Here is a 288,358-nt window from a genome sequence, read left to right on the forward strand (position 1 = left end):
GTTTGGAAAGAGCTTAAAGAGCTCAGCAACACAGCGCTATCGTTGCACGGAACAGTGTAACCGCTACTTGTCGCCAAGAGATATTTGCACAAATTTGGAAATTAACACAAAGGCACAATGATTTTCATCACAATTATCACCGCCATTACATCAACTTGTAAAGGGTAAACTTGTCACTGGAATCGCTCTTCTCTGCTTCGTGCAGTCCGCATCACTTCTTGATAATTACGTCACTATGTTACTTCAAGCAGATCTTTCATTCTTTTTCTTTCTTTAGCCTCATCTTGGTTTTCCGTCCCACGGTTTTCCCACCCAGTATATCAGTTAAAAACTTACCGTGTCGAAGTCCACTATGTAGTTATTATCATAATTCGTTAGTAAACTCCGCAAAGATTCACGTTTTCACAACTTGTTATTAGCTGCTGATGTGGTGGTTGCTATATGGAGTCTGTAGGAACCCGTTTCGGTAAGGCATTCTACAGTGGGAATTTGTACGATGTTTCCTCGAGGCTACTCTGCAGTTATTGATTTTGATGCCGGTCTTCGGGGAAGACAAAACTTCACGCATAAAAAGTGGAAAGAGATCAGCGATCATGATATACAACGAAAGGACTATCTATAATCTAGATCTAACTTTTTATCCAAATCAACTTCTGTTGAAGTCTTCCCTCCTTTATACGTTATACATCAGTTCCGAGCACACGGTCTGTACTCCATCTATTGTTCGGGCGGAACCCTTTCTGTTCATAGTTAATAACTTAAACATTCGAGTAATAAAAGTTGCTTGGGACAATTTTCGCTAAAAATGAACTTCCTTGAAATTAACCATCTCTTTCCAAATCAGTCTTTTTACTAGTATTTACTTTGTCAAATTTCATCCTGGGATTCAAGTTTTCACACTTGGTTTCCTGTTTAGAAATTACCCCGACTTTACTAATACTTATTGAAAGTCATAACAACGACCATTCGAAGTATCGCTACAGGTTTCGTGGGCGACAGCTGCCGTGGACTTATCCCACCGAACCCAATACGACAGCACTGCTCAAATAATTTTTGACACTATTAAAAAGAAAATAAGCCTTTTGAGGCAACTCAGGTATCTCAGTCGAAGCATGAGGTCAAAATACCTCTGTTCAGATAATTAGTTTCCTCTAATATTCGATGTATTGATTAACATTAACTTTTTAAAACATGAATAAAATGTGGTTATAACTTACAAAATACTTTGCCTTGACGAAATACGTTTCTAGATTAGTAATACAACAATGAAACGCAATCATGTACTACATCGATCGCCGATGTACAGTTTTTTTTAATCTCTTTTGTAATGATTTTTGTTCTTGTTTGTTGTTAACCTTTCTGTCCGTTTAATCAAAATATTATGAACGTGGTTCTCATCTGAACCGAACCGGAATGAGTGACGTTTCCCAGATTCCATTTTGGTCCTCCGAATCTTGCTTAAAACTGGTCTTCAGTGTCATTTGAAACTGTGTAAATAATAATTTGGTTCAACAGACACTCTGTAATTCTGGCGAACGGTTGGCTGATTTTATAAGAATGACGTCAAAAGTCAGCATCATTTGAAGTTCTGTAATTTTTCGTAAGCTAGTTTTGGCGGATGGTAGCAGAGTAATGGAAGCAAGTGTTGGTTTGATTTACCAGATTTAGATGACACGCTGTGGCAATCTTTTTTATTTCGTGCTGGAGAATAACAACAATGACAAACAAACATTTCGAAAAGTTTTCTTTTTTTTTCTTTTTGTTCAACCATTAAGATCGCCTCAGGTATCATATAACGTCATGGATCTGCAACTCCAGACAGAATGACCATAATAATGTAAGTATATCATGAGAGCAGTGGATTTAAGAAAGTACTCACGGGGATCGTATTTTATGCCGAAAACTAAACATACTTAGATCTTTCTGCTGACAGCAAACATCAGAATCAAGAAGAAAGAAATAATCTATACAGAAAATACGCCAAATTTTGTACTGAAGTTTCAAATCCACATTCAGTCACTCTCTTTTAGATTCATGTAATTACGCCTCGCCAGGGTCGTTCTTTTACTGCAATAGTTGAGTTTTCTCTCGATTCGCAACGAACTATCTAATGTTGTGTCTCTTTTGCCAGTTGATGACAATGTGAGGGAACCCATGATGTTTTCCTTCTTCCGTCACCCTTGTGACTAGTTCGATGCTGCCCGTCGTGACTCTTCATCCCAGAGTAGCACAAACACGCAACGATATCAAAAAATGTTCAAATGTGTCTGAATTCCTAGGGCACCAAACTGCTGAGGTCATCGGTCTCTAGACTTACACACTACTTAAATTAACTTATGCTAAGACCAACACACACACCGATGGCCGGGGAGGGCTCGAACCTCCGGCGGTAGGAGCCGCGCAGTCCGTGACATTTTTCTTTTTTTTTGTGGCATGTTGTGTCCTAAAAGTGATCGCCTTTGGCGATTTTTTCTTCTGGAGTGGCAAGGTGTGAGAAATAGTTTCACTTTATTGTGTATTCGCTTGCAAAGTGACTTGGACTCTCTGTGGGTCCTTGAGTCCTTTGAGGGTTAGGCAGTCGTACGAGAGACTGACAATAACTATTTGCATGTAAAATGCCGAATAACGGAAGATTGCACCATCTTTGATGGTCCTATGGGGGTGCAATAATGCCTCGAGGCACCTCGTATTTGTGCCAATGTTGTGGTAGGGCCTGGCCTACATTCGCAAGTTGGCGGACATTTCCCCGATACTCGTCTAATTTGTGAAAAAGACGAGTTTCCTGGTCTTTTATCTTCTCAGCGACGTAGTTTTCTCCAGTCAACTCGTGTATTCCCCTCGTCCTGGCCCAACTTTTGGTGCCTAGACTCCACTTCAAACACCTGTTTTGTAGTGGCTGCAAACTGCGTATATTAGAGTGACATGTTGTTCCCCAAGAAGTTGAGGCGTACAGCAGGGATGGTTGTACCGCTGCTCTATAAAGATTTAATTTCGTCGACAGGTTTAGATTCCTGCTCGTGAAAACGGCAGAGTGCCCAGATCATCTTCACAGTATTCAGTTTTCTATCTTGTATGTGTGGGGTAAAAGTCATCCCTTTATCCAGTATCACTGCCAGGTATTTCGTCGTCCTAGTCAAGGGTATTGGTTGTTCATTGATGGCAAGTCGCTTCCTCAGTTCCGGCCGTTTCTTCGTAAACAGTATTGCTGCAGTTTTCGTAGGGTTTAAGGTGATTTTGTTGCTCTTTTCCCATTGTTCGGTGACGACAAGTTGTCGCTGCATCCTATTGACAAGTTGTTCGATGTTGCTTCCCGAGGTTAGGAAGGCCGTCATCGGCGTAGCCGGCCGCGGTGGCCGAGCGGTTCTAGGCGCTTAAGTCCGGAACCGCGCGACTGCTACGGTCGCGGGTTCGAAACCTGCCTCGGTCATGGATGTGTGTGATGTCCTTAGGTTAGTTAGGTTTAATTCGTTCTGAGTTCTAGAGGACTGATGACCTCCGATGTTAAGTCCCATAGTGCTCAGAGCCAATTGAACCATCATCGGCGTATAGACTGGAGGTGACGTGCTGAATGGTGGGAATGCCGTTAAACAGGCATGGCGATAATACCGCTTTCTGTGGGATGCGAGCTGGGCAGTTTTCAGTGGTGATTTCTTCCCACCTATTTGCACAAACAGACGCCTGTCCTGCAGAAAGCTATCAATCAGCTTGGTGTAACACTCGAGGAGACGGGTTTGATCGACTAGTTTGACTATAAGCGTGTCACGCCACATCCGATCATAAGCCTTTTCGATACCTAGGGGAACTCCAAGTGTGGAGTTAACGTCTATTGAGATTCAGTTGTATGGACTTTGTGATCCGAAGCAGCTGAAGTTCGCGGATAACAGTGGCTGGAAGCTGAACTGTTCGTGGTGGATGATGTTATTTTCTTCCAGATAGACTGTAGCAGCACCCGTTCCAATATTTTGCCGAGTGTGAGCAACAGACTAATCGGGCGGTAGCTGTCTGCCAACGTTGGGTTTTTTCCTCTTTTGGCGATAGGAACCGTCTTCACAGTTGATAACTGGAGTTAAGAGAACGATGGCCATTCTCGGAAGATGCTTAAGATCAGTGTTGGTCACAGAGTCCTTGACAGGCGCCAAGTTGTTCGCCTTCCTGATGAGTTTTCTAACTTCGGCAGGAGAGCTAAGAACAGGCCTCTGTTGTGTGGGGAGTTGGCGGAAGTCGGCGATTCGTTGTCGGATACGATCCTCTTCCTCTGCATCCTGTGGGGGCGGAGCTGTCATGTGGTGTTCATATACATTGGCATACAATTCGTCTTGGCCAAGAGAGTCGTATAAGAGGGCATCGGGGCAGCGTATTGCTCTTTTTGGTGGTCTCGGTTTGCTTAGTGCCCTGACAAGTTGCCAGCCTTCCCTAGTCTGGAGAAACATTTCGTCCATCTTTGTTTCCCAGAGGTCTTGCCGCCATTCTTCAGCTCCCGGGACAAACGATGCATCAGCCGTCTATCTTCTAGATTTCTGCATCGTTTCCATCGTTTTCTGTGAGTATCCCGGCGATGCTTGATGTCGGTGAGATGAGGAGGGAAAGTTTTCATGACGAAAAATATCAGTCGCTGCACGTCTTGTTGTCCGTTGGATTTTAGCTGTCAAAGTTGCCAAAGCAATGTCAATTTCCAGAATTGTAGAGACTGCTTGGGTCGGTCGGACGTTATTGTTAAGGTATGTCGCAAAGAGATCCCAGTTAACAGTTCCGGAGGTTGGAGGCCGCCACCCTCGAGAAGTCAGAGAACTGGTAGATGATCAGATGACAGGGCCTGGGTGGTCTTGAGCTGTAGATTTGCAGCGATATTTTTAACACTCGCTATGTCGAGAACGTCAGCCCCCTGGACGGCGAACTCAGGGATGCGTGTAGGTTCCCGTGGCCCATAGATTGTACCTGAAGATCGTTCTCTAGATCGTAGAGTTGCTGTCCCTTTCGGTTGGCCCTCCTTGATTGCCAAGCCCCATGTCTGGAGTTAAGGTCTCCTCCCAGTTTGTTGTCATCTTTGGGGGTAATAGGTGTGAACCTATTGGTAGTCTCAATGGTCTTAGTTGGTCGTTTCCGAGACTTCGCGTCTTCTTTCGAGTTTCTCCGATAGTGCCGTTTGTGTCGCACTAGGACGAAATCGTCTGTTTCTGCAATGCTGTTGTTTCTTCCCAGTGGTTCTTGGTCCATCAATTCGATGCGCCGAATTCCAGCGGTGTTGGCCTGTCCTGTTCCACATCAGGTTGATTGTGACGGACGCTGCCGCGCGTAGGGTACGAGTTTTCTTCGCCCGTGAAGGTTTCAGTTTTGCGCGGCGCCGACGGCTTCCACGAACGCTCTTGTTTAGCGGTAGAAGCGGCGGTTGATGTCAGTTGTGTGTGTTGTTCTCTCGTCGCCGTGGCGCCAGGCGGTTGCACAGCTCCGCCCGAGTGAAACGTTGACCTCTCATAAATCATTTCCACAGCCTGGGTCGTCTCCCTCCGAGATCCATCTGCCGGTGCCGAAGTCGTCATAAGTGGAGTGGCCGATGGGGCCTGCGGCAGGACATACCCCGCCGACCGGCAATCGACCCCTTCCTGCGCGCGTGCTGCGCGGTTTGCTCGCGTTGACATCGCGCTCTCGACTGGATGTCCGAGAGCATGGCCACAGACATTACTCTGTGGCATGGCACCTCTAACCACGCGGCCCACAACGATATCCATTACCTGTCGAACATACTTCAGTCTCTGTCTGCTCCTACAGTTTTCACCCTTTACAGATCCCTCTAGCAGCATGGAAGTTGCTTCCTACCATTCTGCTCTTCTTTTTATTCGTTTTCTACATATTCATTTCCTCATCGATTCTTCGGCGAACCTCCTCGTTCCTTATCTTATCAGTCCACCTAATTTCCGACAGCCTTCTATAGCACGACAACTCAAACGCTTCGATCTTCTTCTTTTCCGTTTTCCCCACAGTCCATGATTCGCTCCCACACAAAGCTGTGCTCCAATCGCACATTCTCAAATTAGGGCTTATGTTTGATACTTATTTTAGCGAGGGATGCCCTCTTTCCGTGCACTAGACTGCTTATACGCTGACAGATACGTTATAGCCAACGACTGAAACGATGCAATATACTCTAGGGGGAATGAATTATCTGAATGGGACGGATATCGCCAGATGTGATGTACGAGGGGCGTTTGAAAAGTCCGTGCAAAAATAAAAACTACTTATATGTTTGGGGTAAATCTCTTTTATTTTTCGACATAGTTTCCTTTTAGACTTACACACTTCGTCCAACGCTGTTCTAATTTGTTGATCCCTTCCGAATAATAGCTATTAGTTTCTGCAATCACCTCCTCTTTTGAATAAAATGTTTGTCCCGTCAGCCATTTCTTCAAATTGGGGAACAAACAGTAGTCCGAGGGAGCCAAGTCTGGAGAATAGGGGGGATGCGAAACGAGTTGGAATCCTGTTTCCAATAATTTTGCGACCACAACTGCTGAGGTGTGTGCTGGTGCATTGTCGTGATGGAAAAGGACGTTTTTTGCTGTCCAATCGCTGGCGTTTTTCTTGCAGCTCGGTTTTCAAACGGTCCAGTAGCGATGAATAATATGCACCTGTAATAGGTTTACACTTTTCCAGATAGTCGATGAGGATTATCCCTTGCAAATTCCAAAAGACAGTTGGCATATCTACCCCTTTTTTGGTGCAGATTCTCCCTTGGTAACCCATTGTTTAGATTGTTGTTTGGTCTCAGGAGTATAGTAATGTACCCATGTTTCATCCACAGTGACGAAACAACGCTTAAAGTCCTGTGGATTCTTCCTGAGCAGCTGCAAACCATCCTTGCAACACTTCACACGATTCTGTTTTTTGGTCAAGTGTGAGCAATCGCGGAACCCATTTTTCCGATAGCTTTCTCATGTCGAAATGTTTATGCAAAATATTATGTACCCGTTCATTGGAGATGCCCACAGCACTAGCAATCTAGCGTACCTTAACTCTTCTGTCAACCATCACCATATCATGGATTTTGTCAATGATTTCTGGAGTCGTAACCTCCACAGGACGTCCAGAACGTTCAACATCACGTGTGCCCACATGACCACCCCGAAAATTTTGAAACCAGTTGTAAACTGTTCTAATCGAAGGCTCAGAGTCACCGTAATGTTTATCAAGCTTCTCTTTAGTCTCCTGAGGCGTTTTACCTTTCACAAAGTAATGTTTAATTACCACATGAAATTATTTTTCGTCCATTTTTTGACAATCACTCGACTTCCTTGATTCACACGAATGACAAACACAAAGAAATAGACCAATATGGCTTAATCTTGATGTGCATTCTTTCCAAAGATGCTACTAACTAACCATGACCTCTATATGCGCCGGTGGTGCCATCTCTCGGACTTTGCACGGACTTTTCAAACCCCCCTCGTACATGTACAGACAAACAAATGATTACAAATTCAGAAAACTTGAAATGATTTATTCAGGAGAAAGAGCTTCAAAGGCTGAGCAATTAATAACGCATTGGTTAACCACTGGCCCTTATGCAAGATGTTATTCGGGTTGTAATTGAGTTGTTGGACGCGCACCAATTGGCGAGTTAGATCATCAAAATCTGGAGATGGTTGGAGGGCCTTTCCCATAATGCTCCAAGCGTTCTCAATTAGGGAGAGACTCGGAGACTTTGCTGGCCAAATTAGCATTTGGCTAGCTCTAAGACAAGCAGTAGGAACTTTCACGGTGTGCACGCGATCATTACCTTGCTGAAACGTTAAGCCCAGGATGGTTTACCATGAAGGGAAACAAAACGGGGCGTAGAATATCGTCGAAGTACCGCTGTGGTGTAAGGGTGCCGCGGATGACCACCGAAGAGGTCCTACTACGCAAAGAAATGGCATCCCAGGCCATCACCCCTGGCTGTCGGGCCGTGTGTTGGGCGACAGCTACGTTGGTATTCCACTGCTGTCCGGTAAGGCTCCAGGCACGACTTCGCTGGTCATCGGGGCTCATTTCGAAGCGGGCCTCATCACTGAAGACAATTCTTCCCCAGTCAGTGAGATTCCAGGCCAAAGACTTGTCTGGAGAAGCCCTGGGCAGCGGTGGGAATCCACCCTGAGTGTCGCCCGCCATACGGCCCTACAGCCAAGAGTGATGTTCTGGGGTGCCATTTCTTTTCACAGCAGGACCCCCTTAGTTTTCATCTGCGGCACGCTTACAGCACAGAGATGCGTCGACGATAATCAACGCCTCGTTTTGTTGTCTTTCATGGCAAGACATTCTGGGCTTACATTTCAGCAAAATAATGCCCGATCGCACACGGCGGGAGTTTCGATTGCTTGTCCTCGTCCTTGCTGAAGCCTACGTTAGCCAGCGAGGTCGCCGTATCTCTCCCCAATTGAGAACGTTTGGAGCTTTATTGGAAGAGCCCTCCAACCAGCTGGTGATTTTGATGCTGTAACGCGCCAATTGGACAGAATTTGGCATGATGTCCCTCAGGAGGACGTTCAACAACTCTGTCAGCCAAGCCGAATAACTGCTTACATAAGGGCTAGAGTGGACCAACATTTTACTGACTTCCTCAGTTTGTGGAGCTCTTTCCCTGGAATGTATCATCCAGTTTTTCTGCAATTGTAATCATTTGTTTGTCTATAAATGTGCATCACATCTACCGATTTCCTTCCCATTCGGATAATTACCTCGTGCTATTGTTATTATTTATTGGCTTTAGGGTTTCGAGTAGTCATTTCATTTTCAGATATTATCAAAGCATGTATGACAGCCGACGCTGATCCTCCGTTTCAAGTTTTTTGCATGACGTGGTCTCCACAGGCGTACATAAAGAACCAAACGACAAAGAGAGGAAACGAAGTTAGCTTGAATTTCACTTGCGGCCCCAACATTTAACACTGTTTTTACTGTAAAATACCATGGCACGGGAGAGTATGTAGTTGTAGCCCCACACGAATTTGCTGTCGTGATCTGAACACAAACTGACTTTTTTAAACAGATAACGTCAATTCAGTGTCTGGTAGCTGATTCATTATAACTTAACCCAGTTTGTCGTTCGTCCCTGGTGGGCCTGTTGTCGACGGGTCTTTAAGTTTAAGACTTTCTTCCTTTCTTCCTTCAGTTTCATCGTGCTATGCACGAAACGATGGTTCGCCTTGCCGGCCAGTGTGGCCACGCGGTTAAAGGCGCTTCAGTCTGGAACCGCGCGACCGCTACGGTCGCAGGTTCGAATCCTGCCTCGGGCATGGATGTGTGTGATGTCCTTAGGTCAGTTAGGTTTAAGTAGTTCTAAGTTCTAGGGGACTGATGACCTCAGATGTTAAGTCCCATAGTGCTCAGAGCCATTTGATGGTTCGCCTAGAAGTGAAAGCCGACTTAAATGGAAGTTCTTGATATAAAGACAACGTAATGGGTACATCTAGACAACCCGTATTCGGAGATTAATGTGCGATCGTCATGTTGCGTAAGGACCACGAGATTGCGATAAGAGAGACTAGAGCGGATACTGAGGCTTCTGTACTGTCATTTTGCTGTCGCTCTGTAAGCGAATGGGACGAGACGATAATATTGGTATGACGTACCTCCCGCGATACAGGGTATAGTGGCTCGCATGGTACACATCGTGCAGATGAAAGGGGAAGGAACTTGCGCTCTGGCTTCTGTAGCCGCAGGAAGTGCTCTTACAGAGCGGGTTCCATTCGTGGACTTACAGAGCACGCCTGAATTCTGTGCCCTTGTTTAAGTTGACCGCGATACCGGGCGTTTTGACCCAGTTGGCAGACTGCGGGAAGAAAGTAGGCGCGCCTTTGCAGTGTGTTGTTCAGGACGCCGGTGACCACGTAACGTGCTTGTGGGGCACTGGCGCATGCGCACGGCGGGCCAGCCGGCTGCCAGTATCGACAGCGCGCGATTTATTTAGAGCGAAACGCGGCTGGGTCGTGCCGTTCTGGCGCTGGCGGTTATGACGGCGGCGCGGCCCGGCTGCGCTGTGGTCGATAGCGGGCTCTCTGTCTCTGCTCCGCCTGTCCCTCGCTCTTCCCCTCCTACGCAGCAGCCTCCCTTCTCCCCACCAACACACGTAGTTCCAGCCCCATGTACTGCTCTGCTCTTCAAGCGCTTTGCTGGCAACGCGCAAGCGATCGCTGTGTCATCTGACCTAGAGAGTTGCGCTGCCAAGCAACGATTTCAGTCGGGATAAAGCTAAGCTCACCGGAGACCGTGACAGCATGCAAGTGCACACCAATAGCGATTACAGCTCCTGTTCGCATTGCCGTGGAATGGATGTGTTAGTAGGAGGCGTAAGAGGCGAACTACTCTGCTGCAACTCGCACACGTCGGCCAAATTCTGCGAGCATCGTCCTGACACTTCCGGCGTTGTTTCAGGTGAAGCAAACCAGATGGAAAAAAAAAGCTCTCGCGGGAAACTGGGAAGCAAGCCAGATGTGTGACTGCTGCTGAACATATCTCATTTCAGACATATTTATAGCCTTGGTGAGATCGAGAATAGTGCATTAAATGGGAAGGATTGTAATGCTGCTCTACTTCAGATGAAAAGCAAACGCTTAAAGCTGGCCTTCCAGCAGATCGATGTAACCATTCTGACTGAAAGCAACTGTGGTCTCGACGCTACTTAAAACATCTCAGAGGTGACTGCAGCATGATAATATTTTCCACGCACCCCTTACGAGTGGGGTTAGCAGGTCTAAAGTAAAAAAAATTGAAGTTATATTTAGCCGGACATTTTGCCTTAAAAATTTCCAATTAATAATCATTTACCGTCAATTTTCTGCGAGATCAACCTTAAATGTGCTTTATCTAAAAACGCTATCGATAAACAGCCTTATAATTGGACCATTATGATAGTAACTAAATGCTCAGACATCTTAATTCCTCAGTCATCCTTCTAAGATAATCATATGTCAAAATAGATTAAAAGTTGGTCACAAAATATACAATTATCTATTCTTCTGGAATGGGAAATGAGAAGACAAGTTTTCCTAGCGAAGGCGCAGTGCAGACGAGCTCTCGTTCACACTTCTGTTTCTCAACTGTAGTAGGAGCGACAGCACGAACAATGCGGCACGAAGCGAATTGTCAGTAGCATCGGCTGATCGGCAAGTTCTACTTTGCCTCGCTCGTCCTGCGCGTAGTGTGGTTGTAATATTTGTCATACGCTCGTTCGGCCTGCAAAGAAAATCATAGGGCACAGTTACAGGAATAGCATTAGTTGGTATATCCATATGTCCTTATGGTGTATCTCCTTATTCCTCCTTATACTTATTCCTCAAGCTTGCACCATAGCTTGAAACGGGTGTGAGTTGTGCGTTCTCTACTTCATCTCTCAAAAGCCGGACAGGCCGGTTTTGTATATACACTTGTAACGCCGGAATTGCATATCCTCCTATTTCCATCCATTGTACTATAATTTTTTCTCCTTGCTTTGTTACCTCAAGATATGACATTTCTGTCTCTTTATATATTGTAATTGTTTTACTGTTTGTATATATATATATATATATATTTATGCATTTATGATTGTTTGTTTTATGAATATTATTTGTATTTTTACGCTGGGTCTTGCCTAGGGAAAACTGCTATCGAACGATTACATCGATAGGTCGTGTGAAGAATCAGAGTGTTTAGGATCTTTGGTAGTGTTAACTCTGTCGCGTGGAGCGCGGGCAGAGAGGGAGTCTGGCTGGAGTAGCGAGTGGAGCAGGTGTGTTGTGTGACGCTCCCGCGAGTTGCCGCGCTTTCGGGGTTTGGCAGCATGTAATTGCGCTCGACTTGCTATGATAGTTTATGACATGGTGTCGCGGACGGGAAGCATTAGCTGGCGCACATCAAGAGCCCGTTTCGCCTGGTGACCGTGTCCAGAAGAAGGCGCGCCAACACCCAGCTTCTGCAACAGCGACGGCCGACAATGAGTGATTATCGCCACCTCCTCGATCGACGGCTTCAAACCTTCAATCAACCAACAAGGAAGACTGGAAGCACGTAAAGTTTTAGAACTGTATGGCAGACCTCAGCTTTTTAAACTGTTGAAATCACAAAATTACAGCAACGTAGCATGAACCTTTGTTGCTCATTGTCCCAATTGCATTACCAAGCAGCGTCCCTTCCTTTTCCGGAATGAACCCGAGTGTCGTTCAAATTCAGACGCCAGCATTAAAATACAATAATTCCATTTCACTACTTTAATTTCAAAGTTCAGTTAAAGTATTCATAGCTGGCTACAATACTTAGATTACACAAGCACAAATTAAGAGTGCTAGTTTTGTTACCATATTTTAGCTTACCTGTGACTGCAGCTCAGCTTGGTACGTACTAAATTTTACTATTGTTAATTGTTCAGAATCATTTAATTCAAGTTCAAAGTTAAATCTCTTATTTCTAAATTGCATAGATTCAAGTAGCTTTTGAAATGATTGTTGAGGTAGTCCAAGACTAACCGTATTTTAGTGAATTTCGATGTGCTTCAGAAAGAAAGCTCACTATTAACTTCAGTCACTAAATTAACTTTCGATTTTCCGGTTTTATTAATTCTTTTGCTAAATTAAGTCAGAGTGTAGCGAAATTTATTACTTCTGACAAACTTTCAGTTTTCACACTACACTTGTCAACCTTCAGTTGCCACGCTTCTAGTGCTAATTATATGTGTAATAATCTTTCTTTTTCAGTTACTATAGTAATTGTCCTTAGGACTGGCGACCGTAATTTCCCCCAAATCTCAAATATCTAATTACCGCTAGTTAACTGTTAACGTAACGGCCGCACGTTTACTTTCCTTATTAACTTTACCCCTTTTCAAAATTAATTTCCGTCAGTTTCATTAGCATTTTTCCTTTCATTTAGATGTAACCCTTTCCTCCCTCTTTACCGACAAATTAACTTCGGTGACGATTGCTTTTCCCAAATTGCCATTAGGTACACGCGGTTTCATTTTTCACTGTCATTAAGGTCGATAAGTGAGGGGGAGGTTACACACTCACGTTCAGAAAAACCAGACCACCTTGAACGACTAGAGATAGGACGTTCATATTCACAGTTGTACATTAGTACTTGATTAGCATTTCAGTCACCTTGGTTCGACATGTGGCCTGTTGCCAAAAAGGCACAGGGTCCAGCATGGGCCTTGAGAATTTGCTCCACGCGGTGATGGCATCGATGCGTATAAGGTGTGAATGGCGTCCTATGGTATAGCCATCCATGCTGTACTCAGGTGGTTCCAAAGTTCATCAGTGGTGGTCGGCACTGGGTGCCAGGGCTGAACCGTTCGTTTCATCATATGCCAGACATTTTCGATTGGCAAAAAGTCTATTGATGAAGCGGGCCAGCAGGCACGTGTTCGTGTGGCAACACGTTGTCGTGCATTGTCTTGCTAAAAAACGGCGTCTGGAGTGTTATTCAGAAAGTGTGTGGCTACGGATCGCAGGATGTCATCACGTACGTCGCACTGGTCACAGTGTCCTGGACACGAACCAACTGTGATTTGTCGTTGTACCCAATAGCACCCCACACCATAAGCCTTGAGATGGCACTGTATGTCTTGTGCGATTGCAGTCACTGTGATGCCGCTCTCCCTGTCTGCGGCGCGAACCAAAATGCGGCCATCATTTTCAAACAAACAGAACCTAGATTCGTCCGAAAACACTATCTGATACCATTCCTGTCCCCAGTGACGTCGTTCCATACACCATTGCTGTCTAGCATGCTTCTGCACATTGGTCAAAGACAGGCAGAGAGTGGACGACGCGCACCTAACCCATCTCGTAATAAACGGCGACGGACTGTCAACCCTTATACTGTACGATGTCTTACATTGTTCAACTGTTGCGCCAGAGCCGAGAAGGACGCAGATCTGTCCTGCAAATGCCATACAGATGGGATGAGGTGTCGATCTTCTCGGGAGATAGTCCGGGTGGTGCGACGTGTTCTGCTGCCTTTCGTGAATTATTCTATACACACCCGTTGCACTGACGAAACACTTCATCCCAGACGAGCAGGAATTTCCCAGACGGATCTATCACATTCTCTTACGCGCCCTCTTTCAAACTCACTGATTTGACGGTACGGTTATCGCATATGTCTGCGAAGGTTTCTGCACATCCGCTCAAGTCACACAAATCCATTGACCTTGATCCCGCGGACAGACATAGTCCAAATGCTAATCATTTCTGCAGAATACTCTAATGTAGGTGTCCTGTGAATATGAACGTCCTACCTCTAGTAGTTCAAGGAGCTGTTTTTTTCTGAACATGAGTGTACCTGGCCGAGCACGACCGTAAAAAGCCGGACATCTGGCAACTCTATTTACAAAAGGCTTCCTGGAGTTCATTTAATCCGCGTGTCCAGCTTGTACATTCCTTGACTGATTATTGTTGGTGCCTCTTCACCGAATGTTTACCGCTGACCGTTGAATCTGCAACACTAGGAAGACCGTTGAATCTGCAACACTAGGAACCAGAGCGAATATCGAAATGTACCTATACAGTGTTGTAGCAAGAATACGAGATTCGATTTTTGAGTGATTTGAGAGTATACAGGGTGCGAAATTTAGTACACAGCCTGGATAGGTATCGATCAGACTAAGCTTCACTGGCAGATATGGGTGTATTATTTCATGCCACTTCACTTCCATGACAAAGCTTATTAATTGTAGTGGCTGGTTAATGGTAGCGTACCAGTGTGCAAACCAAGACCAGATGTTTGCAGTGGTTGAGAGATCTTGAGAGCGCTTTGGTCGGAACAACAGCCGAACCCTTTCTGCATCTAGATAGGTCAAGATAGCACGGGCAACATGCAGTCTTGCGGTGTCTTGTTGAACCGTTACAGGAAATTCGAAGACAGGGCACAGCCACAAACCCTGTCAGACATGAAACGGCTGCTGTCCAAATTAACGGCTACGCGAACCAATAGCACCTCATATTGTCACGCCAGGTGCCGGACGTGAATGACAATGACGAATGCAGTCTGGCAACGTCTGTTTTTCTCGGAACCTCCAGAGAAGGACACGCCCATCTTAATGTTGTATGCAAAACCGGGGTGCATCTAAAAAATGATACGGCGTCTACTTTTCTTGTTGAAAACGAGCCCATTTGCCGACCGAAGGCTCGTGACGTGGCTGTATGATCCCGCACAGCACAGCGAACAGTATGTCTGTCCTCTCGGGCGCAAGTTGCGTGCAGCCATTGAGGTCTTGAATGCGTTCAATACGGCATTTCACGTCCCATCGATTCCCCTTTCGCACGATACTTGTGAGATTCAGACTAATGCGAGCAACAATATCGAGTGACGATAGGGCTCAGTCTCGATAGCAATCGATCGTGCCCCTATCGAATTCCGAAGCGTTCTGGTATTCTCCATCGTACACTAGGGATAATGTCCGCCCCCGGTAGCTGAGTGGTCAGCGCGACAAAATGTCAGTCCAAAGGGCCCGGGTTCGATTCCCGGCTTAGTCGGAGATTTCCTTCGCTCAGGGATTGGGTGTTGTGTTTGTTGTCCTAATCATCAACATTTCATCCCCATCGTCGCGCAAGTCGCCGAAGTGGCGTCAAATCGAAAGACTTGCACCCGGTGAATGGTCTATCCGACGGGAGGCCCTAGTCACACGACATTTATTTACTATGGATAATATGCTTTCTCACAACCAACATTTAAACGTAGTTTCTGAATGAGAAACCCGCTGCGCAATATTTCCTTATACACTATCATATCAAAAGTATACGGAGACCACAACGAAATGTGGAACTGACCACTAGATCACGAGAAGCGGACGCACCAGTATAAAAACGAAGGCGGACCGTATTGCTTTGTCAGTAGAGAAATGGTAAAGGGAAAAGCTCAGTGACTTCGAACGTGGACTAGTCGTTCTATATCACCTGAGTAACAAATCCGTCAGGCACATGTCAACTCTTCTACAGATGTCCACGTCGACTGTTGCTGGTGTGAGTGTGAAATGAAGACGCTAAAGAACAACCACAGATAAACAAAGACTAGCCAGACCACATTTACTGACGGACGGGGACCTTCGAGCATTGTGGAGGGTGGTTGTAAAAAATCAATCAAATCAGCGGAAGAAATCACTCGTGAGTTCGAAAGTGCTATCAGTAGTTCATCTAGCACAATGACTGTGCATTGGGACTTAAAAGGACTGGGGTACACTGGTCCAGCAGCTCCTCATAAGTCGTACATTTCTACAGTCAGTGCTAAGCGACGCTTGGGATGGCGTAAGAGCGACGCCCCCCGACAGTGGATGACTTGAAAAGAATGAGTTGGAATGATAAATCAAGCTCTACTCTGTGGCATTCCGATGGAAGGTCTTGGGTTTGCCGAAGACCCGGAGAACGTTGCCTGCCATCATGTGTAGTGCCGACAGTGAAGTACAGATAAGGTTGTGTTACAGAATTGGCGTGTCTTTCGTGATTAGCGTCTGGTCACCTTATTGCACGTAAGAAAACGCTAAATGTGAAGGATATGAACACATTTTAGACCACTGTGCATTGCGTATAGTAGAGGGACAGGTCGGAGACGATGGTTGTTAGTATCAGCACCCTACCATAAAGCAGCACCAGTGAAAGCAATGGTTTGTGAACAGTAACAGTCCTGAAATAGACTGGTCTGGCAGGGTTCCGATCTGACCCAATGGAACACCTCTGAGATTAGTTAGAAGGCCAACTTCGCTCCAGACACCAGCGCCCAACATTGCTACATCCTCTGGTTTCCGTTCTTGAGGAAGAATGTGCTGCCATTCCTCAACGGACATTGAAACAGACCATTGAAAGTGTTCTCAGCAGAGCTCAAGCCGTCATAAAGGCGAATGACTCACAACCCCATATTAATGTCCTCTAATAGATGTCCGGATATTTGTGAGTCGCGCGGATTGGCCGCCGGGTTAGAGGGGCAATATGACGGATTGCGCGGCCCCTCCCGCTGAAGGTTCGAGTCCTCCCTCGGGCATGGGTGTGTGTGTTCTACTTAGCATAACTTAGTTTAAGTTAGTTTAAATAGTGAGTAAGTCTAGGGACCGATGACCTAAGCAGTTTGGTCCCTTAGGAATTCACACACATTTCAACATTTGATACTTTTGATTAGATAGTGCATACTTCTATACGTCGACAGCGATGTGTCTAAAACCTGTACTCGTACATCCAGTGTGTACACTACAGGCCATTAAAATTGCTACACCAAGAAGAAATGCAGATAATAAACGGGTATTCATTGGACAAATATATTATACTAGAACTGACATTTGATTACATTTGGGTGCATAGATCCTGAGAAATCAGTACCCAGAACAACCACGTCTGGCCGTAATAACGTCCTTGATACGCGTGGGCATTGAGTCAAACAGAGCTTGGATGGCGTGTACAGGTACAGCTGCCCATGCAGCTTTGAACACGATACCACAGTTCATCAAGAGTAGTGACTGGCGTATTGTGACGAGCCGGTTGCTCAGCCACCATTGACCAGACGTATTCAATTGGTGAGAGATCTGGAGAATGTGCTGGCCCGTGCAGCAGTCGGACATTTTCTGTATCCAGAAAGACCCGTACAGGACCTGCAACATGCGGTCGTGCATTATCCTGCTGAAATGTAGTGTTTCGCAGGGATCGAATGAAGGTTAGAGCCACGGGTCGTAACAAATCTGAAATGTAACGTACACTGTTCAAAGTGCAGTCAATGCGAACAAGAGGTGACCGAGAGGTGTAACCAATGACACCCCATACCATCACGCTGGGTGATACGCCAGTATGGCGATGACGAATACACACTTCCAATGTGCGTTCACCTCGGTGTCGCCAAACACGGATGCGACCATCATGATACTGTAAACGAACCTGGATTCATCCGAAAAAATGACATTTTACCATTCGTGCACCCAGGTTCGTCGTTGAGTACACCATCGCAGACGCTCCTGTCTGTGATGCGGCGTCAAGGGTAACCGCAGCCATGGTCTCCAAGCTGATAGTCCATGCTGCTGCAAACGTCGTCGAACTGTTCGTGCAGATGGTTGATGTCTTGCAAACGTCCCCATCTGTTGACTCAGGGATCGAGACGTGGCTGCACGATCGGTTACAGCCATGCGGATAAGATGCCTGTCATCTCGACTGCTAGTGATACGAGGCCGTTGGGATCCAGCACGGCGTTACGTATTACCCTCCTGAACCCACCGATTCCATATTCTGCTAACAGTCATTGGATCTCGGCCGACGCGAGCAGCAATGTCGCGAAACGATAAACCGCAATCGCGATAGGCTACAATCCGACCTTTATCAAAGTCGGAAACGTGACGGTAAACATTTCTCGTCCTTACACGAGGCATCACAACAACGTTTCACCAGGCAACGCCGGTCAACTGCTGTTTGTGTATGAGAAATCGGTTGGAAACTTTCCTCATGTCAGCACGTTGTAGGTGCCGCCACCGGCGCCAACCTTGTGTGAAAAGCTAATCATTTGCATATCACAGCGTCTTCTTCCTGTCGGTTAAATTTCGCGTCTGTAGTATGTCATCTTCGTGGTGTAGCAATTTTAATGGCCAGTAATGTATATTCCCAAACCGGGGAGACATTTTACTCGAAAGACGCTTGCCCGGTGTCGTCGGATAAATACGATATTGCAATAGCTATTCCATATTACTCGAGTTCGAGTCCCGGTCCGGCGTAGATTTTCATTGTCCTCATTTCATTACACAGCTGATGGGTGTCCATATTCTCACTGTGAATAAATACATTTCATGTGTTTCATGACGTCTGTAGTCGCTACAGTGCCTGATACTTCAGATATGCTTGCATGTCCGAAGGAACATTGCATTGTAATTTGGAATAACACAGACACTACAATATCAAACTGCCTTTTCCTGCTGCTAGTTACTTTATTTATCCCGTACGCGTTTCGCCTTCTCCTTTTCTAAGGCATCATCAATGGGATCTATAACGATACAGTTTTGTTAGTTATAGATTATCAAACAGTTCACTTCGTGATGATTTGTAAAAAAAGTAATTACTTACGATTTGCTGATCTGCGTTTCCTCACATCTTGTCTTTAGGTCACACTACTACTTTTAACACTGCCATAGTGCGTAAGTCTAGGGACCGATGACCTCACAAGTTTGGTCCCTTAAGAACTCATACACATCTGAACATTTTTTGAAAACGATTTAGATAAGTTATCTATATTGTGCGAAAATTGGTAGTTTACCCTAAATGATGAAATGGGAGATATGATACTGCGTGAAGAGTTTGACAGAGCACTGAAAGACCTGAGTCGAAACAAGGCCCCCGGAGTAGACAACATTCCAGTAGAACTACTGACGGCCTTGGGAGAGCCAGTCCTGACAAAACTCTACCATCTGGTGAGCAAGATGTATGAAACAGGTGAAATACCGCCAGACTTCAATAAGAATATAATCATTCCAATCCCAAAGAAAGCAGGTGTTGACAGATGTGAAAATTACCGAACAATCAGTTTAATAAGCCACAGCTGCAAAATACTAACACGAATTCTTTACAGACAAATGGAAAAACTAGTAGAAGCCGACCTCGGGGAAGATCAGTTTGGATTCCGTAGAAATACTGGAACACGTGAGGCAATACTGACCTTACGACTTATCTTAGAAGAAAGATTAAGGAAAGGCAAACCTACGTTTCTAGCATTTGTAGACTTAGAAAAAGCTTTTGACAATGTTGACTGGAATACTCTCTTTCAAATTCTAAAGGTGGCAGGGGTAAAATACAGGGAGCGAAAGGCTATATACAGTTTGTACAGAAACCATATGGCAGTTATAAGAGTCGAGGGGCATGAGAGGGAAGCAGCGGTTGGGAAGGGAGTGAGACAGGGTTGCAACCTCTCCCCAATGTTATTCAATCTGTATATTGAGCAAGCAGTAAAGGAAACAAAAGAAAAATTTGGAGTAGGTATTAAAATCCATGTAGAAGAAATAAAAACTTTGAGGTTCGCCGATGACATTGTAATTCTGTCAGAGACAGCAAAGGACTTGGAAGAGCAGTTGAACGGAATGGATGGTGTCTTGAAGGGAGGATATAAGATGAACATCAACAAAAGCAAAACGAGGATAATGGAATGTAGTCGAATTAAGTCGGGTGATGCTGAGGGTATTAGATTAGGAAATGAGACATTTAAAGTAGTAAAGGAGTTTTGCTATTTAGGGAGCAAAATAACTGATGATGGTCGAAGTAGAGAGGATATAAAATGTAGACTGGCAATGGCAAGGAAAGCGTTTCTGAAGAAGAGAAATTTGTTAACATCGAGTATAGATTTAAGTGTCAGAAAGTCATTTCTGAAAGTATTTGTATGGAGTGTAGCCATGTATGGAAGTGAAACATCGACGGTAAATAGTTTGGACAAGAAGAGAATAGAAGCTTTTGAAATGTGTTGCTACAGAAGAATGCTGAAGATTAGATGGGTAGATCACATAACTAATGAGGAAGTATTGAATAGGATTGGGGAGAAGAGAAGTTTGTGGCACAACTTGACCAGAAGAAGGGATCGGTTGGTAGGACATGTTCTGAGGCATCAAGGGATCACAAATTTAGTATTGGAAGGCAGCGTGGAGGGTAAAAATCGTAGGGGGAGACCAAGAGATGAATACACTAAGCAGATTCAGAAGGATGTAGATTGCAGTAGGTACTGGGAGATGAAGAAGCTTGCACAGGATAGAGTAGCATGGAGAGCTGCATCAAACCAGTCTCAGGACTGAAGACAACAACAACAACAACCCTAAATAATCGAAAGTGTGAGGTCATCCACATGAGTGTTAATAGGAAGCCGTTAAATTCCCAGAAGACTCAACAGATCTACTAGACTGCCTACACTACCCTTGTCCGACCAGTTTTGGAGTACTGCTGCGCGGTTTGGGACCCTTACCAGTTAGGATTAACGGAGTACATCAAGGAAGTTCAAAGAAGGGCAGATCCTTTTGTATTACCGAGAAATTGGGGAGAGAGAGTCACGGACATGATACTGGATTTGGGGTGGAAATAATTAAAACAAAGGCGTTTTTCTTTGCGGGGGGATCTTCTCACAAACTTTTAATCACCAACTTTCTCCTGTGAATGCGTAAATATTTTGTTGACGTCGACCTACAAAGGGAGGAACGATCATCACAATAAAATAAGGGAACTCTGAGTTCGTTCGGAAAGATATAGGTGTTCTTTTCTTCCGTGTGCTGTTCGAGAGTGGAACAATAGAGAATTAGTGTGAAGGGTGGTTAGTTGAACCTCTGCCAAGCGTTTAAGTGTTGTTTGCTGAGTAACCATGCAGATGTAGCATTAGTTCAGAGATAAATCAGGAGGTTACTGTCCATCAATGGTATTTTGACGTGAAACCCTGCAAGGCAAGGTTGTTCGACATGGTCGATATACCCACAAAGAGTGAACGGCAGTTTCATGATGACCTGAAGGTAAGCAGTTCGTTTTACCATTTGACACATCGGTTGTGCTGTCCAAACACTGCGCTGTGTAACCATCGCGGACACTCTGAACATTATTCTGTATTATACTAGTAGTTACCCCAGAATCCGCCTCACGTGATATAACGTTTTGCGACTCATTGATTAAGAGGCCTAAGGATACTAAATTTTTACGAATCGTAACGTGCACTTTACTTTCAGCAATTAGAGCTACATGCCTCAGTAACTCAAATTAATGTCGTAGTAAATCGAAATTGATTTACAGTAGATCAGAATTTGTTTTGGGCGCCGCGAAATGACTGCTGTAGGCGCATGCACGTGTAAACCAATAGGATGTGGTCGTTTTATTGGCTTCCCAGACTGTTACAGATTTATTTTAATTTGTTTTGGATGCCACGAAATGACTGCTGTAGGCGCATGCACGTGTAAACCAATAGGATATGGTAGTTTTATTGGCTTCCCAGACTGTTACATATTTATTTTGTGTTCCTTAGGTATGGCACGAAATTCTCTAACAGTTGGCACCTCAGCCAATTTTGTTAGTCAATAGCCACTGTCCAGGTTTCAATTGAAGAACGACTCGCCAGATCTACACCCACATGTACTGTGTATTTCAAAACTTCTATTACAGGGTTTTAGGGGTTGTAGTAGGTGAAGTTAGTAGATGAAGTTTTGATAAGGAACTCATGTCCGTAATCGTACCGTTTGGACGTAAAACAAGTTTAAAGATCAAATTGTCACCGGGTTCCTTTCTACGCAACAAGGGAAATCCTCTTCAGAGTCGAGAGTGTGACGTGGAGCACCACATTTAACCCTCTTAGTTGCGAACGTAACAATTTCTCGCTACCTTTATTGTAGTCGGACGAAAAATCTATGCGACGTCATAATAGACTATTTCCCTATGTTAAAAATATGGTTCTGATTGTTGTTAACATTTAAATAGCATGCAAGGTCAATAATCTCAGAAAATATCTGATATTTTTATGTTATTAAAGCTTAAAAATCATTATATATCAATATCTGGTCACATGATCGAAAACGCTCTGTTATTGGCTGATGCTCTGGTGACGTCACAGGCTAGGAATAAGACGAAGCTATACTTGCGTTATAGGAACGTTAGCCGAAGTTAACGAGGTTTTTACGTACTTTTACTGCAAACAGATTAGCTATTTAGTGATGGAAAACGCTACTGCAACTTTTAAGTAACATTAGAACGGAATTTTGTGAATGCTGAAAGTGAAAGCCGTGTGAACATTGATCGTTTATGCTCCACCCACTTAGATTGGTGGTATGTGCAACGTCGGGCGTTGTTTTCTCTGTTCCCTGCAACATCATTAAACTCGCTCAAAACTGAAGAATTGTAGAACTTTTGCAAATGGGCCCGTATATTATAGCTAGATTGTCGACTATCAGTCATTAGCTACGACCCAAAGCACAAAACAATTATTCTTGTAAAACTTAGTACTGACTCCCTGTGCAGAAGACATAAAACAGAAAGGATACTTCTGTGAGACGTTTTGTGGCGCGTACGACCGTTGTTCAAAGAGGTCACGTGTTCGAATTCTACAAGGGTCATATTTTCTTTAAAAGTATCACACGAAATACGAAAATAGCATTAGCAAGAACTGATGTTTCGATTGTGGGTTGTATTATATACATCCTCACATTAGTCTTAGTCTGAGAAACAGAGAGCAGAGGATAAATGCTTTACTTCGCGAACAAATAATTCACTTTTTTGGAAAGCATTGCTAGTAATGAAGATGTAGCCATACGTCCACAGTACAACGAAGTGTAGGACGATGAGATTACACGGACAGATATAAAGCGTGTACAACAAGCAGGTAACACAAACGTAAGAGCTGTGATGTTTAGTTTCTAATAAAGTAAAAGGTGTGTGGTCACGAAAACTAGAAAATATCTTTTTGAACGTGACATGTGTGAACAGCGACTGGAAATGTAAGCGCGTGTAAACAGCATGGAAAACACAATAATATTCTGTTTCTGATCCGTGTGGTGAAGTTTCGTAATTGCGATTTGGTTTTCATACGGGACGACTGTCGAGTCTTTTTACAAATAAGTTAAAATGTTCTTTGGGGTTAGATCCGAATCAGCGATCTATGGACATCATCTTATAAAATTCGAAGGCCTATCACTCTAACAACTGAGCTACTTTTTTTTATTTGTTGTCATTTTGTTCGTTAATGATCATTGTATTTGTTGGGGGCGGACGTCCCATCATGCTTGTTCAAATTCATCGTTGATTCGTTAACTCATTTTTTTAAAAATTATTATTACAGAGGACAACTAACCCTGTGACCGAACACGCTGAGCTACCAAGCTGAATAGTTGAAGCTGAGTTAGGTAAAACGATAAGTTTCAGTAGGAGTTTAATTTCGATGAATGACACTATCCTCTATTGTAACAGTGGAAGAGCGTATCTCGGAGATAAGTTAATGCTAACTTCACAGTGCAACACATTTTTAATTTAGTTAGTGAACTTGTGTGTCGACGTGATGGCAATTTGTCGGTATAGGGCAACAACACTTTATGCTTCGTCTCGTTCTCTAGAACACTCAAAGACAACTTTTCAGGAGTTTTTGTAGATGTGTGTGTACAGTATTTAGTTAGTGAACTTGTGTGTCGACGTGATGGCAATTTGTCGGTATAGGGCAACAACACTTTATGCTTCGTCTCGTTCTCTAGAACACTCAAAGACAACTTTTCAGGAGTTTTTGTATATGTGTGTGTACAGTACGGCACTACACACCATTTGTAACCCATTCTCCGAAACGTAAATTCCAAAACAAGGCATCACTGTGGATTAGCACTATGGCAGTAGGAGCAGTGATGTCACAGGCATCATATGACTTGAATGGAGCGTTTTAGCGGGAGTTCGAATTATTTGAATTTCATTTCTGTTTTTATAAAAGAGGAAAAAAGGATGTTAGGGGCATAAAATGACATAGTTAATCAATTAAGACAATTTCCAGAAAAAGTCAAATTCCCTACTACAGCAGGGACTGACGACGGCGGCCTCTTCTCAACTCGTGTACGTACCGTGAAGTGGGATATATGACAGTATTCCGATCTTCAAACTCAAAAGGTACACTTTTGGACAATGGTTTGCCATCAGGATCCCTAGAAACCATATAATCCGTTAGTCACTATACAGTGCATGGCTGAGGGTACATCCTTCTAATGCAGGGCGACCCACATAAAACCGACACGTCTCACCTACTGGTTAATCATCTCTAGTCGAATTGCTTGTGAAAAGGCAACACTGTCTCGAAAGTTGGCTACACTGCATTTTATCGAAAAGCTGATTGCAACTGTGTGTTTGTGCCTCAGTTGTTCTGAGAAGGTTGTAACGTCGAGTTGTTATAGAAATGGGGCAGTTTGCATTAGAACAGAGAATTGATACTGTGGAGTGTTACGTAAAGACAGGCTCCATCAGGAAATGTAAAGAAGTGTTTCAAGCGAAATATCCTGGTAGGAAACTCCCCACAATGGGCACTATTCACAGTGCAAAAAGTGGAGTGCTGTATGTTCCTTTCAGAATGTGCAGAGGAATAGGCGAGCAACAGTGAGGACCCTTTAAACTGTAGACAGAATGCACATGTACATTGTGAGAAGTCCCCATGCGAAGGGAAAGCGATAGTGGTAGGGGCTACGGTCAGGCGTTGCTCACATTTTTTGTGAATATCAAGTGAAGTTCCTCCACACCCCACTTATATTCAAAAAAGATCAAAAAGTGCTACTGTCACTTCTGTTTTAATTAGTATCTAGAAAGAATTCTGCTGAAAATGCAACAAAGCAGCGATTTACTTTCGCCTGGCTTGTTAACCATTTCTAACCTTCAGAGCAGCGTCATGAGTGGAGAATTTTGAGCAAAAACTACATTTCTCTTGACGGCATGTTAAAATTTGCTTCTTTTGCCAAAACACAGTGGAGTTTCCACACTATCAACTCAATACCATATTGTTGAGATGCAATTGTGAGAGAATTCTGAAACAGTGTTTTATTGAGTTTATTAAAGAGAGGAAAAATAAGACCAATAGCTTATGAAAAAGCACATCCTCGGTACAAAATTAAAATGTAACATCTTCACTTATATTGTTCCAAAATCCACACTATTTTTCGTTTCACCACCTTCAATGGCCCTTAAAAATTATGTTTTCTCACGTAATTTTGCATAGTAACAATACTCTCCCCTTTGCATTCTATCATTTCCCAAAATCTCATTTCAGTATCTCAAACCGTTTATGAAATATGAGGAATGTTGTGGATATCTCATTCAGGCTTTATTGCTGGCGCACACAGTCCAAGTGAGTGTACTACACCATATCAATTTTCTCGAGATCGGTGACAGATAAAGATCTCCACCACAGTCTAAAATAAACTTCGGAATGTTAGCTACATTTTATGTGCAGGACCATATTACATAATTAGCACAGATCGAAAAGTCATAGCGATACCTATTTTTCATTGCAAACTTTTTCGGATTTCGCGCATTGTCTTATTTAAATGAAAATATCACAGTAACTACGACCATTGACAAAATGATGTTCATGTCATCATGAAGCTGACATATAAAGCTATAAGTAACGCAAAAATGAAACTCTTTTAACGAATAATTTTTGTAAAATCAGGACTGGAGGGCGTGCCACTCGATTCTGTAATCGCAGTGCTTCACTGACCGGCCGAAAGTGGGAAAACAAGGTTGGCCTGCAATTCCAAAAGCCGGCCGTTGTGGCCGAGTGGTTCTAGGCGCTTCAGTCCGGAACCGCGCTGCTGCTACGGTCGCAGGTTCGAATCCTGCCTTGGGCATGGATGTGTGTGATGTCCCTAGGTTAGTTAGGTTTAGGTAGTTCTAAGTCTAGGGGACTGATGACCTCAGATGTTAAGACCCATAATGGATAGAGCCTTTTGAACCATTTGAGCCATTCCAAACAAACGAATGAACTCTCCCTGTGTTCTGGATGAATTCTATTCACTGCACATCGGCCACAATATCATGTGCAGACTATGTGTGAATGTGGTACAAGATCTGAAATTTGAGGATCAGGAAAAAAATGAGTTCATTATTGAAACTGGCTGTAAACAATAACTGCTAACAGTTACTTGGACACCTTGCTTTACTTTATGTCAGCTGAGGCCTGGTTTATTTGGCAGGTTACTTAAACTCTCAGAACTGTAGGTACTGGTCACAGACAACACATATATTCTGCATGAAGAACCTCTCCACTCAGATAAGATAGGTGTTCAGTGTATGTTGTCTGGCATGCACATTATTGGTTCCATATTTTTCAATTACATCTTAAACAATGCCCAATATCTAGACATCTTTGACACTTTCTATGCACAGTTAACAGATGCAGGGAAGCTGTACATAGTATTCGAACAAGATGGAGCAATCGCTCACACATCCAGCCAAAGTGTGGTCTACTTCACCGATGTAGTCACTGAAGACAGACTTGTCATCAGAGGCGTCTGATAATCCTTGCACAATAGACAATCTTAAATGGAATATTGCTAGAGAAATTAACATCACACCTGCAGAATTATGACGTGTTGATGGAAATATCACCATACAAAGCCAGCCATGCCTGGATGTCCATGGCCTCCACTCTCTTATGAACAGGCAACTACATCTTTTCAAAGTTACTATTATCTAATCTTTCTTAGTTAGTTCATTGTTACTTGAATCTCGGGCATGAGGCATACTGATACTGGCATTATGTGGGACACCCTGTACTAGCTATTTCCTACCACGTTCCATTCGTGTATATACTGTGGGGGAAATTGATCTCTATATGCTTCTGTAAGCGTCCTAATCCCTCCTATGAAAAGGTTTTCAAATACCGCTTCCAGTTCACAAAATTTATTGACTGCTTAAATTATATAATCACCAACATTTTTCGAGATTAGATCTCATCATAATGGGTTTGGTCAAGGCTGTGGAGCACGGGCCAGATGTACAAGGAAGTAGATGTGCCGATGATTTTTGTGCCGTGCTGAGTGTAACTGCAGTAGGTAATTTTTTTTGTGGATACTTCGGAGGGTCCACAGGAAGCTACTGGAAATGATAACTGTGTTGCAGATGTTGTGAGTAATGAATGGTACAGCCGCATTTTATTTCCGAAAAATGCAGATTTGTCGCCATCTGTCTGACTACTGGTTGGACTGACAAAGCTAGCTCCTTTCAGGAGAGTGTGCCTAAGGATTGGGAGGTTCACAATAATGATGACATTTGCAATAGAATACGTACTGGCGGTAAGAGAGAGCATCATGCAGAAATTGACCTTCGCCGACGCACTCTGAAACTTGGGTGAAGATTGTTCAGATAGGGTAAACTATCGCCAGTGACAGTCTCAGGGTTCGTCTACAGTGAATGAATGAAGCGCCAACCAATTGAACTGCAGACAAAATCGCTAAGACTCAGTACATTCAATGTTGTACCACAAACCGCAAGGAAATATAACATTGCAAGAAGAATTCAGACTGTCATTAGCATTATAGTGAGGGACATACAGTATGTGGAACTGCCTGTCAACGTATTGTGTGTAGTAGTATCAGATACAGGCTATATATGGGCATAGTCTTGGGGGTGTGGTTTCTGGGAAAACACCTGGGAAATTTTTGTCGCACGGACCAGATTCTGAACGATGTACCAAAGCTGTGAGTAAAGAAACCACTGAGCAGAAGGGGAGAACTCCCAAACATATGAGATCAACTGAATATGACATTTTCTGTGGAGAGGCGATTTACTATGGAAATTTGTGATGGGGGGAAAGAGTTTTCCTTTTTCTTTAATTTGTTGCATGATGGGCCAAATGAGTAATATTTGTGGATGAACAATAAGATAAATTCAGTGAAATTACAGCTACGCTGGGGGACTGGTTTACATATAGCCAATGTGGACTAGTTTAATAAAATTTGGTATACACACTACCTAATGAGTATAAGGAATTTATTAAATGAGTCTAGTTATTATTAAGTAGTGATTAGGGGATGAGCAGAGAACAAAGAGTCTGGTAATGATACATTGCTAGCTTTTCAGTGGCCATTAAATGGAGCTAATGGTCATGTGTAAAAAAGAGAGAAGCCAGTGAGCTAATAATGGGAGTGCCGTTTAGATTAAGTATACAACCAATGAATCTTGTGTTTTAAGCTATTTTAAGGGGAACGTAGAATGTACTATTCACAATTATAATTTTGTAGGTTGAGTTTTTGTAGAGCTATCATGAGCTGAGATCCAGGGGCCTGATCTCCTGAAGAAGTGTGTGTGTGTGTGTGTGTGTGTGTGTGTGTGTGTGTGTGTGTGTGTGTGTGTGTGGTTTGAGGTTAGGGAGGTGCATAGTTGCATAGTGCAACCATTATCTTTTGGCATGCCTGAATAAAACAACAACTTTGTCTCAGCTAATGCAAGGAACCATGGAAGCAAGTCAAACTAGAACTGACAGAACAAAGTTACATCAGGAACTACCCACTGATGTGATAGGAACTGCCACCATTATGTCAGGCAATTACCACTTGCCGACCAGCCAAGGGACCAACATTGTAAAAACTATGACACTATGGAAAGGCATTGCCACTGTGGTGCAATGGCTCGATTATTTCACACCAGAGCAATAGGCTCTGTTGGGGCTACATGGTGAGATCAATGCCTGGGCAAAACGAGTACAAGCCCATATAAATACCCCTCATTTTTAGATAGATGCATGCAGCCTGGCAACCACAAGCTTCAAGGAGAGGTCCATGCCAGTCTACGTGTTGACAAGAATCTACAAACTGCTACCATTGAAGATGAAGCACAAATCAGCTTTATATCAGTGCTCGCTGTTGTCAAGAAAAGGAGCCTATGCGTAGGTTTTAACCTATAAGCCTCTGTTTAAATGTTTTTGTTCTTTTTCTCTTGTAAGGTGGTAAATGTGGCACTTTGTATGGAAGATGTTGGTAAACACTTTGCTGTGTTGTTCTTAAGGAACATACGTTTAAGATAGGTTGCGCAATAATTATACACCACAGCATCGTATCTGTAAATCCAATCTATTAAGAGCCTCAGGCAGATGAGCAAATCACACAACATGGTGTATTTTCGTGGAACACAATAAAAAAAGGTGTTTGAAAATCTGAATCATTTCCCACACGTGGTATGCAAGTGATAAATAATTGTACATTAGATTGATCATGATGGGTAATCATAAGCATTTTATGGCAGCATATTAGCACAGTGTGGTCGAACTGTAATACACATACCCACATATAATGTAATCTGTTTTAGCGTAAGGGAAGCGCCTGACGCAAATCGAGAACACCATGAACCAATTAGTCACGTTATGCTATTTTTTATCCATAATGTAAATACGTATTTTATTTTTTAGCAATCATATCCTGAAGTGTTGTCGCTATTACATAATCAACTAATAACACACACATGGCGATTTGCAAGGCTAAAGCTACAGTTACAGGCATCAGTTTGCAATCTTGCAACTCAGGCTCCATCGCCTCCTTAAACTTCCTGAACTTTGCTCTCCCTATGGGGTTTCCCACCACACAATGAGAAGCACGTAATCCTTCACATTCCCTTTTGAGAACAATAACACATTTGATTGGTACATGGTTACATGTTGCACTTCCTTGACCAAAGCACTTGAAAATTCGGATCAGATTTCTTGTATCTATCGTTACAGCAATAAGAGCTCCGACATGCGGGTAAAATGTAGCATAATCGGCCAAGCACGTAACGCGCTTTTTTTATCAGTAGTGTCAATACATACTCTATTATTGGGAGTCATGACTGGAAGTGGCGTCATGATCACGTGGCCAACGTATTAGCTCGTATTACTTCCCAGTCGACAAAATGCAGAGCTGCATAATTTATGTAGAGTGGAAATCAGTAACGGGCTAAATCCCAGAAGACTGATTCCGGGTTATTGAGTTTTTTATTTGTTTTCACAAAAATATTTTAGTGGAAACCTCAAAGATGTTTTTTATTTATTATATGTAGTAAGAGACACATAACTATTGCAAATTTTTTACGTCCCCTTACTTTTATCAAAGAAAATAAATAGTTCAACCTGAAAAGCGCAAAATGTGCTACATGCCATACAGGAATCGGCAAAGGCGAGGTAAGTGCCAATGAAAGAAATGTCAAGCATTTATCAGTTTTTTTAACAATAAACATTTTACAGATACATTTTATAGATACACGGTGCTTTGATTAAATTATTTTTAATCCTTCTTTTAATTTTATAGAGCACAAAGCTATATTAATTGATTAATTGTTCGAAAAGTGTTCTATTAGCTAATTGCAAATACGGCAGCATCTCCTGCAGATCTTTTTTCTTTTCAGCTGACGAGCTATTTTTGTGTTGTGTGATGGTAACACAACGTTCTTTATTGTGTCAGTGTTAATTCTTTTCTTAAAAATCTTGTAGATGCTCCAGTCTTCAAGTTTCTGAACATTGTTCTCATCTTGACGACACCAGGTGCAATTTTTTTTTTTTTTTACTTAGATGCAACTGCATTTGGAAATATTTATTTTTGTTGTGTTAATATGTGTATTGGCTGCTTTTGTGGAATTAAAAAGTCCTTAGGCTAAAGTATAGTAACCACAAATGGATTGTTAGGTGTCGCATTCTTGACACTCTGACATTCTTCCAGCCTCTTACGGTTTTCAATCTTGGCAGAATCTCTGTCAGACGTTGCAAACAATTACAAAGTTTTGTGGCACTTAAACCCGCTTTTGCCTCATCAGTGGGCCGGCACATATTGCTCATGCTATCTTTTGGGCCTCATATGCACAACTAGAAACTTTTCAGTTGTTGGCAATGACACTTAGCTTGGTTTTTCGGCTCTGCCTCAAAAAAAAATTTTTTTTTGCTCGTAGCTCGTCCACTCTACATATATATCATTCAATCGATAATGTCTTACTGTGCAACATGCAGTTTCCTTCATGTATCAGGAAGATAAAATTTGTTCTATATCTTTGCCAGCGAGACATCAGACTTCTCCCTTGGTACAGAGATAAATAGCTGTTCTTTGCATCCTCAAATTTACAGGCATGGAGACAACGACTTTCACTAGATTTGTTCCAAATTCTTAATACTAGCCGACGTCCCTGGGAATGTAAGGCTTTTACTAGCCATAATTGCGAGTGCCTAACCGTAAATAAATTCCTTGTATTATTATCTTACCCAGTCTTTGTTCTGTGACAAGTATCTGAGCCCAGTAAGTTTAATGATGAATCAATTTCCATGTAGACAAGTAGCCTGTCATCCAGTCTTTCCTGCCATTAACAAACGTTCCTTTAAACTAGAGTTTTCTAATGCATACTGATTTTAAAATGTGATTTTATTTTGATGAATATATCGTCATCCACATGTGCAACACAGAATTCCACCAAGATGTATTCCATAATACAACTGTCAACATCACTTTCTGATGGCCTATGTAATCGATTTCCACGTAAAATAATTAAAAGTATAGACCTACTGAGCATAGTTTTATAATATACTATCGGTTCTGATTTCCTGGAATGTGTATACTGCCACACAAGTCAACCGTCAACCTCTGTTTGCTTCAATTCTCTGGAAGGCGCTGGATTAGATTCCATGTCAGTCTGTCTTAGTAATTGTATATGTGTAGCACAAGCACTGGAGTGCATTTGTTTTGTGCCTACTGTTATGTCTCAGAAGTTGACATTACAAATAAGCAAATCAGTCCTTTGTTTATGATACTAGTTTTCGTTGAAAGTAGTATGATTATCTACTATTTTTGTAGTAAGCTAACTCCTATTGCTTTTTATATGCAAATAAAATGACTAAGTGTAAAATATAGAGAAGATGAAAAGAGCTGTGTGGAGCACTTTCTTTCATCGAATATCAGCCAATGAAATCCATGTCATGCTTTGTGTCCACTTCCACCAAACACTTGGTGTAAATATAGGCAAGATGAATTTACTGACAACCTGCATGAATTTACAGATAAACATTCTCTTCCTTTGGCAGTAGTGGAGGCAATCAAACCTATTTACAGAGATTTGGGAAATCCTGATCTACTGAAGAAGTGTATACACAGGAAGACCCAGAATGCGAATGAGTCCTTCAATAATGTTGTGTCGTTCCATGTGCCTAAAAATGTATTTGTTGGCCTTGTGACTCTAAAGTTAGCAGTTTCTGATGCTGTAGTAACTTTTGATGGTGCGAACTATGAAAGACTTAAGGTTCTGGAGAAGTTAGGGGTAAGATTTGGACAGAACACAGCTAAAGGACTGTGGGTACTGAATGAGCTTTGTGTACATGAAGCAGAGGTAGCTGCTCGATTCTGGCCAGCAGTTCTTACCTAACCCACACTTATGCATCTCCTGTAGTAAACTTCTCAGAATACATTATTTCATCCAAGTACACCAACAGTTCTAGTTGGTGTAATAGATTTCCACGTTACATAGTCAGAATTATAGGCAGCAGATACTAGTTTGCGTTATGTCTCTACCTACCAGATGCAGCTTAGTCAAATGCAGTAATTTCTTTTTGAAACATGGTGTGGTGCATTTGGAGCCTAAAATATATTTCATCAGTTTTTTCTATTAATAATATGGCGCTTATGGATAACATGTGTATCATCTACCTGAGGCTGTTGCCATATTACATTGGAACAGTCATTTTTTTAAGTATTACCCAGTACCATTTTATAGCATGAGCATTTTCGTTTATTTTAAAAAATCGTAATGCATAGTGTTAAAACATTAAAACCATAGGACGGTGATAGGAGCTTGCTGGCTGACACATAACAATACCGGATAGCCCTGATGAATCAGCAGTGATGGCCTTAGCCTTCTGCACATCGGCAATGTGACATGAATGGTATTTGCACTGACCATACCTATGGCCATCTTTCTCTAATGCGTGTTAACTCTCCTCCAAAACTGTCAATTTATATGTGTTGAAAGCAGTGAATTACCGACAACTACTGGAGAGAAAAAACGAAAAAATACCTGAAATTATGAGAAATGCCTTAAAACGTTATGCAGACACCGAGCAATAGTAGTGGTTATTAATCAAAGTCATAGAGATGAAATGTGTGTTGCCTCCATTGTGCACAGAGCACTTTTATCCTTTTAAGTGATCTTCTCATGATTTTAACCGTAATAGCATCTATATGTAATCCTTGTGTATTGTGTCGCTTTTATTGAATCATTCCACTTTACCTTGCATCAAAATAATTTACAATTCCAGATATGTATGATTTGAAGCCCACATGTATAGAGAGAGAGTACCACAGCATTCACACCCCAAATTATGAATATGTTGCAGATAACATCTCACAGCAATATAACAACTCGAGGTAAGAACACTTAGCACATTTCAGCAACTTCTTTCAATCTATGCTCCTATGTATGGAATTAGAAGTTTAGGAAGTGAATGGCTGTCTACCTGTTTACACCGCAATAGAACCTTATACTGGCAATGTATTTTAAATTCTGCTAGATAATTTGAAAAAAAAAATGTAGCATTGTCAGTGTTAACTATCTCATCCTGTATTATAGCTATATTGCGGCTTGAAAATAACATTTTGACTTCTTCATGTTCACTGAACCAGTGACAACAAGATAATTTCGTCTTGTCACGATGTCTCCAGAATGCACTGTATTTCTACTTTTATATATATTGTGCTGGCATAAGCTATCACCAGCACACTGGTTGGCAAAGATGAAGTGCAAATCTTGATTAATAGGCACTGGATCAAGCACGCCAATCACAAGAGAGGGCAGAGACGCAATCACAAGCAACACACTGCCAACGCCCTCTCGACAGCATGCATTTAGCCCACTGCCACTGACTGGAGGGCCTCACTCAATCATCCAGCTTGGTGTCTGTCAGTGTGCTTGCAAAGCGGGTATAGTTCATCACTGGCTACAACAGTATCACAGTTGGCTACTAAACACACTTGACAGGGTACACAGTAAGAGTATATGAACATACTTTCACATTTACCGTAGACTATGGAAAATGTGAAACAGAAAAATGTGGATAAATATGGATACAAACGAGAAAATTGAAATATCTGCAAAAATATACGAATATCTGTATTTATACGGAGAGAGTAGTCGAAATTTGAGGCATATACACTAGATTGTACATACATATACATTAATGGTGTAGAGATGGTGCATCCTGGAGACATGGTGACAAGATGAAATCATCATACTTCCACTAGTTCTGTGTGCATGAGAAAGTGCTAGCATTATTTCCACTCCACAATATAATATGGGATGAGATTCTTAATACTGGCGATACATGTGCTGTGCTATGTATTTCTTCAACTTACCTAACAGTATTTACAACACATTCCCAGCTATAAGATTGTGAAGATTGTATCATGGCATAAATTGGTAGTTCCATACATAGAAATACAGGGTAAAACAAGTTGCTGACATGCGCTGAGCCATCTTACCTCGAGTCGTTTTATTACTGTGCAGTGAGATTTGTGTGATAACCTTTATTTGGATCCTAAATTCTGTGGTATTCTCTCCCAATACACGAGAGCAGCAAATCATGTTTACTTGGTATTATAAATTATTTGGATACAATGTAAAGTGGAATGAGTCCACAAATGAAAGCAATACACATGGATCACATATTGCTGTTACTATGGAAGAAATCACCAGCTGTCTGCTGATAAAGGATGAAAGTGCTCTGTGGACAACATGGGTGGTGGTATATATTTATTAACATAACTGAGATTAACAACTATTAATCCACATTTTAAGGCATTTTTCACAATTTCAACAATTTCTATGGTAACGTAACTCAATCGGTAAAAAGAGAACCCTTAGTGGATCGTTTGGTTGTCTATCTGTCTCTCTGTCCGTCTGTCTGCCCGACTGTTAGGACCCCTTTTTCTTGGGAATAAGTGGAGCTGTAAAGTTGAAATTATGTCATGTGTTGTGGTCTACTCTTACTGCTGTGATACGTGACAGCCAGGAGAGGAGGATTTGTGTCAAAACTTAACACCCCACACTTTAAACCCAATGATTTTATTGTAATGAGTACATGTGGGAATGTATTTTTTAATAAATACACAGGATATCGATATAATTTGGTTATAAGACTTTATTGGAAAATCCATCAGGTCACAGATGAGATAAACAGCATACATGAGCTGTTCAATAAAAATAATTTTAGAGTGTTTTTAAGGACATTTGCATATTGCATTTGGTGGCTGCTACTGATAGCACACACACCTCATTGTCTCCATGCGTGGGTACCGCTGTTAGGCAGCCATCTTTCAATAGACACTGTGAATGTTAGCCTATCTACAGAAGCCAAGTGTCCACTTTGTGTTGACAGAAGAAATTCAGGACCATTGATAAGATGCATACAAATCAGCAATTCCCCATTTATCAGTTTTGGATAGGAAGTTTTATAGGCAGTTACTGGCAACCAATTCGTGTGTGTTGATGCAATTACTGTTCTTCCCCCGCGTTAGGCCTTCCATTTACACTTGCACAGGAGTTGCTGTGGCTGAGAGTGCACTGTACATGAGACAGCAGTGGCAGCTGCTGGGTATGTCATACGTTAGCACCTGTATTTGGTAAGTAGCCCTTTTATCATAGTATGTACTACTTATTCAGTTCAGCATTTCTGTGTAATTTCTTGAAAAAATGGGAGGTATTCAGTGAATATAATGTAAACAGCATTAGGTGTTTATACATTGGATTCTTTATGCATTGTTTCATTTAACACTGTAATGTCACATATCAATAGTGTGGGAATAATGTACACTTGATATTTAGCAAATGGGTATTTGTTGTTGAATAATTCACTGTGTAATTTATTAAACATTCAGACATCTCGTATGTGTTTTGGAATGTTGGTTGAGAGTCACGCTTTGTAGTGTGTACAGAAAATGTTGTGACATTATTAAACTATAACAGCCATAGTATTTCAACACATATTGTAACATTACATATTAATAATAATATAGGAGTGCTGTAGATCTGATATACAGTAAGAGTTTATTGTTTTAAATATCATATCATGTCAGGTTAACTGTAATTACACATCTTTTTATTCTGCCTGCAAGTACTGGCTCACGAAAAATGATGTCGATCACACACAAGGTCTAGTATTAAAAGCATGGTGGTTAGGGAGGAGGGGCAGCTTGTTTCTTATTGGTCCAAAGAGAAAAAGGGGGGAGGGGAGTGCTTGATGCTTAAACTGTTAGCAACGCTTATCTGTAAAGCCATCCCCACTGGCAAACATGTGGTCACTGGCAGATTACAACAGGTTGGCTGTTAGTGAAGTGGGCTGGATGCCACTGCCAGAATGCTTGATTTAACAGCAGTATTTTTTCTGCCAGTAAGCAGGGCGGTCGCATCAGAAACGATTACACATACATTGTGTAAATAATGCAAATTTCCTTAGAGTTTCTGGGGGGGAGGGGATGGGTTAGCGAAGTGTTACCTGCTCGATTTGGTTTGGTCACTGCAGTCAGAATCAACACACTCTGTGCAGTAACAGTCATATTTTTAGGTATGCATTTGTAGCAATCTGCTAATTCTTATAAATACCACATCATGCATGTCTTTCGTTAACAGTCTTGAAAATTGGTAAAACTGCAGTGCTTACGGAATTTTGCTGTGACATCACACACTACTGTCCTGTGTCATATGTTCAGTTAATATTTAACGAGAGTTTGCAATATAGGCTGTGATGTCATTATTTCTACCAACAGGAATTGTATTACACAAACACTATGACATCACCAATACTAGTAATAAATGGATGACTTAGCAAGAGCTTATTTGTTTGTATATTGTGATGTGGTATTTTTTTTAACATTTAAATTCTTTGTAAGAGCGTATTCGTTGTTAATATTGTGCTGTGGTAATTTTTGAATGTCATATTTAGCACGAGGATGTTGATATCAGGGAAAAAAATCGGTGACGATTGCAACAAACTAACTCGAAGTAGCATTCAGTTATGAGATTACTCACATGTCTTCTTATTCTGTCTGGGGGTAGTGAATGACGAACTCTGCATGATTGAAATAACAATAAAATTAATTTGTTAGTTACAACAAATACCCTGATTCTCTGACTACATAGCACATACTTCAAGTGGCGATAAATAGCACATGATTAATAAACATTTCGCGTAGTTCGGATATATTTAAGCAAATAGTGCGTTGTGATTGGCTTAGAGCATAATGACATCAATGTAACACTATGCTTATGTGATGATGTGGGTGATGCGACGTTGAAATGATGTTGAAAGCAATGAAGGAAATTCCCGTAATTGGAACAACAATAAAATTGAGCGTGCAGAGGATACGTCCCTGCAGGCACACTATCATCTGTGCCCTCGGTGGCTCAGATAGATAGAGCGTCTGCCATGTAAGCAGGAGATCCCATGTTGGAGTCCTGGTTGGGGCACACATTTTCAACCTGTCCCCAGTGAAGTAGATCAACGCCTGTTTGCAGCTAGGGTGTCCATTTAATTATCATTTCATTCTAGCGAAGCTGCATTGTCATCAACAGTGACTCGGGAACAGATACAACCTTCATATACAGTTAACAATAAAATTATCTATTATTTATAAGAAACACCCACACCCTGACCCCAAACAAACCTTAACCTCTTCCTGTGGTGTACAGAGCTCGAATGAATGGGGCTACACAATTGCTCTAGTTACAAAAGAGGAAGAGTGAGAGGGATTTTTATTTAATTGATCCAGTGGGAAGGGGTGAGGGAGGGATGCACGTGTAGGATGGTGATCCCTCTGGGTGGCCTCGCACAATTGTCTCTGCGCGTCGTGGATGTTGCTTCCCGGTGGAAGAGGCTTGCTCCACCTCCTGCCCAAACCTCTTCCACCTAATTGCTTCCAATGTAACCTCGGCAATGAATGTTTTTGGATTTGCGTATCTCATTGCGTTCACTGTGTATAAATTTAGGAAAAATCCCAATTTTTTGTAATTTTTTCGTAATAGCTATCAAGTCTCCAACTTCTAGAAAAATCATCCACGTGTAGTGTACATCTCTAAAGTATCTCCAAGCCTGTCAAAATCTCTCCTTTATTTTAAGTACTGCTGGAGCTTTGGTTTAGTCTTGAAACAGGTAAAATTTTCGCTTCCATAAAGTTTCCTGTATAAGGACATCGCATTGTCAAGCACACATGTGTAGAGAAGTAATAGAGATTCATACACACCATAATAATTTTAATAGAAAAGAAGAAGATTTGAAGTTAGATAAAATATGGATGTCGACTTTGGGCCAACACAATGAAGACCGATTATTTTTAATCGAGAGTGATAGCCTACTCTATCAAGAGATATTCATGCAGTCGTGTGGTGGTGTCGTCTATGCGCTCTATAAATGCGTGAGCCCCTCAAGTCTTAGTTGCAGTAGCCGTTTTACCTCAGAGGATGCCTCCGGCAGTCGAAGACGAAATGTTAGGAAACAGTTTTATACATCGACTATGGCCCCTTAACCCTGAAGTTTTAACTGAGGAAGACGCCGTCCATGAAAGCATACATTTTATGAGTTAAGAAACAGACAGCTGAATTTGAATATGCCCATTGTTCCCGTGAAGCGGTGCTGTTGAGTACGCTTCATCAACGCAAATCGTAACTCATTTGAGTAAGTCTCAGTTAAGGCACATCAGACGTTGATCAGCTGATTGCAACAACACTAACACATGATCCTCACTTGTTAAGTCAATCACTCAACTAATGGACCCAGAGATAGGCAACTACGTGTTTTATTTCAATTACTTTTTCATAGTGTCACACTTTCTCATTCTCTCTGTACCTGACTAGTATGTATGAGGGCACGTTGTGTGAATGTGTTGGGCTTAGAAAAGTGAAGGGCCGTTTAAAAGATTGTCAGTAGGTGCAGTAGGCTTCTCAAAAGGGAAACTGGGGAAGCTGAACAGAGAGATTGCTTGAGATACTTCAGAAATATCGGTTCTGAGGAATGTAGAATGCAGAGGTTGGCCTTCAGCCAACAGTTGCGTGGCAACTCAAACAACGGGCTGGGTGGCCGGCTGGTAGCACGGCTTGTGGACTCGTAGCCGGCACGTGCTGAGGAGACGACGCAGTTTGATGACGATCCGTCTGGAAAGTGCTAAGATGTGAAATGCAGTAATTTATGGTAGAACCAACGTCCCCTCTTTGGCTCGCCTCACGAGCGTAGTTTAAAATTATATGCTCAGGCATTTCTAAAGGTAGCTTCCCAGCTCTGTGCGATCATGCTTTTGCATAAATTTATATAATAGCGGCATTTGGCGTAGTGCTTTGCGGTGTGCTCAAGCGTGCCGACGCTTGGAATGGTTGTGCCCTAGTGTGTGATAGTGAAATTCCTTCGTCACTGTATAGTGTGACAATTCATAGGTTGATGGTACGAGACCAATAAGATATTGCAGTACTTGCAAGCACCGATAATAGTGTGGATCAGTGATTCCAGATTACGTTCAATTATGCCATCTTAACTTGCAATAAAGCTTCAGTCACGTGAAGTCAGTGTTAGAGTTTTCCGACAATTACCTCTCGTATTCCTCTTGATTGTTATCAGGCTCCGATTCGTAGTTATAAAAGAATAAGAACTTTCTTATTGCTTTGTTACACAATGCCAAATCAACCAGCCTTGCCCTCCTCTTGATAATCCAATAGAAAGATTGACACGACGAAATTCTTACGCACTCTCAACCACAGCATCCAGTTGAGGAGAAATATAGACAAGGATACAATGCCATACTAACGAATGCGCACCAACAAGCAAGCAAGCAGCACAGGAAAGCATGTACGAAAAGACGGTTACCGCGCACTCTTTAGAGCCGATCCACTTACTAAAAGTGGAACGTCAGATGAATAGACGAAGACAATTGATAGTGTTGTATTGAGTGATCTGTGATTAGGGATATATGAAATACCAAAGACCATAAGTATGTCAGAAGAAGAATTTGTTCATTTTACGTGAATAGCTAGCTATGAAATGATTTTGTTGAACATGTGTGCCGCAGATGCTGAATGCTGATCACTATACGCAGGAAACAAGTGGTAGGTAGTTAATAAAAGGGAGAAGTCAATTTCATCTATCGTGAAGCTCCTGGTCAATGTTCTTGGGCCGTGATGGACCCGGCACCATTCCATGGTGGTCACATGCAATTTTAAATTCGCAGCGGCTGCTCCGAGGGGCACCTCTGAGGAGGGCACAGCTGTGCCTATTTGGGATAAATTCTAGTGACCGATTCCACCCGTCGGCTTTGATCAATAACGTCATACGTAAGACAAAGATGCTGCATATCGGCACTCTATAAAGGGAACCGACCATACTCTTAAACAAACGAATACAGCATGCGATAGAATAATACATTAAACGCAATTATTATTTACGCACGAATGATATGTAAACGAGCTGCAGATAACCGAAATAAATAAGAACAGGAGTGTAAAACAATTGTGTCTAATTGGAATTGTTATCATAGTTTATGTGAGTGGAAAGGTACAGAGAACCATAAACTGTTTTACAGTATAGTGCATGGTGAATCGTACTATTACAAAATTTCGCAGAACTTCAGAAAGCAATTAAAAGTGCAGATAGTGTGTTATATTTTCCACACGTACTGAAAAAACAATGTAAGTAATGAACCATCGAATAGGTGGAATCGGTGATTAGAAGTAACCTATATAGGAGGCCATTTCTAGTCGCCGGCTGATGTGGCCGAGCGGTTCTAGGCACTACAGTCTGGAACCGCGCGACCGCTACGGTCGCCGGTTCGAATCCTGCCTCGGCCATGGATGTGTGATTTCCTTAGGTTAGTTAGGTTTAAGTAGTTCTAAGTTATAGGGGACTGATGACCTCAGATGTTAAGTCCCATAGTGCTCAGGGCCATTTGAACCTAGTTACCGATTCCAATATTACTGTTTCGCGGTAGTACAATGGGCAATTAAAAGAAGTATAGCAAAAACATCGAAAAGGAAAACATAAAATTGGCTACATCAAAAGAAACTTACCAGATATGAACTTCTAAAGGAGTGAAAGATCGAGGCTGACAAGAAGAACAAAATGAGGACATAACAGGAAATAATAATGTTAGGATGTCAAACTATAGCGAAGTATGCAAAAACCAGAATAACTAATCCAAAATTTAATAAGACATACAAACTGCCAGGCACCTAAGAGGCTCCACCCAAATCAGTTCTTCCCTACCATCCGCTCTCAACCAGACGCAAAATTTTAAAAGTAATAAAAAAATTGATATCAACTCAATCACATAAATCCCCGGCACAAGACACAACAAACCCCCTCGTCCCACCATTGTAACCAAAATATATTAAAACGACAGAAAAACCTCCCCCCAGAGAAACCAATAAGGTACCGAACACACGGTACAGTAACAGAAAAAAACCCAACACAAAACAAGAAAAAAATAAGATACCCACCAACGCCTAACAAAACGAGGCTTGTACATTTTGCTGACTATTTTCATAAATACTAGAAATACACAATAACCAGTGGCCTTTCAACACTGAAATCCTTTCCCCGCCCGACAACAGATTTTAAAGCCCCCTAGTACCCCTCGATAGTATTGGTACATGCTCCCGTCTTGTAATCTTTCAACTGAATACTGTGATTCACTACCAAATAATGATAACCCCTTTCACCCAACCCCTTGTAGGTAGAAAATCCATCCGACATGACTATGGAACCTTCTTCCACATATTCACCTATTAAAGATGTCGACACTTCCTTCGTACGATTTGGCACGACCCTAAATACAACATCGGCACAATACCCTCCAGAAATTACTACTTCAAAAACCAAAACCCAACCACCTCATGCCCCCTTAAGTACTTTCCAAAATGCGACTCGTCTGCTTCAACTGTAACCCCTGCCACCCCCCCCCCCCCCCAATTGTCCTCTTTATAAATTCCCTGCAGACTTCTCTACAAAATGAAAACCAGTGAACTACAGTGCCACACGAAACCCCTGCTTCGTGCATGACAGATTTACAAGAAGATTGATAGCAAAAATAGTAGGTTAATGTGACTATTACTTCTAAATTCAGCCCCGATCTTTCGAATCAGGTCCCGCTGCGTATTATTTTTTCTGCACCTCCACATGTATTCATCGGAAATTCATGAAGATGGAACTTTTGTCAAAACCATATACTTTCCACAAAATTCTGCAAAAACGCCCAGTGACTGCAAAAATCTTATAGTTGACTTATGGTCAGCCATTTTTATCAAAGAGTATTTTCGCTGTTATCATAACTGACTCATCCATAATGAAAAGCAATTGCGTGAGAAATCGAGATCTTATAAATCAGGACTACTTTCATCAACAAAAGATACCGAAAACAAATTACGATATGAAAACAAAACAATATACGAGGGCAGTTCAATAAGTAATGCAACACATTTTTTTTCTGAAACAGGGGTTGTTTTATTCAGCATTGAAATACACCAGGTTATTCCCCAATCTTTTAGCTACACAACACTATTTTTCAACGTAATCTCCATTCAATGCTACAGCCTTACGCCACCTTGAAATGAGGGCCTGTATGCCTGCACGGTACCATTCCACTGGTCGATGTCGGAGCCAACGTCGTACTGCATCAATAACTTCTTCATCATCCGCGTAGTGCCTCCCACGGATTGCGTCCTTCATTGGGCCAAACATATGGAAATCCGACGGTGCGAGATCGGGGCTGTAGGGTGCATGAGGAAGAACAGTCCACTGAAATTTTGTGAGCTCCTTTCGGGTGCGAAGACTTATGTGAGGTCTTGCGTTGTCATGAAGAGGGAGAAGTTCGTTCAGATTTTTGTGCCTACGAACAGGCTGAAGTCGTTTCTTCAATTTCTGAAGAGTAGCACAATACACTTCAGAGTTGATCGTTTGACCATGGGGAAGGACATCGAACAGAATAACCCCTTCAGCGTCCCAGAAGACTGTAACCATGACTTTACCGGCTGAGGGTATGGCTTTAAACTTTTTCTTGGTAGGGGAGTGGGTGTGGTACCACTCCATTGATTGCCGTTTTGTTTCAGGTTCGAAGTGATGAACCCATGTTTCATCGCCTGTAACAATCTTTGACAAGAAATTGTCACCCTCAGCCACATGACGAGCAAGCAATTCCGCACAGATGGTTCTCCTTTGCTCTTTATGGTGTTCGGTTAGACAACGAGGGACCCAGCGGGAACAAACCTTTGAATATCCCAACTGGTGAACAATTGTGACAGCACTACCAACAGAGATGTCAAGTTGAGCACTGAGTTGTTTGATGGTGATCCGTCGATCATCTCGAACGAGTGTGTTCGCACGCTCCGCCATTGCAGGAGTCACAGCTGTGCACGGCCGGCCCGCACGCGGGAGATCAGACAGTCTTGCTTGACCTTGCGGCGATGATGACACACGCTTTGCCCAACGACTCACCGTGCTTTTGTCCACTGCCAGATCCCCGTAGACATTCTGCAAGCGCCTATGAATATCTGAGATGCCCTGGTTTTCCGCCAAAAGAAACTCGATCACTGCCCGTTGTTTGCAACGCACATCCGTTACAGACGCCATTTTAACAGCTCCGTACAGCGCTGCCACCAGTCGGAAGTCAATGAAACTATACGAGACGAAGCGGGAATGTTTGAAAATATTCCACAAGAAATTTCCGGTTTTTTCAACCAAAATTGGCCGAGAAAAAAAATGTGTTGCATTACTTATTGAACTGCCCTCGTACATCGAATTTTTAAACACGCGCGTAACGAGGAAATCCAGAGAAACCATTTACCGTACATAATTCCAATGTGCGGCATAAATAAAATAACATCACATATTACGTCATTGATCAAAGCGGACTGGTGGAATCGGACACTGGCTGAAGGCAGCAGTAATGGACCGCGGCAGGGTCTCCTGCGGCCGGGGTGAGATGAAACAAATTTGCGCAGATGGCTGGGCCCATGATTGCAGCTGAGCGAAAGCACCATCCTAGCTTGCCAATCAAGTGGGAAGTGTTGCTAAATGTGGTGGGCAATTTTCGTACCAGGATAGAGTTGTTGAAGGCAACTTGAAAATTAGTTAATGTGTGCCATTTGCACTTTGAAAAGAAACTGGTTGTGAAGCTACATCTCATTGTGTGTTTTTAAAATTTTCTTTAATTAGAGATTATGCCTAATTTTGTTTTAATTGGGTCGTGGTATCCGATAATTAATGTGTTTTACGTAAATACTGTAAAGCATAACTCACACAGACAACCCAAGAAGTCCATTCTCTTGTCGCTTCAGTACACATTGGTAGAAGAACGTGCTTACCTCAGATTATGTTGGTTATTATTAATTAGTAGTCAAATGTACCCAGACATTTTTGGAATTCACATACTGGGCGAGATTCCCTTATTTCAGGGTGGGTGACCGGAAGGTAAGTGGAGTGAGCCACATGAGAAAGGACAAGTTTACGTGGGGAAAGTCAGGCTTGTGGGTCACGGATTTTCACCAGGTGTTGCAGCGACATTCTATACTGAAAATATATGTTTCCGTTTTGTGATAGACACTCACCAGTTTTTGGAAAAAAATTGAGGTCAAAGATGATGACGGAGAATCTTATTTTCAATGCTGTTCATCGTAAGATCATCTAAATAATAAACATTTTTCTTAATATAATGTGGAGTTCAAAGTTATAATATTCGAGTCGTACACGTTTTTGTGTTTTCATGCTATATGTAGGGTAACAGTCATTCTAGGCCTCTAGAAGAGACAGTTCGAGTGTCGCGGAGTTGCACTACCAAACTACTGGTCCGTGTTCCATTCTTGGTATTTGTTTTCTTTTTTTCATTCGATGTTTTTTCAGTGTGTCTGGCAATGGGGATATATTTGTCTTTTTTAAGTAAAACATCGGGAGGTGTGATTAATAACCAAATAAGTATATGTACTGTATTGACAGTTTATTTTTTATCATGATACACGATTCGCTTCGATAGAACTTTCGTAGATGATGATGGTCAACCGACCTGCACCGTCAATCTAATACCACCGAAATGTACCTCTGCTTGTCAACCGTGTGACGTATACTTTTTCCGGTAGGTAAGGGATTTCATCGCACTACTTCAAAATCATGTGACGTCACAGCAGGTAATTACAAGATGGGATGGACGCTATCAAAATTCATGCTTTGGTCGATAACCAGTTGTTCGCATCTGTCTTTGAATATATTCTTTTATATGCTTGGGACGCATCCAAATTGGTGTTTGATAGATCTGTTTTTAGCAGCGTGGCTCAAATGGTTCAAATGGCTCTGAGCAGTATGGGACTCAACTGCTGTGGTCATCAGTCCCCTAGAACTTAGAACTACTTAAACCTAACTAACCTAAGGACATCACACACACCCATGCCCGAGGCAGGATTCGAACCTGCGACCGTAGCAGCAGCGCGGCTCCGGACTGGAGCGCCTAGAACCGCACGGCCACACGGCCGGCCTTTAGCAGCGTGAATTGGATATGTTTTCCACGAACAATATACCGGAAAACACGTCAATGCGGCTATATTTTGTTCGTGTGTTGTGCATGGTGCGCGAAATATTGATGTTTTGCCTATTTCTATGGTAAGTTTCACTCCACTGGTTGCGAGGACGCTCACGAATAGACATTCAGTTAGAATTACGCAATAACATACCTTCGGTGTATTTTTGTACTATGTATCACGATGAAAATAATTGTCAGACATTATATATACTTTTTTAATTATTTAATTTAATTATTAATCACACCTCCCAATGTTTTATTTTTTTAAAAAAAGGCGAAGAAAAGTACTCCGATTAACAGAGTACTATCAGATACACCAAAACAAACATTGAATGAAAGAAAACAGCCACGACCAAGAATGGAACTCAGACCAGCAGGTGGATAGTCAATGCCTTAACCGCTCGACCTTGCTCTGCTAGTTACATCGAATGATGGGTATTCTAGCTAAGGCATTAAAACAGAAACTATAACTCGAACATTGTTAACTTTGGATTCCGTATTATGTTAATAAAAATTTAGATCTTTCGTTGTATAGCACTGAGAATACGATTTTTCGTCATCAGCTTTGACCTCGATTTTTTTTCTTAAATTAGGGAATGTCTACTAAAAAAGCCTCAAAACGTGTCTCTTTAATTTCAGTATAGATCGTCCTTGCCATACTTGATCAAAATCGGTGATCCACATTTCAGACCCTCCCCTTGTTATAATTAGAAGCCGCGAACTCCTTGGAAGTGTAGCTGACAGCGTATGTTGATGAATGTTCTGCACCACCTTGTTGTCATACCACCAGAACATCTGGATGAGACGAAGCCGCCGCCACTATTAAATGAGTCTGCGGTAATACTTTTGCTAAGCTACCAAATCCTTAACTTCGTTTCTTAGAAGACATTCGAAAATTGCCGACGGATAATTTAGCACTTATACAGCACCTGCTGTGGTTTCTAGTTCATGTACAGGAGCAAGGCGAAAATTGTGACATGTGCTGGCTGTTCTATGAGGTTCTATACCCAAAACCTACAGGCAGTCAATACACTATGTTAGTACAGCAGGGGAGGTACAATATACTCTCGAAAAATTCCTTCAGTATTTGTGTAAGTAATTGGCACCTGCTTTCTCTCAACAGGAATATGTGCAGAAAATTTATTAGAAGGTACACGAAGTCGCAGATGGATTAGCGGAATGTGTGCGGAAAGACAGGTACACGGTGAGTCATTATGCGTACCACAAGGTGAAGCAGAGGCTATAAATAACATCATAGAAGATATTGGTCCAGAGGATGGATCGAGTTTATTGTATGCGTCGATATTATAGTCATTCGAAGTTTTACAAGATGTGCTATAACACTTTCAAGCTATCTGTTATGTGGGCGAGAAGCAGAGACCGGGATAAGTGAATCGAAGTTCCCAATTGAGGGGAGGAAAGGCTGTTATAAGAACAACAAAACTCAGTTTATGTGTTTTAGCCATGGCATCCCAGAACATTTTAAACGACATTGTCTAGGAGTCTGGCTAAAGAACTGTGATAATTTTGGCTAGGCATGGAGAACAGGGGTAACGTTAGAGTGGGTGGACCTGTAAGTGTAATGCATAGCTGCTTCTTCCATTTCTCCTGTTCTGTTAATTTGTCTCAGTGTAAATGAGAAACGGGTTTGTGCTTACTTGACACAGGGAGCTTATTATCGTTAATTAGCGAAGACTGTTGCCACAAATATCAATCATCAATTATTGTGTCGATTTCCCCCGATGACGACTGAAGTTGGTAATTGCAGGGTGACCAACTAACCTAAACTGAACTTGTTGGGGGTATTCACAATAATGTTCTGGATCCAAGGATCCACTTGGAAGTTTAACCTGAAGGTATCTCTTCATTTAGCTGTCTTTACGATTCCTAATTCTGCCTTTATCAAACATGCAGGCATTATTCTTAATTGGAGGGAATAGCAATTTTCATGCCATTTCTATACGAAGCAAACTTATAAACTTTGTGAGCATTCTCTTAAGGGACTACAGCAGTCTGATGGCATCAGAGAAGTAGAAAAACAAGATTATAATAAATTTGGCCATCTACCTCTTGAGCTGGCCTTCCCCAGTTATCCCATGTATGTCAATTATATTTAGATGTGCATATCAATGAATGTGGGGGCAGGGGAGGGGAAGGTTGCTGAAGTCAGAGAGTAAAAGATTGAGCTAGTTGTTAATATTTCAGTCAGACAACTAATGTACCGCATTTCCTCTCAGAGGATGAAATAACTCAAGTTTGTAATTGACGAGATGCTTCATGACGGAATTATTAGCTCTTCCTGCTCTCTACGTACTTCACCTATATTTTTGGTTCCAAAAGTGGTTTGTGGAATTAGGCGAGAAAGATAACTTCATTGTCTGTTCCATTGTCTAATTTAGTTTCTTGCTTCTCTTTCTTTTTCAAGGCTAAATTCTTCGTAAGTCTGGACCTCAGCAAGGCTCATTATCAGAGTCCATTGTCTGAAGATATACCAAGACAATTACAGCAACTCCCACTTGGAATCTGTACAGATTTATCTGGATTTTTATGGCTCTCAACTGGAGTGGCTGTCTTGTCCTTTACTTTCATTTTTCAGATATCAAATTTAACTTCGTCTGTCACTGTCCAGATGACATCATGATTATCTTCAGCGAAAGTTTCTCTGAGCACATTCAACTCAGCTAAACAGCCTTGTGCTTGTTGAGGGAGATAAGGCTCAAAGTTAAGCCTTCTAAGGCAAAATTTCGTCATTGGCAAATGCCATTTTTAAGACTTGTAGTTTCTCCCCAGGGTATTAGTGTCAATAAGAGCCATACTTAGGCGGTTTGTACACGTCCACCACCTAAGAATCACAAGGTCATTGGAAGATTCATCAGATTGTTTATTTTTTCTGAAGTTGTTATCTCACTGTCCCCAAACTGAAAAAATTAAGAAAGAAAGGAAAAAAAAACTTAAATGGGTTCCTCCTCAGCAAGACACCTTTGATGGTCTTAACACCACTTCAGCAACAGCACTCATACTGCCAACTCCTGACTTTTCAAAGCAATTTGTAGTTCCAACAGATGAATCAATGTCGGATGTAGCAGGAGTTCATTCATAGCAAATCCGTCTGGGAGATGTCCTATAGCTATACCTCGCATGCTCTATCAACATTAGAAGCCAAACACTTAGTTTATGAAAGAGAAGCTTCGCGGTGCATTTTGCCCGAGAAGTTTCGTATACATCTGTAACATCGTTCATTTACCTCTGAAATAGATAATGAGGTCATTGATTGGGAGACAAGACTGAGGCATATGGAATGCATTGCCAGATGGCACCTTAAGTATATGTGTACTATCTGTTCTTTAGGACATGTCCGAAAGAACAGATACCATCGGTGCCCATGCAGCTCGTTAGAATGAAATTACAATGAAATGAACACCCTTAACTGCTTACAGGCGTTGACAGACGGACATGTCCGAAAGAACAGATACCATCTTAGTATATATATAGTTAAGGCTCACCGGCCACTTGACCATCTCCTTCTTCTGTGCGAATGCACAAACAGAGCCCGAACTCTTACGGGAATCGGCAACGCGCCGCGAGTAATGAGTACAATGGGCGGGGGCACTACGAATGTAGTGCAGGACAATACGTTGAGAATGTGGGTTTCGCGGGAGGCGCGCCAGAGATAAATCCCTGCAGTCGCGCTATTCTCTGTGTCCTCGGTGGCTCAGATAGATAGAGCATCTACCATATAAGCAGGAGATCCCAGGTTCGAGTCCCGGCTGGGGCACACATTTTCATCTGTCTCCGTTGACGTCTGTTAACGCCTGTAAGCAGCTAAGGGTGTTCATTTCATTGTAATTTCGGATATGTCACATGAGAGGCAGATAATATTATTGTTCACGGTCTTACCCTATGTTCGGGGAACATGATACTAGAGACGAACTGGGGCTCCTGGGGCAGATTCAATGGGTATCAGATCTGTCTTCCCCCCCCCCCCCCCCTCCCAAAGGACGAGGTCAAGGTCAAGGTCAAGGGGCTGCCATTTGTGGGACAGACACAGTATTTCCCTTCTCCATCTCCCCTCCACGACTCTATGGACTGTTCTATGACAGACAAAAGATTCCCCATCTCACTCCCCACCCATGGTCATTTCTAGGACAGCCATGAATTTCCCACAGTCCTCCACACCAATAACGGCTAGGTCACATGTCCATCACTTTTAAAACAATGTAGTACAATTGGCTTACACCATCACCGCTGATGCTGCTGTCACCAGGGAAGTGTGTGAGTCTGAAGCAGGATTTTTTAAATTTATTGCTGAAGCAGGGATATGTGAAGTTTTTGTTTACACAGTTATGTCGAATCAGGGATGTTTAGCATAGTTATTAAAACAGCAAAACACACACTCATTGTACGAGATCTTCCTGCCACTTGAGATGTGAGCGACCAGTAAAGTTCACAGCATAGTGTGGGGACAGTGAACAACAGTGCAAGATAGAAAAGGAGATGTCAGACATGCACTCTCCACACAGCTGCACTTGTTCGACTGGTGTTCCACTTCTGTGTGCAGCCACCAAAAGATAGGATGCAGTATGGGGACAGCTGCCACCCCACCATCCCGTGAGTTAGTTAGTTAGTAACATGTTCCATGGATAATTTTGCACGAAAGATCATAATGACTGGGGACGAGTCATTGTACATTCACATCCCAAATTAATTTCTATGTACATTGGGAAATTTCTGTTTTTTCTGTATGCAAAAAGAAAAAAAAAGATTTACAGCTATGAGTTGGTAATTCCAACCCCCCCACCTTTCACACATTACAATAATAGAAATTCCTCTACTGAACAGAAGAAGTTATCAATGAGAAACTTTCTCAGTTTATTATCAAATTTTCCTTTTCTGTCTGTCAGACATGTTATATCATTGGGTAAATGATCAAAAATTTTTGCTGTAGCATTGTGCATCCCTTTTAGTGTTAAAGACAATCTTAATGTTGAGTAACGAATGTCATTTTTCCTTTTGCTATTCTAATTATGTACCTCATTATTCCTCTTGAACCGTTGTGGATCAGTTACAACAAACTTCAAGAGAGAATAAATATACTGCGAAACAGTAGTCAGAGTGTTCAGTTCCTTAAACAGACATCTACAAGATGATTGTAGGTTTGCATCACATATTGTTCTCAGAGTACGTTTTTGCACAATGAAGACTTTCTTTCTGAAAGATGAGTTACCCCAGAACATTATTCCATATGACATTGTTAAATGAAAATATGCAAGATATGTCAACTTACTGACTTACCTCTCTCCAAGGTTTGCAATGATTCTAAGCTCAAATGTGGCTGAACTAAGTTGCTTCAGGAGTTCCAAAATGTGCTTTTTTCACTTTAAATTCTCATCAACATGGACTCCTAAGAATTTTGAAGTTTCACTCTATTTGTTATTTGCTAACCATGTGGTAGACTTATCATTCGTGTAGTACCTCTAGATGTGTAGAACTGAATGTGTTGAGTCTTTTTAAAATTGAGGATGAGACCATTCACAGAAAACCAGTCCATGATATTTTTGAGAATTTTGTTTAGATTAGATTAGTTTTTCGTTCCATAGATCCGTGCTGAGGAGATCCTCGTGGATTTTAAGCTGAAATAACAATACTAATAGTTTTGAATATATACAATACATCATTTGTTTCTATTAAAAAATTCATCAATGGAGTAGAAGGAGTTGGCCACTAGTAAGTCTTTCAGGCTCCATTTAAACTGATCTTTATTTAAAACTAGATTTTTTATGTTTGCTGGCAAATTATTGAAGATGAGTGTTCCTGAGTAGTGGACCCCTTTTTGAACTAAAGTAAGTGCTTTTAAGTCGTTGTGCAGATCATTTTTGTTCCTGGTATTGTATGTATGAACTGAGCTGTTTGTAGGAAAAAGAGATATATTATTTCATTAAGGGGTAAATATACTGAGAGGCAGTAGTTAGTATACCCAGTTCTTTGAAGATGTTTCTACAGGATGTCCGTGAATTTACTCCACAAATAATACATATTACGTGCTTTTGGACTCTGGAAACTTTTGTTTGACTTGAAGAGTTGCCCAAAATATTATACCATATGACATTATGGAATGAAAGTAGGCAAAGTATGCAGGCTTTTTCATTTTTATCTCGTCTATGTCTGCTAACACTCGAATTGCAAATACCGATTTGTTAAGGCGTTTCTGCAGTTCTGTGATGTGCTCCTCCCAACTGAATTTATTATCAAGTTGTAATCCCAGGAATTTAAGACTGGCAGCCTCTTCTATCTGCTCTTCTTCATACTTTATGCATATACTGGGTGGAAACCTCTTACAGGTTTTGAATTGCATATAGTGAATCTTTTCGAAGATTAATGTCAGTGAGTTGGCTTTAAACCACTTATTAATATCCATGAAAATATCATTAGCAGATCTTTATAGAACTACACTCGACATACTATTTATTGCAATACTTGTGTCATCTGCAAACAAAACGAACTCTGCTTCTGGCAGTGTAACTGATGAGAGATCATTAAAGTACACCAGAAAATGCAATGGCCCTAAGATAGATCCTTGTGGGACACCACATGTAGTTTCTTCCCATTCTGATGATGACTGATGACTTAATTCACTAGTCCATTGCACTGGCACCCTTTGTTTCCCGTTAGCAAGGTATGACTTGAACCATTTTGCAGCACTGCCGTGACACCACAGAATTCTAATTTATTTAAAAGGATGTTGTGGTTCACACAATCGAATACCTTTGACAAATCACAGAAAATACCTGCTGCTTGTAACTTGTTATTTAATGAATTAAGTACATTTTCACTGTAGGTGTAAATAGCCTTCTTGATATCAGAACCCTTCAGAAATCCAAACTGTGTTATTGATAATATGTTATTTGTGGTCAGATGGTTGAGAAGCTGCCTGTACATTACTTTTTCTAAAATTTTTGAGAAAGCTGGCAAAAGTGAAATCGGTCTGTAATTTGATGGTATCTCTTTATCCCTTTTCTTGAACAGAGGCTTAACATCTGCATATTGTAGCCAGTCAGGAAATGTCCCAGTTATAACTGAATGGTTACACAAGTAACTTAGAATTATACTAAATTCACAAGAAGATGCCTTAATTAACTTTGTTGATATTTCATTGTAACCACTAGAATGCTTTGTTTTTAAAGATTTTATTATGGAAGTTATTTCTTTTGGTGAAGTGCGTGAGATATTCATGTACCTGAAGCTATTTGTAAAGGCTAGTTTCAGATATTCAAGGGCATTATTTACTGATCCTGACAATCCCATTCTAGCATTAACAGATATAAAGTACTTGTTAAATAGATTTGCCACACTATGCCGGTCGGTTACTAATGTGTCATCTACCCTTAGTGCTATTTGCTCCTGCTGCTTACTGGTTCTACCAGTCTCCTCTTTCACTACATCCTATATTGTTTTTATTTTGTTCCCTGACATTGCTATCTTCTTCTCGTAGTGCATTTGTTTAGATGTCTGAATTCATTTTTTAATGTTTTACAGTATTCCTTGTATTTAGCTAAATCATCAGCATTGGAGCTATTCGTGGTTGACAGATACATTTTCCTTTTTGTCTTACAGGAAATCTTTATTCCTTGTGTAATCCATGGTTTTATTATAGACTTCTATTTAATTTGAGTAACTTTTAGAGGAAAATAGTTTTCAAACATGGTACTGACATTGTTCATGAATGTGTTATATTTTTCATTCATGTCACGAGCACTATAAACATCTTTCCAGTTCATATCTTTGAGCAGTTTTCTAAAAAACTCAATTTTTGGTTCATTGACTACTCTCCTGTACTCAGATTTAGCAGTCTTGATAATCTGCTTAGAATTTACATCTAAAACAAGGAGCTGCATGTCATGATCTGATAGTCCATTTATTACAGGTTTTATGATATGTTATTGTTCCTTTGATTTGTCTATAAAAATGTTATCAATGGCTGTCCTTGAGGATTTAGTGATCCTAGTTGGAAAGTTTACAGTGTGAGTTAGATTGAAAGACAACATTACTAACTGCAGTAAATGTTTACTGGAAGATTGCATTAGAAAATCTGTATTAAAGTCACCAGCAATCAAAATTTCTTTGTTTCTTCCTGTTAAATAACCCAAAAGAGCTTCTATATGATTTATGAATAGATTATAATTTCCTGTAGGTGTTCAGTAAATAGTTACTATTATATAGGATCTGTTATGGAACTCTACTTCTGTTGCACATGCTTCTAGATGCTGCTCTAAACAGAATTTATTAATGTCAATGTTCTTGAATTTATGGCAGTTTTTAATGAATGTGGCAACTCCTCCTCCATCCATATCTACTCTGCAGAAATAGGAAGCTAGCTATCTAACATATCTATACCAGTGGTCACTTGATGTTCTTCTGTTTCTGTTTGTATATTGGACTGATTGCAATGATTGTGTCATCTGCAAAAAGACTTAATCCTGTTTGCTCTATACTACACTGAAGCGCCAAAGAAACTGGTATAGGCATGCGTATTCAGAGTTATGTAAACAGGCAGAATACGGCGCTGCGGATGGCAACGCCTATATAAGACAACAAGTGTCTGGCGCACTTGTTACATCGGTTACTGCTGCTACAATGGCAGGTTATCAAGATTTAAGTGAGTTTGAACTTTAGGTGTTATACTCGGCGCACGAGCGATGGGACCCAGCATCTCAGAGGTAGCGATGAAGTGGGGATTTTTCCGTATGACCATTTCACTAGTGTGCCGTGAATATAAGGAATCCGGTAGAACATCAAATGTCCAACATCACTGTCGCCAGAAAAAGATCCTGCAAGAACTGGACCAACGACAACTGAAGAGAATCGTTCAACATGACAGAAGTGCAACCCTTACGCAAGTTGTTACAAATTTCAATGCTGGGCCATCAACAAGTGTCTGTCTGCGAACCATACAACGAAACATCATCGATATGGGCTTTCGGAGCCGAAAACCCACTCGTGTACCCATGATGACTGCACGCCTCGCCTGGGCACGTCAACACCGACAATCGGCTGTTGATGACTGAAAATATGTTGCCTGGTGGACCAGTCTCGTTTCAAATTGTATCGAGTGGATAGACGTGAATGAGTACGGAGACAACCTCATGAATCCATGGACCTTGCATGTCAGCAGGAGACTGTTCAAGCTTGTGGAGACTCTGTAATGATGTGGGACATGTGCAGTTGGAGTGATACGGACCCCTGATACGCTTAGATATGGCTCTGACAGGTGGCATACACGTAAGCATGCTGTCTGATCATCTGCATCCATCCACGTCCATTGTTGATTCCGACAGACAATGCGACAATGTGACAGCCCACAAGTTCAGAATTGCTGCAGAGTGGCTCTGGGAACACTCTTCTGAGTTTAAACACTTCCGCTGGCCACCAAACTCCCCAGACATGAACATTATTGAGCATATCTGGGATGCCTTGCAACGCGCTGTTCAGAAGAAATCTCCACCCCCTCGTACTCTTACGGGTTTATGGGCAGCCCTGCACGATTCATGGTGTCAATTCCCTACAGCTCTACTTCAGACATTAGACGAGTCCATGCCACGTCGTGTTGCGGTACTTCTGCAGGCTCGCGGAAGCCCTACATGATATTAGGCAGGTGTACCAGTCTCTTTGGCTCTTCATTGTGGACGGAAGGTCGTTTACATATATTAGGAACAGTAGTGGACCTAATCTACAACTTCGGGCAACCCCATTCACTATTTCTCCCAAGTCAGAATCATGTCCCTGAACTATATTGCTTGAATTACTAAGTACAACTTTCTGCATCCTTTTTGTTACATATGACATTATCCATTGGTTCGCTACACCCTCACTCCCATAAAATGTTAATTTATGTAGGAGAATATTGTGATTCACACAGTCAAATGCCTTAGAGAGATCGCAGAAAATACTAACCGGTGCTATTTTAATATTTAACCCTTGCAAAATCTGGTGAGTGAATATGTAAATGGCATTCTCAGTAGAGCAACCCTTCTGAAACCCAAACTGTGATTTTCTAAAGTTACCTTCAAAAAATTTTGGAGAATGATGTCAGCAGCGAAACACGTCGGTAATTATTGGTATGTCGCACAACTCCATGCTCCACGCACCAGGGAAGTCCGTCACGCCTATCCTGCAATCGGCACCTTGCTGGCTCTGGAGTAGAGTGCAGTCGAAGGCTGCCGCAGTTTCGGCACGGCTGTACTTATAATATTATCAGCACACACACACACACACACACACACACACACACACACACACACATGCACTTATGCAACTGTCTAACAATTCATCGTCGTCCTTAACTTTACATAATTCTTAGATATACTTTTTTATTATCTTATATATACATTACAATACTATCAAAAAGTGCCTTGAAATGTGATCCCCAACCACAATAAAGTTTCCTACTCCCTTCCACCACAAGAGACCAATAATAGCAACAATTTTAAAATTTTGGCGTAATTCCATACTTGATTTAGGAGTCATGACGAAACATAATAGACCGTGAACATTAAAATACACCAGTAGACCCAGTAGCAGTTATTTTAATATGTGACAAGGCATCACACAGAGAAAACTTGTATTGTAGTCGCCCTTTAAGCTTTTTTTAAAAATGACCACTGTTACATGTCAGCACGGAACCAACATCCTCTGACGAATGAATAGAAGATGAAAAACTGTATGCCTCCAGAAGAAAGTGTCACGGCCTATGAGGGAGGTGGGGAATGAATAGAAGGTGAAAAACTGTATGCCTCAAGAAGAAAGTGTCACGGCCTATGAGGGAGGTTGGGAGTCAGGACTTGGCAAAATAAGCGCCAAATTCCTAATGTTGGTAGCACAATAGCGACAGTCTCGATCATGCGTCTAGCAGTGAGGCACTAATGGCTTTCGACAAAGTTAAAAGCTACCTAAGCATCCTGTGATATCAATAGCTAAGGATCGTCTATAACCTACGGCACCTTTATGACTTTAATAATCATATGACACAACAATTCATTACAACTTGCATTACTGTTGTGGTTTTCATTCTGAAGAGTGGTTTGATGCAACTCTCTTTGTTCGTCTGTCCTGTACAACTCTCTTAATTTTTGCTTAAATACTGCAATCTACATCGAAGTGAATCTACTTACTACAGTGCAGCCTTGGTATTTGGTCTCCATTGGCTCGTGAGAGAGTAACTCTGCTGTTATGATTTATTTGGTTTGGTATCCACAATCACCTGTTTTTCGGTAAGAAAGCCGGTAATCTGCACACAACATAAAACACATAGTAATGCAACAAACCTTAGATGCAAAAGTTCTGCAACACAGTTGCTGTCAGTGTGGAAATAACTCGAGTTAACAAAAATTGGAACTGTGTGGTTATTTAACATCAGATCGTGGCTTCTGCCGGGAAGAAGATTGCCAGGGAAAACAGTAATGTGATTGTGAACAACGGTGAGATGGCTGAAAAAGACTGACACAGTTGAACTTCAACTGCAGATTAAAAATATGTAACGAATCCAGAGGTCAAATCAAAGCTCTAGGAACAAAGTAAGATATCAGTAACCATCTTTTCGATTTTAGAAAGTGTCCCGGCACATGACTATGAGAAACTTTTTGCGATTTCCTTGGTTAAGCATGGGATCACCGAAAGCTGATAGGATAAATACACTTAACGGTAATCTTTTCAAGACGGCCGCCGAGTGAGATCACAAGGATTTTCTTCGTCCGCTAAAAGAACTTATTTAAGAGGAAATAATGTCAAATTTATTTTCTTTGTTTTGTATACTTGCTGTAGTGTCATACAACTGAATATTAGCGTCCCAGCAGCTCTTCTTCTTGAAAAAACGTGTTCCTGTAACTGAAGTCCCAATAATCGCGACATAACCCGAAATTTTGCGTGACATAAACACAAAAAATTGTCTTCAAGTTTTCTTAATAATCCAAAATTCGTTTAAAAAAGACTGCTACTAGTTTCATCAGAGCCTATTGTCGCAATAAAAGTGTAATTAAACGTTTCTAAATCGTACTTAACTTACTCATTTCGTATTGTTTACTAGTTAGATAGACGCGATCTAGGCCTAAATTTTCCGTGTTATAAACGTTTAAAAACCTGACCAAATACGTCTGATATCGTAAATTCTCTAAAAGCAAATTAATTACAAATTCATTCTTCTGTTATTGCATCTCTAAATCAGTACAAAAAAATACCACCACACATAAGACCTTTGTGTCGTTTTTCGTTTACACACAGCCAATCTCGCGTCCTTGACAAATTTAAAACATTCTTTAAACTTAATTATTCTTTCGAAACTGACCATGAGTGAGAAATGTGGGAGCTATTATAGGGTAGTGAATAGAGGGATTTTTTTCCAATCTTGTAGGAAATATTTTCACTGGGGGGATGCAGAGGGGAGAATGTTGGGAGAACAGAAGAGGCTCTCTCCTGGAACTGCAGAGTATGCAGTAGGAACATTTTGATTGGGGAACAGGAAAGGAAAATATGTGCCCTTCAGGCACAGTTGGAGGAAGCAAGGAAGGACCTGATAAGGATCAAGGGAGATAGGGGGGAAAAGGGTAGTTGGGAACTGGCAGCTGGTAGGAGGGTAGGAAGAAAGAGAATGCGATCTGACAGTTTTATCATCAACACAAAACAGGTATCTACCACTGCCAGATTTAAGTGGAGAAGAGCCTCAGGTAGAACGAGGAGCACGAAATGTGCAGCACACTTCAACTGAGGCCAAGAAGTCTAGGAATGTACAAATTTTTAGGAGGAAGAAAGTGGTGCTGCTAGGTACTTGCCATGGGCGAGGTGTAGGCCCTCAGTTACAGGAAACTTTAGGGGCAGCGTACCAGGACACCAGTATCTTCAAGCCAAATGCAGGGCTAAGTCATGTGATAGAGGACCTAGGGTCTTTATGTAAGGACTTTACAAAAAAGGACCTTGTAATGATAGTGGGAGGGGCAGGAAACAGTTTGGACAGGGATAGGGCATATGACATAGGTGGTGATCTGGACAAGATAGCTTCCCTTACTAATGGCACCAATGTACAAAAAATGGTTCAAATGGCTCTGAACACTATGGGACTTAACATCTGAGGTCATCAGTCCCCTAGAACTTAGAACTACTTAAACCTAACTAACCTAAGGACATCACACACATCCATGCCCGAGGGAGGATTCGAACCTGAGACCGTAGCTGTCGTGCGGTTCCAGACTGAAGCGCCTAGAACCGCTTGGCCATCGGCCGGCGCACCAACGTACACTTTGTTGAGCTACTTTAGCGTCATGATCGATCACACCTTGATGGAGCTGTGAGGCGAATAAATGTGGGGTTAGGGATGGCTCTGAGGACAGTCAACTTTTTCTCATGTTTCTCTGCTGCCCGTCGGGATTTCACTAAGCATGGCCTACACCCAACCAGGACTGGGAAGGGAAGATTGGTACAGCTGATTCATGAAAGTATAGGGAGTGGATTTCAGGCCACACATGGTCAAATACCTGTTGTCATAGGTAGGAAAATTAGGTTATTTTTAGGATAAATCCAGACAACAGGATCCTCTGCCTAAAGAGTATCTCCAGCACTTTAAAAAATACTGAAACAATCACTCACAAGATAGATTTTGACACCTCAAATATCACATATACCAGATGTCACGAAGAAAAATAAACCATTGGAAAGAGTAACATGGGGCATTTCACAGACTTAACAATCCTCCATCAAAACACGCAATCAATAAAAAATGAAATACAACTATTAGAAGATGAGCTTCAATCTTTGAACTGCACAGTAGTTTGTATTAATGAGCACTGGTGTAGAGACACAGAAATCCAACATGTAGTATTACCAATGTATGAAAAAGCAAACTCTTACTGCAGAACTACTTCAAGGGATGGAGGATCATGCATTTATATCAGACAAGGAACACAGTTCAATTCAAGACATGACCTTAGTACCGTAAGTGAAGAGAAACGTTTTGAAATATCAGCTGTTGAATTAATAGGTCTTGATATCACCAAGAAATTAATAATTTTGTGTGTGTATAGGTCTCCCAGTGGCAGTGTAGACACTTTCTTCAATGAGTTAACAGAAGTTATAGATAAAGTCTCAAGTACAAAGGCCAACATAATTCTGTGTGTGGACGTTAACATCAGCACTAACATCATAAATGAATCCAGCAACACCTTCATAAACATCCTTCAAAGTTTTGGCATGTCCCTATTGATCAATAGTGCAACAAGGGTTACCACAATGACTTCATCACAATTGACCATGTGGCCCAAATATTGACAGGGAAAAATGTGATGTAGCTGTAAAATATCTCGGACTATCAGGCCATCTCTGTCAAATAATAACAGTAAAGTCAGTCATCGAATCATTCCCTAAACTACAAGCCTACAAACGACATCTATCAGAAATCAAAATCAAAGGTTTTTCAAAAGAACTAGAAAAGCAAAGCTTTGATGCAGTGTATAAGGAAACCAATGTGAACATGAAATTCTCTAAATTCTCCACATTGTTTAAATTGAACTTTGAAAAGGCATTTCCAAAAGTATGCATGTCTGTATCAACATCTCACAAAAACAGATTGATAACAGCAGGTATTAAGAAGTCCTCCCAAACACTTAAACACCTCAGTTCCATGAAAATGATTCGCAATGATCCATAATTCTTAAATATCGATCATAAATACAAAACGATCTGTAGGAAGGTGCTGACTGCTGCAAAAAAATCATTTAATAACAAAATAATATGTAATGCATATAATAAAAGCAAAGCAGTCTGGGATGTTATAAAAAAGAAAATGGGGAGAGGCAAACCAACGCAGAATAACATACTGCTAAGGGAGGGGGATAAAATGATAAATGATCCATGGCACTTAGCAAACTATGTAAACGAGCATTTTTCAAGTATTGCAGAGACGGTACAGCAAAAATTCCCCAAACAAATATAACTCCTGTAAATAATGTAGCACTAAATGCAATGATGCTACTTCCAACCACAGAGAATGAAGTCAGTAAAACAATTCAAAAACTAAAAAATAAAGAGTCAGTAGGCTTAGATGAAGTATCAATGTATGTACTGAAACAATGCATAGGGATTATACAAGGCCCCTTAACAAATATAATAAATGAACCCTTCACATCAGGGACATTTCCAGAGCAGTTAAAACAGGCAAGAATTGTACCTTTGCTTAAGAAAGGCAATGCAGAAGACATAGAAAATTACTGGCCCATTTCTCTGCTGTCAGCATTCTCAGAAACAATAGAAGCAATTATGAAAGACAGATTAATGAATTACCTGACTAAATACAATCTTTTAAGCAAATCACAGTTAGGCTTCCGAAGTGGCAAAAATACGGAGTCAGCCATAGTAGAATTCACAGAAGTTGTACTTGACGCTCTTGATAAAGATGAGTGTGTCACAGGCATATTTTTGGATCTTTCTAAGGCATTTGATACAGTCGACCACAAGATTTTATTAAATAAATTAGAAGCATTAGGAGTAAGAGGGGTAGCTAATGACTGGTTTCGATCATACCTAACAGATAGGGTACAAAGAGTAGAGATAACACATCCTACAAATAGATCCAAACATTTAGGAAAACACTTATTAGAACCAAAATACATTAATATAGGGGTTCCACAAGGTACCATATTAGGACCAATACTGTCCCTGATATACATCAATGACTTTCCCAGTAGTGTTACTCATGGTGAAAAAATCCTCTTCACTGATGACAGCAGTATTATAGTCACTGAGAAAACAAGAGAGCTCTTTGCTGAGAAAGCAAATGAAACTCTCAAGGAAGTTTATGATTGGTCAATAAGTAATAAAGTGACATTGTACATAAAGAAAACTAATGCCATGAATTTCAGTTTGAAGAGGAAAAATGACAATGTTAAATTAAATGTAGATGGCACCTCTATAGACTGTGTAACAAATGCAAAATTTCTAGGAATGAATATTGATTCTCAATTGAAGTGGTGTGATCACACAAAGGTACTTGCAAACAGGATTTCATCAGCATGTTATGCCCTTAGAATCCTATCATCAGTGTGAAGCATGCAGTGTCTTTTAGTTATATATGATTCATATGTACACTCAATTCTTAGCTATGGAATTCTTTTTTGGGGAACAAATGCACAAAATATGAACACAAATTTCAAACTCCAGAAAAGAGCCATAAGAATAATAACCAAAAATACTAGTCGAGCTCATTATAAGGATCTGCTCAGAACATTGGGGATTTTAGCTGCTCACTGTGAATACATTTACCAGTCAGTTGTACACATCAAAAACAACATTGGTAATTACTGCACAAACAGCTCTGTCCATGACCATGCAACAAGAGATAGACTCAACTTACACTTACCAAGAAAACATAAACATAAAACTCAAAACAGCATTTTCTACCAAGGAATAAAACTGTACAATAAATTACCAAAAGAGATTAAACAAATTGCAAAAATACACTTATTTAAAAAGGCAGCTTAAAAGTATCTGTTACGCAATACACTTTATATGTTGAAGGATTACTTAGAAAAAACAGAGTAGGGGTTTGATAAAAATGTTATACAAATAAATAATAATAATAATAATGATTATAAAATTTCCAACATTCCACTTAACACCTTCGGTTTATGTTTTTTTCTTTCTAGAAATACTTACCCCCAAGCTATGCATAGCACAATACTGACACCTCTTTCTGAGCTCAACATCTCACTCATTATGGAGGGATGCTGACTCAGCTTTTCAGGACAGCAAATGGAAAGTTCGATACAGAAAATGGCACAGAGATCACCAGTGTGTGTGTGTGTGTGTGTGTGTGTGTGTGTGTGTGTGTGTGTGTGTGTGTGTGTGTGTGTGTGTGTGTTTGTGTGTTTAGTGAGTGAAGTATTATGAAACAATGTGTGTATAGAGGGTGCAGTGACTGATAGTGAGATATAAGTGAACAATGTGGCATTACATTATTTGTAAACGAAGTATTGTATACCAGGAGTAAATCTAATCATTGTCTCTAACTAGAATTCTATAAATATTTGTGTATACAAATTAGCTTATTTTAAATTGATCTAAATTTGTAAATACTTCGACATGCCCTAAACCTTTGTAAAGAGAGATCTACAGACGAATAAAGCTACTACTACTACTACTACTACTACTAAAGTGGAAAAAACTTAAAATTCTATACACAGATAAGAGTATGGGATGAGGTTTGGGATATAACACTTTTCATGGTTGCTAATAACAACATTTCTATGAACCAGGAAACTGATGAGTAGTTTAGCTACCAACTGCAAATAACGATAAAATAACCATTCAAAGTATCAGAAAATCATAACAATTAAAAGAGTCTAGAATGATGAGGTGTTTTCAAAACTTTAGCTGAAACTGCTGGTTTCACAGCAGTATAGACGCATCTTCAAGTTTATCTGTCAAAAATACTGTGTACAAAATTTTTCTTTGTAATAGAAATACAGAACCATAGACAGTGTTGTCATTCTACAAAAAACGAAGGCAAGTACTCACAGTGGTCATATTTTCATAATGTAGATGAACAATTACACAGTCCCAGCATTTGGGAAGTTATTCTTGTTAAGAGTCGGACTACACTGGTGGCCCACCATCATAAAATTGAGTACACACGAAAGATTCTCATCAAAATGTTCAAAGTATGACTGCTGAATGAGCCAGACCTAGAAAAAGGCGGGGAAAAACAAATAATGGTTGAGACATTAATGTGAACAGGAATAAAATGCCCAAAAATTAACTAGTCCAGGGAAAGTGCTACAAGCACACAAGAAAATATCATCCAAAAGATTGTACTATAGTATGAAACCAAAATATCAAGGCTGGAAGAAATATGAAAAATAGCTTTCCATATAATACAGTGCAGTATATACTTCAGGATCCAGTAGACACCAGTGGTGTAACACAAAGCAAAACTTAAAATCTTGTATGATGTTGGTATTTGCGCAGCATCATAGTTGGGAATGACAGGGAAGAGAAGGCTATGAGAAAAAGCCAGTCAATTTATTTATTTATTTATTGTTCCGTGAGACCAAATTAAGGAGAAGTCTCCATGGTCATGGAACGAGTCAATAAATGAAATTATAACACGATATTAGAAACAGATAAAATGAAATATAAAAAAACATATTCAGGTGACAAGTCGTAAATTTAAATAAAGAAAATCAACAATGTAACACTGGAATTTGCTTAATTTTTTAGCTCTTCCAGGAGCTCCTCGACAGAATAGAAGGAGTGAGCCATGAGGAAACTCTTCAGTTTAGACTTAAAAGTGTTTTGGGTACTGCTAAGATTTTTGAGTTCTTGTGGTAGCTTATTGAAAATGGATGCAGCAGAATACTGCACTCCTTTCTGCACAAGAGTCAAGGAAGTGCATTCCACATGCAGATTGGATTTCTGCCTAGTATTAACTGAGTGAAAGCTCCTAACTCTTGGGAATAGGCTAATATTGCTAACAACAAACGACATTAAAGAAAATATATACGATGAGGGCAATGTCAGAATTCCCAGACTATTGAATAGGGGTCGACAAGAGGTTCTCGAACCTACACCACATATAGCTCGAACAGCCCGTTTTTGAGCCAAAAATACCCTTTTTGAATCAGAAGAATTACCCCCAAAAAAAATACCATACGACATAAGCGTATGGTAAAATGCGAAGTAGACTACTTTTCGTGTTGAAGTGTCACTTATTTCAGATACTGTTCTAATGGTAAATTAAGCAGCATTTAGTTTCTGAACAAGATCCTGAACATGGGCTTTCCACAACAGCTTACTATCTATCCGAAATCCTAGGAACTTGAACTGTTCCGTCTCGCTTATAATATTCCCATTCTGTCTGATCAAAATATCGGTTCTTGTTGAATTGTGTGTTAGAAACTGTAAAAACTGAGTCTTACTGTGATTTAGCATCAAATTATTTTCCACAAGTCACGAACTTATTTCATGAACTACGTTATTTGATACTGTTTCAATATTACACACAAGATCCTTCACTATCAAGCTGGTGTCATCAGCAAACAGAAATATTTTTGAATCACCTGTAATACTAGAAGGCATACCATTTACATAAATAAGAAACAGCAGTGGCCCCAGCACCGACCCTTGGGGAACGCCCCACTTAACAGTGCCCCATTGGGACTGAACATCACTACCACTCTCAATATTGCGGAGAACTACCTTCTGCCTTCTGTTCTTAAGGTAAGAGGCGAACCAATTGTTAGCTACTCCCCTTACTCCATAACGGTTCAACTTCTGCAGTAACATTTTGTGGTCAACACAGTCAAAAGCCTTCGTTAAATCAAATAAAACACCTAGCGTTCGCAACCTTTTATTTAATCCGTCCAAAACCTCACAGAGAAAAGAGAATATAGCATTTTCAGTTGTTAAACCATTTCTAAAACCAAACTGAACATTTGACAGCAAATTATGTGAATTTAAATACTCCAGTAACCTTGCATATACAACCTTCTCGATAACTTTAGCAAACACCAATGGCATAGAAATAGGTCTATAATTGTCAACATTATCCCTGTCTCCCTTTTTATAATGTGGCTTCACTACCGAGTACTTTAATCGGTCAGGAAACCGACCACTCCTAAAGGAAAAGTTACATATGTGGCTAAGTACTGGGCTAACATACATAGAACAATACTTCAGTATCCTGACTGATACCCCGTCATATCCATGAGAGTTCTTGGTCTTTACTGATTTAATTATTAACTCAATCTCCCTCTTGTCAGTATCATGGAGGAGCATTTCAGGTAACAGTCTCGGAACACTTTTTTTTAAGAGGGATATATGATTCCCTGTTGGGACTAGGTTTCTATTTAGTTCACCTGCTATATTCAGAAAGTGATTATTAAATACTGTACATATATGCGACTTATCAGTAACACGGACATTCCCACTATGCACTGATTCTATATCCTCGACCTCTCTCTGCAGACCAGCCACTTCCTTTACGACTGACCATACGGTTTTAATTTTATCCTGAGACTTAGCTATTCTATCTGCATACCACATACTTTTTGCCTTCCTAATAACATTTTAAGCACCTTACAATACTGTTTGTAATGGGCTGCTGCATTTAGATTTTGACTGTTTCTAACGTTTTGATATAATTGCCACTTTGTTCTACAAGATATTCTTATCCCTCTAGTCAGCCACCCAGGCTGCCTGTTTGTGCTAGTACCCTGTTTTGAACGTTCTAACGGAAGGCAACTTTCAAAGAGCATGAGAAAAGTCTTGAGAAAAGCATTATATTTATCGTCTACTGTATCAGCGCTATAAACATCTTGCCACTCTTGTTCCTTGATAAGGTTTACAAAGGTCTCTACAGCAACTGGATCAGCTTTCCTAAACAGCTGATGACTATATTTAACACGTGTTGCAGCACAAAAATCTTTTAGAGTTAAAATTTGTGCATCATGATCTGAAAGGCCATTCACCTTTTTGCTAACAGAATGCCCTTCTAGTGATGAGGAATGAACAAAAATGTTGTCTATGGTTGTTCTACTGTTCCCTTGCATTCTCGTTGGAAAGAATACGGTTTGCATAAGATTATATGAATTAAGGAGGTCTACCAGCATCCTCTTCCTTGCACAATCACTTATACAATTAATATTGAAGTCACCACATATAACTAACTTTTTGTATTTCCTATAAAGTGAACCAAGAACCTCCTCTAGCTTTAGCAAAAATGTTGTGAAATCGGAGTCTGGGGATCTATAAATAACAACAGTTATAAGTTTAGCTCCGTTAAATTTAACCACACCTGCACAACATTCAAACACCTTTTCAGTGCAGTTCTTTGAAACATCAATTGACTCAAATGGGATGCCGTTTTTCACACACATGGCTACTCCCCCACACCGCAAAGAGCTCCTCGAAAAGCTGCCAGCCAACCTGTATCCTGGTAAAGGAAGCCTCTGAATCATCTCCTTATTTAAGAAGTGTTCAGATATACCAATAATTTCAGAGTCAACATCTATAAGCAGTTCACTAACTTTATCTCTAATACCTTGTATATTTTGATGAAATATACTAATTCCCTCATCACTCGGATACCTAAGCTTTGTCAAAATTGGTTCCTTTGTTAGAGAGACTTCCCTTAAGCAGGAATACCTGTCAGCTGACTTCACTCTAAAAAAGGTGCAGCTCTAACACCCACTACTGTAGGAATTTTCCCATGAGTGATCCCACCAACTCCACCTATGCTGTCACCTATAGGCTTTGCCAACCTCCCCTTCCCATACCTGTTGAGGTGCAGGCCATGTCTAGTGAAACCCGTCCTACTGATAGACTCCACTGACACCACTGAAACGTGACCCATGCTTTCTGTCATCAGCGCACCCCCAAGTCTCATGTTATTACACCTGACGGCTGTATTAAGATGAGGCCGATCATGACGCTGAAACAGTTGCACGAAATGCACATTCGTGTTGCCAGTCTGAGTGGCTATCTTTTCCAGGTCACCATCTATGTCATACTCCCCATCCCTATCAATACTGTTACCAGCCCCACCCACAATCACTACCTGATCCTCTTTAGTAAAATCCCTACATAACGCCCCTATGTTAACAGTCACCTGAGCCAATCCTGCATTAGGCTTCACAATGCTGGTGACCTGGTACTCACTCCCCAGCACTTCCTGCAACTGCTGGACTACACTTCTGCCATGAGAACTACCTAACAGCAGAAACTTCTTCTTCCTCTTCGACTTTGCAACTGTTCTAGCCACCGTAACTACTGAGGTCTGCTGCATACTTCCTACATCTACAGCTACTAGATATTCCTCTCCACTAGACTCTGACAGTTGGTCATATCTATTGTAAACACCAATAGTAAAACTATCTGAAAATCTTCATCTCCTAGCAGATCTCTTTCCAACAGCCAGCTCCCATTCCCCAACCCCCTTCTCCCTCCTCATCCTATCTAGCTCCTCCTGTGCATTTTTCAACTGCACCTGAAGGGCACAGATCTTACGCTCCTGCTCCTCTATCAACTTACTCTTGCTACATAACCTGCAGTTCCAGGAGAGGATCTCACCAGAATGCCCACTGGCTTCCCCACTGCATTCCCCCAGTGAAAATACTTCGAACAAGTCTCACACCGCAATCCACTACTCACGAACCTACGGCAAAGCCCACACTTCTCACTCATGGTAAAATTTTACTTTTTCTAAGTTCCGCTACTACAATAAGAAGATGTTAAAAACCTGACTACAATAAACACAAATTTACTCTACAAGGGAAGTAACTACTATTATTAACAGTATTAATAAACAACAGATGTGAATAAAACAAAAGACTAATACAGAAAGAGAATCAAACGTCTAATGAGACAGTAACGAAGCTGAAAACAGTTCCCAAAAGGTTCTTCTGAAATTATTTCACCAGAAAACACTAAAAACTCCGGTTGAAGACTACTATAGTTCCTAAATAAACCACTATACACAAACAATTAATTAGTACTTAGCTTTGGATGCGCTGCTGCAGCTGTAACTGCATGTAATCGCATGCAGACCGACCTCCCTCCAGGATGACAACGCGACAGCAGTGGCTGCTATGTGAAAATAACATAAGCGCCACGCCTAACTGGTGGGAACCCTCTTCGATGGCAGATTCAATGTTAGCCATTTCGTTAGCTCTCTCTATGTAGCACAGACTTGTGTTTGTCTGTTCTGAAGAAGACTGATTATTTAGTATGTCGCCCTTTGCTTGCAACTCATCTATCAAAGTTAAGTAATTGTAATTTTCTTAGTATAATAAAACTCATTAATACGAGTTGTCTAATAGTTTGTCTAGCGAACCGAGTATGCAGGATTCCTACACACAGCAACATTGGCGACGAGGTGAACAAATAACATAGCGACAACCTGTTGGTGTTCGAACCCCGAGCCATCAGCTGCCACTGATTGTATGTTTTGTTTTGTCGTGGGCTTTTGTTTTTTGCTGGCGCCTTAATTCAAGCAACAACTGTAGCTCCGAGTGCCATACCGCCTATTCGCCAGTTTAACGAAAAAGGAGAGGAATGACTCGAGTGGTTGCAACAGCATGAAGCCTACATCATTACTCACAAAGTATCAGGTACTGTGAAACTACATTACTTTTTGTCAGTGACAGGAAGTGCTGTCTTTCGCCTCATTCTGAAATTGTTCCCTACCGCCACTCCGAGCGAACTTTCCTATGATCAGGTTGTAGGTTCTCTAACTAACTATCATGACCATCAGCGAATGTGTTGGCAGTTAGGTACCAGTTCTTTCGTTGCAAGAAAAGGTCAGAACAAACTTGTCACGAGTGGGTAACAGATTTGAAGGCTATGATGAGAAAATGCAAATTTAAATGTGCTTGTGTTTCTTTATATTCAAATGTTATGTTAGTGGTGTGATCGTGTACATTGTAACTGATGTCAGCCTTAGAGAACAGATTATGAAACAGTCAGATCCATCATTTCAGCATGCAACCCAAATTCTAGATCAGTATGATTCAGGTGCCGCAGCAGCCTGTAAATTTGAGCAGGCATCAATTTGTTAGGTTGAGTCGTCACTTGCTCACAAACAGCCCAGTAGGTAGCAACAGCACGCACACGCCGAGCCATGTAAACAATTCTCTAAACAGGTGGCTACATTGGTGAACAGAATTAAGTAATGCCTTCGGTGCTATTCATAGTACAAACACGAAGACTGCCCATCCAGACAAGGACTGTGTTATGCTTGAGGCAAAAAGGGTCACATACAATCCATATGTTTTCAATGGAACAAACATAAGACTTGTGCCCACTGACAAAAATCTAGTCACAAGGCCCATGTAATCAATGCAGTGTATTCAAATCCTGCTACAGGCATTAGCAAAACTAGCAAGTAAACATTTTCTTCAGAGCTACGCCAGTGCAACACACTTTTTGTTCATTGGCGTCTTAGTTGAAAACGTGTGAAATTTAAGTTGCACAAGGGTGCCTCTGTTACATTGCTGAATCGTAACACATATGAACTGTTAGGCTCCCCACGCCTGTCTATAACACGCACCAGACTACTTATAATGGGCAAGACATTCCCATTCTCTTTGCCTGCCATGTATCGCTCGCATGCAAGAAGTGTAACTTTCACTGTGCTACAATCGTGCGATTGTGAGAACATATTTGGGCTTGATTCGTTTGATTTGTTTGGCTTTAAAATTCGTGACAATGTGTTGTCAGTGACTGCATTCAATGCCAAAGACAGTGCTGAAAGAATTCTCTGAACCCTTTTGTAAAGGTTTAGTCAAGGCTAACAATTTTATTGCACATATTACTATGAAAGACAATGCGAGGCATGCATATACAGAGACACACAGAAAACAGAGCGAAGGCTCTCCGAATGTGTAGGTGACTGGATACAGTGGAGTACAGTGCTATATTACAGCTCCCGATCAGTGCATTTGGGCTGGGTGTTGGCAGCTGTGCTACATTTAAAAGCAAGTTTAGAACACAGAACGAGAGGTTATGTCGTGATCGCATGGATAGATCCGACATAAAATCGATAGAATTGCGAAAAATGATGAGGGAATAGGTATAAATTGACCAAATATACACCAAAATGCGGGGAAATTGAGGAAGTACTTGCGTATCTTCTGGTTTGCGCCGAACAGTTTGTACATGGGAACAAGTATGCAGCAACAAGAGGAATCCAAGAAAACGTCGACATCGAAGCGAAGGGAATCAGGGAGGCAGTCAATTTTCTTCCGTCGAGGCAGCATTATACTATATGTCTTTTGAGGTACCAGTGATACACGCGAGTTAACTACTTATTTGATGCTTTTCAGGAAGACAGACAACTATTCACCTCTAAACTTACTTGCATCTGCATTAAAGGATAACAGAGGGCGGACAGGGTGATCAATTGAGATGGAACTATAATGAGGTACGATTTAATGGTTGACTGATGCAGTCTAGAGAAGGAGAAGTTGCTGCATGTCAATTTTTCCACTGTTCTGTCCGGATGCATCAGTCACGTGACATAGCCTGCGTTCTACTGGTATACAGCCTCGTGTTCTGTATGTGGTTTGAAGCACTGTCTACGGTGAACCTGTCGGTCATCAGAGGACTTACATCTCAGGTGTGATGAAACTTGACACATTCCTCTAAACGAACTTTGATTTATGTGATGTACTCCATCCCCCCCCCCCCTGTCGCATCTTGGGTGTAAAATCGAAACATCAGTGTCATAACTAAGTTAGTAACAAGTACTTGTGAGGCGCTGCAATCCTTGTGCACACATTTGCCTGACATGTGCTGTTTATGGAGTTAGTGACGGAATGACTTGGGATTTTCACATTTTGGATGCTGCTTCTATGCGTTTATCTGTTTCCTTGTAGGTGGTATCCCCCGCTACTAACGATCATTTAATATAGGCCTGATGCAGGCATAATATAATTTCTGAACTGTGATCGGATGTGGACGGTGGACACTATAAGTCTCTGGAAAGCTATATTGTGCTTGTATCACGCAGAGCAAATGTTTTACGGCAGTAGCGTTTTTCGTTTTACGTTCGATAACATAGTTTATCGTAGAGAAACCGGCAAGAAGTATGTATGTCATGCGCTTGAAGTATATTTCTCACAATGGAATATTAATAGCGCTACATTCCATACGACTAATAGGTTGTAAACGCAGGCAATCTAACATTATAGCCCGTTTTAAGTGCAGAACTTTGTAGCCTTAGGAGTTCTTGTGTTTATGTTCTCTCTTACCAATACCTTCCAGGTACCGATCCTAGACTCTAGAACAATACTTTAGAGCTGCAAGCTTGGTTGATTTACGTAAAAATGCATCGAACTCCATCTGTCTGGAGCTTCTTCGCACATAAAAATCATTCATTTCTTGTTCTTCTTAACTGTCTGCTATTACATCACGACACATTGAAATCTGTTACTATACATCGATAAGGAGTGCTAAGCTCCATGACATGGGCACATCTCGAGAAATCTCATGCACTTGGATGGGCTAGGACCCGGAAAGTTGCATTCACTCACGAGACGTGGAGTGTAGCGGTCTTCTTCTGATCGGCTGCAGGGCGGATTGGTCAGTGACAGTGTGAGGGGAGTCTTTCACTCTCTAATTTTACCCTAAGACAGCGAGAATGCATTGTGACTCTCTTACACAGAGGGATAGATCATAAATTAAGCAGTATGCTCGAGGTGCTAGAAATACGTAGAGCGCTGTCTGATATACTTTGATGATTTATGTGTCCGAGAGTGAACACTGAATGGATGTACTGAGCAGTCATCTATCTACATTTGCAATGATACTCGCAAAATAGAGAAGGGGTGGTTTAGCTATGATACTGAAACTGGGGAAACCAGCTGTCACATCATTGGCCAGTGTTGAAGTTACTGTAAAATTGCTAAAATTGTTCACACTATCAACTGAGTTGCTTATTATTACAGTACATCGGCGGTGTCTTTTCCATCCCATCCATGCATTGGTGTACTGTTGGTTACCACAGAATTGACTGACTACGTCTGTTTGAGTTGGGGAATGAGTTTTGTGGATGGGAGACAACTTCTGGGGGTTGCTAGCAGCAAAACATTGACTGCGTACATGAGTGTAATATGAGGAATCAGTCGAAAGGGAATGCAGAGCCATCATCTAACCCATCACTGTTACGGATGAGTTTAAATGTAAAGGTCGTCATTCACTTTCGGACTTCAGTTTGGAAACTCTCCACAATGCAGCCAAACTCTTCTAGTTTGCTTATGTTGTAACTGTCTAACTGACCTCTGCAATGGATCGAAAGCTGTATATTTAATAGGATCGTCCCGCATAGGCAGCAGCAGCAGTTTGACAGGTAAATTCTATGACAGATGGGGTGACCCATTAGGAATGCTATTCTGGGGAGCATTGTAAAATCTCTTTCTCCATGCTGGACCACACTGTAGTTATGCGTCATTGCACCAGCATTGGTGCCTAGGTGACTTCTATATCAGATGAAGTTAGTGGAGCTTTTATAGTCCGTAATTTTTCTCTGTTAAGGGGGGGGGGATAGAAAATAACGATGATAGCATGTTGGGCTGATTGATTTGAATGGACGCGTATCTGCTTCGGACTGTAGTATCTGTATCTAGTTTGGCGACATACAACACTGCGCGCATTTCCACCGAATGGTCAAAACATGGTCCTGTTGCACTAACGCAGGTGGTTCTGTTTCTACACAGGTTGCAGAAGGTGGTGTATATGACTTTCTCCGACTTCTGCTCAGTTCCGACTTATATTGGAACGATCACATGCGGAAAGCTGTAGAAATGGGATCAGTTGCAAGATCTGTAGGGGGTGACTAAAACCACATTGGCATTTTACTGAAGCAGCTAGGTTTGGGAAAGGTGACTCGTTTCGAGATATGGGAGTGCCAGAAACATGATTGAGTAGTGGTTGTAATCGTTAAAGGAATTTTCAATAGGATCCAACGCAGGTATGTGCTTGAATGGAAAGACCTGTTTCCAAATCCCATACATCATTTCTAGCAGATAGCGTAACACTAGAGATGTGAAAAGCTAATGTACATCTTCTTACAACCTCAATCAGCACATCATCTACTTCTACTGTTTGTGATCCTTCTCAATCAACCATCGCCTATAGCTCTTTGGATGTATCACCGAACCTCTGATATGGTGTTAAGATAGAGTCCACTGCAAATATTGTGGAAATATCTAGCTGTGGTGGCTGATGGAGTTGCAAATACCGGTTTCATACCACGTTCCTTAGCTGAATTACTTTTAAAAATTCAAAGATTTTGTAATGAGGTTGCACTGTCGGCGACGTGTTGGTCTGATAATACACATTCCTGTGATCACCGTCGGGGTATTTATCCGAGAAAAACCACCCCGTTCAGAGGTAGTTTCGTACCTCAATTTGTAAAGTGGGCATAGCTTTTGACATGGATACTTGTATGCATCTATAGAACCAGGTCCACTTGTGACAGTAACATACAGTAGTTGTTGGGATTGGGTTTTTTAACATCTGGCGGTTTGTAAGACGATCACCATCTCGGTATTTGTCTCGAAAATCCATGTGATTTGTAGGTAACGTCATACGTGGATTTATAAAGCAAGTATAGCTTTTCATGTGGATACTTGTGTGCACCTGTAGAACCAAGACCGCTTGTGACAGTAACATACAGTAGTTGTTGGGATTGCGTTTTTTTTAACATAGGGGACGATTACAGCTCTCTTTCTAAGACACAGTGGTAGCACTTACAAGAAAAACTTATGAGATATGGCAAACCCATGGTTGATTTTCTCTCAGTATTATTTCGTATCACCAGTGATCAGTTATTGACAAAGTATTATACTTAGTAGTAGGGTGTGCGTGATAGGTTCACCTTGAGCATCAGGCTTGTAAAGTAGGTGTTTGTTTGTGTTCCATGGCCAATCGTAAGGAGGGTTTGGATTTGACATGGGGTACTGCGATAGCATGGGAAGAGTATGTCAGGTCATAAGAATGGTACTGATATTTCTATTTACAGAGCCACAGCCATCAACAGAGTGTATTTCTGATACTTCGCTCATTGTCGAATGTCGTTCAATTGAGACCATGAACATAACAGTTAGTTGTAAGTACAGGGGTAAAATATATATTGCTCGACCTTCAGCACCATTGACCTGTGCGGGGTTGACTTATGTTTCCCATTAATGGTAGGAGTTGACAGACTGGAGATGCCTCATGGAGTGTAGGAATGTAGATGAATTAACCATGTTGTCCTCTAGACGACCGAATAGCGAACTAATACTTAGTATGTGTTGGATAGCTTTCGTGATTGCGTGGAAATTTGAGAATGAATATGGAAGTGCATTTGCGCTAGACCATTATTCCCTCCCATGTAAATTGTTCGGTTAACTGCTTCAGCACATTTCGCGCCTTTATTTAGTTGAGAGAAGAGCAACTGTGGGGTGTGCTTCTAGCATGTGGAAGATACGTTTGCCGATTCTCTAAACATGAGAAACTCCTTAATTGACCTTTTAAATTATGGGGATGATTTCGAATCTGTTACAGCACCGACATCGGTTCTCAAGAGTGGCAATATCAGTTTCCTCTATTTGTTTCGAGTTGCCGAGTAAAAGCCTTCACAGATGTGACAATTTTCTAGTTAGTCAGTGGTTTACAGCACGCCCCACCTAGAGGAATTTTCAGGTTTGTATGTAAATAATTCCCAGTCTATATCCTTGGAATTATGTTGCGTGAGTGATCGGCAGAATACTGCTGTGTGCGAACCATGCGAAATTAGATATGTTCTTGCAATCCCAGAGACTGGAGATGTGTGGAGAAATGCGAGCAAGCAGGCAGGTCCAGACCAGAAACAGTAATGCGTTTGTAAAAAAAGGATGATTTTGTATGGCGGAGGATATGAATTGTATGTTTACTACATCGACGCATTACGCAGTGATTTATTGCTAGGTTGGAGATCGGTTTCACGCTCTAATATTCAAACTCCTGTCCTCAATGGGGGAGAGCAGGTAATTGAGTAGGAGTCTTTCCGTATTTGACGATATATATGGCACTTTGCGAGGTTTGGTTGTTGGTAAAATATGGCAATCAGTGTCAAATAGTTTTTTTGCCACTCAGTCACATCTGTAGAAAGAAAGAAAAGGCACATGGTGCTTCCCTAGGACTGAGGAGAAGCGTATAGCCGGTGTGAGTGTAGTAGGCGTACCATAATTTTTTCGGGTGCTGTACAGGTATAAAAATAACTGCGCTGCTTGTGTAAAATGTTTATATATTGCATTGTAAAGTTACTGTGGTTTATGTTGTGGCATGACTAGAGAAGATAACTGTGTGTCCTATCGTGAGGGATGTGTAGATTCAGCACATCGACAACCACAAGCATATGAGAGATATTGTTTATGTGGAGAATTATATGCACTATAGAAAATGAGATTCATTCCAGAAGCACGACCATCACGAGACATTACCTGTACATTGATTGATGTCAGACTGTAGCACCAATCAGAATATTTAATTGTAGTTACACCGGTAAATATGTTCCAGGCTTCCAATATTCTTGTGAATCTCGAATGTATTTGATGATCTGTAGACAACTTTGCGGGTTTAACTGTCAATGCAATTTAGCGATTTATGTAAAATAATTTTACCACTGAAAGTCACATCTGCAGAAAGAAAAAAAAGGTGGATGGTGCTTCCACACCAGTGCTTTCAGTAATTCAGAGGGTAAGTTCGAAAAGAGCCAATCATAATGTTCAGTTCATTCACATGACATTCTTTGTTCTGGGATATAGGAGTCTCTACATAGCAATGAGAACATTTGCGTAAGTTGAGAGCAGGAAGGGTAACACGTGATGGATGGGGTTATTATATGCTATTTTCGTAAACAGGATCTGATAGGACAAGAATTTCCAGGCATGCAAACTGAGACATCACGAAAACATCTACAAAAGGGCACGTTAAGTATTTCTGGGATAGTATGCAATTTACTACCATTTGACACAGTTCATAGTTTAGACAGCCATGTGGCTTCAGTATAACATTGAGAACATTGCTAGATGCGGTTTTATCTACACTCGGCGGTGCGTCAGCCACACATCACGCATGGTCCATTAGAGTGGCTACGGAGATAGCAGTTTGTGCTACTCTGTCATCAACGGTAAAGACACGTGCTGCCCGGAGGTGTCTCATGTATGAAACTGGCGTGAGAGCGCCTTGGAGTTATGTTACGCCAGTATAACACAGACTATATAACCAAACATAGAGGCAACTTTCACTTGTGTCCGATGGCGGCTTGTAGCTGTGACGGTGCACACCCCTGAAGCGTCTGCACTCTGTCAATAAGTCTTTGCTCCCATCCGCTCATATCAGCAACAGTACCTAGGTGAACACGTATTTCGAGAGGAATTTCTCAGGTACCAAGTATGAAAGGGATGTTATCATCTCATGCTTGAGGGCAGCTGCCCGTAGTCTGACAGCTGACAGCCGTGTCACTTCACTGGGGCTGCTTGTAGCCTCCTGTGTGGTCTAGTGGACAGGGAGTGGTGGAAGGTGCTTGCATGCGTTGATTGTGTATCTGTTGCATTATTTTTCGAGCAGGTCTGTAGGCTGTGCTATACATTACTTGGGCAGTTTACGATTTCGTGTGTGCACATCAGTGCACTGCATTATTTAGGAGGAGTTTGCATGTCTGTGTTGAAATTATTTTGGTAAATTAGGAGTTGTTTGCATGTCTGGAGATCGTTATTTAGAAGTACTTTACAAGTCTGCAGACTGTGTATTGTGACCCCAAGCACATCAGGGCGAGTGTTTTGTGTCAGTGTGATAAATATACTCCACCCCTAAATAAAATGTTCAAAAATAAATAGAGTACACTCCTTCCTTACTCTATCCAGCAGCCCAGTGCAGGCTGAGCCATTTTCACACCATTTTTCCCTCCAGACCACCATCCTACATTACGTCACAGGAGGGATGACGGCACCCTCTGGTGGCAGTATTGTGTACTAGCTCATTTGGAGTCTAGATCTCATGGTGGAGACACTGCCTGCAAAATAAAAACTTACGTCCAGCAAAGTCCGAGTCGTTTTTCCGCCATTTTCCCCCACCATCTTGGATTATGTCACGAAACAGATGACAACGCTCTCTGGTAGTGGTACTGTGTACTAGGTCCAGAGCTCATGGTGAACACACTGTTTGCCACCATCTTGGATAACGGTACTTGCGTCATCAGCTGACGTCAAGGCTGCCATCTTGGATTACGTCACAGAACAGATGACAGTGCCCTCTGTTGGTACTGTGTGCTAGGTCAGTTGGAGTGTGGACCTTGTGGCGAATACACTGGATGGTGGTAATGCCTCTAATTGTTTAAATAAAGTCTGGTGCATGATTTCAACAGTTCACAACTAGCAAGCATGTTTGCAGAATCTTTTAGTGGTTTGCATCTCTGTATGCTGTGTGGTATGTCAGAGCATGTCTTCTGTATCACTGTGATAAATATACTCCACCCCTAAATAAACTGTTCCACAACAAATAAAGTACATCCATTCCTCTCTCCACCAGCCCAGTGCAGGCTGAGTCCTTTTCCCACCAATCCCTAGGAAGAGGTGGCAGTCGGGTGACTTAAGTTAGTGGAGGTAGCCCAAAAGACCTATCTTCTCGCGATTTTCTTAGGTTAATAGAGATAACCATGGTGTGATGCAATATCCTGTTGGAATTTGAACTTCCCACGAAGTAGGGGGGGGGGGGTGGCAGGGTGGCGTCACACTTTTCCGCCAAAAGCCGATATCTTGGATAATGGTACTTGTGTCATCAGCCGACGTCACGGCCGCCATCTTGAATGCCGTCATGCACTGTTTCCAAGTCTACACGTCGCCATCATGGATGACGTCATCGCCGCCATCTTGGATACATCTGGCAACAATGGAGAGTGTGGTGACAGCCCTTTAGCCCCACTACTAACGGGCAAGTCCACTGGTTTGGCTCCCCAAACCTTCAGGTCGCATTCGTCTCTATGTTGACCTTAACTCTACAGTCAATCCACAAACTGTAATTAAAACTTATCCATTGCCACCTGAAGAGGATCTCATGGCTAAATTGGCCGCTAGTAGCTACTTTTCAAAAATTGATTTGCTTGACGAATATCTTCAAATACCACTAGATGAAGAATCTCAAACAATGTGTGTTGTGAACACTCATTTAGGCTTGTTTAAATATTTGCATTTGCCTTTTGCATTCTCTAACTGTCTTTGGAACAGCTGACTGCTCAAGTACCAAACTGTTCAAACTGTTTGAACGATATTGTCGTAGCAGGTCGTACACCTGAAGAACACATTGCAAATTTGCATGCTTTGTTTCGTGCGTTATCTGATGCAGGACTAAAGCGTAGACTGGACGAGTGTGACTTTTTAAAACTTGAATTGCAGTATCTTGGTCATGTCAAAAACAGACAAGATGTGCATCCTCTTCAATCACATTTGTTAGTCACATGTGATCTGCCAGTTTCTCGCAATATCACAGAATTGCAGTCACTTATAGGGAAAATGAACTATTATATTCAGTACATTCCGAGTGTTGAACAAATCACAGCTCCACTGCATCACTTGCATTGCAATAACGTTTCCTTTGTTTGGACAGATAAGTGCCAAGAAGCTTTTCAAAAACTTTAAGATGTATTGCTCAGTGATTGATGATTTGTTCACTTTGATCCTGACAAACCAGTCGTGTTGCAAATTGACGCTTCATATTACGGAATCAGTGCAATGCTTTCGCACAGATTTGGTGATAAGGACAGGCCTACTGCTTTCGTATCAAAATTGCTGTCCAAAGCTCACTGTAACTGTTCGCCGGCCGGTGTCGCCGTGTGGTTCTAGGCGCTTCAGTCTGGAACCGCATGACCGCTACGGTCTCAGGTTCGAATCCTGCCTCAGGCATGGATGTGTGTGATGTCCTTAGGTTAGTTAGGTTTAAGTAGTTCTAAGTTCTAGGGGACTGATGACCTCAGATGTTAAGCCCCATAGGGCTCAGAGCCATTTGTGACAAACAGACCGGAACTATTTGAAACAGTTAACGCAGGAGAGGGAATCAGCGATCATAAAGCGGTTACGGCATCGATGGTTTCAGCCGTAAATAGAAATATTAAAAAAGGTAGGAAGATTTTTCTGTTTAGCAAAAGTGACAAAAAGCAGATTACAGAGTACCTGACGGCTCAATACAAAAGTTTTGTCTCAAGTACAGATAGTGTTGAGGATATGCGTTAGATGAGTATGTGCCAAGCAACATCGTAAGAGATGGAAAAGAGCCACCGTGGTACAACAACCGAGTTAGAAAACTGCTGCGGAAGCAAAGGGAACTTCACAGCAAACATAAACATAGCCAAAGCCTTGCAGACAAACAAAAATTACGCGAAGCGAAATGTAGTGTGAGGAGGGCTATGCGAGAGGCGTTCAATGAATTCGAAAGTAAAGTTCTATGTACTGACTTGGCAGAAAATCCTAAGAAATTTTGGTCTTATGTCAAAGCGGTAGGTGGATCAAAACAAAATGTCCAGACACTCTGTGACCAAAATGGTACTGAAACAGAGGATGACAGACTAAAAGCTGAACTACTAAATGTCTCTTTCCAAAGCTGTTTTACAGAGGAAGACTGCACTGTAGTTCCTTCTCGAGACTGTTGTACAGATGACAAAATGATAGATACCGAAATAGACGACAGAGGGATAGAGAAACAATTCAAATCGCTCAAAAGAGGAAAGGCCGCTGGACCTGATGGGATACCAGTTCGATTTTACACGGAGTACGCGAAGGAACTTGCCCCCCTTCTTCTGGCGGTGTACCGTAGGTCTCTAGAAGAGCGTAGCGTTCCAAAGGATTGGAAAAGGGCACAGGTCATCCCTGTTTTCAAGAAGGGACGTCGAACAGATGTGCAGAACTATAGACCTATATCTCTAACGTCGATCAGTTGTAGAATTTTGGAACACGTATTATGTTCGAGTATAATGACTTTTCTGGAGACTAGAAATCTACTCTGTAGGAATCAGCATGGGTTTCGAAAAAGACGGTCGTGTGAAACCCAGCTCGCGCTATTCGTCCACGAGACTCAGAGGGCCATAGACACGGGTTCACAGGTAGATGCCATGTTTCTTGACTTCCGCAAGGCGTTCGATACAATTCCCTACAGTCGCTCAATGAACAAAGTAAGAGCATATGGACTATCAGACGAATTGTGTGATTGGATTGAAGAGTTCCTAGAGAACAGAACGCAGCATGTCATTCTCAATGTGAAACGTCCCCTTAGAACAATTATACAAGACTATGCTTAAACTGACACACAATATTTTTAGCGCAACGCAATCTGACTTTCAATAATCCCTACAAAATAATGGCCCTGACTAACATTAACCTATACCTTTCACAAATCACTTACCTCACCAAAAATCTTCGTTACTCGAACTACTGCAATACAGCGAGCGCCACTACTGCCAGCTAAATAAAAGATTCAAACTACGGATGGCATTAATTACTGATAGGCATAGTTAGCAAATTAAAGATTTTAATAGAGAACAAACAATGTATTTACCTTAATAGTGTTGAAAAATCATAATATACATAGCAGTTTATGACATCCAGTCTTACAAATTTCAAAACTCCGCCATCTCTCTCCCCACATCCATCACTGCTGGCGGCTCACCTCCAACTGCGCAACGCTACGCGCTGTTCACATCCAGCTGCCGCTGCCCAATACTACAATGGCAGACAATGCAAACTAGCCACAGACTGCACACAGCACAGCCAGTGATTTTCATACAGAGCGCTACGTAACGTTGCCAATAAGAAAACCTAAACAGCCTAACCACAGACTGCACACAGCACAGCCAGTGATTTTCATACAGAGCGCTACGTAACGTTGCCAATAAGAAAACCTAAACAGCCTACTTACAAATGGAGAGAAGTCTTCCGAAGTAAGAGTGATTACAGGTGTGCCGCAGGGGAGTGTCATAGGACTGTTGCTAGTCACAATATACATAAATGACCTTGTGGATGACATCGGAAGTTCACTGAGGCTTTTTGCAGATGATGCTGTGGTGTATCGAGAGGTTGTAACAATGGAAAATTGTACTGAAATGCAGGAGGATCTGCTGCGAATTGACGCATGGTGCTGGGAATGGCAATTGAATCTCAATGTAGACAAGTGTAATGTGCTGCGAATACATAGAAAGATAGATCCCTTATCGTTTAGCTACAAAATAGCAGGTCAGCAACTGGAAGCAGTTAATTCCATAAATTATCTGGGAGTACGCATTAGGAGTGATTTAAAATGAAATGATCATATAAAGTTGATCGTCGGTAAAGCAGATGTCAGGCTGAGATTCATTGGAAGAATCCTAAGGAAATGCAATCCGAAAACAAAGGAAGTAGGTTACAGTACGCTTGTTCGCCCACTGCTTGAATACTGCTCAGCAGTGTGGGATCCATACCAGATAGGGTTGATAGAAGAGATAGAGAAGATCCAACGGAGAGCAGCGCGCTTCGTTACAGGATCATTTAGTAATCGCGAAAGCGTTACGGAGATGATAGATAAACTCCAGTGGAAGACTCTGCAGGAGAGACGCTCAGTAGCTCGGTATGGGCTTTTGTTTAAGTTTTGAGAACATACCTTCACCGAAGAGTCAAGCAGTATATTGCTCCCTCCTACGTATATCTCGCGAGGAGACCATGAGGATAAAATCAGAGAGATTAGAGCCCACACAGAAGCATACCGACAATCCTTCTTTTCACGCACAATACGAGACTGGAATAGAAGGGAGAACCGATAGAGGTACTCAGGGTACCCTCCGCCACACACCGTCAGGTGGCTTGCGGGTATGAATGTAGATGTAGATGTAGATTTTTTTTGTAACTGTTGACAAATAGAGAAAGAGGCCTTGCCTATTGCATATGGTGTCACAAAATTCCACTAGTGTTTGAATGGCAGAAAATTCTATTTAGTAACGGACCACAAGCCACTGCAGTCCTCGTTTCGTCCGATGAAGCCCATTCCTGTATGAATTGTCCAAAAATTGCAAAGAGCGGCTTTGTTGTTGTCTCAATACAGTACGAGATTTTGTATCGTCCAACAGCTCAACATGGTAATGCGGACACACTTTCATGTCTTCCGATTGTCCCTGTTACAGACTTTGACGCATCTGCTGCATCATGATTCTGAATTGCTTCATTCCTTTCCTCCGAACTATAGGAAAATTGCACAGGCCATGGAAGCTGATTCAAATTTCAACTTTTTGCTAACATACATTCGCGCATCTTGGCCTCACTCGTTGCATAGCATAAAGGACTCTTCAGTGCGCCGATACTTTGCACATTGTCATGGCCTCGCTATACAGAAAGGTGTGGTTCTTGTTCAAAATGACAGTGGACAGTCACGTGTGTTGATCCCCAAGTGTTGCAGTTACTTCATAAGGACACTGGGGGATTGTTCTTACGAAATAGTTAGTGCGTCAACACTGTAATCGACAGGGTATTGACACACAAATAGAACAGATGATGTCACAGTGTCAAACATGTGCGGAAAATCACTCCACTCCGCCTCAAAAATTCTCTGCTTGGCCTAAGTCGCAATCACCGTGGAAACGTGTGCACATAGACTTTGCAGGACCTTTTCGGAACATTCGTTGGTTGATTGTGGTAGACTCTTATAGCAAATTTTCCTTTGCTGTGTCAGTGAACTCGAGAAAGTCACGTAGCAAAATTCAGATGTTGTCCTCTATATTTTGCTTCGAAGGTTGCCTGAAATCATAGTGTAGGACACCGGTCCTCAGATCATGTCAAATGAATTTGAAGCATTCTGTGAACACAATGGCATATGGGATCTAACTAGTGCACCGTTCATCCACAGTTAAATGGCGAAGTGGAACGTTTTGTCAGAACATTCAAGCAGCAGATGAACTAACTTCACACCGCACACACCAGGGATCAAGCACTGCACCTGTTTCTCACCTCCTATCGTTCGCATCCACGAGACAGGCCATCGCCAGTGGAACTACTTCATGGCCGCCGCCATCGGACATTGCTCTGCCCTCCTCAGCATCCGATGCAGAACGAAGGCCCCAAGTATCGCTTCATGCCACATGATACTGTTTTTCAGGGTCTTTAGTGGTAGCAGATGATGGGAGCGAGGCGAGATCCTTCATCGACTTTTCGCAGGCATGTATCTCAGTTCAGGACCAGACGAATTGCAGCGCCGGCATCACAATCAAATTCGCCACTGTAATATGCACTGTGATCTTTTTGTATCTGTTCCCCCAGATTCACGATCCCGAGGACAGCGCGGACACGGGAGCCGCCAAAGCGTGTCATCACGACACCGCAGAACGATCCCATGTAGGCGGAACCTTCGCCTTTTCCGCCTCCTGTCGTCATACCGATGGAACTGGACCCGCCCACGCCACAGCGGCCGACACATTCTACAACCTGGTATGGGACTCCAGAGATGGATGCATACCCTACTGGGAGTTTTCTGGGAGATGTTTCCACAAGAGCGGAGGCTTGATGTCGAGTTACGACCAGAAGTCTGACGTCCCCTGCAGCCACAGCTTCCAGTCCATCAGAGCATCCACGCTCCTGCATCTCCCTCACCTCCCCCCCGCCCATTGTTGTGCTCCATATACGTCGATGGTCCGTCGCTTTGGGGAGGGGAGGGGGGGGGGGAGAAATGTTACCGGCATAAAGCCAGTGCCAGCACGCCAGTTGGGAATGAAAGGGAAGCGAAGGATATGAGAAAAGTTCAGCCAATCGCACACTGACTGACCTCCCTCTAGGATGACAATGCGACATCAGCGACTTCTAAATTTCATGTGTAAACGTCGACGCAACACATGCAGGATGGACATCGGGGGCATGTTGAACTGTCGAGCTGCACGGCGAACGGATTTTTAATGACTCCTTGTGAAAACTATGACGGATGCTTTCGATGTCTGTGTCAGACACTCGGGGACTGCCCGACTGAACCATGAATTAATTTCAAAAACTTTTCTTAAAGAATTTACTTATTTACTAGCTATTCATCAAGAACATTGACACATTTAATCACACTATGTGAGTGCAGAAGTAGCTGCCAGTGGGTAACTGATGAAAACAAATTTCTTTCAACAAATGGAAACTTTATTCCTAAAAACCCTTTCAGATTTCAAAAATTATAATTAGAAAGCACCCTCTAAATATCAAGTTACAATTTATTCAGAGGCATAAATATTTTTTTTTTTTTTTTACAGTATGATCTTTCGGGCTGAGAAGCTTGCCGCTCCCTTTTAACACGGCTATAGTCACGTCACTCACAACAACCTCTGAAAGACTACACTGGTGCAAATCTGCAACACACCAGATTACTTTAAACTAAAAATTTTAAGAACTCACACAAACACATAAACTATGCACGCTGCAGGAGGGATGGAAATTGTACAAAACACTCACATTAAAAAAAATTTCTTGCCATCGAAAGTGCAACTTGTTTTTAAAAGAAAATTCTTACGGTGGAAGGGTGGCAACTTTATATACTAAAATGACCATTTAAATAAAAACCCATGAAATGCAGTCTTACATAAAATATACAAACATGCTCTACATTACACATATATCACCTCTCAAGATGATAGGCAAGATAAAAACATATTTCAGGAATTCGGCCTTTACACCTTAAGCAATAAATTCGTTAACACCGAATCCAACAAACGTGACAGAGGCAGCTATTAACGTATGGCAGATTGACAGGGAGATAACTGAACAACACGAACCGCAGATTGCTCTAACCCACCCCTACTCCACAAGGGAAAAACGGACCACCCAATTCATAAATAACCACCTTCCCGCGGGTGGGCACACGGAGAAGAATGGTGGGACGACCTGAAAACAAAGTGGCTGGTGACCTCACCAAGAAAACAAGTAGAATTTAACAAGTAAATGAAACAACTTATCTCAAATCACTAAACTTCTAATAAACTGCAATGTCTGGCGAAGACCAGGTGCAGGACCTCCAAAACAGTCTCCCGAACCATCCACTTCAACGGACGCAGGAAGGCGCGCCAATTTCCCGTCTCACGGCATCGCAGCTCGCCCCGGCCAGACTGATGTCGTGGGTTGACTCCTGTTGCTCTCGTGTCGGCCGCGAAGCCACTATCCCTCACTGTACGGCGCACCCCACTGGACTGACGTGGCGAACTCACATGCGCCGACGCTAAAGATGGACAAGTCATCTTGTGTCCCAGTGCGCGACCGACCAACCGATCGATCCAACCGCCAATGACCATTGACTGAACAAACTCGAGCAGACTGGCGGCCTAACACATACTAGTACTCCGGACGATAGACAGACACTGACTGCCTCACACTGACCCTGCTGACCAACTGACCCGACTCGCCGCTTAGCGAGCTCATAGCGCCCCTTAAATGCCGTGAACAAGCTACCTTCCCCTTTCACACCAGAGGGAGACACCAAAGCTGCGATTGCCACAGTGGCGCCGCCGCCAGACACGGAGGGCGACTGCTTTACACTACGCACTGCGGTGCACTCTTCAAAACAGCAAATTTTACCACGGCTCACTGGCGATTTGCCTTTACTCAAACAACCTCTTTCTCTTAATTGTTCATGCCATCGTCTAATGCTCTGTGCTGCTGGGGGATCCACACCATACCTAGTACGAAAGTCATGCTGAACAATTATTACTGACCCACACTGCACAAAACACAGAATACAAAATGCTTTCTGTTTTCTCGACACCATCTTTACGAGAACTGAAGTGGGCGCATATTGCTGCTGCCTGGTGGGAAGCATGTAAAACTGGAGAGTTTGATCTTTCCAACAGTACATCATTCACGCACATATCTCAAATAACATAATAGTTATCATTTTTTTTAAATGACATCATTCTTTTTAATACAGCCTGTATATGCCGATATAGGGAAAGGGTTAAACACATAATGTTTTTGATTCTAGTGCTATGTCCGCTTTTCAGGTTCCAGACCAGACGAATATGCCAAGAATTCAGAGTCTCAAATGAGCGACAAATCACAGATCCAAGATGGTCAGACTAGCTTCATTACCTACAGATTATATTTCTGCTTCAAGCATTATTATGAAAACGACATTGGTCTACATATCAGGGGTAAACATTCAAACAGAGTACTTACTGTTGCACTTTGAAGTCACTGGGGTCCTCTTGCTGAATACAAAGTTCGATGTTCTAATCACAGCAACAGAGGACAGGTTGAAACATGATATTTGAAAAAAAAAGCACTTAGATAAATAAAAATCATATCTAGCTTTCTGACCATCAAAACGAGACCTGTTCTGCAAATTACGTCATTTTTTGCGCCTGCTCTTAAGGGTGGCCATAATGGGTGAATAAAGCTATACACGCAAGTAATCGTACCCCTAACAAAATTCTCTGAGTTATGAGCCAAAGATGGTGACTTGGAATGCCATAATAAAACGCTGTATCATAAGTAAGCTGTAGAATGTGCTAACAACTGTCTGGTTTCTTGCACAATCCCCAAGAAATCCACTGAAAATTAAGTGGACATGTGTTGTATGAAAAGAGCAAAAAGAAATCGGAAAAGCTGTCATTTTCTTTACAAAACGTTGTATTCTTGGGAAGCAGAAACATACATTTAGAGAGCATCGTGATCATGGCTTTTTTTCTCAAAAGAGCCCAGACTATCAAACAAAGGTAGTTTTAAAGAACTGAAGAAATCTGGTGTTGAAGAATGTAGAGATACTGAATTAGTGACATAGTATAGCTCTGACAACAAAAGACATACATTTCTCAGTAAAACTGTACAAAATGAATTGACTGAATGCTCTGTCAAATGAAACATTAAAAAAAGAAAATAAGGACAAGCTGCAAATGTGCACATTATCTGAATGTCATTGGTTACAATATTACAAAACACTTTGGACAAATAAGCAAGTTACACAGATGGTTCTGTCTGAACCAGATAGCAATGTAGACTTAGTAGTGTTGGAGGAACTACAAGGTGCAATAAAATCTAGCAAGGACAGAAAGACTCAAGAATGTGACAAAACCAATATAGAACTGAAAGAACATGCACCAATTTTGCAAAAATGAGAATACTCTATTTTATGAGTATGTGCTGGAAAACTGGTTATATACCTGAAGAATGGAATATAGATTGCATATGTCCAGTTTATAGGGTGACACAGAAAAATAGGAACGTTTCCACAATCCAATAAAACTAGAAGTGATGAAAGAAAGAAATTGCATTAATAGTAATTGGAACCTTACAACTTTGCCATTTACGAAACATTGATGACATTTACCATTTTTTAAAAAATTATGTCCTTTAGATGGCGTCCTCCTGTACGAATACATTCGTGAAATCTGCTGCTGAGATTTCTCATTGATCGCTGCAACATCTCAGCTGGGATACTGTTTTAACTCATTCAGAGTTCTTGGTCGAACAGTGAAGACTTTGCTCTTGAGGTAGCCCCACAACACAAAATCATAAACGGATAAATCCGGCGATCTAGGTGAACAGCGAATGTTACCAAATCGTGAGATTACATAGTTTCCAAGTTGCCAAACAATTCTCGCACATATGCCACTGTTTGCTGTCCAGTGTGTGATGTCGCCTCTTCCTGTTTAAACCAGGCTTCTTGAATGATTGGAAAGTTGTTCAATGCAGGTGTGACAAAAGTTCATAACATCTCCCCGTAATGATCGACATTGACAGTTATTGGGTTTCCCAGTTCATTTACGAAAAATACGGTCTGACAATCCCCTGTGATGAAACACCACATCATACTGTCACTATACTAACGTGTAAAGAGTGCTCATGAACGTCATTAGGATTTGTGTTTGCTCAGTAACGGTGGTTCTGTTTATTCACATAACCTGTGAGATGTACCTCATCTGACATCTACAACTTCTTTAGAAATTCATCGTCATTGTTTATTTTTGTTATCATTTGTCGACAGAATCCTAATCATAAGCAGTAATCGTTGTCTTTCAATTATTGCACTATCTGTAGTTTGTATGGATGAAATTTTAAATCAAGATGAAGAATTCTGCAAACACTCTCCCGGGACATTCCAACCACTGCTGCTTGCTTTCGAATTGAACACTGTGCGCTCCGTAAAACAGACTCATGTATAACATCAGTTTTCGCTGGATAATGCACACTTCTTGGTCGTTCTGTTGGTTTCTTCTTGAGGGCAGATCCAGTCTCTTCGAAGTTATTAATCAAACATTTTATCGCGTGTTTCGAGGGAACGGCATCATGATGTGCTAAATTATAAAAACGTCACAACTCTCTCTGCGCCGCCACCAAACTATTATTGTTTTTATAAAACGTTTTATGGCTAACTCACGCTGTTGTCCATTCCACTGATCCATGGTTACAGAAATAGTGGACTATTTACTCACTGTCACGAACCCGCAGTGCTGCCACCTGCCCATGGCTGCCACTACTCATTTCAGACGTTCCTGTTATTCTGTGTCACCATGTATAAGAAGGAAACAGACATGAATGTCACAGCATTAGAGGTATCAGCCTTCTGAATCCATGTTATAAATTGTATGTTACAATTTTAACAAAACGACTATTGACAATCACTGGAGCCACAATATCTGATGCCCAACATGGTTTTCAAAAAGGCAGATCATGCTTGACTGTATCTTCATCATGACACAACTAACAGAAAAAAACACCATGAATTCAATTTAGGGTACCAACATTTCCTGCCTTCATTGATTGCAAAAAGGCGTTTGATAAAGTAAATCGAAACAAGTTAGGGGGAACTTTATGAAACAGAGGGATCACATCTCATTTTATAAGGGCTGTACAGTATTTACGTATGAATAACAAAAAACAAATAATAATAGCAGGAACAGGATATAATATGGCTGAAATAAACCGCACAGTTAGACAGAGGTGCACCCTCTCACCCACTCTTTTTAATATATATATACAGGATGATTCAAAAAGAATACCACAACTTTAAAAATGTGTATTTAATGAAAGAAACATAATATAACCTTCTGTTATACATCATTACAAAGAGTATTTAAAAAGGTTTTTTTTCACTCAAAAACAGGTTCAGAGATGTTCAATATGGCCCCCTCCAGACACTTGAGCAATATCAACCCGATACTCCAACTCGTTCCACACTCTCTGTAGCATATCAGGCGTAACAGTTTGGATAGCTGCTGTTATTTCTCGTTTCAAATCATCAATGGTGGCTGGGAGAGGTGGCCGAAACACCATATCCTTAACATACCCCCATAAGAAAAAATCGCAGGGGGTAAGATCAGGGCTTCTTGGAGGCCAGTGATGAAGTGCTCTGTCACGGGCTACCTGGCGGCCGATCCATCGCCTCGGGTAGTTGACATTCAGGTTTCATAACTAACCTTTTTCGTAGGACTCTCCATACAGTTGATTGTGGAATTTGCAGCTCTCTGATACCTCTGCGAGTCGATTTTCCTGGGCTGCGAACAAATGCTTGCTGGATGCATGCTACATTTTCATCACTCGTTCTCGGCCGTCCAGAACTTTTCCCTTTGCACAAACAACCATTCTCTGTAAACTGTTTATACCAACGTTTAATACACCACCTATCAGGAGGTTTAACACCATACTTCGTTCGAAATGCACGCTGAACAACTGTCGTCGATTCACTTCTGCCGTAATCAATAACACAAAAAGCTTTCTGTTGAGCGGTCGCCATCTTAGCATCAACTGACGCTGACGCCTAGTCAACAGCGCCTCAAGCGAACAAATGTACAACTAAATGAAACTTTATAGCTCCCTTAATTCGCCGACAGATAGTGCTTAGCTCTGCCTTTTGTCGTTGCAGAGTTTTAAATTCCTAAAGTTGTAGTATTCTTTTTGAATCACCCTGTATATTGATGATGTAACTAAAATTTGCATACAGACACTAAAAAATTAACGATGTGGATTTAGTACACTACTTTTTGCTGACAGCCAAGTAATTGTTATTCAGAATGAAAATGACTTTCAAGAAGCTGCCTTTAAGTAAAATAGCCAGAGAATATAATCTGATTGTCTCCATCACAAAGACAAAATCAATGGCATTTTTATGATACCATCCTATACAAGTTAAGATTGCAATTGAAAAGTAGATCGTAGAGTAAGTTAATACACTCCTGGAAATTGAAATAAGAACACCGTGAATTCATTGTCCCAGGAAGGGGAAACTTTATTGACACATTCCTGGGGTCAGATACATCACATGATCACACTGACAGAACCACAGGCACATAGACACAGGCAACAGAGCATGCACAATGTCGGCACTAGTACAGTGTATATCCACCTTTCGCAGCAATGCAGGCTGCTATTCTCCCATGGAGACGATCGTAGAGATGCTGGATGTAGTCCTGTGAAACGGCTTGCCATGCCATTTCCACCTGGCGCCTCAGTTGGACCAGCGTTCGTGCTGGACGTGCAGACCGCGTGAGACGACGCTTCATCCAGTCCCAAACATGCTCAATGGGGGACAGATCCGGAGATCTTGCTGGCCAGGGTAGTTGACTTACACCTTCTAGAGCACGTTGGGTGGCACGGGATACATGCGGACGTGCATTGTCCTGTTGGAACAGCAAGTTCCCTTGGCGGTCTAGGAATGGTAGAACGATGGGTTCGATGACGGTTTGGATGTACCGTGCACTATTCAGTGTCCCCTCGACGATCACCAGTGGTGTACGGCCAGTGTAGGAGATCGCTCCCCACACCATGATGCCGGGTGTTGGCCCTGTGTGCCTCGGTCATATGCAGTCCTGATTGTGGCGCTCACCTGCACGGCGCCAAACACGCATACGACCATTATTGGCACCAAGGCAGAAGCGACTCTCATCGCTGAAGACGACACGTCTCCATTCGTCCCTCCATTCACGCCTGTCGCGACACCACTGGAGACGGGCTGCACGATGTTGGGGCGTGAGCGGAAGACGGCCTAATGGTGTGCGGGACCGTAGCCCAGCTTCATGGAGACGGTTGCGAATGGTCCTCGCAGATACCCCAGGAGCAACAGTGTCCCTAATTTGCTGGGAAGTGGCGGTGTGGTCCCCTATGGCACTGCGTAGGATTCTACGGTCTTGGCGTGCATCCGTGCGTCGCTGCGGTCCGGTCCCAGGTCGACGGGCACGTGCACCTTCCGCCGACCACTGGCGACAACATCGATGTACTGTGGAGACCTCACGCCCCACGTGTTGAGCAATTCGGCGGTACGTCCACCCGGCCTCCCGCATGCCCACTATACGCCCTCGCTCAAAGTCCGTCAACTGTACATACGGTTCACGTCCACGCTGTCGCGGCATGCTACCAGTGTTAAAGACTGCGATGGAGCTCCGTATGCCACGGCAAACTGGCTGACACTGACGACGGCGGTGCACAAATGCTGCGCAGCTAGCGCCATTCGACGGCCAACACCACGGTTCCTGGTGTGTCCGCTGTGCCGTGCGTGTGATCATTGCTTGTACAGCCCTCTCGCAGTGTCCGGAGCAAGTATGGTGGGTCTGACACACCGGTGTCAATGTGTTCTTTTTTCCATTTCCAGGAGTGTATATTTAAATATTTAGGACGCTTTATTACATATGGGGCAAACAATGAAATAGATCCATTTAACTAAGCTCCATTGTAAAAGAAATTCCACAGAGATACTCTACTCAAGTTCTATAAGGTTATGTCTATACCAGCACCTCCCTAGGTATGCGAAAACTGGACCCTTAAGAAGAGCGATGAAAAGAGAATAGAAGCATGTGAAATGAGTTTCCCTAGGTATGTGGCTGGATAAACTTTTATGGATAAAAAGAGAAATGATGACATCTGAGCTGAAGAATATGCGAGACATAATTGTCATAAGAAAACAATATCAGTTAAGGTAATAGAAACCACTAATGCTGAAATCGTTGTAGATACTGAAAGGTGGCTAAAGCCAGAGATAAGTTCAGCCGAAATTTTTGCGAAGGATCTTATTGTGTTCAGAAAGGATAGGCTAAACACAGTTGGTGTGGCCTGTTTAATTCTGTTAGAAGTAGTTTATCTTGCAGCGAATTTGAAGTAGATAGTTCCTGTGAGTTAGTGTGGCTGGAGATTATTCTTGCAACTGGAATAAAATAGTATTTGGATCATTTTACTGACCTCCAAACTCAGATGATACAATTGCTGAAAGGTTCAAATACAACTTTAGTCTAATTTCAAATATGTGTCCGTCTCATACGATTATTGCTGGTGGTGACTTTAATTTACCCTCCATATGTTGACGAAAATACATGTTTAAATCCGGAGGTATGTATAAAACATCGAGCGAAAGTGTGCTAAACGCATTCTCTGACAATTATTTCGAGCAGTTAGTTCATAAGCCCATTCGAATAGTAAACGGTTGTGTAAACAAACGTCACATCTTAGCAACAAATAATTCTGAGCTAATAACGAGCATAAAAACGGATAGACGGTTGTTACAGCGAGACAGAATATTGTTAACTCCAAGATCTTCCAAAAATAAACGAAAAATATACCTATTCAAAAAAATCAGATAAAAATTCACTTGATGCCTTCCTGAGAGACAGTCACCACTTCTTCCAAAACAACAATGTAAATGTAGACAAGATGAGGTTTGAATTCAAAGAAATAGTATCGAGAGCAATTGTGAGGTTTAGACCAAACAAATTAACAAATGACGGAACTGAATCCCCCCACCACAGCGAAACTTTGTCTCAATACCTGGCAGAAAATCCTAAGAGATTCTTGTCGTATTTAAAATATCAGCAAAACACAGTCAATGCCTTCTCTGCGCGATAGCAATGGAGAAACTATTGATGTCAGTGTTACCAAATAAGAGCTATTAACTACACCCTCCCGAAATTCGTTCACCAAAGAAGACGAAGTAAATAATGCAGAATTCGAATCAAGAACCGCTGCCAACATGAGTTACTTAGTAGCAGATATCCTTGGAGAAGTGAAGCAACTTAGAATCACTTAAGAAAACATAGTCTCCCGCTGCAGGCACTACACCAATTAAGTTCCTTTCAGAGTTTGTCGATGCAATAGCTCCATACTCAACAATCATATAAAACCGCTCGCTCGACGAAAGATCCATACCCAAACACTGGAAAGTTGCATAGGCCACACCAGTATTCAAGAAGGGCACTAAAAGTAATTCACCAAGTTCCAGGCCCATATCATTAACGCTGATATGCTATTGTATTCGAAAATTATGTATTACCTCGAAAAGAACGAGGAGTTGACGAGAGTATCGCGAACAGGATTTTGGGTGGACATCATTAAAACAAAGGCGTTTCCCGTTGCGACAGGATCTTCTCACGGAATGTCAATCACCAACTTGCTCCTCCGAATGCGAAAATATTTTGTTGACGCCGATCTACATGAGGAGAAACAATTATCTTAATAAAATAAAGGAAATCAGAGCCCACATGGAAAAATATAGGTGTTCGCATTTTTCATGTGCTGTTTGAGATTGGAATAATGGGGAATTATTGTGAAGGTGGTTCGATGAACCCTTTGCCAGCACTTCAGCACTTCAGTGTGATTTGCAGACTACACTTTAGATGTAGACGTAGATGAAGATGGAAAAACATCGCTAAAACCATAAAACAATATAAAACAGGAAGCAAAATATGTTTAGAAAGACTAATTAAGAGATGCTTGGTCAGTTTTGAAGGAGACAGAATGGACCAAAAGGCCCAATTCTTTGTGTAGTAGATGATGATGATGATGATGATGATGATGATGATGATGATGATGATGGTGATGGTGATGGTTCTGACAGGACAGAAAGAACAGAGAAGTCATGTTTTCTTAAATACAGATAATGTAATGACAGTGGTTGTTCCTTGATGTAAAATGGTAGAGTAATTAGCATTTGAATGCTTAGATTACTCTTTACAATTAAAAAAACTGAAAAATTGCAAATCAGATGCTAATATCCATTAAGCATGCCAAATATATACTGTATGAGTGGAGAACCGAAATGGAAAATATAGATACTATATGTTTTGTAAAAATGTCTTATGTGCCAGATTTTAACCACTTAGTCTTTTACAAAAGTACAAGACCACATTCCATACTAATACTTTCACACATCTTCAAATAAACTTTGAGTTACTGTAATGGTGTAATATAACTCTCATTGTTTATGTACGCTGACTGTAAATCCTAGTCTTCACATAAATGTTCTGGTGTCCTGAGAAAATCATTCAGGACATGTAATTGTCCCAGGTTTTAATCGAGAAACAAAATGCATGCAATAATATTTATCATTTAATTAAATATTTGTGAAAAGCAAGGTTCCTATTTATAGAACATTATAAAAATATATATTTTGACAATACGCCCTATAGGGCTACTGCATTTGGTTTAACTTGTCTTAGGCCTAAAGAAACAGCAAGAGATATGTTGAGAAGAAAAGCAGATATGACCTAGCACAACCTCTAACTTGCTGATCTTAAACTTTATAGTCCTTGATACTAGTAAAGCCAAAGCCAAAAGAGATATAAAGGAGCATCAGGGACTATTTCTCCTAACAGGACTGCAGCCGTACGGGTTAACTCTATTTTCTCTCTTATGAAATGGTGTTTTGTGTCTACATCTACATTTATACTCCGCAAGCCACCCAACGGTGTGTGGTGGAGGGCACTTTACGTGCCATTGTCATTACCTCCCTTTCCTGTTCCAGTCGCGTATGGTTCGCGGGAAGAACGGCTGTCTGAAAGCCTCCGTGCGCGCTCTAATCTCTCTAATTTTACATTCGTGATCTCCTCGGGAGGTATAAGTAGGGGGAAGCAATATATTCGATACCTCATCCAGAAACGCACCCTCTCGAAACCTGGTGAGCAAGCTACACCGCGATGCAGAGCGCCTCTCTTGCAGAGTCTGCCACTTGAGTTTGTTAAACATCTCCGTAACGCTATCACGGTTACCAAATAACCCTGTGACGAAACGCGCCGCTCTTCTTTGGATCTTCTCTATCTCCTCCGTCAACCCGATCTGGTACGGATCCCACACTGATGCGCAATACTCAAGTATAGGTCGAACGAGTGTTTTGTAAGCCACCTCTTTTGTTGAAGGACTACATTTTCTAAGGACTCTCCCAATGAATCTCAACCTGGTACCCGCCTTACCAACAATTAATTTTATATGATCATTCCACTTCAAATCGTTCCACACGCATACTCCCAGATATTTTACAGAAGTAACTGCTACCAGTGTTTGTTCTGCTATCATATAATCATACAATAAAGGATCCTTCTTTCTATGTATTCGCAATACATTACATTTGTCTATGTTAAGGGTCAGTTGCCACTCCCTGCACCAAGTGCCTATCCGCTGCAGATCTTCCTGCATTTCGCTACAATTTTCTAATGCTGCAACTTCTCTGTATATTACAGCATCATCCGCGAAAAGCCACATGGAACTTCCGACACTATCTACTAGGTCATTTATATATATTGTGAAAAGCAATGGTCCCATAACACTCCCCTGTGGCACGCCAGAGGTTACTTTAACGTCTGTAGACGTCTCTCCATTGATAACAACATGCTGTGTTCTGTTTGCTAAAAACTCTTCAATCCAGCCACACAGCTGGTCTGATATTCCGTAGGCTCTTACTTTGTTTATCAGGCGACAGTGCGGAACTGTATCGAACGCCTTACGGAAGTCAAGGAAAATAGCATCTACCTGGGAGCCTGTATCTAATATTTTCTGCGTCTCATGAACAAATAAAGCGAGTTGGGTCTCACAGGATCGCTGTTTCCGGAATCCATGTTGATTCCTACGTAGTAGATTCTGGGTTTCCAAAAACGACATGATACTCGAGCAAAAAACATGTTCTAAAATTCTACAACAGATCGATGTCAGAGATATAGGCCTATAGTTTTGCGCATCTGCTCGACGACCCTTCTTGAAGACTGGGACTACCTGTGCTCTTTTCCAATCATTTGGAACCTTCCGTTCCTCTAGAGACTTGCGGTGCACGGCTGTTAGAAGGGGGGCAAGTTCTTTCGCGTACTCTGTGTAGAATCGAATTAGTATCCCGTCAGGTCCAGTGGGCTTTCCTCTGTTGAGTGATTCCAGTTGCTTTTCTATTCCTTAGACACTTATTTCGATGTCAGCCATTTTTTCGTTTGTGCGAGGATTTAGAGAAGGAACTGCAGTGCGGTCTTCCTCTGTGAAACAGCTTTGGAAAAAGGTGTTTAGTATTTCAGCTTTACGCGTGTCATCCTCTGTTTCAATACCTTCATCATCCCGGAGTGTCTGGATATGCTGTTTCGATCCACTTACTGATTTAACGTAAGACCAGAACTTCCTAGGATTTTCTGTCAAGTCGGTACATAGAATTTTACTTTCGAATTCACTTAACGCTTCACGCATAGCCCTCCTTATGCTAACTTTGACATCGTTTAGCTTCTGTTTGTCTGAGAGGTTTTGGCTGCGTTTAAACTTGCAGTAAAGCTCTCTTTGATTTCGCAGTAGTTTCCTAACTTTGTTGTTGTACCACGGTGGGTTTTTCCCGTCCCTCACAGTTTTACTCGCCACGTACCTGTCTAAAACGCATTTTACGATTGCCTTGAACTTTTTCCATAAACACTCAACATTGTCAGTGTCGGAACAGAAATGTTCGTTTTGATCTGTTAGGTAGTCTGAAATCTGCCTTCTATTACTCTTGCTAAACAGATAAACCTTCCTCCCTTTTTTTATATTCCTATTTACTTCCATATTCAGGGATGCTGCAACGGCCTTATGATCACTGATTCCCTGTTCTGCGCTTACAGAGTCGAAAAGTTTGGGTCGGTTTGTTATCAGTGGGTCCAAGATGTTATCTCCACGAGTCGGTTCTCTGTTTAATTGCTCGAGGTAATTTTCGGATAGTGCATTCAGTATAATGTCACTCGATGCTCTGTCCCTACCACCCGTCCTAAACATCGGAGTGTCCCAGTCTATATCTGGTAAATTGAAATCTCCACTTAAGACTATAACATGCTGAGAAAATTTATGTGAAATGTATTCCAAATTTTCTCTCAGTTGTTCTGCCACTAATGCTGCTGAGTCGGGAGGTCGGTGAAAGGAGCCAATTATTAACCTAGCTCGGTTGTTGAGTGTAACCTCCACCCATAATAATTCACAGGAACTATCCACTTCTACTTCACTACAGGATAAACTACTACTACTAACAGCGACGAACACTCCACCACCGGTTGCAAGCAATCTGTCCTTTCTAAACACCGACTGTACCTTTGTAAAAATTTCGGCAGAATTTATCTCTGGCTTCAGCCAGCTTTCTGTACCTATAACGATTTCAGCTTCGGTGCTTTCTATCAGCGCTTGAAGTTCCGGTACTTTACCAACGCAGCTTGGACAGTTTACAATTACAATACCGATTGCTGCTTGGTCCCTGCATGTCCTGACTTTGCCCCGCACCCGTTGAGGCTGTTGCCCTTTCTGTACTTGCCCAAGGCCATCTAACCTAAAAAACCGCCCAGCCCACGCCACACAACCCTTGCTACCCGTGTAGCCACTTGTTGCGTGTAGTGGAGTCCTGACCTATCCAGCAGAACCCGAAACCCCATCACCCTATGGCGCAAGTCGAGGAATCTGCAGCCCACACGGTCGCAGAACCGTCTCAGCCTCTGATTCAGACCCTCCACTCGGCTCTGTACCAAAGGTCCGCAGTCAGTCCTGTCGACGATGCTGCAGATGGTGAGCTCTGCTTTCATCCCGCTAGCGAGACTGGCAGTCTTCACCAAATCAGATAGCCGCCGGAAGCCAGAGAGGATTTCCTCCGATCCATAGCGACACACATCATTGGTGCCGACATGAGCGACCACCTGCAGATGGGTGCACCCTGTACCCTTCATGGCATCCGGAAGGACCCTTTCCACATCTGGAATGACTCCCCCCGGTATGCACACGGAGTGCACATTGGTTTTCTTCCCCTCTCTTGCTGCCATATCCCTAAGGGGCCCCATTACGCGCCTGACGTTGGAGCTCCCAATTGTCTAAACCTTGAAGCCACAGAGCCTCCTAACTTGCTGAGGTCAGGGCCACATATTCAGTTCGTTACTCGAACCTCAGTTGTGGATAAGGCTCAGTTGGCTGTTTCTTACTCTGCCAGCTTATTACTGCCCCTTGAGATTTAAACCAATATCCAGTTGTTGACTTTCTATCTTTGTAATCTGCATCCCTGTCTGTATCACAATAACCTATTATGCTGCCGTTGTCTGCTTTAGAAGACGATAGCTTCATATCGTTGGTTCCTTTCTGGAATATAGCATTACTCTTTTTCTTGGTGACTCAAAGAGAAGCGTCTTTTATAGATGGATTATTACAGGTGTCGTTAATTTCTTGCAGTTATTTATTTTTATGGAGTCTTTGGCAAGTTTGAATTTTCTAAACTCATAATCATAGGTTTATATTCGCCTGGTAATCCTGCGAGTAGAATACACCCAATCCATTCTTCTTTAACTTCAAAGCTCAGGCCATTTAATTTTTGTGACATGGAAATTATCTTTGACACTTATTCTTTGACTGACGATCAGTTTTCTAGTTTGATATCAGCAGTGTCTTTAGTAAACTTACCTGTCAGAAGATGCCAGAATCTTCATAGATTTGCTTTAGCTTGTCCAATGCTTCCTTAGGGGTAGATGTATCTTGGAAATGAACATATGTCAGTGGATGAATGGAGAGAACGATTTTGGTTCTCTCTGTGCAGACTTTAGTTACATCTGTTATTGTGCCACCAACGAATTCCTAAAATTGTTTGTGTTCTAAATACATCGCATACCGAACTGCCATGTACTATAGAACTCATTGTGTTAGCTATTGTGTGATTCCAAATTGATGTGTGGTGCTGCTAATTTCTCCTAGCCAGTGATCTGCTATTTTTTAATATTATGCCGAATTATATAGACTGTGCTCATAACCTGTTATCAGAGTAATTTGCTGGCAGTATCTTATCGAAAATGTAAAATTTATTAAGTTACACAAACTATTGTATTATGCAGTCCACAGAATAAAGAATAATAGCGTTTATAGCAAACACAAAAGATATATACACAGTCAAGACATAGATTCTATAGTCTTACAGTAATATTACACAGTTTTTGGGATTATTGAATTGTACCTAGTTACCTAGTAAGTGACTAAATTTGCAGAAAATATATCGAGGCATTACAATAAGAAAGAGTATATCAGTCTTTATTATTGAACAAAAGAATTTTATTTACTCATAATGTGTCTACATGTTCCTTTCCAATTCACAAAATGAAGATACATTGTTGCTATGGGATTTTCAGCTGCTGCATTATCATAGGCATAGTATCGATTACAAGTATCATTATAATTGGCAAGGTAGCTTAACATAAATGTAGTAACAACGTTAGGTATGTGGAATAAACACAAGTGTGCCAATTTTTTCACTTTGAAATCTGGTTAGCTTATGTTTACATTATACTTCTTTGGAGATATTAGTCTCAAATGCATGAAAATGACTATCATTTTAAATCATATTAAAAATAAAAATTAGAATATATAGCAGTGAATTAAAAACTAGTTTTAAAAGAATTTTCTTCTAATTTCAATTTATTTGCTACCAATTTCCTTAGCAGCTCTTTGTTGGAATAAAGCTTATACAGCTTGTCATTATGTGTTAACAATTATATGAATGATGTTACTTAGAAAACGGCTGTGAAGTTTCAGATTTCAATGAATTTAAAGCTTTTCTGTCGAAAACAGATTACATTTTTGTACTTCTTTGAAATTTACATCTTACAATAATAGGTTTTGAAGATTTTTTTCCTTAACTGTCAAGGAGAGGCCCTGTGGGCATTCTTTCTCTTCCCAGCAACAGCTCCCACCCACAAAATTTCATTAAACCGCCACTAGTTGAACAATAGCTACTGAAAGTTAGAAGAAGGTATAAACCATAGTAAATAAGTATAGAAACAAGTACCTTTATGTACAATCTGTAATTTGTGCATAATGTTATGTTTATAAATGATATTATATATTAATCATTCTACACGAATATGACATTTGCAAAAATTGTTATTTGATAACTAAATACAAAAATAAATGTAAATAAATAAAATAAATTTTCTATATTGTTTGATATTGCTAACAGAACACTGTCAACATCTATATCTACATCAATACTTTGCAAACCACTTGACAGTGTGTGACGGATGGTACTTCCTCTACCAAAATCAGATACCTCCTTCCCCGTTCCAGTTGCGAATGGGGCCTGGGAAGAATGATTGTCAGTAAACGTCTGTATTATCTCTAATTTCTCAAAGTCTTACTACTATTACAAATAAAAGTTTACAGTAGGAGAACCAGTTAACTGCCTCGTCTACAAATTCGTGAGACATTAACACTATTGTGTTTTGAATAGTGGTAACCTTGGTTGTGTCATCTACGTAGCAGATTACAAGATGAAGAATATCAAGTCGGCAATCAGTTATCTCAATTTCGAAAATGAACAGCCCAAAAACTGAATCCTGTGGCACACGTCTCAAGAAGTTTTGATTAAAAGCCTATCTATTTTGCACTGAGACACAATGTTTCCTGTTATTTAAATATGAAGCCATCACCCATCATTTTTATTTTTGGAATGTGTACTCCAAACAACACGTTCACTTTGTTTTTAAAATAATGTCCTGCCTTCTATTACTTGAATGAGAGAGAGATAGAGACAGAGAACGCAAGTCAATGCGTTATATTGAACTCTGTCGGAGAAAGGCCTTTCTAAAATATATGTTATATATCTGCATTTGATTGCAGTCAGTACTGTCAGCAACAATGTTCGTGTGAATATCCTAGCAAACTGTTGTACACACAAAATGTCCTCTGGTCTTACACGCCCACAAATGTGGCGTAGACGCCTATTAGGAGACATGGTAATGCGCAAGTGACGAACAGAAGAGAAAGAGAAGCCCCCAGGCATACCACGGATGTATTTCAGTATAATATTTTATCGGAGTTCATTTTACGTTTGTGCACGTGTTAAAAATTACATTTTAATGAATAGCCAAGGATAGTTACGACAAAAGCCGTATTTCTGATTTTCAGAATGATTATTTAAGCAGGCTTATAGCTTCATTACAATTGAAAGGTTTTAAAGAAACGCAAGAAGGAGTTATTATGCCGAAACACACTCAGCACTACATATTGCCAGTAAGTCTATATGTATTTGAATCAAAAGTGTAAAACAAGAAATGTTATTAAAAATAAATCAATATCGCAAGGATGAAACTAAGCTGGAATTCAGAGCGTTTGTAGATGTAAGGAACAGAGGATTATTCTATTGACGATTCATTTTTTAATAATTTTGAAGTCGTGCAGGTTGGAGCTCTAGTTCTCATGAAATACCAGACATCGTTTGTAAACATCAGGATTGTATGTCGCCCGCGATCGATGGGCCGAGGCAGAGATTGCGAAACCGAAGATGCGGTAGTCGAGCGGTATAGTTAAGCGTGTGTATATATTTTTTTGTTTGTGTTCTTGCAGCTATCCTCCTAAAGAAAGATATGTGGGAAGTTTATGTTGTCCGAGCGTGACGATGTTTCCTCTATGTGCGGATGACGAACACTCATGTAACTGGAGAGGCAGACAGTTTGTGATGCTCACATATTAACTTACGTGAACATGGCGACCTGCAGAAGGTGTTTTGTATTTGTGTCAGCGAGTGTTTATTGCGTGCAGGAGATGTTATAACGTTTTCTGGAACCATATCAGTTTTCACAAGTTGTGTATTGAATTCGTGGTGTTGTGCCGTAGACCAAGTGATTTTATAGTAACATCAGAACCTGCGTAGCACAAGTTGTACCTTGAGATTCAAATTTCAGCTTTCCCGTTTAAATCAGTATGTGTACAAAATGTGACGCATTCGGGTCTGCGGTGTAACAGTGTGTGTTTTGATTGGACCTGTTGCAAACCATTTGTAGTATAGTAGACTTCAGTGGATGCGAGTGTGACAAGAAGCTATAGTCCATGTTTGCTTATCAGAAAGATGCAAGCTTTTCTGTTGGCGGTACAATGGAAATACAACGGTCATGTGTAATTAATATGTGATTGAGTTCAGTTCTCTGCGTCAGTTAGCAAGGTGAGAAGTAATTAAAACTTTACAGCAAGCAAATAGCCTACTAGTGTAAAATGTGAGTTTGTTCGTTCCGTTTTTATATGACAGTTTCTCAAGTATAATAGTTCATTGATATAGATGTTGCAACGAACGTATATAAGGAAAAAGCTGTAGGCTTATGAATTAAAGAGGATTCATGTAAGACATCTGATTGCTATCGTACGTCCCGAACAATTTGTTGATAGAACATTTGTTTTCGATTCGTTATGGTTGTACCGGAATCATTAGAGTTCCACAATATCACAGAAACACAACTAGAAGTCGTGAAAATTTTATTTTTATTTTGTGTTTAATTATATTCATACATTACATGTTTTACGCTCGACAGGAGAGTTTAACACTCAGCCCCACATAATTTTCGGTTACATTCCTGTAATTGGGAAGATCCATGTAAGTCTACTGCTTGAAGGGCAACATTATTTTTCTAATCTGTCAGATGTAAACCTTATTATATCCAGCCATCCAAACTAAATTATTTCAGCCAGCACAGTTGCGTATTTCGCTATGACAAAAACATTAAAAAAAGATTGGGGTGTCATTGCAGTCACAAGAGGAAACAAAATAGAGAATGACCTAAAATCCTAAATCCTCTGTGCACTTTTCAGCCAAGAGTTGCAGGTTAGATTTATACTGAAAAAGAAATCATTGTAAGTAGATATTCATTTATACTGGATTTTGAATCGATTATTGGTTAAATAGCTAGTGCAAAGAATGGAAGTTATAATTACATTGTAATTATGCAAAATGTGCTTGACATAGACCAGTCAGTCAATCATAATAACCTGTAGATCCCCTCAAGAAGAGCCTTCAGGGATGTGGAATGAGTAAAAAATGCACCTAAACGAAACACAAGGAACTCGTATAAAATTGATCTGTAGACATTATTAACAATAATCTGATGCTATAGTGCATCATAGTAGTTCATTCATTTTCATAAGAGCTAAATGGAACATAGGCAGTTAGAATGTCAGTACTTTACCTTGAAAAATGATGCTGATGTTCATCTACTATTATAGCGTGATGTTCACTTGATTATCTTGAAAATTTTCATTGAAAATAGTTATCTGTTTACAATGCACTGCTGCTAGTAATAATGCAGTTTTAAAATGAACAGTTCTACTTCACATGAATCTGACAAGAATTTTCAGTCTTTAAATCTAAATAGCTCTAGTTAATAAGCTGTAAAAGGGGAGCATATTTTGGAGTTGCCGTAGAATTTGTTGAGATTCCCAATTTCATGCTTTAGCCTGTGATGGGTTAGAGTTTGCACCAAACTTTCCTCTGAACCTTAGACAAGAAGTCTACTTGAAAATTATTTTTTGCATTTAGGAATAAATATACACATAATTGCGTGTAAGAATTCCAAGATACTTAAAAGCTATCAAAGATAGCTCTCTGCTGCTGAATAAGTATTTCGTACTTTTGGGTGCGTTGCTTCTTGGAGATAATTTCTTAAGGCAGTGGCCAGTGAACATTTATAACACCCTCATCTTTGTCAACACAATTAGAGATACTTGTTATGGCAACAATACTCCTACAGGTTTCTCGATTCAGCTTGTTACCTAGCCTTAGAGTATACAGTGCATAGCGATCAGTGTCTGTACCTTTCTTGGTTTCATCTTGTTATCTAGCCTTACTCGAAAGTACATAGTGCCTCCTTCAGTGTATGGACATCAATATGTAGGCCTACTTATGGTAATAGTACATTTTCTTGCTTGTTTGCTGTTGCTCTTTGTGGATATCAAGACTAAAGTTAGTTACCCTGAAGGTTCATGTTGTTGTCATAATTAGATGTAGTCAGTTGTCAGTCTAGTGTTTATGTGTTGGGGGGGGGGGGGAGGAGGTGAATGAGGGAGAGGAAGGAGGACATGCGGGAGGTGACGTTTTCAATCAAGTTATAAAATGCCGTCTATTTTTGCTGCCTAGGCTAGCAGTTGAAGTAGTTTTGACAGGTTGACAATTTTTTTCTGTGTAGGCCTACATGTCTTTTCCCTGCGAAACCTCAAAAATGAATAGAAGAAGTGATGTAATTTTTCTTCAGACTCTCCCTTTTCGGCGTTACTGGGTACACTTTGATTTGTCTTCCACGTTCTTTCTTTTTATTCTTCATCGTTGCCCAGCAAATTTTACTTGGAAATAATAAGCCAGCTTACATCTGCATTTAATTTTATTTATTACAGGAAGTTCAGGTGTCACGATGAAAGTTTTATTTAAGAAGTTAATAATGACTGACTGTCACAATTCCAGCAGATTCTGCATTGATTAATTGTTTATGAGTTGGTATTACTTTCTGTTTTTCCCCCCTTGTCATTTCATGCCATAAGCAAAGTGAAAGAAAGAGAGAAAATATGTTAAAATGTCTTTCAACTCTACTGTATTATTAATAGAACCAAATACTGATCGAAAATGGTACGCATTGGTTTCACTGATAACTTTGAATACGGTTTTGCTTGAAAACGTTCATTGGTTAAAATAAAACTAATCTCACTCTATGAGTTGATTTTCTAAGCTACAAATGATAATCTCTAACTCTAGCTGCTTCTGTCCTACAGTCATTGTTACACTTCCGTCTTTGTTGCTCTTTGCAGATGCTAAATATTATTCATCAAAATTAATTAATTTACATAACTGACCTTGAAGTAGGCAAAGAAATATGTTGGCTAACGTCATAAACCTATCAGTTTTGTGTCCAAATCCAGGCCTATTAGGCACAGCTTAAACAATAACCAAGCAGGTCTACAGTTGGTTCACAGCAGTTGTAAGTCTCAGGCGCACAAAACACACAATTTGCAATTTCAAACTATTAAAAATTACCCCCTGAAATCAGCATATGGTGTGACTCAATGGGTAAGTAACAGAACAGGAATGAAATGTTTGGGGCTGAATCCCCAGTTGATCCTAGGATCTTTGTTTGTCACTTATTTTCTATTTCACCTATGGAAATGATTTGTTAATGTGAAAAATGCAAAGTTGCACAATGTCCTACAGTCCACATTTGACTGACTGGATAGATTGAATCAAAGCTTGGAGGAAGGCAATAGTGTACCACCTCCAGTTTAACACTTATGTTTAGTGGAGGAGTGTGATGTTCAAACCAATGTATCAGTGTGGGTTTTTGCTGAAAACTGGCATTAATGGTCATATGATAAATGAAATACTAGATACAATAATTCTTAGGGGTCCAGGTAGATAGGAAGTCACTACATGGAAATACTAATGAAGCCACACTATCAAAGCATCCGATACCATCTGTCAGCTTTGATCTGTGGTGTCATCAAGATGACTAACACTGCCATTTTGCCCACTAACAGTATTTTGACCATGACTTCACACATTAGAGATGCAAACAGACAATAAAAAAAGAAAATAAGTTTAATTGAAAAATGACATCAACCTAACAGAATAATTGCAGAGATTAGCTATTATTGAAAACCTAACCTGACTGAAACAACTAGAATAAACTTCTTAGTACCCAGCAATGGCAATAAATCATTATAACATTTTACATACAGCACAAAAATTACATTAATGAACTGTTCATGCAACCCATTCCTTGCAAACCCTTGCTCCCTAAACCACCACCATCCATGTACCAACTAACAAAAAATGCTTGTTGCTGTATCATTGTCCTTTGCATCATAAGATGACCTGCTGGTAAATGTCCTGGTCATATCCAGGGCTAATAACAAACAAAAAACGAAATTAAATCTTAGGCATGTGCAGCAAACTGAATAATAATTCCAGAGCCAAAAACAAATCTGTAGCCATTAACTGCTGACATTGAAATAATTCACTAACAGATCCCCATGTGAGTCCAGTGACTCACTAACATAATTCAAAATTAATTTCGAAACCTTAACACTCAACGCTAGAGCACCACCACATAGTCCAAAACATCCTCTGCTAACACAATACATTTCAGATACAGCCCACTATCACATAACACAGTACGGTCACATCATGGGTCAAAGCCAGTAACCAGTACATGTTTCAGTTGACTCCATGAAACACCTTGGTTCATAATGATTTGATCTTCCAAATAACTCTTGCAATGAGGATGCTGTATTATTTTGCTTACTTTCACTGCATTATGCTACTGAATTATCTTCTGAGGCGTTGTTGGTAAAGTGAATAAAGTATTTAGTTAGGGGAGTGGGGGAATAACAAGCAGTAAGAATACTATGTAAAATACATCAAACATCTTGCAGGGCCCTTTCAAAGATCTTTATATTCTTAACTCAATTCCAAGTACATTTATTCCTTAATGGTACCCATCTGCATATTAATAGTAAAATCGAGCTTTCTGCAGATGGTGCAGTTATCTATAATGAAATATTATCAAAAAGAAGCTGCATAAATATACAGTCATATCTGATAAGATTTCAACATGGTGCAGAGATTGGTAACTTGCTCCAAATGTTCAGAAATGTAAAATTTTGCACTTCACAAAACAAAAAAAATGTATTATCCTATGACTATAATACCAATGAGTCACTGTTGGAAACAGCCAACTTGTACCAATACCTGGGTGTAACACTTCATAGTGATATGAAATGGAATGATCACATAGGTTCAGTCATGGGTAAAGCAGGCAGTTGACTTCAGTTTACTGCTAGAATACTGGAGAAGTGGAATCAGTCTTCTAAGGAGATCGCTTGCAAATCACTCATGCGACTGGTTCTATAATATTGCTCAAGTGTGTGGTACCTGTACCAGGTAGGACTAACATGGTATTATTGAACTTATACAGAGAAGGGCAGCACAAATGGCCACAGGTTTGTTTGACCTGTGGGAGAGAGTCACAGAGATACTGGAGTAACCGAACTGGAAGACTCTTGAAGATAGACGCAAACCATCATGAGAAAGTATGTTAACAAAGTTTTGAGGAAATACAGAAGAGTCCGATCTTACCCGTCGGCTTTGACCCATGACGTCACAAATATGGCGGAAACGACCATAAACGACAATTCCAATATGGCGGATATAAAAACATCGCATACGTATCATAAACACTGAAATACACAGGTTTCACAAAAAGCCTAATGACTCTAACGGGACAAGCGTGGGAAATTGGGGGTTTTTGGGTGGGGAGAAACTAAATATACACAAATGTAGCCACCGACCGCCATACAAAACCACGCAAAACGACGAAAAAAATCGACATCACAAAACTGACCAAATACCAAAAAACACATTCTTATCCGGAATCAGACACTTCCCTTGACCTATATAGATCTACAGTAACTCCTGATCCCATAAATTGGGATCGAACACTTCCCTTGACCTATATAGCTCAACAGAACCTCCCGATCACATCCCCCCATACAAAACTCAAAAAAACCACAAACCATAGCAAACAAACACTTCCCTTAAATCTACATACATCTACAACAGCTCCCGATCCCATAAATTAGGATCGAACACTTCCCTTGACCTATATAGCTCAACAGAATCTCCCGATCCCATCCACCAATACAAAAATCAAAAAACACCACAAACCATAGCAAACAAACATAGCTGTAGAAATTTGATCAGCTCTAACGGTGTCTCACCCATCATCGCCCTCAACCGAGCACTATTCATGCGGTCTTTCATATCCATTCCTGAACAAAAAACCACAACCGAATACACTCAATAACAAACTCACCCGACGTACAGCAATTATCATTACATTAACCATCACACAAAACCGTTAACTCACTAATACAAATTCCGCTTCAAAACCACGAACACAGCACTCACCACTGAGCAACAGCAAACCGGCCCCAACACACCAAACAAACGAAAATCATGAACACACCACCAGAGGGCACAACAAACACCAACACGACATCTACAAACACGCCACAATCACAAACCAAACTCCGCGCCGTAATGACGTCACACACCACAACACGCTTACGTCACGGGTCAAAGCCGACGAGTAAGATCGGAGGTTTCTGTTGACCCAGTTTTGAGAACTAGCTTTAAATGATTACTCTAGGAATATACTGCAAACCCCTACATATCACTTGCATACGAAACGTGAGGATAAGATTAGAATAATTACTGCAGGCTCAGAGAAATTCAATCAATCATTCTTCTCATGCTCCACAGTGAATGGAACAGGGAGAAACCCTAATAACTGTTACAATGGAATGTACTCTCTTGTCATGCAACTCACGGTAGTTTGCAGAGTATAGATGTTGATGTAGATCTGTACTGTGTTAGCACTGCAGCCTAACTGGGCTGAAGCAATGTATTTAACCAGGACAGTGTTTTCATTAATCAGTAATACATTTTGAGCTGTTATTAATGGTTCACATTTGAACATACTGTCTTTGCTGCTACTAAGCACTATACATTAAGTCATCGGTTAGCTCATGACAGTTGCCAGAGAACAGGTTAAGCTTGGCGCACAAAGGGAAACATGTTTCAGATTACCTTGGTTTTATTGCTTTTTCTTTCGTTGTTGTATTCTTGTTATTTGTACCTTAGCATACAGTGCATATACACTTAATAGTTATTTTAGTGCTTGTAATTTGCTCTGTTATTTTCTATATTGTTCCTGTAGACTGATGAAATTGCTAGATAATTATACTGTTCATTAATTTATCTTTGTGTAGTCTTCTTCATTCCTTGTTATTATAGCCAGTTACAAGTAATGTATTTCCTCTATTTCATTGTAAGTTATCAGATTAGATTATATTAGATTTACTTTCAGTCCAATTGATCCGTAGTGAGGAGGTCCTCCAGGATGTAGAACATGTCAGAAAAACAATACATAACAAATATTTACAACTCAAACAAATAAGCTAATGTACCATTCTACAGGTCCCAAGCGGAATGATTGTCATTTTTTAATGAACGCTATATGAAAGAATCATTTTACAAATACTAATGCACTGAATTTAAAATAAAAAAGTTTTTTTAATTTATTTGTAAGGTGATAAACATGTAATACAACTACTATAATACTTACAATGAACACATTACTGCACTGAAATGGTGCAGAAGTTAGATTGTACTCACACACACAAACACACACACACACACACACACACACACACAACGAACACATCGTTGTTGTTGTTGTTGTTGTTGTGGTCTTCAGTCCTGAGACTGATTTCATGCAGCTCTCCATGCTACTCTATCCTGTGCAAGCTTCTTCATGTCCCAGTACTTACTGCAACCTACATCCTTCTGAATCTGCTTAATGTATTCATCTCTTGGTCTCCCTACTCGATTTTTGCCCTCCACGCTGCCCTCCCATGCAAAATTTGTGATCCCTTGATGCCTCAGAACATGCCCTACCAACCGGTCCCTTCTTCTTGTCAAGATGTGCCACAAACTCCTCCCCTATTCTGTTCAATACCTCCTCATTAGTTACATGATCAATCCATCTAATCTTCAGCATTCTTCTGTAGCATCACATTTGGAAAGCTTCAATTATCTTCCTGTCCAAACTATTTATCGTCCACGTTTAACTTCCATACATGGCTACACTCCATACAAATACTTTCAGAAACGACTTCCTGACACTTAAATCTATACTCAATGTTAATAAATTTCTCTTTTTCAGAAACACTTTCCTTGCCCTTGCCAGTCTACATTTTATATCCTCTCTACTTCGACCATCATCAGTTATTTTGCTCCCCAAATAGCAAAACTCATTTACTACTTTGAGCGTCTCATTTCCTAATCTAATTCCCTCAGCATCACCTTACTTAATTTGACTACATTACATTATCCTCGTTTTGCTTTTGTTGATGTTCATCTTATATCCTCCTTTCAAGACACTGTCCATTCCGTTCAACTGCTCTTCCAAGTCTTTGCTGTCTCTGACAGAATTACTGCACTGAAATTGTACAGAAGTTATATTGTATATATATATATATAATATATATATATATATATATATATATCAGTTGGCTCTACTGAGAAATTCATCAATGGAGTAGAAGGAGTTGGCCACCAATAAATCCTTTAGGCTTCTCTTAAACTGAATTTCATTGGTTGTTAAGCTTTTTATGGCTACTGGCAATTTATTGCAAAGTGTGTTCCTGAATAATTCACACCTTTTTGTACAAGACTAAGTCTCTTTATAGGACTAATTCACACACTGGCATTGTGTTGAAAGTATTGAAATAGTCTGTATCAGAAAACTGAACAGCTGTCAATACACATGGGATATGAAAACTCAAGTTTTAGTCCCAAAACGTCATTGGGCTTCATACATATGTACAGAAGGAAAGGAACAAAGAATACCCATGAACTTGAACTGAACTGTATACAAATTGCAGAGTGGAGGTCAGTCATGTTGAACTTGGTAGTTACTGTTGGCTGGGGTTAAGGTGCATTAGGCTGGCCCTTATTTTTTCAACATTCTAAATGTTCAGTGCCCAGTCTCTTATTTTGTTCAAATCATCAAAAATGGTCTCTGTGAAATTTTAGCTCAAACAAACAAGTGTTATAGCAACTCCCAGCAGCCCTGCACACACACACACACACACACACACACACACACACAAACTAATTCATTTTTAGTTGATTCATTTGAAGTAAGTCTTCCTAAATTTAAGTAACATTTGATCTTTATTAAAATTTGTTGCTGTTGTTTGATATATTTATTTTATAACAACTTATTATTTCTGTAATGTTATGTGCTTAGTTTCCTTATTTCATAACAACAGTCAGCTTGGCTTTCATGAAAAATATTTTTCTGTTGTAGTTTCAAATAATTTGTGTTACTCGTGTGAAGTGACTTCTATGATGTGCTCCTCCTAGCCTTAAAAGGGCATTGTTTTAGTCTTGTAGTTCATCACACATACATCTCTTTCAAGATCAGTTTCAGTTATCTCATGGAGGGGGGAAGGGGGGGGGGCGGGAACTACTCTTTAAGAAGAATCTGTATTTTACTTCCTCAAATGTACGTGCTAGTTTTATGCCTGCATCATAAATAAAATACGTTATCAAGATTTCATATTCATTGATTACTCAATAAATTACAGAATATTGATCTGGAAGTCAGTAAGGTTGCTGTGAAATGGTCTTCCAACCATCTCTCGTACATATATTTCCTGTGTTTATTAATCTGTCCTCGTTTGATGACAGTCTAAATAAAATAGGGGGAATTTGGTGCAAGTTATGCTGCAAGTAGGTGAAGGGGTAACGCAGGAGTAGGTTTATAATGAATAAAAAAATAGGAGTGGGGTAAGCTACTACAAACAGCATAGTGAACACATTATTGTGTAGTACAAGTTTATATGCCGACTAGCTCTTCAGATGATGAAGAAATTGATGAAATGTATGATGAGATAAAAGAAATTATTCAGTTAGTGAAGGGAGACAAAAATTTAATAGTCATGGGTGACTTGAATCCGAGAGTAGGAAAAGGGAGAGAAGGAGACATAGTAGGTGAATATGGATTGCGGGTAAGAAACGAAAGAGGAAGCCATCTGGTAGAATTTTGCACAGAGCATAACTTAATCATAGCCAACACTTGGTTCAAAAATTGTAAAAGAAGGTTGTATACATGGAAGAGTCCTGGAGATACTAGAAGGTATCAGATAGATTATATAATGGTAAGACAGAGATTTAGGAACCGGGTTTTAAATTGTAAGACATTTCCAGGAGCAGATGTGGACTCTGACCACAATTTATTGGTTATGAACTGTAGATTAAAACTGAAGAAACTGCAAAAAGGTGGGAATTTAAGGAGATGGGACCTGGATAAACTGAAAGAACCAGAGGTTGTACAGAGTTTCAGGGAGAGCATAAGGGAACAGTTGACAGGAATGGGGGAAAGAAATACAGTAGAAGAAGAATGGGTAGCTCTGAGGGATGAAGTAGTGAAGGCAGTAGAGGATCAAGTAGGTAAAAAGACGAGGGCTAATAGAAATCCTTGGGTAACAGAAGAGATACTGAATTTAATTGATGAAAGGAGAAAATATAAAAATGCAGTAAATGAAGCAGGTAAAAAGGAATACAAACGTCTCAAAAATGAAATCGACAAGAGGTGCAAAATGGCTAAGCAGGGATGGCTGGAGGACAAATGTAAGGATGTAGAGGCTTATCTTACTAGGGGCAAGATAGATACTGCCTACAGGAAAATTAAAGAGACCTTTGAAGAAACGAGAGCCACTTGTATGAATATCAAGAGCTCAGATGGAAACCCAGTTCTAAGCAAAGAAGGGAACACAGAAAGGTGGAAGGAGTATATAGAGGGTCTATACAAGGGCGATGTTCTTGAGGACAATATTATGGAAATGGAAGAGGATGTAGATGAAGATGAAATGGGAGATGTAATACTGCGTGAAGAGTTTAACAGAGCGCTGAAAGACCTGAGTCGTAACAAGGCCCCGTGAGTAGACAACATTCCATTAGAACTACTTACAGCCTTGGGGGAGCCAGTCCTGACAAAACTCTACCATCTGGTGAGCAAGATGTATGAGACAGGCGAAATACCCTCAGACTTCAAGAAGAATATAATAATTCCACTCCCAAAGAAAGCAGGTGTTGACAGATGTGTAAATTACTGAACTATCAGTTTAGTAAGTCACAGCTGCAAAATACTAATGCGGATTCTTTACAGACGGATGGAAAAACTGGTAGAAGCCAACCTCGGGGAAGATCAGTTTGGATTCCATAGAAATGTTGGAACACATGAGGCAATACTGACCTTCGACTTATCTTAGAAGAAAGATTAAGGAAAGGCAAACCTACATTTCTAGCATTTGTAGACTTAGAGAAAGCTTTTGTCAATGTTGACTGGAATACTCTCTTTCAAATTCTGAAGGTGGCAGGGGTAAAATACAGGGAGCGAAAGGCTATTTACAATTTGTACAGAAACCAGATGGCAGTTACAAGAGTCGAGGGGCATGAAAGGGAAGCAGTGGTTGGGAAGGGAGTGAGACAGGGTTGTAACCTATCCCCGATGTTATTCAATCTGTATATTGAGCAAGCAGTAAAGGAAACAAAAGAAAAATTCGGAGTAGGTATTAAAATCCGTGGAGAAGAAATAAAAACTTGGAGGTTCGCCCATGTCATTGTAATTCTGTCAGAGACAGCAAAGGACTTGGAAGAGCAGTTGAACAGAATGGACAGTGTCTTGAAAGGAGGATATAAGATGAACATCAACAAAAGCAAAAGGAGGATAATGGAATGTAGTCGAATTAAGTCGGGTGATGCTGTGGGAATTAGATTAGGAAATGAGACATTTAAAGTAGTAAAGGAGTTTTGCTATTTGGGGAGCAAGATAACTGATGATGGTTGAAGTAGAGAGGATATAAAATGTAGACTGGCAATGGCAAGGAAAGCATTTCTGAAGAAGAGAAATTTGTTAACATCGAGTACAGATTTAAGAGTCAGGAAGTCGTTTATGAAAGTATTTGTATGAAGTGTAGCCATGTATGGAAGTGAAACGTGGACGATAAATAGTTTAGACAAGAAGAGAATAGAAGCTCTTGAAATGTGGTGCTACAGAAGAATGCTGAAGATTAGATGGGTAGATCACATAACTAATGAGGAAGTATTGAATAGAATTGGGGAGAAGAGGAGTTTGTGGCACAACTTGGCAAGAAGAAGGGACCGGTTGGTAGGACATGTTCTGAGGCATCAGGGGATCACAAATTTAGCATTGGAGGGTAGCGTGGAGGGTAAAAATCGTAGAGGGAGACCAAGAGTTGAATACCCTAAGCAGATTCAGAAGGATGTAGGTTGCAGTATGTTCTGGGAGATGAAGAATCTTGCACAGGATAGAGTAGCATGGAGAGCTGCATCAGACCAGTCTCTCAGGACTGAAGACCACAACAACAGGTGAAGACGAATAAGAGGAAGAAGGAAAAATTGAACCAGAAAGGTTCAGCCTGTATTAAAGACATATTTTTTCCTTTACAAACATTGATTCTCATGTTTTGTAAGTGCTGTGCACGAACTTCATATTGAAGATTTTCAGTCACCACTGGTTGTTTAGGCAAATGCCTTTCAGCATCAAAGAATGCTTCTGATTACATGAATTGAATTGAAAAAGTTTAGAAGACAGTTCTGTGGAATAAGAGATTTCAAATTTGTCCAATATAACAAGATCATTCTCACAAAATATGAAGCTGAAGAACAATATGTTTTACTGGTCATTGTTGGAGACTAAAAAATACCCAACTTCTATGAAGTCCCTTCGTAGTGTGTGTGGGGGGGGGGAGGGGGGGGGAGGTTGAGCATGCTTCTGGTTAACAAAAGCTGTGTACACTATTAAAGAAAACACATGAACCCGCAAATTTCTCTTAGAATAAAACAGGAGATGTTACTGATGGAATGAGTTAATCAGTACATGTGTTATTTTCAAACTTCATGGTGTTTTAGGAATATCTAGCAGTTGTCCAATTGAGGAGACATTTTGCACAGACTGACTTTTTGTTGACTGCTGTGTGGGAAAAGCAAAATTATACCTTTAAGAGAACTACATTGGTGTTGAGGTGATACTGTTGTGCTTATTTTCCTTTAGGACCTAGTTTATGCAGTATTTCAAATGAGGTTTAACTTGGAAAAAAGCCACATACAGTGTGTGGGCTGTCTTTGTTATTGAAGTTCCAACTATGTATACTGTCAAGACCACAAAAGTTCTTAAGAATGTGATCAACTCCTACATGCTGTGAGAGACTGTTTTGGAGTCATAGCTGTGGCAGCTACATAAAAAATAGTTATAAGTTATCCTGTCTCTCTGGTCGGTAGTGATTGGTTGAAAACATCAGGAAATTGCATTATGTCTTTTACTGTTATTAGAAGAAAAAGCTTGCTTAATGGTTGAATGTTAAATTTATTATAATTCTGCAACTTGTCTATACACATAACACATGTGAAAGGAACTACCGTGTGTTACTTGTATCGGACCATAGCTTTTTACCTAGTAGTACTCACTGTAACAAAGACACAATCCTTAATGGATTTATCTTGGAATCATACTACAGTCATGAATTGACACTCATTCTCTGTAAACCATTGTGGAAAGCATTGCAGAGGATGCTTCCAATTGTACTAATTATTGGGGCTTTTTACCATTCCATTCATTTGAAGTATGGGAAGGATGATTACTAAAACCCCTCTGGTGAACTGTAATTTGTCTAATCTTGTCTTTGTACTCTGTGTGGGAGTGATACATGGATGATTGTTGTGTATACCTAGATTCATAACTTAGAGCTGGTTCTTGAAACTTACTAAGTAGACTTTCATGGTGTCATAGCAGTAGTCTAGGACGAGTTTCACAAGTGTTTCGTAAGCAATCTTCTTTGTAAACTGCTTGCATTTTCTCCAGTATACTACCAAAGATGGAAGTCTGCCTCCTTCCTTTACTTATGACTGAGTCCATGTGATTGTTCCATTTCATATCCCTACAAATTGTTGCAACCTGGTATTTATATCAGTTGATAGATTCTCACTGTGACTCATTAATATTGTAGTCATATGTAACTATTTGGTTGGTTTTGTGTGTGTGTGTGTGGGGGGGGGGGGGGGGGGGAGTGCATAATTTTACATATCTGAATATTTAAAGCAAGTTGCCAGTCTTTGCAATGCTTTGAAATCATATCAAGATCTAACTGGACACCAGAGCACCCCTTCTCAGACATTACTTTATTATAAATAATTGTATCTTTTGTGAAAAAGTCTGAAGTTATTGTTAATATAGTTTTCCAGGTTGTTGTTATACAACATTAACAACAGTGGTCCTAACTCACTTTCCTATCGCACACCTGTAGTTACTTCTACATTTGTTGCTGGCTCTCCATCTAAAATAACATGTTGTATGCTACCCATGAAGAAATCCTCAATCCAGTCACGTATTTTGCTTGATACACCATATGATTGTACTTTTGATAATAAGCAAATGTGGTATTGAGTCAAATGCTTTTATAAGTTAGTACTAAATACTGCATGTGCCTGATGGCCTCGATCTATTGTTTTCAGGATGTAATGTGGAAAAATATGAGGCGGGTTTTGACATTTTCAGAAACCAATGCTGGTTGGCATAGAAGGGGTCATTTGGTTTGAGGTACCGCATTACCTTATAGCTCAGAATATATTCTAAGATTCTGAAACAGATGGATGTTAGGGATATTGGATGGTACTTTTATGGATCACTTCTGCTGTCTTTGTTGTTGTGGGTGTGACTTGTGCTGTCTTCCAAGAACTAGACATAGTTTTTGTTAAATGAATATACAGTATATTTTGGTTAAAAGAGCAGCTAACTCAACCACTTATTTGTTATTGAATCTAGTAGGGATTCCATCAGGACTTGGAGCTTTGTTCAGTTTTAGTGATTTCAACTGTTTCTCAACTTCATTAATATTTATATCACTCATATTTTCAGTGGCGCGAGAGTCACATTGGGGCAATACCCCATGATTATCATTTGTAAGCAAAGACTTGAAAACCAAGTTCACTGTTTCTGCTTTCACTTTGTTCCACTCAGTTTAAGTCCCCGACACTGACAGCCTTTATCTATGACCAGAATTCATTGGGTTTTGTGTGAGATCTTTTGATGATAATCTGATACAGCAGTTGTTGAAAGCTTCTTGCATTGCTCTCTTGACAGCCCAACATGTTTCATTCAGCATCTATATACCTTTAGCCATAGGCTATATTTTACACCTAACATGCAGTAGCCTCTTCATTCTTCAGAAGTATCCTTACAGTGACAGTATACCATGAAGGGTCCCTTCCATCATGAACTCTTCTACTGGGTACACATCTGTCCAGTGCATAGTCAACCAATCTTTAAAACTGGAGCCGTATTTCTTCTACATGCTCCTATCCAGAACTAAAGGTTTGAGATATGACATTACTGCTTCTTTATTGTATTTACTGCCTTTGTATTTTGGTAGTAATTTTTGCCGCAACTACCTAAAAAATTATTCATTTTCTGAAAGATTTTGCTTGTGTAGAATATTGTTCAGCTGCTTGGGGGGGGGGGGGGGGGGACATCATTGAAATTATTACTGTTTGATTTACTCTTTAAACTGGATGTCAAACTGTAGACATAGTGTTGTACACAGTGATAGAAAACATGATTCTAAAACTTTCCAAAAATCTCATATCTCTGTTACATCTTTTTCTCCACTTTAACCATACGGTAGCTTTCTGAAACAATCCTTAATCCATAGTCACAATTCCAGCATCCTATGTGCTCTGCACTTAATTCTACAGCATTTGTATCTCTTCTTGAAATTTTAAGTAATTCTGATTAATTTAATAGTATGTAGCCTATGTTCATTTCTGCTTTGACAGTAAGTAAAAACAGGCAGTTGTAATAATAATTACTGCAAAGACTACATTCATTAAAAAATAATGGCCTTTAAAGATGCAGTAAATTTTGTTGAAATAAGTGAAAGGGCAATTAAAAATGTTGATCGACATGTGTTTCCAGCTTGAAAAATAATAGTTTTTGCAGTGTCATTTTATGAATATATAAATATCTTTTTTTTGTTGCAGCCATTATAAATGCCAAGCAACATGTCCCGTGGGTACTACAAATTAAATAGTCGCAAGCCCTCTCAGGGCAGTTTGCAGTTTGACAAACTTTTTCATGAGAATAGTAATCGTCCCTCAGCTGCAAAAAGTGCAGGTACTATTGGCCGTTGGGGAGTAATCTCATGCACGTCACTACGAAGCACCAACATAATAGGTGAGCAAAGCGTTCTTTTGTATCATTATACACTTTGTATTCCCATTCTGCTTGATCTGAATTATTTAGAATGTTTGTGTACAGAAAAATGTTAGAAATTCATTAAATAGTTAAGTAAGTTCTATTTAAAAGTTGATATACTGTCTTGGTTGGTGACATTTGCTTGAGAACGTGACACCAGTAATTGAAGCATGGGCCAGTCAATACTTTTTGGTCATGTTGCATGCATGTAGAAGTAAATGCAGAACTTTTTCCAGAGTGCACTTTCTCCTCCTAAGCATGACAAACTTCAGATTTTCCTGAAGCTACCAGCTGATGGCATAATCAGTTGTGATGTGTGTCGTATGAACTCACCTGAAATAGCTCCCACTGAAGGTATGGAAAGTTCAGAGTTTATACCAGGTTGGCATTTAGTAAACATCACACACGTAATATGATTTAAGGACTGGTTTTGCAAATGTGAAATATTCCAAGAAGCCATGTTGTTTCTCATTCACACAGTGGTCGCTTTAGATTTGCTAAATGTGAGGTGAATGACCAGACAAATAAAATGAAGTTATCAACTAGAATTTTGTTTGCTGCATCATTATGCTGCTGTTTGTAGGTCAGTTCTAGGAGTTATTTTTTATTACCTCAAGAAATATGAGGCAGTTATTGTCTTCCACCAAATTCAGAGCACGGGTCACCTTTACCATTACCTAAAATCCAGTTACATGCAACATGTAAAAAAAAAAAATACACACACACACACACACACACACACACAGTTTTTCTAGACCTGTTTTAACGTGATATGAAGATGCACCATCCCAATTATAGAATAAATAAGGTAACTCTTTTCTTCTTGTGGTAAAATCTTAAGCTTTTGGGATAATATACGTGATGCATTGATTCGGTTGACGAGATGCTTAGAATGAGATCTTCCTCTTCGTATTTTGACAGTATCCTTTGAAAGTGATTTCCTACTCTTACTTCATTCCAAAGTCTGTTACAGCCTAAGAGTCAATCTAGTGAAATCACTGGTCCAAAGTTTTCTGTTAGCGCAGGTATCAAAGTGAAACTTGTAGACTACATTGCTGTCAGCATTTAACTTTTAACTGTTGCACTGTGGCTCTTGGGCTATGCAGGTCTTAATAAAACTCTACATTTGGAAGTCCAAGGTTTATTCTGTGCTTTCACCATAGATTTGGATTCAGTTTTGAACTGCAGGTTCACTAATAACTGTCTGAGAGAGCCAGTACTCAAGTCAGAGAAAAGCAAAATCAGAATTCCTCTAGTGACTCACTCTTCTAACGATATTTTCACTCATCCCATAGTAGCCACTTAAAACTGGGGCAGATGAGTGAATGGTGTTTCAGAGCATCCTAAAGGTAAACTCAGCAGTGGTGACTTACGTAGTGGTCAGAACTATTGCCCAAAAGTGAATCTACAGAATATTACCATCTTAATCTTATTCTTGCTTCTTAATGTGTAATAAATTTTAGTGGTAAATTGGTATCCTAAATGTTTTTTTGGAGTGGATCTACTCAAGAGTGAGTTATTGAGAGAAGCTAATATTTTATTAACTGGATCATGTAATTTAATAGTTGGATTCCTGTTGAGGGCATAAACATTGGGAGAGATGTGAAAACCTAGATGTTGCTGACATGAGTGGGTTGCAGAAAGGAAAACAAATAATTTTAGTGGACAGTTACATCGATTGGCTTCAGTGATGGGTTACTTGTAATTTTATGTCTGAAAGTACAAATTCATTCAGCATTTTAGTATTGAGCACTTCATGGAAAGAACTCAAAGCAGTCAAAATAGTAATCTTGTTTAGATCCCACCGTGTGTATTAACACACACACACACACATAATGATGGATGAGTCTTGCTCGAAGGGGGGAGAGAATGGGTGTCAAGTCTGAGTCTAGTAAAAGTATCTGTTCTGTAATATGCAGTAACAGAGCATTTAAAAATCCTTTCAGAAGCTTTTTAATAATTCAAAGAACCATTGCTTCAGTTAAAATAGTGGTCTTCACATACAGAATAAGTTGTAAAAACCTCACAAGAATCATCAAACCAGTAAAATGCTTGGAGTGACACAACAGATACAAGCTTTATTCACCCTTCCCTTGCAGTCTGCAGGCAGATGAAGAAAGATCAACATACCCACAAGGGTGAAGAAACAAGGTGCAGGAAAAAATCAAATACCAGAAAAGGTGAGTCCAAACAGATAATAACCTATCAGCCTCACGTGGTGAATCAAATGAGAGAACCACAAAGTGCCTCTAAAAATGTTCCAGTTGGTGTAGGTAGACTCCCATAAGCATAAGGAAAAGTGAAATACAAATACAAGATAAGGCAGCTAAGACTGGCCACTCAAAATATATCCGGAACCAATAAATGTATCTAGGTTTTGTTTCTTTTCTGAGTTAAAGCAGACAATGTGGTGAATTATGTGGCACACACAATTAATTTTGAATATTTATAGCTGCTGAATTAGGACACGAACTTTTTTTTTTCTAAAATGAAAGTATGTACTTTTCTCTGGAAAGAACCTCTGGAGGTAACTTAAACAACAAGACATGTGGAACTTGATCACATAGTAACAAGATAACAGCACTGCAAATCGCGGTCCCTTCATCAAGAGAAGAGGTCTCACCAATGTCCACTGTACTGCACCAGACATAAGCAAACGTGTAACTGAGGTGTGATCCATGGGTTTAGTGTTATGATGTTCATATCAAGTGCACAAAATTAAGCATTCATTGATCAATGCTATAAAACAGTTCCAGACTGACAGTACTGTATGTTGAATTTCATCTGGACATATTGAAGCAAATGTCTGGGTTCTGTGGCATCCCATGTATACGAAAGTCATGTGTTTCCTTGCAGACCTAGTTTTTATTTTCCTCACACATAAAAGTCCAGAGATGTTAAGCCTGGTGAATATGCAGGCCATTTTGTGTTTCCTGAATGAACAATTCAATGATCTCCAAATCTGCTTTCAAGAATGTCTGCAGTTATCTCTGTCAAATTGGCAGGGCATCCTTCTTGTTGGTACCACAAGGATTACCTTATATGCAATAGGATTTCTTCTAACAACTCTGGTGGCACATCTCGTAGGAACTATTGATAGTTGTGCTTAGAACTAGAGCAGTAAAACAGAGACCAGTGATATGATTCTTGAGAGACTTGCATCACTTGTTGACAGACCACTTGTTATTCAGTTACTTCTCGCAGCCATTGTAGATTTCCAACTGACAAGTAGTGCATATTTGAAGACTGATTTGTCCATGGTTTGTAAACAGTGTTTCATTATCAAAAATATGTCCAAATAAAAAAAAACACATCACTTAACAGTTTTCATATACACCATCTGGAGAACCGTAATGGATTTTTGAAAATGTGGGCATCTGCTAATTGCACACACATTCAACCTGCTGTGGTTTGCGTTTTACCACTGCTTAAATGTTATTTGCAGTTCTCTCAGCAGTTGCTACTCTGTTCCTCGACATATTTTGTTCTTCACACTTTCAGTTTCTGAATTTTTTTTTTATAATGTTTGCAAAGACAGATCATGATGGCTCGGCACAATCAGGATACCTTTCAGCTTACGACTGCACCACTGCTATAAAATTTTGGCATCATGGTACCATGAACAAATATCATATCCATTTGTTTTGACTATTGTACAGATAGCTTCACTAGCAAGTTGCCGGATTGCTGTAACTGCAGGTAACAGACTAATTGACTTGAAACACACAGATGACATGCAAACCGTGCCCGAGTTTCTAAGTTACACATTTACTAACGTTTGGTACAGTAGGGCAGATAATTGTGGGACCTCTTCTCTTTATAGCATGGCAGTGGTTTACAACAATGTTATCTTGTCACTGTTTGAATAAATTCCACACGTTATGTTGCTGAAGTCATCTTTCAATGCTCTTTTAACTGCCACAAAGTACACTGGTGTCCAAAATCAAAGCAACAAACTTCTGTTTCCCCGTTCTGTGTCTAATTCGCAATATAATAAACAAACTGTCAACCGATATCAATATGATGATGTTCTGCACAGAAGATGGCATTCTAGTCAATGGACAATCATGCCAATGATGACGTTGGGACACCTATCAAACAGGGTAGTGTTTGCCAGATGTCTCAAATCCACAGTTGCTGTGTATTCAGTCACAGACGGTGCAGCATGGCACAGAGAAGACACCTGACTCTCTGTGGTGAAGGGCCATAGGAAGAATGGAAACAGGACAGTCGCAAACTGATGTGGTCCAATGGCTTAATGGAAATTGTTCTTGTTTTTGGATGTAGCGACATTTTATAGAGACCGAAGCTGTATCCCGAAGGCCAGTACAGGGCTGACCACGTGTAACATCACAAAGCGAGGACTGTTCTTTGCCCATAAGTGCATGATGGTTCCGCCCTAGTACTGCAAGGCAACTGGCATCTGAGTGTAGGATCCACTGGATGTAGGATCCACTGGATGTGTTGTATTGTGGCAGATGGGGTACAGAAGGCTCCGACAGAGTGGCCTTTATTGTCAGATACCTGCTGTATGTCTATCATCAGAGATGTGTCTTCACAGAACGGAATGTCTAGAGTGGAGTCATTAATATACCACATGGACGGTCGAACAGTGAGCCAAAGTTCTTTTCACAGATGAGTTCCAGTTTAGTCTGGAGAGTGGTTCTCGATGGATTCACATCTGAAGGAACACGATTTCGGGCCCAAACATTGTAGAAAGAGACTGGTGTTGAGGGGGTGTGGGCAGGGATTATGTTGACAACTCGCAGCACCTCTTCATAAAATTGTACGGATGAATCGGCAAGGTTTAACTGCTGTCACATATTGTGATGAGATCTTCGGACCTCGTTCAGTTGTCATGAGGTACTGATGGATGATAATGCTCGACCTCATAGAGAATGGGTGGTTGATGTTTTCATGTAAATGCACCCATGGCTTGACCCTCTTGCTGTCCCAATTTGAATCTCATACAGCATGTCTGGGATGCACTAGGGAGGTGGGTTCCATCACATCAGCATCCACTGCGAGCAGTTCTGCAGGAAGAATGGTCGTTATTGCCTCAATATGGGACTGATGACTTCATTCACAGTATGCCCCATTGTGTCAATCCTGTATTGCTGCCAGAGGTGATCACTACCCATACTGAGCACTTCAACCAGTTGTCAGAATTTGTGTACACACCCGTTAAGTTGGGAAAAAAATGAACAACATTTTTGTCTACTGTTATGCATGTTGCAGTTGCTTACATTTTGTATTCTTTAAATTGTTTCTACTTTACTATCACATGTTTATACTGTTTTGTGGCAAAATGAACACAACCTTGCAAAATTACCGTTGCTTTAATTTTGGACACCAGCATGTATAGTTAAACTTTTGAAAAGAAACATAATTTGTCAGCTATAAGCATTAAAAATTACTTTGCATACATCCTAAAATTAACCGTATTTTTCACTATTACTAAATGAAAACTGTGATTTGATGTACGTACAGGCTGATCTTCATTTGATACCTAAACTTGTATAGTCACTTATTGCCAAAGTGACACTTACTGCAGTGAAACTTGAGCGATTCGTGATATAGAGGATTGGATCTGAAACCCTGGGTACTGCAAAGATACTTGCAAGGCATGAGATTAGAAACTGTCGATGCTGCTGTGACAAGGGATTACACTGTACACCGGAAAATAAAACCATTATGTACTGTGCCAAATGTTTTGTGTGCAGTTGTGTAAATGACATCTCTCTCCTCCTCATTCTTTCCAGATTCAAGCCTTCAAGCACTTGTTACATATATTGTCATGCATATGCTCTCTCTTTTTATAACAAAAAGAGTCTTGAAGATCTCCATTTTTCTGTGACATGCAGCATAACACTCTTCCATTCTGCTCTGTGCCGATCTAATGTATGTGCTGCTAATCTGTTGGTGCATGGTAGATCTCAGCCACATTACAGTTTTTTTTTTTTTTTTTGTTTTTTTTTCTCTCCATCCTCTTTCAAATAAATACACCCAATGAATCACATCTGAAAATGTTATTAAAGTTTGTAAATTATATTAGTCCTGTAGATTTCATCTAAAACACACATTAATGCTAGGCTTTGTTCCCCCTCTAAGAAAGTTGGGGTATTTAATGTATGCTACAGAGGTTGACGATAGCAGAACTTATTCGCCTGCACAGTATTTTATTCTTAAGAAAATTACTTGTTGTTGCTTTTCTGTGCCAGTAATCCTATTAGTAGGGCTTTTTGTTCAGAAATATAAATTCAATCTGTGTCATGTATTTGAAGTACCAATGATACAATCTTTTGTGTTCCATTCGGTAAGCGCTGAATTAAATTTAGCCCTGGCTTTGTAAAAGGTTATTGGAAAAAAATCATATTCCAATATGTTAAAGACTTATTGCTGTGTCTAATGACTGCAGTCAGTATATGGTACTCTGACACACTTGAATTACAATTCCAGAAATACATGTCTGTGAATAAAATAGGAAATTTGTATTGTTTCCGTATCAGAATTAGACTATGTCGTGATAAGATCAGTCATACCTCACCCATCACCTCATTAAAAGAGCACACTGACTGTTTTGAAGTACTGTAAATCATGTAGAACTGTTTCTAGCCAGTCATGTGCCCTTCCACTTATGAAAGGAATCATCTTAGTGAAGTAATGTGTATGTGCTGGTCAGTTATATGGAATCAGCGCAGTAAAGTGGGTTGGAGGGCAGATGGCGACAGAATGGTAAACAGGAGCTATCTTGTTTGGATATTCCCAAGACCAACTGTGAACTAAGTTGCCCATGTTGGACATCAATGTGGACTGTCCAACACGTCTACAAGGAATGGTGCACCGTTCACTAATGAAGGATACGGGATGCAGTGGACTCTTGGGGCTGCATATCACGTTAATGTCCGATGCTCTACACTGAAACAGCTCTTCTTCATTGGACCAAACAAAACAGAAACTGGGCATTAGCTGACTGGAGGCGATTAGCGTCATTTTGAGAAGTTGTGGTATAGACTCTTTTCAAATAATGGAAGGTGCTCACTGGTGCTTTGAGGCATTTAACCTGCAGTGTGTGCAGGAAGTAATGCAGCCAGAGGTGGTTTTGCGATGTTCTGGAGGTAGTTTTCTTAGCATGACTTCAGCCCACGAATTTCAGGTTATTGTGTACGTCAACCAGGGTGTTTACTTCAACATTTTTTGTGACCAAGTGTTACCCTTTCGTGTGCACCTTCATTAGGCATATGTTGTGGTGCTCCCACCTTCCAAGGTGACAACAGCCATGTTCATAGGGATGCCCAGATAAATTTCTGGTTTGACAAACTGTCAAATGAACTATTGCACCTTGACTGGCTGGCTAAATCGCCTGACTTTAACCCCATGGAAAAGGACTGGAACTATTTGGAAATGTGTGTGAATTGTTGCACTGCAGGTTAAATGCCTCAAAGCACCACTGGTGCAGTGAACACCTTCCAACATTTGGTAGCTTTACGGTTTCTAATGCCTTCATCTGAATATGGCACATGTGAATAAACTAGTGGACTGCCTTTCTCATTGAATTGGGGCTAGAGCTGGTGTTGCACAGCATTAGCATGATTTCTCTGGATAGTAACTAATTTTTTTGTTCAGTGTACATATCATTTATTGTTCTGTTACTTCTTTAAAATCATATGTTTTGAGATATGCCCATAATTCAGTGATGCTGGAAAATAAATTTAATGTAATTTTATGTTTTTTTTCCCTTTATTACAGTGTACCAACTTTGATTGTATTTATTTACTATAGAGACATAAATTACATTTCGGAGGATTATAAAAAAACTGAATTCTGCAATAATATTACATCATGCTTGTCATTCAGTTTCTCTTCCTATATTAAAATGCTAAGCTTAGTGCCAGTTGCTTTGTTCATGTTTGTGTAGTAATTACAACAAAAATAGTTTTATAAACTTATGTTAGGCCTACTGAAAAATGAATGTATTTAAGGGCCATTTCTTTTTCTTTGCGATTCTGACAAAGCTGACTTGTTGTGGTGACTGTTAAAAGGCTTTCTTTGATTTAGTTCAGAATTGGAAAACCTTCTGAACTTTTCATGCTAATTGGGGTGATAGAAGTGTGGTCTTTTCCGAATTTACTTTTCTGACTGGAAAGCTATTCTGGTAACAGGAGTTGGAGGTTTTTATTAATCTTGCCTTTTGGGTCCTTGTGGTGATATTTCCATAGAAACTTTTGTTTCCTAACACACACATTTCTAACAGATACGTCAAATACAAATTTTTGTAGAATTTTGATTATGAAATACTTTCATAAAGCTCTTCATCCATATTTCACCTCCTTATGGATTGAATTTCCATAAACACTGAAACATGTATTTTTTTTATTTGTAACTGAGAAGTAAAATACCAATTTTCATAGGTGTAGCTTTAAAAATGCTTTGGTAGTTCTTTAATTATGATTTATTTTCAAAAAACTTTCACCCAGTTTCCAAATTTCCAAAAATGCTGAAAATCGTATTCTTTTATTTCTGACCAAGAAACCAAATACTAATTTTTCTAGTTCTAGCTCCAAAATGGCCTTAATAGTGACATTTTCAAAAAAAAAAAAAAAAAAAAAAAAAAAAAAAACTTTTCTTTCAGTATTTCACCCCATTAGGTGTGGAATTTTGAAAAATCCCTCCTTAAAGGATTCCATACTGTTCAGGATCAACACCATTGCCAAATATAAAGTTTCTCTCCTTACTAGTCTGGGCTGGGCGATGCCGAGTCACAGAATCAGTCAGGACATTTCCTTTTATATATGGGGATTTGCTCCAAGAACTGCAATCAGTTCTACACTTCAAAAGATTGGGGGGGGGGGGGGGGGGTAGAACACAGTTTCTTAACATGGAAAAATATTATTTTTTTCCGATGTCCTTATTTCTCTGGAAATCTACGAACTTTTTCTCTCGATTGATATACATTTTCCTTTGTACTGTTTGGACAAGAGCTCCATTTACATTCTGGGAGATGACTGGCAAAAGCAGTGGTTGACAAAGATGTGATCCAGTGTGTCTGTTCCACTCACTTGGCGTACATCCACTATCCTCGCATTATCAGACACCTGAATATGAACCACCTGATGCAACATATAATCTACTATTTGTGTCCTATTCTTGATTGCTGGGTTTAGAAACTCTGAATCAGAGGTATTGTGAAGACTTCAAACAACTATACTAGGTAGCAGTGAAAATTGCAGCTGGAGAGTTAAGTGTAGACAGCACCACCTCTACCTTTTCTACATGCTTTCCCCCCACCCCCCACCCCACTCATGACCTCACCACACACTTGAATTGCGACTAGTCGGTAGCCTTTGTCCCACACTTGTTGAGCTGAATCCAGCAAACTGTGCTATCAGACAATGCTTTAGGGCACGTGTATACTTAGTACATTACATGGCGCACTCATGCAACGGATATGATACCCCAAATCGTCAGACAGCAGCTTGTAATAATGATTTTAGAATCAGACGCAGACAGTGACTAATTTTAAACAATTTTTATGACTCCAAGAACAATAGGTCAAGAAAATGCATAGAAATAACATAGTGAAATGGCAGCCTCTCGATATTAATGTATTCTCGTGCGTTTTGGATGGTAATTTACAGTCAAATACATTATTGTTGCTCATCTGTTAAATTACAAAGTTATTTCAATTTTGGGTATGGGCGAACATACAAGCTTGCCTGCAAATAACATTGACAAATATACCAGCATGTACAGTGTGTGCCAGGCATTTTTGGAAGGGAGGTGAGGAGGGGGATGGGAGAAGACAGCAGGAAAGGGAGCACAGAGACGGAATGGTGGCATTCACAGCTTTGAGGAGGAGAAGGAATGAGAAAAATAACATTTATTGCTATTTAATTGTCCTCTTCAGAAGACTCACTATCCGAGGATTCATTTGAAGCAGGATAATGCTGTCCATGAATTTTTCTTAGATGCCTTCCCTCAGCAAGTCATTCTCTTGCAGATTTCCAGCATGGCTTATACATTTATCCAGTCATCCACTCTGACGTCATTAATCACTTCCTCAAGTAGATTCTGCACATCTTTCATTCTGAACCCTGTTAAAGTAATCTTGATGTTTAAAACATCTGCTACCTTTTGCCTTGCAGGATACTTGCCACTGTCATAAAGCTCTAATACAGTACAGTGAACAATTGTCCAAATCAGTGACTGTTCTTCAGATTAAAACTTCATTTCTTGATGACATGTTACCATTGCCCAGACGTCTGCAAATATTCTGTGTATGGTTCATTGTAACATTCCAAACAGCACTTGCTGTTGCAGTGCCGATAAGATTTTGTCTCTTCTGGCATTGTCTTTAAGGTCGTGAAGGAATTCCTATACCTCTTTGTTTGGCTCTGCGTGACTTGAAACTCTGTCGTATTGCAATTTAAACCCCATTAATTGTAGACATTTGTTTGATAGCCATTGCCCGTTGCTTCTTGGTGGAAATGGTGTTGTGTCAACAGTGTGAGCTTGGGGTGATGGACCAAGTTGGAGTTGGCAAAGCTTCTCATTGGCACTTAGAACTGGAGGAAAGATGAGTGGTGGGAGAACTGGCGTATCCTTCTCAGCTGCCAATTCTGCTGCTTAATTGCTTGATACAGAATATACATGTAGTAACTGCACTGCTGGAGATCAGTACTGCATCAAGCTCCCACCTAGCAGCAGTGTATTCGCTGACCAGGGCAGTTGCTTCCACCACTCACCATTTACCTTTCTGTTAGTGATCATGAAAACCGTGCAATTTGGTGTGACATTTGTGCAGTCTTGCTTTTTCTCTGTCTTGTTTTTGTCAGCTCTTAACTCGTACTGGAAGGTTCATCTTCCCTATCAACTGACATGTAATCTTATGTTAAGATTTGAGAAGTTGTTGTATTCAACTACTACTTGTGAGCTATTATTTTAAAATCTTGACTGTTTTAGCTTTTTAAGTTCTTCAGTTGTCCATTGGTTCATTTCCATCTGAAACTATTTCAAGCAGACCTTGGTAGGTTCCTTTTGCAAAGTAATTTTCATGGCCTCCCCCTAATGTTTGTTCAACTAAAGTATGTTTATGCTGTGGTTCAAAGTCAACAGGACACAATTACAAAAGGGAGGGTTGGCATGAGCTTGTATATATTTTGTTTGAGTTTGTGCACTGGCACTTTTTAGTTAAGTAGTTATTTGCTTGTAGTTTCATTTCATAATTTTTTTGAATGCCTGTTTTCTTTTGAAGACAACACAGCAGAGTCAAATTATAGTAAAGGATTAAAAGTGTTTTATTTATGCTAAGTAAATGGTGTTTCATATACTTACATGAGCTGTCAATCTTCAAACAGTTATATCACAGTATGTTTAGAGTTGCCAAACAAAAGCGCTGGCAGGTCGATAGACACACAAACAAACACAAACAAACATACACACAAAATTCTAGCTTTCGCAACCAATGGTTGCCTCGTTAGGAAAGAGGGAAAGACAAAAGGATTTGGGTTTTAAGGGAGAGGGTAAGGAGTCATTCCAATCCTGGGAGCGGAAAGACTTACCTCAGGGGGAAAAAAGGACAAAGTCTTTCCGCTCCCGGGATTGGAATGACTCCTTACCCTCTCCCTTAAAACCCAAATCCTTTTGTCTTTCCCTCTCCTTCCCTCTTTCCTGACGAGGCAACCATTGGTTGCGAAAGCTAGAATTTTGTGTGTATGTTTGTGTTTGTTTGTGTGTCTATCGACCTGCCAGCGCTTTTGTTTGGTAAGTCTCATCATCTTTCTTTTTAGATATATTTTTCCCACGTGGAATGTTTCCCTCTATTATATTCATATGTTTAGAGTTGTTTACATTTCACACATTCTCTACATATTGGTTATACTTCTAGTTTTTCCTTTACAGTTTCTTATTTTTGCCTTTGTTTCCCTATATTTCGTAATGTGTAGTGTATATTCTTTAGTGTTGGCTTGTTTATTAATGAATATTGTGTAGTCTGCTCTGGCCAAATGGCAGAGCTTGTGATATGGCCATCATTGTGCCACATGGAGGAGAAAGGATAGTTCACACAATGCAAGTGGCATATGGAATGCTTGAGTGCAACACTTCACATTCCATATTACTCTCCTCACCAGACAAGGAATGCAGTTGATTAATAATCACAATAAATATGTATAATAATAATAATAATAATAATAATAATAATAAAAATGACGACAATAACTATGCTAGTCTTTAACAAGAAACAATTTTAATGTCAGACCAAAAGTAGTATTGGTTCACAAATGGTTTTGGTGTGTCTATCAAATTTTAAGTTATTACATTTCTGTATTTTTAAGTATCATTATTAACAATTTTCAGGAAGAAAGGAAGAAGAATATGGTGCCAAAAGAATGCGTCTGGAATTCAGTGGCCGCAACTCTCAGCTGTCATCTAGAGACCCTTTCTCCTTTGAGTCGAGTGCTGTTGGTCCACCACCAGTTGTGAAACCCAGAAAGTTCTTCAAAAGTCGTAATATTGATTCACCTCCAGATGATGGACACATCAGTTCACCAGCATACAACAACAAAGAAAGGAGTTCAGATTCAACTTACAAATCCAAAGTGAAAAAGTATGGCAAAAATAACTATCATTCTCATTCAGCAGGGTCTAAAAAAGTTTTTGGAGCTTCTGTTAAGGGCAGTTCCAACACCTCAAATGTTGAACCCCAGGCGGAGCAGACAGAAGCTATGAACTTAACAAGTCCAGCCAAAACAGCAGTTCCACCAAGAGAAGAGAATAAGCCTCCAATTGTTCTGAGGATATTCAAAGGCACTTCACACTTAGTTAGTGTTCCATCCAGTCCATGTGAGAACAGCAGTGGAATATCATTACGTAGCTCCACAAGAAAAAGAAGTCACAGCAGCGATTCACGTAGTGTAGTGATGTACAGCAGCAGTATTATAACAGCACCAAAGAGATCGACTAGAGAACTGAGAAGCAAGCGAGTTTCGGATTCAAGTTTCGATTATGTAGCAGAAGTATCACAACAGGCCTCAGCGGTAGATAATTTGAATAGCAGTGGTAGTAGCACCAACAGCAACAGTAGCAGTGGTGGCAGCAGTAGGAGTAATTGTGCTAGTAATGATTGTTTAGATTTAGCTGTAGAGGACACAACAAAGAATGACAATGAATGTTTGCCCGAGAATCCTGTAGAAAGAATGAGTAGTCCTATTGCAAATGTTGACAATTCTCCTATACCATTGAAAAATGAGCAAGAAGTGGTGGAAGCTGATGATAATCAGCCTCTTGCTTTGGAATGTCCTTCAGTTAACACACTACCTCTGCAAGAAAATGTTGAACATTTTGGTGAACAGTGCAATGGTCACCAAGAACAGTATACAGAGGAACCTGTACAGATGTGTAATTCCATACCTGAAGCATTAACTGAGGTAGATAATCAAAAAGAAATTGAGCAAATGGTAGCAGATTCTCCACAACCACCCGATACAAAAACTTTGCTCGATCAGGACTGGTTCTCAGACAGCGATGACTGTAGTGATAGCATTTCTGATCACATAAACACGATAGCTTCCACTCAAGGTGAAGGTGAAACAGAATCAGAAATAACTGATGGTAGTTTGGCCAGGGTATTGACTCAGGAAAAATGTGAACTAGATACACAGCAAGAGTCAGGCCCAGAGTCAGGAAGGACATCACCTGCAGATAAACAGTCACCTCCACCTTCGCCTAAGGCTGAAACTCGTCCAATGTCTACTCGAATATCACCCATAAAAAAAGGTAGCATTTTCAAGAGTCGGTCATTATTGTCCGGTAGTAAGAAGAGACTAGCTTTGTACAAACACAAGTGGGCTGATGATAAAGAAGGTGGTGGTGGGGCCACACCTGAAGGCGCATCTCAAAGCCAGGAAGTTGGGGGAGCAGTTAATAGCGTTGGAGCTTCAGTTTCACAACCTTGTCTAACAGAAGAAGACTTTGAACCTTCTAGGCTTACTAGGGTCACATCATGGCCATTAAATTCAATGGCAAGTGAAGAAGATCAAGAAGAGGCCATAACCAGTGTAAAATGTTCCAAAAATGCAAAAGGGGTAAGTATTTTTAAAATCTATTTTTTGTTTGCTGCAGAATTTAAAAATGTATTTTGGATAATTATGTCACTAAAAGTCACTTTGAAAGTGCTACTCCTGAAACTTGACGCATGCTGATGGGAGTGACTGTAAAGCATTCTGCCTCTATAAAATTTAATTCTTGTGGCATGAGGCATCTCCAAACCAACCAACTCATTTACATAAAAAATGGCAATTTTGGACACAGACAGACTATTTTGGGGAAAAATGACTATGTAAAGACAAGTGTAAGGGTACAGTGTAATATCTGGAACTAATTAATGTTTTGAAAATTATCTAGGATAGAGTTTGATATTTGATATGGACCATAAGACTTAACTGTTATCTAATTCATGGAAAATGCTGAAAGTTAGTAAATTATTAAAATATAAGAACTGCAATATGCTTCCATTGTCTGAAATTCACTACTTATTAGTATGGTATCTGTATTGAAATCAATCTTCTGTGACTCTGAATTATCCAAAATCTTAGTGACTTAGTTAACTTGTGAGAGGAGTCATCTGATTCAGGAAAAAATACAGCAACAAAAGTACAGTGTTAAAGTTCCGAATCTTGTAAGAATTGACGCAAAATAGGCAGTCATAATTTTGAGTGTCCGAACTTCTAATGTCAGTTACTTTGTAAGTTAATTGGTTTCAGGTAATTTAAAATATTTGTTTGTGTGGCCATCCTCCACAGCAAGCATATAAATACTTATTTTGTAAATAAAACTGCCTTTTCCTGCTAGCAGGAGGAAAAGGCAGTTTTATTTACAAAATAAGTATTTATATTTCATTGCTGTGGAGGATAGCCACACAAACAAACTTGTTAATTTAAAATATGTTCTTGGAAAGTTGGCGATGTCTGCTTTCGAATGAATGGTACCAGTGCTTTGGAATCTATGAATTAGTTCAGAATGTTTTTTTCCATTACTTACTGTAGTTCAAGTTGCAATTAGCCATAACTTTTTAATTAATTGAGATTTTAGTGGAACTAATTATATCATTGACTGGAGGAAGGGCACTATAATCAGTTACGTAATAAGTTAACAATGATTTCAGCCAAAGTAATATTCTGGTATATCATGTGCATTTTGCATGTGTCTTGTGTTAAATATGGAATGAAAAAAAAAAAGTTATTCTTGGGAGCAGGAAGCATAACAGAAGAAGGAGTTTCCAACCTGATAGGTTTCAAGTCATCCTATGGGTCTGCTGATCATGAGGGGTCGAACCCTTTTTTTTCTCCCCATCAGTCTTCTGACTGGTTTGATGCAGCCCACCACAAATCCTTCTGTGCTAATCTCTTCGTCTAAGAGTAGCACTTGCAACATGTGTCCTGAGTTATGTGCTTGATGTATTTCAGTTTCGTCTTCCTCTACAGTTTTTGTCCTCTACAGCGCCCTCTAGTACCATGGTAGTCATTCCCTCATGTCTTTAACATATACCATATCATCCTGTCCCTTCTCCTTGTCAGTGTTTTCCACATACTCCTTTCCTCTCTGATTTTGCATAGAACTTCCTCATTCCTTACCTTATCAGTCCACCTAATTTTCAACATTCATCTGTAGCACCACATCTCAAATGCTTTTATTCTCTTCTGTTCCATTTTTCCCACAGTCCATGTTTCACTACCATACAATGCTGTACTCAAACGCACATTCTCACCATCATTGCTTCCTCGATAGACCACATACTTGTGAATGCCAGACACAGAAATGCTAGCCAGAATTTAAAATCTCAAAGAGGTGCAGAAATAGGATCAGACCATTATCTTGTGGTAACAACCGTACAGGAGAGGATAGAAAGCCGTTAACAGCAGGAGAAATAAATGCGGACCTACTGAAGGAAGGCCACATTAAAGAAAGATATGCACTTGAAATTGGAAACATGTTTGCTTCCGTAGAAGAAGAAGAAGAAGAAGAAGAAGAAGAAGATGTTGATGATGATATTGAAAAGTTTTGGTCGAAAATCAAGACAGGTTTAAAAGATGCTGCAAGTGGGGTGCTGATACCAATGGAGAAAAGGAGTAAGAGCAGAGGATGGTTTAGTGATAGGTGTAGAGATGCAGTCACCAAGAGAAAAGCAGCAAAACTGTTATGGCTGACAAGCGAACAGAATGAAAGAACAAGGTTGGGATACATGGAAGCAGCTAGAGAAACAAGACAAGTCCTTCGAATAGAAAAGTGAGAGTTCATAAACAGTAAAATAAAACTGGCGAAGAAGACTGGATGGTAGGAAATACAAGAGACTTTTACAGAACAGTGAGGTTCTTCAAGAAAGAATACAATCCAAGGATTGATGTGATCAAAGTCAAGAAGGACAGATAATCACAAATGAAATGAAAGCTATGGAGGAATGAAAAAATGACTTCGAAAACCTCCTGAATGTGGATGCAAACACCATGAATGCTACAACAGAAAATGAAGAAGAAGAATCATACTTAGAAAACAGAGATACTGTACCATTTAGGGGAGTATGAACTACCAAGCATGGAAGAGCTAAGAATGACCATAAAACTGCTGAAGAGGGGGAAGGCACCAGGAATAGATGGCATACCTGCAGAGATGCTGAAGGAGGGAAGAGCTACTCTACCAGCGAGGCTACACCATTTAATCCGCTCAATTTGGAAGAAGGAAAGGAATCCAGAGGAATGCGAGGAGTCTGTCATATGCTCTATACTAAAGAAAGGAGACCCAGTGAGATGTAGCAATTATAGAGGAATCACACTACTATGTACAACTTATAAGATCTTGAGCATGCTGTTACTGAAGCGACTAACACCACATGTCGAGAAAATACTGGGATTCCAACAAGCAGGTTTCAGAAAGGGAAAGCCAACTGTAGACCATTTACATACAATACTGCAAGTGCTAGCGAAGTACTGGGAATTGCACAAAAATGTTCACTGCCATATTGTGGACTTCCAAAAAGCATATGATAGTGTGAATAGACAAGCAATGTGGCAAGAACTCGAAAGGGCTCAAGTTCCCAGAAAACTTATAAAGCTGACACAGATATGCACCCAGGAGACAACATGCATGGTGAAAGTAAATGGAAACATATCAGAGAAGTTCAAGATGAGGACTCCCTTGTTTAACCTGGTACTGGAGAGAGCCCTGAGAAAGGTAGCAAGCCTAGAGACAGGAATACAGCTGGGTAGAAGGATCAGCACCCTGGCCTATGTGGATGATATAGTTTCAATAGCAGAGAAAGAGCAAGGCATGGTTCAGACAACAAGAACATTAATGGAAAAGAAAAGGCAATGAAAGCAGGCCTGAAGTTGAATGTGGATAAGACAAAATACCTCATAGTTAGCAGAGAAAATGATGACAAATCCCTGAAAGTGGAGGACAAAGGCTTTGAAAGGGTAAAAGACTGTAAGTATCTTGGGGTTATACGCAATGAAAGGAACAATATAGACCAGAAAATCACCGCACGAATACAAGCAGGAAACAGGTCAAGATTTGCTCTGGGAAAGCTGCTGAAGCCCTGGCTTCTATCGAGATCCTCAAAGACCGAGATCTACAAGACAATAATACAACCTGTAGTCTTATATGGAGCAGAGACCTGGACAATCACCCAAAAGACGAAAGAAAACTGCTGACATTTGAGAATGCCATCCTCAGACAGATTTTTGGGCCATTGAAGGATGGAGATGAAAGGAGGAACAGAAAGAACTGTGAATTGCAGAAGCTACAGAAGTTGATGGACATCGTAGAGGTGATCAAAGAAGGAAGACTGAAGTGGTATGGACATGTAATGCATTGAGAAGGCCAGATCATCAGGCAGGTAGTGAAGGAAGTTATTAGAGGCAAAAGACCACTTGGAAGACCAGAACTCCGATGGCTTGATCAGATCAGAGAGGATATGAGGACGCTGAAGGACGCTGATTGATGAGGCCAAAGACCGACTGCGGTTTGTGGGGCCAACACAGTAAGTAATAAGCTTCCTCAATATACAGATTGGGCAGTAGAGATGAAAGGCTACATCCTTGTCTTACACGCTTTTTAATACGAGCACTTCGTTCTTGGTCATCCACTCTTATTATTACCTCCTGGTTGTTGTACAGATTGTGTATGTCCCGTCTCTCCTTTAGCTTACCCCGACTTTTTTCAGAATTTTGAACATCTTGCACCATTTTACATTGTCGAACGCTTTTTCCAGGTCGACAAATCCTATGAACGTATCTTGATTTTTCTTTAGTCTTGCTTCCATTATTAACTGCGTCAGAATTGCCTCTCTTGCACCTTTACTTTTCCTAAAGCCAAACAGTTTGTCATCTAGCGCACCCTCAATTTGCTTTTCCATTCTTCTTTATATTATTCTCGTAAGCAACTTGGATGCCGTTAAGCTGATGGTGCAATAATTCTTGCACTTGTCAGCTCTTGCCATCTTTGGAATTGTGTGGATGATGCTTTTCCAAAAGTCAGATAGTATGTCGCCAGACTCATACATTATACACACCAACATGAATAGTCATTTTGGTGCCATTTCCCCCAATGATTTTAGAAATTCTGATGGAGTGTTACCTGTCCCTTCTGCCTTATTTGATCTTAAGTCCTCCAAAGATCCTCTAAATTCTGATTCTAATACTGGATCCCCTATCTCTTCTAAATCGACTCCTGTTTCTTCTTCTATCACATCAGACAAATCTTCCCCATCATAGAGGCTTTTCAATGTATTCTTTCCACCTATCTGCTCTCCTCTGCATTTAACAGTGGAATTCCCATTGCACTCTTAATGTCACCACCCTTGCTTTTATTGTCGCCGAAGGTTGTTTTGACTTTCCCGTATGCTGAGTCTGTCCTCCAACAATCATTTCTTTTTCGATGTCTTCACATTTTTCCTGCAGCCATTTCGTCTTAGCTTCCGTGTGTGTTCTATTTATTTCATTCCTCAGCGACTTGTATTTCTGTGTTTCCCGGAACATTTTTGTACTTCCTCCTTTCATCAATCAACTGAAGTATTTCTTCTGTTACCCATGGTTTCTTCGCAATTACCTCTTTGTACCTATGTTTTCCTTCCCAATTTCTTAAGATCAGCACCCCTGGTCTAGGGGCAGTGTCTTTGATTCATAATCAAAACATCTTCAGTCCCAGGTTCGAATCCCATTGCTGCTTCAATTTTGATTAATAATCAGCATTGGCGGCCGAAGACTTCTGACATAAGAAGTCACCCTCATTCTGCCAACGGCCTTGTCAAAGATGGTGGAGAAGCGGACAGAGGTTCAGGGCATTCACTTGTCCTAGGGGTGGGAAACTGCCCCTAAAGGCAGAAGAATGAGCAATGATCAATGGCATGAGGATGCAGAAGGCAATGGAAACCACTGCATTAAAGACACATAACGTGTATCCACAGGACATGTGGCCTGTAATTGAAGAAGTGTCATGATGATCTCTCCATTGGCAAAAGATTCCGGAATAGTCCCCCATTCGGATCTTCAGGAGGGGACTGCCAAGGGGGAGGTTACCATGAGAAAAGGTTTGAATAATCAATGGAAGGATAACTCTCTATGAGTCAGTGTGTGGAATGTCAGAAGCTTGAATGTGGTAGGGAAACTAGAAAATCTGAAACGGGAAATGCGAAGGCTCAATCTAGATATAGTAGGGGTCAGTGAAGTGAAGTGGAAAGAAGACAAGGATTTCTGGTCACATGAGTATAGGGTAAATCAGCAGCAGCAGAAAATTGTGTAACAGGAGTAGGATTTGTTATGAATATGAATGTAGGGCAGAGAGCGTGTTTCTGTGAACAGTTCAGTGACAGGGTTGTTCTTATTAGAATAGACAGCAAACCAACACCGTCAATGATAGTTCAGGTATACATGCCGACATTGCAAGCTGAAAATGAAGAGACAGAGAAAATGATTGAGGATATTGAAAGGGTAATACAGTATTTAAAAGGGGATGAAAATGTAATAGTCATTGGGGACTGGAATGCAGTTGTAGGGGAAGGAATAGAAGAAAAGGTTACAGGAGAATATGGACTTGGAACAAGGAATGAGAGAGGAGAAAGACTAATTGAGTTCTGTAACAAGTTTCAGCTAGTAATAGTGAATACCCTGCTCCAGAATCACAAGAGGAGGAGGTATACTTGGAAAAGGCCAGGTTATATGTGAAGATTTCAGTCATCATGGTCAGACAGAGATTCCAAAATCAGATATTGGATTGTAAGACGTACCCAGGAGCAGATATAGACTCAGATGACAATGTAGAGTGGTGAATAGGCTGAAGTTTTAAGACATTAGTCAGGAAGAATCAATACGCAAAGAAGTGGGATACAGAAGTACTAAGGAATGATGCAATACACTCGAAGTTCTCTAAGGCTATAGATACAGCAATAAAGAATAGCTCAGTTGGCAGTACAGTTGAAAAAGAGGAATGGCCATCTCTAAAAAGGGCCATCACAGAAGAAGTTGAGTCTAATATATAATCTCCTTAATACATCTCCCATCATTGTGCTGTGTGTCCTGCACAACTCCAATTTACTTTCAAAACAGTCACTATCATGTCCTCTACTCCTGTCGTTTCTCTTGTCCTTTTGTTTGTTTTCCATGCCTTCTATTTATGCCCAAAATGCATCTTTTCTTTTCTCATTGGCCAGCCCTCAGTTTTTGAACTGTATAAACATTTAGTGGCCAAATTTCACTTCCATAAGTTAATTCTGTCAGTGTACATGGGTTGTAGGTTTCCTGTTTGAAGCAGATAAGGAATTTACTTCTGAGTACAGCAGTGTTTTCTTAAACAATCTGAAAGCCGGTTTTAGCTGTCTCTTTCTTTCTTTTGTTGTTGCTGTTGTCTTTAATGTGAAGATATGTAGGATGCATTTCTCCATGACAGTCAATCCTCTACAAGTATCTTCACCTATGCATAACTACTGCAAACTACATCCATTTGAATCTGCTTAATTTAGTCAAGTCTTGATTTCCCTCTATAGTACCCCCACACTCACACACACTGTTTCCTCCATTACCAAATGGATGATCTCTTGATGCCTTAGGTTGTATTCTATCAACTAATCCCTTATTTAGTCAAATTGTGCCATAATATTTTCTTGCAAAGTTCAATTCAGTGCCAGCTCATCAGGTGACTGTCTAATCTTCAATATTTTTCTGTAGAACCACATTTGAAAAGCTTCTATTCTCTTATTGTCTCAACTGCATATCATCCAAGAATGACTTCCGCTCAAGGCTACATGCAAGGCATATACAATGGGCATTCAATAATCAAGACAAATCAGGGTAGAAACAGTTTTTGTAGGAGTAGTTCTGTACTTTCATGTCTTTAGGTTGTCATCACTGGGATGACCTGAGAACAGCTGACACATAAAAATTGTTTTGTTTATAACCTCAATATTGCTTTTAACAATCGTGTGTCTGCTTGAAGTTTTCATTTTAAGTAAGTGATCAGTTTTTTTTTTCCTCTTTCTGAAAGTGAAAAACTGGCTAAAATCTTTTCTCGAATGATTTTATAGTATAGTGAAAATTGTATGAACTTCGGGAATTTTTATAAGTGGGTAGAATAGTTCAAAAACAGTGAACCTCAGTGACTGACAGGCAACATCCTGGCCGGCCATCTGAAGTATCAAGTTCTTCACTTGAAATCTGCACCTAAGTGTGCTTTCAATGAATGAATAATAACTACAAGTGAACAAATCATTTGCGTTTTTTTAAAAATGGTTAAAAGTTCATCTGGTTTCACTGATAGGTTTGCTGATGACACTGTAATGTTGTTAGAGACAACAAAGGACTTCGAAGATTGGCTGAACAGAATGGGTGATGTCTTGAAGAGAGGTTATAAGATGAATGCCAGTAAAAGCGGAACCAGGAAGTCTGATGGATTCAAAGGCAATGCTAATAGAATAGAGTAAAATGAGACACTAAAAGTTGTAGTTTACTATTACTGTTTCAAATAAATAAACGTTGATAAATTTAATAGAGATTATTGAAAAAATACTTTTTGGAGACATAAGTAAAAAAGATATTTTCATCAAAAGCATTGCTTCTAAATTGTAATCCTGGAAGATTCGTCAGCAACTTTGACATCCAGTCTTAAAAGCCTTCATTGTATGATCAGAAGACTAGACAGTTGAAACTGATTTAACCTCAAAAATCATTATGTGAGCATTGATTGAAATAAACTTATTTGATAAGGATAATGTGTTCACTGATGCTCTCAGATAGTAAAACGGTGAATACATGCTTGACATATAATTTTACAATTGCTGAGCCTGATTATCAGGATCATTGATCTTGTGCTTTAAGGTCCAAAGGGTAGCTTTATAGCTCACCGCTTTAGTCTATTGCATGCGAACCTCTTCATTTCTCGTAACTTCTGAAACCTATCTCCAATACCATATTGTCATTTCCTTGGTGCCTTATGCTTTGTACTGTCAATTGATCCTTTCATTTAGTGGAGTTGTGCTTTAATACTCTTTACTTCCCAATTTGATTCAGTATCTCTTCATGTGTTATTCAGTCTTGCCCACATAATCCTCAGCATTCTTCTGTAGCTTCACATTTCAGAAGCTTCTGTTCTCTTGTCTAAACTGTTTAATCACTTCTGAACAAGGTTGCATTCCAGATAAATATCTTCATAAAAGACTTCCTAATACAGCACACTGAAAAATGATGCCTCTGAATTTTTTATGTGAAAATTCTTAAAGCTTTTTAAATGAAACAAACATTAATAACATTCTGCATCTTTATTCATCGTGTCTACGTATTTATTTCTCAACATAGTCACCACAGCGACTAAAACACACCTTCCATCGAGGGACCTTTCGTTGCTATTTTCACTATAGTGTGTTACACTTTGTCGACAGAGCCACAACCTCACGTGTATTTGCACTGTTTCATGACTATCAAATTGAACTCCTCAGTGGTGTTCATTACGATTCAGAAATAGATGAAAACCAAATGGGACAGTCAGAACTGTATGGAGTATGAATCAACGACAGTGAACCCAAGTTGTTGGAGATGTTGCAGCGCTTTTGTATGGTCTGGCATTGTCACACCAAAGGAGGTGATGCTCCATGTGTGGACGTACTCTTCGAATTCCAAACTCGATTACAGCTTGCTGTTTCTCACACATCAACTAAGTAACATTACACACTGCCCTGTTACAAGCTACAATTCAGAACCCTCTAGTGGCAGAGGGCTGCAAATATGTTAACATCAAGAATAAAAACACAAAGTGTTAATGATGTTTCTTTTATTTAAAAAGCTTTAAGAGTTTTCGCATAAAACATTCTGATGCATTACTTTTCAGCACACTCTCATACTTAATTTATATTCACGCGAAACATACGACCGGAAGACATCATCATCATCATCATCATCATTTAAGACTGATTATGCCTTTCAGCGTTCAGTCTGGAGCATAGGCCCCCTTATACAGTTCCTCCATGATCCCCTATTCAGTGCTAACATTGGTGCCTCTTCTGATGTTAAACCTATTACTTCAAAATCATTCTTAACCGAATCCAGGTACCTTCTCCTCGGTCTGCCTCGACTCCTCCTACCCTCTACTGCTGAATCCATGAGTCTCTTGGGTAACCTTGCTTCTCCAATTCGTGTAACATGACCCCACCATCTAAGCCTGTTCGCCCTGACTGCTACATCTATAGAGTTCATTCCCAGTTTTTCTTTGATTTCCTCATTGTGGACACCCTCCTGCCATTGTTCCCATCTACTAGTACCTGCAATCATCCTAGCTACTTTCATATCCGTAACGTCAACCTTGTTGATAAGGTAACCTGAATCCACCCAGCTTTCACTCCCATACAACAAAGTTGGTCGAAAGATTGAACGGTGCACAGACAACTTAGTCTTGGTACTGACTTCCTTCTTGCAGAAGAGAGTAGATCGTAACTGAGCGCTCACTGCATTAGCTTTGCTACACCTCGCTTCCAGTTCTTTCACTATGTTGCCATCCTGTGAGAATATGCATCCTAAGTACTTGAAACCGTCCACCTGTTCTAACTTTGTTCCTCCTATTTGGCACTCAATCCGTTTATATTTCTTTCCCACTGACATTACTTTCGTTTTGGAGATGCTAATCTTCATACCATAGTCCTTACATTTCTGATCTAGCTCTGAAATATTACTTTGCAAACTTTCAATCGAATCTGCCATCACAACTAAGTCATCCGCATATGCAAGACTGCTTATTTTGTGTTCACATATCTTAATCTCACCCAGCCAGCCTACTGTTTTCAACATATGATCCATAAATAATATGAACAACAGTGGAGACAGGTTGCAGCCTTGTCTTACCCCTGAAACTACTCTGAACCATGAACTCAGTTTACCGTCAACTCTAACTGCTGCCTGACTATCCATGTAAAGACCTTTAATTGCTTGCAAAAGTTTGCCTCCTATTCCATAATCTTGTAGAACAGACAATAACTTCCTCCTAGGAACCCAGTCATATGCCTTTTCTAGATCTATAAAGCATAGAAACAATTCCCTGTTCCACTCATAACGCTTCTCCATTATTTGCCGTAAGCTAAAGATCTGGTCCTGACAACCTCTAAGAGGCCTAAACCCACACTGATTTTCATCCAACTGGTCCTCAACTAATACTCGCACTTTCCTTTCAACAATACCTGAGAAGATTTTACCCACAACGCTGATTAAAGAGATACCTCTGTAGTTGTTACAATCTTTTCTGTTTCCATGTTTAAAGATTGGTGTGATTACTGCTTTTGTCCAGTCTGATGGAACCTGTCCCGACTCCCAGGCCATTTCAATTATCCTGTGTAGCCATTTAAGACCTGATATTCCACTGTATTTGATGAGTTCCGACTTAATTTCATCCACCCCAGCTGCTTTATTCCACTGCAACCTATTGACCATTTTTTCCACTTCCTCAAATGTGATCCTATTTCCATCATCATTCCTATCACATTCTACCTCGAAATCTGAAACATTACTGATCGCATTTTCACCTACATTGAGCAACTCTTCAAAATATTCCCTCCATCTGCGCAAGGCATCCACAGGATTCACCAGCAGTTTTCCTGACCTGTCCAAAATACTTGTCATTTCCTTCTTACCTCCCTTTCGAAGACTGCTAATTACACTCCAGAATGGTTTTCCAGCAGCTTGACCCATAGTCTCCAACCTGTTTCCAAAGTCTTCCCACGATTTCTTCTTGGATGCTGCAATTATCTGTTTGGCTTTGTTTCTTTCTTCAACATAACTTTCTCTGTCTACCTGGGTTCTGGTATGTAGCCATTTTTGATACGCCTTCTTTTTCCTTTTACAGGCTGCCTTGACTGTATCATTCCACCAAGCTGTTTGCTTCATCCTACTTTTACACACTACTGTTCCAAGACATTCTTTAGCCACTTCTAGTACTGTGTCCCTGTACCTTGTCCATTCCTTTTCCAATGACTGTTATTGATTACATTCAACTAACTGGTACCTTTCTGAGATCGCTGTTATGTACTTGTGCCTGATTACCTTATCCTGAAGTTTCTCCACTCTTATCCTCCTGCACTTTCGGCCTCACAATCCCAATTTCACTGCAGATTAAATAATGATCAGTGTAATCAAAGAATCCCCTGAATACACGTGTGTTCCTCACAGCCCTCCTGAATTCCTGATCTGTTATTATATAGTCAATGACAGATCTGGTTCCCCTGCCTTCCCAAGTATACCGGTGAATGTTCTTATGTTTAAAAAAGGAGTTTGTGATTACTAAGCCCACACTGGCACAGAAATCCAAGAGTTGTTTCCCGTTCCTGTTGGCCTCCATATCCTCTCCAAATTTACCCATAACCTTTTCATACCCTTCTGTTCGATTTCCAATCCTGGCGTTAAAATCACCCATGAGCAGAACACTGTCCTTGTCCTTTACTCTAACAACTACATCACTGAGTGCCTCATAAAAACTACCCATCTTATCTTGATCTGTCCCTTCACAATGCGAATATACTGACACAATCCTAATTTTCTTGCTAGACACTGTCAAATCTATCCACATCAGTCGTTCGTTTTCATACCTTATTGCAACTACGCTGGGTTCCATTTCTTTCCTGATGTAAAGCCCTACACCCCATTGTGCTATTCCTGTTTTGACTCCTGACAAGTAGACCTTGTATTCTCCCACTTCCTCTTCTTTCTCACCCCTTACCCGAATGTCACTAACAGCTAAAACGTCCAGCCCCATCTTACTTGCAGCCTCTGCCAGCTCTACCTTCTTCCCAGAGTAGCCCCCATTGATATTAATAGCTCCCCATCTCATTACCATTTGTTTGCCAAGTCGTATCTTAGGAGTCCCTGGTTTGTCAGTTAGAGGTGGGACTCCGTCACCTCCAAAGGTCCGAGGCATTTTGCTCCGATTGTTGCCAGCATCATATTTAAAGTACCAGGGAAGCAGGTTGCTAGCCTTACTTGCCCCGAGTCCCATTGGGTTTTACCCCTAACGGCTGAGGGACTAACCGGTGGATTTGGTAGTCTTTGCCGTATGAGCACAAAGGTGACCACGACTCAGAATATGTCCGAGATGCCCAGCCTTATTCCAAAGTAACTGGTATCCCGACTGTCGGGACCACTTACTTGGTCACTCATACGTTGCCCGTGGTTCATGAACTAGGACATGACTACAGGAACCCACACCATGAACCGGAAGACATGTTTAAAATTTTTAGTGGCATACACTAACCTTCCTTGTGAATTAGTCTGCCTATCAGTGAAAACTGTGTCAAAATGCCAACAGTATTTTCTGAGATTAGCATTCACCAGCAGACAGAAAAATGCAACAGAGGACTTTAGTTTATAATGTGTGTATACGAGGTCTGATCACAGGTTAAGGGAATTTTTTAAGTTAGCGGGCTTTATACATCGGATTTTCAATTTTTTTTTTTTTTTACTTTTTGGTACACTTGTTCCTGATGGATGTTAGCATTTTCAGTTGTTTTGAATATTTAGTTTATTGTTGACAGTCGAAGAAAAGGGTATACATGTTTTCGAGTGCTTGATGAATTTATATTTTGAAAAAGGTGGATCATAGACTTTGCGTTATATTTTACTTGAAAAATGGAATAAAATGCAGCACCGTATTCAAAATGTTAACTGTGGCTTTTGGCAAATCTACTATGAGTAAGACAAGAGTTTGAGTCATATAAAATTTCAAGGAGGGTCAAGAAGTTGAAGATGAAAGCTGCCCTGGATGCCATAGCACACCAATTACCGACAACATTGTGGAAGGAGTAAAGAAAATGTCCAGGAAAACAGGCAGATCACTATCAGAGAGGTTGCTGATGACATCGGTGTATCTTTTGTCTCATGCCATGCAATTTTTCGGACGAGTTGGGTGTGAAACATGTAGCAGCAAAGTTTGTTCCGAAATTGTTGACTTCCACCCAAAAACAATGTGACATAGACATTGCTAAGGAATTGCTGAATGAAGTTGACAATGATTCAGAACTTCTAAAGAAGGTTATAACAGTACGGGTATTATGCCGAAACCAAAACCCAGTTGTCCCAACGGAAACTACTTGAGGAGACGAGACTGAAAAAAATTCGAAAATTTCAATCACATGTGAAGTTTCTTCTCACTGTTTTCTTCAGTTACAATGGGATAGTGCATCATTAGTTCTTTTGTTATGGTTGTGCAGTCAGTAAGGAATGCTACCTGGAAATTATGCACATTTTCCATGAAGCTATCTGAAGAAAACTACCAGAATTGTGACAAAACTACTTGGACATCACAGTAATGCTTCCTCTCACACTTCAGTGTTTGTTCATGATTTTTGTGTGTGGGGGGGGGGGGGGGGGGGACAGTTTTCGCTGTTGTGGACTCCTGCGAATTCTTTGTATTCCTGACGTTGAAATGAACTATGAAAGGACATCATTTGGCCACCATTTATGAGATAAAAAAGAATCACCGAAGGAACTGAACACTGTTATGAAAAGCGAATTCCATAATTGCTTCCAAGATTGGAAAAAAAAAGCACTGGCACAAGTGAATTATATCTGAGGGGGATTACTTTGAAAGTGTCAAAGATGATGTTGATGAATAAATAAAGATTCTTTGTGGAAAACAAAAAATTCCTGTTACTTTTTTATCACTTTTTGTAGTTTGGTCAAGATTCACTGTTCTGCAGATCTGTGGCAGCTGTTATTTTTCCGCCAAATACCTCATCCTCTCTAGGTGACCAGCTCATAGCTTCCATCATTACCAGTTGATGTCACTCCAAACAACTGTTAAATGTGGAACATATAAAAATGAATGTTTTAAGCACTCATCATTACTTAGCAGTAATATATTATATGCACAAACCTCCCTCCTGAGTCTATTAATGAAAATCATATCAAAATCCCTAAAGAGTAGTTCCTGAGATTAGCCTGAACATACAAACAGAAACTGAGGTGAGGGATATTTGTAATATTTATAGAGGTTAATATATTAATCTTGATCAGAAACTGTCTTCTTGCTATTGTGTGTGTGCTTTTAATTTCCTCTCTACTTCTGCCTCTGTCAGTTAGTTTTCTGCCCAAATAGCATAATTCATCTGCTACTTTTAGTGTCATTTTCTAGTCAAATTTCCTCTTCAGAACTGCCTGTTTTAATTTGACTGCATTCCATTACCCTTATTTATTTTTCTAGATGTTCATCTTATAAACTCTTTTAAGAGACAATCCGTTCTGTTCAGCTGATGTTCTAAGTCCATTACTGGCACTGAAAAAATAATATTGTCATTGGCAAACCTCAAAGTTTTTATTTCTTCTCCCTGAACATAAATTCATTTTTCAAATTTCTCCTTGGCTTTCCTTGTAGCTACTCAGTGCACAGACTGAGTAACATTGGGGATAGAATACAATCCTGTTGGACTCCCTGCTCCACCACTGATTCCCTTGCGAGTCCTTAAACTGGTATACCTGCAGTGCAGTTTCTGTACAAATTGTATACAGTATAACCTTTTTTCTCTCATTTTATGCATCCTACCCTCAAGAATTTCAGCCTGCTGCATTTTTATACTGCCTCCTGTCATCTATAAAATTCAATGTCTCGTGTGTAAGCAAATGGTTTCTACTATACATTGTCTTTCTGCTTATTTGATCCTCTGCTATTCATCTTATATCGTTTTCCTTTCCCCTGTTTCACTCTTAATCCTTGCTTTGAAGATCTCATCATCATCTGGTTCTTTCAATTAATCCAGGTCCCATCTCCTTAATGTACTACTTTTTTTTTGTTATTTCTTCAGTTTTAATTTGCAGTTCATAACTAATTTCCTTTCCCCAAATCCACATTCTCCTGCTATTTTTCCTTCTCTTCCAACAGCCTCCTGTTGAAATTAAATTTTGTCTTCCATTCTTTCAATCTCCTATTCTTTCTGTTGAGCTAGTAGGCTATAAACTGTTACTAATGTTGGATTTGTGTCTTTCTTGGTTATGATGTTGCTCTCTCTCTATAACATCCTATTCAGATCTTTGGGCTGGGACTACTCAGGAGGATGTTACCTTAAGGGGCAACAGATCTGTTGGGCTAGAGGTTGGAGCATGAAACATTAGATCCATTTATTGGATGGGTAGGTTAGAAAATTTTAAAAGGGGAATCAGTAGTTAATAATAATAATAATAATAATAATAATAATAATAATAATATAGTATAATTGTATACAATGAGTAACAGTAAAATGTGAATGTGATGGCAGGAAGAACAGAATTCCCCATGAGGGGTTAAAAATAATGTGGGAGATGTTTTGATTCATATAAGTACTGTCTCATTTCAAAGTATTGATGTAAAGTCTAAAACTGCCTCATTTGAAGTATTGATATCATGTCTTGTCTAGATTCAATCTATTTCACTCACACTAGTTATATCTGCCCTTACCACTAATTATTATAGATTAACACAATATAGTCTAATGTTGTGTTGTTATTAACATTGTTTGGTCCATAGCTAACTAAACCAGTGAAATCTGCATCTCTGTAATGTGTCTCGATTGTGAGTGTGTGCAACATTGTTTCATTAATTTGTTTTTTACTGCTTTATAGGTGTAGTACTTGCTGTTGCTATATATTACAGAGTATTCAGACAAGCATCATGTTCCCATTGTTGAATTTGTTTCATGAACGTAATATCTGTGGTTGTTCACATTATTTGGTAGGAACTTCAGTCTAGATCAACAAACTTCTGGGCCTGATAGCAATATGAAGGTGCTGTGCTTTTGGAACATGAGAGCTACTAGGTTTATACGTAAAACAGGATGACATAAAATTATAAGAATGCATAAACTGTTTACATAATGAGAGAGTAGAGGAATCTAAAAGAGATTTAAGAAAACAAGTTGCCATGCATGGGACGTTTGATAGAATTGTGAGAAGAATGCCACATGATAACATTTGAATTCATCCCTACATAATATCAGCAGCCTTGGAACTAAGGTTGAATGTGTCTGTATTTTGTAATTGCTGTATTTTGTGGAAAGCCTCAGTGCATACATTGCATATAATACATTTTTATCTGTCTAGTTTTCATACTTAACTACCTGTACAAAGAGTACAAGATGGATGATGTATTACTTGTATTGCACATGTAATTACAGAGAATATTCTGATGAACCTTTTCACAGCTATAGAAAGTTACTGTATTATTTGACTACAAGGAAAGAAACGGAGCACATTGCATCTTGAAATTGTTCATTTTGAAGGATTTTGTCATGTGCTGCAATAATATGGATGAGTTTCCAAAATTAGCTGGCTTGACTATAATTGAAGAAGTTCATGAACAACTACAGTTTTCATCTCAATTTGATTTTTCTCTCTTTTTTTAAATTCCAGTATTATACTGTTGTCCGCAATGTTAAAAAAGCACATCAGATCCAAGAGTCTGGAGAATTTCAAGAATTTAATGATGATGTAGAATATATTTTAGATGCTCTGCAGGACAACAACCCAATTGGAACACGGTATGTGGCAGATAATAATTAACTTATAGGACATAGTCACAGTTTTATTGAAATTTCTTTCCATTTGCGTCCTTTTTCCTGCAAATTTATTATTCACTGTTCATTGCATTGCTGATACAAGATGAAATGCATGTCAGTCATGTTAATTTTGTAAGTGTGTTATGTAATAATTACTACTGCTAGGTGTCACAGCAGAAACATTGCTTACTGATTATTATAACATGGTAAGTTGTCAGTCACTGCTCAGCTGCCATTGTTTTTTTTTTGTGTGTGTATTGTATTGGAAGTAAAACTAATAATTTCATCTTTTAAAATTATTAATGAATTGTTTTTCTGTGGCAGGTGCCTTTCAGCCATAACATTAGCTTCAAAGTGTATGGCACCAGCATTTCGAATGCATGTCCGTGCACATGGTACAGTGGCCAAATTCTTCCGTGCACTACATGACGCAACTCGAGATCAGAGCTTGGGGCTTTGTACTGCAACTGTGATGTTTGTGCTGAGCCAGGATCGTCTCAATATGGATCTCGATCGTGACTCTCTTGAGTTGATGCTTGGTCTATTAGAATGTGATGCTTCTCACCACAGTGCTCTTGATGACTGTGGCATGAGCAGTGTTCAACTTGCAAAGAACAAGGAGAAAGTGCGAGAGCTTTGTGCTGCAATACAAAGCCAGGGCCATGCTAAATACCTAGACCTTGATAACATTACGGTTAGTATAAATTTTAATGACGTTTATTAATATTTTTGTTCTTGAATGATCATAAGAAATACAGTAGATTTGAAGTTCTTATTGAAAATGACTGTATTAAACATTGCCATGAAATTTGTGGTATTTATTTTGAACTTCTATATTATTTCACAAATAACTATTTTTATCACTTTTGGTTATCATATTTTTCACTGTTTAGTTGGGTTGGCCAAAAATTATTGACCTGTGGGCATACGTATAAAATAATTTGTGATGTGAATATAAAATGTCTTGTTTATTGTACAAATGATCCTTGGAACATGAAACTAGCTGAGTTTTTGTGTTTTTGTAGGTGGGCCATCTAGCCATGGAAACATTGCTAAGTTTGACATCCAGACGTGCTGGAGAATGGTTTAAAGAAGAACTGCGAGAACTAGGTGGTCTCGAACACATAGTGCGCACAATTTGTGACTGCTGCACACAAATTGATGATTATGTTGTTGAGTGGACTGAAGTGCTCTTGAACAGGCTCAGGAAAGTTGATCGATGCCTCAGGGTTTTGGAAAATGTAAGATCATTTACTATCTCACAGAAATGTAATATTCCATTGTGTTCTAAGGTGTCCTCAATTTAGTGGATAATATGCAGATATTTGTAGATAATGGTTAGTTATACTTTCCATGAATTTCATGATGTGAAAGATTAATTTATTTTTTCTCGTTTCCCTTTTTATTGCTCCCCAGGTCACTCACCAAAATGAAGAAAATCAGTTGTACCTCTTACGCTACAGTGATGGAATTTTGGTTGATACATTAATGAGACTCTATTGCCAGTGTGACTCTGAGATACCATTGTACCCAGTCACAAATGCAGGTGACAAAGAGTCTGCCGGAGCTGTAATAAGAGAGGCATTGCTTGCTACTCTGAAGGTGTTAATAAATCTTTCTCATGACTTCAATGATAAATGTAAGTAATAGATCTATTTTTATTTTGTTTAAGGTGTATAGTAGTGCTGGTTATGAGGCAGTTTTTCTGGGGTCTGCGGGTTCATGCCATTTCCATCAGAGCCTCAGATTTCTAGTCGATCAAGAACCATAGGAAAATGAAATGGATTGACGGAGTTGTTCTCTGGCCCCTTCAGATTTTGCTGATACAGCTGCAAACAAAAATCTTCAGAAATGTTCACTTGATTGTGGTTCAGAAGGGTTAAAATGCAGATAGAAAGAAGTGACCAAATCTACTTCTATTTTTGACTAGAGCATACAAATTCATAAAGTGAATTGTGCATGAAACAGTCTTACAACAACAGAAATAATCAATTTTTTTATAATATAATGTAATTGGTCAGATAAGAAATCTTCTCAGCAAGCAGTAGCAGGAGAAACACATGTAAAAAAGGTTATACTTACGCAAGCTTTTGGAGCTAGTGGCTCATTCTTCTGGCAGAAGGTGAAGAGAAAAGGAAGAGGGGTGAAGGGAAAGGAATTGGAGAGGTGTAGGACAAGGGATAGATTTTGGAAAAGTCGCGCAGAACCCTGGGTCAGGAGAGGCTTACTGGACGGGATTAGGTCTTCCCTTCTCATCCTGTCCGGTAAGTCGCCCCTGACCTGGGATTCTGGGTGACTTTTCCAAACTCTGGCCATTGTCATAAATCTCCACAGTTCCTTTCCCTTCACCCCTCCTTCCCCTTCAACCCTTCTGCTGGAAGAAGGAGCCACTGGTGCCAAAAGCTTGCACATGTGAAACCTTTTTTTTATATGCATGTTCTCCTGCTGACACTTAGTGAGCTGTTTCCTTACCTATCCAATTACATTATAAAACAGTCTTAATGTCATTACTGGGAGGATGTAATTATTACAAAAGTAGCAAAATACATATTTATTCTGATTGAACTTAAAGCAACAATAATATGTCGGTTTTGTTGTAGAGAGAAAAGTGGGGTGGGGGGGGGGGGGGGGATGGCGCAATGAGGGACACTGACTTCTTCAAATTGTCAGATCTGTTTCCAGAAAGAAAGAATCAGTGAACTGTCCATGTTAAGAAAGAAAGTATTGGTTCTAAACAATTTTAGTTAAAAACAGTTTTAATGTAATTGAAAAATCAGTTTTCAGTCTTCTGCCTCCTTTCCTTTTTTAAATAAATGAAACATTCTATAGTCTATACAATCTTTGTTTGCACATCACCAAAACTTATTTATTTAGTCATTACAAAACCATTGTGTTTTGAGGAAATGCTGCTCTTTGTGGCGTGTAAAGTGTTATGTACATTCAGTGTAAAAGTCCATTCGCTGTCGTTCGTCAATGAAATGCCTCTTCCATTTGTATTGTTTGGAGTGTACTAGTCGGTAACCCCACATCTATTGACCAGCATGGCTTCAGTTAAGTGTCCATTTACTACATTTCCTCCTGGCAGCCTCCAACTTGCTCACCCTTGATTTACTTGTCAGTTGATCGCATCTGCTAATCATCTCTAGACTATAGAAATGTTCTTGAGATAGAGAGATTTGTCTTGAAGCATTGGATGTGGAGGCATATCAAAACTTTGAGGGCAGAGGTAACCACTGAATGTGTACACAAAACAATAAAGTAACTATATGATTTTTTTTATAGACTAAGTAAAGGCTACTGCGTAATGGGGAACACTGTGACCATCTTGTAAATGAAATTATTTTGTTGTATCTGCCCAGCCTTTGGTCACACAAATTGTTTCATCATTGTAGAAAGTTATCAGGTGACATGTTTAAAAAGAAAGAAAAGAAATTTAGTAACATACTTGGAACCTAAATTACAAAATCAGACAACATTCTATAAACAACTACATGCACTTGAATGTATTATATTGTAATTTGTCAAAGTAGAATTAAACAGGTCAATGTAAATAGGCTGCACTCTGCATACGGTATTGTTTCTCATATTAGGTTTAAAATGTTTTATAGGTTTTATAATTATCCAGTATAATAAAATGAATTGCCGTGGCCGTGTTCTCTGCTCTGTCATGAAAAAAATATTTGTTCCAGTTATCAGTGTTTAGTCTTGGTGTAGAACATACAGTTGTATTTGTCGATCTGCAGTTAACAGCTTTCACTGTGTGTGATGAATGTAGAAACTATCAGAAACAGGACTCTAGTTTTTCAGTAGGGTTGGTCTCATTCACATAGGACTACACTTAGTTTTCATTGTAAGTAATGATCACTTACAAAAAGAAAGAAACAAGGTCTGTTCAAAAGATTCTGGAACATTCGTAATTTCCCACCAGTGTTGTGTTGGAGCGAAGTGCATTTGGCATCCCTGCACACACCTGTGTTTAATGTGTAACTGCTGGCAGTTTCATTGTTTATGTCTGTGAGTTATTGTTTAGTGCTGTATTGAGTAAAAAGTTGTGTTGCACAGCTTGTGAATTTTGAGATGGCAGAGTTAGAGGAGCAACGCAACTGCATTATATTTTGCATGAAACTCAAGGAAACCTGTAAAGAGGCACACCAAATGATTCAAGAATCCTACAGGGATGAGTGCTTAAGCTGTACTTGGTGATATACTTGGTGTTACTTATGGTTCACACATTTTAAAAATGGCCGGATGGAGTTAAAGATGACCCTCATTCAGAACACCCTTCGAAATCTACCAGTGACACACATTCAGGATCATCAATGAAATTGTGCATGCCAATCAAGGCCTGACTGTCAGAGAGAGATTGCAGAATGTAACATTTCAATTGGATAGTGTCATGAAATCTCGAAATGCATCATGTTGCTGCCAAGTTCATCCCAAGAAAGACCTTCGCCTCACAATCTGTGAAGAGCTATTGGATCGCACATATGAGAATGAGGTGTTCCTTAAGAGAATCATAACTGGTGATGAGATGCGGGTCTGTGGTTATGAAGATGAGATTTAGGTTCATTCTTCAGTGGGTTGGGAAAGTTTCTCCATGATCAAAAAAAGCTCGTCAGGTCATGTCAAATTTCAAAGCCATGGTGATAGTTTTCTTTGACTTTGGAATACTAGTTCATCACAAATTTGTGCCATAGGGACAAAATGTTAATTGATGGTGCTATTGGGACGTGTTGCGGCACCTGCAAGAAATTGTGACAAAGAAATGGCCTGAAATGTGGCCAGATGATTCATGGTTCTTGCATCGACGATTCATGGTTCTTGCATCTTGATAATGCACCCACATTGGTGTGTGACTATAGCACAAAAAACGAAATCACGTTGGTGCCTCATTATTTGTACTCTCCAGACCAGGCCCCTGAGGACTTTTTTTGTTTCCAAAGTTGGAAAATCCATTTCAAAACCAAAGATTTTCAGTGATGGACGAGATAAAAGAAAATTCGCGAGTGGTACGTTGCGTGCTCCATCAAGACATCAAGAGGTGTACCAGGACTGCTTCCGGAAGTGGAAGCAGTGTTGGGAGCAATGTATCAATGGTAGAGGAGAGTATTTTGAGGGAGACCACGCACAGTAAGTAAATGGTAAGTGTAGAAAAATTTTATGGGCAAAATTCTGGAATTTTTTGAACAGACTTTGTATATAAGTTACAACATTATTTATGTAGGCACACGATGTTGACAGTTGTGGAAATAAATGATGGGATAAATTATCACCACACTGCAGACCCTTCATATTCTAATATGACTTTACAAGGCATTGTTTTAAATAGAAAAAACAGCATCCAAATAGTGGAAAGAGAGAAACAGCACTGACCTTACCTGTTAAGAAGGATAATCGTATAACATTTTATTTTAAAAAAATGAAATATAATGAGTAGCCATGCAATTCTTTTGAGATGTTTCAGAAAAATAGTTTATGTTTTGAAAGATGCACATAATTTGTATTAAATATTAGAATACACTGTTTATTAAAAATTTCAGTTTTTTAAATATATTTTCTCCCCTCAAAATTGGTAATTGTGGTCAGGGTTCATGTTTGTACTGTCTATGTAACAAAATAACTATGAAGTGCATTGTCATGAACTTAAACTTAATCCATTATAGTAACTCTATAGACTACACATGCAGCATTTTCATGGCACTGTGACCTGATTGGGATGTTTGGCCCCATTGGTGGAACAATTTAGTCCTGTTAGTGTTCCGTTGGGAGAAAAATGCAAACCCATGAGCTACCATATACATGTGCAACCCAGTCACTCCCTCTCCCCCCAATCTCTCCCCCCAATCTCTCCCCCCAATCTCTCTCTCCCCCCCCCATCTCTCTCTCCCCCCATCTCTCTCTCCCCCCCATCTCTCTCTCCCCCCCCATCTCTCTCTCCCCCCCCATCTCTCTCTCCCCCCCCCCATCTCTCTCTCCCCCCATCTCTCCCCCCCCATCTCTCTCTCCCCCCATCTCTCTCTCCCCCCATCTCTCTCTCCCCCCCATCTCTCTCTCCCCCCATCTCTCTCTCCCCCCCATCTCTCCCTCCCCCCCCATCTCTCCCTCCCCCCCATCTCTCTCTCCCCCCCCATCTCTCTCTCCCCCCATCTCTCTCTCTCCCCCCATCTCTCTCTCCCCCCAATCTCTCTCTCCCCCCAATCTCTCTCTCCCCCCAATCTCTCTCTCCCCCCAATCTCTCTCTCCCCCCAATCTCTCTCTCCCCCCATCCCTCTCCCCCCATCTCTCCCCCCCATCTCTCTCCCCCCCATCTCTCTCCCCCCCATCTCTCTCCCCCCCATCTCTCTCTCCCCCATCTCTCTCTCCCCCCATCTCTCTCTCCCCCCATCTCTCTCTCCCCCATCTCTCTCTCCCCCCATCTCTCTCTCCCCCCATCTCTCTCTCCCCACCTCTCTCTCCCCACCTCTCTCTCCCCATCTCTCTCTCCCCCCATCTCTCTCTCCCCCCATCTCTCTCTCCCCCCATCTCTCTCTCCCCCCATCTCTCTCTCCCCCCATCTCTCTCTCCTCCCATCTCTCTCTCCTCCCATCTCTCTCCCCTCCCATCTCTCTCCCCTCCCATCTCTCTCCCCTCCCATCTCTCTCCCCTCCCATCTCTCTCCCCTCCCCACTCTCTCCCCTCCCCACTCTCTCCCCTCCCCACCCTCCTCTTCCCCCACCCTCCTCTTCCCCCACCCTCCTCTTCCCCCACCCTCCTCTTCCCCCACCCTCCGCTTCCCCCCTCTCCTCTTCCCTGTCTACCCCCCTCTCCTCTTCCCCCCTTCTGCCACCCCTCCTCTCCTCCGTCTACCCCCTCTCCTCTTCCCCCCGTATCCCCCCCTCTCCCCTACCCCCCTCCACCAACTCTCTCCCGCCCCCCTCTATCTCCTTCCCCCGTATCCCCTCTCTCTCTCCTACCCCCCTCCCAGCCACTCTCTCCCGCCCCCCTCTATCTCCTTCCCCCGTATACCCTCTCTCTCTCCTATCCCCTCCCACCCACTCACTCCCGCTCCCCTCTATCTCCCGCCCCCTCTCTCCTCACTCACTCCCCCCTCTCCCGCACCCTCCTCCTCTCTCCTCACTCACTCCCCCCTCTCCCGCACCCTCCTCCTCAACGCCTCCCTCTCCCGTCCCCCTCCTCCTCTCTCCTCACTCACTCCCCCCTCTCCCGCACCCTCCTCCTCAACGCCTCCCTCTCCCGTCCCCCTCCTCCCTCTCACGTCCCCTCTCCTCCCTGCCTTTCTCTCCCGCTCCCCTCGCTCCCGTCCGCTCCCCTCGCTCCCGTCCCCACCCCTCGCTCCCGTCCCCACCCCTCGCTCCCGTCCCCACCCCTCGCTCCCGTCCCCACCCCTCGCTCCCGTCCCCACCCCTCGCTCCCGTCCCCACCCCTCGCTCCCGTCCCCTCCCCTCGCTCCCGTCCCCTCCCCTCGCTCCCGTCCCCTCCCCTCGCTCCCGCCCGCACCCCTCCCCTCGCTCCCGCCCGCACCCCTCCCCTCGCTCCCGCCCGCACCCCTCCCCTCGCTCCCGCCCGCACCCCTCCCCTCGCTCCCGCCCGCACCCCTCCCCTCGCTCCCGCCCGCACCCCTCCCCTCGCTCCCGCCCGCACCCCTCCCCTCGCTCCCGCCCGCACCCCTCCCCTCGCTCCCGCCCGCACCCCTCCCCTCGCTCTCGCCCGCACCCCTCCCCTCGCTTTCGCCCGCTCCCCTCGCTCTCGCCCGCTCCCCTCGCTCTCGCCCGCTCCCCTCCCCTCGCTCTCGCCCGCTCCCCTCCGCTCGCTCTCGCCCGCTCCCCTCCCCTCGCTCTCGCCCGCTCCCCTCCCCTCGCTCTCGCCCGCTCCCCTCCCCTCGCTCTCGCCCTCGCCCGCTCCCCTCCCCTCGCTCTCGCCCTCGCCCGCTCCCCTCCCCTCGCTCTCGCCCGTTCCCCTCCCCTCGCTCACACCCGCTCCCCACTCTCCTGCCCCCTCTCTTCCGCGCCCTCTCTCCCACCCTCGCCCTCTCCCTCTCCCCCCCATTCTCCATTCTTCCTCTCTCTCTCTCTCCCTTCTTCCTGTCTCTCTCTCTCTCTCTCTCTCTTCCTCTCTCTCTCTCTCTTCCTCTCTTCCTCTCTCTCTCTCTCTCTCTCTCTCTCTCTTCCTCTCTCTCTCTCTCTCTCTCTCTCTCTCTCTCTCTCCTACCCTCCTCCCACCCACTCTCTCCCGCCCCCCTCTATCTCCCGCCTCCTCTCTCCTCACTCACTCCCCCCTCTCCCGCACCCTCCTCCTCAACGCCTCCTTCTCCCGTCCCCTCTCCTCCCTGCCTTTCTCTCCCGCTCCCCTCGCTCCCGCCCCGCTCCCCTCGCTCCCGCCCGCTCCCCTCGCTCCCGCCCGCTCCCCTCGCTCCCGCCCGCTCCCCTCGCTCCCGCCCGCTCCCCTCGCTCCCGCCCGCTCCCCTCGCTCCCGCCCGCTCCCCTCGCTCCCGCCCGCTCCCCTCGCTCCCGCCCGCTCCCCTCGCTCCCGCCCGCACCCCTCGCTCCCGCCCGCACCCCTCCCCTCGCTCTCGCCTGCTCCCGCCCGCACCCCTCCCCTTTCTCTCGCCCGCTCCCCACTCTCCTGCCCCCTCTCTTCCGCGCCCCCTCTCTTCCGCGCCCTCTGTACCACCCTCGCCCTCTCCCTCTCCCCCCCCACTCTCTCTTCTTTCTCTCTCTCTCCCTTCTTCCTGTCTCTCTCTCTCTCTCTCTCTCTCTCTCTCTCTCTCTCTCTTCCTCTCCTCTCCTCTCTCTCTCTCTCTTCCTCTCCTCTCCTCTCTCTCTCTCTCTTCCTCTCTCTCTCTCTCTCTCTCTCTCTCTCTCTCTTCCTCTCCTCTCTCTCTCTTCCTCTCCTCTCTCTCTCTCTCTCTCTTCCTCTCCTCTCTCTCTCTTCCTCTCCTCTCTCTCTCTTCCTCTCCTCTCCTCTCTCTCTCTCTCTTCCTCTCCTCTCTCTCTCTTCCTCTCCTCTCTCTCTCTCTCTCTCTCTCTCTCCTCTCTCTCCCTCTCCTCTCTCTCTCTTCCTCTCCTCTCTCTCTCTCTCTCTCTCTCTCTCTCCCCCCCCCTCCTACCATACATATTCAATGCATGGAGAGTAATTATCAGTGACTAGTTTCATGAATGTGTAGCATCCATGATGTTGGGTTAATCAATGAGAGAAAATTTCATAAAGACTTTTTCCTCAGACTTAAACATAAAGTTTGTAAACCACTAAAAATCAAGAGCAACAGGCTTTAAAGTATTATATTATGTTACAGCATTTGGAAGCACTTTAATTGGTAGAAGACATGGTGCAATTGATGCAAGCTTACACATAATGCTGCAGTTGCCAAACTATGTACCTGAAGAAAAGAAATTTGAATTGCTTGTTCTGGTAAGTGTTCATAAGACTTCATATTAAACATTAACACTGTAACATATTGATTTCTTTTTGTTCAAATTATGTTCTAAAATGTAATATTTGTTTTGTTAATGAAAAACATACTACAATGAATGCATTACATATAGACTGTAAAAATAGCTTTTGAAGTTCAAGATATAAAACTTTGAAGATCACCAGTAATAATATCCCAGGTATACTCGTGCACTGGGCTTGATGAAAGTATCTCGAAATGTGAGGTCGTTTTGTAATTTCCGTGTAACTATGAAACTATGAAGTCTAAGTGTGTATTTCACAACAGTTTCCTGTGAACATAAATCTTGTAGGAGCTGGTTGGAGCACAATGAATGTACTTATCCCATGCTACTGCAGAGCACTAGTCACTCAATCGATGAACTGTCATAACATTGTCTCTAACGAAGTAACATCATATTCTTGTTCACTTTCTTAACCGCTGAATGCAATGTCAAACTCAGGATCATTACAGCCACTCATTTTTGAAAGCATGCATTTTGTTGTCAAGTGTCCAAAGCTGCACACAATCACATCAACCAAAACACAACTGTCACGTTACATATGTAGGGCCAGATGCTCTCTAGTGGCTGAACATTAACTATCAGTGCTGAAACAGCTATTCGTGGTTTTTTTTATTTTTAAATCTTTTCTTAAATTGCCCAAGTATACTCAGAATTTTGAGTTTATGTCAAAATAATAAAAACGAGATAACTCGGGGTTTATGTGAAAGGGTAATATTATTGATTTACCTTACTACTATTACAAACAGTTTAATACTCTTCTAGTTTTCTGATATTACATAATTATTTAGGCGTTATCATAGAATGTTAATTTTAATTTACTGACAAAGTAACATGCTATTTTATTGCAGTCTCTTCTTTTCCTAACGAATTTGGTGGAACATAATACTGAGAACAGAAAAATTCTTTTTGAAGCAAGAGCCCCTGCTGGACCAGATAATGTTTTTCACTGTAAGTATTAGTTGAATTCTAAGACAACAAACAGAAAGTTTGTAAAAGATGTGATAGTATCTTATGTCTTCACAGTAAATTAGTTATTGTTGATTGTAATGAATATTAGAAATTGCTGTTCAGTTACTGCAGGCAAAAAATATTGCTCAACTCCTAACATGGAATGTAACTGTTTGTGTCCTCCAGCTTCCTTTTTTTAAATCTGAAGTTTTTCTTATACCACGAGTAATTTTGGACAACATTCTGTTCATTGGAAAAAAGCAAAAGTTGCAGGGCAAGCAAGAGAGACACTTGGGAATAAACCTTACTGTCTGAAAAATTTGAGGGTTGCAGTCTGAATTGCATTTTTAATTTTTTATATTGACACACAGATTTGATCCTTCAGGGAGTTCCCTGTCCAAATACTCTGGGACATTTCATGTCATTCTCTATTTGGTCACCTAGCCTGAAGAGTGTCTAGTAGGTAATGAGTTATCTGATGTGGGTGTCTCTCTCACCTCCCCCCCCCCCCTCCCCCAAATACACATGCAAATAAACGTTATTTGTGTCTGTGTATTCTGTTAGCCTAGAACATTTTATATAATGAAAGAAAATTTGAAATTGATAAAAAGCCACATTCTGCAAGAAACAAAAACACAAAGAACAACATGTTAAACTATTTAGATACTGCACTTTTGAATATAAATGGAAACTCATTGAAATCCGCCTTTCAAAGTTACTTTCTTCAGTAAAAGGTTTGGGTGTATGTGGGAACAGTCATTCTGCTTTGATTAACACTGTTGGTGGTGCTGTGGTTCTTATAAATATGCTTCACCAAGTTCTATATGCAGTTGCTTTGGTATGACTTACGACAACAGAGCCACACTTATTTCTAGTTTTGATTATTTGTGTCTGACTGAGGGCACAGGGCCACTCGTGAACTGAACATTACATTCATCTTGGGATCTGTATGTGTGCACGCAAGTATGACACCATAAAGCATCACTTTGGCTTACCAAGCTCTGTCACAATTCATTTACAACCACCAATACATTCTATCAAAAGTTAATGCTGACTGAGATTTCCGATTCTGTTACACGATGTTTATAGTCTATACGTGATTACCAATGCATATTTCATATGGTTCTCAAATAAAACATTAAATTTGGATTGTGTACATGCAGTGAAATGACCTGTTGCTTCTCCTCGGCGTACTTTTTGTAGCACTGTCCTATATTTTTCTGTTTTAGAATAAAGTGCACGCTGTGTAACAAATAGATACAATATTTGAAAACACTAATTTAAAAGTGATTTATATTTCTTTAAGTGCAAAGAAATGATGATATGCCCATAAACCCTACAGCTATGTAAACAACACAGCCAACCTACTTTTCCCCCCACCCCCTCGCCTCTCTGTTTCTTCCATAAAATGTCATAACTACTTGTTCTTTTTCTTTCCTCTTCATTTCATCAATTATTTCAGGCCGTTTTTTTCTTTTCCTCTCCTGTTTTTAACTGTATTGTAATTAGTAGTTTGAGTTTTTTGTTGCTTGAAATATTCTAATTAATCTTCTTCTGTCCTACTTTCTTTGTCATTTTCTTAAAAGCATGTCACTATTTTTTTGATGTTTTGTTCCCATCCTTTGCTCTTTGGCCCTGTAGTTAACACATGCACAACTTTACATTTTTCTACCCATCTACACTTACTGTTTCTAACAAAAGCCCGTTGCTGTCTTCCTTGTTTCATTTGAAATAAGAATAACTGTGTCTGCAGATTCAAGACAATCACTGTTCTGTGATATATCTTATTTCCCATAGATTTATTTGAAACTACTTCCATTGTTAATTTCTTATTTTTTATCTTATGGTAGAAACTATTTTAAAAAATAAAAATGTTGGTCAGTAAATTATAAGTATTACAGAGGGGCCGAGCAGATGACACCTTTGGACGATGTCAGGAATCGTCTGGAAGCGCTCGTGGCACTAAGAAAAAATGAGTTCAGTGAATCATTTATTGTGACAACTTTACGAAGGGTGGTGCACTGTTGGCTATATTTGCCTCCTGCCCTGGTCACGGACAGAATCTCGGTGTCGGACGCTGCGCCAGTGCATGCACCTGCATCTAGCGAGATGACGTTCCTCTTGTGCCGATACAGATGTTTAGCCCATCCTGGTACAGCATGGATAGCTGCTACTGGCTGAGAGAGTGTATTCTTGCCCACTCCATACCTCTTCTTCCATGGACCACCACATCTGTGGTGTTGTAGGCAGCAGGTGTTGAACCCAGTACTGCTGGGCTGGTTGTCGTCTTCCTTCCCACACTCAGAGAGTACAGCACCTGGTACTGCGCTGCTGGTAGTTAATCAGCTCTCCCTACAGTAGTGGTTGGTGTGACACAGCATGAAGTTTGTCAGTGGAGTTCAGCTCTGTGGCATTCCACAGCTGGCTGGTACTGCACTGGTTGATCTTAGACAAGACTTGCTAAAACAACATGGTCGTGGAATGGAACGTCATTGATGCGAACTCCATTGTTCCCATTGATAGATTTATTTGAAACTACTTCCATTGTTAATTTCTTATTTTTTATCTTATGGTAGAAACTATTTTAAAAAATAAAAATGTTGGTCAGTAAATTATAAGTCTTACTTGGAGCTGGGTTCCAGTATTTAAAGAGCTCTCCTTAGTTCTTTTACATTCGGTTACTAGTGATGACCACATGTGGCCTCATTATTCTGCTGCTGTTGCCTTAACTCTCTCTTAGTAGCTTGTTAAATTGGTCTATGAATGTTTTCCCTAGCCATGGCTATTGCTTCTTGCGGCATTCTGTCGTACAAACTAGTGTGCATGTTATTTTGCTTAGTCACTGCCCTTTTCAGTTTTCCTGCTGTGTATGCTCTCTCTCACTCAGCCACTGCAGAGTTGCAGACTGTGCTGCCTGTCTGTCTTGCATCACTGTGCTTCCTGGTCCGCCGCATAACCAGCCTATTTTACGTCAAGGTGGTTGAACTCCGTTACATAATTTATAACTTGGAACCCATATGCTGTAACAGTATTTACTGACATGTTATGAGTTTCATTAGTGATTACACCTGTAAAATTCTACAGTTAATCTTGGAAAAAAACATAGTAGAAACTAAAACAGGCACTGAGTATAAAAGATATTGAACTCCATGTGGCAAACTCATGATCTGCAACGTATAAAGTGCACGTTTAAGAATAATAGAGAATTGATTAAACATTAGGTACCATTATTCCAAATGGAGCAAGTTTTTCCTCCCTTACATTACTAACTTTTATATCAACATCCCCATTAACCAGTCAGCTGATATGTGGAAAAAATACTTCCACACAAAATATTCTAGATGGGACAATAATAAAACTCATTGAGATCTTAACGTAAATACTTTCTTTCAACTATTTTTCATTTCACAGTGCAAATACATTCAAAGAGAAGTAAGTAAGCAGGACCAAAAAATTAGTCACCATCTGGAGGTATCACACTAATACTGTTTAACATTGCCTCTAACCTTGATAATGACCTGTTAGATGAGGAAGTATGTCCACAGGTTTCTCCAGGCATTGAAGCTGAAGCTGAAGCCACGCATTGATATTCAGATCCTACAGAGCTACCGAATTCTTTGACTGCTCTGTATCACACGCTACTGCAGATAGTGCAGATACTTTCTTTGAGGTTGGAATTGGATGATTTGGTGGGCCATTCAAGATGCAATAGGGTGCTAAGTGTTAGTCAAACCAAGAACAAATGTATACAGCCCTGTGAACATGGCTGTTATCATCTTGGAAGTCAATAATGTCTACAATTTACTAATAATGAAGATGAAAGAGAAAGATCAGTGTTATGTTTAGGTATCCTGCATACTTGGTTCGCTAGACAAACAATCAAACAACTCGTATTAATGAGTTTTATTACAAAAGGCAGTTACAGTTACTTAACTTTGATGTGAGTCAAAAAGGGGCGACATGTAAAATAATCAGTTTTCTTCAGAATAGACAAACACAAGTCTGTGCCACATAGAGATTCCTAACAAAGTGGCTAACATTGAAGCTGCTGCTATCGAAGTGTGTTGGCACCAGTCGGCCGTGGTGCTTATGTCTTCTTTACATAGGGGCCGCTGCTGTCACATTGTCGTCCTGTACGGAACTTGGTCATTGTGCGATTGGCTGACTTCTCACAGCCATCTCTTCTCTACCATTCCGGACTGCCATGCCAGTGCTTGACTTTATGCTGTAACATAACCCCCCCCCCCCCCCCAAAAGTTATCGGCCGAGGTTGTATATAGACCTTGACAGTGGGGAGCGGGGACCTCCGACTTCCGGTTATATTGCGCCATCTGGCCTTCGCTCTGGTGGAAACATCCCCCAGAAAACAACCAGAAGGCTAGGCGTCCACATCCTGAGGCCCATAACAAGATTTAGAAGGTGTTGGCTGCTGCAGCATGGGTGTGTCCAGCTCCTTCGGTAGGACAAGAGGAGGCAAAGGCTCCATCTCCATGGGGTTGTCCCATGGTGTCGTGATGACTCCCTCTGGTGGCTGGTGTGGCCACACTGTCCTCAGGATCCATGAATCTGGGGGAAGAGGTACAGAAGGATCATCGTGCACATGTCGGTGGCGAATTTGCTCATAATGTTGACCCTGCAATTCGTCTAGGCATGAAATGCTACACATACATGCACCAAGTGGACGAAGGATCTCGTCTCGCACCCACTGTCTGCTGCTGCTAAAAATCTTGAAAAACAATATCATGCAGTGCCAAGCAATACTTGCGACATTCCTTTGGCGCCGGATGCTGAGGAGGTTGGAGCAGTGTCTGATGGCGGTGGCCATGAAGCAATTCCACTGGTGATGGACCATCTCGTGGATGCAAACAATAGGAGGTGAGAAACAGGTGCAGTTCTTGATCCCTGGTGTGTGTGGTGTGAAGTTTGTCCTTCTGCTGCTGAAGATTCTGATAAAATGTTCTGCTTTGCAATTTGACTGTGAATGGAACAGTGCACTAGTTAGATGCTGTAAGCTATTGCATTCACAGAATGTTTCAAATTTATTTGACGTGAACTGAGGGCCATTGTCCAACACTATGACTTCAGGCAGACCTTCAAGGCAAAATATAGAGGACAACGCTTGGACTGTGCTATGTGACATTGTTGAGTTCGTTGGCATAGCAAAAGGAAACTTGTTATAAGAGTCTATCACAATCAGCTAACATATGTTCGTAAAAGGTCCCACAAAGTGTACGTGCACATGTTGCCATGGTGATTGCGACTAAGGCCAAGTAGAGAATTTTTGTGGTGGAGCGGTTGATTTTCCGCACATTCGTGACACTGTGACAACACGCTAACTGTTTCGTACGAACAGTCCCCCAGTGTCCTTGGTGAAGTAACTGCAACACTTTCTTTTTGCAAAGCTTTGGGGATTAACACACGTGACTGTCCACTCTCATTTTGAACAAGAATCACACCTTTCTGTATAGCGAGGCCATGCCAGCGTGCAAAGTATCAACGAACTAAAGAGTGCTTTATGCTATGCAATGAGCGAGGCCAAGATGTGCAAATGTACGGTAGCAAAAAATTCAAATCTGAATCAGCTTCCGTGGCCTGTGCAATTTTCCTATAGTTCAGAGGAAAGGACTGAAGCAATTCAGAATTGTGAGCATCGATGTGACAACAAGATGCAGCAGATGCGTCAAAGTCTGAATCAGGGCCAATCGGAAGATGTGGAAGTACATCCGAATTACCATGTTGAGCTGTCGGACGATACACAACCTCGTACTGGTATTGAGACTACAAAGCCCCCCTTTGCAATTTTTGGGCAATTCGTACAGGAACTGGATTCATTGGATGAAACAAGGACTGCAATGGCTTGTGACCCATTACTAAGAAGAAATTTCTGCCATGGAAATAATGGTAGAATTTGTTGACATCATAGTCAGTAGCCAATGCCTCTTTCTCTATTTATGAATCGTTACACTGAGGTTTAGACAACACTTTTGATGCAGAAGCAATAGGCCTGTCTTTATCACCAAATCTGAGCGAAAGCACTGCACTGATTCCATAAGATGAAGCGTCAATTTGCAACACATCTGGTTTGTCAGGATCAAAGTGAACGAAGCATCAATCACAGAGCAATGCATCTTTAAATTTTTGAAAAGTTTCTTGGCACTAGTCTGTCCAAACAAAGGGGACTTTCTTGGGACACGTGATGCAATGAACCTGCAATTTGTGCAGCATTCGGTATGAACCGAATATAATAGTTCATTTTCCCTGAAACTGACTGCAATTCTGTGACATTGCAAGGAACTGGCAGGTCATGTATGGCTAACAAATGTGACTGAAGAGGATGTACATCTTGACTGTTTATGACGTGACCAAGATATTGCAATTCAATTTTTAAAAAATCACACATGTCCACTCCGCACTGGAGCCCTGCATCAGATAACGCACGAAAAAAAGCATGCAAATTTGCAATGTGTTCTTGAGCTGTACGACCTGCTATGAAAATATCGTCCAAATAGTTTGAATGTGGTTCATGGTGTGGGTTCCTGTAGTCATGTCCTAGTTCATGAACCACGGGTAACGTATGAGTGGCCAAGTAAGTGGTCCCGACAGTCGGGATACCAGTTACTTTGGAATAAGGCTGGGCATCTCGGACATATTCTGAGTCGTGGTCACCTTTGTGCTCATACGGCAAAGACTACCAAATCCACCGGTTAGTCTCTTAGCCGTTAGGGGTAAAACCCAATGGGACTCGGGGCAAGTAAGGCTAGCAACCTGCTTCCCTGGTACTTTAAATATGATGTTGGCAACAATCGGAGCAAAATGCCTCGGACCTTTGGAGGTGACGGAGTCCCACCTCTGACAAACCAGGGACTCCTAAGATACGACTTGGCAAACAAATGGTAATGAGATGGGGAGCTATTAATATCAATGGGGGCTATTCGGGGAAGAAGGTAGAGCTGGCAGAGGCTGCAAGTAAGATGGGGCTGGACGTTTTAGCTGTTAGTGACATTCGGGTAAGGGGTGAGAAAGAAGAGGAAGTGGGAGAATACAAGGTCTACCTGTCAGGAGTCAAAGCAGGAATAGCACAATGGGGTGTAGGGCTTTACATCAGGAAAGAAATGGAACCCAGCATAGTTGCAATAAGGTATGTAAACGAACGACTGATGTGGATAGATTTGACAGTGTCTAGCAAGAAAATTAGGATTGTGTCAGTATATTCGCATTGTGAAGGGACAGATCAAGATAAGATGGGTAGTTTTTATGAGGCACTCAGTGATGTAGTTGTTAGAGTAAAGGACAAGGACAGTGTTCTGCTCATGGGTGATTTTAACGCCAGGATTGGAAATCGAACAGAAGGGTATGAAAAGGTTATGGGTAAATTTGGAGAGAATATGGAGGCCAACAGGAACGGGAAACAACTCTTGGATTTCTGTGCCAGTATGGACTTAGTAACCACAAACTCCTTTTTTAAACATAAGAACATTCATCGGTATACTTGGGAAGGCATGGAAACCAGATCTGTCATTGACTATATAATAACAGATCAGGAATTGAGGAAGGCTGTGACGGACACACGTGTATTCAGGGGATTCTTTGATGATACTGATCATTATTTACTCTGCAGTGAAATTGGGATTGTGAGGCCGAAAGTGCAGGAGGTCAGGTCCATATGTAGGAGGGTAAGAGTGGAGAAACTTCAGGATAAGGAAATCAGGCACAAGTACATAACAGCGATCTCAGAAAGGTACCAGTTAGTTGAATGTAGTCAATTACAGTCATTGGAAAAGGAATGGACAAGGTACAGGGACACAGTACTAGAAGTGGCTAAAGAATGTCTTGGAACAGTAGTGTGTAAAAGTAGGATGAAGCAAACAGCTTGGTGGAATGATACAGTCAAGGCAGCCTGTAAAAGGAAAAAGAAGGCGTATCAAAAATGGCTACATACCAGAACCCAGGTAGACAGAGAAAGTTATGTTGAAGAAAAAAAAAACAAAGCCAAACAGATAATTGCAGCATCCAAGAAGAAATCGTGGGAAGACTTTGGAAACAGGTTGGAGACTAGGGTCAAGCTGCTGGAAAACCATTCTGGAGTGTAATTAGCAGTCTTCGAAAGGGAGGTAAGAAGGAAATGACAAGTATTTTGGACAGGTCAGGAAAACTGCTGGTGAATCCTGTGGATGCCTTGGGCAGATGGAGGGAGTATTTTGAAGAGTTGCTCAATGTAGGTGAAAATGCGATCAGTAATGTTTCAGATTTCGAGGTAGAATGGGTTAGGAATGATGATGGAAATAGGATCACATTTGAGGAAGTGGAAAAAATGGTCAATAGGTTGCAGTGGAATAAAGCAGCTGGGGTGGATGAAATTAAGTCGGAACTCATCAAATACAGTGGAATGTCAGGTTTTAAATGGCTACACAGGATAATTGAAATGGCCTGGGAGTCGGGACAGGTTCCATCAGACTGGACAAAAGCAGTAATCACACCAATCTTTAAACATGGAAACAGAAAAGATTGTAACAACTACAGAGGTATCTCTTTAATCAGCGTTGTGGGTAAAATCTTCTCAGGTATTGTTGAAAGGAAAGTGCGAGTATTAGTTGAGGACCAGTTGGATGAAAATCAGTGTGGGTTTAGGCCTCTTAGAGGTTGTCAGGACCAGATCTTTAGCTTACGGCAAATAATGGAGAAGTGTTATGAGTGGAACAGGGAATTGTATCTATGCTTTATAGATCTAGAAAAGGCATATGACCGGGTTCCTAGGAGGAAGTTATTGTCTGTTCTACAAGATTATGGAATAGGAGGCAAACTTTTGCAAGCAATTAAAGGTCTTTACATGGATAGTCAGGCAGCAGTTAGAGTTGATGGTAAATTGAGTTCATGGTTCAGAGTAGTTTCAGGGGTAAGACAAGGCTGCAACCTGTCTCCACTGTTGTTCATATTATTTATGGATCATATGTTGAAAACAATAGACTGGCTGGGTGAGATTAAGATATGTGAACACAAAATAAGAAGTCTTGCATATGCAGATGACTTAGTTGTGATGGCAGATTCGATTGAAAGTTTGCAAAGTAATATTTCAGAGCTAGATCAGAAATGTAAGGACTATGGTATGAAGATTAGCATCTCCAAAACGAAAGTAATGTCAGTATGAAAGAAATATAAACGGATTGAGTGCCAAATAGGAGGAACAAAGTTAGAACAGGTGGACGGTTTCAAGTACTTAGGATGCATATTCTCACAGGATGGCAACATAGTGAAAGAACTGGAAGCGAGGTGTAGCAAAGCTAATGCAGTGAGCGCTCAGCTACGATCTACTCTCTTCTGCAAGAAGGAAGTCAGTACCAAGACTAAGTTATCTGTGCACCGTTCAATCTTTCGACCAACTTTGTTGTATGGGAGCGAAAGCTGGGTGGATTCAGGTTACCTTATCAACAAGGTTGAGGTTACAGATATAAAAGTAGCTAGGATGATTGCAGGTACTAGTAGATAGGAACAATGGCAGGAGGGTGTCCACAATGAGGAAATCAAAGAAAAACTGGGAATGAACTCTATAGATGTAGCAGTTAGAGCGAACTGGCTTAGATGGTGGGGTCATGTTACACGCATGGGAGAAGCAAAGTTACCCAAGAGACTCAATGATTCAGCAGTAGAGGGTAGGAGGAGTCGGGGCAGACCGAGGAGAAGGTACCTGGATGCGGTTAAGAATGATTTTGAAGTAATAGGTATAACATCAGAAGAGGCACCAATGTTAGCACTGAATAGGGGATCATGGAGGAACTGTATAAGAGGGGTTATGCTCCAGACTGAACGCTGAAAGGCAGAATCAGTCTTAAATGATGATGATGATGATAATGTTGAATAGTTTGGTGCTTGGGCAGTCAGCTGTTCCAAAGACCATTAGAAAATGGCAAGTGTGGAAGCACTGCCAAAAGGCAAATGCAAATATTTAAACAAGCTCAAATGAGTGTTCACAACACACACGGTTTGAGATTCTTCATCTAGAGGTATTTGAAGATATTCGTCGTGCAAATCAATTTTTGAAAAGTAGATACCAGCGCCTAACCTGTCCATGAGATCCTCTGGGTGTGACAACGGATAAGTATCAATCACAGTTTGTGGGTTGACTGCAGACTTGAAGTTAACACAGAGGCAAATGCGTTTGGGGAGCAAAACCAGTGGACTTGCCCATTGACTAGCTTTTATGGGCGCAGTAACTCTGCTATCTTGCAATTCTTGAAGTTAACACAGAGGCAAATGCGTTTGGGGAGCAAAACCAGTGGACTTGCCCATTGACTAGCTTTTATGGGCGCAGTAACTCTGCTATCTTGCAATTCTTTAAGTTCAGCAGCCACTTTGTCCCTAATGCAATGGGAACAGTTATGGCCCAGCAAAATTGCAGCTGAGCGTTGTCTTTCATAGTAATATGTGCAGCAAAATTGTTAGCCTTGCCTTCAGAAAACAGTTCATTGAATTCTTTCAGCAAGCTAGCTACACTGTCTTTAGCATTGAATGCAGTCACTGAGAACACATAATCCTGAATTGAATTTGAAAGCCAAATAAATCAAATAAATCAAGGCCAAATATGTTCTCACAGTCGCGTGATTGTAGCACAGTGAAAGTCACAGTTCACATTTGCAAACGATACATGGCAGGCAAATACATTTTCTGAGAATGGGAATGTCTTGTCCATTATGAGTCAACTAGTGTGTGCTAGTTTTAGACAGGCATGGGGAGCCTAACAGTTCATATGTGTTACGATTCAGCATTGTAACAGACACACCCATGTCCAACTTAAATTACACACATATTCCCCTAAGATGCAAATAAACAAAAAGTTTGTTGGACTGGTGTAGCACTGAAAAAACTGTTTGCTTATTAGTTTTGCTAATTCCTGCAGCAGGTTTTGAATACACTGCCTTGATTACACGGGCCTGTGACAAGATTTTTGTGAGAGGAGAGAATTCTTATGTTTGTTCTGTTGCAAACATACAGATTGTATGTGACCTTTCTTTCCAGGAATAGCACCGAGGGCAGGACTTAATTCTATTCACCGATGTAGCTGCCTGTTGAGAGAACAGTTAAAATATCTTGGTGCTGTTGCTGCCTACTGAGCCGGTCATGAGCAAGGGATGACTCAATGTGACAAATTGGTGGCTGCTCAGATTTATCAGTCGCTACGGCACCTGAATCATACCAATCAAGAATTTGCACTATGTGATGAAATGATGGATCTGACTGTTTCAAAATCTGTTCTCTAAGGTTGACATCAGTTACATTCTACAAAATCGCATAACGCGTCATAACATCTGAATATAAAGCACCATAAGCGCATTTGAATTTGCAGTTCCTCGTCATACTCTGCATATGTTACACACTCATGACAAGTTTGTTATGACCTTTTGTTGCAATGAAAAAATTGGTACGTAGCTGCCACCACATTCACTTGTTGGTCATGGTAGTCAGTTAGAGAACTTACAACCTGATCATAGGAAAGTTCATTGGAGTGGTGGTAGGGAACAATTTTTGAAAGAGATGAAAGGGCACTTCCTACTGTTGACAAAAAGTAATGTAGTTTCACAGTACCTGACACTTTGTGAATCAATGATGTGGGCTTCATACTGTTGTAACCACTCGAGCCCTTTATCTTTGTTTTCACTAAACTGGCGAAAAGGCCGTATGGCACTCGGAGCTACAGTTGTTGCATGTTGCACTGCGTTAGTTGCTTGGTTGGCAAGTAACTGCTGTACCGTGTTTGGAAGGGTTGCAATCTGTTGCATCTGAAACTGAAATGTCTGTTTTAGCTGTGTTGCACCTATTGCTTGCAGCTGAGGCGTCTGAGCCCTGGGGGAGGGGGGGGAGGGTTGCTAATTTTGGAATAGGCAAATGCAAGAAACAGGAAGTGCAAGCAGTAAAAATAAGCACACAAGTAAAGAAAATTTCTGCAACACCCAGCTGAAAATACAGAATAGAGAAAACACTATAAGAGACACTGTTAAAACATATAAACACATCCCTGCAAAGAAAAGACGAGCACAATTAAGGCACCAGCAAAACAAAAAGCCCACAACAAAAAACAGTCACAATCTATGGCAGTGTCACTATGATATTTGTTCACCTCGTCACCATTGTTGTGTTTAGGTATCCTGCATACTCGTTTCACTAGGCAAACACTCAAACAACTTGTATTAATGTGTTTTATTACAAAAGGAAATGACAATTACTTAACTTTGATATGTGTCGCAAACAAAGGGCGACATGCAAAATAATCAGTCATCTTTAGAATAGACAAACACAAGTCTGTGCCATATAGAGATTCCTAACAAAGTGGCTAACAGTGAAGCTGCTGTCGAAGTGTGCACGGCACTTATGTCCTCTTCACATAGGGGCCGCTGCTGTTGTGTTGTCATCCTAGAGGGTGGTGGTCGGTCATTGTGCAATTGGCTGACTTGCTCTCACAGCCGTCTCTTCTCTATCATTCCCGACTGGCGTGCTGGCACTCGACTTTATGCCATAACAGTCAGCATTTGATCACCAGTGATGTTGAAAGAAATGTCATGGTTAATGTTCACCTGAGTGAGTGAGTGGGCTGAACTTATGATGCACAAAACATCACATAACCACTTCCAGCCTGAACTGTACCCTCCCCACACTGCATATTACATGGGCCCTTCAGTGCACCAACACCTTGTTTCAGTTGCAAAGAGGCAGAATTGTAGCTTGTTGGCTGCTCTACTTGCATTTTGTCAGCTACAGCCCAGTGCCTGTGTTGTTTGGTCCTTTGAAGATATGAAGCTTTATGTGCTGCTGTGATCAATGGCCATTTGTAAAAAAAATCATCATAAAAAGTTGACAGATAGAGAAAGGAAAATCTGCGAACCAGAGCTGCTTGATGCAGAATTAAAACATCTCACCAGTGCATTGTTCAAGAATGGTCATTTTTTCACCAAGGGAAAAAGAGCATTATGACCGTGTAGAAATTGTAGCAATGCTCAAGTGCCAGTGAAATAGAAAATTTTCCTGTATTTGACTAAGGAAGTTACTGACTGGATAGGTAAAATCGTGAAAAACTTTAACATTGCGGTAATCTAAAAAACCATCCGGAATATCCTAGATCACATAATATCGGTCAAGGATGCTCGCCAACCGCATGGAAAAGCAAGAATTTATAGGATACCATGTAGTTGTGGATACCTGCATGCTGTTGGCTGCTCCTGTACTGTGCCTGCTTCCATGGAACCCGCTCACTGATTGGCTGCTGTCATACTGTGGCCATGAAACCCAAGCGCTGATTGGCTGTAGCATCACTGCACTGTAAATTGCTGTGTTCATACTTCACTGTCAAATTTCATGAGTTCTAGTTTATTGTGCCCACACATAATACCACATTTGACCACGTTCCCTGCTTTCTTTATTCGTTGATCGTCCTCGGTGTCAACTTACTGCATTGCTACACTGGCTGAAAAATGGGGTGTGAAAGAACAACGCGTACTGCTTTAAATGATGCACCCTGACAGATTCACAGTTGTTTCACAGTCTTTAACTTTCACTGTTATAACCCCCCAATAATACACAGTTACATATGGCCGGTGCACTATTGTTTAAACTTTCCATAAGCCTCATTAGTAGTTTTAAGGCGAAAATCGACATACTGCTACAATAGTTTACTGTTGAATATCTATGAGCAATAAAAATATAACCACATAATTCACATTTTTTTTGGAATAATCAGGTACATATAGATCAGACACTGTCATTGTTTTTACACACAGCCTAAATGTGTTACACTTATTTCACAGTGAAGTTGAAGCATTGTTGTTGTTCTAACCACCACATGTTTCTCGTCTGAAATTCGACCGTGGACTGACTGTCTCATGACCAAAAATCGGGCCCTTATATATCCTCACAATAATAGGAGCCGAAATTACACATTGTTCGAAGTTTAATTTATAGAAATTACAATTAAAACTTAACTTTTAAATTAACTGAATACATTGAAAAATTGGTTCTCTTTAACAGTTTCTTCTACTACAAGTGTTTAGCCGAATTATTTGTTTAAATGGTGAAATTAACAAATATTGTTACACAAACAATATTTTTGACAAAACTGTTAATTACTTTGGAATTAATTAAGGGCTGGCTTTGCTAACATGTTTTTGAAGAGAGCCAAATAGATGCTTTAAGATTACTAGCATTTCGTCTTCCAAATGTTAATAATTAGTACAGATTTATATTTGTTTATAAGTTAGCAATAGAATTGTACAGATTTATATTTGTTTATAAGTCGACAATAGAATTTAAGTTGCGAAAAAACTGAGGGCTAATCTTTCTCTTGTATGAAAATGCAGATTATATTCATGTATGTTAATGGTAAATAATTCAAAAATGAAAAAACGAGTTTAAGGAGGCAGATGGCAAAACAAGAGAGGAAGTAAAAATATCCCAGCTTGCTTCATCACAGTGCCTCTCCTGCACCAAGTCAGCCTGATTGACGTCTTACCCCCCTTAATGTCAAATCCAGTTGACCATGGCACAACAGCTGGACCATTTTATTAATTGCAGTGGCCATTTGCGAGGTACCTCACTCCGGATGTTCAAGGTATGCAGTTGTCTTTGCAGTGTTTCCCCAGAAACTTGTTGAGATGGACTTGCATCCAGTGATAGCAGCAATTCCCGTCATGGTGAAAAACAGTTGTGATTGTCAAAGTGTGACATGTGTCTGATCCATGCCAGTTAAGATGTTTTTTTGACCACTATGTTACATTGCTGCAATCGCTATGCCATTCCTTGTAGACAAGTTGGACATTCCACATTATACACTTATAAGTCAGGCAGCTGCATTCACAGTGTGGTCATTGGCGCATCCAAACATGATAGCTTGTTTCTGGCATTCTGTCACACGTCCACATTGATCTATCTTACTGCACTGATTCCATACCCCTGACTGGCTCATATGCCATGATTTACACCAGCAGTGGAGGGTCACCAGGTACCGCTTCTATACTGCTCCACAGTGACCACTGTCTCTGAAGGAGGGTGGGGACTAATATTTTGTGTGGTTAACTTATCGTCATTGGGGTGCAAATTAGCAAGTGTGATACTGAATATTGTTATCAGTGACTTAGAGACTAAATTTTTAATGAAATACCACAAATAACAAACCAATGAGGAGAAAACTGATATGTATTACATAAGAAAATTTAAGAAGTATAAAACAAAATTATCTTTCAGTACTTAATGACTTAAGGTAAAATAAGGCCTTTCTCCGTGTGCTAATGTGGTGTATAACTTCCAGATAACACCAAAAGTGCCGTGGAAGCACTAGTAACATTCTTCTACCAGCAAGAACAACAAGCACGTGTTGAAGAGGGTAAGACTGATGCCATTTTGGATGGAAAGAAAGATGCTGAAGTTCAGGATGAAGCTGCACAGGCACCTAAAACACAAGAAGAGTTTATTGAAGAAACTGTAGCAAAATGTAAGTGACATTTTTGTTTTTCAATAATTATTTTTGTGATAAATATGAAGCATTTCAGATTTTGTTATATTAAACAATGAAAAATCCAGGATGGTATAATGATAATATTATAAAAAGGATAGGTTGCTACTCACCATATAGTGGAGATGTTGGGTTGCAGATAGGTACAACAGGAAGACAGTTAAACACGTGTAAGCTTTCGGCCAAAAGGCCTTCTTCGAATTAGACAACACACACACACACACACACACACACACACACACACACACACAGCTCTCACACACAGCTCTCACACACATGATCACTGTCTCTGGCTGCCGAGGCAGTCACACACACTCATGCAAATGTAACTCACACACACATGGCCACTGTCTCTGAGAGAATGGTTGTTTGTGTGTGTGTGTGTGTGTGTGTGTGTGTGTGTGTGTGTGTGTGTGTGTGTGTGTGTGGTGTTTAATACGAAAGAAGGTCTTTTGGCCAAAAGCTTTCTTGTTGTATAGTCTTTTTGTTGTGCCTATCTGCATCCCGACATCTCTGCTATACGCTGAATAACAATCTATCCTTTTCATAAGATTTTGTTATCTGTTGTGTATTTGCATCTGTATTGTTGGTGCATATTGGATACATTATTTTTATAACATGGCTTGGTTATATGTAATATTGGAAAGCCAAAGATTCATGATTCACCTCTATCTACCTTTGTTAAATATACAATTTTGTTTTCTAAACTGAACCTTGAAGTTGATCATTGATTTGGAATTTTAAGGAGAAAAGATGTAAATTTACTTCATCATCTTCATCATCAATCTTTTGACTGTTTGACAGCTCTCTATCTTTACCTATTAGAAACTACTTTCTTCATGTCTCCATAAAGACTCTCATATTATGTATAGCTTTTAAAAATGCCATTCACAGTCTCCCTTGGGATATCTTCCCTTGCAGTGTTGCTTCTAGAACATTTGCAAGGAACTGGTTGTGTCATATTGTGAGACAGATCCTCATGTGCTTGTGTCTTCTTTGTTTTGTTGTTGTTCTAAATGGCCTTTCTTCACCAGTTCTTGTGGGTGGTTTTATCTATCCGTTCTATCTTTTACAGGTCTCCAGCAAATTACTTCAAATGCTTAGAGAGATTTCATTTCATTTTCGCAGTTGTAACTTGTAAGATTCTTTGGAGATTTCTTTCATCGGGAGCTGTCACACCCATGTCATCCATAAACCTTAGCATTGGTATTCTTTCTTCTCCATTTATTCTGATACCTCTAAAGTATTCTTTGCATTCATTTACTGCATGTTCTATGTACAGGGATAATCCCAAAAGTAAGGTCTCCTATTTTTTTTGTAAGTACAGAACTCTGTTTGTGTGGCAGTTGGTCACACTGTTACAAGAGTGCTTCACGCACTGTGTGTAAACATGCGCACACTGCACTGAGGTGCTCAGTCTGGGCTTGGCAGCCGTTGAGAATGGAGCTCCCTTTGGATGTTACCAACAAGTGCGAATTACGCGCAGTTACTCACTTTTTGAACACAAAGGGCACTGCACTGATTGAAATCCATCGCCAGTTGACGGAAATGTATGGTGAGTCATGCATGAATGTCAAAAATGTTCGTAAGTGGTGTAGAGTGTTTGCAGCTGGTCGGACCAAAATTCACAACGAACAAAGGAGCGGGAGACTGTCAATTTCTGAGGCAACAGTGTTGAAGGTTGAGCAAAGCGTGCATGAAGATCAGCAGATCACCCTGGATGATCTCTGCACGTTGGTTCCTGAGGTTTCCCAAAGCACCACTCACAGAATTTGAATGGAAACATTTAACTACCGGAAGGTGTGCGCAAGATGAGTGCCACGCATGCTGACTGAGGGCAACGGGTTGATGCTTCCCGCACATTTCTTCACTGCCTTTCAGCCGAACAGGAAAACTTTCTGTACTCAATTGCATGGGTGACGAAATCTGGCCATACCACTTTACATCTGAGACCAAGCAAGAATCACACCAGTGGCGGCATCCTTCTTCGCCAAAGCTGTGGAAATTCAAACAAACACAGTCTGCCGGTAAAGTCATGACAGCCGGTTTCGTGGATCGGAAAGGGGTATTGTTGGTCGACTTTATGCCCGCTGGGACCACAATTAATGCTGACAGGTACTGTGAGACTCTGAAAAAACTCAAACGGGCAATTCAGAATCGGAGAAGAGGAATGTTGAGCAAGGGCATACACATTCTCCATGACAACGCTCGCCCACACATTGCTTGGCAAACTGTTGCTCTCATGCAACAATTTCAGTGGAACATAATCACCCTCCCACCCACCTACCCACCCATCCACCCACCCTATAGTCCTGACTTGGCGCCCAGTGGCTATCACCTGTTCCTTAGGTTAAAAGAACATTTGGCCGGAAAGCGATTCAGCTCCGACGACGAGGTGAAAGAAGAGGTTCATAACTTTCTGAACAGCATGGCAGCGAGCTCGTATGACTTGGACATAACAAAAACTGCCACAGCGTCTACAAAAATGCATCAACAGAAATGGTGATTTTGGCGATAAATAGCTAAATGTTCAAGCTATAAACTGATGTAAACTATTATAGAAATAAATAGGTCTATGTACTTATAAAAAAAATAGGAGACCTTACTTTTGGGATTACCCTTGTATGTTGAATAGAGATCTAATGCTTTTAAGAATTCTGGCTTCTTTTTTGTATTTATTGTCTTTACAACTGTTGTTTGTTCTTGGTATAGTTATTTATTATTCTGTGCCTGCAGTCTAGTTTAATCATTTCTAGAATTACCATTAGTTTGTTGTAGGTGACAGTGCCAAATGTTTTCCTGAGGTTTATGTAAGCTATGTAATTTTTTCTATTGACCCTAAAGCTTTCTTCAGCTGTACTGCAAAAAGGTGTAGGATAGCTTCTCCTGTGCATCTGCTTTCTCAGGAGCTAAATTGGCTTGAGTTTTTTTTCTTAATGTTTCGGTGTATTATTCTTTTTAATATTTTTGATGTGTGAGCTAGTATGCTAAAACTCGTGATCTTCACATGTGACTGCTTTTTTGTTCTTTGAAATCAGTATCATGATACTTTTCTGAAAGGCTTCTTGGATAATGCCAGTTTTAGGTATATTATTGATGAAGACAGGTATCACATGCTTAATTTCTGGTTTTAATGCTTTTAAGTATCTCACCTGGTGGTTATAAATACCACTAGCCTTCTTTTCAACTCTTCGATATATTCTTTCCATCTGTTCACTACGTCCTCAGTTTCTATTAGAATCCTTCCCCCCTTGGAGCATATTGAATTACTACATTGTTGTCTTTTTCCAGAATGATTTCTTACCTGATTGTGATCCTTTTCTATGGTACCTTTTCGTAATTTTCATTTCTTTTCCCAGATATGGCTTTCAGCCATTCTTCTTTAGCTCTTTTTTGCTTGATTAAGTTTTTTAGTCTATTGTATTGTGATTCATTTTCCCCTTGCACCTTCTTCTTTGTTCAATTAATGGAGTCATGTGAGCATTTAGCCTCGGTTTACTGGGCTACTTTTGAGAGAGACCAATTGTGTCCTTTGCTGCTGTTTTTGGTGCCTTTTTTAGATTTTCCCATCTCAGGTGTTTGTTGCATGACCTTTCTTCGGTTGTAACTTCACCAAATTTCTATAGTTTTCTTGAGTACTCAACATTCTTAATTTATTTGTTGTCGTTTTCTCAGGTTTTACCTTGAACTTTGAACTTTTTTTTATTGTAGTTTGTACTACATTGCAACTAAGTTACAGTTGCTGAATATATCAGCTCCAGAATAAGATTCATTTTGTTACATGTGGTTTCCTTGTTCCTTTCTGATCATAATGTAAAATTATTTGACCATAATATAAGCAATTTTATGTCACCTGTTATCAAGAGAAAGAAAACTGGTGTTCTATGGATCGGAGCGTGGAATGTCAGATCTCTTAATTGGGCAGGTAGGTTAGAAAATTTAAAAAGGGAAATGGGTAGGTTAAAGTTAGATATAGTGGGAATTAGTGAGGTTCGGTGGCAAGAGGAACAAGACTTCTAAAGTCTATTCACCGAGAGCTGGGACGGAACATAAACAGTGTCACGTGAGCGACTACGCTCGTTTCCAGAGAAAGCATTCGGTGTTCACGTGATACGTAGGGGTGTGGAAAATCCTTGGCGCACGCTTTGCAGCTGGCGGCGTTCGGCTGGCTGCCGAGCTGTCACAGCGGACTGTGAGAAACCTGGGCAACAATGTACGAAATAAATTTAACAATAATGTTAAAATAATGTTAAACTGAGTTTATTCTGTCGAAGCAGATTTATTTTCATTCAGGTTGCTAACAAAACGCTCCATTAAAACACAATTAATTGTTAATTTTAATAACAATACCAGTAATAATAATGAGAAAGGACGAAACAAGGTTCACCCTGTCGAACTTGAACTGTTTTCATTAAGATTTATAACAAACCGCTCCTCTCTCTCCTCTATAATGCAGTCTAATTTCCACATTTGAGTTTCCACTTTTTCTACGACATGGAGGACGCACTTGTTCCAATCCTCTGCAGTCACTGTTCTTACTGCTTCTTCTAGCAGTACTTTAACTTCCGGCATTTTTTATGTTTTCCTTTTCGCTGCAACATAGCCTTTGGTTCTGGCCCACACTAACTCGATTCACAGTGGTACGGAGGAATTATGAGAACTGTTTTCCCTGCATTATTCGCCATTTCATCTATTGCGTATTCGTTGTGCGCTGTTCTGTGATTTTTAACTATATCCAAAAGTTCTTTCTTCAACATACCGTCTTTGAAATCGATGTTTTTAGATTTTAGCCATTCTGATATTTCGTGCTTATTGGAATTCGCATTGGGAACTTTTTCTTTTGTCCGAGAATGGTACGGCGCGTTATCAAGAACAATAACTGCATTTTCCTGAAGCCGAGGAAGAACATCTTGAAACCACTTCTCGAAGGTTTCGGCGCACATCTCCTCACGATAATCTCCCCTTTTCTTGGATTCGAAAGTCCACAAACATCCTTCAACGAACCCTGCTTTGCTGCCAATGTGTGCGATAATCAGACGTTTCCCTTTACCTGATGGGCCCTTGCTTCCGGTGGATAACCTGGACACAAACGCTCGTTTTGAGGAATTTATAGTGTCATCTACCCAGACGTAACTTTGGGTATGTCCTGCGTTCACCCACGTCTCGTCCAAATAGTAAATGGGTCTGCCTTCATCTCTCAACCGTTTAACGGTTCGAAGATAACGCCGCCTCCAAAAAAAGATGTCATCCCTGTCTGTTAGCATGCTATCGCGTGCACGCCGGACATATATGAAATTCATTTCTCTCAATAATTTATAAAATGTAGTTCTCCGAAAATTGGCCAGATCTGCATCTTCGTTCACGACTGTAACCACTTTGTCAATTGATGGCAATTCGTTACGAAAAAAAAAATTTGTGTACTTTCTTTCGTATCGCATTTCTATCAAAGTCATCAACATTTTCAGAAAGTTTGTCGTAATTTTCCTTTCTTGGTAGACTTCAAAGAGTGTGTGGCCTTGTACTCACTTATCACACGATACACTGAAGAACGTCCAACACCTGTAGCTGCAGCTGTTTTCGAAACAATATCACTCATCGACTGCTCTGGATGTAAAAGTTCCGTTTTATACACATTAAGCACCATGTGCTTCTCAGAAGAACTTAATGATTTCTTTTTTGCTCGCTTCTTTGGTGGACTCAAAACTGACACGTCGACCTCGCTCGCTGAATCCGTGGATGACATAATAAGGACAGCCGTATGTGATACTAATGAAATAAGTGAGTACATAAAATAAGAAACCATGTGATGCTATTGGATGCGCACATAAACAGTGAATGCTCAGCGTGACTACAAACACATATACTTACTCTAATAATCAACAACTAGTCTTTCAAGCGTCTTTACAGATGAACATAAGATATCCTGAAATCGCCTCTGTACAACACCCACTAACGAGCTCACACCTGCAACTGAGGCGGCCACACCGACTGAGCACCGCGCCTGCGAAATTCACAATGCATCGCTCATAAAGGACAAACGGTTCCACCCATCGCATTCGAACACACGACAAAATTAAATTCATACCTTTCTGAAACTTTTCTCGCTTACACCCCCACAAAAGAATTTAAAGGGAAAAAGTTTTTCGCTTACTATATTTCGGATGATGATTTGGTAAAAGTTCTATATCAGACGTGAGATTTTAATTCATTGCTTCACTATTACTGACTCTATTGGGCAGAAAATTTCCAGACGTCATCAACATATAGCACTGAAGGCAATTACAAAATTATTTTGCTGTACGACACACAGTTTAGGAGATATGGCGTGATAAACATAGAGTAACCCGAAAAAACAACTTTTCCTGAAAGCTTAAATATTTCTCTTTTTGAGTGACAATAACTTTTAATGTAATGTAAATAAAGGTGTCGGAAGGTAGTTCTCGGATCACTTTATCATGTTCAGGTGTCAAATTATAAAAAACACGACTTTCATTTTTTAATTTCTGACTCCCCTGCCTTGTACACCCCTCGGCGGCAGCGCTGTGGTCGCGCGCCTTGCCGTGTTTACAGTACGTCTCTCGTTTCGCTGAATGGAGTATAGTCAGGTGAATACAGGGTTATAAATACAAAATCAGATAGGGGTAATGCAGGAGTAGGTTTAATAATGAATAGGAAAATAGGAATTCGGGTAAGCTACTGCAAACAGCATAGTGAATGCATTATTGTGGCCAAGATAGATACGAAGCCCACACCTACCACAGTAGTACAAGTTTATATGCCAACTAGCTCAGGAGATGACAAAGAGATTGATGAAATGTATGATGAGATAAAAGAAATTATTCAGATAATGAAGGGAGACGAAAATTTAATAGTCATGGGTGACTGGAATTCGATAGTAGCGAAGGAAGAGGAGGAAACATAGTAGGTGAATATGGTGGAATGGGAGGAAGGAATGAAAGAGGAAGCCGCCTGGTAGAATTTTACACAGAGCATAACTTAATCATAGTTAACACTTGGTTCAAGAATCATAAAAGGAGGTTGTATACATGGAAGAAGCCTGGCAATACTCGAAGGTCTAAGATAGATTATATAATGGTAAGACAGAGATTCAGGAACCAGGTTTTAAATTGTAAGACATTTCCAGGGGCAGATGTGTACTCTGACCATAATCTATTGGTTATGAACTGTAGATTAAAACTGAAGAAACTGCAAAAAGGTAGGAATTTGAGGAGATGGGACCTGGATAAACTGAAAGAACCAGAGGTCGTAGAGAGCTTCAGGGAGAGCATTAGCTAACGATTGACAAGAATGGGGGAAATAAATACAGTAGAAGAAGAATGGGTAGCTTTGAGAGATGAAATAATGAAATTAGCAGAGGATGAAGTAGGTAAAAAGACGAGGGATAGTAGAAATCCTTGGGTAACAGAAGACATATTGCAGTTAATGATGAAAGAAAATATAAAAATGCAGTAAATGAAGTGGGCAAAAAGGAATACAAACGTCTCAAAAACGAGATCGACAGGAAGTGCAAAATGGCTAAGCAGGGATAGCTAGAGGACAAATGTAAGGATGTAGAGGCACATATCAGTAGGGGAAAGATAGATGCTGCCTACAGGAAAATTAAAGAGACCTTTGGAGAAAAGAGAACCACTTGCATAAATATCAAGAGCTCAGATGGAAACCCAGTTCTAAGCAAATAAGGGAAAGCAGGTAGGTGGAAGGAGTATATAGAGGGTCTATACAAGGGCGATGTTCTTGAGGACAATATTATAGAAATGGTAGAGAATGTAGATGAAGATGAAATAGGAGATATGATACTGCTTGAAGAGTTTGGCGGATCACTGAAAGACCTAAGTCGAAACAAGGCCCCGGAAGTAGACAACATTCCATTAGAACTACTGACAGCCTTGGGAGAGCCAGGCCTAACAAAACTCTACCATCTGGTGAACAAGATGTATGAGACAGGCGAAATACCCTCAGACTTCAAGAAGAACATAATAATTCCAATCCCAAAGAAAGCACGTGTTGACAGATGTGAAAATTACCAAACTATCTGTTTAATAAGCCACGACTGCAAAATACTAACACGAATTCTTTACAGATGGATGGAAAAACTGGTAGAAGCCGACCTCGGGGAAGATCAGTTTGAATTCCGTAGAAATGGAACAATACTGACCCTATGACTTATCTTAGAAAATGGATTAAGGAAAGGCAAACCTACGTTTCTTGCATTTGTAGACTTAGAGAAAGCTTTTGACAAAGTTGACTGGAATACTCTCTTTCAAATTCTGAAGGTGGCAGAGGTAAAATACAGGGAGCGAAAGGCTATTTACAATTTGTACAGAAACCAGATGGCAGTTACAAGAGTCGAGGGGCATGAAAGGGAAGCAGTGATTGGGAAGGGAGTGAGACAGGGTTGTAACCTATCCCCGATGTTATTCAATCTGTATATTTAGCAAACAGTAAAGGAAACAAAAGAAAAATTTGGAGTAGGTATTAAAATCCATGGAGAAGAAATAAAAACTTTGAGGTTCGCCGATGACATTGTAATTCTGTCAGAGACAGCAAAGGACTTGGAAGAGCAGTTGAACGGAATGGACAGTGTCTTGAAAGGAAAATATAAAATGAACATCAACAAAAGCAAAATGAGGATAATGGAGTGTAGTCGAATTAAGTCGGGTGATGCTGAGGGAATTAGATTAGGAAATGAGACACTTAAAGTAGTAAAGGAGTTTTGCTATTTGGGGAGCAAAATAACTGATGATGGTCGAAGTAGAGAAGATATAAAATGTAGACTGGCAATGGCAAGGAAAGCGTTTCTGACGAAGAGAAATTTGTTAACATCGAGTATAGATTTAAGTGTCAGGAAGTCGTTTATGAAAGTATTTGTATGGAGTGTAGCCATGTATGAAAGTGAAACGTGGACAATAAATACACTCCTGGAAATTGAAATAAGAACACCGTGAATTCATTGTCCCAGGAAGGGGAAACTTTATTGACACATTCCTGGGGTCAGATACATCACATGATCACACTGACAGAACCACAGGCACATAGACACAGGCAACAGAGCATGCGCAATGTCGGCACTAGTACAGTGTATATCCACCTTTCGCAGCAATGCAGGCTGCTATTCTCCCATGGAGACGATCATAGAGATGCTGGATGTAGTCCTGTGGAACGGCTTGCCATGCCATTTCCACCTGGCGCCTCAGTTGGACCAGCGTTCGTGCTGGACGTGCAGACCGCGTGAGACGATGCTTCATCCAGTCCCAAACATGCTCAATGGGGGACAGATCCGGAGATCTTGCTGGCCAGGGTAGTTGACTTACACCTTCTAGAGCACGTTGGGTGGCACGGGATACATGCGGACGTGCATTGTCCTGTTGGAACAGCAAGTTCCCTTGCCGGTCTAGGAATGGTAGAACGATGGGTTCGATGACGGTTTGGATGTACCGTGCACTATTCAGTGTCCCCTCGACGATCACCAGTGGTGTACGGCCAGTGTAGGAGATCGCTCACCACACCATGATGCCGGGTGTTGGCCCTGTGTGCCTCGGTCGTATGCAGTCCTGATTGTGGCGCTCACCTGCACGGCGCCAAACACGCATACGACCATCATTGGCACCAAGGCAGAAGCGACTCTCATCGCTGAAGACGACACGTCTCCATTCGTCCCTCCATTCACGCCTGTCGCGACACCACTGGAGGCGGGCTGCACGATGTTGGGGCGTGAGCGGAAGATGGCCTAACGGTGTGCGGGACCGTAGCCCAGCTTCATGGAGACGGTTGCGAATGGTCCTCGCCGATACCCCAGGAGCAACAGTGTCCCTAATTTGCTGGGAAGTGGCGGTGCGGTCCCCTACGGCACTGCGTAGGATCCTACGGTCTTGGCGTGCATCCGTGCGTCGCTGCGGTCCGGTCCCAGGTCGACGGGCACGTGCACCTTCCGCCGACCACTGGCGACAACATCGATGTACTGTGGAGACCTCACGCCCCACGTGTTGAGCAATTCGGCGGTACGTCCACCCAGCCTCCTGCATGCCCACTATACTTCCTCGCTCAAAGTCTGTCAACTGCACATACGGTTCACGTCCACGCTGTCGCGGCATGCTACCAGTGTTAAAGACTGCGATGGAGCTCCGTATGCCACGGCAAACTGGCTGACACTGACGGCGGCGGTGCACAAATGCTGCGCAGCTAGCGCCATTTGACGGCCAACACCGCGGTTCTTGGTGTGTCCGCTGTGCCGTGCGTGTGATCATTGCTTGTACAGCCCTCTCGCAGTGTCCGGAGCAAGTGTGGTGGCTCTGACACACCGGTGTCAATGTGTTCTTTTTTCCATTTCCAGGAGTGTAGTTTGGACAAGAAGAGAATAGAAGCTTTCGAAATGTGGTGCTACAGAAGAATGCTGAAGATTAGATGGGTAGATCACATAACTAATGAGGGGGTATTGAATAGAATTGGAGAGAAGAGAAATTTGTGGTGGATCTTGACTAGAAGAAGGGATTGGTTGGTAGGGCATATTCTGAGGCATCAAGGGATCATCAATTTAGTATCGGAGGGCAGTGTGGAGGGTAAAAATTGTAGAGGGAGACCAAGAGATGAATACACTAAACAGATTCAGAAGGATGTAGGTTGCAGTAAGTACTGGGAGATGATGAAGCTTGCACAGGATAGAGTAGCATGATGAGTTGCATCAAACCAGTCTCTGGACTGAAGACCACAACAACAACATGTCACCTGTATCACTTTGTTTTATCCATGTATATCATCATCTTGCGTGGTTATGAAATAATGTATTTGTGATCACCAGCTCTTTTTCTGTGCAAAAGTCAATAAGTCTGTGCCCTCCTTTATTTCTAGTTGCTATTGATACTTACCTGTCACTTCACCTTTTTGTATGTCTTCTGTCACAGCATTCTAGTTACCCATAATAATAAGAGTCTCCACATGTGTGTCTACTACATATTGCGGATCTCCTCAAGTTGTTCTTATACTTCTTCCATTTCATCATCACTATGTCAATATCTTGGCATATATACTATGTTGACAGCTAAATCTACTGATTCAGCTAACAGAGAGTCATTGATATTACAGTCACAGGACCTACATTTTTTTGTTTTGTTAAGTGCACAATTTTACATTTCTGAGCATTTAAAACAAATTACCAGTCTTTGCGCCACTTTGAAATCTTATCAGTCTGGCTTAATATTTATGCAGCTTCTTGCAGATAGAACTTCATTATATATATATCTGCATCATCCGCAAAATGCCTGAGGTTTGTATTGATACTGTCTGCAAGGTCATTAAAATAAAATGTGAACAGCAAGGGTCCCAACACACTTCCCTACAGCACACCTGAGACAACGTCTACATCTGACAATGACTCTCTATTCAAAGTAACATGCTGCGTCCTCCCTATCACGAAATCCTGTCTGGTCAAAAATTTTGCTTGATACCCCATATGATTGTACTTTTGACAATAAGTGTAGATGTGACACTGATTCAATTTTTTTTTCTTCTTTTTTTAAAAAAAAGTCAAGGAATACTGCATCTATTTGACTGCCTTGATCCAAAGCTTTCAGTATGTCATGTAAGAAAAGTGAGAGTTGGGTTTCACGTGATCGAAGTTTCCAGAATCTGCACTGGTAGTGTGAAGGAGGTCACTCTGTTAGATATACCTCATTATCTTTGGTCTCACAATATGTTCTAAGAATTAACAACAAATCAGGTATATTGGATGGTAGTTTTGTGGATCAATTCTAATACCCTTTTTGTCAATGAGTGTGAGCTGTGCTTTCTTCCAACTGTTGAACACAGTTTTTTATTCAAGAGATCTATGACAGATTATAGTTAGAAGAGAGGCTTCTGCCCCACATGCTTATTTAAAGGTTTGGTCACATGGGCACTCCTCGATTCAGTGCAGATTCTCTCATCTTGACCACCATTCATAATTTTCATAATAATTTCATATAAATACTTATGATAAAACAGATGAAAACCTTTGCAGTCATTTTGAAATCTCTTAACAAACTCACTTGTATGGTATTTGAACAATTGTAAACAAATCTCAAACACACAAATTGCCACTTTTGGCACTCAAGTCAAAACACTAACTCCACCTATTTCATATGTCACAGATACAATTCAATACATGTCAAAAGTTATTGGAATATTAAGGAAGAAAACTCGTGACGATATGATCATTTGTGTGTCTGTGGAGGAGTTCATAGTTATGGCACTGTTTATGTGAACAAACTAAATTGCTTATAATATTTTATAGTTGTATAATTACAAAAATAATCTGATCATTATATTGCAGATATTATCCTCTTTCATCTGGTGTATCGCAAGTGTGACTTTCATGGTGGATTCAGTTGTTACAATTTACCATAATCAGTTTCGTAATAATGTTTATAATTTTTTAACTAGTAAAGCTTCAGACATGGATCTGTGTTTAATGAGCTTGTCCCATTTCCACAGTTCCAAAACTGTCATTGGGTTTTCCTCTAGCATGCTTGTAACAAGTATTAATAAGTTTTCATTAAGACCATATTAGTGGCTACATTTCAAGTCACAGGTCCCTCCATATTAGCTTGTCCCAAGACCATACTGCTGGAACAAACCTCTGTTTCTGCCTAGAAAAATCCCAGTGAGCATTCGGGCTCGTGGCTTACTAGCTGCCTTTACTTCCACTTAGCTCTCCTGTCAGTCCATCTGACAGCTTGCCGCCCCAATTCACATTGGCCCACAGCCGACCTGTCAGATTCATTCTGTCCTGTGACAGTCAAACCATATGCTTGTAAGTCACATACCTCAACTTCGTATACATTACTCACCTGCTGTGTGATATATGAAGTAGCACCATATCTCACTGTTCACATAATGTCAAGTAATACCAGTTTTTCCAGATACTTAACTAAGCCAAAACTCATGTAATAATTTTGTGAGTGGTAAGTCAATTAGCATGAGCATTAGCACCAGCAAACGTACACACATATTAACCTAAATGTAATTGATGTATCTTTACCTAGACATGCTAGTAATAATTTGATAATCAAGTCTTAGAATGAGATAATAACCAAACTGATTTTATGTGAAATAAATGCCCATGTTAGTGTTTTTTTGTACATGCAGCACCCAAGATTAGAGTATATTGTCATTTTCACTTTTTTTTTTCCTTCTTCATGCGTACGCACATCCACAGCTGTTCCTGTAGTTGCATCAGGTTGGTGCAACTGGATTCTTTTGTCCAAGGCAGTCATAGTGCAGTTGTACACCTTCCTCGTCAGTATACAGCCAGCAGTGCCGTGCCACCCATCGCGAGCCAAGCCTTATCCTATCAAAGTGTTCAAACAACTCCTCAGTGATCAAGCTAGAGAAACACTTCCCTCGTTCACCGTGTGTCCTCTGTGTTTAAATCTCAAGTGAGACTACCAAGTCAACAATAAATAAAACTAAAACTGCTGTATATTCACCTATATTAACTGATAATAGACAAATCATTTTAAATTTTGAGAAAACTCATTTGTATCCCACAAGTTACCTGTGATCTAATTGACAAAATAAATGATTTCCATGATTCTAAATCTGAACATTACATTTACATACTGACATAAGAGAAAACAATCAAACACTGTGCTATACATCACATTACTCACCTCACCCCCATGCTTCAGACTTAATCCCCATGAGTTATTTCCCATACCACAGTTATATACACCTCTCTCTTCACCTCTGACAATAATAATATCATATGTATACACATATACCAAAATCAAATCACTTAAAATGTCCCTATCTGCTCATGAACAGTAAAATTCCTATAATCCTTATTTAAATGAAACTTCTGCCTTCAATTCCAACAGTATGAGTTGTTTAAATCAGGTTACACAACACATCCAGAGACACATCTAACATTGAGAAACCCGCAGAATTACTTATAACTATACAACAAGGTAAACGTACACTTTATACTCTTGAGCACATTGCATTCTCTTCATTCCCTTCTCTTCCTCGACACCTCTTATACTCATTATTTGGCACTCTTTCTTAGACTTAGTTTCTTCCTCACACTCTTCCTCAATGATTGGTAGCTGGTCCATTTAATTAATCAGTTGTTCAACAGTTATTCTTGGAGGCAGCTTAAAGCTTTATGGTCAGTAAAAACTACAAGCTCTCTGTCACTCTAAATTTTTGGAAGCCAGATACCACAGCCAGTAACTTCTTTTCTGATATTCCATACATCAGTTCATACTTAGACAGCATCCAGCTTGTGAATGCTATAGTTCTCTTCTGTATCTTTCCATCTGTCATTTTCTCCTGGAAAACTGCAGGTGCAATGCAGAAAGGCAGTGACATGTCCGGATAGTATAATACTTTACTATTAACTAAGCTGCTCTTGGTAGCTTCAAATTCCTTATCACACTTAGCAGACCAACTCCATTTAACACTATTTTTGAAATAACCTTCATAGATTTGGTGAATTCATACTGTAATCACTGATGAATTTTCGATAAAGTGTATATAGCTCAATAAATGACTTCAGTTTCTTCCTATTTGTTGTTCTCCTGCACTCAGCTAGAGTCTTTAGGTAGTATAACCTCAGAAGTTAACAGATGATGTAAGAATGACAATCCTTCCTGCAAAAATTCAAATTTATTCAGGTTAAGAGTCATTCCTCCTTTATATATAGCTTTGAACACCATCTCTAGTATTTGGCAATGTCTCTGCCATCAGCTGCTGTTTATCAATATGCCATTAACATACACAGTAAGTTTTCCCAAGAACTCATATCTAAGAACATGATTTAATTTAGCCAGACCAACACAGCCACTGATATATGTAATCTAAATGGAACCATTCTAAACATAAATGTTCTCCCTTCAAATAAAACTGCAATATACTTCCTGCTGTCTTCAGCTAACTTCACCTGCCAGAAACCATAATTAAATCTATATTAGACATGACCTGTATATTGTTAAAAATTTTCAAAAGTTCATTCATGTTCTCAGTTGGTCATTGTCTTTTAGAATTATTTTGTTCAGTCTCTTTGCATCTGACAAAATTCTCAAAGAACCACCTTTCTTTTTTACTTTAACAGTCGTCTTACTGCTTCCTTGTCTGCCACAGCAATAATGAAATGTTTAATACTAATTACTTCATGGGGCATTACCTTTAAATGATATTTAAAATTAACTACTTTCCCAGGCTTATCTCAAAACACGCCTTTATATTTACTCAATAGTTCCTTGACCTGTGAGCTTTGATCCTTTGAAAGATGTTTGATCTCTTTATAACTTATTGGCTCCAGAGAATATGGCCCCCAACTATGCTTGTTCTCCCTTTTTAGGTGAATCATCACATTACTTCTTGTCAGTTCATTTTTAAATTTAACTCTTTTTTTATGCTACCTCCATCATTAAATTCCAAAACTTTGTGCGTTACAATAATATTGTGTCCATACTTACTAATAAAATTCATCCCGAGAATAATGTACATAGCAAGGCCAGGCCCCACAAAGCAGTCTATATCAAAATACCGTTCCTTAATCTTAAAATGTAATAGAATTTCCATCTTTACTGGCTTGCTACATCCCCCAGTTGCAGTCTTTATTTTAACCCTAGTTACAGTCAACTCCACCTAATATCTGCTTCTTATCTGTTGCCGGAACGATTCAGATACAACTGACACATTAGAGCCAGAATCTAATAGTGCGATACTTTCTACATTTCCCACTTTGAAATTAATATTTGGTTGAACTTTTTCAGTAACTACCCTCTTTAATTCAGTCTCTTCCAACATACCTGTTTCAATTTCGTCCATGCTCTCTCTATCGATTGTATGATAAGTCTTATACATACTCCCATAAACAAACCCTTAACCACTTCCTGTACATCCTGTTCACTCCTTCAATTTTCCTTGCCACTTTAAATTTTAAATTATCCCATTTCTCAGGAATTAACATTTTATGGATCTTATCATGAGATACCAAGTAATTAACATCATACTCGGCTTTTTCTTTTCCCACCCAATCACTATTAATATTCTTATTTAGAACCACCTGACAACGTTCCGTAAAAACATTTGTCTGAGCTGCTTCCATAGGACAAAACTCAACATTTTCATTACTTCAGTCAGCCTCAACTTCACTCACTAACTCATCATTGCCTCACACAACATCATTAGGTGCACCCACTGGTGCAGCCACAACATTTTCATATACATCATTACCTACTGCGTAACCATGTGCAGCCACTGGTACAGACATATCAGTATTATCACTAACAGCGCATACTCCACTTTGAGCTGGCTCACATTCATTAATATCTGAAGAACTTCATCATTACTCACCTACATGTCCACTAACATTACCCAATAATTTCGTTATTATTTGCTTTGCTCTTCATTCCCACATGGACACCTATTTCTACTTCTGGTAGAGTCACTGCCTCTGTTTCAATATTGCCTATAATCTTAACCATATTTTCTTCATTATCTTCTAGTTCAACCATTTTATTTCTGGCAAACAATTCCCCAACATAATAGCAAGAATCAGCATTGTTACATTTGTTCATATTGCATGTGTTATTGATATTATTCCTCCTGTTCCAATTACTGTAGTCATTAAACCCTTCTCGCATATTTTCATTACCTATTATTGCATCCATATTGCATAAAGCTATTTCTCTTCTGTGTTTCTCACAAGTTCTCTTCCCTATTGTAATCTTGTCTGGTCCTATTCTTTGCATATCTGTTAGCCCCGCTGTGGACCTTGAGTGAGGCTCCCTTCAATTTTCCAACTGTCTGCCTTGAAGACTTGCACCCTGTACACTCTCATATCTTGACCCTAGCCATACTTCCTCTCTCCTTTGTTCAAAATTCTCTCTTCTTTCATTATAATTCCCATTATCTCCCTGCTGCCTATCGTTCCGATTCCTACTACTATTATTATGTCCACTCCTGTCATTTCTCCCCCCCATTTTTATGATTTTTATTGAAATTATTATTGTAATTACCTCTGGCATGTTTTCAGTTACTATCCCTCTGCTCAACAAATTTTGATCTGTAATGCAGAGCCTTATCCATGTTTTCTGTGAAATCTAGAAATGCTTCTACAGAATCAGCAGGGCTCTGGATTAGTTATTGTAGAGATTTCTGTAAGAACCTCTGCTGTCCTATCCAAATGTATTAATTGATTTAATTCTGTTGCACATAATTTCCTCATGCTCTCTTTACCACTCTTATATCCTGTCCCATTCAGAAATTCATTTTGTAACATTACTCGTGTAACTCACCCCAGTATTTATTTAAGAACAGAATTTCAAAAGTCCTGAAATCAACGAATTGCTGTACATGCTGGTTACCTCATGTCTGCACTCCCCCTTGTAATTGCCTCTTTATGGATTTAATTTTAACCATCTCACTCGTGCAACAGAATTATATTTACACACAGCTAAGAAGTCCACTGCATGGTACTTACTCCTCCACTGAATGGTTTTGTACACAATCCTTGCCCCATGGAATGTCCCATCATTAAATTCCCTAGCCCAGCTGTTACATTACGTATTGATTCCTTCAGTTCATTTATCTTTTTCTCTCTTTTACTTACTTCCCTTACAGCTTTTCACCTATACTTTTACAACAATCGACAATGCCATCATTCACTGATTTTCACTCTGCATTTGTTTCTATTTCATAATTTATACATTTCTTTTCTTGTGCCTCCATTAGTTTCACAAGATAATCTTCCACAGTTTCCACTTTGGCTACCAATCCCTTTCCTATCTCATCAACTTTGTAATTAACTCTCTTGACCATTTTAGCTGTATTTTCAACTTTATTTGTAATCTCATTGAATTTACTATCTAGCTGATCAAATTTTGCACTCACTACACATATCAGCAAGCTCCGATTCCATTTCCTCCAATTGTGAATTAATATTTCCAGTTATTTCAGTTTTTATACTCCCAATTTTATGCTTCAAACAATGGAATGTAACAATATTATGAAAAGGAAAGTTGCTACTCACCATATAGCAGAGATGCCCGCGCTGTCCAACCCACCCTGTGTTGAATATTTCTTGGCTGAATACAACTCGTGCAGGGACAGCGTGAATTTTTGGCAACTTTGAGCTGTAATATCCCGGGCAAAAGGTTTTGTAAAAAAATAAAATTTGGCCATCTTGTACAACTTTATGCATTCTCTAAAGAATAATAATGAAAAGAATTTTACAAGCCATATTGAGCCAGAAAATTGTAGGTAAATCAGCCAAAAAAATAGGTGCCCGAAAATATTTCAAAGTTTGGCTTCTTGCATTACCAGAACTAACGCTATGACGAACGTGAAACTTGGCATGTAGTAACCTACCAACACAAGTTTCTTAAATAAAGTTTCATTTCCATAGCACTTTTCAGTACTGAATTAATTAAGCACAAAATTGAAGATTTAGTAAAAACATCAAAAATGTGGTATTTTCATTCCGATTTTGCTAAAAAAAACTATGCTCTGTAAAACGTACCAAGCTGTACAACTGGAACAAAAGTTAGGTGCGAAAATCAGGCCCGAAAACAATGTAAACTTTGGGTTAGCATATCTAGTAGTATGAACACATGATGGGTTGGGGTTGGATTGTTTGGGGGAGGAGACCAGACAGCGAGGTCATCGGTTTCATCAGACTAGGGAAGGATGGCAGCCGTGCCCTTTCAAAGGAACCATCCCAGCATTTGCCTGGATTGATTTAGAGAAATCATGGAAAACGTAAGTAAGGATGGCTGGACGCGGGATTGAACCGTCGTCCTCCCGAATGCGAGTCCATTGTGCTAACCACTGCGCCACCTTGTTTGGTGGTGAATGCATGATGAAAATGAAATTTAGAGTGCAATATATTGACTTCACAACGATAAGGAGTAAAAATTTTTATTCCCGTACTATTTTTCCTATAATCTACAAATTAGTCAAAAAGATGTTGATTTTTATGAAAAGATGAAAACAGGTATATTCGATACTTCTTTTTCAAATATTGTTTTCTATTAATGCTTCAAAACCAGTCTCATTCAAACAACAAATTTTAAGCCCTCCACCCTCCCCAGAACAATAAGTTTAATTTTCGATATTGGCTAACAACGGAGGCAAAGTAGCAAGAACAATTGCACTGAGAAAAGAGCTTTAACTCTGGCATGTTGTTTCTCGTTGATCAAAGGTGTTTAAATCAGTTATGGAAAACATGTTTTGTACAAGTAGACCGAATGTGCTGCTAAGGATAAAAGAATATAACTGTCCGTGTTACGTGTTAATAATTTAAATGTATCGTACGCAGATTAATACATAGATTTTGTTATACTGGCGCAATGTCCTCGGTGTAATCACATTTTCCACAGTACAGATATTGCACCATCTCAGTCACCAAGTCCGCTTATTTGGCAGTAAACTTCTACATATGAATAAGTCGAGCTTCTTTTGAATAATTCTACACCTGTTGCATCTATTTCCCATTCTTCTTTTCAATCCGGGCTTTGGACCGGCACTGGCGAATTTACATTTTTGCCTGTTTTTTTAGTAATTTATTCAGAAGCGTCAATAAACTTTCTCAGATTTAGTTCCCAATAATTAGTAATGCTTCTTTGTATGATAAGTCTCAAAGCCGGGTACAACACATAAAGGAAAGTTGCAAGTTTTGCATTGGTATCTAGTTTGCCGGCAGTTTCTGTTTCGTGCAAACCATGCATCTGCACATTTGTGTACTTTCCTGCAATGTTCACTCATGATAACAGCCGGAAAATGTCTCCCTGTGAATCACAGAGGATTCTTGTCGTTGTAGTGCTTTCCCCTACCAGCTTTTCTCTGTTCTGTACCATATTTTTCTAAAATCTCCCTTACAAGAGAAAAGTGAAACTCTGCGAGTGCCATTTTTCGCCCTGTTACCGACTGGTGGAGAGCATGAGCATTTAGAATGCAAAAGTCCAGAATGTGAAAAAAATATTTCTTATACCATTTCACAGTCTTACGCACTGATCCCACTGAGCTCAGTAACATGTCACAATGGTCAACTGCACCCATACTCAAATTGTAATCTTCAATACATTGCAGTTTCTTTATTTTTTCGCCAGTATTTCTGTCAGTCTTCTCTATTTCAACAATTTGTGTTGTGTGACTTGTGGTCAACATGTACCTCCTCTCTCTTATCGCACCACTTGACAGCAAGGACCTTGTCAGTGGACCTAAACTCAGTTTCTGCTTGTTTTAATTTCTTCTGCAGTATTTTTATTTTACGAACAACTCCACATCGGCTGTTCCATGGCTGTGAAGCCAAAGAAATAGGTCCAGGCTGGAGTACCAATTATTGACATATAGAATACGACCCTGTTCCAAATATGGTCCTATAAGAGTTGCCACTACGTCGCCACTTTTTCCCAAATTGTGGAATCCAATTTCTGTTGTTGCAGCTGTATATACAATAAAATCTAAAATATACCCACTCTGACAGTCAACAGTACAAATGTCGTTATTCCAATTCTACTTCACTTGGAATAAATTGCTCAAAAGATAATCGTCTTTTGAACAGCAAGAGACTTTCATCTATACAAAGCTTGTGACGTGGGCGAAATGAATTACGAAGCGTCTTAGGAACTTTGTCAACAATCTTCCTAATTTTAAATAGACTGTCACCTCCAGTACTCGCAGAGTTATCACTGAAGTGTAACATTCTCAGAAGTAGACAAAAACGGTCTCAGGACATAATTTCGTTGAAAATTGGTGTGTTCAAAAGTGTATCTCTGGGCCAATAATCACTTAATTTTAACTTCTTAACTTGTGCCATTAGAAGGCAAACAGCAACAAAACAAAACATTTCCTCAAATCCAGTGTCTTTCCACTTTGACAATCGAGAATTCACAGATTCTGTAGTATTTTATCTGGTGTCAATGTAAAAAAACTTTGTTTCATCTGCAATAAATTGCAACAGTTCTTGAGACATAAATATCACAAAAAATGAAAGAATTCTTGGGTCAGTATCTTATTGACATTTGTGTCCTGAGTTTGAGTCATCAAAGTAATGGTTTAATGGCGGGAAATCAGTTCCTTTCCAGTCAAATGTGTCACTTAAGCATACTCTTGTCCAAACCGTTTCACTGTCATTTTCTGATTCCTCGGATTCAGAGGAACTGCTGACTGTAATTCTGGCTATCCCCTCTGATGTAAAGGACTGAGGACTACAACTTCGAGATTCTGTTGAAGACTCATCACTGTTAGCAACATTAGATAATTCACACTCACAGTTGCTCTTAGTGAGCATATCCAGGATTTCTTTATCTGTGCAACCACGGTGATGTGACATTTCTCACGTAGAAAACAAGAAAACTGATGAAAATACAGGAATCTTAATTCGAATTCTGCAGAAAGGGAACACAGCAACAAACATTTATGCGTGCTCGAATTAAAGTCAGACCACTGAACAGTTACTGGAAGAGCAGTGCGGGAAGACAGTTCTGCATGTATACACGTCTGTAGCGCTCAGGTAGCTGTGACTCAGTGTGCCTAAACTCGTCCCCAGCGGTGGGAAGGCCAGTGGGGTGGGACACATAAACATGTCCTTAGCGCTGTAGGGAAGAACTGAGGCATGACGAGTTTACACGTCCCCAGCAGTCAAAGGGTTAGTGATGACTACATTTCAAGTCACAGGTCCCTCCGTATTATATTGTCCTGTGACCATACCACCATAACATACCCCTGTTTCTGTCTGGAAAAGCCCCGATGGCCACTGGGCCTTGTTGCTTGCTAGCTGCCTTTGCTTCCAATTAGCTCGCCAGTAATGGTGTCCATCTGACAAACATTCATACCAGCCCACTGCCGTCCTGTCAGATTCTCCCCTGGTCTCAGCCTTTGCTAGTCCCGGTCCTCCACCTACCTATCCCCTTCCCTGCTTCCACTCCAGCAATACACATGCAATATAGCCCAACAGTGTACACCTTTTCTACTTCTCTCCTCTCCCCCATCCCAGCATAGCCTTCAGATTGTGCACGTAGCAGCCCTTTCCTGTCCGTACCACATCCCTGCACACTCTCACGGTCAGAAAAGTATCTTCTCCTACCTTCACCCTACCCTGTTATCCCTCCCCATCTCCACCTCAAACCACCTCCTTAACACCTCCATCCATCCCAGCAGATTTCTGCTTGTGTCAGGCGAAGTTGTAGTCCACAGAGGACCTCAGTGGCCCTTGTGTGTGTGTGTGTGTGTGTGTGTGTGTGTGTGTGTGTGTGTGTGTGTGTGTGTGTGTGTTTCCATTTCAGCAGGAGGACTTCTTTGACTGAAATCTTGAATTTTTAGCAATTTTCTTTCATTGTGCCCAATGACTGCCCCATGTGCTGAGTGGCATTGCATGCTTTTCATGTTATTATTCCATCCTGGAATAACAGTGTTTGATTTTACTTAACATCTGACTAGTTCTGTTGGTTTTGTTTTTTCCTGTATTTTTCCCCCAGAAGAAAGCGTTTTAGATAAAAAGGAGGGGAAGTACAAAGAAATCACTCTAATTTTATTTTATATTTGCACATAATGTTTTGTGTGTTATAAATGCAAATTTTTCCTTGATGTGGCACTATAAAATGTTGGATTTGTGATATGTACCAAAAGCATAATCCTCTCGCCCTAGATTAGTATCAGACTGATCATACGTCCCAAACTCAACTTTAACTTTGTTGTTTCTTTGTACTTGACAGCAGTTGTCTGTAATCCAGAGTGTTCAGGCAGTACATACTTGCTGATGTACATAATGAATGGTTGCCAACTGTTGTGGATTGATCACAATTCTTACGGATTTATCAACTTAATTACAAAGCTGTGAGAAGTTACTAAAAATTTTTGGAAATAGACATTTTATAATTTGATTTTTTACTGAAAAGGCCCTGTTTACATTTCACTAATATTATGTTACTAAAATTATTTATAAACACTAATGATTTCCTTGCTGGGTACTCAGTAAACCTGTCCAAGAATGAATTTGTCACCAAGGCTTATTAAAAGTGTGTTAAGCTCCACAGTCGTGTCTGTACAGATCAAAAGGGACATTGTTCCTGGCTTGCAATCACTAAATGCCACTGTTTGTTTTTGCTCTACCTGCAGTGTTGTATGTTTTCTTAATCTGTTTTCCTGTTTGAAATGGAGTGGACAAAAAGCAAACTTTATGAATTTGTCACTCTCTGTGATGTAGAGGAATGGCTCTGAAAAGTTGAAAGTCATAGTAAAAGAATTTATGCTTTCATTTCTCAGTAGCACAGTAACAACAAAGACAACAGGATTCATTTTGTGCCTTTGAAAAAATTTGTTGTCAGTAAGTTTCATAAACTGCCATAAAAAAAAAAGAAATTACACTACTTTCTATTAAGCAGGAATGAATGTATGTAGGAGGCAGCTGTCAAATGTAGACATGGATGTGGCAGGGAGATAACCAGCTGCAGATACCCTTGTCACATTCATGTGAAATGTGAGTGACACTGAGGATGAAGTTGTTTTCTTTATTGAAGATGGTACTTGGTATTAGAAAATAAAAATAAATGTGTGACCAGTTAAATATATCTTCTTTATTTAGGATTTGAAAAATGTCTGAAATATAGCATTTAAAGGACTAAATTAGGCTTCTAATTTTTAAAATTTTCCAAGTATGGTCCCCTCTGTACACTTTCCATGTCATTACTGAAAACCCCTTCTCAAGGTTCGAGGTTGGCAGCTATGATAATGAGCTGAATTGAAACAAATACTGCTAATAAGAAACCAGTTATTTTTTGTCTGTAGTTTTGTTCTCGGTGCATCAGTAGATACATCAACAAGGTCCTTTGGTAATTGATGATCATTAATTTAAATTTAAAAGTAGCCAATGGAGTGAGGAGAAACTGCAAAATTTGCTGCTTGTGGAGTGTCTCGTGTAAATCCATTGTGTACCCATCTGTGAATAACATTAAAACTGCCTTAAGGGGGGTGGGGGGGCTCAGTGCCTGGAGATGACTTTGGCATGTGAGTACAAGTTACGTATGAATGTGCGCATTTTTTTAAATTTGAAGGACTTGGTCCCATAGCTTTGTCTGCATTTTAAATGCACTGTGTATATGCCTGTGTGCCACTCAGTGCCTCCCCTATGTGGTTACTAGCAATTTACCCTAATTAATATTGTGGTTATTCCATCCTGGATTTTCCATTGTTCGACTTCAACACTTATATAATTGTGATGAAAGTGACACACTAATAAATGCCCTTTCACTACAGTGTTACAGAAAGCTGGTCGTAATATGGAGCATACTCTCATTGGTGCTTACGTAGGTCTGCTGTTGGGATATCTTGTTATAGATAATAAGGTAAGAAACTAAACATTGATTCATATTATACATAAAAGGAGCAAATTTTTTTAATAAATTTGAATTTTATTGTGACAGCCATAGCAGATGATCTAAAGAAATTTGATGTAAGCAATTTATGTGATTCCCAGGACTATGAACATCTGATTCGTCAGTACCTGCCTGAGGGAAATTTCAAGACAATAGTTGGTGTGCTGCAAAAGGTTTATGACTTCATGAATCTCACAGCTTCTGTAAGTAATTGTGATTACAAATGAAAATTAAATACACCCCAGAACGTTAACACATAAACACATAATTTATACGGTGTATAAAAATGGCCAATGGCTCAGTGGTGAAGTGCTTGACAACAATATCAGTATTATTATTTTTTCTTTCACTCAGTGTTTCTTTCTACTCTGGCAATATTTGATGATGTGAAAAATGCAGAAATGCACAGTAGTTCAGAGGATGACAAGGGCAAATACCTTGTAAAGGTATTGATGAGAGTTTTACCCTGTTAAAAAGGCTGGAGTAATATACAATAGGAGGTAGAAGGCAACAAAAATAGTTTACCATATTTTCAGATTTCAGAGTCAGGGTTTAGTCCATCCACAGGTAATGAGGAAAAAAAGGAAAAGAATAATTAATGGTTTGCAAAATGTTTGGGTGTTATTGAAAAGATTTAGCTACTAACAACCCAAGAGAAGAAAAGAGGTGTGTTGTAGTCTGCAAATAGCCATAATGTCTCTCTGTAAGTTCTTTTCAACACTTGTGAGCAGTCAAATTAAAGACACGTACATATTAGCATTTAGAATCTTTTATGACCTGCCGATGACAGTGACATGCCTTGACATGGCCTTAACAAGGCAGTGATGGAGAGCTATCGTGAGACATGACCACTACAATTTGCAAAGACTGACCAGTCCCTCACACCTTGGTTGGGGTTTCCCCAGGTGTGGTCAGTAGTATTTAGCCTGGTGACCTATTAGGGCACACAAACATCCCCATCTCCATTGAGTGTTACTCCAATAATTATGACACAGTTCAGAAACAATGGGCTAATGCATTGTCTTGGTGAAGTTACAGGTCACTTGTATAGTGGTATAGGTAGACACATGGGTGTACAAGTTGTGATAAAAGATACGGTGAATGAATCTTTTTAGCTGCAACTGCTGATGCTAAAATCATTTGATATACAATCATTCAGTGTAATTTGTCTTTGAGCCTGATCCATTGAGACAGGCTATGTCAAGTTAGAACACGCTTTGGCTTGTCAGTCGTGTCCAGAGACGCTACGATAAGATTGTGTTTATCATGTCCGTTGTCCATCATGGATTTTGAACAACGTCGGAAAGCTAAGTTCTGTTTCAAGTTGCAAAGATGAGTCAGTGGAAGATGAGCAATGATCGCTACATCCCTTATTGTCAAAAACAGAAAAAAAATGTGCAAAAAGTGGCAAAAATTGTTTGTTCCAACGGGCGAATAACTGTTCAAGAGCTTACCAAAGAACTTCACATCTTGTTTGGGTCTGTGCAAAGGGTTTTAACTAATAACTTGCAAATGAGATGAATGAGTAAAAAATTTTTCCTCAGGAAAATCATGTGTCAGTTTGCACATAGTTGATGGATCTCTTCATTCAGATCTGGACTTCTTGTTGTGTCCAAAATAGTGACTGCGGTCAAGCTTGGGTCTGTCAGTATAACCCTGAGATGAAAATTCAGAGTTTCCAATGGAAAACCAGTGAAGCTTCTTGCCCTAACAAGACAAGTTAGTCAAAATCGAGTATCAAAGTTGTGGTCATTCAGGGTCTATACAACCCGGGACAACCGGGAAACCCAGGAAAAATTCAGGAATTTTTTCAATCGGGAAAAACCCAGGAATTTTTTAGAATTCCGGAAATTTTACTTTGTTTTAGTTTGCAGTAAAATTTTTGTAATCCTGAATGATAAGAAATGATACTCTAACAAAGAATATTACTGTATTCCGCTACTGCATGATAATACCGCAACAGTAAAACATAAATGAGAGAAAAAAACGAAAATTGAAGTTGCAAATGAAATGCACCATATACAGCAACAAAACCCAGGGTTCTCACACAAGCATCTGCCTACAGCAAAATGTGTCAAATGCGTTAGAACGAAGACTATGCAGAGTTTCATAGCAGAAAGCTGCTTTCAATCAGCATGACGTCACAACTGTTTACATTAGATTCGTTTGAGCGGTTAACAGTGAGCTGATGTACATGTACAGTTGAGTCGCATATGAACAGTGCCTTCTCCTGCTTCTGGCTACACTAAGTGCAACTGTTAGCTGTATCGACAGTAGCAGCAAGCAGCCAGATTCTATCCACAAAAATTTTTCTTGCCAGACTTGCGCATGTGTGGAGTAGTGTGAGTTGTAGTTGGGAGGGGGTAGTCTCCACGTGACCTGTGTTTATGTTTTCGCTGTTTACAGCTCTCACGTCAAATGAAAACAAAATTGATTTGTGTGGCCGGGAACTTTCATGTGAATTAAAATACAGTCATACAGTCACATAATTACTGAAGGCTAAAATATGTTATTTGTTGCAGTTTTCAGATTTTGTTTTATTTCCACTTTTCTGACAGTCAAGCATTAATCATCTAGCAGAACAATGAAGTTATTTTTGTCAGTTTGCTAAAGAAATTTGGCTTGTATTAATTTTTTCTGCTGAGGCAGTCAATTTCTTTCAGACAAAGTGTTTCGTTCGACACTATTGGCTAGTATCGACTGTTCACTGAATTACAAGTTAGTGTTTTCATCTTCTGGTACATACGGGATTACGCGATAATAAAGAACCAAACATGAGAAAATACAGTACTGGTACTCCAAGAAAATTTACATCCTGAAAACCACACTGAAAAGCTTAATATCAGGTTGAGCCTACATCATTGTGAATTTGGACAAATGAATGCGCACTTTAAGCCGAATTATGCATTTTACTATGGTTTATGAATTCCAGTGCTCTTGGAGTATCCTCTGATGTCTTCTTACTTTTATGATGTAATGTAAGAGCTCTTAATGTTTCACACATACAAACATACGGGCTACCTACACATTGTAGCTGCACAGGCGCAATAACACGTTTTCTGGCTCTCTCTGGCAACTGCTGAAATGAACATATTTCTAACAAGTCACAGGAAAATATTGCGAATGATGGTTTGAAAAGCGCTACTTTCAAAGTAAATTTCCTTTAACACAAGATGAATTATGTTACATGTGAGAATATGCAGTTAATTTCTTAAACCACAGAGCACTTGACTCTCGTTGAAATCAACACTTTTAGGGTGAGCCATAGAAGAAATTCAAGCCCAGAAAATCAGACATTTATGTCATTATCTAAAATTTTTCTGGCACAGTTGTGTGATGTATCTTAAAGTGTAACACACAAAAAAAAGATCAGTATTATATGTGAAAGCACAGCTTCTCTTGCAGCTTATTAATCTTTGCGACCAATATTATATGTGAAAGCTATGTTTTCCTTGTAGCTACACTATGCATATTAATTTAGAACATTAATTTTTCCTGTTTGTGTCTTCATACTACTGAGCAGTGATGTTGCTATTGGCTGACTACATCAAGTGCCCTATGTCTTGAATATGCGCTGCCAGCGGCTGACAAGATCATGTGACCTGAACAGGCTTACAGAAGCTCATCGCAGTCTGGATTTAAACTGACATGCTGTGTTCGTTGGAATTCAAATTTATACATTCGTCATACGAAAATATGCAGCATATCGTATTACAAAAATATACAGCGTACATGTTGCTGCACATCAAAGATCTTTCCAAAACGGTTTTTTCTTTTGCTGTGTTTTATTTTCTAAAGTGCTGGAAGTTCTACGCCAGTGTATAAAATAACATAGCCGTTCGTAGGATTGATAAGTTTTACAGTTCTGAGGGAAAGCTTACTGTCAAACATGGAAAAAGTGTATTTTCAACTGGGAAATGAGTTTTTTTCCTTGTCCACATACACACCCTGTCCTTGGTTTTCTCAATACTGAGGGCATAGTTTGATTGGAGTTCTTTTCAAGGGCAACAGCTGTAAATGCCAAATTTTACAAGGGTGACTGCAATTTTTGTGAAATGATGTACAAAGAGAGAGACCAGAAAAATGGCCCCTGTGGCTTCCTTCTTCATCACGAGGTCTTCGTGCAGAGTAGTAGTCATGTCTTTTCATATCTGACTTATCAGATTTAGCACCATGTGATTTCTGGCTCTTCCCAAAAATTAAGACCTTGTTTAAAGAAAAACATTTTGACACCATGTTAGAAATGCTTCCAGTCGTGGATTCAATGTTGGGATAGTGCATTGCTATCCAAGGACAGTACTTTGAAGGAGATTGAATCAGATTCCATTTGAGCTTATTAATTTCTTTCTGATAAAATTATTCATTGTATTTATTGATTACACCTCATACATATTCAGATATTTAGTTCCTATATTGATTGCCATTGAGACACAATGGCTTATACAAGGTATCCTGGGAGGAATTCTAAATATATGAGAGGAATGATAGTCTGAAGCAAAAAAGACAAGTAAACGTGGACTCTAAAATTAGAGCCAAGAGCATTTCTCCTTCTCTGAATCTTTTGAACAGGTATCTTCTAGTGCAAACTCTTTGCTTTAAATGTTTTGGTAGGTGGTATTATGGACCAAAACAAGAAAAAAAAAGTTCAGAAAACATTGGCTAGTAGGTGAATTGCTGCCAATGCATCGAGCAAGCATGCTCTGGCTGCATTAAAATTTGCCCATCCTGTGATCTGTTTTCATCAAAGTATAATGACATTTTTGCCATGTGACAAGCTAAGCTATTCCTACTGCTTTTATCACAGCTGTTTTTTCTCTGCAATACAGCAATAACCTACTAATTTAATTGTTAAAGACTGCATATTGTCATTTCGTAGTGCTCCATTCAAAGGTGGAGCAGGAGAAGAAACATAACAACTCACCAAGAACCCTTTGTTATCAGTTTATACAAGTATTTGTGTTCACTCCTTTTGTGTTGTATATTTAGGGTGGCGATAAATAAAGCCTGTCAGACAGCACGCATATTACAGTAACAATAAGTCAAGAGTTGCTCATATCTTGGTTGACACCTGCCTAATGAAGATTAAATTCAGGTCTACATTTTCTGTGTGTACATCTACGTCAGTACTCCGCAACTCACCTGACAGTGTGTGCCAGAGAGTACTTATGGTACCACCAAGTGAGCACTGTTGTCTACAGTGCTATGGATCTCAAGGAGGAACAGAGTGAGTAGAGTTTCAAAAGATCTCTGCAGAATCCTTGTTGATTTTTATAGAGGAGATTTTCTTTCTTCAAAACCACCATAATACATGAGCATAATTCCGTAACAGATTGATGACAGTGATACAGGCCTATAATTATGCGCATCTGTTCTACAATCCTTCTTGCAAATGGGAATGACTTGCTTTTTTGTCCAGCCACTAGGTACCCTTCGTTGCTCCAGCAACTTACGATAAACTGCTGCTAGAAGGGGAGTAAGTTCTTTCGGATAATCTCCATATAATCTTGCAGGTATCTCATCTGGTCCTGAAACCTTTCCACTATGATTGTAGTTGTTTTTATATTCCGCAGTCAATTATGTCAACATCTGCTATTTCCAAGTTTGCACGATGATTGAAAGAGGGGACCATATACAATCTTCCATTGTGAAACAATTTTGGAAGACTGAATTCAGTATTTTGGCCTTCTCTGTTGTCATTTTCTGTTTCGATGCCATTGTGGTCACTGAGTGACTGACTGAACAGAGGATTTCAAACTGCGTGATAATTTTATGTATGGCCAAAACTTCATAGGGTTGTTAGTCAGATCAGTTGACAACAATTTACATACAAAGTAATTGACTGCTTGTCTCATTGCTCTCATTATGCTCATTTTTGCTTCTTTCAGCTTTAGTTTGTCAGCTAGATTTTAACTTCTCTTGAATCTTGTGATAAAGCTCTCTTTGTTTTGATAGAAGTTTCTTAACACAGCTATTAAACCACAGTGGGTCTTTCCCATCCCTTAAGATCTTGCTCGGAACATTCTTGTTTAAAATATTATGAAAAGGGATAGATTTCTGCCCACCGTAAAGATGACACATTGAGTTGCAGACAGGCACAACAGAAAGACAGGTACACATTGAGCTTTCAGCTAAAACACTCTCCAGAAAGGGGACGGACACAGACACAGACACAGACACAGACACACACACACACACACACACACACACACACACACACACACCGTGCTGACAAGAGCGGACAGTAATAGTGCTCATGTGTGCACGAGGTGTGCTTTCTTGCGTGAATGTGTGCGTCTGCAACTCAGCGTGTCATCTTTATGGTGACTAGAAATCTATCCTTTTCATAATATTAATTATATTCAACTTGGACTTTACATTGGTTTATATTCATATCTAAGGCACTTTGAATGACGCTTTTTGAATTTTTTTCATTTGTGCTCCACATCTTCATCTCCAGAACTGAATATTTGATGTTCGCTACTCAGATACATTGCAATTTGTATCCTCTCATTTTCATGTGGGTAAGTCTGTTGTTTACACACCATAGACACTATAATTCATACTTGAGTGACGGATAACTTACAGACAAAAATTACAGAAAAACTCGTATTGTATTCCACAAAATATCAGCTTTGAAACAGCTGCCTCACCAGTGCAATCTGTATTGACTTTGGTTGCTTATGCACCTGGCTTATCGCCTATGTACCGGATCATAAAGCTGTATATAGATCTGCTAAATAGTGTTGTTGATTAAATTGGTCATTTGCAGGCATTTAAGTAGATAATTTCAGGCAGTTAGTGAAAATACACAGGTTATTGTTATGTCTTACAAATGCGGACACCAGGAATACAAGACCACACCTTTTACTTGCAAATCCAGCAAACAATACATTCTCACTTCACCATTGCTGCCACTTTAAGCCATTTACAGACTGCTTATTTACATCATCATTAGCAATGATTACCATCATATTTTGCTTACTGTATCTGAAAATGCTGACTATATAAATATTTTTGTTGTAATGTATTATTATACTCAAAGAAGAAATTTCTCTTTTTCTTTACAACAGGCTGTAGGCAGCAGTAGAGGAATAGCTCAAACTCGCCGTATAATTAACTTCCTGGTACAGTGTGATGGCCCAAGTACCAGTGATCAGGACACCCTATCATCTCATTTTAGCTTGTCTGACAACATTTCGTGATAGGACCTATGCATGTGGGATTCGTTATTAACTGCTTGTGCAAACTGAAATAATTGAAGTGGTTTCAAGGTTAATTTTAAACATATGAAAATACGATAGTTTAAGAAGAGCTATTATCTGAAATGTACGGTTTATGTTTTGTGTATAGTTACTTTTAATTTATTTCCCATTTTTAAGATTAAGCTGCAGCAATTTCATATTTATATAAAAAGCTGTGAAGTAATGTGATACAATTCGTGTTATGATTGTGTGTGTTGTGTTATCTGTAAATTTTATCTGAGAATTTGATCGGCACCATTTTATTCCTCTAGTTAGCTTACAGTAATTGTTGCATAATATTTAAGCTGACCAAAATAGCAGACTCTGAGAGCACTAACTTTAAAGACTTTTTAATTTTTCACATTATTTTGGAACAGTATGATTAGAAACTTCTGAAGTGGTCTTACCAATAATGACATGTACATACAGTGTATTGTTAGAACATATACTTATAAAATGAAAAGTTTTATTTATTTATTTTAGTATAGCTGTGTGTTGTACAAACTTGACTGGGAAGAGGCTCAAATATATTGTATACAAATTTAGTTTTCTCTTCAGTGGTGAACAATAACACTGCATAACTGTTTGAATTGACTTGTCCAGTGGTCACTTCATTATTGGACGCTGTAATTTTAATTTTGTACAATAGGATGATATCGTGCAGGCTTCTTCTCAGGGAAATATTTTATTTGTATTACTTTTTAAAACTGTAAATAGAAGTCAGACTTTTTAAAAAAATTGACATATTTTATAAAATTCCATGTGTACAGTAATTTGTGGACTAAATGTTAATATTTTCTGTTTTGATATAATACACTCTACATGCCAGTGAAATTTTGTCATTCGAAGCATAGGTTATAAACAGATGTCTTACTTATGATTCAGTTTCCAAAATAATTACCTTTCACTACATTGTTTTTTAACCTTCAGACAGTGTTTTGAACACAATATCAGTATAAATCATTCTTCTTCATCATTCCTTCTATTTGGACCAAATGAATTACATATATTACATCACACAATATCTTTAGTGAGCATACAAATACCTGAAAATAATGTTGTGATATATGTGTCATTCCATCTGTGTGTACCAATTAATTCCAAATGTTCAGAAACAGGAAATGATCTTGACCTTGAAGATAGGCTTACTGTTGTCAATGTTTTTCACCATATAGGGGTACATAATCACTTACTGAAAGATTTAAGTAAGAAGATTTTAAGACATAACTATCAGTATCATTCTGTAATGCTGAACAGATCTGTTTTTATTTCTCTGGCAATATTTTGTATAAAATGAAAATTGATCTTTCGTGTGGATACAGAAAGCTTGCACTCTCTCTCTCTCTCTCTCTCTCTCTCTCTCTCTGTCTGTGTGTGTGTGTGTGTGTGTGTGTGTGTGTGTGTGTGTGTGTGAGAGAGAGAGAGAGAGAGAGAGAGATGGTCAGTTACTCATTGTATCAAATGTACAGAATTTTATGTGGAATTGTTGAGAGTTTATATCCTAGTGTGACATACTTTTGCTGTTTACATTTCAGGGCATATTGTATTTAGCTGGTGATCTGAGTCACACAAATTGTCATTTTAGTGTGATGAGGATGATGATGATGATGATGATGATGATATTGTAATAATAACAAAAAAGGCATGGTGTAGAAGGAATGAGTATTTTCATTAATTCGTAAATGAACCCACACATGTACATAAACATTCATTTTTGTGAACAATTTCAGATTGGTTTTGTAATTGATCTCAGACTCCACACACTATACAACATAGTGGTTATGAACTTCTGGTCAGTGAGAGGGTTGGTTGTGATGTAAAATGTTTTCATCCAGTTTTGTGTATTTAGTGTGAGATTCTATACTTGTTGGGAAACAGCCTGTTCAGTACACTTTTCTGTATTTGTGAAGTATCTGAAGATAGTGTCCGTAAAAGCTATAGATGAAACTATTTTGCATAACATCTGTCAGTACAAAATATGAATCTGTAGATTGATAAGAAATATTTTTGATGTGAATGAATTGTTGTAAAATAAAGCAGCACAACTCTTAGAGGATGTACACATTTTCCAAAATTGCATGCATTGTGTTTTAAGAAGAGTCCTGAAATTCAGTTCAACTGTATACATTACTTAAAAACAGTTCATACTTTCCTGAATTTTGTATACAAAATATTATGTCATTATGATCACATTTTATTGCAGCTTACAAATGGCCTTTTGTCAGTGTAGATTGTGGTTTCCCCCCCTCCTGAAGGTGTGATGGTATGTAATGAAATCAACCTTTTGGAATTCAAGTATGTTACATTTCAGTATTGTGGGCAAGATATAAAACTTTATTTTGTTGCATAATCAAGGACTGCCAAGACATTTATTCTCAAAAGATACAACTTGTGTGTGATATACATTTGGTATTTTACAAAGAAATTATGTAGCCTTAAATTTCCTTTTGCTTTTGTTTTGTGTGTGTGCTGTTTTCTTTTATAGTTAATACATGTATGACTGTACTTTCGTGTCCTGTAGTCAGGTTTACTTCATTCATTTTTCCTCTCCTCGTGTTTGTCAGCGACTGATGATTTGTACTGATGAACTGTAAGCTTCTGTTCCTGTAACACTTATGAGTAATTTAGTTGTCTGCACACTTATTGTGGTGTAAAACTGAGGCAGAGCATGTTGAGGAATTTTCCACTGAGTTGTGTGTGAAAATTTCCTCTTGCACCAATGTGTACATCACTGAGTCTATCAGCACCTGAAAGGCATTCACTTAAAGAAAGATGTAAACATTTCAGCTCTGCTATCTGGTTATCTCCTAATGATGTTCTGTATCTTACAATTGCTACGTTTCCATCTAAAGTTGGAGATAATTTCTGTTTTCTGCTGACTCAGTTGCTTGCAAAGCCTGCAAATATAGATGTGACTAGAAAATAGCTTTTGCAGTAGTTGCTAAGGAGAGTAAGCCATACGCTATATACATTCACTAGAGGGTCGTGTAGTGTGAAACAGTGACAGTGCTTTTTTGAATTTGGGAGATATGTTCATGCAGCCTACTGTGGACAAACTGCTGCTGTTCTGGCTACTGCATTGTATTAACTGCTGCATGTCGACCACAAAAATATCAGTGTTTGAGGAAACTCAGAGTTAAAAGATTAAGCCTTTCACTGCTGTGGATGTGCATACACGTTCTGTCTGCCATTCTGCTGTAGGTGTTGTGTACGTGAACACGCTTGGATTTTCCTACACTGTTATAAACATCTGTATGCCTTCTAAGCTGCCAATCTCTCACTGATGCGGATCAGTTGCTTACATGTTTTGGTGAATAAAAAAGTTTTGAGTATTTATCATACAACATATATGCCTCATTGCATGCTATCATTTGCAGGAAACGTCATTTCGGTATCTTGAATTATGCATGACTTTCCGTCGGATATAATACCCAGTAACTCAAGAATGAAACGAGATACAACTCTACTCTCAATTTTAAATCAACAATACTCAAAGTTTTCACAATACGTTTTTACCTCTGAAAAATCTTTAAAATTTCACACGATGTTTTACTTATTTCACGCAGTGCATTAATTATGGCATATAACGAAAATGAATTTAGTCCTTTATCAAGCGAAGGTATCAGACTCTGCAAGATGGGCAAAAAAATCAAATTTTGTCAACAAACAGTTTTCTTAAAGTCGTATGACAAGTATTTCATATCGTCTGGAATACCGTCTCTCAGACCAGGCACCGGCATTTGGTGAGCAGTAGAGCTATAACAAAAGCCGCCCTCAGAACAGAATGCAGAAATCTGTGTCCATAGCAGCAAAAGCGTTAAATACATGTAATGAAAGCATTTTTAAAAGTACTGAAAATGTTGGGATAAATGGAATAGTAAATTACTTTTATCACTTTTCCAGCAATATTTATGATCTCGCATATATTCGTCAGTAAAACTTATCAACTTAGTACAGTCATACTTCGGCTCCAACAACAGTAAACTGCATATATTCCTTGCTATGTGAATTAATTCGTAACTGTTACCTTTCTCATTTTCCATTAGTCTGTTTCCATTTTCTGTGAGCTCTCAAAGCGCTTGAGTGTGGAAACTAGAGGATTCTACACAAAAATCTAAAATGTTCAAGCATTGCCATTGGTGGATAGAGTTAATGCCTTAACAATATAAACAGCAGTTCAGATTAACATCTGGTTGCTGGAGTAAAACAAAGCTGCCAATGGTGGAATGTAAAATTTGGTCTGCTTGTGTTTTTACCTTTCATAAATGATATACCAAAGGTATTAGGTACAGTTGCAATAACAATCATAGAAGCGTGTGGTGTGTGTGTGTGTGTGTGTGTGTGTGTGTGTGTGTGTGTGTGTGTCACATTGCATAAATGAACTAATATTTTTTGAAACATAAATTAATGGCCAGTTTCAAAGCTGTAGATATTTGCTGATGATGAATTAATCATGGGTTCAAATTCAATTGTAAGTGAATTATGGTATCTTCTAACACCATTAAAAAAGAAAAGGTACCAAAAGTACACATGAAAGGCAATATACTTAATGAAAGCGTATGTATAACATTTCTTGAAGCTAAAATGTAATCTGCACACTATTAACTAGATGCTTTGCACTTGCGAGTTACAATGGTATTGTGGTAAACATGCTGCATTATGTTGTGTACCTTTACACTCTCTTCTGGGTAAGTCAGCTAAAATCAACTAAAAAAATAAAATCTGCAAAAATTGTAGGGTTTGAAGCTGGTAATCACATAGCTTCTGTAATCCTTTTCAGTTATCTCAGAATTTTCACACTCATTTGCCAAGATATTAACTGTTAATGGTATTTGTGGCCTGCACTAAAAATTGATGTACAGATATTTACACAGTAATGCAAAATGAAGACACATATTCACATAGGATTTGCCTTTTTGTATAGGGTTCACATCTGTGTTCTAGTGTAAAGGCCTTCAACAGACAAAAGACCAGAATTAGTACCCACCACAATTAAATGTCTTACTGTCTACTGTTATATATTACCTAGAATCAGGACAACCCCTGTTAGCAGCATGATATGTAACAGTGCTCTTGACGATTGGGAAAGAGTGGGACGGAGTGCAGTGGCATCATCTTGGCCAAATGTAGGGAGGATAATGGCAAGACAGTATAAAATTTTATCATGCTACCAACTATGGGAGTGCATCTCGCATACCTTAATTGTTATGAACGTCTACTGCATTTAAACTGCAGTTTGCTTGAATCCAAATGTAGTTAAAAATGAGCTGATTTTACAAGTGAACAAATATTCAGTAATAGTATACATTTTTACTGAACACAAAGTAACTCTAATATGTCTGCATAGACACTCAAAATAACGGCACAATCAATGAAATGAAGTTCAACAGTGACAGTAAAACAGCTACTGTTTGACAGCATTAGTGATGTTTCTGAGTTGGTAACAAATGAAGCAGGACACTATGGGCCCGAAATGGTCTGATTCGTACCGATCCTGTGCTAGGTAGATGAGAGGATAACATTGTTATTGTTCAGTTTGCTTAATGCTGTAAGAACAGTAAATTGTACCAACTGATGATGGATGCAGACTGTAGCTGTAACTATTGAGAAACCTGGATATGTATGAGTCAGAATTCATTCAATAGACAATATAAAGTAACTTGAAGTGGTTATTTATGAAGGAGAGACCACAAACAACTGTACAGTAGGAAGAACAGAATGTATGTGGCATCAGATGAAGAGTAAGTTACAGTTTACTGGTTCTACACAAAACTTTCAGGCAACAAGAGTAGGGAAGGTTTCATGAGTTAGAGCAGTAGGTTATTCGGTACATGCGAGAGAGGTGCAGTTTGACGTTCCTGATTATTTGACAACATACTGGAATGAAGACACTGCAGATAAAGAGGCATTTTTCAACTGCATGCGTCATGGAATTCAAAGCAAGTACAAGCTGGTGCATTACTATGATGAAGAGTGCAGGACTTGGGTTATGACACAGAACAACACTAGCTCGCTAACTTCCTCAGTGTTTTACAAAAATGATTTGTGTATTGGTGTCATATAATCTGAGAAAATACCACAAGTGTTTACAGTAGGTAGTGTTAACTTTATATAAATGATAAAGTCTCTAAATTGGATAAGTCGGAAAGTTACAAATTAAAAATGTTTCAAGGAACCTAATAGAGAAATGGTTGCCTTTATGATACCTTCTTTCACAGTTAAGAGAATACACATGTAAGTAGAGAGCTGATAGTGCTAGATTAACGTTAGCTACATCCTGTAAGTGAGAAATCAGTCTTTTTTTGTTTTGGTTTCAGTTTGTGTGCTAATTTTACCTATTTCATGTTGTGTAAGTGCGTATGCAATAATCTTCTTCTTTGCATGATTTTCTCTCTCTTCTGGTCAGCCCTCCTAGTGTCATTATGCCATTCTTGACACACACACTCCCTGACAAAATCTGTGAAGTACTCAGAAGGGGAGGAGAAAACAAAATGGAACTTTAATGACAGAGAGAGGGTATATGTCATTATTTCAGTGATTACGAAATCAAATTAAGTTTATAAAGAAATTCATTTACATGTATATACATACTTCCCAAGCCACTGTACATTGCATGGCAGGGGGTACAGTGTACCGCTACTAGTCATTTCCTTTCCTGTTCTACTCGCAAATAGAGAGAGGAAAAAACGACTGTCTGTAAGCATCTGTATGAGCCCTAATTTCTCTCATTTCTTCTTCGTGGTCCTTACGCAAAATTCTACAGTCAGTGTCAAATGCCAGATCTCTAAATTTCTGCAATAATGCCTCACGTAAAGAGTGTTGCCTTCCCCTCCAGAGGTTCCCATTTGAATTGATGGAACATCTCCATATTATTTGCATGGTGACCAAATCTACTGGTAACAGTTCTAGTAGCATGCCTCTGAACTACTTCAGTATCTTCTTTTAATCCGACCTTCTGCAGATCCCAAACACTCAAGTGCCCTACAATGGCTCGCACTGTTGTTCTATACGCTGTCTCCATTACAGATGAGCTACACTTCCCCAAAATTCTCCCAATAAAAAAAAAAAGTCAAATATTCGCCCTCCCTACCACCAACTTGTCATGCTCATTCCATTTGATCTCATTTTTCAATGTTATGCATTGATATTTAACCTATGTGGTTGTGTTGAGCGTCACGTGGCTAATGCTGTTTTCAAACATTACAAGATTATTTTTCCTACTTATCCACATTGACTTGCGTTTTTGTACCTTCATTGCACCAACTAGAAATTTTGTCTTGACTCACCGTGTATCATCCTACAGTCACTCAACAAGGACACCTTCCTGTACACCACACTGTCATCAGCAAACAACCGTATATTGCTGCTCACCCAGTCTGTCAAATAATTTACGTATACAGCAAACAAGAGTGATCCTGTCACACTTACCTGGGGTACTTCTGATTGTACCCTCGTCTCTGACGAACATTCGCTGTCGAGGACAACATACTGGGTTCTATTACCACATGTCAGGGAACCTAATCCACAAGCAAGCTCGTACCTTTGTCTACAATGGGGCACCATGTCAAATGTTTTCTGGAAGTCTAGGAATATGGATCTGCCTGTTGCCCTCCATCCATAGTTTGTAGGATAATGTGAGAAAAGGGCAAGTTGAGTTTTGAATTAGTGATGATTTCTAAATCCGTGCTAATTTATGGACAGGAGCTTTTCCGTCTCGATGAAATTTATTATCTTCGACATCGGAATGTCTTCAAGAATTCTGCAGCAGACTGATGTTAAGGATATTGGTCTGTAATTATGCTGGCCCATTCTTTTACCCTTCCTATATACAAGAGACACCTGAGCTTCCTTCCAGTCGCTTTGGACTATGTGCAGGGCAAAAGATTCGCAATAAATGAAAGCTAAGCAAGGGGCAAATGGTGCAGAGTACTCTCTGTAAAACTGAATGGGAATTTCATCAGGACCTGGTGACTTATTAGTTTTCAACTCTTTCAGTTGCTTGCCTATGCCAGGAGTGACCTACTTGTATGTCTTCCATGCAAGAGTTTATGAGACAGACAAATTACGGTATATATGTGTGATTCTCCTGCGTAAATGATTCCTTAAATGTGTAATGTAAAACTAAAGTTTCCCTTTTGCTTTCTTCTGTTGCCATCCCAGACTTTACGAGTGACAGGATAGAAGCTGTCAACCCACTTAGTGATTTTACCTGTGACCAGCATTTTCCTGGTAACACCTTTCACTAAGGTATGACACTGAAAGTTGTTGTATGCTCCATACATTGATCTTCTTACAGATGAAGGGATTTGTAATAAATTTTACTTGTTGACATTTGTGCGTTCTTTTCTGACCTGATAGTGCCACGATCTCTTTTTTCCTCAGCATCTACCGAATAAGACTACTTACAGTATCATGTTGCACCCCCTCTCGCATGTATTCGTGCACTGCTTCGGATGGGAAGGGTGTCTCCTTTCCACAGATATCCTGGATACGGGCACTTGGATGGAGAATATGTCCAAGATGATCCCACTCATGTTGTTGTATCATGGATGGACCAGAGGATCTTGGTGTCCATGTGAGTACATCAGTATCACCTGGACAGTTCACAGACACATGTGCAATGTGTGGACTAGCAGTGTCCTGTGGAAAAATGGTACCGTGGTACTGTCGTATGAAAGATAACACTCGAGGACACAGGATATCCATGAACACACTGTTATGCCATCAGGTGTGACCTGAAATCATACCCAGTGGCTCCCCAAACCACTGCACTGGGATTAACATTGATATGCCAAAACATGAGAAGAATGGAACCTTTCCTCAGGTTACCATTGTACTTGCTGACGAAGATCATCCGATGCAATGCAGAGGCGCAATTTGTTGCTGAACACAATGCGACATCATTCATTAGCAGTCCATGCATCCTGATCACAGCACCATTCCAAACGCAGCCATTTGTGTTGTATTGTTAAAGGCAACCTATGCATGTGACATAATTCTCTATTCTGGCTGCTGCTAGTCTCTGATCTATGATATGGGTTGAAATGCAATGTTGCAGTTATCCCATTAAGTATTCTTGGATGGCAGGTGCTGATGTGAAAGGGTTATGATGCGTGTGGTGCACAGTATGGTTACTATGGATAGAGGCCAATAGGCAGATCCCATATCTGTAGAGTTCCAGAAACCATTTGATACAGTGCCCCATTGCAGACGAAGGACCAAGCATACTCCTTTGTGGTTGTCAGCCGGAACCTCGATAGTGGTCATGCATGTTTTCATGCAGACCAACACTGGGCCACTACCACTTCTGAATGCCCCACAAATGTGAATATTGTATGATTCGACCAGCTGGCCAAGTGGAAACCCAAAATGAGGTACTTTTCGAACACTATCAGATGCTGATGATGCTGACTCAAATGAGTACACAACATTGTCATGTCCTCCACAGTGATAACATCTGACACTGTTCATGCCCCTTACATAGACTGCCAAGCCTGGTAACAACATTAAAAACTAACACCCTAATGCACATTGATGCCCATTTTTCCTGACAGAGAGAATTGCAGCATTAATTATTTACATACCAGTCAATAGTATGTACATGTACATCTAACCATGCCTTCTGAGAGTTTCACTTCGTTTTTTCAAGCAGTGTATTTGTGTCATTTCAGGAATGCAGTCCTTTTGTTCTCAGGTTGTTGAATTGAATTAAATTTTATTTGCTATTGTTGGATTACATGGTGCACAGTGATTGTACATGTAATATAGGACACATCCAAAATGGGAAAACATTTACTATCACATACTTTGTAACCATTTTTCTTACATTCTAACATCATTAATTACAAGTAACACTATATACAAATCAAAGGCAGAGCCACATGTGAAAGCACCCACGTGATTTACCAACTGACCTACCTACACTGTGAAGCTTTCTATGTGGGAATGACCAGCAACAAACTGTCCATTCGCATGAATGGACCTAGGCAGACAGTGTTTGTTGGTAATGAGGATCACCCTGTGGCTAAACACGCCTTGGTGCACGGCCAGCACATCTTGGCACAGTGTTACACCGTCCGGGTTATCTAGATACTTCCCACTAACACCAACCTGTCAGAACTCCGGAGATGGGAACTTGCCCTTCAGTATATCCTCTCTTCCCGTTACCCACCAGGCCTCAACCTCCGCTAATTTCAAGTTGCCGCCGCTCATACCTCACCTGTCATTCAACAACATCTTTGCCTCTGTACTTCCGCCTCGACTGACATCTCTGCCCAAACTCTTTGCCTTTACAAATGTCTGCTTGTGTCTGTATATGTGCGGATGGATATGTGTGTGTGTGCGCGAGTGTATACCTGTCCTTTTTCCCCCCTAAGGTAAGTCTTTCCACTCCCGGGATTGGAATGACTCCTTACCCTCTCCCTTAAAACCCACATCCTTTGGTCTTTCCCTCTTCTTCCCTCTTTCCTGATGAAGCAACCATTGGTTGCGAAAGCTTGAATTTTGTGTGTGTGTTTGTGTTTATTTGTGTGTCTATCAACATACCAACGCTTTCCTTCGGCAAGTTACACCATCTTTGTTTTTAGATATATATACAAATTTAATGTGATAAGTACTCTTCAACATGGTAAAATTCCTTTTCCACCAGGTAGTCTTTGAGGTTTTTTTTGAAACTTAGTGTCATGTACATTGTCATGCAGTTTTTTTGGCAGACTTCTTGGTAATTTGAAACCTGAATACTGGCAAATCCCTTTTCAAGCATTGTCAGTCAGTGGGGTATGCTTCACATATCATTCTTCCTCCATGTGTTGTGGGTATGTACACTAGCATCTGTAGTACACTCAGCATTATCTCTTATGACAAATATTATAGTTTTTATGTGTACAAGGATGTAAAAGTTAAGATGCCTAGTGTTTTGAAGCAGTTTCTTCATATTCCAGAAGTCTTTCTTCGTAATATGATCCTGATTGTGGGTGGTGTTTATGCTGCAGGAATGGTTTGAAGAGCCCATGGTACACTGTGCACAAAAGCTGTCTGCATACCGTGATAACTGCCTCATTATGAATATGATTAATATATTGTTTCCATTTCTGCTCATTAACCGCAGTAACACCTAAGAATCTAGTGGATTCTACTTCTTCCAGTGTCGTTTCATCCACATCTAAACCCATGCACATAGCCTTCTTTATTTATTAACACTGCATACATAGTCTTCTTTTAGATTTATGACAAGTCCATTTTCCAGGAGCCACTGAACTTTAGTAGTTGCAGAAATGTATGCTCTTCTCTCAACCTGTACCACATTTTGGTCACTGTTCAGTATTGTCATCTCATCTGCATGCAATATTTTCTTATCCTTCTCTTCAGCAACTATGCCATTAACAAACAGATTAAGCAGCAATGGCTCCATTACGTATGCCTGCAGCACTCCATATTTGATGGCTCTGGGGCATTGGTTTCTGACTGATATGCATTCCCTATTGATATATACTGTTTCCCATTACATAAGTATGATTCTTCCCCTCACCTGCTTGCCCTTGAATACCATAGTTTTCCAATTTTCTTATTAGTATTACATGGTCAGTAGTGTCAAATGCTTTGGAGATAGCCAAAAACATTGCAGATACAACTTGTTTTTCATCTAAGGACTGTAAAATATATTCCGTCAGACTAGCAGTTGCTGATTCTGTAGATTTACTCTTTTCTGAAACCATTCTGTGATGGTATAAGAATGTTGTATTTATGCAGGTAATATCTATTATAGATACGTATTTCCAGGATTTTTGAGAAACCTGACAGTGAAACAGACCTAAGTTGTTGGGGTCATCGTTATCCCCTTAATTGTACACTGGTCACCCTGCTTATTTTCAGTTTTTCTGGAAAAATTCCATCTCTGAAAAATAGTTTTCTATGTCCAGCAATGCTGAGATTATTTTCTCACTTACTTGCTTTATTATATGATTTGATATTTCATCATCATTAGCTGATTCATTAGACTTCATTTTTTGTATAGTTTTCCTCGGTTCATATTCTGTTAATGGCTTCCAGAACATGATTCTGCTTGATTCTTTTGTTAACTTTGTTATCTTCTTTTGTGGCCTATTTCTTCTCAATTTTAAGTTCTTTGCCACATTTTATAAAGGTATGATTATGTTAGCTCTTTCTCCATCAGCAACAACCACTTTGTTGTCTATTTTCCGTGACATGATACTTGTTTCTTTGTTTGATCCAGCTTTTTCCTTCCTTTCACCAATAATTACATTCCAAGCTGCCTTTACATTTTTTAATAGTTCATTATGCTGGCATTAATTGCTCTTGTTTTTGCCTCTCTTATTATTTTTCAATACTTCTTTCATAGCATTTTGTAATTTTTAGCTTCACCCCTACATCTCATCCTGCAGCTTCCTTCACAGTTCTGTTATTTCGCTGGTAATCCACTTTGTCTACCCCTGCAGCTTTTCTTGTCTCATTACATTGGAGAATGCTACAGTAAGACAGTGTTTGAGTGTTGTAACGAATGAACCATACTTTTCATTTACATTCTGTATCTGCAGGGTTTCATTCCATGTCCTTGTCATAGCTTTTTGTAGGCAGTGCATAAAATGCCAGACCAACATATGCAGTTCTCTTGAAGCTTTTCTGTTGCATTTGCCACTTTAAAGAAGACTCATATGGTTCCTCTGAAAGGGCACGGACGACTTCCTTCCCAATCCTTCCCTAATCCGATGAGACCGATGACCACGCTGTCTGGTCTCCTTCCCCAAACCAACCAACCAACCAACCAAGACTCATATGTGGCAATTTATTATTTTGTCTTTGAGAGTTGCCCCTTCGAACCAGTATAGCATTCTCGCCTCTGTTACCTGGAGCTTCTGTTCGCATGCTTCGCGGCATTTACACAAGGAACTGTTGTAAAATATGTAATCTGTTTGGGATGCAGATATGCCACTTTTGCAGGTGATGAAAGCTGCATTTAAAAAAGTTAATGATTGACAAGAAAGGGGAAAAGAAATACAGTAGAAGAAGAATGGGTAGCTTTGAGAGATGAAATAGTAAAGGCAGTGGAAGATCAAGTTGGTAAAAAGATGAGGGCTAGTAGAAATCCTTGGGTAACAGAAGAGATATTGAACATAATTGATGAAAGTAGAAAATATAAAAGTGAAGTAGACAACAAGGAATACAAGTATCTCAAAAATGAGATCAACAGGAAGTGCAAAATGGCTAAGCAGGGATGGCTAGAGGACAAATGTAAGGATGTAGAGGCATATATCACTAGGGGTAAGATAGATACTGTTGCAGGAAAATTAAAGAGACCTTTGGAGAAAAGAGAATCACTTGTATGAATATCAAGAGCTCAGATGGAAAACCAGTTCTAAGCAAAGAAGGGAAAGCGGAAAGGTGGTAGGAGTATATAGAGGGTCTATACAAGTGCAATGTACTTCAGGACAATACTGTGGAAATGGAAGAGGACAAGGATGAAGATGAAATGGGAGATATGATATTGCGTGAAGAATTTGACAGAGCACTGAAAGACCTAAGTCGAAACATGGCCCCGGGAGTAGACAACATTCCATTAAAACTACTGATTGGCTTGGGAGAGACAGCCCTGACAAAACTCTACCATCTGGTGAGCAAGATGTATGAGCCACGTGAAATACCCTCAGACGTCAAGAAAAATATAATAATTTCAATCACAAAGAAAGCAGGTGTTGATAGGTGTGAAAACCCAACTTTCAGCTTAATAAGGCGCAGCTGCATAATATTAACATGAATTGTTTACAGACAAATGGAAAAACTGGTAGAAGCCGACAAGGGAAGCAGTGGTTTGGAAGGGAGCGAGACAGGGTTGTAGCCTATCCCCAATGTTATTCAGTCTGGATATTGAGCAAGCAGAAAAGGAAACAAAAGAAAAATTTGAAGTAGGAATTAAAATCCATGGAGAAGAAATGAAACTTCACGGTTTGCCGATGACATTGTAATTCTGTCAGAGACAGCAAAAGACCTAGAAGAGCAGTTGAACGGAATGGACAATGTCTTGAAAGGAGGGTATGAGATGAACATCAACAAAAGGGAAATGAGGATAATAGAATATAGTCGAATTAAATCAGGTGATGCGAAGGGAATTAGATTAGGAAATGAGACACTTAAGGTAATAGATGAGGTTTGCTATTTGGGGAGCAAAATAACTGATGATGGTGGTCGTAGTAGAGAGGATATAAAATGTTGGTTGGCAATGGCAAGAAGAGTGTCAGAAAGTCCATCTGAAATTATTTGTGTCGAGTATAGTCATGTATGGAAGTGAAACATGGATGATAACTAGTTTAGACAAGAAGAGAATAGAAGTTTCCAAAATGTGGTACTACAGAAGAATGCTGAAGATTAGATGGGTAGATCACATAACCAATGAGGAGGTACTGAACAGAATTGGGGAGAAGAGGAAATTGTGGCACAACTTGATTAGAAGGAGGGATCTGTTGGTAGGACATGTTCTGAGGCATCAAGGGATCACCAATTTAGTATTGGAGGGTAAAAACCATAGAGGGAGACCAAGAGATGAATACAGTAAGCAGATTCAGAAGGATGTAGGTTGCAGTAGTTACTTGGAGATGAAGCAACTTGCGCAGGATAGAGTAGCATTGAGGGCTGCATCAAACCTGCTTCGGGACTGAAGATGACACCAACAACAACAATGATTGGCGTCTCAAAAATGTTACAGCCTCCAGGGTATTTTTGTCTTGGGTATTGGAAATTCCATATCCATAATTTCCATGGGATTTAGATTCAGGTGCAGCATATTTACCAAATATCCATTAACATCACCTACAGTTATCTATTTTCAGTAGGCCTCCTAGATTTTTAGGTCTCCTAGAACTCAGTTTTCATCATTTGGCAGCACTACTCCTGTTGTTCTTGGTTAAGGGGTAGGGGGTGCCCTAACATTTACATATATCTTCCATGTTCATGCTTTTATGGTTAGGAAAGATTATTTTGGATTTAAATCTTTTACAGCTGGTTGCCACCTGCTCCAAGACTGTGATCTTACCAAGTAGTGTGAGTGCCACCGTTGGCAGTCTATAGGCTCTTCCACCACCGGCTCTTCTGAGCATTCAAGCCCAAGCACACAGCTCACCACCAACCCAAGTTCTGGATATTTCAGAGAAGCCTGCCAATGAAGTTTTGTTAGTAGAATTTACTTCTCCAGCCTGATTCCCCTGCACAAGATATTTTGTTTCTACCCGCTACCTGGCGATACACTCTCTAGGGTACCATGATGATGATGATAATAATAATAATAATAATAATAATAATAATAATAATTTATTCAACATCAAATAAGCAAAAACAGTTCCTAAAATAATACAATTTCAGGATGTCATAGAGAATATTCTTCTGAATACATCAGATAAGAATATTGAAGTTTACAATATATAAACTAAACTTCTGAATTTAAATAAGTTGTATATTTGTTAACACATTAGAATCAGAATTACATTTTTACCATCATTTGACTGGTTGCCAATTACTTGCTATGAGTCTGAAATATTTATTTTGCATGCAGATAAAGAATTTGTCTAAAGAATAAAATGATTTTTTTTAAATTTGATGATAGGAAAGGCCCTGACTACTTCGGAATAGCATGAAGTGCATTTCTATCATATTTAGATTTTTGTCTATTATTATGCTGATGCAAGTCACTTTTCAAGTCTAGCTTCATTGTTTTCATGAACAATGTTAGTTTTAAAATAGTAGTAAGCATACCTACTTTTGGAAATAGGTTTGGGATGTTTCTGTATGTTTCATACCATAAATATCTGATAGCTTTTTTCTGAAGTGTTAGTTATGTGTATAAGTTCATTTTGTGTCCTTACACCCCATATTTCTAATGTGTAGTTCAAAATTGGTGAGAACACTGAATGATATATATTTCTTAGCACCTATATTTCTAATACAACGTTTGTTAATCACGTTTATGACTAATACTTTTTTTTAAATATAGCTTACAGAGGAATCTGTAAGCGTATCCCACTAGAGATTGTCCTGGATTGTGATTCCCAAGAATTTTGCCCTTTTTTTCCAGTGTCTTTTTCCAAGGATAATTTCATACCAAACCCTGTTTGTTTCTTTCTGTTTAACTCTTATTGTTGCAATATATGGAGGACTTACATTAACATGGCTTTCATTACAATATTGAACTATTACATTGGAGACACTGTTGTACAGTACCTCTCGACTGGAAAAAGTATCTGAGATGGAGATGGGTCAGAGATCATCAGTTTTAGATTTGTCAGCTTTCTTGCAAATTAGGTTACTGACTCTGTTTTCAGATTGTTTCAGGAAGTACCTTACTCAACTGCATAATTTTACTGCTGTGGGCATGGCATCAGACATGTTGTCTGTGCACCTACATAATTTGTTGATAGACAGCCCATAATAGCCAGCAGATTTTGTCTTTTTTTAGTGGCCTATGTCCTTTTTGTTTGTTGGGACCAATTACATGCTTTGTTTAAGCAGAATGACCGTCACAGTAGATTGTTGAATGTTTAATTGACGAATTTTTCCTCAGAAGGAAAGTACATTTGCAATCTGATTTTGGCATGGTAAGGTCAATCCCTTAAGTTGTTTATAACTTTCCAAACAAGTACACCAGTGGTATTTGAGTTTATAGCTATGTACTTTCTTCTGGTTTCTAATTGTAGATCTTTGTAACAATCACGATAAATACTAAATTTTACTCTTTGTGTGTGATTATTGCAATATTAGCATTGCTCATTGAACAAGTCAAGTTTTTCTCCTGCAGTTTTCATTTCATTATTTAGTTACTTTTTTACAGTCATTAATTGGTGAGGTCACTTCTGGTCATGAGACATTGAACCAGTAATGAAACCCAGATGCAAATTCACAGCAAATAATGTAGTTCTTTTCATACCATTGTATCTTTTTTCTGACATAATGGTTTTCAACTTCTGTCAGAAACTGGACAGCATGGTGGTCAGAAATGGCAATCTCCAGAAATGATGCATTGCTTAGTTAGAATGTTGTCAGTTCATGATTTACTCCTATTTTTCGACAAAGACCCACATTACAGTAGACAGGTTGAATTTTGACGACAGAAAAGTCTCCAATCAGTTGTATGCAGACTATACTGCTGACTACAGAGATTAAATAGGAACTGAAATTTTAAATGTTCATGCATGCAGAATTAATGGGGTCAGTTATGTGACAGTGACAGAGATGTGACAGTTATCCACACACTGAGGTAATCAGATCTGTCTCTGATGGTAATTATTTGGGATAAATTCTAGTGTCTGATTCCACCCATCCACTTTGAACAATGACATCGTACCTAACCCAGAGATGCTACAGAGAAGCAATATTTCAAAATGGCAGTGCTTAAGGCCAGTTCACACTGCACTGTCATGTCACAGCACCATCATGTCGGTTTGTTGACATGTCATGGTCTGTCTAGTCATTTCAGATCAGCTCCCATGGCTGTCCTCAACTTTTTTTTCGGGTGGGGGGGGGGGGGGGATTGCGATCTTTGCAATATGATTTTCAACTGTATTTATGCACGAAGTGGACAAGCACAACATGGTAGTTTATATACACGAATGCTGGCATACACTTTTGTATGAAAATGACATTAATTGGTCTCAAATGTTTTGCAGCTTACAGGGATAGCTTGTATATTAAAGGAGGAGGCCGTAAGTGCAAAGATCATCATCATCATCATTTAAGACTGATTATGCCTTTCAGCGTTCAGTCTGGAGCATAGCCCTCCTTATACAGTTCCTCCATGATCCCCTATTCAGTGCTAACATTGGTGCCTCTTCTGATGTTAAACCTATTACTTCAAAATCATTCTTAACCGAATCCAGGTACCTTCTCCTCGGTCTGCCCCGACTCCTCCTACCCTCTACTGCTGAATCCATGAGTCTCTTGGGTAACCTTGCTTCTCCCATGCGTGTAACATGACCCCACCATCTAAGCCTGTTCGCCCTGACTGCTACATCTATAGAGTTCATTCCCAGTTTTTCTTTGATTTCCTCATTTTGGACACCCTCCTGCCATTGTTCCCATCTACTAGTACCTGCAATCATCCTAGCTACTTTCATATCCGTAACCTAAACCTTGTTGATAAGGTAACCTGAATCCACCCAGCTTTCGCTCTCATACAACAAAGTTGGTCGAAAGATTGAACGGTGCACAGACAACTTAGTCTTGGTACTGACTTCCTTCTTGCAGAAGAGAGTAGATCGTAGCTGAGTGCTCACTACATTAGCTTTGCTACACCTCGTTTCCAGTTCTTTCACTATGTTGCCATCCTGTGAGAATATGCATCCTAAGTACTTGAAACCGTCCACCTGTTCTAACTTTGTTCCTTCTATTTGGCACTCAATCCGTTTATATTTCTTTCCCACTGACATTACTTTCGTTTTGGAGATGCTAATCTTCATACCATAGTCCTTACATTTCTGATCTAGCTCTGAAATATTACTTTGCAAACTTTCAATCGAATCTGGCATCACAACTAAGTCATCCGCATATGCAAGACTGCTTATTTTGTGTTCACATATCTTAATCTCACCCAGCCAGTCTATTGTTTTCAACATATGATCCATAAATAATATGAACAACAGTGGAGACAGGTTGCAGCCTTATCTTACCCCTGAAACTACTCTGAACCATGAACTCAATTTACCGTCAACTCTAACTGCTGCCTGACTATCCATGTAAAGACCTTTAATTGCTTGCAAAAGTTTGCCTCCTATTCCATAACCTTGTAGAACAGACAATAACTTCCTCCTAGGAACCCGGTCATATGCCTTTTCTAGATCTATAAAGCATAGATACAATTCCCTGTTCCACTCATAACACTTCTCCATTATTTGCCGTAAGCTAAAGATCTGGTCCTGACAACCTCTAAGAGGCCTAAACCCACACTGATTTTCATCCAATTGGTCCTCAACTAATACTCGCACTTTCCTTTCAACAATACCTGAGAAGATTTTACCCACAACGCTGATTAAAGAGATACCTCTGTAGTTGTTACAATATTTTCTGTTTCCATGTTTAAAGATTGGTGTGATTTCTGCTTTTGTCCAGTCTGATGGAACCTGTCCCGACTCCCAGGCCATTTCAATTATCCTGTGTAGCCATTTAAGACCTGACATTCCACTGTATTTGATGAGTTCCGACTTAATTTCATGCACCCCAGCCGCTTTATTGCACTGCAATCTATTGACCATTTTTTCCACTTCCTCAAATGTGATCCTATTTCCATCATCATTCCTATCCCATTCTACCTCGAAATCTGAAACATTACTGATCGCATTTTCACCTACATTGAGCAACTCTTCAAAATATTCCCTCCATCTGCCCAAGGCATCCACAGGATTCACCAGCAGTTTTCCTGACCTGTCCAAAATTCTTGTCATTTCCTTCTTACCTCCCTTTCGAAGACTGCTAATTACACTCCAGAATGGTTTTTCAGCAGCTTGACCCATAGTCTCCAACCTGTTTCCAAAGACTTCCCACGATTTCTTCTTGGATGCTGCAATTATCTGTTTGGCTTTGTTTCTTTCTTCAACATAACTTTCTCTGTCTACCTGGGTTCTGGTATGTAGCCATTTTTGATACACCTTCTTTTTCCTTTTACAGGCTGCCTTGACTGTATCATTCCACCAAGCTGTTTGCTTCATCCTACTTTTACACACTACTGTTCCAAGACATTCTTTAGCCACTTCTAGTACTGTGTCCCTGTACCTTGTCCATTCCTTTTCCAATGACTGTAATTGACTACATTCAACTAACTGGTACCTTTCTGAGATCGCTGTTATGTACTTGTGCCTGATTTCCTTATCCTGAAGTTTCTCCACTCTTATCCTCCTACATATGGACCTGACCTCCTGGACTTTCGGCCTCACAATCCCAATTTCACTGCAGATTAAATAATGATCAGTGTCATCAAAGAATTCCCTGAATACACGTGTGTCCCTCACAGTCTTCCTGATCTGTTAGATTAGATTAGATTAGATTAGATTTACTTTCATTCCAATTGATCCGTAGTGAGGAGGTCCTCCAGGATGTGGAACATGTCAGAAAAACAACAATACATGACAAATATTTACAACTAAAACAAATAAGCTAATGTACCATTCCACAGGTCCCAAGTGGAATGATCGTCATTTTTTAATGAACACTAAGAGTCATTTTACAAATACTAATGCACTGAATTTCAAATAAAAAAGCTTTTTATTTATTTATAAGGTAATAAACATGTAATACAATTACTGTAATACTTATTTACAATGAACACATTACTGCACTGAAATGGTGCAGAAGTTAGATTATACTTACACACACACACACACACACACAGACACACAAATTTTCAGTGAACACATTACTGCACTGAAATTGTGCAGAAGTTATGTTGTACTTATATACAAATCAGTTGGTTTTACTAAGAAATTCATCAATGGAGTAGAAGGAGTTGGCCACCGATAAATCCTTTAGGCTTCTCTTAAACTGAATTTCATTGGTTCTTAAGCTTTTTATGGCTGCTGGCAAGTTATTAAAAATGTGTGTTCCTGAATAATGCACACCTTTTTGTACAAGACTAAGTGACTTTAAATCCTTGTGAAGATTATTCTTATTTCTAGTATTGATTCCATGAATTGAGCTGTTGGTTTGAAAAAGTGATATATTTTTAATGACAAATTTCATTAAGGAATAAATATATTGGGAAGCTGTAGTTAGTATCCCTAGTTCCCTGAACAGGCTTCTGCAGGATGTTCTTGAGTTCACACCACATATAATTCTTACTGCACGTTTTTGTGCCCGGAAAACTTTAGCTTGGCTTGATGAATTACCCCAAAAAATAATCCCATATGACATTATGGAATGAAAGTAAGCATAGTATGCCAGCTTTTTCATTTTTATATCCCCTATGTCTGACAAAATTCGCATTGCAAACAGAGATTTGTTAAGACGCTTCAGCAGTTCTGTGGTGTGCTCCTCCCACTTGAATTTATTATCAAGCTGTAATCCCAAGAATTTAACACTGTCCACTTCTTCTATCTTCTTGTCATCGTATGTTAGACATATACTCTTGGGACACCCCTTACAAGTTCTGAACTGCATGTAGTGTGTTTTTTCAAAGTTTAGTGACAAAGAATTGGCTAGGAACCAGTGATTAATGTCCACAAATATTTTATTGGCTGATCTTTCTAAGACTACACTTGATTTGCTATTTATTGCAATGTTTGTATCATCGGCAAACAAAACAAACTTGGCATCTGGTAATGTTACTGATGAAAGGTCATTGATATACACAAGGAAAAGTAAGGGCCCCAAAATGGAACCTTGTGGGACCCCACATGTAATTAGTTCCCAGTTGGATGATGCCTGATAGCTTGATACATGTCTCTTTCCTAATAACACCCTTTGTTTCCTGCCAGAGATATAAGATTTGAACCATTTTGCAGCATTTCCTGTTATACTATAATATTCTAGTTTACTTAAAAGGATTTGTGATTAACACAGTCAAATGCCTTTGACAGATCACAAAATATACCAGTTGCCTGCAATTTTTTGTCTAATGAATTAAGCACATTTTCACTGTAAGTGTAGATAGCCTTCTCAATATCAGAACCTTTTAGAAATCCAAACTGTGACTTTGACAGTATGTTATTTGAGATAAGATGGTTATAAAGACGACTGTACATTACTTTTTCGAAAATTTTTGAGAATGCTGGCAACAGTGAAATTGGACGGAAATTTGATGCTATTTCTTTATCTCCCTTCTTAAACAGTGGCTTAACTTCAGCATATTTCAGCCATTCAGGAAATATTCCACTGATAAACGACTGGTTACACAGATAGCTTAATATGTTACTTAGCTCAGAATCACATTCTTTAATTAACTTTGTTGATATTTCATCATACCCACTAGATGTTTTTGATTTTAAAGATTTTATGATGGACATTATTTCTGTTGGGGTAGTGAGGGTCAAATTCATATTATGGAAGTTACTTGAAATGTCTGGTCTAAGGTAATCCATAGCAGCATCTACCGAACCTGACAACCCCATCTTTTCAGTAACAGTTATAAAATGTTTGTTAAAAAGTTCTGCAACACTATATACATCTGTCACCAATGTATCATTTACTCTTAATGCTATTTGTTCCTCTTCATGTCTGGTTCTACCGGTCTCCTCCTTCACTATATCCCATATTGTCTTTATTTTGTTATCTGATATGACTATCTTTTCCTTGTAATATATTTGCTTTGACATCCGTATTACAGTCTTTAATATTTTGCAGTATTTCTTATAATGTGCTATAGCATCAACATTGGAAATGTTTCGGATTGACAGATACAGTTTTCTTTTTGTTTTACAAGATACCCCTATTCCTCGAGTAATCCATGGCTTCTTTGTAGACTTTGCTCTAACCTTGGTAAGTTTTGGGGGAAAGCAGTGTTCAAATAAGGTAAGCACTTTATTAGCAAAAATGTTATATATAGTCAATGACAGATCTGGTTCCCATGCCTTCCCAAGTATGCCGGTGAATGTTCTTATGTTTAAAAAAGGAGTTTGTGGTTACTAAGCCCATACTGGCACAGAAATCCAAGAGTTGTTTCCCGTTCCTGTTGGCCTCCATATCCTCTCCAAATTTACCCATAACCTTTTCATACCCTTCTGTTCGATTTCCAATCCTGGCGTTAAAATCACCCATGAGCAGAACACTGTCCTTGTCCTTTACTCTAACAACTACATCATTGAGTGCCTCATAAAAACTATCCATCTTATCTTGATCTGTACCTTCACAATGCGAATATACTGACACAATCCTAATTTTCTTGCTAGACACTGTCAAATCTATCCACATCAGTCGTTCGTTTACATACCTTATTGCAACTACGCTGGGTTCCATTTCTTTCCTGATGTAAAGCCCTACACCCCATTGTGCTATTCCTGCTTTGACTCCTGACAGGTAGACCTTGTATTCTCCCACTTCCTCGTCTTTCTCACCCCTTACCCGAATGTCACTAACAGCTAAAACGTCCAGCCCCATCTTACTTGCAGCCTCTGCCAGCTCTACCTTCTTCCCAGAGTAGCCCCCATTGATATTAATAGCTCCCCCTCTCATTACCATTTGTTTGCCAAGTCGTATCTTAGGAGTCCCTGGTTTGTCAGTTAGAGGTGGGACTCCGTCACCTCCAAAGGTCCGAGGCATTTTGCTTTGATTGTTGCCAGCATCATATTTAAAGTACCAGGGAAGCAGGTTGCTAGCCTTACTTGCCCCGAGTCCCATTGGGTTTTACCCCTAACAGCTGAGGGACTAACCGGCGGATTTGGTAGTCTTTGCCGTATGAGCACAAAGGTGACCACGACTCAGAATATGTCCGAGATGCCCAGCCTTATTCCAAAGTAACTGGTATCCCGACTGTCGGGACCACTTACTTGGCCACTCATACGTTGCCCGTGGTTTATGAACTAGGACATGACTACAGGAACCCACACCATGTGCAAAGAAACGCAATAAAAATGTGGCTCCAAAAATGTCATTATATTGTACAAAAGGAGAATGTCACACACTATACAAGGAAGAGAAGCCTGTATTTTAGTATTTTATATTTTAGAAAATAGTTCAAGTGCCTCATTTATACTGGGGTTAACTAGTGAAACCACATAAATATTGACCACTGATGCTTGAAAAATTGTTTAACACACAATCCAGAGAGCTGCTTAACAATAAACAACCCTGTCACAAACACATATTTAAACAAACAACTCTAATACATTACTTAATGTATACTCCAGGAAAAAAGCATTTTTCCACTGTTACGGTGCCCATTTCTTTATGGAACACTGCAAATGCGTGACAATGTACAAATTAATTCCACATACTAATCAATCTGTTTCTACCCACAGTACTTTTTCACTTCAAGTTGCAGCCATATTGCAATCCATTTCGTTGTAAAACATTAAATATGGTACTGCTGTGTATAAAATCTACTTTATAAATGTAATAGTGGGCAAGTAATTTAATATGCTCCTGTCATATAATTGAGATGGCTGCCTCACTCCTTCAGTTAATCTTTCATCATTTATTGTAAATTTTAACAAAAGATATAACGAAATCAAACAATTCGCAAAAAATTATGAAAAACCAAACAACTCATATTAACCACAAAAATCGTGTTGAAAATAAATATGAAGATCTGCGCATGGTCGTGTATCAGGAAGAAAAATGAGCTTGGGGGGGGGGGGGGGGGGTGGAGAATATTTTGACAGGACGGCATGTGATGTGAAGGCCAATGTGAATTGGGCTTATATTTGTAAACAAAGGAATCTAGCACAGAAAAAACGGTAATATAAACACATACCATAATTACTATGATTAAATATTTACCCACAAATTTGTCACAATCAAACTATGAAACAAAAAAATACAAAAAAAAGAAATATACATATGTGAAATAAATTATCATAAATTATCAACATAGTTTGCACAAGCAAGTGCAAAAGCCACAGACAACTTTTATCGTCCACTACAATACTCCGCATCATAGCTTGTAACATTTTAGAATCATGGTAATTCTTAACAACAGATATTGAATCTAATGAGACTTCTGTGAAAATCGGTCAGTTTTGGGTGGTGACAAACTAAAATCTAATGCAGCACCTGCAAACTCAAAGAAACAGTAACATATGCAAATCATGAAAACACCAGCAACAGGAATAGCAGAAAATCAGCTTGAAAAGCACTGTTTGCAGTGTCGCTAGATCTGAGCTTTTTAGAAAAGTTGTCATGGGCATACAATATTGTGTGAGAGTTAATGAATAAGGCAATTCATTAATGGTTAACAGTAACAATAAAGGTCCGAGCCCTGACCCTTGTAGCACTCCAGACTGAACACAAACCAAATTTCACTTCTCTGTACCAATGCACAAAACTTGTTGGCGGTTCTCTACGAAAGATTTAAATATATTTATAGTGTTGCCATCAAAACCATATTAAAGTAGCTTATTCAACAAAGTATTATGCTCTACACAATCAAAAGTTCTCCTCAGGTCACAAAACATAGCCTGGGTGTAGCCCCTAGCCTTGAACACATTTAGGACAAATTTTACTAGGGAATCCATTGCTTCAGTTGGGGATTTATCTTTCCTAAGTCCGTATTGTTTATCACTGATTATATTTGATTGCCCAGGTAAACACTAACTTGATTATATGTTACTGTTTCAGAATTTTTAGAAAAAACAGAAGTTACGGATATGGTCCTATATCTAGTGGGACAGTTGTTTTAACCTTTTTTTATATATGGGCACAACTCTAGAAATTTTTAGTTTATCAAGGAACTTGTATTGTATCTTAACCGGAGGCCTAGAAATGACGGAGGAGCTCCATCCCCGTCACAGCTGCAGTGGTCCACATCACACAATGTCAACCGCAGTCCACTTTACCCCTCCGCTGCCCCACACCGAACCACTCTTTTAGGGTTATTGTGCGGTTCGGCCCCCGGTTGACCCCCCCCCCCCCCCCCCCCTCACAGAACGTCTCACACCAGATGAGTGTAACCCATATGTTTGTGTGGTAGAGTAATAGTGGTGTATGCGTACGTGGAGAACTTGTTTGTGCAGCAATCGCCGACATAGTGTAATTGAGGCAGAATAAGGGGAACCAGCCCACATTCTCTGAGGCAGGTGGAAAACCACCTAAAAACCATCCACAGAGTGGCCGGCTCACTGGATCTCGACACAAGTCCACCAGGCGGATTCGTGCCAGGCACCAGGCACTCCTTCCCAATCCGGAAAGCCATGCATTAGACCGCACAGCTAACCAGGCGGGCATCAAGGAACTTACTCTCAACTAGACAGTTATTTAAACAATAAGTTAAAGGCTAAATTACACAGTCAGTAACATCTTTCAACAAATTACTTGACAAATCATAGTAATCAACACTAAATGAAGGTTTGAAATTTTTCACTGTTTTGAGTATAGTTTTTGGACATAATTGTGTAAAAGTGAAAGTGCTCGGGAAACATTATTCAAAGCAGTTGTCCATGATACTAGTGCACTTTCAGGAGTTTTGTTTACTGAACTACTGATTTCTTCAGTGGATTGGATATAAAATTTATTAAATTCTTCTATGGTTATGGCAATTTCATCTTTTTGTTTAGTGTGGGCAATAGTGTTAATTTCACTCCAGGCTCTTTTGCATCTGTTTTTGGACTTCTCTATGTTTACTTTATTATGTAGTTACTTTGCTTCATTGATAGCCTGCCTATAGTTATACTTAACTGTAACCTACAATTCTTTATACACTTCTGATTTATGATTTACCAGTTTTGTGCATGCCAGAAAATAGCATAACAGTATTTTTCAATTGCCCTAATTGTGGAGTATACCATTCTTTGTTTTTTCCTTTTTTTTTTGTAATTACTACTAATATTTACTGTACATTTTTCCAGATGGATGCTATTCTTGAATATATTTAAAAATAGAGAAAAACTCAGTGAAAACAATATCAGAGGAACAATGTTGAAGCCTACTAAAAAGGGAGTCCCAAATGAAACAAGTGAGGGCTTGTCCAAACCTATCCTTCCTCTCTACTCATTGGTCTAGAAGTTACGATTTTCGCTTTTGGGTTGGTGCAGTCTGAAGTTGCATTACGAGGACTAATAAATACTGCATCATGATCTGGAGACTAATTATATCAGTGTTCATACAAGTTTTCTTAATATTTGTAAATATATTGCCTAGACAGGCACAGCCCCTTATAGGTTTACAGTTAACATAGTATAGGTTAAATTGTCAAAGCAAATTTATGAGCTCTGTCACTGTGCCCTGCAGAACATCAGAGCTTGAATTGACACCCCCTCCAGTGACAATATTATATTTCTCCCATTTTGGTATGCCAAAGTACATTAAGGAGGTCCCCAAGTTTCTCAAAGAAGATGTGCGTCACCGCTAGGTGCCTGTACACTACTAAAACCACTAGCTTAATACTCTGTTACAAGACCTGATATTTCAAAATGCAGTTCAGCACAAAGGGCCAATATTAAAGTCCGATTATCTTAATTCATACAGTATTTCAGTGTAAGAATTTTATCAAACTTCCACAGTCTAGGATCACTGAATAGTGATGGCAGACAACCAAAACCTGTTGGCCCGAGATGTAATCTTTTTTTTTTTTCCTCCCAGCAATGAGAATCATTAATGAAATCTCTTATTTTTTTCAGATCATGAATGGGTGTTATAAAAGGTATTAATGGCAATAATAAGCCAAAAATATAATCCCATCACTGTTGGAATGGGCCTCCTTCACACAATAAAAATACACTTGAAAAACTTTGAATCATTCGCAAGTTTTAAATGTTGTTTGGGTGGAGGATTATTCTATTGTATAACCCTCTCTATCAAGCGGGCACATTTCAATGCGCAATTATCCATGGTGTGTCATGAGTGAAGTAGTTAGTGCAAGGCAAGGGACTGAGAGAGTATCAGAGAGAAGGATTCATTAACTGTGTTTATACACACACTGGTTAAAATACCACACAGCTACATTAATGATGAATATGCATATATGGTATATGTTTAGAGCTTCTGTGATGGTAGTGCCACTGCTGCTGCTGCTGCTGCTGCTGCTGGAGGATACCACAGCACTTTCTGAGATATTGAATTCCTGATTGTAGAATGTTTACCAGGGTTTTCAGTATGTGTTACAGATATTCTTACAAGTTCCCATTTTACTTCTGAAAGTGAAGTTCAGTGACCTGTGCAGGAAAAGCAACACATTGTTGAAATATATAGGGTAGTTATACTGCCAGCACATGGTGACTTTCTGCACATATCAATGTCCCACGAACAATTGAATGGCTGGGGCTGTGTTAAACATGACTCGAACTGTTTGTACAGTTTACATCATAGTTTACGAAATCTAAGGTTATGATCTGTCTTTTGATCGGCCTGCAATCTAGTGACTTTCGTTGGTACGATCACAACAAACCTGTCTTGGCGTTTTTAATGTGCTGTGGACTTAATAAAAATAACTGTAAATCATGGACTGAAATATCTTCTAGGGCGCATTTAATTCGTAACAATGGCAACTAATAACCAAGTAGAAGACTGCAATCACACTTCTGTGTAATTCTGTAGCTTTCACTCATCCGGCAATCTAGTGAGGTCTGTGGTACTTTCTGTAAGATGTATCATTCCCCTGTTATTTATTCTCATGATTAAAAATTACAGTCACTTGATTACAATACATTTCATTTGTGTGACATTTAATTCTTCATTGGTTGTTTTGATTATTTCATCTGAATGTTGCTGTCTTATTTTCAATGTGATTAAAATCCAGTAGGTTTCTATCTGTTGAGGCATAGCACCTTACCTATTGAAATCGTAACAGCAGTCAACAGACATGCAGTATGAATCAAGAGTAGGAAAGGTGGCATCAGATACCCGAGTGTAAGTAAGAAACTTCCTGGCAGATTAAAACTGTGTGCTGGACCGAGACTCAAACTTGAGACCTCTGCCTTTCATGGGCAAGCACTTGGCCGCAAAAGGCAAAGGTCCCAAGTTCAAGTCTCGGTCCAGCACACAGTTTTAATCTGCCAGGCAGTTTCATATCAGTGCACACTCCACTGCAGAGTGAAATTGTCATTCACGTGTGTAACTAGTTTCTAAACGATCTGGTAGAGGTCACTAGCTGACTGACAATTCTTGGGCTGCAGTCAAAATACTGTCATTTTTATTTGCAGTTATGTTTGTTTCTAATTGTTTATTAATTACTATTGTAATTGTGCTTCATTATGAGAGTGAATGAAGGTGTGAAGGTGAAATACTGTTTTATATTAAGTTTTTTTTCCGGCCTGCTATGGACCATGATAATTTTTATCTCTTCCCTGATTGTGTTTTCCTCTTTTTCCAGTAGATTTTCATTTTCGCTGACTGCTTCTTTTCTCTGTTTTGACCATTTGCAGGCAGGACATGGAAAATGTTAACGATGTTGTATAAAGTAAAAGAGATGTATATCATGGAAATTATGAATGCTAAAATAGTCAAAAATGGGGAATTCGACTCAGATCATTATCTCTTTAAGATTAAAATAAAATTTCTCCCATCTAAAACAAAAAAGGCAACCAAGAAAGTGGTCAGATACAACACCACTACAGCTAATATTACAAAAGAATATATAAAAAAATTTAAAGAAGAAATTGAGACAAGTAAAGAAGGTGATAAGTCTGAACTCCAGATGCAGATAACTCAAGCAGCAGAGAAAACTTTAGGATTGACCAAAAATAAAAAGAAGACATGGTGGAATGAGAAGTGTGAAGAAGCACTAAAGCAAAGAGCTCAAATATGGAGATGTTTGAAAAAAGAGGAAGACCTTGAACAATTCTGACAACAAAGAAAAGAAACATCAAAAATTATCTGGAAAATCAAAAGAAACTTTGAAAATTCCCAGCTCATTGAAATAGAAGAAAATTTCACAAAAAATAATACTAGAAATTTTTACCTAACTTTTAAACACATACTTAAAGGATACCAGGCAGCAAGTATTTGTTTCAAAGATGAAAATGGCAAAATGGGATTAAATACCAAAGAAAATTGTGAAATTTTAGCGAAATTTTTTGAAAAGCTGTTAAACTTCTAAATAATAGATTTCATCTATCAGTCTTCCTTTTTAAATTTTATTGGCAGATCTAGATTTCAGCTAGAAACTAGCCATTCTCAATGCACTATCATTTTTGATCAATGCATGTAATGCCTGTTGGTCAGGCTTCAGCCACAGTTCATTACATGCATTGATCAAAAATGATAGTGCATTGAGAATGGCTAATTTCTAGCTGAAATCTAGATCTGCCAATAAAATTTAAAAAGGACGACTGATAGCTGATATATATTATTTACAAGTCAATAAAATTGCTGAGTGCAACAGCCTTCTGAATGAAAGGTAACCTGATAAAGTTGTTAAACTGTCCAGTTCCAACAGATAAATTAGAATTTCCAGTGACACCTCAAAATCTAGAGGAAAATTTCCCACAAACAGAGTTAGAAATTCATGAAACCATCAAAACACTCAAAAACAATAAAGCAAATGGTGAAGACTCCATTACAGCAGAGTTATGGAAGTGGTCATAACCAAAAATCATAAAGGATCTACAACTGCTTCTTGAGAACATTTGGAAAACTGAAAAGATTCCAGTTGAATGGAAAACAGCATTAATCCACCCGCTACATAAAAAGAGAGACAAACAAAGTGTTAATAATCACAGAGGAGTGTCACTTCTGCCATTGGCATACAAAATATTATCAAAAATTCTCCTGAAAAGAGTAGTAGATACTTTAGACAAACAACTGGGAGAATATCAGGGTGGTTTTTGAAAGGGAAGATCCTGTGCAGAACAAATTTTTAACTTAAAGTCAATAATCCACCATAGAATGTTAACCAGCAAACCAATAATAGTGTCATTTATTGATTTCAGGAAAGCATTTGATTGTATAGACAGAGAAACAATCAATAAAATCATTAGAGAATTTGGTTTTAAATAAAAATTAGCAAATATAATTCATGAAACACTATCAGGTACAATATCTAAAGTCAAATTTATGGGAAAAGTATCTCAGCCATTTGAAATAAAACCTGGTGTTAGACAAGGTGATGGTTTATCACCTATACTGTTTAACTGTGTTCTATAAAAAATTATAAGTAATTCGGAGCTAAAAAAAATCACAAAATTGAACCAATAATTCTGGGAAGGAAAACAAATGAAATTAAGGTAAACTGCTTGGCTTTTGTGGATGATTTTGCAATACTTTCAGAAAACCTGACAGAGGCGGTTATTCAGATAAACCTTCTGGAAAAAATAGCAAACAGAATTGGTCTCAAAATTTCAGCTGAAAAAACAAAATTCTTGACAAATATAAAAAATGTGCCAAAATGCATAGAAACACAAATAAGTAAAATAGAGCGAGTAAACAAATTTAATTATCTTGAAGCAACTATACAACAGAATGGACTAGAAAAATCTGCAATGGATGTAAGCATTAACAAAATGGAAAGAGCATATGGTTTGACCAAAAATATTTACAACAAGAAATGTTTATATGGATCTGAATGCGTAATAATGAACTACAGGGTGTTACAAAAAGGTACGGCCAAACTTTCAGGAAATATTCCTCACACACAAATAAAGAAAAGATGTTATGTGGACATGTGTCCGGAAACGCTTAATTTCCATGTTAGAGCTCATTTTAGTTTCGTCAGTATGTACTGTACTTCCTCGATTCACCGCCAGTTGGCCCAATTGAAGGAAGGTAATGTTGAACATGTGCCTTTAGAAGTACAACACAACATGTGGTTCATGCACGATGGAGCTCCTGCACATTTCAGTCGAAGTGTTCGTACGCTTCTCAACAACAGATTCGGTGACCGATAGATTGGTAGAGGCGGACCAATTCCATGGCCTCCACGCTCTCCTGACCTCAACCCTCTTGACTTTCATTTATGGGGACATTTGAAAGCTCTTGTTTACGCAACCCTGGTACCAAATGTAGAGACTCTTCGTGCTCGTATTGTGGACGGCTGTGATATAATACGCCATTCTCCAGGGCTGCATCAGGGATTCCATGCGACGGAGGGTGGATGCATGTATCCTCGCTAACGGAGGACATTTTGAACATTTCCTGTAACAAAGTGTTTGAAGTCATGCTGGTACGTTCTGTTGCTGTGTGTTTCCATTACATGATTAATGTGATTTGAAGAGAAGTAATAAAATGAACTCTAACATGGAAAGTAAGCGTTTCCGGACACATGTCCACATAACATATTTTCTTTCTTTGTGTGTGAGGAAAGTTTGGCCTTACCTTTTTGTAACACCCTGTATAAGATGGGCAGACTAGAGGTACTGGAAAGAAGGATTATTACCGAAGGATTATTAGAAAAATAATGTATGCAATAAGAACTGCAGATGGTTGGATAATAAGAAGTAATGAGGAGATCTACAAAAATATAGAGAAAATACCTGAAGTAATGCCCAAACAAAGATTAACCTTTTTCGGACACCTCTACCGAATGGGTGGAAATAGACTAACAAAACCAATACTCCTATATTTCTGGAAGAAGAAATTGACAATAGCATGGATTACAGAAGGAAGGAAAGATCTAGAAAGAAACAACATCAAAGAATCAGAAATAGCAGAAAAAACCATTTTAAAAATAAAATACTAAATTTGGAAGACTTTCAAAGCAGAAGAAATAAAAAATTGGGAACAATATGGACAGAAGAAAGGAAGAGACTTCATCAAGAGAAACTGAGGGAATACTGGAAAAATAGGAAACAACAACAAAGGGAAGAACTGAAGTTGTTAATATGATCCTAGTTGGTCAATACAATTGTAAAAAGGAAAAAAGAGAGAGAGAGACGTTATTTGGCTAGGAGAGAAAGTAAGTCATTTGATATTCTATAAATTAAAAAGGTAATCTAAATAAGGCAGTAAATCTTTTTATTATATTGAAGTCCTCAGTTACTCATAGAAGTGAGCTTAATTAAAATAAGTACGCATACATTTAGAAGAATAAAGTGAATGAGTGTTCTGCAGAACTAGAAGACATAATTTTATCCTGGTGAACTTTCACAATAGCCCCTCTGCATTTTATCATACATGTGAGGGAACATCTCAACCACACTTATCCTAATTGCTGGACTGATTGTGATACTATTGTTAATCAGCCACCAAGATCACCAAACCTTATGCCACTAGATTTTTGTTTATGGGATTGGATGGGTGTACAAGTGAAATGCAAATTAGTGAGATGAACTGCATGGTCCCATCATGGACTCTGCTGTACTCATTGTGGAAGGTGCAGAGGCAAGAGTGCACAAATGCATTGAAGTTGATCGTGGGATATTTGAACCTTTCTTGAGGACTGTACAACAGCTGTACTGTAACGTGTACAGTAGTGCTTGGAATTGAACATGTTGAAAACATATTTTTCAGTTGATACCTTGTAAAATGCATGTTGTAATACTTTCTAACTGCTGTGCTTGTATAAACCTGACAATTTATTGAACAATGCAGAAAATAAATAACAATGTACATTAAATGTGTTCTATCTTGGAAATCATTTGAACATGGTATATGTCTATATGAAGCTTTTTGCTCAAATGGTCATCCCTGTCCTGAATAATGACCTTTCCTCCTGGGACACACTATATAGGTCAATTCCAGGTGTAGCTTGCTAGGTTTGTTATATTACATGTTTTTTTCAGTAGGTATGTGGAGTGCCTTCTTTCAGAATTTTAATTTTTTATATCTTTTTACTTTTAGACTCCACATTCCGCTATTTTTCAATGTTTCCAGTTTTTTCTGCAACTCAAACCTTGGAACTGAAAACTAGAATTCACCTACATAGGCTGCTTCTAGTTGTTGATTTTAAGATTTGCATTTTTGCAATATGTTTATTCTTTGCATTCTTTTAGAATTTTCATTTTTATCCACTTAGGTTCCCGCCTAAACACACCCTTGAAAATTGTGCATTACTTGGAGAAAACAGCATAGCTTACACTAGTTACTAAGATAACCAGAGATAACATTTAATAATAGGTCACTTACATCCTTCACATCATAAACTTGTAACATTCCACAGGACATCACTTGTCAAAGCTGACAGGTGGAATTGAACACTAGAACTGACATGTTATTCAAACAGCTCAAACCTGTGCTTCCCAGAGTTCATACTTAATGGAAAAAGATGTTTCAAACAATCAGTCCTCCAGCACTGGTTGCATGGGACATCACACCAGCTCCAGCAGGGCCCCCACTTATTCCACCATCAGACAACCTAGTAAATAGTCACACCAGCACTGACCAGCCATGTCAGCAGCTGAGTTGGTTGTAAACATTGTTTCACTTGCCTTACTTGCAACACATGCCCTTATCAGCATGCAGCGTGCTCCAGGTGCAGCAAAGGAGGACACTTGCAAGAAGTATGCTTTAGCAGTTCTAATGCAGCTACATTCCAGTACATGGAAGTGTACCAAGTGAGTGATAAATCTATGGAAGTGCAGACTTATCAGGAAGAAACCCAGCAAATAAGACTTGCTTCAATGTGTTCATGGGCAAGCACCCTGTGAAGTTACTTATGCACACTGGTATTTCTGTGTTCTTATTCAACCAATCTGCTTAAGTTTAGTGCTGCCACCCTTGGCTGACAGCTGAGGCAAATCTGTCAAATATTGATGCTATTAGGTACACATGCTAGGAAAACTTCCGGATTTACTTACTCAAAGCAAAAGCACTTGGCCAGTAAATTTTCTTGTGTTGGCTGACCCTGCAGTGGACAATATTTATGGGATAGACTCTTTTTCACACTTTCAGATTTATGAGTCATGAAACAGTAAAAGGGCTAAAATGCAACTTGCACAGATGTTCTTTCAAGCAACTGCTTGTAACTAACTTGTGTTTAACATCTTTGCCAATGGTCTCGGACCATTGGAATATTATGTCATGCCCACTGTCTGCATGGAAACAATGTCTGATGCTGTACCTAATGCACACACTGATCTTCTAGGAACTTGTGGGGGCCACCTCGGTTGTAAGCCACAGTCCGGGAGGGGGAGGAGGGGAGGCTTTGTGACTGCCTGACACCCCATCGTCTTGGACATTTTACATCCACAATAGGCGCATGTTGTCAGCAAAGGTTCTGCTTTCCAGGAGGGCACTTAAATGTGGATTCAGTTGCCCCTCTACCTGGATCTGCAGGACAATATCTGCCTGCCTCAGGTTCATGTTGTATCCTGTGGCCTCTGCCCATGGACTTCTGTGGCACCACTGACATCAACTTTGCCACCATCATCCCAATCAGTGGCTGCTCGTTTCTCTGCCCCTGTTGGACCCTCAGATCCCAGGATGACTCAAGTAACTCACATCGAGTGTCATACTGCCCTGGATTTTTCCCAGCAGTATGCATGGACATTGATCTGTCGCCTTTCCAGGTGCAGCTCCTCTGGACCTCACCCTGCCTACATTCTTCTCCTTTGCTGAATGTAGAGTCCATTAACAAATTTATTTTTTCAAAGTGACTATATCATAATTTTTTCATTAATTACGTATAGACAATTGAAGGATGCCTAGGGGTTGTCTTTCTCACGCTGAATATCCATCTTGTCTGGTCTGAGTATTCATAGGAGCAGGATGCGCATTTTCACTGATGCTACATTTGCATGTATAAGCATACTGTGATATCCCTGGTGGTGGCCATCAGTATTTGATCTTGCTAGAGGCTCGCCTTGATGCAGCTTGATACATGTGAAGTAGCACATGGTACTAAAATGGGGTGAGGTACTAGCGACAGATGGTACAGTGTGTACCAGTCCCATGGGAGAGTCGGCCAATTGTACTGAACTTCCTTCTGATTGGTCAGCACATTTGGGTGCTAGGCGCCAAAATGCCTAAATTCTCCTATTAATTATTTATATAATTTTCATTGTATTTAACTCAATTATCAGTATGACAATCTCTCATAGTTAGCCTATGAGACTATCGTTTCTGTTTGTTAAATTTCATTAGCTTTGAGAAACATAAAAACCTCTTTCAGGTGGACATGTCATACTCTGTATCAAAAGTGGATAGAATAGTTACCGTACAATTAAGGAGGCTAAGTCAAGTGTTGTAAAAGACAGTGTAAAATGTATGAATATTTAAGTAATAATGAAACAGCATAGAGTAATGAGAAGTGTCATCTAGCATCATTGTCAGTACTACACATCTTGCCCTCTGTAGATACGGAGACTAACCTGGCCAAGTGGCATCCCATAGAAAGCACAATCACAGGTTTCAGATGACAGCATAGCAGCCTCCATCTAAGAAGATCCCAAGACCAATGAGCTGTTTTCTGCACTGGGGACACAACTTTATAAGACAACAGGTTGGTGGAAAGAATGGTTAGGGACTCTTATTCAATCTCTCCAGCTTCCGGATCTGACTTCCAAAGAACACACATCCCTTTTGGAGAATGTGTATTTAAAGAAGAGGCTACTATCCATTAACAAGAACTGTGAACTGAGTGAGACGTGAAAATCATAGTGAGAACAGTGGACTGTAATGATTATCACAAAATGCCTTTATCAGTAGTGTAAACACAATGAAAAAGATAAAAAGCAACACTGTGTGAACTGTGAAATTATATCCTGTGTGAACTTTTGTAAGTTTCTTTGAACTGTTAGGTAACAAAATTTATAAAATCTGCATTGCGTAGTTTTAAGCTGCAAACACACAAACACAAATTGAAGTGCAAAGTTATAAGTGTGCGCATAGTCCAAAGGGATATGTTGTGTGTGTGCAGTTCAAAGGGATTATGTTTTATTTCATCACTATGAGAAACAATGCTTCAGGGAGCAGTTAGCAAAGCAGCGTACAGCAGGTGAGGCCAATGACATGGAAGCAACACCTGTTGCCTCCACCAGCTGCAGTCAAATGTCAGAGAGTGGCAAACAGCAGGATTAGGCATCTATGGTAGACTATGGCAGCTGAAGACACCCAAAACGACAAAAACAATGTGACAAGCAGCAGCATCATGCCGAAGAAAAAAGGTAGTGTGTACACTAATCACTTTACAGCTAGCGAGAAGAAACTAGCATTGACAACAATAGGGATTTTTTAAGAACATTGTTAAATTGTTTCATGATAATTTCTTTATAACAAAATGTCGGGGAAAGTGAAACATGGTACAATCTTAGAAGTAGAGAGGCAGTGCAGTCTCAGTGTAATGAAATGAAAGAGGCAGATGAAATTGGTAATATAAGTAAAACAGCATCTGCTGATACATTGCCTACACAAGATAGGTTTGGTTGAAATATTAAGGGAGTTAGTATTTCGGCTAGAAGAAAAGATAGAACAGGGGCAAAAATTAATTGCTGATAAAGTAGAAGCAACAAACAAGGAGTCAGCAAAAATTAATTGCGCGTTTAAATGTTTAGAGAACAGGGCTGATTCTCATGAAACTAGAATAGCAACTTGTGAGAAAAGAATTGGACATGAGAGTAAAGAATGGGGATCAAAAATTAGGTAAGTGTAAGCAAGAGGTTAATTGTAAGATTGATAATGAAGTAGTGAATATAAAAGATCTCATACAAGCTCAAGATACTTTTGTATTGTCAGTTAGGGATGAAGTCATTAAATTGAGTAATGATCAGATTAAAATAAACAAAACATTCAAAGACACCCATTAAAGGCAAAACAAACAAGTTGTGCACTTAAAGGACAAAAATGCAGTCCTCAGCTGTAAAGCATCACAAATAGAATCTGTTTGTAATGGTAATACAAATACAATTCAGGGTCATTTGAGAGAAATAGAACAGAAGGTAGAAAACATACCTCAACTAAGTGAGGTGAGTAAAAATATTATGAGAAGGAAAGTTGCTACTCACCAAATAGTGGAGGTACTGAGTCGCAGATAGGCACAACAAAAAGACTTTCACAATTAAAGCTTTCAGCCATTGGCCTTCGAGAATTAAAAAGACTGGGTGTGTTGGTGGAATGACGGCTGTGTAGTGCTGGAATGGGAACAGGGAGGGGGCTGGATGGGTGAGGGCAGTGACTAATGAAGGTTGAGATCAGGAGGGTTACGGAAACATAGGATGCATTGCACAGAAAGTTCCCACCTGCACAATTCAGAAAAGCTAGTGTTGGTGGGAAGGATCCATATGGCACAGGCTGTGAAGCAGTCATTGAAATGAAGGATGTAATTTTTGGCAGTATATTCAGCAACAGGGTGGTCCACTTGTTTCTTGGCCACAGTTTGTCGGTGGCCATTCATGCGGACAGACAGCTTGTTGGTTGTCATGCCTACACAGAATGCAGCGAAGTGGTTTCAGCTTAGACCACATGACTGGTTTCACAGGTAGCTCTGCCTCTGATAGGATAGGTGATGTTAGTGACCAGAATGGAGTAGATTGTAGTGGGAGGATGTATGGGACAGGTTTTGCGCCTAGGTCTATTACAGTGATATGAGTCATGAGGTAAGGGATTGGGAGCAGGGGTTGTGTTAAGGATGGATGAGTATATTGTGCAGGTTTGGTTGATGGTAGAATACCACTGTGGGAGTGATGGGAAGGATAGTGGGCAGGACATTTCTCATTTCAGGGCACAACGAGAGGTAATCGAAACATTCGGGGAGAATGTAATTCAGTTGCTCCCGTCCTGGGTGGTACTGAGTTATGAGCAGAATGCTTCTCTGTGGCCGGACGGTGGGACTTTGGGAGGTGGTGGGAGACTGGAAAGATAAGACAAGGGAGATGGCCCATGAATAAGTTGGCATAGGATGGTGCCATACGGTTGCCCAAAGCCATACCCCAGACTTGTTTGTAGGTAATGCCTTTAAAGGAAAAGTAATTGTGGGTGAGGTTATAGTTGGTCATGGTGACTAGGAAGAAGATTGTTGGTTAGGAATCCGTCGGGCATTGGGAAAGGCAGTGTTCAATAGCAGTAAGGCCTTGGACATTAGGAATGTTAGTGTACAGGGAGGTGGCATCAATAGTCACCAGCAGGGCACAGGAGGAGGTTGTTGGTTTGGAATCCATAGGGCATCTGGAAAGGTAGTGTTCAGTAGCAGTAAGGCCATGGACATTAGGAATGTTAGTGTACAAGGAGGTGGCATCAATAGTCACGAGCAGGGCACAGTGTGGTAAAGGGACAGGAACTGTGGAGAGTCAGTGGAGGAAATGGTTGGTATTTTTTATATAGGACGGTAGGTTCGGGGTAATAGGTTGAAGGTGTTGGTCTATGAGAGCAGAGATTCTCTCCTACCTTGTAGAAGGTAGGAGTATCTGACAGCTGGCAGAGTCCTTCTGCCAGGTAATCCTTGCAGTGGTGGAGCCTTTGTCCACAGGTAGGATTATAAGGTCGGGACCAGTTTTTAGATGGTGGACTGTGGTTCTTTCTGTGGATGTAAGGATAGTTTGCATGTTGAGCAGTTTGTGGAATGATGGTGAGGGAAGGTTCGAGGTTAAGAAATTCTGGAAAGTTAACAGGGGGTGGTTTGGGGGCAGTGGAGGTGGATCCCATTTGGATGGAGGAGTGAACTGAGTTAGGCAAGGTTCAATATTGGCCTTTGGTTGAGTCTGATTGGTAGGGTTGGTGGCGAAAAAATGTTTCCACAGTAGGGGCCGGGAGAAGGAGAGAAGGTCTTTAACAAGTCCTGCATGACTGAATTTAGGAGTGGGATAAAAGGTGAGGCCTTTGGAAAGGACTGATATTTCTGTGGGGGTAAGGCTTCTGGAGGGAAGCTTATAGATAATATGGAAGTTGTGTTAAAACAAGAAACTTGAAATGTGGATTGAACAGGAAAAACATACGGGTGTTTTCATATTAATTAAGTAGTCAGTAATGCCAGTGCTTACAAATTTCGTAACTTTTCTAGCAAAGGTAGTATACACCTTGTTGCTTTCATTCATCAGTTTGAGGGCATCATACCTGACAACATGACAGAAGAGCAAAAAATCAAATTTGTAGCCAGCTGTTTTGAAGGGGATGCAATATCATGGGGAACAGGAGCCAGTAACACATGTAAAACATACTAAGAATTTGTTAGAGCACTCTTAAAACAACACTGGTCCCCAAGTACACAAACCAGTATAAAAACAGAAATATTCGAAGCTGGGAGCTTTGAAGACAGTGCCTGCAGTAGTTATAAGGAGTTCTTTCAGCACTGCTGGGAAAAGAACTAGTACTTAACAGATCCTTTACTCGTATATGACTTAGTAGAAATAATAGTTCTTAAGTTTCCAGTGTGTGTACAGGAGAAACTAATTCATGTCAACAAGAGTGAGGTTAACAACCTGCTGTATATATTTGAACAGCTGGACGTGCTTTCAGGCAACAGACAAGTGCTGGAAGGCTGCCATAAGAACAGGTGGCATACAGAATGACATAATGGCAACCTCAGGGGGCATTAGAACTCTTTGCATTGCTAGGTAGCTGACACTTACCAGGTTCCCAAGTTAACTAACAGTTTACTTCCTTTCTTTTCATGCTTTAGTTCTTCCCCTTTCATCATACTGCACTAAAATCTGTCATCTATCCTTCTTCTCTATTCAAGAGTAAAAAAATAAAAGAAAGGAGACAAAAATGGAATCAATTGATCAATTGAAACAAAAGAAATACTCATTGAATAGTTAAGCAACTGATCATAGACTATACTCATGTACTCATATAACAAAAGATAACATGAAGCATAAGGTTTGCAAGACAAGTACAGAACCTAGGCTATAAGACCTAAAATCATCATCCATACAGGCAGGAGAACACCCTATAAACTATGTACAGAAACTTTTTATGTATGTTGTTGTTGTTGTTGTGGTCTTCAGTCCAGAGACTGGTCTGATGCAGCTCTCCATGCTACTCCATCCTGTGCAAACTTCTTCATCTCCCAGTATCTAAAGCAACTTACATCTTTCTGAATCGGCTTAGTGTATTCATCTCTTGGTCTTCCTCTACGATTCTTACCATCCACACTGCCCTCCAATACTAAATTGGTGATCCCTTGATGCCTCAGAACATGTCCTACCAACCGATCCCTTCTTCTAGTCAAGTTGTGCCACAAAATTCTCTTCTCCCGAATCCCATTCAGTACCTTCTCATTACTTATGTGGTCTATCCATCTAATCTTCAGCATTCTTCTGTAGCACCACATTTCAAAAGCTTCTATTCTCTTCTTGTCTAAACTATTTATCATCCATGTTTCACTTTCGTACATGACTACACTCCATACAAATACTTTCAGAAAGGACTTCCTGAGACTTAAATCTATACTTGATGTTAACAAATTTCTCTTCTTCAGAAATGCTTTCCTTGCCATTGCCAGTCTACATTTTATATCCTCCCTACTTTGACCATCATCAGTTATTTTGCTGCCCAGATAGCAAAACTGATCTACTGTTTTAAGCGTCTCATTTCCTAATCTAATTCCCTCAGCATCACCTGATTTAATTTGACTACATTCCATTATCCTCATTTTGATTTTGTTGATGTTCATCTTACATCCCCCTTTCAAGACACTGTCCATTATGTATGTTATGAAACACGAAGAAATTACATATGCATATAAACAGAGAAAACAATTTTCTATGTTTCTTTATTTTGCTAGCTTGCAGCTATCACAGAGGAAGAGAACGGCACTAAACCAAGTAAGTGGCCACAATTAGAACAAACAATATGCTATGGTTCTGAGACAATTGGATTAAACTTTATTAGCAAAAATTGGTAGATGATCTGTGAGTGATTACAAGCAGTAATGAAGTTTCCGTTGCAATACATATATATATTTAGGCTAGGATGAGTCCAGTCACAGTTAAAATGATGTTTAGGGTCGACCAGAGAATTTGAACACTCGCATATAAATGAATAGGTAGGTAATAGCTGCTCAACCATGAAATCCAAGTTTTCTCATCTCCCGCCTAACTGCAGTGGATCCTGATGCAGTTTGGAATTTCTGTGTGTTGGACTGGATAGATGTCTGCCTATTACACATTGCGACTCTCTTTGGCTGTCAGCGGTCTCTATCAGTCAACAGACGAGATCGCTTGTACACTTTTGTGCTGTACATGTCCCTTCACATTTCCACTTCACTATCACATTGGAAACAGTGGAGCTAGGGATGTTTAGGAGTGTGGAAATCTCATATACAGATCTATGGCACAAGTGACACCCAATCACCTGACCATGTTCGAAGTCCGTGAGTTCTGCGGAGTGCCCCATTCTGCTCTCTCACGATGTCTAATGACTACTGAGGTCGCTGATATGGAGTACCTGGCAGTAGGTGGCAGCACAATGCACCTAATATGAAAAACGTATGTTTGTGGGGGTGTCCAGATACTTCTGGTCACATAGTGTAAGTATTCAGGTACAGATACACAAAGCACATGAGAAATGTTTGTTATATTCACAGTGTTTACATGTTTGAGCAGCAAAGTCCATAATAAGCTACAAGCGAATTAAAGCAACAGGGTTTGTTTCACTATTTTTCTCTGTCATCACGATCTAGGGCATCTTCAGTTCTCTCAAAAAACCTGTGAATCTTGTTTGAACGCCTCGTTAAGTTAACGAATGAAATGAAAATAAAACCTGAAAAATAAAATAAGAGCTATTCTCATATATTTTCATTTTCAATACATAGAAGTAAGATAGCAGTGCGTCGAGCGCCGTTATTAACTTGAATGAAAGTGAGAGCTAACTGGGACGAGTCACGCCTGATGGGTAACAGCAAAATATTAACAGGTGATGTTAGAGTGCACTGACCGATGAGTCAAGGCTAGGAACATTAGCCACATGAGGAGACAATTCAAATGAAAGCCCTGTAGTTACCATAGCAGTAACAAAGACTTTGTAAATATTTTTGTATTATGTTCAATGCAACAATGTGTAGATTGTAAAACAATGTAACATCTATGTATGAACATTAAGTAAGGACACTTATATGCTAATATAATTTAGAATATTGCTGAGCTATGTAATAGCAAACAACATATATGGATGACCTAGTGCTGGCATAAGTAAAAAAAAAAAAAAAAATAAAAAAAATAAAATATGAGTGGTAAAAAGTGGACAGCACTGTGCTGATATTAGATGAAAAATGCGTGTTGCGTAAAGATGAATGTCATTGCACCAACAACTTATATTGTTTAGTTCCTATAAAATATAAACATCAATAAGTGTAGTGAGCGTTTATGAGGAGACTTAATAGCCCAGGTGCTGATATTTATTGTTGAATAACAAGACTACAGAACATTTATAGGACAGCTATGTGCTGAAAATCATATATGATATTTTGTAGTAAGAAGTAGTTCATGATGTAATGTGTGCTTGGTTAAGGTTTTTTTGACAGAATTATGATGAGAAAGTATATGTTTAGCATTAGTAAGTCAATGGTTTTGGTTAATTGGAATGATATCTCAGAAACAACAATTCCTTAGTTTTTTTTTTTTTTTTTTTAAGAATTTGCATGAATGAGAGCGTAGGGAAGCTACTGAGAGATTGGAAACTTTTTTTTAATTTTGGGGCAAAATTTTCTCATTTCCAATCTTGTTAGTTGTCTTCGAAAACAGGCCTATTTTGGAAATCAAAGAAGGAGGGGGATGTGTGATATTCCTGGCTGTGGCTGCCAGTATTTTATCTTGCTAGAAGTTCACCTTGATGCAGCTTGATACACATGAGGTAGCATATGGTACAAAAGGGGGTGAGGTACAAGTGACAGATGGTATAGTATGTACCAGTCCCATGGCAGAGTCCGCCAATTGTACTGAACTTCCTTCTGATTCGTCTGCACATTCGGGTATTAGGCGCCAAAATGCCTAAATTCTGTTATTTATTATTAACATGCTCTTCTTTGTATTTAACCCACTTTTCAGTATGACTATCTCTCATGGTTATCCTACGAATCTATCGTTTCTGTTTGTTAAATTTCACAAGTTTTGAGAAACATAAGAATAGCGATATTGCAACTAAAGTGCATTGGACACCTTCTCCTCTCTATTCTCCTCTCTATTTCAGTTTGCACCTACTAATTTCACATAATACAGGGTGATTCAAAAAGAATACCACAACTTTAAAAATGTGTATTTAATGAAAGAAACATAATATAACCTTCTGTTATACATCATTACAAAGAGTATTTAAAAAGGTTTTTTTTCACTCAAAAACAAGTTCAGAGATGTTCAATATGGCCCCCTCCAGACACTCGAGCAATATCAACCCGATACTCCAACTCGTTCCACACTCTCTGTAGCATATCAGGCGTAACAGTTTGGATAGCTGCTGTTATTTCTCGTTTCAAATCATCAATGGTGGCTGGGAGAGGTGGCCGAAACACCATATCCTTAACATACCCCCATAAGAAAAAATCGCAGGGGGTAAGATCAGGGCTTCTTGGAGGCCAGTGATGAAGTGCTCTGTCAAGGGGTGCCTGGCGGCCGATCCAGAACTTTTCCCTTTGCACAAACACCCATTCTCTGTAAACTGTTTATACCAACGTTTAATACACCACCTATCAGGAGGTTTAGCACCATACTTCGTTCGAAATGCACGCTGAACAACTGTCGTTGATTCACTTCTGCCGTACTTGATAACGCAAAAAGCTTTCTGTTGAGCGGTCGCCATCTTAGCATCAACTGACGCTGACGCCTAGTCAACAGCGCCTCAAGCAAACAAATGTACAACTAAATGAAACTTTATAGCTCTCTTAATTCGCCGACAGATAGTGCTTAGCTCTGCCTTTTGTCGTTGCAGAGTTTTAAATTCCTAAAGTTGTGGTATTCTTTTTGAATCACCCTGTATAGTCACATCTATTATCCCCCTTCTTCACACTTATCCACCATGGGCCTGCAACACACATTACAATTTTTTTATCTATTTTTGTTGTTTGATCTCATTCTGACTTCACGCCAATTTCGGTTGGTTTTTGCCTTTCACTATCAGCCTACTCCCTCAGATTTCGTCTTGTTTCCCCTTATTTCATTAGTTTCATCCTTTTTGTGGTTTTTACCAAGTGTGAGTGTATTTTTGCGAATGTTTTGAGACGCAATTCTATTTTATTTACATATTTTTATGCATTTTTTTCCCACCACAATGGAACCTTGATCCTTCCACCTGTGGCAGTACATAGAAGTTTCCTTACCCCTAACCAGAACCCAGTCCCACATACTGTTCCTGCATTGTTGCTTGGTTTATGGAATGCCTCCAACTGGCCTTACCATCAAATTACCCATCTCTGGCTGCCAACCTTCCTTCTACGATGACCACCGCCTGTTCAGATTCTGCCAGTCCTTAGCCCTCACCAACCTAGTCCTGCAAAACAATATCAATCAAGTCCAAACCTCCTCACAACATCTTCTCTCCTTCTGGAAAATTCTCCTACTATGCAATCTCAAATTCCTGGGTCCCATAACACACTGAAACTCTTGCCATTCCAAACATCCCCTCATATCTGACAAACCCTGACTCGCAGATCTACTACATTTACCTCACCCTCCAAAACTCCTTCCCACCGCCAAACAGAATCCAGATCCTAAACAGACCCGAAACACAGTCACAAGCGTTTCCTCCAAAAGCCTTAGCCTTGCAGAAGTATCAGACCTTTCCAAAGGCCTCACCTTTCGCCCCACTCCCAAATTCAACCATGCAGAACTTGTTAAAGACCTTCCCTTCTTCTGCCAGTTCCTACAGTGGGAACACTTTTTCGCCACAAACACTACTTTAGGACGGGTGGTAGGGACAGAGCATCGAGTGACATTATACTGAGTGCACTATCCGAAAATTACCTCGAGCAATTAAACAGAGAACCGACTCGTGGAGATAACATTTTGGACCTACTGATAACAAACAGACCCGAACTTTTCGACTCTGTAAGTGCAGAACAGGGAATCAGTGATCATAAGGCCGTTGCAGCATCCCTGAATATGGAAGTTAATAGGAATATAAAAAAAGGGAGGAAGGTTTATCTGTTTAGCAAGAGTAATAGAAGGCAGATTTCAGACTACCTAACAGATCAAAACGAAAATTTCTGTTCCGACACTGACAATGTTGAGTGTTTATGGAAAAAGTTCAAGGCAATCGTAAAATGCGTTTTAGACAGGTACGCGCCGAGCAAAACTGTGAGGGACGGGAAAAACCCACCGTGGTACAACAACAAAGTTAGGAAACTACTGCGAAAGCAAAGAGAGCTTCACTCCAAGTTTAAACGCAGCCAAAACCTCTCAGACAAACAGAAGCTAAACGATGTCAAAGTTAGCGTAAGGAGGGCTATGCGTGAAGCGTTCAGTGAATTCGAAAGTAAAATACTAGGTACCGACTTGACAGAAAATCCTAGGAAGTTCTGGTCTTACGTTAAATCAGTAAGTGGCTCGAAACATCATGTCCAGACACTCCGGGATGATGATGGCATTGAAACAGAGGATGACAAGCGTAAAGCTGAAATACTAAACACCTTTTTCCAAAGCTGTTTCACAGAGGAAGACCGCACTGCAGTTCCTTCTCTAAATCCTCACACCAACGAAAAAATGGCTGACATTGAAATAAGTGTCCAAGGAATAGAAAAGCAACTGGAATCACTCAACAGAGGAAAGTCCACTGGACCTGACGGGATACCAATTCGATTCTACACAGAGTACGCGAAAGAACTTGCCCCCCTTCTAACAGCCGTGTACCGTAAGTCTCTAGAGGAACAGAAGGTTCCAAATGATTGGAAAAGAGCACAGGTAGTCCCAGTCTTCAAGAAGGGTCGTCGAGCAGATGCGCAAAACTATAGACCTATCTCTCTGACGTCGATCTGTTGTAGAATTTTAGAACATGTCTTTTGCTCGAGTATCATGTCGTTTTTGGAAACTCAGAATCTACTATGTAGGAATCAACATGGATTCCGGAAACAGCGATCGTGTGAAACCCAACTCGCTTTATTTGTTCATGAAACCCAGAAAATATTAGATACAGGCTCCCAGGTAGATGCCATTTTCCTTGACTTCCGGAAGGCGTTCGATACAGTTCCGCACTGTCGCCTGATAAACAAAGTAAGAGCCTACGGAATATCAGACCAGCTGTGTGGCTGGATTGAAGAGTTTTTAGCAAACAGAACACAGCATGTTGTTATCAATGGAGAGACATCTACAGACGTTAAAGTAACCTCTGGCGTGCCACAGGGGAGTGTTATGGGACCATTGCTTTTCACAATATATATAAATGACCTAGTAGATAGTGTCGGAAGTTCCATGCGGCTTTTCGCGGATGATGCTGTAGTATACAGAGAAGTTGCAGCATTAGAAAATTGTAGCGAAATGCAGGAAGATCTGCAGCGGATAGGCACTTGGTGCAGGGAGTGGCAACTGACCCTTAACATAGACAAATGTAATGTATTGCGAATACATAGAAAGAAGGATCCTTTATTGTATGATTATATGATAGCGGAACAAACACTGGTAGCAGTTACTTCTGTAAAATATCTGGGAGTATGCGTGCGGAACGATTTGAAGTGGAATGATCATATAAAATTAATTGTTGGTAAGGCGGGTACCAGGTTGAGATTCATTGGGAGAGTCCTTAGAAAATGTAGTCCATCAACAAAGGAGGTGGCTTACAAAACACTCGTTCGACCTATAGTTGAGTATTGCTCATCAGTGTGGGATCCGTACCAGATCGGGTTGACGGAGGAGATAGAGAAGATCCAAAGAAGAGCGGCGCGTTTCGTCACAGGGTTATTTGGTAACCGTGATAGCGTTACGGAGATGTTTAACAAACTCAAGTGGCAGACTCTGCAAGAGAGGCGCTCTGCATCGCGGTGTAGCTTGCTCGCCAGGTTTCGAGAGGGTGCGTTTCTGGATGAGGTATCGAATATATTGCTTCCCCCTACTTATACCTCCCGAGGAGATCACGAATGTAAAATTAGAGAGATTAGAGCGCGCACAGAGGCTTTCAGACAGTCGTTCTTCCCGCGAACCATATGCGACTGGAACAGGAAAGGGAGATAATGACAGCCACACACCGTTGGGTGGCTTGCGGAGTATAAATGTAGATGTAGATGTAGATGTACTAATCAGACTCAACCAAAGACTGTTGTTGATCCGTGCCTGACTCAGTTCACTCCTCTATCCAGCCATGATCCCCCTCCCACAACCACCTAATCATCTCCTGTTAACTTTTCAGAATTTGTTAACCTTGAACTTTACCTCACCATCACTCCCCAAATCCCTTAACCTGCAACCTAACCTTATATCCTGAGAACAGACAGCAGTCCACCACCTAAAAACATCCTGACCTTATAATCCTACCACCTGACAAAGGCTCCACCTCTGTTGTTCTGAAATGCAAGGATTACCTGGCAAAAGACTCTGCCAGCTGTCAGATTTGTCCACCTACAAATGCTGTCACAGTGACACCATTCCAGAAATCCAGCAATATCTCCAGTCTTTCCTCAAATACCTAGGCCCATCCCAGAACCTCTCCCCAGAGTCCATATCTTTCCACACCTCTACGACTCCCCACACTCCCTACCTTCTACATGCATCCTAAAGTCCATAAACCCAACCAAACAATATGCCCCATTGTGGCTGTTTCTGTGCCCCCACTGAGAGAATGTGCTCTTGTAGACCAACACCTTCAGCCTACTACCCACAACCTATCCTCTTATATAAAAGATACCAGTCATTTCCTCCACCGACTCTCCATAGTTTCTGTTCCTTTACCACACGGTGCCGTGCTTGTCATTATTGATGCCACCTCCCTTTACACTAACATCCATAATGCCCAAGTCCTTACTGCTATTGAACACTACCTTTCCCAATGACCAAAGGATTCCAAACCAACAACCTCCTTCCTAGTCGCCATGACCAACTATATCCTCAACCACAATTACTTCTCCTTTAAAGGCATCACCTACAAACAAATCCGAGGTACTGCTATGGGCGCCTGCATGGCACCATCCTATGCCAACCTATTCATCGGTCATCTAGAGGAGTCCTTCTTAAACACCCAGAATCCCAAACCCCCCATCAGGGTCTGATTCACTGATGACATCTTCGTGATCAGGATTGAGGGTGTGGACATCCAATCCACATTCCTCCAGACGCTCAACACTTTCTCCCCCATTTGCTTCACTTGGTCCCACTCAACCTAAAACGCCACCTTCCATCTCAAAGATGGCTACATCTGTACCTCTGTCCTTATGAAATCTACCAACCACTAGCAATACCTCCACTTCAGCAGCTGCCACCCATTCCATACCAAGAAGTCCCTTCCATACGGGCTAACCACGCCATTGCATCTGTAGTGATGAGCAATCACTCTTTAAATACACCAAGGATGTCACTGAGGCCTTCACAGATCGTAATTACTCTCCCAACCTTGTACAGAAGAGATCTCCTGTGCCTTATCTGGCCAGTCAACCACCACCTCCAATAGTCCCACTGTCTGGCCAAAGAGTAGCAGTACCACCCGGGACTGGAGCAACTGAATTACATTCTCTGCCAGGGTTTTGACTACCTCTCGTTGTGCCCTGAAATGAGAAATGTCTTACCCACTATCTTTGCCCATCCAAGCTACCCAATATCTTCATCCATCCTTACACAACCCCTGCTCCCAACTCATTGCTTGATGTCTCATATCCCTATAATAGACATAGATGCAAGATCTGTCCCATGCATCCTCCCACCACCAGTACTACAGTCCTGCCCAATCAAAGACAGGGCTATCTGTGAAACCAGTCATATGATCTACAAGCTAAGCAGCAACCATTGTGTTGCATTCTACATGGGCATGACAACCAGCAAGCTGTTTGTCCACGTGAATGGCCACTGACAAACTGTGGCCAAGAAACAACTTGACGACCCTGTTGCTGAGCAAGCTACCCAACACAACATTCTTCATTTCAATGACTGCTTCACAGCCTGAGCCATCTCGATCCTTCCCACCAACACCAGCTTTTCTGAACTGCACAGATGGGAACTCTCCCTACAATATATCCCCCATTCCCATAACCCTCCTTGCCTCAACCTTCATTAGCCATTGTCCTTACCCATCTAGCCCCTTTGCTGTTCCCATAGCAGCACCACACAGCCCTCTATTTCACCAATGCACCCAGTCTTTTTACTTCTCTCCTTTTATACTATCCCCCACCCCTCTCCCCCACACTCTGTCTAACCTCCCGACTGCACCTAGGTCCCTACAGTTCACCTCATCCCTACACACTCCCAGTAGCAGTACTTTACTGCCTCTCACCCCTACCCTGTTTTCCCTCCCCCTCCCCACCCCAGCCTCATCCTTACCCCCACCCAGTTGCCTCTTGCCTCTCCCATTGTGCACTGCTGCTTGCAGTAGGGATGCAGCTCCCAGAAACTGTGGTCGTGTGTGTGTGTGTGTGTGTGTGTGTGTGTGTGTGTGTGTGAGAGAGGGAGAGAGAGAGAGAGAGAGAGAGAGAGAGAGAGAGATCACTTGGAAGATAGTCATCCCTTTGTAGGGCATGTAGAGCTACTACATGATGCATCACTCAGTGAAATTACAGGTTGCTAATTCTGATGATTCACCCATGAACCCTGGACCTGAATGAAACAGTGAACTGAAGCCATTACATTTCCCAAGGGCATGCTGCTCTACTGTATGGCTTATAGCCAATTCAGATCTGTAACTGTGGACTATTTAGGGGGATGCAGTATGGGAGGAAAACAACACTTATGTGCTACAAGACATAGCATGGAAGATATGTCCCTAAATTGCATAGGTAGTTTAGAAAATTTGGAATGAGAAATGTATAGGTTGAATCTGAGGTAGTGGGAATAAGTCAAGAGCAATGATAGGAGCAACAGGACTTATGGTCAGGCAAGTTCAGACTCATCAACACAAAATCAAATAGTGATAAAATAGGAGTAGGTCTAATAATGAATAAGAAAACAAAGTAACATGCACCACAGTAGTACAAGTTTATATGCTTGCTAGCTCCATGGATGATTGACAGAGAGAAAGTATGTATGATGAAATATAAACAAATAATTTTATTGTTAAAGAAAATTGAAATTTAATTGTGATGGAGTCTGGAAATTAGATATAGTTCACTCCTCCATTCAACCGTTATCCACCCCCACTGCCTCCAAACCAGCCCCTGTTAACTTTCCAGAATTTCTTAATCATGAACCTTGCCTCACCATCTTTCCCAAAATCCCGCAACATGCAAACTAACTTACATCCACAGAAAGAATATAACCTTGCATCTGCAGAAAGAACTGCAGTCCATCATCTAAAAACTGATCACGACCTTATAATCCTACATGCAGACAAAGGCTCCACCACTGTTGTTTTGAACCGCAAGGATTACATGGCAGAAGGACTCCATCAGCTGTCAGATACTTCCACCTACAAACCTTGCCACAGTGACTCATTTAAGTAATCCACAAGGATCTCCAGTCTCTCCTCAAATCCTTAGGCCCATCCCAGAACCTCTTGCCAGAGTCCATCTCTCAACTTACCCCTACAGCTCCCTGCACTCCCAGTCTATAAACCCAACCACCCAGGGCACCCCATTGTTGCTGGTTACTATGCCCCCACTGAGAGAATCTCTGCTCTCGTAGACCAATATCTTCAAACTATTACCCGAGACCTATCCTCCTATATAAAAGATACCAACCATTTCCTCCACTGACTCTCCGCAGTTCCTGTCCCTTTACCACACTGTGCCCTGCTCGTGACTATTGATGCCACCTCCTTGTACACTATTATTCCTAATGTCCATGGCCTTACTGCTACTGAACACTACCTTTCCAGATGCCCTATGGATTCCAAACCAACAACCTCCTCCTGTGTCCTGCCCGTGACTATTGATGCCACCTTTCCGTACACTAACATTCCTAATGTCCAAGGCCTTACTGCTACTGAACACTACCTTTCCAGATGCCCTATGGATTCCAAACCAACAACCTCCCTCCTAGTCGCCATGACCAACTATATCCTCACCCACAATTACTTCTCCTTTGAAGGCATTACCTGCAAACAAACCTGGGGTACAGCTATGGGCACCCGCACGGCACCATCCTATGCCAACCTATTCATGGGTCATCTAGGGCAATCCTTCCTAAAAACCCAGAATCCTAAGACCCTCACCTGGTTCAGATTCTTTGATGACATCTTTGCTATCTGGATTGAAGGTGAGGACACCCTATTCAGTTCCTCCAGAACCTCAACAACTTCTCCCCCATTTGCTTCATCTGGTCCTACTCAACACAACAAGCCACCTACCTAGATTTTGATCTCCACCTCAAATATGGCTACATCAGTACCTCCATCCATATAAAACCTACTAACCACCAGCAATATCTCCACTTCGAAAGCTGCCACCTATTCCATACCAAGAAGTCCCTTCCGTACAGCCTAGCTATCCATGATCATTGCATCTGTAGTGACGAGCAGTCCCTCTCAAAACATACTGAGGGTCTCACTGAAGCCTTCACTGACCATAATTATCCTCCCAACCTTGTACAAAAACAAATCTCCCGTGCCTTAACTTTCCAGTCTCCCACCACCTCCAAAAGTCCCACAGTCTGGCCACAGAGGAGCATTCCCCTTGTAACTCAGTGAGACTGGAGCAACTGAATTACATTCTCCACCCCAGGGTTTCGATTACCTCTCGTCATGCCCTGAAATGAGAAATGTCCTGTCAACAGTCCTTCCCACCTCTCCTACAGTGGTATTCCACTGAACCTACAAAATATATTTCTTCCATCCTTTCCACAACACCTGCTCCCAATCCCTTACCTCATACCCCTGCAATAGATCTAGATGCAAGACCTGTCCCATACATCCTCTTACCGCCACCTACTCCAGTCCGGTCACTAACATCACCTATCCCATCAAAGGCAGGGCTACCTGTGAAACCAGTCACGTGATTTATAAGCTAAGCTGCAACCACTGTGCTGCATTCTACATAGGCATGACAACCAACAAGGTGCCTGTCAGTATGAATCGCCACCGACAAACTGTGGCCAAAAAACAAGTGGACCATGCTGCTGCTGAACACGCTGCCAAACATGATATCCCTTATCTCAGTGACTGCTTCACAGCCTGTGTGTGCCACATGGATCCTTCCCACCAACACCAGCTTTTCTGAATTGCGCAGGTGGAAACTTTCGCTGCAATACATCCTATGTTTCCATAACCCTCCTGGCCTCAACCATTGTTAGTCACTGTCCTCACCCATCCAGCCCCCTCCCTGTTCCCATTCCAGCACTACACAGCAGTCATTTCACTGCTGCACCCAGTCTTTTAATTCCTTTTTATTTCTCTCCTTTCTGCTACTTACCCCTCCCCCACCTTCTCTCCTGCCCTCCATCTAAACTGCAGCACTTCACTGTCTGCCACCCCCACCATACTATCCCTCCCCCTCCCCACCCCAGCCTCCTCCTTACCACCACCCAGTCGCCACTCCCATCATGCGCTGGTGCTGCTGCTCGCAGTGTGGATTCAGTTATCTGAGACTGCAGACGTGTGTGCAAGTTGCGTTTGCATGAGGGTGTATGTGTGTCTATTACTAACAAAGGCCTTAATGGCTGAAAGCTACAATTGTGTGAATCTTTTTGTTGTGCTTATTGTGACTCAGCATCTCCGCTATATGGTGAATAGCAACTTTCCTTCTGTAACATTGTTAGTTATAGGAAGGGAAGACAAGGAAAAATACAGAACATGAACTGGAGGAAAGAAATGAAAGGTGAAGCCAGCTGTTAGAATTTTGGAAACCACAACTTCATCATTGCTAAAATTAGGCTTAAGAACAACAAAGGACAGCTGCAGATATTAAGGTGTCAAGGTTTTAGACTAAATAAGTAATATCAGAGATTTTGAAATCAGATTTTAAACTTCAAATTATTTCTAGGAGACTCTGACCATAATTTAGTGGTTATGAACTGCAGATTAAAACTGAACAAATTCCAAAAAGGTAAGAAATTATGGAGATTGGGCATGGATAAGTTGAAAGAACCAAAAGTTGCTGAGAGTTTAAAGGGGGCACTAGCCAATTATTGATTGAAACAAAAAATGAATGCAATGGGACAGAATGGATAAAATGAAATATTGAAAGCATCTGAGGATCGTAAAAGAAGGTTGTATACATGGAAGAATCCCGGAGATACTAAAAGGTATCAGATAGATTATATAATGGTAAGACAGAGATTTAGGAACCAGGTTTTAAATTGTAAGACATTTCCAGGGGCAGATGTGGACTCTGAGCACAATTTATTGGTTATGAAATGCAGATTAAAATTGAAGAAACTGCAAAAAGGTGGGCATTTAAGGAAATGGGACCTGGATAAACTGACTAAACCAGAGGTTGTGCAGAGTTTCAGGGAGAGCATAAGGGAACAATTGACAGCAGTGGGGAAAAGAAGTACAGTAGAAGAAGAATGGATAGCTCTGAGGGATGAAGTAGTGAAGGCAGCAGAGGACCAAGTAGGTAAAAAGACGAGGGCTAGTAGAAATCGTTGGGTAACAGAAGATATATTGCAGTTAATTGATGAAGGGAGGAAACATAAAAACGCAGTAAATGAAGCAGGCAAAAAGGAATACAAGCGTCTCAAAAATGAGATCGACAGGAAGTGCAAAATGGCTAAGCAGGGATGGCTACAGGACAAATGTAAGGATGTAGAGGCTTATCTCACTAGGGGTAAGATAGATACTGCCTACAGAAAAATTAAAGAGACCTTTGGAGAAAAGAGAACCACTTTTATGAATATCAAGAGCTCAGGTGGAAACCCAGTCCCAACCAAAGAAGGGAAAGCAGAAAGATGGAAGGAGTATATAGAGGGTCTGTACAAGGGCGATGTACTTGAGGACAATATTATAGAAATGGAAGAGAATGTAGATGAAGATGAAATGGGAGATACGATACTGCATGAAGAGTTTGACAGAGCACTGAAAGACCTGAGCTGAAACAAGGCCCCGGGAGTAGACAACATTCCATTAGAACTACTGACGGCCGTGGGAGAGCCAGTCCTGACAAAACTCTACCATCTGGTGAGCAAGATGTATGAGACAGGCGAAGTACCTTCAGAAGAAAGCAGGTGTTGACAGATGTGAAAATTACCGAACTATCAAGGTTCGCAGGAGAGCTTCTGTAAAGTTTGGAAGGTAGGAGACGAGATACTGGCAGAAGTAAAGCTGTGAGGACCGGGCGTGAGTCGTGCTTCGGTAGCTCAGATGGTAGAGCACTTGCCCACGAAAGGCAAAGGTCCCGAGTTCGAGTCTCGGTCGGGCACACAGTTTTAATCTGGCAGGAAGTTTCATATCAGCGCACACTCCGCTGCAGAGTGAAAAATCTCATTCTGATTACTGAACTATCAGTTTAATAAGCTACAGCTGCAAAATACTAATGCGAATTCTTTACAGATGAATGGAAAAACTGGTAGAAGCCGACCTTGGGGAAGATCAGTTTGGATTCCGTAGAAATATTGGAACACATGAGGCAATACTGACCTTACCACTTCTCTTAGAATAAAGATTAAGGAAAGGCAAACCTACGTTTCTAGCATTTGTAGACTTAGAGAAAGCTTTTGACAATGTTCACTGGAATACTCTCTTTCAAATTCTAAAGGTGGCTGGGGTAAAATACAGGGAGCGAAAGGCTATTTACAATTTGTACAGAAAGCAGATTGCAGTTATAAGAGTCAAGGGGCATGAAAGGGAAGCAGTGGTTGGGAAGGAAGTGAGACAGGGTTGTAGCCTCTCCCCAATGTTATTCAATCTGTATATTGAGCAAGCAGTAAAGGAAACAAAAAAAAAAAAAAATCGGAGTAGGTATTAAAATCCATGGAGAAGAAATAAAAACTTTGAGGTTCGCCGATGGCATTGTAATTCTGTCAGGGACAGCAAAGGACTTGGAAGAGCAGTTGAACAGAATGGACAGTGTCTTGAAAGGAGGATATAAGATGAACATCAACAAAAGCAAAACGAGGATAATGGAATGTAGTTGAATTAAGTCGGGTGATGCTGAGGGAATTAGATTAGGGAATGAGACACTTAAAGTAGTAAGGGAGTTTTGCTATTTGGGGAGCAAAATAACTGATGATGGTCGAAGTAGAGAAGATATAAAATATAGACTGGCAATGGCAAGGAAAGCGTTTCTGAAGAAGAGAAATTTGTTAACATCGAGTATAGATTTAAGTGTCAGGAAGTCGTTTCTGAAAGTATTTGTATGGAGTGTAGCAATGTATGGAAGTGAAACATGGATGATAAATAGTTTGGACAGGAAGAGAATAGAAGCTTTCGAAATGTGGTGCTACAGAAGAATGCTGAAGATTAGATGGGTAGATCACATAACTAATGAGGAGGTATTGAATAGAATTGGGGAGAAGATGAGTTTGTGGCACAACTTGACGAGAAGAAGGGACCGGTTGGTAGGACATGTTCTGAGACATCAAGGAATCCCAAATTTAGCATTAGAGGGCAGTGTGGAGGGTAAAAATCGTAGAGGGAGACCAAGAGATGAATACACTAAGCAGATTCAGAAGGATGTAGGTTGCAGTAGGTACTGGGAGATGAAGAAACTTGCACAGGATAGGGTAGCATGGAGAGCTGCATCAAACCAGTCTCAGGACTGAAGACCACAACAACAGCAACTGAGAACCAACTAGGTAAGAGACAAGGGAGAGTATAAATCTTTGGATAACACACAAGATCCTGAATGTAACTGACAACAGGAAAAAGTATAAAAACACATTAAGAGGAATACAGATAGCTAAAAAATGAGATTGAAAGGAAGTGCAAAACAGAAAAGCAGCAATGGCTAGAGGAGAAATCCAAGACAACATAACAGGAGCAAGCATGAATACCTGAAAGATAGACGTCATCTACAGGAAAATTAAAGAAACTCTTGGAGAAAAGAGAAGCAGCCATACGAATATCGAGAGCTCAGAAGGTGGGCCAATTCTAAGCAAAGAAAGGAAGGCTGAAAGTTGCAAGAAACATATAGAAAGCCAATATAAGAGAAATGAAGTTGCGTATAATATTATGGAAAGGTAATAGGAAGTAGATGAAGATAAAATGGGAGACATGATACTCTAAGAAGAATTTGATACAGCACCGAACAACCTTAGTCAAAACACGGAACTTTGAGTAGATCGCATTATCTCACAATTATTAAGGTCATTGAGAGAATATGCAGTGGAAAACAATTCCACTTAATATGCAATACACACTATCTGATCAAAAAATATCTGGACAGTTGCAGAATCGGTCACAAGAGGTGGGCCTGCCAGTACAAAAGGAGGCAGGGAGTAGTGTGTTGTCAGGAGAGCTCAGTGACTGAATGTGGACTTCACACTGCATGTCATCCGAGTAACAAATCCATCACAAACATTTAAACCCTTCAAAAAGAAGACCAAGTGGACTTCTAGTGACCTGAATAAAGTAGAAATGCGAAGGAATGACAGTAGTTAAATCAAGACCAGACAGACCTCATGTACTGAAGGACAGGGGCAGCAAGCACTGTGGAGGATGGTTGTACAAAATAGCAAGATCAGCAGAAGAAATCAGTCGTGTCTTCCAGAGTGGTACCAGCATTTCAGCTAGCACTGTGACTGCGTAATGAGTTTAAAAAATGGGGTACAGAGGTCAAGCAGATCTTCACATTCCACACATTTCTGCAGTCAATTCTAATGATGTTTGAGGTGCTGTAAAGAGAAATACCACTGGACAGGGGATGTCTGGAAATGAGTACTTAGAGTGATGAATCACACTATACCTTCTGGCAACATCATGGAAAGGGTTTGGATTTGGAAAATGCCTGGAGAACATTACCTGGCATCATGTCTAGTGCCAATAGTGAAGAACAGAGGTGCTGTTATGGTCTGGAGGTAGTTTTCATGGTTAGTGTATGGCACCTTATTGCACTTAGGAAAATGCTAAAAGAGAAAGTATATGCACACATTTTACAACATCGCATACTGCATACAGCAGAGCAGTTCAGAGATAATGATTGTAATGGTATGATACTGGATCCTGTCATAAAGCCTGTGAGGCTGCAGTTTGTGAACAACAACATTCCTGAAATGAACTGGACTCCCCCAAGTCCTGACCTGAACTCAATGATACAATAGCTTCATAATTAGCAATCATATAAAATCTCTCATTCGTTGAAAGGTACATACCTAAAGACTGGGAAGTTGCACAAGTCACACCAGTACCCAAGACAAGAAATAGGAATAATTCACTTAATTACACACCCATATCACTAACATCAATTTGCAGTGGGTTTTTGAACATTATAAATTACCTTGAAGAAAATGATTTATTGACCGAAGTAATGTGCAATAGCAGTGTGTTGCCATCCGAGAGAGTGTGCCGTGAAAGAGCAATACTGTGAACTTCCAATACAGCCTATCATGAACAAGTGCCTAATTAAACCCTGCTGTGCTACACTTGTGCGTACACAAGTGGTGATGAGAATGGGATTGTTCTCAGCAGAGTTATCAGTTTCTGGTTGGTCCTCCATTGGGTCTACAATGTCTGACAGTGCTACTGATGAGTTTCTATGCTGGATGGTTGATCAGCAAGGGATTCTTACTGTGGCATTGCAGCATCTCAATCAACAGCAGGGGTCATTCGCCACAGCGCAGCACTATCAAACCCAGTACTGCAACTGCCTGCGTCTTTTTTGAGCAGTTCAGTTCCTTCTCAAACTATGTCACCTGCCACATTGCCCCTTGCACCTCCTGTTTTGTGTTTTGCCTGTCACTACCCTGGTCATTTATCCCTTGCCGTTTCTGGCTCACGATGTGTCTGTTGAAGAATGGGAAGCCTAAAAGAAAGGGTTGCAGCAGCATTTTCATGCGTTTGGATTTGCAAAGAGTAGTGTCACTGGAAAACTCATGCAATTGCTAGAAACATAATTAAATCGTAGACAACAGTGCACAGAGATTATGTACTCTAATGGAGAAATACTGGAGAGGAGAAGGTCAAGTATAAGAAATATACATTTTGGTGTTCCTCAGAGCTCTATTTTAGGTCCAGTTCTATCTATGTGCTATGTAAATGGTTTCCCAAAATTCTCGTGACAATAAGCAATTGTATGCAGATGATACATCCGGTGTCTGCTATGCAGACAATGAGCCCAGTCTAGTTGAAAAGATACATAACTTTATTGAAAAGCAAGAGCTCACTTTGAAAGAGAGAACCTAAAAGTAAACATAGAAAAACTAATATTATTCATTTTAAACCAAGTGGTCCAAACAGACAAAATACTGTTATTGATGGACTGCTACCAAAAACCTGTACAGGTTGTAAATTCTTGGGTTTATGCATAGATGATTGACTCATATGGAAGTAGCCAGCTGATTATGTCTGTAAAAATATAACACCCAGCCTATATGTATTAAGAAGATTATCACCATATCTTAATTCTGAAACCATAAGGACTGTATATTATGGAGTAGTGTATCCTTTCTTGTCTTACGGAATAGTACTGTGGGGTGGGACATGCCAAACTAATATGAAAAGAGTTTTCATACTGCAGAAGTGAGCCTTGAGGATCATAAAAAAGAGTAAAACCAGGAACTTCTTGCAAACCCCTATTCATTAGACACAACAGTCTCACAGTTTATGCCATGTATATTACAGAAACTATAATGCTAGTGAAAGAAGACACTAAGATCACAAAAAGAAACATGTATCTTCACAACTATGAAACAAGGCATAGAAAAGATTTTCATATGGTTAACATAAGATTAACTTTAATAGCAAAAAGCCTCTATGTCAAAGGAGCTGTTTTTAATAACTTGTTACCAAATGAAGTTAAGATATTGACAAGGGATACTTTTAAAAAGCGAGTCAAGCAGTGGCTTATCCAAAAATGCCCTTACAACTTGAATTTATCATGAATTAAAATGTAATAAGAAATAATGTAAACCAAAAAAAATTGTAATTGTAGAAACTTTATACTTTGTTGAAAATGCACATGCATGTAAAATTGTGTGTTATGAGCAATAAACTGAATCGAATTGAATCGCCTCATATGTATCAACCCCTTTGCCAAATGGCTCCCCTGCAGGATCCATCTTCACTCTATTTTGATAACATGTGCAGCCTTCTTTCGAAATACTACAGTAATTGGATGCACATCATTGCCGCTTGAGTTGAGTTCTATTGGTGTCGCAAGAAACCAGAACATTCCCATAAGACATGGGCAGCTGAGATTTATTGTCTAAGATCTCATTGTCATTTTGTCACTAATTTGCATAAGGATTTGTATGCTGACCATATGGTTCATGATGTAATGATTCAGTTGGCCCCTGATCATGAGGTTTGTGAGTGGGCCCTTCAAAGTGAAAACCCCTCCCTCTCCAACATTCTGACTAATGCACAATTGTTTGAAGTTTCGACGGTTGTGGGTACTCAAATGAAATCGTGGTGTGAGGTTGTGGAAGATCAACCCGCTTCCTTCCACCATTTGTTGGACAGCTCACAGGGGGATAATATGGTGGCACAGGTCCGGGTGTGAGCAAAACATCACGGTGGCCAGCCCACCTCACTGCGGCAGCCATGGGTGCAGCAGCACAGCAAGCCCGGTAATGAACAACAATGCAAATGCTCATCCTTCCCTTTCATCTGTCATGTTTTGTCACTTATAATAGGCCAGATTGTCTTGAGTGATGGGCTGTTTGCCATCAGTGCAACAAAATGGGCCACACTACTCCTTTTTGTAATGCAAAATTCCAATAGCCTATTTCAGACACTGTCAATTGTGTATCGTCAATCTCCTTTACACCCAACAAGCTTTTTATTGATGTCAAGGTTTATCAGAAGGTTTAGCACCTGCAAGTCGACTCTGATGCTGCCATGTAATTCTCAGCTTGCAAATATACATGGACGTGGATCTCCTCCCCCTTTAGCGCCAGTGTCCCATACATTAGTCACCTACAATAAACAAAGCATTCTGATATTAGGTAGTTTCTTGGCCCCAGTCACATATAACTCTGTAGTTTGTCCATTGACCTTTCTGGTGGTGAATAACGCCCGCACCAAAAATTTGCTTGGTTTAGATGCCTTTAACCTTTCGGGTTTTGTATTTCTGATGAAGTTAACCTCATCTCTGATCAAGTGCCTTATACACAACTCGACTCTCTATGCTCTAAATTTTCTGCCCTGTTTTCCGTGGGCTTGGGTTGTGCCAATAATTTCAAAGCCCACATCACCATGAAACCCTCGGCCATTCCCTGTTTCTTTCGGGCTCACCTGGTACTGATGGCGCCCCATGACCAAGATAAGGCAGAGGTTGTCTGCCTCACAGCATCTGGGGTCACCCAACCGATCACATCCAGCAAATGGGCTACCCCTTAGTCATTGTCATGAAGTCATTGGGGTGGTTCCACCCTTGTGACAATTTCAAAGTTTCTGTCAATGCTCTGTCTATCATTGACACGTATCCCTTGCCGTGCCCTGTCGAACTTTTTGCTAAGCTCACTGGTGGTCAGTATTTTTCCAAGATCGACCTCTCCAATGCATATTTGCAGCCACTCATTGATGCTGAATATCAATGGCTCTTGGTCGTTAACACACCTTATTGTATCAATACTTGTGGTTACCATTTGGCTCGACCAGTACCCTGGCGATTTTTCAATGGTTTCTTGAACAACTCACGAGGTCTGTGTCAACTATATTGATGTTATTGTGGTCTCTGGCTCGTCCTATGCTGAACATCTCAACAACTTACGTACACTCTTTTTGGTATTACAGGCTACCAGGTTAAAATGCAATTTGGAAAAGTGCCACTTCTTTCATCCTTCTACTGTTTATCTTGGGCTTGAGATCTCTAGTGCTGATATCAAACCCCTTTGTGAGAGTGCCTCTACCACTGTCGCTCTTCTGTATCCTATGTCGGTCAAGGAACTCTAGATTTTTTTTTTTTTGTAAAATTGCTTATTATCATTAGTTTTTGCTGGGGGCTGCATCGGTTGCACAACTGTAACATCCCTTGGTACATAAGGGGATGTCTTTCCATTGGTTGCAGGCATGTGAAACAGCATTTTCCAAACTGAAGTCTGTGTTACAATCTACACCTTGCCTCGTAACCTACCAACCGGGTCAACATTTAGTGTTAGAAACAGATGTGTCCCAGCATGGGCTGGGGTGGCAAAACTCATAAATATTCTGATGTGTAGAGTGGCCTATTGCATATGCATCACATTAATTCGGATCAGACTAGATATTCACAAATAGAGAAAGAAGACCTTGCAATTGTTTATACCTTAAAGAAGTTTCATGTTTTCCTGTATGGTGTAAAATTCCATTTAATGGCGGATTTCAAGCCATTAGTTTCATTGTTTAACCGCTCAACGTCATTGCCTGACAATGCAGTGCATGCCTTCAATGTTGGGTGTTGTTACTCTCTCGGTACAACTGTGAGATTCACTTCTTCTCCGCAGCTAAACATGCGAATGCTGATGTGCTCTCAGATCTTCCAACCAGTCTGGATCCAGTTTTTTATCCACTTTTGACATCGTGTCTCTGTCACTGATGGTGTTCTACTCCTTGATACAGACTATTCAGCTCATTGCTCATTGTGTAGTGGTTACCTCAGTTCTTCATTCAGATAGCCTGCAAATTGCTGCAAGCTGATTACTGGGGGGGGGGCTGTCACACACCAAAGGGTTAGCCTGCTGTCATGTTTTTTGGCATGGTTTAGACAGCAAATCACTCATTTGGTTATGGCATGTTCTCAATGCACATCAATTGATACATTCTCTCAGTTCACATATGTTATCTGTTGCCTGTCAACTTTGGTCTCTGACACTGACGCAGCCCTATCAAAAAATTTTCCTATCAAAGGGCTTCTGGCAATATTGGTCTCTGATAACGGCCCTCAGTTTGTGTTGCAAGAGCTTGCCTTCTTCTGCAATGCCCATGGAATTTGCCACATTTTTGCCTGGTCCTTCACCAACAGTGAAGCCGAAAGATTAGTTAGAACAATCAAAACGCAAATGAAAAAGTATGTGACTTGGTCCCCATCTGATGTAGCCTTGGATCAATTTCTGTCTTCCTATTAGTTCACACCATTTGGCAACAACAGCCCTGTCGAACTGCTCCATAAGTGTCAACCACGGAAGCTCCTGCAGCCCGGCTAGTGACGACACCAATCCATGCGACCGTCATCCTTTGTCTGGCCTCGGGTGGCTGTCTGGGCATGTAGGTTTGGTCATTGCCCAAAATGGATTCCCCCCATCATCTCCTGATGCTGCTGCCACTGCCTCTGCAACATATGTATGGTGGAGGGCCTCTGTGCACATCATTATGACCAGTTACACCTGCATGTGAACGACCAGACAACAACGGCAGGACACTGACATTGCCACACCAGATGCATCATTTGATGTGGCTGGGCCCCTGCCACAACATAGGAGGGGTTCACCATCACCAGTGGATGAACCTGGCACAGCTTCTCCAATACCGCTGCCAGTACTGATACCGCTGCCGTCCACACCGGAGCCATCTCCTTCATCTCAGCCACCAACTGCAAGGGCACCATCACCACCATACCAGGCTCCATGTCCACATCAGGACATGGAGCTCACATCCACATCACCCATCCTACTGTACGGGTTGACACAAGAAAGCAGACTGCTCCGGTATCAGCACATCGTCCCAGTCAGAGCTTCGTGAAGGAAGATGCCACAGACATCACACGAATCTGAGCTGTTTCCCACTCACAAATCTGAGCTGTTTCCCAAGGGAAGAAGCCATGAGCCATGAGCATTAGCAGCAGGCTGCAGAAGTTCACAGTGTTGCTCTTTTGAGCAACACTGTGAACTTCTGATAGAGCTCACCATGGGAGAGTGCCTATTTAAAACCTGCATGCTACACTCACATGCAGTTATCATGTTATTACAGCTTGCATACATTTGCCTTATCTTATTGTATTCAGTGTATTACGGTCAGTGGTGTACATGCCACAGTCTAACAAAGTTGCATTAACATCCAAGAGATGGAGTGTTTAGTATCTGACCCAGCATATTGGAGGCTCAGTGTTGACCCAGCAAAAAGGGTTGAGAGGAAGACTAACAACCTCCTGAAGAAAATGTCTTTGTCACAAGAATCTATCAAGAGTCTTAATCTTACTGTGCTGAGCCCATTAGTAGGTTGGTGTGTGCATCACATTAATAACTTGGCAGATTTATTATGTTGATTAGAGGGACTGCATTTGAATGACTCTGATATCTAGTAAGTTTTGATGTAGTCTCACTCTTCACTTGCTTTCCTCTATCTGATTTGTTATGGTTAACTGAGGTTAGATTTGGTGTTAAATTAACTATTTCAACATGTGTTGATGCCCACTTACTTTTCATTCAGTGACCAATTCTATGAAGAGACACATGTAGTTGTAATGGGGACCCACTTGTCACCTATTATTGCCAATTTGTAAATGAAATATTTCAATGAATGTATCCTCGTCTTGATGGCATTGATACTTCTATGTTCATTTAGATACATATATCACACTTTCGTTGTTTGGCCTCATGGAAGTGAGAATATATGTGGCTTTTTAGAACATTAGGATTTAATTCACCAGGATATTCACTTCAAAATGGAAGGGCTGGATGGCTGCCTTCCCTTCTTCAACATATTTGTCAAAAGGAAGGCTGATGGTATGTTGGAAAATGCTGGTTTTAGGATGAAATCTAACATTCACTTGACTCTTCATGCTGATAGTTGCTACCATACAGCTCAATGTGAAGAGGTACTTTGTACTTTGGTTCATAGGGCCCACAGCATCTGAGAGGCTACAAGTTTGTTAGCTGAGTTAGCCCACTTTAAAGCTACTATTTGCCAGAATGCTTCCAGTGAAAACCAATCAGATGCTTGTTGTGCTATTAGCCAACTGTGAATCGAGTGAATGATGAAAATAATGAGGTGGCAACCAAGTACGTGAACTTTCTGTCTTACACAGGAAGCATTTCCAACAGTTTTGGTTGTATTTCATGGAAACCTGATGGGAAATCTGATTTTTTACCACTATCTAAGATTAGGGCCTTTTTAGGTCTGTAAAAGAAAAGATTATCTTAGTTTGCGTAAGGTAGGTGCCTACCATATCATCTGCACTTGACGTATGTCACATGTTGGTCAGGCCAACAGGACCACGGAGGAACAGTGTTCTGAGCATAAAAATCATACGGTTACAACAGCCAAGCAAATCTACTATTGCAGAATATTCCCTTGACTCTGGTCATCCTAAAGAATATAACAGTACAGAGATTCTGGCATGTAGGCATGTACTTCTGCCTATTGAGATAGTTGAGATTAAATTAGCAAGTACCTTACAAACAGATGAGGATTTTGCTTTAATTCTGTTTGGAATCCCGCTCTCTCACTGCCCAGACAACAGAGGGTCCTGAAACTTCCTGGCAGATTAAAACTGTGTGCCGGACCGAGACTCGAACTTGGGACCTTTGCCTTTCACCGGCAAGTGTTCTACCAGCTACCCAAGCACGACTCACGCCCCGTCCTCACAGCTTTACTTCTGCCCGTACCTCGTCTCCTTCTGTGAAGTTTGGAAAGTAGAAGACGAGGTACTGGCGGAATTAAAGCTGTGAGAATGGGGCGTTAGTCATACTTGGGTAGCTCAGATGGTAGAGCACTTGCCCGCGAAAGGCAAAGGTCCTGAGTTCGAGTCTCGGTCCGGCACACAGTTTTAATATGCCAGGAAGTTTCATATCAGTGCACACTCTGCTGCAGAGTGAAAATCTGTTCAAATGTGTGTGAAATCTTATGGGACTTAACTGCTAAGGTCATCAGTCCCTAAGCTTACACACTACTTAACCTAAATTAACTTAAGGACAAACACACACACCCTTGCCCGAGGGAGGACTCGAACCTCCGCTGGAACCAGCCACACAGTCCATGACTGCAGCGCCTTAGACCACTCGGCTAATCCCACACGGCAGTGAAAATCTCGTTCTGGGAACAGAGGGTCCTATCAGTAATTAATATTCACTACTAATAACTTCTTTTCTTTGTACTTGTGCATGTGGGGGGGGGGAGGGGGGAGGGGGGAGGGGGGAGAGGGGGGAAAGGGGGGGGGACATGTCAAAACAATAGGGTTGTCAATGATGTCTATAGAAGTAAGACAAGGGTAATGGAATTTAGTCAAATTAAAAAAAAGAAAAAAGGTGATTCTGACAGAATTAGATGAGAGAGTGAGACACTGAAAGCAGTAAATGAATTTTGCTCTTTGGGTAGCAAAATAAATGACCACGGTTGCAGTAAAGAGGATACAAAATACAGACTGGCAATGGCAGCATATCTGCATCCCAAATAGGTGGCATAATTTGTAACAGCTCCATGCTAAGTGCTTTAGGGTCTGAAGATGATCCCGGGTGACAGAGGATAACATAGGCGGAAAGACTATGCCCAGCAGAAATCTTCAGGTAACACATGAGACAATGAATCTAACTGATGAAAGGAGAAAATAAAAAATGCAGGAAATGAAGAAGGCGAAAGGAATACAGATGTCTGAAAAAGCACACATAAGTAGAGGAAAGGTAGGTGCCACCTACAGGAAGATTAAAGAGACCTTTGGAGAAAAGAGAAGCAGCTGTATGACCACCAAGAGCTCATATGGCAAATAAATACTAAGAAAAGGAGGGAAAACTGTAAGGTGAAAGGAATACAGTGAAAGGAATACATAGTGGTCAAAATAAATCTTACATGTTGCTTTATTGACAATATTGAACATAATAGAAAATAAACATGATTTTTTTTCTGTCAGGTACAGTCATAAGACAACAAAAATAAAGAGGTAGACACATTTCTACTTGATAAACACAAACAAAACACAAAACCAAAGCCTTATAAAAGATTTCACTGCAAACACTACAGTTTCTTCTCACTGTCATCTTGCATAACACATTCATTTAGCCCTCTTTGTACATGGAGAGACAACTGAATGCAGTTAGGTCTGTTCCTGACCAAATTGTCCAGATCATCCATTCCTCCACAGTGACATCTATGATGCCCTGTAAGTTCTCTGGTGAGACAAGACGATTAAAAACTGCTAATTCTAGCATGGCCTGTGGATTCTCAGTGCAGCTGACATCTGGAGAATATGGGGCCCATTTAGTTCAACTGATTCTGTGCCCCACTAGGAAGGTGTTAATAAAATTGTGATGATGGGGGCATGCAGTGTCATCCATCAGTATGAATCCTACTCCAATGTGTTCACCAAAAGGAATCACTTCACACCAGTCATCATTCCATGTATTGGCACAACAGATGACCTGTGGCCATACATGATTCTGCCCCAAGCATGACTAACCTACCTTGACAGGGGTAGTGGTATGATACAGTTAGCATGTAAACATCATCCTCATTGCCTCCAAATAGGAATATTAGTATTGTCCCAGTATCGTCACAAAAGAGTGTTGGAACCCATTGCTGCCTATTCCACGAAGAGTGGTTTTGTTGGTTGGTTGGTTGGTTTGGGGAAGGAGACCAGACAGCGTGGTCATCGGTCTCATCGGATTAGGGAAGGATGGGAAAGGAAGGCGGCCGTGCCCTTTCAGAGGAACCATCCCAGCATTTGCCTGGAGTGATTTAGGGAAATCACGGAAAACCTAAATCAGGATGGCCGGACGCGGGATTGAACCGTCGTCCTCCCGAATGCGAGTCCAGTGTCTAACCACTGCGCCACCTCGCTCGGTAGTGGTTTTGTGTCCATGTAACATGAGACCCTCTCCGAACCTGATTTAGAGAAGGTGCCTTGAGAGGTCTTCTGGCATGTGATCCCTTCTCATGGAGCCTATTTTCTACCATTTATGATGACACCTGCATTCCCCTAGATCTTCTGAACTGCTGCCATAGAAATTTAATAATGTGTTGAAGGTGTCTGCTTGCTGTTACGTGCAAGTGTCAGTCCTACACACCTGTAGCTTTTCTTCTGCAGCCACTTCTGTGACGATCCTCAACTGACTGTGTCACTAGAAATTCCACATTGTGGAGACATCACTTTCACTCATTGCGACATTCACTGGTATCTACACCAGTCTCATTCCCTTCTCCTCCAGTGACTATATGGAGTTTCTGGTCATCCATTATTGTTGTGTGAACTATCTTGTTTCAATAAAACTCTTGTAATGACACACAACACCAGTACTGCAATATTTACAATTGACACAGTTGCCATATACTGCATATACTGACCCCTCACAATAGAAACATGAAGTGTTTCCACTACAGTTACATTACAAACAAACTAATGTGTTGATATGATGCATATCCAGATCAGATCACAACATACAACATTAAAGTTTTAACAATAGATAATATTTATTTTGACCATTGCATAAGGGACCTACAAAAGGATGAACTTGAACACAGTAGTATAGAAAGGAAAGAGGAAGTAGATGAAGATGACTTGGGAGATACAATACTGCGAGAAGAATTTGACAGAGCACTCAAAGAGCTAAGTTGATATATGGGCAGTGGAACCGGAATAAATGACATTTTGGTAGAATTATTGAGATCAGTGGGACAGCTGGCCATGACAAAACTGTTCCACCTGGCATGCAAGTTGTATGAGATAAGTGAAATACCCTGAGACTTCAAAAAGACTGAAAAATTCCAATTCCAAAAAAGAAAGTTGTTCACAGTTACGTATATTACCAAACTATCAGCTTAATCAGTCATAGTCTCAAAATACTAACATGAATAATTTTTAGAAGAATGGAAAAACTGGGAGAAGCCAAATACAGAACTGGACTCATACTGCTGTCATTGTTTTTATTGTTCTTGGGGACTGTTGTTACTCCAGAGGATAAATTTGACCTCATTGAAAGTGAAACCATAGAATAAATTCCCAAGACAATCATCATTACACTAAACAGCTTAGAACACAGTTTTAATCTAAATGAATTAAAATTAAACTTGACTCAGACCCAACAGTTTGAAACTAAACAGTTACAATCAAATAACTGTCTAATTATTCATAAAAATCCAGAGTTCAGGGAAGCAGATTCTATCATCAAATTCCCGAGGACGATACTTGGGGAAAAAAAGATTACTGTGGTCTTGAGATATTGAGATATAAGACTACTACAAGTTAAATAGTTTTGCATTCAAAATGATGTTATTGCTCTACTTCTTTGACACCGAATCTATATTTTAAAAAATAAATAAATAAATAAAAAATTTAAAAAAAGGATCCTTTGGGGGAATTTAGGTAGTGCAAATAGAGTATTATTACTACAAAAACTATTATTGAAAATATGTTTGATAGTAAGCCTAGGGATCCATACCAGACACTATTTAGGGATCTAAATGGTTTAACAGTTCAGTGCATTTACATGTATGTGTTACTAGAAACAAAGGAAATTTGATTTTTCCCTCTCATAAATTAAAAATGTATTCCAAGACTCCTCACTATATAACTATGAAAATTTATAATAAATTCAAAGTGAAAAACTTCCACAGTATGGAACCAACTTGATTGAAAAGAAAATTACATTCCACACATGTGCAAAAATGTTATTTGATTACAAAATTTTTAAATTGTAAAGTGATGCAGGAAATATATGTTCATGGATGTAAATGCTGATTAATTTAGTTTCTTTACACTTCGTATGTGTCTCAATTATATTACCTATACTAACGAGTCTCTTGTGTGTTAAAATAGTTATTTATGTTATGTAATGAGATACTGAAATTCTCAACTCTGTACAATACCTACACTATTCTCTCAGTTTTTAGATATCAAAACATGAGAAAATCTGTAAATGGAAATAGGTGCAGCTGTGACTCTGAGAGAACTAAGAAGTAAATTCCTTTGTTGCAAAATAATGGAATATTTTATTAGTGTTGTGACTCGCCCATTATTCAAAATGTCGCCGCGCAATTACGCACGTCCTCTACGTGCGGCGCTGTCTGCCAGCCATGCAGCAGCTGCGCCACCTAAGCGGCCAGCCAGCCGCTAGACTGAGACTTAGTGTTCACTCGAATGCTGACTTGTACACAGGTCAACTTACTCAGTGACTTATATGTGGTGTTGTGTTGTCCGAAAAATGTGTTAAATTTGAAGATTTAACAATTGGCGACGAGTTAGTGGATTTTTCCTTTTCACCGTTGACTCACAGGGTTCCATGGCTACTGTCGAGCAGCTCTTGCAAAATCTCCTTGATCAGCAAACGCTTCTAACAGCGGCGATTCGCGATTTCGTCGCGGCGTCAAATGCGGTGCGTTTCTCGTCGTTGGCTGTACCTTCTTTTCCACCTTACGACCAGACGGCGGAAGACTGGTCTGGTTATGAAAAACGTCTTCGACAGCACTTCTTGGCATTTCATGTCACGTACGAACAACCATGTAAGTCTGTTCCTTTCCTGGATTTCACCTCAAATGTATCGGTTGTTGTCGCAATTGGCTCCTTTGAAAGATCCTGTGTCTTTGTCCTTTGCTGAAATGTGCTCCCTTCTGTCTGTCTATTTTCAAAAGCAAACGCATGTGGTAGCCTCTCGTGTTGCCTTTTATCGTTGTCAAAAACAACCAAATCAGTCCTATCGCGCTTGGGCTGCTGAACTTCACGGCCTCAGTCGAAAGTGTCAATTTGTTACTGACGTTCACAAAGAATCCTATGCCGATTCCATGGTACGAGATGCTATTATCCGGTCGGCGCCCGACAAAGAAGTTCTGCAACGTGCCCTTCAGTTGGCGAATCCGACTCTAGATGAAGTTCTCTCCATTGCGCAGTCTTTTGAAATTTCTCGCGCCGCTGGGGCGCAAATAGAAGCGTAGGGTGACGTCGGGGAAATACAACCTCTGTGCGCTGTTGACGCGTGCGGCGCGTCCCCGCCGGCCGGCGTGGCCGCCGTACGCTCCCACGCGCAGCCTCGGCCGTAAACAACCACTAAGAAACTGCAGCAAAATCCCCGGCAACTTCCTTCATGTCCGCTGTGTTTTACGAAACATTCACGCGAGGATTGTCCCCAACGTTGGGCTGTGTGTCACAATTGCAAAAAGAAAGGTCATGTGTCTTCCGTTTGTAAATCCGACCGCATACATAATGTTCATGAACATGACGCTGATTCTGATTCTGTGTTGTCTGTCAATTGCACTTCTTCCCTTTCAGGGAAGTTATTCCTCACTGTCCAGATCCTTGGTCGAGATGTTCGCATGCAAATGGATACCGGTTCTGCTGCCACTATAATTAATTCTGAGACGTATCTTCAGTTGGGTTCTCCACTCCTGTCCCCTGTCACTCGGCAATTACGGACGTACAATAAACAGAAGATTTCTCTCTTGGGACAGTTTAATGCTGAGGTATCTTACAAATCCGTCGTTCACACTGTTCCCATATTTGTGGTCGACCAGAGCAACGCAGAAAATCTTTTTGGTTTCGATGCCTTTCACGTTTTTGGGTTCTCCATAGATGACTCTGTCAATATTGTATCTGACGCTATTCCTTATGCTCAACTGGATTCCTTGTCGACGACATTTTCGTCCCCTTGCGACATGGGTGCCATAGGAAGTTCCTACTCAACGAACCAGTATCAACTTGATGGGAATATCTGTAGATGACACATATAAGCTAGCAGAATAGGACAGTATAAAACACAGATTAAGTTACCATATAATTTGGAGATTGTGATAGTATCATGCGATCTTTATGCAAAGTTGTATACATGCAGAAGATGCAATTGTATCATTGGCTGTATACTGTATGTATGGAAACTGATTAACTTACAATGAAATTAAACCAGTAGAACCCAATTCTGATCAATTTATAGTAGGATTGTACTGGTACTACAAACCCAAAATATGTTAAACCAAACATAAACATACACTGAGAACATTCTTTGTAGGAATAATATACAAAAGAGCAATAATAATAACAGAACTCATTGCACAGACACTGAAATTATATGCAACTTTGGAGTAATTAACAAAAATAGTCAAAAGTCTTGTTATCAATGTGTAATTTATGAAATTTCATTATGAAAAATGAGATATTTCAACATAGTAATTATATCAGAGATGATGTCATGATTTGACAAGCCAAAATTTGTAACCAATTTGAGGAAAGCATATAAATTTCAACTATAAGTTTCATTATATTCCATTTAAACAAGGCATAAAGAGATCTTTTAATTTTTGGTGGTTATATAAGCACCAATGATAGCAGCCATATCACATCCATATTGTGTCAGTTTTAGTCAGAATTACACCAGCACTGTGTTAGCCCTTGATGAGAATTTTGTGTGTGGCCCCCAACCCTCAGCCTTTATCATCAGTATTACAAAGAGGAAGGGCACACCATCATTACATTTTCTCTTCTTGCTGAGAAACAGTCCAGCTGTGTCCAGGATTTACTCGGCATAAATTGGATTTTGCGTCTCTGTTGGCAGCTGAGGGTTTCGATTAATTATCATTTCTTTCAAGAGAAGCTGCATGGTCATCATTGGTATCTGTTCTTTCGGAACAGTTACTGTATTCGTACCTCCAGGAATGCTGTTCATAAATGGCAGCACAACAGGTTGAATCACCAGACTGATGTACAAATTTTCAGTCAGGGTGCATAGGGTAACACGAGAGTGCTCCTGCTGTCGTATGAAATCACATCCCAGACCGTAACTGACGCTGTCTACCCTGTGTCTAGGACGCAGACATATTGGTTGCAGGCTCTTGACTGACCGCCTCCAAAAACAACACACAACTATCACTGGCACAAAAGCAGGACCAGCTTTCATCAGAAAACACAACAGGACTCCACCCTGCCTTCCACTGAGCTCTCGCTTGACAATATTGAATTAGCAAATGGCAGTGTGGCAGTGGTCTTAGAACAGTGGAATGCACGCTACAGGACAGCCGGCTCGGTGCTTTCTTTAAAGTAACTGATTTGTAACAATCCACTGGGTCGCTGTGGTACCAACTGCTGCTCAAATTGCTGCTGCAGATACAGTACAGTGTACCAGAGCCATACACTGAACACAACAGTCCTCCCTCTTGGTAGTGCCACATTGCCATCTGGAACTTGGTCATCTTGTGACTGTACATTCTCGTGACCACCGCTGCCAGCCTAATAACTATATTCTTGCCAAGTTTTTCTACAATATTGCAGAAGGAAAATGCTGCTTCTCATAGCCCTATTACATGACCTCGTTCAAACTCTGTGAGATGTTGATTTGGAAAATTTGTGGTAAGGTCTTATGGGACCAAACTGCTGAGGACATCAGTCCCTAAGCTTAAACACTCTTAATCTAACTTACACTAATGACAACACACACACACACACACCCATGCCCGAGGGAGGACTCGAACCTCCAACGGGAGGAGCTGCGAGAACTGTGACAAGGTGCCTCAGACTGCTTGGCTACCCCGTGCAGCATGTGAGAAATTGATAATTGTGTCTTTGTTGTCTTAAAGGCATTCTTGACTAAAATCAACTCATCGCACCCAATCTCAAAGATAACTTGGAAGTTGAAAGCTCCAAAATATTTAAAGAGGCATCGAATGCATTTTTAAGACAGATTAGCCACCATAGGAGAGATCGAAATTGAGTCTGACTGAAGTTATCTGTCTTCTGGACTGAGTAGCAGTGAACTCTAGTTAATTATCTGCTATTTTTACCTGCTACCTGATTCTGCCTTAACAGTTGTAGAATCATACAAGGAAGGTCTACGCTCAGTAGTGCGGAGGAACCCAGATCGTGTAGTGAAAGTTGGAGGCGACTTTAATCTACTTAGTATAGATTGTGATTATGGATTCACTGTAGGTGGTATGGATAGACAGCCTTCAGCACCTCTGAAAAAATTTTCCGAAAACTGCCTTGAACAACTAATTAGATAACCCACACACAATGGAAATACACTATAAGGAAAAAGAAAAAAGGGCACACCATGAAGGAAGTACCTAAATGGGATGGAAACCTATAGATGTTAGATAAATGTACAAACAACCAAAAGATTACAATTTCAGGAAAAAAATGGGTGATTTGTTCAAAAGAAACAGATTCACAAAGTGAGCGAGTCAATAATGCGTTTGTCCAACTCTGACCATTACGGAAGCAGTTATTTGGGTTGGCTTTCATTGATAGAGGGATATTATGCAAAATTCTGTCCAAATGGTGCATTAGATCATCAAAACCATGAGCTCATTGGAGGGCCCTGCCCATAATACTCCAAACGTAGCAAGCACAAAGAACGCAAGCAATAGATACTATCGCTGTGTGTGGGCAGGCATTATCTAACTGAAATGTAAATCCATGACGGCATGTCATGAAGGGAAAGAAAATGGGGCATAGAATATAGTGGCATATTGCTGTGCTGTATGGGTGCTGTGGATGACAACCAAACAGGTCCTACCATGAAACGAGATTGCACCGTAGATCTCTTGTGGATGTCAGGCCATATGACAGGTGACAGAAAGATTGATTTTTCACTGCTGTCCAAGGTATCTTCAGGCTAGAATCTTATTGACTGGAGTGTAATTGTCTTCAGTACGAGTCCTGCTTTGAATTGAGCCCCAATAAGCAGCAAAGACGTGTCTGGACAGCGGTGGGATACCAAGGGTGGTGGTCTGGCATGTTTCTTTTCTTAACATGACCCCTTTCGTTGTGATCTGCAGCACCCTTACAGCAAATCGGTAAGTCAACAATATTCTAAGTCCCCTTTTGTTGCCCTTCAAGCAAGATACTGCTCGTCTGCTCAAGGCGAGATTTGTACTGCTTGTCTTTTAGCTTGCCAATCCCTGTATTGGCCAGCAAGGTCACCGTATCTCTGTCCAATTGACAAAGTGGAGCATTACGGGCAAGACCCTCCAACCAGCTTGGAATTTTGATGATCTACAGCAACAATTGGACAGAATTTAGCACAATATCCCTCAGGAGGATATCCAACAATCTTACGAATCAATGACAAGCCAAATAACTGCTTGCAATGATCCAGTTTTCCTGAAAATGTTATCCTTTGTCTGTACATGTACACTACTGGCCATTAAAATTGCTACACCAAAAAGAAATGCAGATGATAAACGGGTATTCATTTGACAAATATATTATGCTAGAACTGACATGTGATTACATTTTCACGCAATTTGGTTGCATAGATCCTGAGAAATCAGTACTCAGAACAACCACTTCTGGCCGCAATAACGGCCTGGATACAGCTGGGCACAGAGTCAAACAGAGCTTGGATGGCGTGTACAGGTACAGATGCCCATGCATCTTCAACACGATACCACAGTTCATCAAGAGTAGTGACTGGCGTATTGTGACAAGCCAGTTGCTCGGCTACCATTGACCAGACGTTTTCAGTTAGAGATCTGGAGAATGTGCTGGCCAGGGCAGCAGTCGAACATTTTCTGTACAGGACCTGCAACATGCAGTCGTACATTATCCTGCTGAAATGTAGGGTTTCGCAGGGATCAAATGAAGGGTAGAGCCACGGGTTGCAACACATCTGAAATGTAACGCCCACTGTTCAAAGTGCCGTCAGTGCCAACAAGAGGTGACCAAGACCTGTAGCCAATGGCACCCCATACCATCACGCCGGGTGATATGCCAATATGGCGATGACGAATACACGCTTCCAATGTGCGTTCACCGGGATGTCGCCAAACATGGATGCGACTATCATGATGCTGTAAACAGAACCAGGATTCATCTGAAAAAATGTTTTGCCATTCTTGCACCCACGTTCGTCGTTGAGTACACCATCGCAGATGCTCCTGTCTGTGATGCAGCATCAAGGGTAACCGCAGCCATGGTATCTGAGTTGATAGTCCATGCTGCTAGAAACGTCATCGAACTGTTCGTGCAGATGGTTGTTGTCTTGCAGACATCCCCATCTGTTGACTCAGGGATCGAGACGTGGCTGCACAATCCGTTACAACCATGCGCTTAAGATGCCTGTCATCTCGACTGCTAGTGATAAGAGGCCGTTGGGATCCAGCACGGCGTTCCGTATTACCCTCCTGAACCCACCGACTCCATATTCTGCTAGCAGTCATTGGACCTCGACCAACGTGAGCAGCAATTTCGCGATACGATAAACTGCAATCGCGATAGGTTACAATCCGACCTTTATCGAAGTCGGAAATGTGATGGTACGCATTTCTCCTCCTTAGACGAGGCATCACAACAAAGTTTCACCAGGCAACGCTGGTCAACTGCTGTTTGTGTATGAGAAATCGGTTGTAAACTTTCCTCATGTCAGCACGTTGTAGGTGTCGCCACTGGCGCCAACCTCGTGTGAATGCTCTGAAAAGCTAATCATTTGCATATCACAGCATCTTCTTCCTGTCTGTTAAATTTCGCGTCTGTAGCACGTCATCTTCGTGGTGTAGCAATTTTAATGGCCAGTAGAGTACATCACAATACAGATTTTCGTCCACTCAGATAATTGCTTCGTGATTGTGTTTTTCGTTGTAGACGTATTTTAGTCCTTGTCGGTACAAACGAGCATGTCCTTATCCAGAGTAAGGATTAATGACCAAGAAATGTGCAACAGGGCCACTCTACTCTCTACTAGCTGAGTACCCAGCATTGCCCACGTTTTGCATTTACACAGTGGCCATGTCTATGGTCAAGTCACCAGTTGTGGCGGGGCGGGTAAAAAGTCGCGTTGCGTTGTGTAATTGTTCGACCACTGTCTTTCATCGTACTGCGCACTACAAAAAGTTCCACCTACCTCAGTACGGTGTCTGGTCACCAGCCCGATTCTCTGCACACGTAGATACTGTTCAGACGATGTTAAAAGCAGCGTTGAAGAAAAACATCATCAATACTCATGTTTGCAGACTCTGCCTAAACTCTGGTAACAAGCTATGCTGTAATATCTTATAACGATTTTTGGGTGGAGGGCGATTACTTCATTCTTTTAGAAAAATTCTTTATTTCTGTATGTTCAAAATTAAAGAATTCGCCATCAGCCCATATTTATTTAAACGACTAGTATCAATCTCCTCAGCTCACAGTTCATACAACCCAGTATACACGCGAGACAGCCAGAAATGTACCTAAGTCCGACCCGAATTATTACGTGATCTACAGTCGATGCTCTGCTACAATAAATGAGTTTCACATGCAGTCTTTTTTTTTTCAGTGGATTTCTAATAAAGAAACTGCTCGCCAACTATTCCATAGATGAATATGAAACATGCCAAGTGGAATTCTACAAAGGCCGAAAGTACACACGCGATTATCTTTCCAACTAAACACTTCACAAAGCTCAAATTTCCACACTCTGTCCGTAAATGCAACTGCTTTCACGACAATACCATCTGGACGTGAAATACCAGTAACTTCTTCATTTTACTCATAACGTAGACGGACACGTCCAACATGACCTGTATGTCCGATAGCTAACCAACAACTCTGACGTGACTACCGTTCCTTCTAGGGCCTATAACTACTAGATAGAGCGCAGGAAATGCTTAACTCTGATTAGTTGTTCAAAATGACCAGCCAATTAAAACAATCCTTCGAGTTCTATCTCGCGCTAAAACTGCCCTACACCAAACAATATTCACATACGCATTTACGTCACTTCATCATGCAAATCTTAATAAAATTTTTAACAAAACCAAACGAAAAGAAAACTAATCCTGAAATGACTAGAAAATCATTACTCTGCAAGTGGCTATTCTGGCTGACTTCTTACAAAAGCAAGTACCCCTGGACATTAACGTCATCAGAAGGAAGGGAAATCACAGCTTTCATTGCAACTACTTTCCCATGACATAGTTACATGTTTAACATAAAATAATATTGAATCTTTATGTATGTCCCACATACACACTCTCACTCACTTTCATTTATTCACACACAAAAAAAAATGGTTCAAATGGCTCTGAGCACTATGGGACTTAACATCTATGGTCATCAGTCCCCTAGAACTTAGAATTACTTAAACCTAACTAACCTAAGGACATCACACAACACCCAGTATTCACACAATAAAACAAATAGTTATTAAATAAATATTAATCCTTTCTGAATTCTGTGTTGCAAAAATGAAAAATAGTGAACTTTTTAATTACAAAAATCTAAATAAATTATTCTGCCATTTAGCGAACTTCAGTGTCGGTTTTTGGTGTTTTAGGTAATTGTCTCTAAATCTGAAAGTATATCAGCTAGATAGTTGAGATTTTAATAACAAATTGCTGAATATTGACTTTTAACAAAACTGAATAATACTTAATACTGTTTATTTAGATTCTTAGGGGCTTGAATATTCTGTCGCTCGAACTTTACAAGTTCCGCTTCCCACGGCTAGGCCAGCGACAGGTGTGAGTGGGTCACGTTAAGATACCAGCAGCTGTATATTGCCACTGCCAACGGCCCCAAAGCTATGAGTCCGTACTTCAAAGTAGCTTACTGCAATAAAATGCTGTTGCGTATTGACTCCCGACATTACACAGTGAAAGCCCCATAAAAATCCATCTAGTAGTTTTGGGGATTGGCCTGTTCACACAGACAGATAAAAAAAATATTAGTAAAACTTTAAATCAGAATATCTTTTTTGTGACCCAATTTAGATGAACTTAAGTCTCTACAGTGCCACAAACTCTGCTCAAATTACCTGCAGAAACCCCATCTCATAGTTTTGGGGATTAGTGTGTTCAAAGACAGACAGGGTGATTTTACAGATTTATTATTAGTATATACAGAAGTGATCTCACAGACGGAATGAGCAGCAATTTACAGCTGTTTGACAAAGGAGATACCACATAGGATACTAATATGACCAATTCTTGACTACTGTTCTAGTGTTTGGGATCGCCATGAGGTCGGATTGAAGGGAGGCATCAAAGCAATTCAGAGTTATGTTACTACATTTGTTATCGTTGGGTTCAGTCAGCGTCTAAATATTATGGAGATTCTTTGGAAACTCCTGGAAGGAAAACGAAGCTCTTTTCACGAGGCACTATTACAGAGATTTAGAAAACTGGGATTTGAAGATTACTGCAGAGCAATTCTACTGTCACCAATGAACATTTTGCATTAAGAACCATAAAGATGTGAAAAACGGTGGCTTGTACGAGGGCTTTTATACATTTTTTCCCCCGTTGCTCTATCTGTGAGTCAACGTGAAAGGAAATGAACAGTAATGTTACATGGTACCCTCCGTCATGAACTGAACAGTGACTTGCGGAGTGTGTATAGACTTAGATGGTAAGGATAGGTTGCAATCCTGTCTCGCTTCCTCCTCAACTATTACATTCCTTTTAAGTCTTGACTCCCCCCCAGGGGGTCCACAACTCTTTTGTGGATACGTGCGTAGCGAGCACGGGACCCCGAGCTAATGTGGCCCTCCTTCCTTTCTGGGCTGCATACCTTCCTTTTCCGCATCCTTTCCTCTCCCCCATCTTCGCCCCTCCTCCCCTCACCTCTGGCTCTTTCCTTCCCTTTCTCCCCATCTGGGAGTATGGTTTGCGCCTATGTCCGGAGACAGACGCTCGTAAATGTAACGCATTCTTCGCCTTCTTTGCTTGTATGTCTTCTTCCTTCCTTTGTCCTTCTCTTTTTCTTACCTCTTCTCTTTACCCTTTTCTCCGCTGCGGCGTTTGAGACCTCTCTTCTTTCCGTTCCCTTTCTCTTTCTTCCTCCCTGTGCGTGTCTGAAGGCCGACCCACGCATTTTTGTGCGTAGCCGGTGACGGGGCAACGCGTAATTCCCCGCCCCGGGTAGACAGGTAGGACACGTACGTACCCCCTGGTAACGGCCAGGCCCAGGGATGGGTGATTACCCGAGCTGATACCTTCCGAAAGTGCCGATTGGTCCCTCCGTCCGTTTGTCAGGAGGTGTGAACAATCACCTAAGGCCCTCAGAGAGGGCCCCCACAAGGGGGGAGCGCGCCATCGGAGATGCCGGTAATCATGGGGGATTCTTCCGCAATGGTTTCCTCACCTTCCACTATGTCTGCTCACAAGCGTAAGTTCACGGAGTCTCAGTCACAGACGGTTCTTCCATCATTGCCACAGTTCCTTGTTGTTTCTCAGTCTGACGAAGGTCACAACTTCTCCACGGTCAACCCTTTCATTATTCAGAAAGGTGTCGACGCAATTGCAGGTCCTGTAAAGTCTTGTTCCAGATTACGGAATAGCACTTTGTTGTTAGAAACAGTCAGTGCCCTCCAGGCACAAAAATTGCTGCGTACTTCACTGCTCCACACCTTCCCTGTCCGGGTTGAAGCGCACCGCACTTTAAATTCCTCGCGTGGAGTCGTTTATACACGCTCCCTCTATGGATTGTTTGACGAAGAAATTCAGCACTACCTGTCTGACCAGGGCGTAACGGCTGTTCATAGAGTTATGAAAAGGGTTGACACGAACATCATTCCAACCCGCACTGTCTTCTTGACATTTGACAAAGTTCAACTTCCATCGAAAATCAAAGTAGGCTATGAGATAATTTCCGTTCGCCCTTACGTCCCAAACCCTACGCGTTGCTATCGGTGTCAGCGGTTCAATCACACCAGCCAGTCCTGTTCCAATCCAGCCAAATGTGTTACGTGTGGCAAGGATGCCCATGAGGGTGCTTGTCCACCTCCATCCCCTCGCTGCATCAACTGTATGGGTGACCACACTGCTTCCTCTCGAGATTGCCCCGTTTTTAAGGACGAAAAGCTCATCCAGGAAATCAGAGTGAAGGAAAAGGTGTCGACCTTTGCTGCTCGAAAATTATTCGCCAGTCGACAGCCCACTGTACCTCAGACAGGAAAATACAGCACTGTCCTTGCTTCTCCTCGGCCAACAAAGGAGGCGGCCACGCAGACTTGCGACCTCACCTTTAGTGCCACGGTCGTCAAATCGGCCAGCGCAAAGATCGCCCGTTCAACCTCACCACTTTCGCCTGCCTACTCTATGGCTCACCCTTCATCGGGTTCTGCTAAATCTCGAGCCCAAAAGTCAGACACAAAGACTTCGAAAAAAGAGCATACTCGTGAAGATTTTTTACATACCCCAACTTCACAACCATCGGTTCCTCCTTCATCTAAACATCATTATTCCAAGAAGGCTACAAAGAAACCCAGTTCATCTCCTTCTCCGCCAAGGCATGTCCCATCTACAGCACCACCTGGCGGAAATCGCCCTCGGCCATCTTCTGTGTCGCCGAGGCGCACTGCTGGCGGCCGATCAACCGGCCGATCGCTGGTGGCAGGAGCTGCTCCTGAACAACCTATGGATCAGGATCTTCTGCCTTCGGCTGAATGCCATTCCATGCTGTCGGTCGCAAGCTCTGAGCAGTCGTTGAGTTGACAGCAACCTTGGTCACATTCCTCCATTTTCTGTTCACCCTATGTCCATTATCCACTGGAATATCCGCGGCATTCGAGCCAATCGGGATGAATTGCCGATCCTCTTACGATCCTACTCGCTGGTCATCTTCTGTCTTCAGTAAACAAAGCTGCGTCCCCATGACCACTTTGTTCTCCCTCATTTTCAGTCCGTCCGATATGATCTCCCCTCTGTTGAAGGCACTCCAGCCCATGGAGGACTCATGATTCTTCTCCATGATACTCTCCATTATCACCCACTCCACTTAAACACTTCCTTCCAAGCTGTCGCCGTCCGTCTTTCCCTTTCTGGATACACATTCTCTCTTTGTACTGTATACATTCTATCGTCCACACCAATGGCACGAGCTGATCTCCTTCATCTTCTTGGTCAGCTTCCACCCCCCTATTTGCTGGTTGGGGACTTCAATGCCCACTACCCGCTTTGGGGATCTCCACATCCTTGTCCACGTGGCTCACTCTTGCTAGACGTCTTCCACCAAGCGGATCTAGTTTGCCTCAACACTGGGGTCCCTACATTTTTGTCTGCCTCCACGACAAATTTATCTCATTTGGACCTTGCGGTCGGTACTGTTCCGCTAGCTCGGCGCTTCAAATGGTTTGCCCTTGATGATACACACTCGAGTGACCACTTTCCATGTGTCCTTAGACTGCAGCCTCA

The 288,358-nt window shown here is 40.5% G+C and overlaps 1 protein-coding gene across 1 annotated transcript; it reads left to right on the plus strand.

Moving 5' to 3' along the window:
• Window positions 1–101,974: 101,974 nt before the first annotated feature.
• Window positions 101,975–209,331, plus strand: LOC126187714 (protein wings apart-like). The gene is made up of 13 exons (XM_049928961.1): window positions 101,975–102,634; window positions 118,133–118,325; window positions 130,704–132,430; window positions 149,240–149,367; window positions 149,710–150,079; window positions 150,411–150,626; window positions 150,802–151,024; window positions 158,678–158,793; window positions 159,686–159,785; window positions 175,072–175,254; window positions 199,534–199,622; window positions 199,754–199,855; window positions 206,723–209,331. Exons 2-13 carry the CDS (start codon window positions 118,142–118,144, stop codon window positions 206,852–206,854), a joined length of 3,570 nt encoding a protein of 1,189 aa, XP_049784918.1. The 5' UTR covers window positions 101,975–102,634; window positions 118,133–118,141; the 3' UTR covers window positions 206,855–209,331.
• The last annotated feature ends 79,027 nt before the right edge of the window (window positions 209,332–288,358 follow it).

This window comes from Schistocerca cancellata, chromosome 1 (assembly GCF_023864275.1).
Source record: "Schistocerca cancellata isolate TAMUIC-IGC-003103 chromosome 1, iqSchCanc2.1, whole genome shotgun sequence".
In the NCBI taxonomy this organism is placed as follows: Eukaryota; Metazoa; Arthropoda; class Insecta; order Orthoptera; family Acrididae; genus Schistocerca; species Schistocerca cancellata.

Bases quoted from the DNA above. Each gene is read 5' to 3' on its own strand.
- LOC126187714 (XM_049928961.1), top strand. From the start codon at position 118,142: ATGCCAAGCAACATGTCCCGTGGGTACTACAAATTAAATAGTCGCAAG. The intron at 150,080-150,410 runs GTTAGTATAAAT...GTGTTTTTGTAG, and splicing joins TAGACCTTGATAACATTACG to GTGGGCCATCTAGCCATGGA. The intron at 199,856-206,722 runs GTAAGTAATTGT...TCTTTACAACAG, and splicing joins TCATGAATCTCACAGCTTCT to GCTGTAGGCAGCAGTAGAGG.